The sequence below is a fragment of the Pyrgilauda ruficollis genome, unplaced genomic scaffold, assembly GCF_017590135.1.
Source record: "Pyrgilauda ruficollis isolate IOZ18807 unplaced genomic scaffold, ASM1759013v1 scaffold8, whole genome shotgun sequence".
Lineage (NCBI taxonomy): Eukaryota > Metazoa > Chordata > Aves > Passeriformes > Passeridae > Pyrgilauda > Pyrgilauda ruficollis.
The window spans coordinates 10,164,563-10,452,920 of NW_024529932.1; the positions used below are offsets into that span (position 1 = coordinate 10,164,563).

Below are 288,358 nucleotides of genomic sequence, written 5' to 3' on the forward strand. Positions count from 1 at the left end.
ACAATGAGTTCTGATAAATACCTTTATTGAAGAACCAGAAGAACAGCACCACTCACACATTTAAAGCAAGATGTCACCAGTGCTGGATTCACTTGTGCCTTCTCACTCAGTTGTGCTATGCTTCATGCCTGTAGGAGCCTTTGCAAAGCAAGTTTGCTCAGTCTCACATATAAAGTGCCACCTCCAACAACTCCTGGGGGTTATCACTTTAAAAAGACTCAAGTTGTTCAGCCTGACATCATTAGAGTTTAGAGTCTGTTTATGAAATTATTCTAACCCAGGAAACTTGAAATGGTGAACATGAATAGAAAAGGCCTTAAGAATTCCTGTTTAAGGAATCAAGCAGAGCAAGATGCTGTGTCCAGGTGCTGCAAAATGAATTGCCCTCAGAAAAACAAATAATCCACTGTTGCTTACATGGCTGATTTTCAGCAAGACTTCATTATTGTCTCTGCCTAGTGAGCCGTGTGACATCAGTGCGGTGAGTCAAATGTGAGGGACCCTGCAAAAATGTAACCCCTTCAATTGAATAAGCCATGAAACTTGCCATTTGTTCATCTTTATTTTTTGGCACATGCTGTAGCTCTACCTTAAAGACAATGATCTATTTGAAGTTTTAAATTGTACATCCAGGTGATTTGCCATAATCCCAACTGACTTAAGTGCAGTACATCTCACAAGGAAAATATGGAACACAGTGACCTGTAAAGCTTTGTGTTGGTAGCCAGTAGATCCTCATGTCAAAACATTAGACAGAGTGGGTGTTGTTTTTTACCTCTGTATTGACAGTATTTTATTACCTCTTGCAGTTCCTTTCCCAAGCAATAACAGAGAGACAAAAATGACAAGTCTCAGCAATTTTGAAGTGGCATCCAATTACTGTTTCTGTTACAACAGTTTTTATTAATCCTCTTTTTCATTTATTTTTCTTGTTAAAAGTTGTGTTCAAGTCACGTGCATGTCTTTGTTTTGGGGTTGGGGCAAGCACTGCACAACTGTCTGTGCATAACTGTGCAATCCTTCCAGGGCACTACCCTCCCTTGCCACCCTGTCCTCACCCCAAACCATGCCCTGGGGAGGAAAGCAGCAGTGTTGTTCAATTTACCCACTAGTTAAGCCCTGATACTTCAGGGACCAAATAGAAATCAGCTGCCATCCCCTTTCCCTTATGATCAAGTCCAGCAGGAAGAATATAATCACTAATCTGGATCTAGTTGCTAGTTTTTTGGTAGAGCATGTGGTGAGAATTTTCTCATCCTCTTGGCCTCTGGTACAGCTGGGTTGTGCACATCATGCTTTAACCCTGAAGAATTAATCTCCTGCTTTGCAGAGGATGTTCAGGAAGTAAAGTTGGCAAAGAGCAAATGTCAAATGAATTTATCTTACCTACTTACCAAAGCAAGGTCAGAGAAGGATGAGAAAGTGATTAATTTATATGGTCTCTGAAAACAGAGCTGCCGCTGTAATTCATTGGTTTAATGTGTTATTTTTAATTATACAGCTATAACCTCCTATACTATGAAAGTAGAAGTGGTTGTAAATGCAAAGTCAGGGCACCCAAAGAGTCAAGTACCTTGATGTACTACAAGCAGAGTGCAATGCCTGCATTTTGACAGAAGTCTGTCAGTTTGCACAGAGAGCTGAGACCCATTCCTGATCTACTTTCCTACTGCCTTTCCAACCACATGATCTATGAAAAGCACATCATTTTCAAAACTATCTTTTCATCTGAGTACTGATATAGTTTAAATGGATATTACTTACATGCTGCTATTATCGCTTTTTTTTTTTTTTTCCCCAGTAAAACCTTAATGTCAGCCTGGACTCATCAGCTCCTGAGCTATTGACACGTGCTTTTGTCTTCACTACCTTTCATGTGGCTGTCAGATTTGTTAGGCTAATGACCTTTAGGGGATCTAAATCTAATTTCTAAATGACTGCTCATTAGGTGCTACTGCATGGGTAGTTAACTGTATCAGCAACACAGAGTAATTCTCTTCTAGGAGGAATACCTAACCTCCATTTTTACATTAAGTTTTTAAAGCCTTTGAACATTTAAAAACTTTGTAAAACATGAAAAAAACCCCAAATTTATAAAGATTTGGAAGGGGAAAATTAGTTTTCTGATTATTTATATATTTTTTCTGTTTCTAGATTAGTTTCAGAACAGATAAACAACCCAATTTCATTTTTATTAAAAGTAAAGCAACCTCCAACAAAGGAAAAAATATTCATTCATCATTTACCTTTTTAATACTTTTCATTGCCTCTTGTAGATGCTTGAAAAATTCTTTGAGATCACCAACAGACTTTAAGCACAAACGTCCTGTTTGTGTTCACTCTACACAGTGAAGATCTCTGAAATCACTTTGTCCTTAGCTGCTGCTTGTATTTATTTTGATGTCTCAGCAATTGGAAAATCAGTGAGTCACTTCTCCACAAATAAAGCAACTTTGTATACAGCACCCTAATCTGAGACAATACACGTCTCTTATCTCTGGCTGGGGAAATTGTGAATTTAAGGAGGGATGTCACACTTAAGATGACAGTGTTTTAATGTAATTTAGATTGGTAGACTGTTGTACCTGAGAAGTGAATAAACTTTTTTCTTGACTTCCACTGCTCTTGACATCAGACTTTTGTATTTTGTAACCACTTGGGCTGTTCTCTTTCCCCATGGTCATTCCTCAGCACATGCTGGCTTCTGAACTCATCAGAATCCAGAACATTGGGCATGTCTCAACAGAGATCAGCTTTAGAGATTCTTGAAGGACTCCTTTATATGAAAAAGGATAAGATTTACCACCCCCAAAAATTCATTGTACATATGTACCAAGGCATACACAACAACAGCAACACATATTGATACATTCAATTGTTGAAAGGAGAAACTACACAGTAAATAGATAATCATACTATTGTGCTAGATATCTGCTCAGCAGCTGTCAGAATGGTTGATAGCCTGGGAATGACTGCACAAGAGAGCTGATAACACTATTATGTCACTCTCTACAGTTACAATGCAAAAAAAAAAAATGCATTTCAGTGTGAGAGGTCAGATAAAATGTCTGCAAAGAAACCACATCTATCTCCAAGCTTGAAAAGAATAGATTTTGGAAGGCAGAAATTTTGGGGGAAGCTGTATGTAGTGTTAGTGAAATCATCACTAGACCATGTTGCAGTCAGAGTAGAAGATCTCACAGCAGGGCTTCATGCTGAAGTCTGAATTCTCAAAACAGCTGATAGCTGCCAGGCATAATGTACGTATGTCTTGATAGACAAGGAAGGTTTCTAAAGTACACTTTTTCTTTTTTTAAACTTAGTGAATTAGCAAGAGAAATAAGATAAGCCACCTTGTACTATCTCCCCAACTGAAGCAATACACATTAAAAAAAAAAAAGAAAAAAAAAAGAGCTATTTACAGCTAATTGCTTAAGAAACTCAAAGAACAAACCAAATTTAAATTGTATTTTTCTAGTATTGCTTTATTGTGAATGCAAGAAACAAATAACACAAATGATAACAGGAGTATATTTCAAAATACCCCTTAAAATGTCAGACCAAAGGACCAAACTGAAGACTGAGGACTGGAGTTTCTACAAATCTAGAAACTTCATTCTCTAGTTGTACAGATAAGGTGTATAGATTGTCTGTAATCTATGATTTGTTTCCACTAAATTTGGTTTGAAAGTAAATTAAATTTTTTTTAACTTTTACCAGTAGGTGCAGGGAAGCTTTTCAAACAGAGGAAGGTTATATAAACAATGTCAACATGCTTTAGGGACTTCAGTGGAAGGCCATAAAACCAGGCTAGGAACTGAAAAATGTAATACTATTTGACTTCTTGAGAAGAAGTTCAAGAAATAGTTTGGATCCTACTCTATTAGTATTTTTCCACAGATTATGTAGGATTTTTAAACATAATTAATAGAGCATAATGAAAAACTGGTTTTAGGTGTCAAAGATAGAAATTTCAGTCTAGAAATACAGAATAAGTCCAGGCTGATGAATTAACCACCACTTAACCTTTAAAGTAAGATTAGATTTTCCTAGAAGACTCTTCTTCTGGAGGAAATTCTGTGTCTAATATGTATCCACACAAGTGTGTGCACAGGCTATCTGAGGTATCATGATGCCTATTAAACTCTAGTTTAGTAACATGTTAAAAACATGTTTTTAAGCTTTGGTCATCAATAGGACACTTAAATTACTTCTTAGGTTTGAGGGTTGGGAAAGTTCCTTCCTCTGGGAGATATTGAGGGACTTTTATTTTCCTCTGTTATTCATCTGTCACGAGCAAGGCAAAGATTATCTGGTGTCCCCAAATCACCCTATGCCAGTAGCACACAGTTCTTCATCCTAATGTATGCAATTTTACCCTGTGCAAGCCTTTGCAAAAGAATATTTGTACAAATCATAATGACTTACAATGGTACAGGTCAGAGTAGAAGAGACAGTACTCTCTCATGGATGTAAACTGCATGTAATGAAACATCTCTGTGTGTTGTACTGAACAAGTAGCTTGTAGATTTGAGTAAAAAGGTTAAGAAATGGCTTATGGCATTTTTTTAAGGGACAGCATGACACTTGTAGTTAATGAAAGCCAGAACAAATATTTTTTAATTTGATGTACATTGAAAGAAAATACAAAAATAGATGAGGGTGTGCTGATGCCACCAACATGTTGCTATTTTCTTTGAATGGGCTGCCTTGAAAAAGAAGGAGAAGATTTATGAAGCCAGCAATATCCATGCACAAGATATATCTTAAAATAAGTAAGTATAAATAATCAATGACCACTTCTTATCCTCAAAGTACAGTATTTCTCATTGTACCCTGGCTCTAGTAAAGCACATTTAGGCATCATCTACTCCTAGCACATTATTATTATTATTTCCACAAACTATGCTATCTTGTCTAATCATTAGTCAAGAGTCCTTGCTCTCAGTACAAAGGAATGAACTAGAAATAATAGGGCAGATGAGAAAGTTTTTAAATCTTTTATTATTCTAAAGGATGAGATTTGTTCAAAGCACTCTACTTTTAAAACAGGCAAAGATATATGTATAGCTGAAAAAAGCATTCAGGGTGATTACGTGTTTGACATAATCCCTGTTGAAAAAAAAAGACAGGAAAGTTTAAGACTCTGTCATGATCCTATTCAGACTCGACATTACCTAGGGATGACACCTAACTGATGAAACTAACTCATTTATTCTCCTGAGAGAACAGGAGTTACCTGCCCAGACATAATGTGTCTACTGTAGGAACACCCAATGGGCAAGTTTTTTTGGCAAACTGATTTTCGTCCATGTTACACTGACTGCTTGACTCTATCTCCACCTTTGGGGGAGCTTAGCCACCTAAATCATCTGTAGCCACCTGCCTCCACACACCCACGCCGTGGTATTTTGAGAGTGGAATGAACTCCAGCCAAGCAGTTCAGTTAAAGCAGAACCTGAGTCTTCCTATAACATGAAAAGGCACCAAAACAAGTTTGGATAGACAAGATAAGAGTTGTATAAAGCCACTAGGTTTCTGAAGGGTAAAAGAAGATGCACAGGGTGTGACTCAGGCAAGGACAGGGAAGAATTAATGAGCTGGTGAATGTATTAAACTGTCAGGCTCCAATAATTCAAAGGAAAAACAAGCAGTTACCACTATCCTGCAGCTGTTTGGAATTGACTGAATGGGAGTAGACTATTCATCTGGAGGAAGAGAAACAAAATTCTACCTTCAGCACCACCGGCAGTTTGACTTGGGCCCTGTGCAGAGCTGACAGTGTCAGGCTGGTTTGTGAGCTGCTCAGCTCCTCTGATAACAAGTCTGACAAATAAACCTCCTGCTGATTTTAATACCATGGTAAGAACAAGGTAATAACAATGCAGGGACATTTAATTAAGAAGCCTCTTAGCTTTCCACAGTCTCAGCCTGTCACAACTCCATAATTTCTGTTTTCTTTTGCCACCTTGACACCAGGGGGAGGATTACGCCACCATTTGGGTTATCCTCATCACAGTAATTTAGAAACCTCATTAGCACAGGCACAGCAACTGTTCCCTTTAGTTTTTCTCCCTCTGCTACATTAGCCCAGATTATTCAGTACAGTGTCCAGTACAGCTCACCTGGACAACATAGCTCTGTGTTTATAGGAATTTGTCTTTTGACCATTGGTTCCGCCCTGTGTTTGACTCTTGATACAGCATGATAAATTACCAGCTTTGCTCACATGTTCAGTCTCTTGCCAAGCTCCCCTTCTGCTGTTTAGCTCCCACACTGAGAAAAGCTGTTAGTGATAATTCACGATATGTTTTCCTGGTGATTGTTCAATGCTGACTACAAACACATAGCACTTTGCCCAGCATTTAAAATATTTTGCAGCTGAGCCACAGTCCACTGAGGGATCTTTGCCCTGTTCCTCAGACAAAGCAAATAGGAAGACACAGAATTAATGGCATGAACATGGGATCAGCAGGACAGCTTTGGCTTGTGAGTTGCAGAAAGGGTGTCCCTAAACTCCAGGCAGCATCCCTCCAGCTGATGTGGTGAACCTCACTGGGCAGGGGTTGCAGGCAATCCCAGCTGCTGCCTGGCTGCTTCTCCAGCAACACCAAATCCCCGCTGTGGGTGAGCTGAGCTGTCTGCATCACTTCTGTCTGTGCTGTAACTTTCAGTCCCTGAAGGTGGGCTGCTGTCCTGCCTGTCCTGCGTGAAAAACACAGCTTCTGCAACCTGCTGAGCACCTGAGTGCTCCTCACCTTTCCCTTTCTCCAGCTGCTGTCACAAGTGCAAGTGTTGTCACTAACATGAAGCAATGTGGTTTTTTATAAGGTGGTTCACCCACTTTGAGCTGAAGTATGACAAAAGGTTTTCCTGGTTTTCTTCTTCAATTTAATAAAGCATTTTTCAAGTTTTTGGAGGACTTCTGTTAAAAACACTTTACTGGATCCTTTTGTGCTGAAAATCCAACAAATAATGACTATATGTCAAGCTGAAACAATCAAATCCTCTGTTATGTAATGTTGGTTTCACATGGTTGCAATTAAACTGCAATCTTTGTTCACTTGTACTATTTAACATTGATCCTTATCTGCCTGCCTTGTCATTTTTATAACTATTGATTTTAGGAAGAATTGGAGAGAATAGCTTGTCCAACTGGTCTAATGAATTAATAATACTAATAAGACTGAATATAAATGATGCTGTCAACAATTTTAATTTTATCAAGGCTGTAATCAATTGGCCTTACAAACTTTCATTTTTCTCAGTCAGAAGAATGGGGCTTTGTGCAGAATTACAACAATGTGAGTGAACAGAGCGAGATGACTTTAATGTAGTTTTAATGAACTCTTATTTATAATTCCCTCATTTATTTCCTCCTGTTTGAAAACTTCTTAGATGCTATGCAGATTTTCTTATCTTTGTATCTAAAATAATGAGCAAGTTTTGAAGCCATGTACACATCTCATTCTGGGCATCTTTTACTATTTCCTGCCATTTATTATTATTACCATTGCTGTTTTGGTAATGGGTCTGTGTCCAGCCATCAGCATCAGACTTAGGAGTCTCAGTGGCTCAAGTGCTAATGCTCTTTTGGGTTACAATTTAGCAAGGCTGCAAATAATTGTTATCTAAAGAAAAATCTTAAAACTATATCAGGATAGTGTAACACTTTTGTGATTTGAAAGGAAAAAAAAGTGAATAAAAGCTGTTGAAAATTTTCCAGTACAATGATTGTAAAACAGGACCCTGTAGAGAGATACTGGGCATGGTGGAGATACACAAGTCACTTTGAAGAACACTAGATTATTCTACATTCTTTTCCAGAGTGGTGATCAAAACTATTCTGTGTAGGCTCAACTCATACTCTTATTCCCATTCAGGTCAATGGATGTCACCTCTGAAAAGTTTGAAATGGGAATATGACTTAATGATAACAAAATCTGTTGTTTAGCAACACTCTTAAACCCACATTTATTTCTCATGTAAGTCAACATAACTTAAAGGCTTAGCTAAACGGGAGCTTACACATCTGATTCTCCAATTCTCATTCTTTCAGAGTAATACTTATAGGGTCAGACCAACCAAAATTATGTCAGCTCACCCTTGGCTGAGTGCAATTCAGGAACAGATGTATGGGCTTGGTAAGGTCTGAATCCTTGCTTGTGAGCTTCACATCTCCCAGGAAGCTGGCTGGGGTGATAGCTAAGATGGATGGAATATTGGGCTTCTCAGAACACTTACAACATTTCCTGAGAACTAAACATCCACAGGTTTTTACCAAGTGGTGGCCCAGGGGTCACAGGTGGATTTAGCACAACTGTCTCCACTGCTGTAGAAGAACTGTTGTGTACAGACCAATTTTGCTTTCCACTGAAACCTTATATGCTTGTCCACACAAAACTGCTTTAATAATTGGATTAATGCAGATCGTAGAGTGAAATGACAGCAAATATTTAAAGAAAATTTCTGGACCAGGAAGAGCAAATTGCAAGGCTATTAAGTAAAGATTTTTCCCCTGGAACTGCTTTTTATACTTCTGAGATAGCATAGACCATTGTCATAGACAAGATACAGGGCTGGATGTATCTTTGACCCAGCACAATTGTTTTTGTGTCCTCATGACATCCTTTGACTGCAGACAGAACTGAGCAGGTACATACCAACAGTTCCCAAATAAATGAAGGCCCCTCAACCATCTGTTGCTGGAACAATTTCTGCTGTTTCCACAGGACTGAAGCCAACAATTGCAGCTGCTTTATAATTTTCAGTAAACTTTTTGTTGCAGTTTCATGACCCATGTCAGGTTCTCCTCAACTTCACATATTAAAAGCCAAATTTGGAAATGTCCAGAAACAATAACTCAAGCACTTATCCAAACCTGAAAGCACAGACCACAAGTTGAAATTCAAACTAATTAACTTCCTGACATTTGTTCTTTAACGTTCATTGGTACTTGTTAATAAATCATATACAGAAAACAGAAGAGATTATTTCAAACCTCCTCCCTGCTAGAGCTTTTCCCAGGCTTTCAATGCTCTCAGTGTCACATAATCAGGAAGTCACACATATTCCCTGTTTCCTTTTCTTTTCCTCTACCATGTGAAATCAGGAGAGTGCTAATCCTGCAGGTCACAGGGCAGAGCAGAGGTGTGTGAGGTAGCTCTGAACAAACCAGCTGATATACTGGAAGCATTCTTGCTGCAGCAGCACTGAACTGTGCACAGTTTGATTTAGCTTTCTAGTTCTCCGTGGAAAGCCTGATAGAATTTTTCTCGACAGTCAATAGAAAACACTTCACTGCTTCCTGAAAATGTCAAACCACGTACAAATATTTGAGACAAACATTACACAATTGAAGACTCTGGTTTGCAGAATTTGATGAGCAGAGCTAGAGTTGTGGGTACAGCTCACAGCAAAATTTCTACAATCACACAGGAACTTAAGATCTTTCATTGGACTTGAAATGTGTATTGGGTTTAGTTGCTTCTTGAGCTTGACTTGATAGAATGACATAAGAGAGAATATTGATCATCAAAACACAAAGTATTCTAACTACAGGAATCCAGTTTCATTAAAATAACAATTCTATAAAAGGAGGAATTCATAATTCAATCTGAAAACAATTTGGTTTGAGACATGATAAGTATTAATATGTGTCTGTTGTCTGTCCATAAAATACAGTGTACACATATGTGACAATTATTTTGTTATGCAGTAACCTCGATAAAACACAGCTCAGCGTACAAGCATTTGCTTCAGTTTAAATTAGTTTTACACAGAGAAGTGCCACAGCATTACACACAATATTATCATAAACAGAAAAGAACAAAATTAATATTTCTAAATTTACTGACTATGGTTAGCGGCTTCAATAAATGATGAGATTTTCAGAACTATTGGTGCCTTTTGTATTCCAGTGACTTAAATCTGCATATTCTGGGTACAGGTACTTAAAAATTACAGTCTTTGGTCTAAACAGGAACTACACTAAATTCTCAGGAAAGGCCTTTGAAATGGAAAGTGGTAATTTTTTTTTTTAATTTTACCTATAATTCTAAATGGAAGAGGAAGTCAATGGCTGAGAAGAATATCCTTGTTTCATTAATCACTTTCCAGGAATAAAATGTATATTCATTATGTAGTACCTGGTATATGCCAGTATTTAGTCCTGGGCACTAAAATTCTTTACATAAACAATAGACTGCTGTAAGCATTGATTCTTGAGAGTCCATCTATTTCTCTTATAACTTCACTACAAACATTAAAAAAAAATAAATCTAGCATAAGGACTTCCACATAAGAGCTGTGGTTTTCAGATGTGCATATAAGTTAAATTAAGACCAGTTCTTATGCAAATATATCCAAGATGATGATGCAAATGTCCAAGTCAAGGGACATTATGTTTGGTAGCATAATAACCAACCCATCTTCTCTCTCTGACCTCTTTTCCCAGTCAAATAATTTCTTCCTGGCAATGCCATCCCTATTCCTATCCCTGTCTCTTCTATTTCTTAATCATTACTTGGTCCTGTGCAGTTAGATTATTCTGTCACCTGCCTACTGCCTTTTCTACCCACTCCTTTACTACCTAGTCACTCTTCTTTGTATTCCACCTCTGACTTTTCACATTGTTCTTTCCCCATCTTCTCTTTTTTTTTCTTTTTCCAGAGAATGAACCCATGTCTTTTAATTAATTTACCGCTTTGCTTTTCTACCTCACTATTACTTTTTTTTTTTCTGCCTTGACTCATATACTTTTTAAACTGAGCAGACTTGTTTACACATTGAATATTCTTCTTCAAGATATTTCACTGGCACTTGCTCTGAACCACATGGCAGAAATAAGGCATTACCCCCAGAATTGTGAGCAGACGCACACTGCCCCATAAGTTATCATTTGTTTTCAAGGCAAAGCAAATGATTGAACCATGCAGATATACAGAAATATTTCACTGTTCACTTGAAGAAATCAGAAAGCAAACAAAAAAGAATGAAAATAGAAATTTAACTGAATTATTTAAAAAGTTATATAATAGTAAAGAAATACCTAATGTAACTGTTCAGAGTCCACGACACTCACTGATTCTCTCTCTCTCTCGTGCAAACTCCTTTCATTCAAGAATTCTTCTCCCTCCCCTTCCAACTGCTTCTCATCTTCCTAAGCTTGGTCCAGCTGATGCAACCACTGTGTACTCTGTCTGCTACCCCAGATTTATGAAGATCAAGTGGTCAGAGCAGCAGCAGCACCCTGAAGAGAGCACAGGCATACAAGAGGGATGGCTGAGTTATGCTCACATTCTTCAAAATAAGTGCACAGGTGGTGAAAGTGCTGGTAAGATGAAATATTTAAATATATCTCATTAAGGAAAATTAGCACAAGAGATATCAGTTGATTTACCTTTATGGGGCTCTGTGAAGCTGCCAACTGCCATGGAAAGGCTATGTATTTTATTACTGCATTGGACAAAAATTCACCAAAAATTACATCTTAACACCACTGGAATGCAGAGGTCACAGACATGTTCAGACACACTTCATTTGTGCTCACACCATGCTGAGACATACACCAGGAAAATACCATGAATACCCTGAATACAGTCTTCAGAAAATGGAAATACTGCTGGCGCAGCATTGCAGCACCCTCCAAAACTTTCTTAATCAGAGCTGTGGCTGGGCAGCTTTGGGCTAGGCTCAGCCAAGGATGAGTTAAAGTTACAGAGACAGAGCCTGAGGGTTTAATGGGGTTAAGGCTGCCCAAGACAGGGGAGGGGGCCCAAAAATAAATAATTTCTGGGAACTTTTTCAAGACCAGCTTAAGCTCAAGGTGCTCAAGAGTTGAACAAGAGGCCAGTGTTTAGCCCACCCTCTTTCTCTGGCAAGCCTGCTGCAGCCTTGCAGCAGCAAGTTATGGGTTCTGTCTCTGTACTAAACATAACCTTAACCTAAATCCTATGACTAACCTAAACCCTAAGTCCTAAATATTAACCTATGAAATGTCAGTGACTGACCCTCAGTCAAGTTTCAAGAGTGATTTATTTTTGAAGTCCAGCCCCTACTCTGGCAGCCTTTCATGGTCCTACTCCATTCATAGCACCCCCCACATCAGCCCGAGGCTCGGGTTTCTCCTAACTCCAACCCTAAATATAACCCTAAACCAAACTTGGGCTGGGCTGAGCTTTAGCACAAGACCCCTTGAATTTGTTGGTTTAACAAAGTTCTGAGGGGATTTTTTTTTCCTCTGCCCATCCCTTTTGCAGGCTAGCATCCCCTTTGCACTGACACTCCTGGAGCCTGACACATGTTCTCTCTCACAAACCTGACAATAAATATCACCCTAGGTCTTGAACATGGCTGATCCTCAGTCATAGCCCTCTTGAATGAGGTCTCAAGAGAGATTTTCTGAGATCTTGCTGTAGACCCCTCCTTCCTTTTCAGCCCGCTTGAATCTTCTGTTGCTGAATTTTGTTTGTAGACCTAACTTTTGACAATAGCAGAGCCTTAGCACTAATTCTCTTACCAGAGCCCTCATTAACTAGCTCTTATGGGAGAAGACTTTTCACAGTCCACCTTCTTCTTCTGCAGTTTGATTCTAACCCTACATTATTGTTAGAATCAGATTTGGATGAGTGTTACAGTCACAGTTTTCACTGACAAATCCTAGGGCTTCATTGAAGTGAGATTGCAAAAGGAATGACCAAGGGTTGAACTACAAGAAGAAATCTTCCCTGAGAACTTCTTGAAGATTCTCATGGCTGGGAACATGGAGAAGGCTCAGCCAAGGTCAAGGCAAAGGCTTAGGAAGAGGAGGGACACAGAGCCCTGCACTTGTAATGTGCAAAGGTGGAAAAATGCAGACAGGAGTGATGGTTCTGGTGTGGGTTGAGAAATCTTGGTCCACCAGGTTGCCAGTCAGGGGTTGCTTCATCCAGGTCTGCATCCCACAGAAACAAAATCCGTCAGATCCTAAACTTGAGTCAGTCAGGAATGTACACAATGCCCCAGCTCACACTGACTTTGAAAGAAGTGGTCAGCCACGAAGGGCTGCAGACTCAATTCTGGGGACAAAACAGGTGAAGGGGGCAGGGGGCTCTGGCTTGCTGACCCATGCTGGGTCTATGAGAGAGGCCACAGATATGGCCATGCCAGGCAAGGACATCTCTGAGGGACTGTGGCAGAGCACAAATACTCCTGAATCTGAATTTCTTAAAAAACTTACAACTTCTAACCAAGAAAAGCAGCCAGCTTGTTTGTCTTTAAAAAGCACAGTTCCTTGGTGACAGCAATAATATGACACATTTCTTGAGGGCAGCATTACCACAACTTTGTTTCTCAAGAGCAAATGGTTTCAGAGTCCTCATTAGGTGGCACTTTGTGTTGCAAGTGTCACCATGACAACCCGAGGAAGTCAGTGTGGCTGTCGCCAGGCAGCAGGACACCCGGCAGGGTCCCCTCCGATCTCAGGTGCCCTCCTGGACCAGCTGCCTGGGATGCTCAGGCAGCTGCAGTGATCGTGCCTGTATGGAGGTGTCAGAACACAAGAAGAAAATCTGGATGGTGCATTTTTAGGTAATTATTCAATAGCTCTGGCGGGTTTATGAGCTCTGAAGCTGACAGCAGTGTGAAATCGACCACTCGAGATGAATAATCTTATAAAGATGGGCTGTGAGGAAGAAATTGTTGCCCTTTCAAAATTGAATTTTTCCATTTGTATTTACAGACCATTAATATAGACAAGAGTAAAATGGATTATATTAATATCATTCAGCAAGTGGTGTGAGGGTTGGAAAATGAGTAATTATTTGCATGTAATTACAGCTCAGGCTGCCTATAATATAAGCAGCTGTAAAAGCAAGCAGCTGGCAAGCAGTGGAACTGGGCATTGCCAGCTGTTTCACCCCCATGTGAAATGCTCCACAACATCATTACATTTCCTCCCAGTCTCCTTGGAACTTTATATGTTACACCTGTGACAGTAAGCTAATGCAAGAATATTCTACCCAGAAGATTTTCTCCTTTCCCATGAGCTCCATCTCTAAAAGGCAATGCATGTCGTCACCCTGAGGAAGTCACATCTCTTTGGGTGAGTGGCACAGGACAAAATCCATCTCACCATGCAATCAGCTCCTGCCTGTAGAAGTAGGTGGAATATGGGGGAAACCTCTCATAAACCCACTCCTGACTCCCATGGGCTCAAGTGCCTGAGCAGTCCTCAGTGCTCCTCACACTGGGGCAAGCAGAGAAAGGACTGCAGAAAAAGAAAAGTATTTTCCATTGCCTGTTTGCAGTGGCTGATGCCTGGGCCATCTCACTTTGTCTCAGATGAGGAAAGTGCACTGGGACCAGTACCTTTGAGAGTGGCAAAACCAGGCAAGGACTGTTCTGCTTTAAAGGCTGCTCCCAAACAAAATTGCTCTATAATTCTGTAATATTATGATGTTATGATTCCTAACTTTCTTCCCTTACCTTTGTACTCTTCCTCCAAATCGTGCCACATGATCTCCCTCTTTCAAATAACTGAGTATGACTGTAAGTTTTAAGGGGTTATGTTACCTTTAGATAGTGACAAACCAATAGAAGAGGCAGAACAAAGATACTTTTAACAGTATCCGGTAAGGATGAAAAAGATAGTGACAAACCAATAGAAGAGGCAGAACAAAGATACTTTAACAGTATCCAGAAAGGATGAAAGTGAAAAATTAGTGTTAAGGTCATTGCTGAGTATTGCATGAGCGAAAAAAATGAAGCTGGTTTAGGGAAAGTGATTTAATGTCCTTACAGAGTGTTTTTCCAAAACAATTCCTTGCTTAAAACAACATAAATTGTAATAAAAACAATATGTCTGTAGATCTGTAGGTCAAAATCCTTACAATATGAACAATAAGAAATGAATCATGATCAGGATCTGTTTCAATGGTTTTATTCACTATCCATCACCAACTACATCTTAAAAAGCACTTGCAGGAAATGAGAAATAAATAGATTGGATGTTTACTAGAGGATTAAACAGAAGATCAGCAAAGCTTGGTTTTGCATCAGGCTTTGGCTCTGACCTCACTGTTCCTTGCCTTTGTGTGCCTCCCCACACTTTGTGAGAAAGGGTCAGCTTTTAGTTTGGGGTGGGATTCATCTCAGTTAACTACAAATGGCACCAGTGGAAAAGTTCACACCTGAGCAACATCACCCCCAGCCTCTCTCCATACTCAAAGGAGAGAAGCTGGCATCTTGGGGGGTGATTTGGTTATCCTGTTTCAGATTAGGACAAGTCCTCTCATCATTAGGAATATTAGGAGTGTGCCTTAAAAGTTACTCTCCGTATGTTTCAGCAGATCAGATAAAACTGCCTGCAGTTCAAATCTGAGCAGGTTAACTCTGTCTTTGCACATGCTTGCAGGGTAACTCCAGCCTCACTTCAGGTTTCTAAAGGCATTGTGGCTGGACAGTTAATATATAAAATAAAAATGAGGAGTTTTCCAGGCTTTTTTGAGATTTTTCCCTCTGACTTGTACACTTGAGCTCTTTTAAGCAGAATTTGTCTTTCCTCTCTGCCATGTAGAGTCTTTAGCACATGCTGATGAGGTCTATGAAATTACCTCCAAAAATTATTTTAAACTTCTGATGAATCATCCTAATCTTACATTTTCAGTACTTGAAAAATACCATCAAATAAAAGAGAGGTTATAGGTCTAAAGTTTCTAGAGACATCTGCCAGCAACAATTATACTGACTAAATCTTGGAGTCTTCTAATAGACAGGAAAAAAAATAAATGGTCTTCAGAATTGTTTGTCTCTTTGCACTCATCATCATTGTGAGGGAAAGTGAGCTCATCTCACAAACCTGCAGTACATGACAAAACAAAAGTAAAATTACTTTAAATCCCTTTTAAGGATGAAAATTTTGTTAAAAGACAATAATCTTGGTAATTCTGAGATATGAGTAAGGGCCCGAGATGGGAGGAAAAGGGAACCTGTGCTTGTGATCTAATCCCAGAATGCAATTAAATGCCTGAGAAATAGATAAAGAAATTGTAAGATTGGTGACCTGAACAACTTTTGGCCACTGAAGCTACAGTTCTATGCTGGAACAGACAGACAGACAGACGTATTTTCTTCCCTTTGGCCTGTGTCTGCCTCTGTAGAATAGATTCTTTACTTATAGTAGTTGTGTGAACAAAAAATGGACTGTCTGGTACTGCAGCTGAGCACTATAAGATTACTGGTGATAGCAGCCAGCTGGATTTGTAGTCAAAATACTCCTCTGGAAAGTGAATATTACTGACACATAGATTTAAATATCATCATTGAAGCATTGTTATTTTGTAATATTATTTTGGAATTCAGGATGTGTTTCATATAGGAAATATACATAATGTGTTAATATTTTCCTCTGAACTAATTAAAAGAGTAAAAAAAAGGCCTTAGTTTAAATTTCCAATCCTCACTCAAATTTGACTTAGGATCTCAGTAACTGGATTTTGAAGTGAAAATGCCTTTGAGGATAGATGTCAATCTTGTATAGATTGATAGAGAATAATCAAATTTCAAAATTATACAAGTAATCAGTTTTCCCTTTACCTCAACTGAGACCAGGAAAGATTGGAGCCATCAATTTTCTTTTCACTTTTAATTGCAGACTCCTCTATAAAATATTTTTGGTCAAACCCTCTCCAAAGTTGTAGGGTTGGTAGGAAACAGGCAGTACAGCGTGGAGATCAGTTTTGAACTGCAGCAAGGAAGGCATTTATGTTTCATGGCTTCAGAAGACCATGCCTTATTCCCATCTTTTCTACCAAGCATACAGTCTACCATTTTTGTCCACAGTTATCAAACATGTCCTGTAAAACTGAAAAAGAAGGTGTCTAAATTATTTAAATTTTCAGTGAAAAATGAAATATATTTTACTCAGAATTCAGATTTTTCATTGTATCTGATTTGCTCATTCTTTTTTAGCTAGAAGTAACATGAAGCAAAGAACCCAATCTCTGTGTTTGCATGTGCACCAAGAAATAAAAAACTATTCCATTTTCTGCACAAATGATCTGCAATGAAAAATCACAGGAAAAAAAAAGTGTTTGTGACTAGTCAAGAGCAACCATTTATTCATCTCATTGTTTTTGCTACAGGCTGCCATGCAGAACAAAAATAATCAGTAGTGTGTGTATGTGTTTCATATTGAGAAGATCAGCTGCATTATTGATATATGTTTTAGATAAATGTTTTGTTTTGGATTATGATTCCCAGTAGATGATGTAGCAAATACTGCCACTGCAGACTGCTGGAACATGTCTGTGATGTTTTGTTTTATTCAGTTGAATGTTTTGGAAGAGAATCAGATCTAGTTCATAGTTTTGTGTAGCAAAGAAAGAATGGCAAAACCCCAGATTTCTCACTAGGATAAGGGCAGCTGGGCAAAAAGTAATTTAATTTGGCTAAGACCTCAGCAGCCTACAGCACACACATAAAATGCTGGAAGTCATGCAACCAGCAATCAATACTCTGTATAGCTAGACTACCCAATTAAGGATTCCGTGAAGGATCACCATCATCCTGCTGCACAAAGCTGTAACCACACTGCAGTCCTGACAAACAGCCTAGGCTCTGGAACCAGCAGCTGAAAGCAAAACCTGTGTGTTTTTGAAATTTGCTGCATGTTATAGATGAACTGCTTGTGCACAGAAACACTGACAATCTCTACAGTGTGGGAAATTCCTCAGCCTCTAATCATAGAACAATTTTTGTTTTTACTTTTCTTATCACTGTACAGGTGATGGAGTGGTAAAAAGAACAAGCTGGTATACTGAATAAAATCTCCTGCATTCTCTTTTCAAATATAGGGTTATATTGCAGGGAAATCAAAACTGTGTTGTGTCCATTGGTTCTGACTGCTACCAAGGCAGGTGAGTACACATTTACACTGATGTATCATTCTCCAAGTATATAGTATCAGTGCCTACTACCTTTGTATTTTCTTACTCCCATGTAAACATGTTAAAATAATTTAACATTGAATGTATTTTATCATTTTATTACGGTAATGCCGGGATAGCTCAAATAAAATAAGGCTTTCCTTTTTGGTTACCATACAAACTCAGAATAGACAAGAGCCATTTAAAAAGCAAATTTGTTCTAAAAGGAAGGTGATGATTTAATGAACTCTAATTTAATGATGAATTTAGAAGGAAGCAGTCTGATTTTTTCTGTTCAATCATTATTAATTTGGACAAAGTGGTTCTTTCATTATCACCATGGTAAGAAGATCAGATTAACAGAGCACAACTGATTTGTGATAATTTTTTTTTTGTTTAGGACAAACATATATTTATGAAAAAGAAAAAAGAAATTGAAAACAGAAAAAAGAAAACTGTAATGTCACTCAACTTTTCTTGTTCTTCTGCCTATTTAGTTTTGTGTATTCTCTCCTGAGTGTGTCTTTGTCCCAGGTGAATTCAAATGCTTGGTTTGTTGGTCTGTTCTAATATGAAGCAGCAGCCAAAATTTTGTGTCAGGAGGAGTTACATCCAGCAAAGTCCACTGCAGTGGACACCTTGGGTAGCCTCCCCCAGGCACCTCTCTCTTCTTCTGACACTGAATACAGAGTTAGTTTTCTCCTGGACATGAAATTCTTCTTCAGCACCAGAAACTACACTGTTTGGTGTTCAGGCAATAGAACATCCCTCTGAGTTCAGGCATAAGTACCAATATCTCATATTTAGGCCTGCGTCATTTCATGGTTTCATAGGGTAAAATATGTATGTAATTGTTAGCAGTAATATTAGTATCACTGTTAATCACAATCTGTCAGCATCAACAATATTATGGGTCCATAACATTGTCATCACTGAAAAGTGCAGTGGCTCATCAGTGAAATATTCACTGCTTCCTTAAAGTCGTGGGAACAAGTTTTGTGTGACAGGGCTAGGGATATGTTTTGGAAGATGCAGGAATGAAAAGCAAAAATGCATAACTCTGTGATATTGGTTTTCTTTGCTACATCATTTCCATCACTTCCTTTCTGACTCAGATGTGCCCTCAGATGCTGTCAATGCCTTCCTTTTCCTGTAATACAGAGTTCACAGATGGGGTAGTTAAATTATCACACTAAATTCTGATTTCAAAGAAAAGGAAGGGAGGATAGAGATATTATCTAAAAAGACTGATCAAATGAGATTAAAAGGCACACTTCATTCTGCTGTAAACCCCAGAGGTTAAGGGCATTTTCAGTGTTACAGTGCTGTAAGAGCTCTGCTGCAGTAAAAATGTCTAAGGACAGCCCTGGGCCAGGATTTGACTTCTAGAACCACACATTAAACCCAGCTCCAGCCAGTGAATCTGAGGCATAAATGAGCCTGTGGAAATCGATGCTGAATCATCCAATGTTTTCCAAGTTCTTTATTTGGCATCTGCAGAGCAGGCTAGACCTCAGTCAATGCAAAGTTGTACATCAACACACAAATGGAATGTGGCTTCTGCAAACGTCACAGGAAATCATCCCCATTGAAATCCAGGCTCACCAGCTGTTAGCTATTCTTCTATTCAAGAAATATTAAAGGGCAAATAATAAATATGTATTTCCCTCTGATATATTCAAGGTTTAAGCAGTCCCTTATGATGACTCTTAATGCTGATTTCTAATTCACAAAAGGCAGAACCTGTTTACTGACAGTGAAATTACATTTCTCAATGTAAGGACAGGGTTTGGGTCAGAAAGCCTCTCAGAATGGATCCTCCTCTTTCTCATTACACTGATTTAGCTAAATGGCAGTTTTGGAAATAGTGTCATAGCAGTCATTATGAAGTTGATACTCTCTTGAGTTTGACAACTTCTGAACTTGTTGTTCTTAGTATCTATGGTGCCTTGTATCATCTGATGTCCATAGGAAAATTAGACAGGAATGAAGATTTTTGGAATGGAGATAGGCATATGAGAATTTTTAGATTCTGAGTTTTATTGTTTGTTTTTATTTTGATTCATTGTTTTTCCATGTCTAATTTATGATAAAACAATCAAAGCATATATAATGTTGACTGTTTGCTTTACTTTTATAAACAGAATACAACAGAATATATAAATGTAAATAGCAAAATTTTCAGGAGCTGGTAAGAAGCAAAAAGGAAACTGGAACACAGAAATTTAGCATTCAAAGTTTTTATCATTCTAACAAGTTAAAAAAATGCGCAGTATAGAAAATACAATATTAACCATTACCACAGCTGTTTTTGTGAAGGGATCCTACAGCTCCATTAATGGAATTACTAAAATTGGAGAAATCATATCCCAGGAACAGAGGTGTTTGATGGATGCCCATTAAAATATGAGTGTGATTGAAAGGGGAAGATATTCACTAGTTATTTTATTCTTTCAGTATAAGAATAAGGGGATGTGAAATGAATCCTGAAGGATTCCCATTCAAAATGCACAGTAGTAGTTTGCAACCTGTGCCAGTGTCTCACCACACTCACAGTGAAGAATTTCTTCTTAATATCTAATCTAAATCTGCTCTCTTTCAGTTTAAAGTCATTCCACCTTGTCCTACAACTACATGCCCTTGCAAAAACACCCTCTTCAGCTTTCTTGTAGGTCCCTTTTGTGTACTCAAGAATCCTATAATGTCTTCCTGGAGACTTCCCTACCATGAACAGCCCCAACTTTCTCAGTCTGTCTTTGTAGCAGAGCTGCTCCAGCCCTCTGATTGTTTTTGTCCTCCTCTGGACTCACTCCAACAAGTCCATGTCCTTCTCATGCTAGCAGATCCAGCCCTGCAGGTGAGGCCTGATCAGAGCAGAGCAGAGGGGCAGAATCCCCTCCCTGCTGCCCACGCTGCTTTGGAGGCAGCCCAGGACACCATTGGCTCTCTGGACTGCAAATGCACATTGACAGCTCATGTTGAGCTTCTCATCAACAAACATCCCTCAAATCCTCCTCCTCAAGGTGCTTGTGATCCATTCCCTGCCCAGCCTGTACTTGTGCTTGGGGTTGTCAAATGCATCAACATGGGAGAGTTGTAAGTAGCATGCTGGAAAAGTCTTTAACACAAGCATAAGTAAAGTAAAAAGGGAATTTGGTGTATCTAGCACTGAATTTTATGACCTGGTAGCTTGTGATCACTGCATGACCTGAAAAAGCCCCTCTGTTTCTGTGTTGTGCTATTAATGAAATATACACCAGCAATTGTAACCTACACAGTATTGCTCAATCCTGTTCAGTCCTGAAGCTTTAACTTTACACTTAGCACAGCACAGATGCATTTTCTGATTCTCTTAGATAAAGAGAGAAGCTGACAGTGAGAGAAAATGGCTTGGTCTATTTGAAAAAAATAATGCTAACATTCCAGACCATCTGTAAATCTTTAATGATGCTTTTAGTAATTTCTGAAATTTCATTTCTGAACCCACCTTGAAAAGAAATTGTTTCCAGTGACTTAAATATTCCATCTGCAGGGCACAACGGTCCAATTGCTAGGTACAGCTCAATTTAAAAATGCCATTATCAATCACTTCTGGTTTCATGATGCAATTAGTTACTGCTAAGAACAAGAATTTCACAGCAAGGTTACAGTAAAGACTGCCACACTTGCAGAATTTGAACTGAATGGCAGTAAACTTCTCAAAAATGATGTTTCAGCTGATAACAGTACAGCATGCTGCAGATTGGAGAGCTACTCTAGCAATACAAGTTTTGTGCACATGGTTTTATTTCTTGAGCACTAATGTCAGCCTGGTTTTAGATTAAAAAAATATAGTCCCCAGCAGAAAACAACATAATGAAAAAAAATTTGAGAAGTCTGAAGTAGCTCTCAGAAATGCCAGCATGACCTCTACAAGGCAGTAAAAATGTTCAAAATAGAACTCTTCTTCCTAAGTCCTGGAGAAAAATTCTACTCATTTCCACTCTTCTAAAGTGATAAGATGGAATAGAGATGGGCTGGGTGTATTAATAAAGAACCCTTTGTAACAGCTAATATTCTGAAATAATAAGAGGAAAGAAAACCTTTCTTGTTTCTTGCCTCTCAGGAATACATTTTCAGGTAGGTAAGTTTTAATTTGGTCAGACCTATGCAGTCTCTTGATGTGGCAGCACAAAAATGTTATTCTGGCTTATCACAGTGCCATCCAAGACTTGCAAGGGGAACATGACAAAAGAATATGGCATCTAACTCTGGCTAAAAATCCTGAGAAATAATCAGACATTTTACTACAGGTTTTAGTTCAAATATTTCATCACAACCACCTCAGCTGGTAAATCAGTAGGGTATAACATTACTAGAAACAGCCACATGATGAGGAAGCAAAGACCAGGAGAAGTCATTACAATTTGACTTGGGAGAATTGTGGAATATTTTGTTCACATCATAACATGCAGGAAGTCCATGGGATGACCAAAGCTGAGACTTTTGCTGTTTGGGATACCTGTGGAAGACCCTGCCTACAGACTGCTCTTGCAAGACAAAGGAGAGGTATTCTTTGAATTCCCCCAGTGACTGAAAGCCTCTAAATCTGGGCTTTAGGATAAGAATCAGAGAAGATCTCTGAAGTGCTCTGCTTGCTTGGGTATCCATTTGAGAGTCGCTTGACACCAACCTTGCCTTCCTGCAAAACGGAAATTCCAAAACCATACAGTTTCATGCTCTTTGTCCTGTCAAAGAAAATCATCCTCACTCACACTCAGGAGGAGAATTCATTTTGATCAACTGCATATTTGGTAGGAAATGGTGTGCTTAAACAATGTGTATTCCTACCAGCTGTGTCACTGTCACAATCAGCCTGAACGTCTTCACAGTTCCCAAACATACTATGGGTTATCCACAACTACAATAACACAAATAATCCCATAAATGTAAACAAATAACAGTTTTATAACTCTCAGCTCTGCATCTGACTCTGGTAAATGAAGTAACACATGCCACAGCTTGATGCAGGATGGCTATTAGGAGCAGGTAGGTACCAATAACATAACTCCCGTGTCTGAGGCTGGACCTCAGAAACAAAAATCATGTGTATGACCCAAGGGTATGTCACAGGACAGCCAGAGATGAAGGTCAAGTGGCATTCAATGTGTAAGGAATATATATTATACATTTAAGTATAATTTCATTTGTGAAGGGACAAGCTCAGCAACAGTAAAATTCCCCAATTGTCTCATTGTCAGCTGGTTGGATTTCATTGTCACATTATGTCTGTATAACCCCTTTCCAGCAAAACTACTGAACAGTCTAAAAAATGTAACTACAATTTCACATACGTTGCAAGGCCATTATCTTCTGATTTTAATACAGTTCCTATTATATGCAGTTTTGCAATCAAAACAATATTAGGTATTTTTATAAATCCTAGATTTTAATTAGTGAAATTGAATTTTTTCAGGGACTACTTGTTGGGTTAAAGGAAAGGAAGAGGTCAGGACCAAAGACATCACTTTCCTTTCTTAAAAATTATTTTTCAAAAATAAAAAATTAGTAATAATCTCAAAAAAATATATATAATGTAAAGGAATAAAATATGGTGCTCTTTTAAGGCTTTGTTATTAATGGCAAGGTCAAACATGGTACTTTTTGCTCCATTGATTCAGCAACTCACAGCCCAAGTGAGGTCACTGCTTATGCACAGAGCACAATCACATCAAGGTTAGGCAATCAGGATTCTGTAGTACAAGATAGCGTGCCAGCAGATTACACAGTACTAGGAAATTTACATTTGAAACATGCTTCAGGAAGATTATTTATTCATCTTCATGAGTGAAAATAACATGTAATTTTATCACTAATACTAGTTCTGTTTATAGAAAACAAGTTATTAACCAAAATGTCTGCCTGAAATCTAAGGATGGTTTTACAGGTACTCATATAAACATGAAAACAAACAGAAACTGCTTTGTGTGTTGTTTGCACACTCTCAAGATAGCTTTTATGCAACAAATGAGTTGGAGTAACTTCACAAGCTACGCAAATATTTTTTCTAATCAGAATTCAACCTAAAACTCAAAGGTTCCTTTGCACAGTAAGAATTTCCTATCATAATCCTTCCATACGCACACAGTGTGCAATCCTTTGCATATATGCTTCAATAAAGACAAGGCCCTACTTGAAGTATGACATTTGGAGAATGAAGTAAAATCATACCATCTGACATCAGAAAATTACTAATATGCGCCCTATTTTTTTCTAACCAAAACCGAATTGATTGCAATTCAAGGCTGATATTCCACTGAGTGCAATTGGAAGCTTTCCATCTGGATTATTTACTGAATGCTATCAATGAGTTAGGGTGTTTAAGCTCCCAGAGGACTACTCAGGCACAAGGTCCACAGATCAAAGGCATAGTATTCAAACAATTCATGTAGTTTCTTTCAAGTATATTTAAAGTTACTTGGTTTGGGAGAAGTCATCACGGAAAAAAAGGTAGTTTTGAGAAGTGACCTGGAAAAAAGGGAAAAGTATCCATAAAGTACACAAGTGGGAAGTGCATAGGGAGGATGTAAAGATGTTAAAAATATAGATGGATTTGGAAAGAGTTGACAAGACACAGGACAAGCATGTGGAAATCCAAAGCTATACCATGAATGCAAACTGGACTTACTTCAAGTCAGAAATTTACCTTTTTGAAAGATTTTTTAGAATTTTTATAGCTTTATTAGGTGAACAAACCAAACTGAGTGTACCAAATGATTTTACAGATTAATGTCTGCATTATTGCCTGGAGAAAAGGAGGCCTAAGGGTCACCTTATCATTCTCTACAACTACCTAAAAGGAGGGTGTGGCAAGCTGGGGGTCAGCCTCTTCTCCCAGGCAACCAGTGGCAGGATAAGAGGCCATAGCCTCAAGCTGTGCCAGTAGAGGTTCAGGTTGGACATCACTATCCCTGGATGTGGCCCATGTTGCTGTGGTCTAGTTGTCAAGGTGCTTATAGGACTTGACGACCTTGGAGGGTTGATTTAACCTAAGTAATTCTGTGATTGCCTTCCACTTGTACATCATATTTCTGCTTGTAAAAATACACATATGTGCTTACCTAAAATTTCCTGCAGACTCTGTCAGTCAAGTTCTACCTCAAAGTGTCCAGTTCAAGTAGCCTGGTTATCCAGTTCAAACAGCCTTGCTGAGCAACAAGCTACTTTAAAATGACTACGTGTTTATCCCCCAAAATTAAAGGAAAGTTCATTTCTCTTTTTTTTTTTTTTTTTTTTTTTCTCCCTACTTATAAATAATACCAAAATTCTAGGCTATGAATCAGAAAGAATAAGGAAAAGGAACAGGCAGCTTTTTGGACACCATTATAACTTGAATTTAATTGACATGCTTTAAGATCCACTTTGCTTTATACAAGTCTTTTGTCCTTTGGCTTAATTCATGCTGTTGATTCACAAAACTGATCAGGACAAATTATATATTTTGTGACATATATGTACAACTGCTTTATGGCAAAACACATAAAATGGCCATGTAGATGCAGAACACTCAAAACTTTAAAACAGCAACAACAAAATATCAGTGTATTTTGAACTCTTCCTAGGACCCTTTTAGTTTGATAAATGAAAAAGAAAAACTAAGATAATCTATTTCAGTGTTGCTTTCTCTGCTTAAATTTACAGAATATTTCCTGACCCTGCTGGCTGACAACTGTTATGCTACATTCTTATTATATGTACAATAAAAAGCCAAAGTCAAAGTAATGAACGTAAGTGTGTAGATGCTATTGTTCTATGAAAACATAAAGACTATCATTAGAGGCCTAAGTAGACTATATCTTGTCACTTTTCACAGATATTGAAATATTAACATTATCTTGCAGTTCAAGATATTTTTTACCACAAACCACATTTTTTTACCACAAGATATTTTTTACCACAATCACTTGCAATTGCAAAACATGTATTTCCCCTATGATCAGTCTTCTTTGGGCTGGAGTGAGCAAACAGAACTGATGTAACTATATCTGGGTCACAAAAATAACAATATATGAGCTAGTCATAGATTCAAAGATTCAAAGAGAATCTCAGCCCAGTTTTGACAATTAACCAAGTTTTCTTCAACACCTCTTTAGTTTAGTGAGGAGTGTCCCTGTTGTTGTTAAACTGTTAGCACTATATCCACTCTGTTGCTAAATGAGGAAATACAATCCTATGAAATTGCTACAGTATTTATAACCTCCTGTTACAGAGCCAGAACAAGTTAGCAAACACTGTTCTCAAAGCCCTGTTGACATTGTCAATGTTGTTAGCGCAGAAACAATCCCTCAAAAGAAACGAAGCCAGCTTGGCCAGTGCTTTACCTCACTCTTCTGCCAAGTGGAGCAGTACAGAAGCGACGGGAACCAAGGCTTGCATCCAGGCTTCTGAGCAGACAGCAGAAACTGGTCATGGGGACGGTGGGGGATTATATTTAATACATTGCGATCCTGTTACCACTGATCTGTGGACAAGGAAGATGTCAAAAAGCAGGAAAAGACTTCTTAGAGTAATATTTGTTTCTGCACAAACTTAACAGATTTGTTTTGGTGCTATGTGTGTGGTGACTGTTATCGGCTTTCCTCCATTCCTGGCAGGTGCCAGGAGCTAGGCCATGCTTGGATCACATGGCTTCTGTGTGTGTGTGTGTGTGTGTACAAGACAGTTCCACTCATCTCAGCAGCCAGCAGCAGAAGGGATGTCTTTTCTGTGGCACTTCTTTTAATATCAGTGATAAAATATTTCATGTGTTCATTCAGACTAGATTTTTTTTGTTTGGTTGGGTTTTTTTTTTTTTTTGGTTTGTTTTGTTTTGGTTTTTTGTGGGTTTTTTTGGTTTTTTTTTTTGTTTGTTTTGTTTTTGTTTCTTTTTTGTTGTTGCTGTTGTTATTTTTTGGGGGTTTTTTTTGTTTGTTTGGGTTTTTTTCTTTTTTGTTTTTTGTGCAATGAGTGTAGTAAAATACTGGAACAGGTTTCTCAGAGAAATGGTAGAAGCCTCCATCCCTGGAAATATTAGAGGCTGGATTTTATGAGATGCTGAGCAACCTGATCTAGTTGAAGATATCCCTGCTAAAGGCATGGGGGTTTAGGCTGGATGACCTTTAAGGTTCCTTCAACCCAAATTATTCCATGAGTCTATGTTTGCAAGTAACATCCATGCTATCACCGTCTGCTTATGTTACAAAACTAGTTAGAATAATATGTGGTCGCTGTTGTGAAATGGAGTGAACAGTGAAGTGTGAGCAGTGTGCAGAACTCTCATGTTTATGAGCAGACACAACCCCAAAAGGGTGCATGCCAAGGGCTGACCTGAAAAGAAAAAGATATACAGAAGGGGTAGAAAGCAACATACCTACCAACATTATGGAACATAAACCTTGCAATTTTTACCTTGTTGCCTAGTATTTCTCTTTCATCTCTCGGTTGCAAAAAGAAGGGAAAAAAATTCTGTCATCAAGAGAATCCGGAGCCCCGTGAGATTTATGATTGATTTTCTCAAACACTCTTCTCACATACTTTCATTATCATTTTCTGCTCAGAATACCTGAGGTTTTGCAAATCACTATTAGTGCCTGAAAAATTCCACTGAAGTTAAGACAGTCAGGGACAGTTGCTGAATGCTGATGTAAAGGGCTGCCTGTCTGGGTGGAAAGAAGCACCACCCAGAAGATCAGGTAAAAGACAAAGAAGAAAAGGAAAAAAAATTCAGCCACTCAGAACAAGGTAGAAAAAGGAAAGAATTACAGTAACCACAGCAAACCTGCTCATGGTAGGAGTTTTCTATCTTTGGTAAGCACTAGCATTAATGCCAAAAAACTCTCCAGTCCCTATTTTCCTTTCTACAAAATCCAGTCACATTTTCCAGTCATGACACTGATGTTTTGGCAGACTCAGAGAGATGAAGGCATGACCTGATTAACAGCAGCCAGAATGCTTTGTGTCATTCTGCATCTCAAAATGCAGTGAAAATATAAGTGACCTGGACTGATCGGTATAAAAATAGGAAAGTGGGGATGGTGATTTGATTTCTATCTGTGCAACGCTCCATTAAGAAAGCAGAATGTTTCATTGTATGCATGCTGCCTACCCCACTTCCAAAGCAGTCAGCATTGCTTTTACTTGCAAATATGTACCTTGCAAATATTTATAATTTTATTTCCTATCTACCTGTCTTATTCAATCTCTCGGTTAGTGTTATCAGATCCAAAGGCTTTGGAAGACAAAGTTGCCATCAAGAAGCTCTGAAAACAGCACCTCAAACACAGCAGCTGAACAAATACTCCATCTTTTGACCTAAGAAGTACCTCACACATTTCAGTTAATGAAGGTTCCCCAGAAAACTCCAGCCTCCAAAATTACAAAATATAGCCTACCAAGTGCTCTATATCATAAAAATAATGGTAATTGAACATTTATATGAATAAGACAAGAGCATATAATTTTTCTAGTTGGTAAAAATTAACAAGAGCACCATCCATACTTTGTGTGTGTGTCTATATTGTGTACAAGCATATGGAGGTATCATTCCAACTTGTGCAGGTGTAATAAATATATCACTACCTATCCAACTCATGTCAATAGTGCTGAAGAGAAGACAGTGATGGCTGCCAAGATGACCAAAGATAATTTTGTCTATGATTAGGTTCTGTTGAGTACATCAGGACTTTATTTCAATGTTTCTGTGTTGTTTACACTGAAGAACACTAGATGAAGCCTGTTCTTTTAGAGTGTGGTACTGATTTGTGGACTCACACATGGTCTGGCAGTGATCTGAAGAATTAAAACATAGAACCAGACAGCCCAAAAGCCCAGAAGCTTTTCCAATTAATGCTGCTGACACCCAGGAGAGACAGTTGTCTACGTGTCCTGAAACCTTAAGCCCTATTCCCCTGGCTCTGTTAGTCTCCCACCTTTTCTTCTCAATTGCCAAGACTATGTGTAATTCCTGTGTGGGACCAAACAAGTCTTGGGAGAGCTTATGACCTTGGGCTTTATAATGATGGAACTGGTGGCATTCCCGAAGAGCCAGGCTGCTCCCAGAGGCAGAGAATTGCATGTGCCTGGTGTTGCACTCCTGCCCATGTCCATAAGGAGCAAGTGAGCTGAGCATCCTGTCCTTAGATCTGATGGATGGCTGTATAGTATTCCAGCTGTTGCTCACAGCACACTGTACAATATGCAAAGACTAATGACATATTTCAAAATAAACTAAAAGTATAATATCAACCCTTAATAACTAATAGAAATGAATATAAAGAAAAATAAATTCCAAAGCAAAGCCATATCATAAAGACTGTGTCTTTTGCATACTTGAATCTTACATCTATAACAAATGAGAGAGATGAGGGTAAGAAAAGATATACTTGCTTTGCCACACAGCAGTTTCTTTAACATTTGAGCCTGTGCAATTACAGGTCATGACACTTATCAGATGAGAGGATATGAGTCATCTGAGACTTATGGAAAAGATGCTGAAAGCAGAAGATCCTTAATTTGGTCAGATAGGCAAATGGAAAAAAACAAATTGTAATGACTTCCAATCTACCTTTCTCAGATTTGAAACCAGAAAATGTGACAGGCTCATTTTATTTTATCAATCTGTAAAACACCTTCATACTTTCATAATTACACACACATGTACAGACTGCAAAACCAGCTATAGCAAACATTTGTTGAGCTGGTGACTCCCACTGTTTCTACTGTGAGCATAATTTAATTTGTTTGTTTTATGACTTTTGTCTACAGCTCTAACCAGGTTATTTTTCAAGGCTAAAAAGTAAGGGCAATAGTAGATTGCAGAAACATTTAATCTCTAGGCTTTGGAAGGTCTTACTGTGCACAAGGTATATATGTAAGTGAGGAATTTGGAAAGATGATGTGCATCAGCTGATACTACATATTTTGAAAAATTGAAGAATTTAGCACATTAGTTTAGGGTGTATTTTGACCAAATCTCTAGCAAGAAGATGTCTTCTTGGCTACATGGCAATGGAGGCCCAGACAGTAGTTCTCAGAACTAAGCTGCTTTATGGAAGTAAGTGAGGTGAAGCTGTTTGCATAAAACTTAATACTGCCCTTATTTTCTCTTCACGGTTAGGAATAAAGTCCTTACAGATAACCTGAGATTTTATACAGGAAAAAACACATCCAGTATGTAATATGTCTACTGACCTTCTATATGTGCTGTCTCAATCTATAAAAAAAAATAAAAATTTTCTCAGTGGCTTTAGTCATGTGCTGTTGAAAGCTAAAACAAGCTGAGCTCTCTAATGCAGAACTTGACTAAGCAAAGTGTGCAACAGCAAAACCAGATCATCTGTAGAAAGAAGCAGAAAAAGAGGAAAAAAATTCCAACTATTTCCTTTGGCAAGAGAAGAGAAAGGAGAACTAAACTGCCTGTTAAGCCACAAAAAGCTCTCTAATATTAGCATTAAAAAGGCAAAGATTCATATATTTCTTCACTTTGTGAGCAACTTATAAAGATCAAATTTAAAAGGCAGCAATCATTTAAAAAGCCTGAGAACCTATTTATGAAAAAGTCTCATTATTTAGCAATAATATTCAGTTAATTCCCCAAACATCAATTGATCAAATATTTCAATCTAATATTTAAGATGGCTTTTTAGTGTATCTCTCAGAATTGTTAGGGTAACTTTAAAAAGGAAAACAGTAATAGAACACTAGGGAGGAAAAACACCTTGGATAATTTTTGTAGTCATAAATAATTCTGTAAACTCCCAGATTCATCAATCACAATTTTATTAATTAATTTGGTGGCTCAATTCTTCCCTTAATTACAGAATTTTAATTTGTAACTTTACCAGCACTTTTCCATCCTGGAAAAGGAAAGAGGTGGGAACTTTCTTGCCAGTCAAAGTCTCATAATCTTTTTCTTATTCAGAAAGGCAGGGAAACCAGCTCCACTAATATTATCAGTAGGCCTCATTCTCCCAGAAAAAGGATCTTCAACATGTGGATGGCTCACAGATTCTGGGCAATAGAGAGTGCAGCCAGAGCTTTTGGGTTCTCCCAAATAGCCAGACACAGCCAGCAAAATTTAACTGAGCAACATCCACTCTGATGTCATAAAGAACAGGCTCTTTCTGGTTTGCTTTCATGGATGCGTTTCCCTTTGACATCTTGAGTTTTATCTTCCCTCCTCCATTAGATATTCCTCTACCCTTGTATAGTGTTTCTTGACAGAAAACAGAACGCTGCTTTGTTCTAGAAACCTAATATGTGACATGTACTGTTGAAAATTTACTTCTGACTTGTCTTTTAATACTTGAAGATAGTTTTGAATGAAAAGAAGCACTCACTATTTCTTGCTTTTTTGTGGATGACAGAATCAAAGGAGCAGTCAAAATCTATAGCCACTGACTGGATTCAAAGACACAAAAGCAAACAAAAAATTGACATATTTACAAATGTATAAATGTATATAAATGCTGCATGTTTGGAGACATGTCCAGGTGAGAATAATTGAGTATAGACTCAATGAAGGAGGCAATAGACTAACTGGGGACATACAGAATGACAAATAATGAGGCTGAGCCAGCAGATACTTATGTGAAAATATCAGGAACAGATTTCTACATCACAACACTGCCCCATTATTAAACTTAACATAATCACCCTGATAAAACTTTGAAGTGAAATAAAGTTTCTGTGGTTATTTTACAATTTTTCACAATGTTTTTAAATCCCAAATTCACCAGGAAGCCCAGGCATGACTTTAGTTTCTTGCACTGCATCAAAACCTGCCATGGAATGTTTACTAGTCCTGGTTTCTGAGCCCTGCTGTGGCTCCCTCTCTGTCCACCTTGCTGTTGCTGTTTCTTCCAGCAAGAAGGGTAGAGGTGAGGCATGGTACACAGACAGTTTCATCCTGACATGACCTCAGGGTGTATTTAGAGTGCACAAAATAACCTGGAAGATTATTCTGGGCCCCACAGGTTAAATGTATCTTGGCTGATCAGCTGATCAACTTTTCACAATAGCCTGATACATTTCCCTCTATCTGATAATTTGGATGCTGTGGTCTATGCTGTGGACTTGGCACAAAACATGTTAGCTGAAGTAAGAGAAGTGTGTTCGCATTGGACAAATCTTATATAGCAAAGAGTATCAAATTCTCCATCAGAGCGATACTGTGGCAATTGCATTTGTCTTGCTTTCTACTCATCCTAGATCCTATAGCTGTATATGTGGCAAAAATAATTGTATTAAATAAAATATATTCTATATACTCATACAATAAAATCCCTGTAAATAAAAGGATTGAAATAAAGAATTAACTTCCATTTATTTCCATTCAAGTGTATCCTGTAGCCAACCCCTTGTAGGTTCCCTGCTCAGGCAGTTATAGAACCACAGGATCACAGAATATTTAGGAGGCTGCCTAATCCAAGGTCCTCAAGTTGTTCAGTTGAATTTTCAACACCTCTAATGAAGAACACAGAGAAAACATTCTGGTATTTAAAAAATAAAAAGTCTAACTGGAATTGTTCAGGTTCCTCTCTTCCTATTGTTGTGTACCTACCTCTACGAGGAGTCTAAGTCCTTGATATCCTCTGATCAGGTAATTGTAGACAGCAATAAGATTTGCCCCTTGGATTCACTTTTTCAGGCTGAACAACCATGCCTTGCTCAGTCTCTTCTTGTAAGTTCAGTGCTCTGGCTCCCTGACCACTGGTGACCTCCATGAGTCTCATTCCAGCACACCCATGTCTTACTTGTACTGGGGAGGCCAGAATTGGGAACAGCATTCCAGATGTATCCCATGAGTGGAGATACCAGGAAGGGTGATTTCCTGTACCCACTGGCTGCACTCTCATACAGCCCAAGGTGATGTTGGCTTTCCTTGCTCTGAGGGCAGTATATTCCATGAGGACCATGGCAGTCACAGTGGCAGTCACAGTTTTATGGGTTTTTTTGTTTTGTGGTTTGTTTTTTTTTTTGTTTTTTTTTTTTTTTTAATTTTGTTTTGTATAGCGTTGGGTTTGGTTTTAGTTAATCAAAGCATCTTCTTGGCTTTTAATCAAATATTTATCCCTGCCCAGGTAAACTGGAACTGTACAGAGTTGTGATGGGTCTTTCATATGAAGAGATCAAAGACATTTAGAAAGCTTTCTAGTTTGTTCAGGACAGACAGAGAGAGTACATTTCTGCTTATTACTTCAACAAATGGATGTTGCTTATTGAATATTCCTGGTTCTGTGATTTGAGCAGGAGTTTCCTAGATCTCAGTCTACATCCTGAACACTCAATATGTTCCACTAAAAAATTTCAGACCTGCTACCAAGGGGTTTTTTTCTCTCTTTTTTTTTTTTTTCTTTTTCTTTCTGAGTAATAAAACATAGAGTAATTTTTTAGGATTAGAATAATCCACTTGTACAATAATTCAAAAAGAAAAAAAAAATTCCATTGCAGTATATCTACTTTTTCAACAAGTATTGTGACCCTTGCCACATCATCACTCTTCTATGAGTTATGTTTCCATAGCCAGCAGACAGCTTTCCCACCTCTCCTAATGGATGGGCTGTAAAAAAGGCTTTACAATATGAAACACTTCAAATCAAAAGGCATGTGCAGCCTCCAACCAAGGTTTGGCTGATTTTGTTCAGATTAACTTTGAGATTATTGTCTTTGATAAGAAAGTTCAGTTTCCAGTGAGATTAATTTCTTATCTTTCTAAAATGACATGGACAGTCTAAGAATGTCACTTTACAATTGCCACAGAATATTATAAGCTCAAAAGTCAGACCATGGTCTACACTGAATCATCACTGGACTGGAAAAATAAGAAGGAAAAACTTAGCCTGCTTCCTTTGTTGCATTTCCTTATTGGTATGACAAGATAAATTACATCTTGATTGCTTGCTCCTTGTCTTCATAATTCTTGCAGTCTTGATTGTACAAGGCCTCAGAGTGATAAATATATAAAAATCAACTGTCAGACTTAATTTTTTTATTTTTTTTCCAGAAAAACTACTTTTGATACTCCTGTTCAGGTCCCTCCTGCACAGTGTAGATATCTATTGAGTCACTATGTCACATCTTTAATATCAGTCATCATTTCAAAAAGGTAACAAATGCTGCTTTTGTATGGGTCAGGGCAGCAGTTCTAGTGCTGTGACCTGGTTCTTATTTGGGTAATCGCATTCTGTTCTGTTTGAAAGCTTTTTAATGTTCTGGTGAAATGGAACATTCTTCATATCCTTTCAGAACCACTGCTAATGCTTTGGAACATTTACTGTCTGAGGCTTATACCAGAGACAGCAACCTTTTCTGGGGAGAGAAGTCCCGCATTAGTAACAGACAGCATGATGGATATATCAGCCTACACTAGGCATCTAAATATGTCAGGATCATTTTCTGGTTTAAGATAGAATTTGCATTTATTATTTGCTTACTCAAAAAACTGCTTTTGCTTTGATTTCTTAATAATGCCTAAAACACAGAGCTGTGTCTCCAATTCAGATTTCCTTTACAACAGACATGGTGGTTTTGGTCATATTAATTTTCCCTCTTTCTTTGTAAAAGGACGAATATAACAAGACACATGAAGAAATAAAGTATTTTGTAAACATTATGTATTAACCTAGAAATCGCAACACTCATTTTCTGGAATACAGATAGTTTCTGATAACTTTCATATCAAATGCATCAGTCTCTCATCATGCTTTTTATTTTCCATCTCTTGTGATAGAGCACCTTCACCCAAATACACTGTTGATCATTTTTCATCACTTAAAAGTCAGGACTAAGCACTGTATTTTGAAAGACTGGGGAAAGAGAATTGAACTTAGAAAGCAAACACACTAAAGAGATTGAACAAATACAACTCACGGCGGAATGTTCATGCAATAAAACCCAGAGGCAAAAACCAAAGGAAAATATGCCATTTACTGATTTTAAAAATGTATCAATAAAATAATAGATACTAAGTCAAATAAGAAAAGCTTGAGTTATAGTTTTAACCTTAAATGGTCCCTGTTTTGCTAGTAGATTTTAAAAAATCTTTTTTGTTGATATCACTCATATTTTCTGTCTTTGGACCAAAGAGGAAAATTTTCTCTTTAGCACTCAGAGGAATGTTACAGTTTGGACATCATTGGGTAGGGTCAGGATATTAAGAATATTCCTTAAATCCATAGTAATAATTTGGGGGACTTTAATACATTCATGTCATTTACATTAAATTGTATATAAACATTTATAATAGACATGTTTGTATAATAAATAATTTATAAAACTATATAAAATGCAAGAACATTTTTATATTTAAATTATTTATTCTCCTCTACTTTTTTTGCTGGTGACTTCCAATAGCTCAAAACAAGTGTCCTATTCATTTATTGATTGTATTCTATGAAAAACTGAACTTACACACTGTTTCAGACCATATTTCAATCTAATCTCTCTGTTCAGATTTTTAGGCTAATGTTAGCAGATTTGTGGCACTCGTCAGAAGTATTGCAGAAGTCTTGAGGTTCTGGTTTAACATAAGTTTTGTTGGGAATAAGTGATGCAAAAGAACAGGATGAACAGAATTATGATAAAAAAAGAGCCAGCCAGGCTTCTGTCCCTGCAGCAGAAACTCCCATGAGTACCCAGAATGCAGCCATGGCATTGGTGTCACCACCAGGTCTTCTCCTTCCTATACATTGCCTCCTTCATCCCTCCTGCCACCAGCTGTCACCACTCTGATAACCATGCTTCTACCTCACTGATCTACTTTTCCATGAGCAGTGATAGTATTTTATTTTAATTTCATGGCAAGGAGAGCCCCACAGTTAGCAGCACAGTATGCAATTATTTTTTGTTTTAGATTTCCCAGTGTGTGCACTGGCCCTCCAAAGTGAAAATGTAGCTATCATTTTTTAGCCTAAGAATAGCAGAAGTCAAGAGAAACACACCATAAAATATCCCTGTAAGATGTGTTATGGCCAGAATTTCTAAGGCCATTTTCTAAGAATTCCTAATTTTTTTTTAAGATTAATTTTAGAGGAGACTGATTAACAGCTGTAGAAGACCTCTGTCTTCTTCTAGGGTTGTATTAAGTGAACATCTCCTTGACACGTATCTCTATTTCTAGAATAAACTGCACTATGATCTTAACATTTGTCTTTAGATGCCTTTAACTTAATATCATTTTCTGTGAGAGGTTTTAAAGACACCTTTTTTTTCTGGTAGATACTTAATGTAGAACTAGGACCTCTGATCAGTGACAGACTCCTCTAAGGATGAACACAGCACCAGGAATTAGCAGTAATAACAGAACTAACAAGACTATCTGACAAAGGAGTATTTTAGCCAAATTGTCAAAATCAGCATGAGAAAGTCTGTGCCCTCCACTGACATGAATAAATTTGCTTCTCTGGAGTTAGCATAAAGCATAGGGAACCATGTGTCCATGTCTTTCCATGTCTGGTTAAGGGACTCATCTGCAAATTGCCATTTTGCGTCAACATGAAAATAGCTTGTGTAACTTGAAGGTTTTACTCTCTGGCAAATCAGCACAGGATTTATTCCAGTTTAGTTTAGGCAGCCTTCACACTTTATAGAATTCAAATCATTCATTTATAAATTCAATCATTATTGATTGAATTTATAAATGGCATGTAGTAATGTTAAATTTCAGCAATGAAATTTAATTTTCTCTAATTCATTTAAAACATGGAGCAATCATGAACCTGTAGGGATATATCTTCCCTTCACTTCCTACTGTTTAACATTCCACCTCCAAATCAGTGTTTAGCAGGCTTGTGGCTTAAATCTAGATATTTTTTATTCATTAATGAGTAAGAAATTAAAATCTGATGAGGTTTAAGTACAATGTTTGTATGACAAATCTCCAGTTGTGGGTTTATTGACAACACTCTTCTACTCTCGATTCAGTCATGCTTCCTTTCCCAAGAATTGGGAACAAGTTATCCCTTTTCAGTCAGTCAAGATGTGAAGTACTGGTTTTGTCTGACACTGACAGCAGTTTACTCTTTAGACATGTATCCTGACACAAAGTCCTCTAGGCTTCCTAGGAAATAATGACCTTGCATTTATTACCCTCCAGTAACACACTTTAAGGGAACTTTTGAACTGGGAGAATTAAAGAATATTTGTCCCTTGACAGCTTTTAAGCTAGTTCCTCCTCTGGATCTCATTTAGCTGTGCTGATTGATAGCATTCAAGTACCTGAAGCAAAATTCAGTCTAATATTCCAGTTCTTTAATGCCTGGCTGAATCACAAACTGTTGACAATATTTTGAGTAGATTTTACTGTTTTACAGCTTCTAGGTAGAACTGAACATTTCAAAAGGTGAAGGACTTCTGCCTCAGTCTTTGCTTAATTTTGACATCACAGGACACTTTCCTTTGCATTTTAGCATTTCTACCCAGAATTGCCAAACACATGGACACCTTCACATGCAATCCTCACACATTGCATCCATTCTTTACCCCACAGTTACATTTTTCACAGAATAACAGAATGAGTCAAGTTGGAAAGGACCACAGTGGGTCATCTGGTACAACCTCCTTGCTCAAGCAGGGTCATCCTTAAGCACATGGCACAGGGTTGTGTCCAGATGATTATTGATTATCTCCAGTGAGGGAGACTTCACAACCTCTCTGGTCAAACTCTTCTAGGGCTCAGTCAGCTGTAGAGTACAGAAGTTCTTCCCCTTGTTCATGTGGAACTTCTGTGCATCAGTTTCTGCCTGTGGCATCTTGTCCTATTGCTCGGTACCACTGAAAAGAGCCTGATCCATCCTCTCGGCACCATCCTTCAGATACTTGTATACATTGGTGAGGTCGCTTCTCCAGTGTCTCTTGAGCTGGAACAGGCCCAGCTCCCTCAGCCTGTCCTTGTAAGGGAGATGCTCTGGACCTTCATCAATCTTTCACTGTCCACTAGAGCTGCTCCAGGAGCTCCATGTACTGAGGGGCCCAGCCCTGGACACAGCACTCCAGGTGTGCCTCACCATGGATGAGCAGAGGGACAGAATCACCTCCCCTGACCTGCTGGCACTGGTCTTCCTGATGCACCCCAGGATCCCACTGACCTTCTTGGCCACAGGGACGCTGCTGGCTCATGGACAGCTCATTGTCCTCCAGGACCCCCAGGTCCTTCTCTGCAGAGCTGCTCTCCAGCAGGTCAGCCCCAGTCTGTGCTTGTGCAGGGGGTTATTATTCTCCAGGTTCAGGACCCCACATTTTTTCTTTGTTCCCTGCAAATTATGGAAAAATACTATGTTACCACACCTTGCCTTTAACAAGTGGTTATGAAATACTGATAAATCAGAGCAGGTTGTGAATATTTCAAGGCTGAAGAGACAGCTTTGAAATTTCATGGCACAACCAAGTTCCTGGTGGACAATTAGACTGTAAATAGAAACAGGAAGAAAAGCTGGGGAATATAATAATTTCAGGGAAAATTAATCATTGCTAAGATACCTTGAATTTACATAGGAAGGATGTCTGTTATGAAATTAAAGTTGGCAGCAAAGGCTGGACCAAAGTAAAAGAAAATTATTCCTGCTTCCTCTTACAGTATGACTCAACTTCAAGATTGCTTCTATTTCAATCAGCCTTTGAACTCTTAAGAAAGTGCCATACTTATGTTAAACCCTCTTTTATCTCTGTATTAAAAAGCATTTTCACATAAATTTGGATCACCAAACTTATTTGTGTACTTCCTAAGATCCTATCCAGTTGTTACTTTCTTTTCTATGATTACTTAGGACTCACAATTCAATGAGGATATTGGTTTTAATACTTCTGAAGATCTACTAACTACTTCTTTCTGGATTTCAGAGATGCTAACAGCTGTTTAGTATCACTGGTTGCAACTTCCTACTCTCCAGCCAGCAAAAAAGACTTGCTGCAACATCACAAATATTACACTGCTGGGAGTAGTTCAATGTCATCTTGTTCCACCCAGCAGCACTGGGTTCAACCATCTTTATACAGCCACTTAACATATTTATATAAAATATATATTTCATCTATACAAATAATTGAATATCGCATTTTATATAAAGCAAAGTTTATTTCTTTTTCCTGAGGTTAGAGTGGAACAAAACCACTTTGAAGAAGATGGTGGGTTTGGGTAAAATGTTGGCCAGCTAGATGTTCAGGGAAGCATAGCATGTGCCCTTTGATACCCCAAGGTGATGTGTTCATTGACAAAATATTTGAGGAAGTTTTTGAGGATGTCATCCAGCAAGCAATGACATTCTCTGCGGGGCATAAAAGCAGAAAGCTTCTTTTTCTATCTTTTTTTGTTTTTCCTCACTCCTCAGGTTCCCGCTTATTTGCTCAGCTACAAGTTTTATTATATTCTGCATTCAGTGAGCGTTAGCCAAAACATAAACAAAGAACAATAAATAAAGTATATGACTCCTGTAGCAGAAAGAGCTACCACTTTCATGACCGTAACTCAATACCCATCTGTTTACTCCCTTTAGACCATTTATAAAGATAAAAGTGTCTCACAGGCCACTGCACCTCCCATATTACTATTATCCCTGTGGGAACTTTAGCACCTGAGAGAAAAAAATTATGTAACTGTGATTAGCTTCCTTTCCCTCACCTCCTTTTACAGCTCTATTGCTTACCTTCTTTGCCACCTACCTCACCGTTTGCCAATCCCTTTTGCACTTTCAATATGTTTTAGTGCACCCTTGCATTTAGTAAACCAATAGTTTTGATAGCTTTTAGCAAATCTAATGGTTTAGCTTAAGCTAACATAACACCTAATAACAGACCACAGAGATTAATTACATTGTGACATGCCCTTGCTTAGAGGAAATGAAAGTATGCTTACAGTGTAGTTCCTGAAACTATGATTTTAAACAATGCACATTGATAGTAGAGCACATTGATACTGCATTTTAAGGATTTAGGACTCTATTCATACCTCTTCATTTAGGCATCAACACTGCACTGCCAAAAAATCATGGCTCTTTGAGTGCTTCAGATCAAATAGGTCCTTTATGTCTTTAATAAGACACAAAGTGTCTGAAGAGCTCCAGAAAAATGGTACCTACAGACATCTGTGACTCTTACCTGACTATGGAAGCCTAATCACCAGGTTCAGATGTGAACAGTTATCATCAAATCATATTCCTGATGCTGAGTGCTTCCATGACTTAGCTACTACTCCAAAATCATGATCTCTGAGAAGAGCATATTTAATGTCTGCTGGCACCCTAATGCAAGTGAAATTCAGCCTGCTAACTGGGGGTGTAAATTTTTACAGAATAGGGATGAAACCATGGAAAGAAATGTCTCAAAAAATGTAACACAACAAGAATGTGCTGTTATTTGCATGACAGTATTATGCTTTTATTGTCTACACTACATGCTGAAATGCAGGGCTTTTCATACAGTTACAGAGGTCTATTTTTCTTTAAATAAAAATGTTACTTCTGTGAAAGAAGCAAAAGCCTGTATGTATCTCCTTATGCTGTTTGAAGCAGTTTCTCCTCCTCTCTGTTTATAAGAAGTGAATCACATTTTTGGTTGTACTATATCCTGAACAATGATAGTACAAAATTGCGAGCCACTGATTAACCGAAAACCAGGAAACCAGTATTTTTAACTTCTAAGTTCTTTTCTCCAACAGGTGTGCAGAACAATGTTCTAAGAAAGGTCTGTATGGTCTAAGACACTAATTCAGTGTAATTAATCTGTCATTTTCCAGGTTTAAACACTAGCTCACTCACTGTTTATATGGAGCAATCTTGACAAACAAATGGAACACTTTAGTGTGAGAAAAGGAACTTATATCTGTTTGACCTTCATCCCATACTTCAAGATACTTTAAAGATAAAAGTCATCATAGAAAAAGTATGTATTTTGATATTTGTACTGTTTGAGGAGGCTGTGTACTTGTCCTGTTTCTCACACAACATTGTCTTTTTATTTAAGCCAAAACCATTAGAAATATCTCAAAGGGTCTATCAGAAAATTTTACTGTTTAAAAGTGTACAGTTGAATGGCTGAAAGGTCAGCCTCAGGAACTACTTAAAATACTCAGGAACTACTTAAAAATTAAGTACAAATCTAGAGCATTACAGTGGGAGTATCAGTACAATTCTATTGCTGTTCTTGTTGACATTTTAGACAAAGAATCGTGCTGAAAAGCAAGACAGATAAGAAATTTTGTTCAGTGCAGCTTTTACTCATCCATGGTTCTTGAACAGAGCAAGAAAATAGACACAACTTATTCAAGCTCTCAGATATATTTTCACATTCTCACAGAATTTAAAAAAAATGCAAGAGTATCAATCAAACTCTCCAGCACCTTTACTTTTGGGTTCAAAATAGGTCTGTACATAAGTACTTTCATACAGTTTGCTCTTTGAAAATTTTATATTCAGTAAAATATTACTGAATAAAAAAAATGTCTGAATTGAAAATATCAGTTGCAATTTTAATGGCTTGCAAATGAAAACTAGCTATAGATACACCAGAACCTGTTTTTCTTTAATGCTCATTTACATACCAAGTGAATAAATGAAAATTAAGAAATGAAAACAGTAGAGTGCTAAAAAAATTGAGGACATATTTTGAAATGTTCTTATTGAAAAAACTGTGGTACCATGGCAGTATCATGGAAAGCTTCCAAATGATGTGAGAAAATCTAAGAGCAAAAGAAACGAATCACAGAACACCTTGGGTTGGAAGGGACCTTAAAGACCACCTAATTCCAAATCTCCTCTCAGGGGCAGGGACACCTTTCACTAGATCACATTGCTCAATGCCCGACTATTGACCTTGAACACTTCCAGATATGGGCATGAGGGTTATGGACAGAATAATGTAAAGAAAATAGCAAAAGCTTCCAGTGAAAGTTCACAGAAATCATGTGAAGCCAATATAAATTAAGGTCTACTCACTTAGGTCCAATGAATTTCTTATGGATAAAGAACCCCAAATATTTTCCTTAAGCAATGACAACTCAGCACAATTACTGTTACCATTAGAGTACATTTGTCAGGTCATAAAAATGAAATTAGGAAGCACAGCAGAAAACCTGGACAATATTTAACTGGAAACATCTAGAAAAATAATGCAAGTAGTAAATATTTGTATTTCTGGTAAATATGTAGGTGTTTACAGTCCCATGGCCTTATTAGTGTAGAACTTTAATGGACAAGTCATGAGCAGCAGTGAGTGGAAACTGCTCAGTGCTGCTTTCCTTTCAGGACCCTCTATTCTGGCCATCTGTGGCTCTTTACCTCTTCTAGTCCAGAAGCAGTAGGAAGGGGGGAAGTCACTGTAAGGGGCATGTCTTTGGAGCACACTTTTGTAAAGATGCAGGCCATGAATGCTGCGTGCATATGGGGAAGTGGAAATGAGAAAGCAAGGCAGTGGCAATAAAAAGGCATGACAACCAGCTGACTAAACATGCAACATCAGGGGAAAACCAAAACAAGCATGGAGATGAACAGTACTGGAGATTAACTTCTCTCTCCTCTGAGAAAAGGCAGGTTTGGGAGAAATTTTGTGGCATGTAAAACAGAAACTCATTAGTCACTGAAGCACTTCAAATTATTTTAACGTCACGTCCTTACAGAAGTGGATAGCGTGTCTTAAATAATTCTTTCAACATTGGTTCCACTGATAGGTTTTGTGAAAACATCTTCAGCTCCTGGTACCTGCTGGCCAAACAGTTCTTTCCCATGCAACATCAACAGAGTGAAGCACTGCTGTTCAAGAAATATTCCTATACTCAACAAGTGTACTTGAAAGTACATAATTCTGTTGAACCTCCTAAATGTGTATAGAGGCATCCACAATAACATCTGAGTTTTACAATACCACTTATTATCATATTGCCACAATTCTTTTGAATACCAAAAAAATATTTTCTTCTGTTTATTCTTAAAGGAATAAAAAAGCAGAGTCCCAAAGCAGTCTATAAGCCAGTTGAGTTTTGACAAGAATAACGTAGAAAGTACACACCACATTGAATAAGGTTTGAGTGAAGCTGCTGCTTCTATAACTTGCTTTATATGATTTAATAAAAACTAAAATAATTTCCAACAGTTATGTTTCTCTCCCCAAGAAGCTGTCCTTTTCAGTCTGAAGATGTTTGGAAAGTAAAACAACAAAAGCAACTATTTTGTGATGATTACTGTTGTTGTTGTTTTTTTTTTTTTTTTAAAGAAACCTGTTTCCTTTCAAAAAAAAAAAATCTACAGGACATAACCAAGGATTTAACAGCACACTTTTTTATCCAAAAATATACTGATTCTACTTAAAGTCAAGAGGACTATTGCTATACCAATTTATTCTCTGTATCTTTCAACTCAAGTTTCTTTCTTGTGATTTCTATATAATGAAAAGTATACTAAAGGTTGCATTGGTTTTTTGGCTTTTTTTTTTTCCCTCACATTAGTAGCTGTCTTATTGAGCTGAGTGGGTTCTGCCAAAAAGCCAGCATTTTACACAAAATGACAGCAATTAGCTGGTGACAGCTTCTTGGTCAGAACTCACCTGGGCTGAATTGCAATCTGCTAGCTATATTCAGGGTGGCCACCCAGTCTTTTTAAAATGTCCTGAGTGTCCCACTTTCCAAATCTTTTGCTGAAAAGATGTGCTTCTTGGTGTAAAGGATTCTTTGACGTCCTGTAATGTCACATGAAGAACTTTACAATGCTTTGGTTTTCTTGCTACTGGAAAACGGATCTTGCATCAGGAGGGTTTTGGAACAGAGCTTAATCATGAAAAACTACACTGAACGTCTGAAGGGGACAGTGAAAAACAGACAAAAGGGAGCCGTCACTGCAAACAAGTGAAGTTTGTCTTTCTCTCTCCTCTCAAAGCAGCGACCTAACCAGAATCTTGTGCCCTCTGCTCAGTGCAAAGCCGCGCTTCTTGTGATAGTGAAGCTAGTGAAGAGAGGACGGAGCAGCGGCACAAGAGGTGGGGGAAAGGAATGAGAAGACAGGGAGATGATCAGGACAAGCCAAAAAGCGCTGACCTAAGGCACAGGGCGCCGGATGCGATAGGAAAGGGATGCGGGCACGGCGGGCGATGGGAGGGGGACAGGCGGAGCGGAGGAGGAGCCGATGGAAGTGCCGCTGGAGGAGCAGCGGTTCCCAGAGGCGGCGCGGAGCGGTGGGACCGGGAGGCGGCAGCCCGTGCCCCGCAGCGAAGACCCTCGGTAAGGGACAGGGCTGGAGGCGAAGAGGGGCGGGGAGGGAGGGACGGGCGAGGGGGCGTGGAGCCCGCGGCCAGCCCGCCCGGGCGGTGGGAAACAGTCGGGGGACGAGCGGAGCGCGGAGTCAGCCTGTCCGCCGCCGCCGGAGCCTGGCAGGCACCCTCCTTTCCTGCACGCCTCCCGCACACGCTCCCATCGTTTCCCCTCTCCAGGCTGCACCGCCCCCGGCTCCGAGTCACCCCCGTGGCGGCGGCGGGGGCCGGGGCAGAGCCGTCCCTCCGAGAGCAGCAGCATGTGAGCAGGAGCCGCGCCACCGCCGCAGCGGGCACGTCCAGCATGTAAAGAGCCGTCCGGCTGCTCGCACCCCGTCGCTGCCCGGCTGCCCGCGCTCTGTCGCTGCCGGAGACTCGCCGGCGTCCATCGCTGCCCCGGGCCAGCATGACCGAGGTGAAAGCCAAGGAGCCCAGAGCGCCTCCGCCTGCCACAGACGGGGCGGTCCTGCTGCAGGGTCAGCCTGGCCGAGATCCCTTCCGCGAGGAAGCGGAGTCCGTCGAGATCTCCCTGGACGGGCTGCTTTACCCCAAGAGCAGCGACGAGGAGGAGGACGAAGAGGAGGAGGAGGAGGAAGGGGAGGAGGAGGAGGAAGAGGCGCAGCAGCAGCAGCATCTGGGGCGGGAGGACGGCCGGGACTCCCTCTGCTACCAGCCAGGGAGCGGCTCCCTCTCGGTCAAGGACTCCCTGGACACCGTCCTGGACACTTTCCTGGCGCCTGCGGCTCATGCCAACTCCACCGTGGCCGCGGCGCCCTGGTCCTTCTTCGAGGCGGAGGCGGCGCCCGACGGCCCGATGAGCAGCGGCCCCTCGCAGAAGGCGGCCGAAGCCGCCCCGGGGGCGCCGGGCCCCTCGCAGCCNTCCCCGCCGCTAAACCGCGGCCGGCGGGGCCGGGGGCCGGCGCGGAGTGTCCCGCCGCGGCGCCCAAGGGCGATGCCCCGGGTGTCGGGGCGCTGCCCGGCGGGTCCCGGCCGGGGGACCCGGGGCAGGAATACCTGCACGTGCCGCTGCTGCCGCTCAACTCGGCCTTCCTGGCCTCGCGCACGCGGCAGCTGCTGGACGGGGCGGAGTACGAGGGCGGCGCGGTGCCGCGCTGCTCGCCCCCCGCCCCGGACCTGCCGGCCTACGGCTTCCCGCCGCCCGACGCCAAGGACGGGCCCTTCGCCTACGGCGACATCCAGCCGGTAATGAAGATCAAGGAGGAAGGTCTCGGCCTCGCCGCCCGCTACCCGGGCAGCAGGGCCACCCCCGCGGCGGGCTGCCACGACTACCCGCAGGCTCCGCGGGCCGGGCAGGAGCCCTCGCTGGAGTGCGTCCTCTACAAAGCGGAGCCCACCCTGCTGGCCGGCGCCTACGGGCCGGCGGCGCCGCCCGACAGCCTGCCCTCCACCTCGGCCGCGCCGCCGGGGCTCTACCCGGCCCTGGGGCTGAACGGGCATCAGCCGCTGGGCTTCCCGGCCGCCGTGCTCAAGGAGGGCCTGCCCCAGCTCTGCCCGCCCTACCTCGGCTACGCGCGGTAAGGCGGGGGCGGCGGGGCGCTCGCTGAGGGACGGGACCGGGGGGTCGAGCTGCGCGGCGGGACAACTCCGGGCCTCCTCCTCCTCCTCCTCCGGAGGGGCGAGCGGGCGTGCCGCGTGGTGGGCACATTAAGGGAATATTAAGGGGGGATATTAAGGGAATGCTGAGGAAAGGACAAAGTTTCTGTCGGCGAGGGCCTTTTTGGGCTTTTCGGTAGCGCCCGCAGGCCCGTCCGCATTCCCTGCGCTGCCTGCGCACGCCGCGGTGTCCCGGCTCCGCAGCTGGCACCTCGCGGCTTTGGGCACGACGACGCCCCAGGGATGTGGCTTTGTTATCGCAGCGGGACTTCAGGGACCCGATGTCCGAGCCAGCGCCCGGCCCCGGGGACGGCGTGCTGGTTTTCTGGCTTGTCCTCACTTTCCGTGATACCGTATTCAATAGCTAAATCAATAGCTAAATATTTTCCAAAATAGTGTTCCCAGTTTGAAAACGAACATAAAACCCCCCAAAACAACAACAATAAAACCAACCCAAAAGCTCAGAAACCCAACACCACAAAAACCAGTTGTTTTTACACGAAAAAAAAAAACCCCAAAACTGAAACTGAAAAATGTATTGATTTGCTTGAATGAAATGGTGTACTGTCATGCTGAGATGTGCATTACCTAGAAATAGATGCAACAAAAGGTGCATGCAATGTTACAGTTTCAATGGACATCCTTTCTTTTAGTAAATGCAGTGGTTACCTAGATTAGTCTGCCTTTTCTTGGAGACAAATTGGAAATATCCTTGATGTCCCCATCAGACTTAGTTACTCCTGAGAATGCTGCAGCTGAATGGAGGGTGAAAAATTTACTATTAAAGATTTTGCTAGTTGAAATGAAATTTCATGTTTCCCGTGAGAGAGACCTTTGAAATTCAATTGACATCTGTGTGATTCTGTCTCTGTACAGGAAAAAAAAATCATCACTATGACTCCACTCACAAGAGTTGTTGATCTGAGGAAGATGAACATTTTAACAGTGTCCTAGATGGTACCTTTTTTGCTAAGTGGTTTAAAATATAACTTTCTGCTTTTTTTTTTGCAGTGCTTTCCTGTATTACCATAGTAGAGACAAGCCATTAAGCAGAAAGGCAATCATACTTTAGTTTTTTCATGTCCTTCTGTATCTTGACTATGAATTTTAAAATGAAGTTTTTGATATAAAACTCTTTAATACAGGTAAGTAGTTAAATGCACAAAGCTAGATCTTTCATTTCTTTTAATTCTTTTTCTTCTCAAGGCCAGATACGGAAACCAGCCAAAGTTCTCAGTTCAGTTTCGAATCACTGCCCCAGAAGATTTGTCTCATCTGCGGTGATGAGGCTTCAGGTTGCCACTATGGAGTGCTTACCTGTGGAAGTTGTAAAGTCTTCTTTAAAAGGGCAATGGAAGGTACTATAAGATGCCATTGTTCCTAATTATCTGAAATATAGCTTCTAGACACTAGGGCATACTGTTTATTTATTGCTCTTTTTTATAAATATTGTCACTGCAGTGAATTTTTTTGTTTGTTTTATCAACAGTGGATATTGACAAACTTCTTCCTTAATTGGTTTTTTTTTCTAGTATTATTTGTTTTACTTTACTTTTTTGCTATTTATTATTTACTGTTTATCAGTTAATCTTTCTAGGTAGGCAGAGTTAAATAAAATGTTTGTGCATTATACAACTTGTTTTAAAAAGTATAAATGGTGTTCAAAGGAAAATATTTTGGGCATGAACTCATGATAGGCAGATAAGAATTTATTTTGGCTTTGTTCTCTTTTTGAAATCATGACATTTTGCTTGCTTTCAAGTTGCAGAGTTTTGGCTTCCTGGAAGTTATGGAAGTATTTAAAATTTCAGTGAACCTTTACAAGTCATAATAACAATAAATGTGTTTGTTTTGTTCCAAATAGTCATTAAATTGCAAAGTCAAGCTGCAAGTTTAATGAAACAGTAGCAATACCTATGTTTATTTTTTGAGTTTGGGTTCTATTATATGCCTTGTCCACTGAGATTTTGAATATGAATACAAGAGCAGACTGTTTTATATGGTTCAACAGATAAATCAGTAAAACAAATCCTTCTGCTTTTTAGGCTTTGTCTCCTGTTTTGATTTTTATCTGATCCTGCCAGAACTAGGGTATTCAAATTTCTGTTCCATGTATTTAACAAAACCATTGTTCTAATGGATAGGATTCCTTAAAATAAAAAACATGCATCCTGTGTTTTCTTGTTGTGATACATAGTTTTTTCTGCTTTATAGAGTTTATCTCTCTCCAAATGAAAAGGGGAATTTTGGAAAAGTAAAAGCTTAGCACAATAATATAATTAGATATTTTGTTTCACTGTGCTATTACTTTCTCCTTTAAGCATAAGCTCATGTTCTTCCTTTAACATTAAATATTTGCAATGTGGTCTTGGAGGTCTAAGTGAACTTTTGAGCCAGTGCCACGTTTCTCCAATGCATTCAATGGGTTTAATGAGAAAATTACTAGAAATATTTTTGTTAGGCTGCAAAGCTCTTAAGTCACTTGCAGGAATACATTTAAGTTTCACTGAATCTGCTAGTTGGTCTCCTGGTTTGCCTTTGCGTTTTTTTGCTATATTTTTCTAAATCAGCCAAATATTTTTTTTAAAAGTCAGGGAGCTGAAGTTTTTATACTAAGTGTAGTGTAATTTATGAGTACTGCATTTTAAAATCAATTTTATTTTTGTTTTTTGTGTATATAATAATGCTGTAATATTTTCTTTGAATTTTATTTTGTCAATTTTAAATTTCTTCTCTTTTCTAATTTAGTACCCAGTTCTGTTTGCAGTAGATGGACCTGCTCAAAACAATATTATATTATTGTTCAGCAGAATTATTTTAACAAGAAAGGTTAAGAAGGAATAACTTGATACAAGGAACATCTTAAAGTTGTTTTCACAGATATTCAAAGTCTATATCAGCAGAGTCTTACCAGGTTAAGAATATAGAATTATTTAGAGACAATGAGAGGTCAATGCAGTTACATGAACAAAAGTCTTAGGTTTTACATATCAGCTTCATAATTTTAATTTTTAAAGGAATCCACAGACTGAGAGTCTGTTAGGGAGGTGTTTGGGTTTTCTAGTAAGGATTTTCAAAGAATGTTCAAGAATGTACATCAGAAACCTGACTGTAATCAGAAAAGATACAGGTTATTGAGTTTGGTGGGAAGCAATGTCAGGCAATGAGCAGTGCAGGCACTGGCAAAATGAACAGAGTTGTACCTGTTTTTGTGTAGAAAGAGCAAGACTACAGGGTGTTCCTCAGAGATGGACTGATGGACTTCTTAGTTTCATTGCAGTATACTATATAACTACCAGCACTAAAACAATACTATTTATTGAGAGATACTTGATTTTCTATGGACTTTAAATACTTTTAAAATATTTAATATCAGAAATAATGGTGTGAAATTGCTCCTCTGTAAGAAAATACAGAGTATTTGAATTTTAAATGCAATAGAAAATAGTGTTTAAATTCTCACTTGCAGTCATATGAATTTGAAACATATTTCTTCCATGAAATGTCCCCCTGCCCATAATTTCTCTGAGCATAAATGCATTATTTTTTTTTTCATTTTTAGTGCTACTACAGAGGTGGGATTTTTAATAATAATTCATGCAAATAAAATATTACATTTTGTGAGTAAAAATTCCTGGTCAAAACTCTAATTTTCTTGTAATTTCTGTACAGTACTGATCTTTATGAGAAATTGAAACATAATTGGAAATAGCTGGCTTTTGCTATTGCATAGATTTTCTCTGTCTTGTGAGGGTATTTTTGTATGTTTTGAGGTTTTGTGCATAGGTAAAAAAGTACTTAATATAGTAGCTTTATATTTGTTGGAAAAAGCTTATTTTCTATTTTAATTATTTGTGTAATCTGAGATGCATTTGCTGTTTCAAATCAAACTGCCTATATATTTTTTTGTAATTTTTTTTCACAGAAACTGTTCATTCATACACCATTTATTTTACCTTCCCTGGTGTGAGGAAGGTTACTTTATTTGTTAAATTCAATTGCTTTATTGGTTAAATACAACCATTTGTATAAAATGAACTGCTTTGTTATCCAGAAAACTATTTTTTTTCCATATCTAGTCTTTTTGAAATAAAACCAGATTATTTAAATTACTCAGACTGAACAACGATTTAAAACTGTATATACTAATTATGATTTAATAATACAGTTGAATGTAACTAATACATACACATACAACTTAAGGAGGGGATCAAAGTTGTGAGGATCACAAAAGTTACTTAAAATGTTTCTTGACACTGAATTCTAAAATATATATGCATTGTAGATACCTTTTGTCTTTGGGGTTCCTGATTCTCCATATGTGGCTATATATGTGAAAAAAAGGCTGGTGTTAATAAAATAAATTTATATATATATTTCTCAAGGCAAATAAATTTATATATATATATTTCTCAAGGCAAAATCTTGAAACAGGTTAAACAAAAATGCAAGTCCTTTCTTTGGGAACCCATAGCATAGCAGATACGTAAAAAAGTTAGTACTGCAAGTGAGGAGGAGAAAGGGGACAAAGATGCTGGGTTGGTTTTACTTAGGAAACTTTTATCTGCATGTAGAGGTTGTACATTTTCTGTTGGACTCCTGCAAATAACTATTAGTCTGTAGATTCGCTTAATGTACAAGGAAATGGCAAAGCTTTTTAAAAATACTTCAAAATCTCCTTTGAGTATAATGAAAACAATGAAAGTAACTGCTGTTCCTATTCAGTAAAGAAATTTGAAGAGACAAAATTGAATTCACTGTGCTGATGGGGTAGTGCTGTTCCTGTCAGTGAGATAAGAGTGATGAGCATTTTGGAGATAGAAATCAAAAAAATTCAGAAATAATATTCAAAATGCTTTCAAGTATGTAGAATTACTACATGTGTAATATAATTTGCTCTTGATGATCAGGTGTTATTTAACTGCTACCAATATATCTCATTCGTGGTAATAAAAAGTAGAGGAGAATATTTCTAACAGGGCATTAAGAGAGTGAAGATTAAGAGACAAACTTTTACTTTTCAATGACTAAATTGCCAAAAAGTCATTAGTGATGTCTTATAAAGATTCCACAATGTGAAATGATGCAGGGCAGCTATGATCAACATGCTTGTGGAATCCCACAATAAAATATTTTTCCCTTGAAAGAAGCCCAGTGTTCAAAGTCTTGGGTTTCTGGAACTGTTGCTAACACAGGGTTTCTTGGTAGCTTGCATTATTGCCTTCTTGTTGAAAGTGTCTCTTTTGCAGTAGTTTAACTAATGAAAATTTTGAATTACCTAAATCCTGCAAAAATATTCAAGTGCTGTTTTTCCTATAATAAAGCTTCATTTCTTATTTTTGTTCTCTATTTATATTTGCACTTTGCTTATGTTGTTGATCTTTAAGGAAAAGTAGTTGCTCAAACCCAGAGTCTGAGACCAACATGAATACGTAATATTACAGCAGATCAGTCAGAAACTGACTCTTGTTTTGTTTAAATACCTGGGAATGTGTTACAAACTTGATCAAGTGATTGTAGAACATTTGTCTAGTTTTACTATGTGCTTAAAGGTCAGGGTAGCTCTGACCTTAAACTCTGTTGCATCAATGGCATGAAGGAACAAGCTCAAGCACATGTAGCAGATAACATTTAACTGGCCACGTGTGAACTTTACTTCTTTCTGAGACCTGAATTTGGTAAACTGGCAGAAAGAATTCCATGAGAGTTTTCACTGTCTGTATATGGAGAGGTTCTGTGGAGTGTCTGATAGTGAGCTATACCTACACAGTAAGAAGGTTGATCATGACTTCAATCAAACTTTCTGATAAAGTTCATCTGACCTTATCAGTGTTATGGTAAACAGTTTTATGATGGCAGTGTGATTCACTATGTGCATAGTGCAATACTGTGTATAAGAAAAAGTGCTTTTCTAAATAGTTATGCTTTTCCATACCTAAAGAATCTAAAATGGTACAGCATGCCAAGTATTAAAAAAATGACAACCACTAGTAGAAAATCCTCTTTGAAAAGAGAGAAATAATAGTGTAGACACCATTTTAGCTGTAAACTTGATGAAGCAGGTGTTAAAAGTTCCTTTTTCTCCCAGCTGTGAAGGATTTTCTAATTCTTAATCTAACTTTCCAGTCTGGATCTTGGGATCAGAATTTGATACACCATATACCAGTATCACATGGTGGTGATAAAATGTTCATGAAGTAGAAAACATACAAACACACAAAGCATACACATGGCAAGTTGAGAGATAAAAATGCTTTTCACTCAATATAACAGATTTGATGTTATTGGAGTGTTCATGATGTACAAACTAGCAGTGTTTTCATAGGTATCTACATTTTAGAATATAATTAATGAAACTGAATCAAATTAATCTAAGGTGTTTCAATCAAGAGGCAGCAATATCTGGGTGTTCTGCATATTACTTTTTTCTTCCACCTTTATTGCTCATATAGTGGATGACCCTGTCCCACTGGTTCATTTGTAGGACAAGTCAAGGAATATAAGAAAATATACATGAAAAAAATTATCATGGCAATGTGCTATGCTAATTCCACGAAAATAAAAATGATAGGATAACTGAAATGTAAATACAGAGTCTTATCCTGATAGAAGAATATAACAGGGTTCAAAAGGAGAACAACTAACTGATACTTTAGTGCTGCATACCTCTGAAATAGTTGGTGTGTTTTTAAAGTAGGTTTTGTGTTCAAATCCCATGTTTTGTATTTGTAAGAAACAGCCCCTTATTGACAAATATGCTGACACTTTTGTCATTTTACATATTTATATCCCTGATGTAGTTAATTACTTAAAAATTATGACCAAGGAACAATTGTGACATGATTCCATAAAAGAATTGGAAATAGTGATTTGTAGATGCTGCCATATCCTCCTGAAAGGGTATTAGCTATAGGAAGTTTTTACTTGTTGTCAGTTGCCGTATTTAGACTCCAAGACTTTATAAGTTTCAAGGTGTTGCAGTGGTAAACAACTGAAAATGGATATGAAACAGCATCCTAATTTTGCAGTTCATTGTAGTTTCCATGAATTGTGAGTTAATCTTGTTTCATTTTGTTTTTCTATGGTTTTCATTTTGTTTTCTTTTTCTTGTTGGAAATGATGGGACAGACAGGGAAATGTAAAAAAGATTAAAAAACAGGATTGTAACTTTTGATTCTGTCTACAAGTGAGTGAAAACAAGATAGCTATATTTAATTATTCTGTTTTGTAGATATAATTTAAAAATTATACTCTCTTTGGAGGTTGCTCTTTGGAGAAGTGATTTTGGAAGAAAAAACCATAGTGTTGCAGGATTCATAGCGAAAGGCAGTAAGATTTTGAGATCAGTATACAAGAGGAGGAAAGAGTCAGTCAATGATGTTATAAATTATTTTTATTGCTTTCACTATGAAATATATTATTATGAAGAAATAAATTCTTCATTATTTCAGTTAGATTTCAGGATGGAACATATTCACAAGTTCTTCTCTTTCTACTCTTTGTCCCCTTTCGTCCACTGAATCCTTAATTTTTTGCTGAGGAGCAGACTTGCATCAATATCAAGTCTTTCTTTATACCAATATAGGCTACAGAGTGGAAGTTGCAACACCTACTTAAGAACTGGAAGTGAGAATTTTACTTCAATGGGCCCAGTGGGAAATCAAATCTTTATCAAAAGATTATGCATGGTGAAATCTGTGATGGATGTGAGTTTTGGTTAAGTAGTTGGAGTCAGAAGTTTCACTCCAGGGACTTTTTCTATTTTTGTAGAAAACACAGAGAAATAGAATCAGTTATAAATTAAAACCCCAACAGCATTATCTGAAGTCTGTGGAATCTTGGAGACTAATAGCATGGGATGGCATATAGGGACACAGAGACTGTGCAGTGTAGATTCCTGGTTCTTCATGGCTTAAAAAAAAGCACATGATGAGAGGTGAATTCAACCCACATTTGCTGTTTTACACTTTGAAACAGTGCAAATGGAAGAGTGCTATATTTAGATCTGGGCTAAATTCAATATAATTTTACTTCCCATTTTACCAAGGATGAACTAGGCCAGACTGCATAGCTGTAGAAAACCTGTCTTGTCAGAGCATGTTTAGGGTAAGAATTGCCCTGTATTTACTCTGACAAGTCAGGTTTTCCACAAGCTAGGGACTAGCCTGGTCTGTTGTCTTAGCTTCTAGAAGTCAGATTTTTTACTCAAAAGCTACATCTGCTTATCTTATCTTTTGTTTAGGTGCACAGGTGAACTTACTTTCCATTTTTTAAATTTTAAACCCATGTTTATTGTCAGCACAATTCCATTGTGGTTTTTGTTTTGCTTTGGTTTTTACTTATTGATTTAATTGGTACTTTTTCAAAAGTTTATACTTTTTCAAAAGTTTATAAGACGTAAAACATGCTTTTAGAAAATTATTGAGCAAAACCTTGAGGTGAGCCTTCAGGTAGCAAAGAGTCGATCTTGGGAGACATTTGGCAGTAAAATAATTTGCAAAGAGATGCAATAGATATCTGCAAGCTTTAGACAGAAATGTAAAACTAGGCTAAATAAAACACCATTACGTGTTCTGAAAAGGTTATGGTTTTATACAAAAGCACTGGCAGTTAATAGAGATACAGGGAGGCAAAATCACATTTGAAAGAGAGAAAAAAAAGGTGAGATAGTACGCTTCTTTGCAGCTAGGAGGAACTGAGAGTTTGCAAGCATTTTGCTTCTGTGCAGGGTGGCAGCAGTTGAGTACAGATGCACTTACCCAAATAACTGCTGTGTCTGATACCCCAGGTGCAGATAAAGCTTTATTTTTCCATATTTCATACATCTACAAAGTCTCTGCAACTCCTGAGTTTACTGGAGTGATTGTAAGTGACTTACAGCATGTCAGTGAGCTAAGTTAATAGTGCAGTTTGTAAATATACTGTATGTGCTAGTTTCACCACTGTTTGGGTTAAAAACCTCCCAGTATAGCAGTAGTCATTACAGGACTTAAAATTGTGTTTGCCTGCTTACATTAGAACTTGTAGCTTTGCTAACACGAACGGATGTTGATGGAAGTTTAAAAAAAATACTATCCTACAAGAATCAGGAACATTTAAGTGACAGATAAAATCATCTCTGTGTTTTCTCCATCAAGCTGGTCACAAGCCAATACATTGAGAGTGACACTCAGTGTAGAGTTTCAAAAATTCCCAGGTTCATGTTTTTGTAAGAAATGCTAATAGAAACCTTTTCCTTCAAACTTGTGCTCTAGTGACTGTAATACTATCTTGTGTTTTTCCTGAGTGTGTTGTGTTTTTTGTTTTCCTGGTTATAATGACAGTAGTCATAGACAAAATACTGAATATCAAGCTACCAATTGAATGGTGATTTTATCTTGATGAGGGTTTTGGGTACTTCAGTAGTACATGCATTTGGTATAACTGCAATGCTCAAGTATTGAAGACAATTAGTTCAAATCTAGATGATCCTGAAGATTGATCTCTTGCAAATACATTTTCAAATACATATTTTATCATCCCAGGAAGACCTTTCAAACATCTAACTAAATATTGTTCTGTAATTTTGAAATTAGGCAAATATCTGGCATGTATTCATTTCTTACACAATCTCTCCTTCAGATAGCTGCTGTCCTTAAAATATTAATGTCAAGCAAATAACAGTTTCTCAGAACCCAGCTTTGCACAATGGTAGAAGTGATTTCAAATGGGAACATTTACTTAGATTTATCTATTGAGATGAAATCCACACAGATCACTGCAATTAAAAACAAAATTCTTTACTGATGAAACTGAAAACTACCAAACAATTGAAACTTACATGTTTTCCAAATAAGTTGCAGCTGAATCAAAAAGAATGGAATACACTTTGAGACAGAAAGTGTCAGGGAGAGGTGGGGTAGAGATGAGTGGAATGGAAAACTCACACGAAGGTGTAAGTCAAGTACAGGATATGACTGTGGTTTCTTAAAAGTCTTGAAAACAAGGAAGATGTTCACAGTAAGCATCAAGAAGTGCCTGAGTTTTTGTCACCATAATCCCCTGAGAGAATTGGGTTGGCAGTGTTTTGGCTTTTAAGCAAATATTACTGTGCCTAAATTCTAGTAACAGATTTCATTTCTAGCCTGGAATACACTGGGCAGAGAGACTGTTTAATTCTGTTCTAATCTGAAACTTTAGAACATATAAACATGGAAGTGTAGTTTTCATAACTGTCATTCAATTATGATTTGTTCTGTAAATGTGAAAAATGCTGTTCAGTCTTAGATTTGTAATAAGAAGGACAAGGTTTATATGGAGTCAGACCATCTTGTGAAGAATTAACAAATTCCCTGGAAAAGAGGTCCAGAAGAAATCTCTTTTCAGGGGACCAAAGAAAACCCCCAAAAGAAAACAAGAAAACAAGAAAAGCACAAAGAAAACTTTAACTATACTTAAGCATTCCTTTGTAAATTAGCTGTGTATTAAAGCACTGGAATGCCATGGAGCTGAGATAATACTCATGGATTTTAATTAAACTAACGGAGTTTTGAAATGGTTGTTGCTTATCAAAAGACTGAATGCTTTTTGTAGCTTATAAAGGCAAAGAAATACAAGGAAAAACTGCAAGCAACCCCAAGGAAGAATTGTTCAAAGTTCATTGCTTACTGGTCTGCTGCCAATAGCAAGACAGATTTTTATTCATTCATCTGCTTTTGGTAATGTTTCCTGTAAGGAAGAGTCCAGGATTAGAATTAATGGGACAAACTAAATGAGAATTTCTTCTGATTAAAACATTACGAAGGTAATTTTTGTTGCCAGGCAATATGTGTGGCAACTGTTTACCTGTTTAAAAAAATTCTGAAAAGGTAAGTAAACTACTTAACTAAAGTTAAGTAAACTATTTATCTGTTACAATGGTAGCGCAGAAGCAAATGCAGAATTAAGCAATAAACTAAGCTAATCTAAACCACAGAGTTACAGCCTCCTTCTATTTGTCCTTTTTGGCTGTGTTGGCTGCACCTGTTAGCTGGTATTTCAGCAAGTTTAATACAGAACTGCTTCTCCATCAAAGGTCATTTACTTTGCTTAAAGGGCTTTCTTTTTTGCATTACCCCAACTTCTTCATTCTGTTTGTTGTCAGAAACTCCATGTCAATCCAAGCAAAATGTACTTAAGTTCTTTGAAAACAGGATCAATAACTTCACAGAAAATAAGTTTTAAAGAAACAATTGGTCTGTCTTCGTGCTTGATTTACTTAAGAAATATTGTTAGTACAATAATTTAAGCAGCTCATGCTGACTGCTAATTATTTTGGAATTTCATAGATGAGGAGTTTTGCCCTTAAACAGACCAAATAAAGCATTATATTCAAATAGTAACATGATTGGTCAAAGGTTAGCATAAAATGAAGGAGTTCTTTAATGGTTCCAGTAGACTTTTTTGAATCTTCAGTTATTTTTGCAACATTTATACACAGAAATAATTTTGTCTTGTTAAAAACATAGTGTTCACCCTGTTTTTCCTCTTTCCTGCAGGGCAGCACAACTATTTATGTGCTGGAAGAAATGACTGCATAGTCGATAAAATCCGTAGGAAGAACTGCCCAGCATGTCGCTTGAGGAAGTGCTGTCAAGCTGGTATGGTCCTGGGAGGTGAGCTGTTTTTCAAGTGGATTTATAAGAATAGGCAGTCAAGTACACTACCTTCAGTCAGTTAAGTTAAACAGCAGTACTTTGATACTGTAAAAGAAAAAAACACATTCAAATGTTATTTTTGCAAGAATTACCTAATGCTTTATAATTTAGTAGAATTTTTCATTAGTGAATCTGGAAACCATGACAATACACCTTTCTGTAAGAATCACTGTGTACCCTTACATTCATTTTCTTGAAGGGAAAGGAATTATGTCTTGGGTGTATATTTATTAATAATTTTGGGTCAGGTAATTTGGTATGGGGAAAAATAAATAGATTGAAATTGACACTAGAATCAGATACAGTCCTGTGCTCTTCTAATCTGTGTTATACCCTTCATCATTGCGTTGAGTATATGTCAACAAAATTGTGTCCTTCTGTTCCACCAGGAAGGGCAAGGCAGTGGTTGCACCAATACTGCAGGCTTTGCATATTAGTTGCTGGGAAATCCTATCATTGTATTAGTTTTTTCTGTAACAGATTTGGGGTTTTTTTATGTGTCATTAAATGAAAATGGCGTATCATTAAAAATTACATATCATTAAATTAAATTGAGCACTCTGCCTTTGAAAACCTACAGGGAGAAAATGGTGTATGATTAGGTAGTCACATGGTAAGTTTTGATATGCTTACAGGTAGGAATAATGCTTAATTTTGCTGTTTTGTTTTTTTTTCCTATTGTGGATCAGCACAAAGCTTGAAAATATGTGGCTAAGACTATAAGAAAATGGACATATTAAAGTGATAGAAAGAATATATTCCTAAAGGGAGTTAAAAAAAAAAAAAAAAGGCGGGGGGGAGAGAGGACAAAAACCTGCTTTATTTCCAGTTTAATCTATTTTAGCCCATCAAAGCCCTCTGTCTCACTCTCCTACTCAACCCTACATTCCCTCCCCCACATTATTTAAGTGTTGTTTTTTATCCCTGAAGGAAGAGCTGGCACTATATACTGTACATAATTTCATTATCTTGCTGATCAGCATTCATTGATAATGTAAAACATGCATATAGTTTTCAGACTGATAGTTTGGTTGCACAGCTCTGTTTTTTCCAGCTCCTGTAAGCTGAATGCAAGCTCCATGGAGCTGGAGTATTCTGCACACATGGCCATTGTGTCATTCTTACATGGTCAGTCAGTGCCACCTCTCAGTTAAAAAAAAATAAATGGAGCTGACAAGCACATTGGTGCCACTGGGCTGAGGGGAGAGGGACAAAAGGAGAACATGTCCTTTGGATCCTTCTCAGATTGAAGTGGTGTTTTAAAACTGGAGTAGCAGTGCAGTAGAGAAACAGTATTACTACAAAGGCAGAACCTAAAGCCTCATTTGCCCAACTTTGGAAGAGGAGAAAGCCAAGGAAGCAGAGGTCCTGAGTAAGCTGTGGAAAATAGAGAGTAAGAATGAAGACTCAGGAAGAGGAGTTGGCAGATGGAGTGCCTGCCTTTTAAAATTTGGGAGAACATACAGGTTTGATCAATTTGACCTCTGAAATATATACCTGCCTGAGGCAGGTGGGTTAGACTAGATGATCTTTAGATCCCTTCCAATCCAAACCATTTTATTATTCTAATGGGTGTTACTTAATACAGACAAAAATTCATTCCTGACTGTGAGTTTTGCACACTTGGGAGTTTGATGATGATCTAACCTAAATTTTCATTTATGACAGCCTGGATAACACCAATAACTAAACTCTGTGTGTTTCAACATCATAGGTAGCAGTTTCAACAAGCAGAAGAGTGTGAGATGACTCACTATCATTATCTAGTCCTTTTGCTTCAGCATTGTTCTGCATTGTAATGCTATATAGGAAAAGTTGCCAGCAGGCTTGACTTAATTTTACACTTTTTGTGCATTTATGGATGCTAGTTTTCCTAGTGTTTTTTAATATATAAATTTTGCTGTGGGTGTAGGTACTAGAAACAGAAAAAGTTGGACACTTTTGCCAGCAATATTGATTAGATGGTATGTCCTCATTACTATATCCTCATAGTAAGATGTTATGTCCTCCTACAAAACCTGAGGATAAAGATGCTGTGACTTACTTTATTACTAGCAGGTATGAAGAGGGTAAAATCTTCATCTTTCTCATCACCTTTTCAGGACACCTTTTTTCCTCAGCTATTACAAAGCAAGCGTAAATATTTTCTTTGTATTTAATGCTAGCCAGATTGTTGTGTTGCTTAGTCTTCTCCTAAGTATACCTAATCAAAGTTGTCTCCCATTTTTTTGAGAAGCCTGTGCAGTCTAGTTTCTCTGGTTCTCAGAGAGGCATTGCATTTCATCAGATCTCTGCCCTGATATCCCCACCTACACCATCTTCTGGAAAGGAGTAATCTGGCAGCAAATAGAAAGCAGAAGAGAATAGTTGGGCAGTGGAAAAAAGGAAGCTGAGTGGAGCTGTGACTATGGCACCTCTATTTTTTTTTTTTTTTTGTCAGCTGCCTCAGGTTAAGTGCCTCAGGTGCTCTTAGTGATGCCAACAGTTCTGGCGGGATTAGGAAGCTAATTGTTTTATGCAGGCTGAAATGGAGTGCTTAGTACTGAAAGAAGAAGAAAAGACAAATGTAGACCAAAAATGAGGAAATCTGGAGTGAAATTATACTATTTGTAAATGAGGATTTAAAATTCAAACTGCAAACAAAATCTCAAGGTAGACTGTTACCCATAATACTCTTTCTGTGATTATATTGTTGCCCTTCTTCCTTTTGCCATCTGCCATTTCTTATAATCCCTTTATTGTATCACAAGAGCAAAATTTCCTACTCATGACTTGATGTGCTGATCAGCACAGTACGATTCATATATGGAGTGTTACAGGGCTTAGATAATTTTCCCAAAGACATCAGTGGTCAAAGGGCTGGGAAGCCTGCCATACGAGGAAAGGGTAAACATGAGCCAGCAGTGTGCCCAGGTGGCCAAGAAGGCCAATGGCACCCTGGCCTGTATCACGAATAGTGTTACAACCAGGATTAGGGCAGTGACTGATTGTCCCTCTGTACTCAGCACTGCTGAGGCCACACCTTGAGTGCTGTGTCCAGCTCTGGACCCCTCACTACTAGAAAGACATTGAGGTGCCTGGAGCATGTCCAGAGAAGGGCAGTGGAGCTGTGGAAGGGTCTGGAGCATAAATCCTGTGATGAGCAGCTGAGGGAGCCAGGATTGTTTTGCTGGGAGAAAAGGAGGTTCAGGAGGGACTTTCTTACTCTTTACAACTCCCTGAAAGGAGGTTGTAGCAAGATGGGGTCAGCATCTTCTCCCAGGGATCATGTGACAGTATGAGAGGACATAGCCTCAGGCTGTGGCGAGAGGGATTCAGCTTGGAAATCAGGAACAAATTTTTCACAAAAGTTTAACAAAGTTTGTTAAACTTTGAAATGGGCTGCCCAGAGATGTGGTGGTGTCACCATCCCTGGAGATGTTTGAAGAAAGGCTGGATGTGGGACTTCGTGCTCTAGTTGACAAGGTGGTGATGCACTGAAGTTTGGACTTGATGGACTTGAAGGTCTTTTCCAAGCTAAAATATTCTGTGATTCTCTGATTCTGTGAACTGAATTTGTTCAGCCTTGGGAAAAGAAGGCCTAGGGGACACCTTATCACTGCTTTTTTTCCACTATTTAAGGGTGACTGCAAAGAAGATGGAAACTCCCTTTTTAGAAGCAGTCACATGGAAAAGGCAAGGGATAATGAGTATCAGTTACTCCTAGGGAGATTCTGGTTGGACACAAGGAAAATATTCCACAATGAGAAAAATCAGCCATTGGCATTATCGCCCAACATAACTGGTGGACTCATCACTGTTGAACACTTTTAAGATTCATCTGGACAAGGTGTGAGGTCATCTTGTCTAACTGTGCTTTTGCCAAGGGAGGTTGGACTGGATAGTCCTTGAGGTTCTTCTCACCCTGGAATTCTGTGATTCTGTGACAAAAGCCCATACGCAAATTTCCAATTTTTGTAATACAGTACATGCTTAGAGACATCCTGGAGTATTTTAAAATAATTGGAATTGGCAATACTTTAATCTGTTCTTTTGTTTACAACCTTTATAGGTCAAGATTTTTTGTGTTTTCTGCCATTTAGATCTTACATAGATATGTTTTTGTTCTTTTACCTCTGATACTTATTTTCTTAATACTGACCTTGAGTTAAATGCAGACCGGCTATATTGCTTAATTAACATGAGAAACACGAAGATATTACAGGATCTTAATGATAAGCTTCCAAAAACTACTATATTAATTAAATTAAACTTACTTCTTAGGGAAGTACACCTATCTTCCATTGTGAATGTCACTGAGTGGCAACCATATAGATAAAAGTGTAATATTTTTTTATATGGACAACAGTTCCATTTTTCAACCCTAAATTCAAAGACATTTCAAACTCCTGAAATATTTTAAAAGAAATATTAAGTCAGTTGTAAGTAAATTATAGAATAGCAACCAACAGATTCAGTAATTTATTTCCCTATATGGACTGTTTCTTAATCTATAGAAGGAAAGTATCAATAAAAACATGCATTTCATAGTACTATATTTGTCATTTTCTGTGAAAGTGTTAATTGTCTTTGCGTTCTGTAACCTCATAACTTGGGACATTAATCTATTCCCTTTCTAGTCTTAAACCTAATAGGATAGCAGGCAGCTGGATCAGGTCCTGGAATAAACAAATACACAACTCTTTTATTTATTATGAATGAATATGTAATTTTCCCAGGCTGATTATCACAGATTCGTTATTCAGCTGCATGGCTAAATTAGTGTGTTTTTCATTGTTTCAATTGGCTTTCAGTCCGCAGTGCAGTGATTACATGCAGAAAAAGGTGAATTAGTTTTCCAGGTAATATTTTCTGAGGAAGGATCAAAGGGTTTTTTAAAACCAAGATCTGTTCCTTCTGCTTTGCTGCTTTCTCTATGTTGTATACACCCCCCCGCCCCCAAGGTGTACATGGCTTCTTTTTCTACACAAGAAGCAAGAGCATAGTGACCTTAAAGTAAGGGCCATTGTGTTCTGTCAAGAATAATACATCATTGATGCTTTTCACTTCATTACAGGGTAAGAAGAAGGGTAGTGAGATGTTAAACATCTACTAGAAGCCCAACCCTTTTAATAAAAATTGTGTGCCATCAGTAATGTCTAATTGTCTGTATGATTCTGTATACCTAGTTAAAAAAATATTAAAATACAGAATTAGGTAGTAAGGAGAAAACCATAATCTATTTGATAGTGGGGTTAAACAGATTTTTTTTAATGTTTTCTAGGTACATGTCGAACACAAACACTATAAACATGCTATTCATAGTAATCAAGGCTAGGAGAACAGTGACTATGAAGAAAGTGCTTGAGTGGTCAGCTGTCTTAAAGTGAAGTAATGAAAATGTTACCAAAAAAGTGTGTGCTGTCTACATATGCACAGACATATAATATTAAGAAGTATATATTATAGTATTAAGAAAAGTAGTTGTCAGAGTGAATTGGTATTATTTACCCATTATGGGACTAATTGGAGACTTTCATTTATCTTACAGCGCAAACTTACCTGCTTTGTAAACAGCAAATGAAAAACTAAGCTATTGTCAAATCTCCATTGTTTTCCTTACGTCCTTAAGAGTTTTTATTAATTTGACGTGGTCTCCTTGTTGTAGATGGGAAAGTTTGCTGCGAGTCATTAACAGTCACCTCTCCTGTAGATAGGTAACAAGTGGAGTTGTTTTACTGATGGCTGTTAAGCAACATAATTAGCAATACACACGAGCAGTTCTGCAAACCAGTGTGACATTAATTCTGATACATTTAGTCACTTGGAAACATGGGTACTTATTAACTACTAACATTTCCATGTGATAAGCATTCTGTTTGGTTTCTTTCTTTACTTGTTCTCTGAACTGTAAAAGTATCTCAAGCCATTATTTCTGAAAATTCCTGAAATCATTATTTATGAACTATCAAATGCATTGTTGCTTCTGTTTTCCTTCATGCCTACACAATACTTAGTGGGAAATTCCCACCATGTCTATGACTATGTATATGTTTGTTATGATAAAAATTGGCTCTAGGTCATTCGGCATAATAAATTGTCTATTCTTTTGTAAGTTTTTGTTTTACTTTTTTTTCTTGGTTCAGCTGTAACTTAAGATGCAACTTTGTGTTTGGTTCTTTACTAAGAAATCTCTAATCAGAAATATTTTTATTCTTACCGCAGGTGATGAAATGAGCATATGATTGTTGGGGCATTTGATACTAAACTAATTAAACCTGCAATTAAGTTAGTGGGACTATGATCCCTGAATGTCATTGCATGATGAGTGTTACTGGTTTTGCCATCACCCTTACATTTGTTTCTGTCCCCCTGTCATGTAAATCAGACCGTCAGTGTCAGTATCTTTATTGCATTTTTTGATCCTTTTTCCCTAAGACAAACTTATTTGGCAGAACTAAAGATCTAGCAGGGTTTTCATCGTCTTTGAGGATCTATTTAAAGCAAATGTGTTCCATGTAGTCACCTCTGCAGGGATTTGCTTTTTTATTGAAACTGGTAATATGTCACTGAGGGTTATTGTCTTTGAGCCTCTGAAGGTTTGATTTTCTGTGTCTGTCGGATGCACTGCCAGACTGTTTTCATGAAAGAAATTTGAAGAATTGTACCTAAACCCGTGTATTTCCATAGCCATACCACATGTATCTGTGCATATTTTGGGAAGGCAGTTCAGCTATTTGTTTCAGTTAGTGTTGTTCATACCACTGCAGTATGGAAATAACAATAAAAAATTCTGAGAAAGGGAAATTATGCTTTAGGAAGTGAAATATCTTCTAAGTGTTTACAGTAGTTGTTGGTCTTTCGCTCATCCCCCTGGGCACTAAAATAGGATTCAGCCACGAGACTGAAATGCTCTTAGTGAACTGGAGGAAAGGAGTTTCTGTGTGTAGTAATTAATTGCTAACATTTTTGGGTTTGAATATTAGGGAGTAAAAGAATCAGTATCTTTAATTGACATTAAATAGAAACTGAATTTTAGAGCCAGCTGGCTCAGCTGTTGGCATATGACAGAACAGTGGGAATTGAACCAGAAAACACTTTATGAGGTTACTGTAACCTAGAATTCATGGCAATAATTTTAATGGGTGGGTGCTGTTCATCCCTTAGTGAAGGGAGCAGGATACAGAGGGAGAAGCTCTAAAGAATTTTCCATTATCATTTTTCAATTATATAAGTAGTAAAAAAATAGAAAACTGATTCTGAAGACAGTTCTGGTTTCCTTGTATAGATTAAAAGTGTAATCCAACACTAGTGGAAAATATTAATGTTCTTGGTTAACTCTTTCTAACAGATCAACAATTTTCTTTTTCAGGTCGGAAATTGAAAAAGTTTAACAAAATTAAAGTTGTGAGAACATTAGATGTTGCACTCCAGCAGCCAGCAGCCCTTCAAGATGAAAGCCAATCTCTAACCCAAAGGCTGTCCTTCTCTCCAAATCAAGAAATACAGTTTGTTCCCCCAATGATAAGTGTTTTACGAGGCATTGAGCCAGAAGTTGTCTATGCTGGTTATGACAATACAAAACCTGAAACACCAAGTTCCTTGCTGACCAGTCTGAATCATCTTTGTGAGAGGCAACTTCTTTGTGTAGTCAAGTGGTCTAAATTACTACCAGGTAATATAATTTCTTCTATGTAGTGAATTGTATTTAAGCAAATATTTCATGAGAGCAGCAGTCTAAAGACAATGCTATTGACTGCCTGTTAATTCTTTACAAATTCCAAAATGATTAAGCTTTCACTTATCAGATAATTTAACTAATCAAATATATTTTAGTAGGGAAGCACATTTGAAAGAATCCATCTAAATATTTAGATTCACTCCAAGAAAGCACAGGAGCTCAGACAGTTCCTGTATGTGATTGTTATTGCAGCCTTTCTACCCCAGCCCCTCTTACTCTATTATTTATTCATTTGATATAAAAAGGTTGTATATCTGCTTATTCTTTATTCTTCTTATTACTGAAATGAATTTTTGAAAGCAACAAAGTAAAATTTTTATAAATAATACCAATTGGAACTAAGCAGCTCACAAACAGACTGGTAATGAGAAGTAACTGAATTTATGAAGATCCACAACTGGATTAAAAAAAAAAAAAGATCCCTGTTATGTATGTATGTGTGCTGTATGGTGATAGGGATCATCATGGTCATCCTGGGATATGTAGAAATCAATATATTGAGCAGAAAGCCTGGAAAATAAAGTTTCATGTGAGCTCGGTTTGACACTTTGCTGCTGCAGGAAGCAGTAGTCTCAGTCACTGCTCTTCCCATTGCAGTTGGCACTTAACACACCTCTTGAGTGAATTGATTCATCTCACTCAATGAGAAGAAAATAAACCTTTTTTTTAGCCCTCTGTGTTTCCTGATGTCTTCATGAACTTGAACCAGTTCACTGAGGAGAAGCATGAGTGCCAAAGCTTGCTTGAAGGAGGTAACAGGATGACGCAGTGAGGAACAGGAACACTGCTTTCAGTGGCAGGGAGCTGTTAGTTTCACTCAGATAATTCGTGGCAATCTTTAAATTTTTCAAACAGCAAAAATGATCAAACATATCAAAAACAAGTGCACAATTGAGTATGGTTCTCTTAAGTTGAATGGAAGAAAGATACTCATATATGGATGTTTTTGTGTGACAGCTACATCTTATGGTAAGAACACTGATGTTCAAGCTATTGACATTCAGTGAGAGTTGGTTACAGTGATCATGTTACAAACTGTCATATTTTTTACCAAAAGAAAAAGAGATGCATTCCTATCCTCTGAAACAGTAATTTTTGCTAAAATAAATTTTGGTGTGAACATTTCAAAATACTGGATGAGAACAAAAAGACAAGAGGTTAACTATCAAACTAAGATAGGCAGTTATTACCCAAGCATTGGAGAGCTACATCCCCAGAACTGCTTGTCTTTCTAGGTGTCCTCAGTTTGATAGCTCAGATTTGTAATCTCAAACATCTACTTAGCTGCTGTCTAGATGAGAATTATGAAATATTTTATCTTTAATTTCATTTCCAGGTTTTCGGAATTTGCATATCGATGATCAGATAACCCTCATCCAGTATTCCTGGATGAGTCTAATGGTTTTTGCAATGGGATGGAGATCATACAAACACGTCAGTGGTCAGATGTTGTATTTTGCACCAGATCTGATTCTCAATGAGTAAGTAGAATGCTCCCATGAATAACATGTTGAACTTTTACGTGCCAATGGGAATGTGACTTCATTGAAGCCAAGATTTCATTCATTACTTGTTCTGTTTCAAAACGAATGGCCAAGTCCTCTGACCATCTCAAAGTTCAGTATCTTTGGGAGGGGGTTTTGTGGGAACTATTCTGTGTACGTGGTCAAGCAAAAGCAGTTCAAATAGAACTTCAAATATCTAAGAAAAAACCAGAAGATTTACTTCCATTCATCTGAATAAGTCATGAGTTAATGTTTACTAAATGGAAGTGAGTGTGGTTTTTTTTGGTTGTTTTTGTTTGGGTGCTTTTTGCAAATAGTTTGCCTAAAATCTGAATGCTCAGTAAAAAAAAACTACTTATCAAGTAGGAATTTTAATATCAAGGAAAAATTATATGAGACTGCTCTTTTCTGCAGGGGGATGGTAGGGGCTTTTTGGTTTGTATTTTCCTACACTATGCTGTTTAATTTAGATAATTGTCATTTCAGTCTCTGTCAGTTTTCCAGCTCTGCAAATTAATATTGTCAGACTTGTAATTTTATATTCTTTGGTTATAGTACATGGGAGGTTGCCAGGAACAGTAAAACATAATTTAATCTCTATATTTATAAAATTTTCTCAGTTTTTTTTTTTTCCCCTCTTTCTTAAAATACTAAAAGAACTGCTATGAAGCAAGCTGAAAGAAAAACAGGTGTTTTGTAAGACATATTGTTTAAGGATTAAGGGGTGGATTTGCAGAAGATCTAGACACCTGATTTTAAAATCTATAGATGTGCAAGATCCTCCCAGTGAAATTCTTTGTAGAAGATATTCAGTAGAGCTGACCCTATAGCTCCTGACCTTTTCTCTTCCAAATGACTGTAAATCACTGTGAGATTCTTGAGTAATGAATTCTTTCCTCTCTCATTTTTATTAATTGTGCTGTACAAATTGAAATACTTAGAAGTGATGAGATTGAACGTGTTTCTGGCTGTAATGTTGTCCCAGCATAGTCTGGTGCATCTTATGGTTACATTCAGAAGAAACACAGTGAGATGGCTTTAAGGAATAATGTCATGTCTTGGAGTATCATCCCAATGCTGAGCTTGTGAAGAAGACTTTAAGTACTTTGTTTGGGAATGGTGTTGAGATTTATGAACCCTGATTTTAATCCACCAGAGACAGCTTCTTATTATCAACTCAAGATCATCTACGCTGGGTGCTGACAATATATTCCTCTCTTGATTGTAGAACATCTCATCAGGGTCATAGTAGAGATGTTATAAACAAAGAGATATAAAAAGTAACTGATGCACTGAATCATAGCTGCAACTATTTATTAGAAATAAGTTAGCTTTTAGGTCAGTAAAATGTAAACAGCTTTGCTATCTACGATGACGTCTAAGCTTGTACTTTCATGTTCACCTTAAGCAAGGGTAACTGCTGAACACTGCCAAAAAAAAGTTAACTTGTAATGCAATGTAATAAAAGTTAACTGGTTATGCATCCCCATGACTTTAGCTGAGCTGGGCCAAACACTCTCTGGCTGCACTGTCAAACAGATAAGGAGTTTATATGCCTCAGAGGTGCCCCAGAAAGAACCATTCATAAGTGGGTAGAGGTGATCCCTGACATGACTCACCATGTAGGAGTGCAGGCACTAATGCCAGAATCACAGGAGTGTGTGCCTAGAGGTAGAAAGAGATAATGGAAAGTCCTTCTGAGGGGGCAGTGCACACCATAGTTGCTTCATATTGATAGTTGTTTCATGTTCATAGTTGTTAGCCATGAAACCACAATCCAAAGCTTGTGTTACAGCCAATCTATCATTTAGGTGAACTGAGTTGTTATGCTTCTGGGGAAGGACGTGTTTGGTAGCATCAATTTCAGACCAAGAAAGCCAGTAGAGCTAGTTTGACCAAGATTTCTTTGTATTAACACCCTACAAGGACTTACTTGTGTTTTGCAGTGTCTTAAAATTTGAGTAAGAGTAACGTTTAAGCTGCTAACCCCAAAAGCTGCTATTGCTCTTCATTAGAAAATAATTAGGAAGAGATGCTACCAAAAAGTAACAGAAAAGGAGATTTAAAGTAGATCTAGATACAAGACTATTCAGGTGTAAAAGATTAAATTTCTATGATTATGTCATTTAAGAGCTGGTACAAGATACCAGATGTTGACCAACATTGAAATAATTTTCATTCAAGCTGACAGTAACACTTTAAATAATAAGAAAAACAATGCATTGAAAAAGTCTTTTTTAAATGGAAAATACCTTCTGTTTTTATTGCTGAGGTCGCTACCTGCAATCAGGTTGGAATGCTGATCTGAACCCCCTAGCAGGCAGGTGCGCAAAATTTAATCTTGCTGGTTTTGTACCTAATTCAACTGGATTGGGATGCAACCTTTTAAAATCAGTCCAAGATACTGGATCATCAGGTTAATATGCAATGAATTCAGTCTAGATTAGAAACTTTCTAATGCTGCCATTGCAGTCATTACACTTGAAAATTATTCTCCTACTAAGTATATGCAATTAAATATACTCAATATACCAAAATCACAAAGAGAAAAGTGGTACCAAAGTGATGCAAAAATCCCACAGTTTTATCTATTTCCTGTGTGATTTGTTCAGGTTACTTCTGTGGGAGTTTAGGAAAGGTTGTATTTAATGTCACTGTTTACTTAGCACGTAACATTTTTAACTGTTTCTTTAATGGCATAACATGCTACAAAGCAATGCCATTGCTGCTAAAAGTACCAGGCTGGAGTTGCTACAAAGTATTTTGATACAGACATTTTGCAAAACCTAAGAACAAGTTTTCTATAGACTTTCAGATTAGTCTACAGTTCTGTGCTTTGAACTCTTTATGGATATACAAGAATCTATTGACTTCTAAAATAAGATAGTACTTCACATTATTCATTAGGGCATTTTTAATTAGTAAACTGCCCTTATTTTTGGTGGTTAGCATTCAGCTTTGATAGTTTTTTGGTTTCTTTTCTGGACAGCAGTAGCAGATTTAACATCCAAAATAATAACACATTCATTACAATAAAAAACAAGCATAGGAACAGAAATAATCAGAAAATTGTTTATGTGTATAACCTCATCTTTAATTTTTGTAATGTGATAAACTGCTAACAAGACCTTTCTTTCAAGCAGTTAGTACTGGAGCCATTCTTCATCTTTGTTTTAATGGTTTTTAATTTATTTTTTTAACTTTTCTGGGTGTAAGACAGAGGATGAAAGAATCATCGTTCTATTCCCTGTGTCTATCCATGTGGCAACTCCCACAGGAATTTGTCAGACTTCAAGTTAGCCAAGAAGAGTTCCTGTGTATGAAAGCACTGTTACTTCTCAACACAAGTAGGTTCTTTTATTTCTTTGTAACACATCACTACTAAAAGAGTTTTGAACCATGTTAACTTGACAATCACTAAGCTCTCTGGATTAACACATGGAAATGTCCTAGATGGCATGTTAGTATTCTAAGACTAAAATTTTTTTTTCTAGTGTTTATAACGAACAAAGAATTTGTGATTCATTGTTGGTTTTATTGTGTATAAAGATACTGGGGAAATGTTGGATCCCTTTTGACATATGACTATACTGTGTTAAACATTTTCAAAACAACTGTGTGGTATTTCTGCCTGAAAACATCAGTTCAAGTGACTCTACACAGATTTTAAAAACCCCAACCAAACCAAACTTAAAAGTTTTAGAATATATTTAAAAATATTTAATAAATTATCAGGACTGAGGGCTTTATCTTGACCAAGATCTTAAAGCACGTTTGCTCAAAAGAATTAGGGATGTGGCCATGACAAACAATACTTGCATTTATTCAACTTTTTATAGTTATAAATAGGTGAAGTTTAGCACAGATATAAACAAATGGAAATGTTTTTCTTTGGTTTGTTTCTCTGGAAACAAAATCCATGGTCACTTAATTGTATGCATCTTTTAAAGAATGCAGCATACAGCTGCATTCCCCTTTACATAGGAAATGTGGTTGCTGCCGAACTTTTCTTCCAAAATTTCATCTGAAATTCTAAAAGTTACATCTGCTGAGGCCATAATTGTTAGTTATGAATCCCCAAATAGAAAGTTTTAAAGTAGTACAAGTGCTGTTAGAAATGAGAATAAGCATTTTTGAAAAATATACAAGTATTTCTACCTGTTCTGATGAGTTTTGCTTTTTGTTCTCTCCTGCATTTATTGTCTTATAGGAAAAAGCAATTTATCAGATATTTGGGAAAAGGAACACACCTAACAGTTGTTGCTGAGACATTTAGTAACCATTTGGTACTGTAAAAATATAATTCCATAAAAGCATTTTCAAAAAGCCATATAACCTTTTTGTTGTTGTTCTAAAGTGTTTTAAGACTACTTTTATTTTAGTCATGATGTTCATCTTAATCCACTTCAGTAGTGGAAGTACAGCCATTTCAGTCTTTTGTGTACTAACAGTAAATCAGGTCTAATCCTTTAGTCTCTCATTGTGTCTTCTGTTCAATTTATTCTTTAGATGAACTGTTTTTGACATTTTTAGATAATTCCAAAGAAACAATAATTTGAAATAAACTGGGTGTCAGTCTCGATACATTTCTAATTTTGAATGAACTCCCAGCCCAAATTTTAATATTATATTTGATTTTACAGTTTTTTCTTTGAGTTGGCTGAGACTTAAATGTAATGCTTTTCAGACTTCTGATTTAAAGGAATTTCTAAATCTTGTTACATAAGATTTTGGCTCGGTTCGTGCCACTGAATAAAAGCATACTGATACTTGACATATGTTCAGGGGAAGGGAGCAGCTCAAATAGATAGCTACAAGAAACTTTTTGTTGTTAGGCAGGAATGTGACGATTTTTTTTCAGAATTCAGAGGAAAAAGGCTGTTCATTGATGGAAGATACCTTTAAAATTAATTTGCAGGGGAAATATAAATATTTAGTTGCTGGTTTAGAGATGTAAGCCAAGGATAGCTTCCATCTAACCCTGAACTCCATCACAGTCACCTTATATGAATGTATTCCTTAGTTGTCTATAGAACTGCTGTTAAGAAATGTCCAGAATCATCCAGGCTTTGAAAATTAAGGTATTCTTTTTCCATGACACTTATCACTAGCAGCCACTAACAGGTTCTTTTCTCAGTGTTCTCTCCATGTCCTCATTTTGATTCTCACACCTGACCTTTAAAAGAAGAGGGAGTTCAACCAATTTCTCCTCCTTGCTCATTTTTCTAAAAAGCTGTTCACCTTTAAGTCTCTGATTGGTTCTGTTAAGCGGAAGAGGTTCAAACAGGAGGTCTGAGCCCTGGCAGCTTTACTGTCTGTACTACTTTAGAGCTGTTAGCTCATTCCTTGACTCCATTTTGAAGCACTCCAGCTAGATCTCTCTACCACAAATTCGCTGTGAAGAGGGCAGACCCTCAGCAGTAAACATGGACCAGTCCATAACGTGTTTCCTCAAAGGCAGGAGTGGTTCTTTAAGCCATATTTTTTTTTCCCAGCAAACACATGTAACTGAAGCTTAGGGATATTTCTAGACATAAGGCAATTAGCAAAATGAACTTTGCTCAACGATTGCTCCTGGTATATCCTTTTAACTAATTGTATCACTGGTTTTGGAGTAACTCTTGAAAGGGAAGATGTACCTGGCACATAATAATGAATTGCACTGTACAGCATGAAATGCTGTACATTTTTCCTGGACTTGAAATTTCATTGCCTTCAGACTAAATTGTAGCCCATCTGGTTTGGTTTTTTTTTTTAGTTCCTTTGGAAGGTCTAAGAAGTCAAAGCCAATTTGATGAGATGAGAACAAGTTACATCAGAGAACTGGTGAAGGCAATTGGTTTGCGCCAGAAAGGCGTTGTGGCAAACTCACAGCGTTTCTATCAACTTACAAAACTGATGGATTCCATGCATGATGTAAGTTTATTTGTTAATGCTTTCTGCTCTTTATGTACGAAGGAATTTCTTAAAAGTAATTCTATGGAAGGGAGTTGTCACCATTGCTAAACAACAGAACACACAAAAAAATCCTTTATTGTGTATATTTGTGTGAATAGATAGCTATATACATCAGTACATGTATTGTGCACATATTTTATGGTATACAGCATTGAAGTATTTTTGAAACATGCACTATAGTGCTACAGTTTTGTTTCATTTTTAGGTAGCATAACCATACAATTGTGGGCTTTGGTAGGGGTGGTGTATATATGTGTGTGAGCACGTGTATACTTGTTCAGGAAAATAGTGCGAGGAAGAGGCAATTCAAGTTGCAAAGTCAGACTACTGAAAATTAGTGAAAGGCAACCAAGATTGGCTTTGCAACTTTAGTTCAGCTGGTTTTATGTAGGTATTCTATACCACTTTTTCAGTATCTGGCTGGGTTTGAAAATTGAGTAATCTTTGACAATTCTAGATACCATGCCCTGGACACTTTTGAACTCAGTGTTGGTTGTGAGGAACTCCTAAGGAGTTCAAGGTGGACAGGATCTTTGCATCTTTGTGTTCTTCAGAACTCAGCAAATCTGAATTTTATTTTAATTCAATCTCTTCCTTTTAAATGCATACAATGAAATAACCTGTGAGGAAGGGAAAGAGGGAGAGAGGCTTGTTGCAAAATAACAAAGTGATGTTTGATCCATGGAGTATCTTCATTCAAGACCTGTTTCAGCTCAGGCTGATAAAGTGATGGGAGATATAATGAAAAGAAAAATGATCACACTGGACAGATTGTGTGATGTTAAAGCTAAGGTAGCAGAAATAGTCTGATATTTAACAACATATTGGTCACTGGTCTGAAATAAAAATTGGAACCTCTCAGAGAGGCTAGAAGAGATGTAATAATCACGTGTTGAGCAGTTGCTTAAAAGGGATGAGAGTCTGTGAAGTTCAGTGTTTGCAGCATACACAGATATGATCATAGTGAAAACCATGACAAAGCTCACAGGTAAGTAGTAAGTGCCACCTCTCAGAGCAGTGTTTAAATAGCAGGTAGTGACCCAAGTACACACATGAGTGTGAGAATAAGATGGAAGGTTGAAAGCTTGTTAAATAGTTGCCATTGTTCATCACATATATCTTGAGTGAGGGTGATACTACTTTGTAATATTAGTGAAGCAGTGGTTTTATATGACTTGCCATAGATATATGTATGGTTTTTGCCATTAAGAGGGTCTGCCAAGAACCCTCATTACTGATTCAAGAAAGGACAGGGTAAGGTATAGAATGATGTGAGCTGATGAATGTATAAGTGATTGACAGCATGTTTATGTGGCTGCATTACTGCTAGCCTGATTGATCATGTTTGTATTTTATCAAATCCAGCTCGTGAAACAGCTCCATCTCTTCTGTTTGAACACATTTCTCCAGTCCCGTGCACTGAGCGTTGAATTCCCTGAGATGATGTCAGAGGTGATTGCTGCACAGCTACCCAAGATTCTAGCAGGGATGGTGAAACCTCTTCTCTTTCACAAGAAGTGAAATGTCTTTTCTCTTATCACAGAGATGATACCTGGGTCATTTTTTGTTTGTTTATTTTGGTCAAGATTTTTAAATGTCAGGACTTCAGCATATTTGACATACTTACCCTGCCGACTGCTTTATACCTGTAACATACACAAGCCATTCAAGCTTGATGTACATATTGTGAGTTCCTGATTCCTTAACTGCAAAAATCACAACAGTCATGAAAAATGTTTTGTAAACTTGTCTAAGCTGCTTTTTAGATATGCATATGAATGACAGTGAATAGACTTTCCAGATTTCTAACAACAGTTATACATTTTTCTTACACATTGCACACTCTTGAATTTCTGGTATGACACGGTGCAAAATTTTTACTTTAGCACATTGTGTGCATGGGTACATGTGGGCACATGAATAATGTAAGATTTTGGAGGAATTAAAATAAATATTGCCCACATTTTCTTACAGGTATTTTACTTTTTAATACTGCAATGCCATCAGAAATAATGTGCTAGGCTCACAGTATACGTTCATACTCTCATCTGTGGTCATGTTGCATTGAAACTCTTAATCCAGCATACTGTTTTCTGCATTATTCAGTGGAGCTCTTCTTCAAAAATCAGAAAGTTTAGGAAAATTCCAGTGTGTATTACACCAGAAGTAATGTGTTTGCAAGCCCACTAAGGTTTGGTTTGTGTTATTTTTCCTTAAAAGTTCAGCACTTACTAAAGCTAAATCACTTTGCTGTAATCCTAAATTCATCAACTCTTACATTCTGTATTTCAGAAGCTTTAAATAGAGATGTTTTCACTGACTACAACTCTTAATAGTCTTAGTGTTTTGAATTCCAATGCTGAACACTCAATCAGCCATTAGCATCAAATTATAGTGAGATCAGATGCAAAAAGAAATGGAAACTATGACTGCAAACATTTTGATACACATCAGACTCATTTCAGTATGATTTAGTGGAGCTACATATTTTCTGTTTTAAAAGCACACCATTATAAATGGGGTAACTGTAAAAAAGGAATTGGACTCAATTAGCTTTATACACTCAAGAAGAATGACATGTTTTAGCATAGAAATGAACATTCAACTGAAAAATTATAATGTGGTGGTGTTTGTGCCTTTGATATGGTTATGAAGTAACTCATGCATTTAAGGCAGTAAATTGTAGATATATTCAAACAATAGAGAAACAGATAAAACTTAAGAAGAACTTATGAGTCTATTAAAATACAGCAAATTTTGCCAGTCATTACAAATGATACATAAACATAGGAAATGGTGAGTCTGTTCTGGATACTTCTGGCCTTATGCTTTTGCTTTTATCCATGGCTTGTTAGCTGTCCCCATTGTGTGGCTGTGTCCTGCTGGTGACGTGTAGCTTGGTCTGTACAGACATATCCTTGTCACATGAACAAAGGCCCCTGGGATGTAAGTTCAGTATCCCCGGCTAAATCAGGGTGCCCCTCATTAAAAGTATCAGTGATGTTACTAGTTGGTAAAAATTACATCTTGGTTCTTGAAAAAACTGTGGACAAGTACAGGAATGTCTCAAGGTGTCCTTACTGGTCATAATTTCCTAAAGCAAATGAAGAAGAATCTACATTACAGCTGGGAATAAGAGTATTTTTGAGATCCCCACAAAGCAGTACAAAACCCACTAGAGCTGGTGCAAATGTGTGACCCTAGATAAAGTGGTATAGACAGACTTCTCTGTTAGTTGACTAGGTTTGTCATTTCTAACTGCCCAGGAAAGCAATGTCTTTGATATTCCATACAGTCTGACTTTTAACTGTGATCCTTAAAGCAATTATGTTTTAATAAATAGCACAAAATTCTTTATTTCTACATCCTGAAGTTTTTTTTTTTCTTTATTTTGTGTTTGCATTTAGTAAATGTGATTTTCAGTAAAAAAAATTCATTTCAATCATTCCACTTTCATGTAACAACAGTATTTCCTTGCATTCTCATGGAATTGAAGTACTGCCACAATTTACCACTGAGTAAGCAGACCATCGATGTTACTGTTTAGATTAAACTGATAACAGAAACTTCCCAAACTAAAAATTACTCCTCATCACCCTAATTTTGAATTTAGATCAGGCAGCATGTTTGCCTTAGGAATGCATGAATCTGGCTACATCTGCATTTTACTCAATCCCTAAGTGGCTGACATGTCACCGTGTCCCATAAACATGGCATATTAGTCTGAAATGCACTATATTTCTCTCAAAGGCATAATCAAAAAGGAAAAAAAGATACCTGTTGGGAATAGTTAACAAAGCTTAAAAACATTCCTAAATTCTATTTCTAAAAGACCTCTTAACTCACAGAAAAAAAATCCCAAAAGTTCGTGGCCATGATGAATTCACTACACAAGATAGAATGATTGGGTAATTGTGTCTGCTGTAAGTCTGGAAGTCCTGTGATCATTTTGTAATTGTCTGAAAAAGTTTGAAAAATATTCTAGCTATAAGCCCAGATTATAAAATGGCCTTTAGTGTCCATTTTGATATTGTAATTTGCTCTGGGTTACATAGAGACCATGACCAGTGGAAAAGGACCTCTGGGTGCAGATGGGGTCAGGGGTTGATCTCTTCTCCTGGATAACAACTGACAGCAGGAAAGGACATCACCTCAAGCTGTTCTAGAGGAAGTTCAGGTTGGATATCAGGAAGAACTTCTTCATTGAAAGGATGGTTAAGTGTTGGAAGGGGCTGCCCAGGGAAGTGATGAAGTCACCACCCCTGGAAGTGTTCAAGAAATGACTGGACTTCTGTGGTTTAGCTGACAAGGTGGAGATCAGTCAAAGCTTGGACTCAATGATCTTGGCAGGCCTTTTCCAAACTAAATTATTCTGATTCTGTGAACATCCATCAATACACCTGATTTCTTCTTTCCCTACAGAAGTCTTGTGTACTATGACTTTTCAACCCTGCAGCAATATTCAGAGAGCCATTACTTGATTTTTTTTACTGAGTACAAGTTTTTATAGTTGTATGTGCTCATGTCCTTTAATAGTTTTTTAAAGAGAAAAGCATTTTGGACCTGAGCTTTACAAATAGGTCTAAATAGACATCTTGTAATGCTTCTCAATATATTGAGTAAGGCAGAATGTTGGATCTTCTTATTGGTGTGTTTATACACTAGGAATAAGAGGTTTCAGCAGATGGAATTTTCTTCTTTTCTGACATTTAGGATGTGCCTGATTACATTTTAAAGGTATGAAAGCTGTTGTATTAATTATAAAGCTTGCCATCCATTTTCTGTAGGCTTTTGTTTCAAGCTAAGACTAAAAGTTCTTCATGCACTGAATAATGCAGGCTGTGTCTGAAGCGAAATCTCTCTTACTCTGTACAGTTGAGGTTTTTTTGACCAAAGCCCTTCAACATTATCTTCTATTGGTGCTTGAATGAAGCAAACAAACCAACCCATGAAGTCATCCTTTGAGATCTGCTGCTGTGATTCAGCTCTGTACAGGTATTACAGGTATTATTTACAGTTTTTAAATAATGTTTTGGAGGTCGAGGTGCCTGGCCATGGCAGCTCACCTGTGTTTGGAAAGCTGAGACCTCCAGTCCCTGCAAGCTGTTCTCCTTGTCTATGAGCTGCTCCACAGTTGTGCTTGCTGTGGTCCAAGAAGCATTAAAGATCAAACACTTGACTCATGTTTTGAAAGATCTCAGCTGTATCTACAGTTGGGACCAGCCTTTAGGGGTGGAGGGATGTGGATTCCTTAATACCTAGTCCATGACAGAGGTAAATGTGATCTGAGAAACTTTCAGTTGATTTCATGGCACTTTGAAATGGCCTGGTTATTTGTGTGCATAATAAACAAACATAATTTCTGATCTGCAGCTGTTTCTTCAGCTGCACTGCAGTTATGCTTTCTTGTGCTATATGTGCAACACTGAAAGTGAGACCTAAATTTGTATTTTCTGACAGTCAGTGCTTTGTTTGTACCTTAGCTGGGTTTTTTTCTTTCTTTTCAAGTAGGTCTCTATCCATTACCTTTGTTGGGAAGGTGAGCTGCTTTCCTGTGTTCTTGCCTACACCCAAATATTCATCTCAGTTACCAGTGATGTGTCAGTAGCAGGATCAGCAGGGATCCTACAGGAATCTTTCCTTCCCTTCCTCTCCTCCCTGCCCAAACTTAAGGCTGTTTTATCTGCAGAGAGAGCAGGAGAGGATGGGGCTGCACTCCACCCATGCAGTGCAATTCCAAGCACACATTTCTTGCCTTACATGCTGTTTGTGGCAGGCTGACCTTCCTTTCCTTCCGAGAAGTCAGCTTGCAGCCACAGAGCTAATATCCAAAGCCCTCCCAACTTTCCACAGCTCGGAAGCCTGTGAGCATACAGCCAGGCTGGACTGTCAGCATTGCTGGATTTATTGGTTTGTACTGCTTTGTGTCATGGTGACCTGACTCGAACAGAGATTTGCTTTCAGTTTAGCTCTCTTTTTCCCTTAGAAGATGAAAAGGAAAAAATAACTCTAATATTTTTGGTATTTTTTGGTTTAAAATTTGCTTTTTTTTTTTTTTTTTTTCAATGAATGCTATTAATTTATTAGATTGACATTATTTGCATGCAGGATGGTACTGTAGCTTCTCAGATTCTTGGACAGGAACATGCAGTAAAAGGTGACTGCACAGATATTAATAACTAAGTTAAAATTTATCTGTCTGTTTACCTTAAAGAGAATATAAATAACCCACAGAAAATAGTCTTTAAGTGCTGTTGGAACTATGCAGTAGTTGCATAACTTCAAATACGTGAGCAGTGCTGCTCCCTTGATGATTTTTCTTGCTCACATTTAGGAATTGTTTTCCCTGGGTTGAGCCCACAGTTGAGCTCTGTATGGGGCACTTAAGCATATATAGAGGACATCAGATAGTGGTGAGCTTTCATTTAATTCTAGTATATCCTTTAAACTGGCAACATTTCAATTTCTTGCTGGTGTGGGTGGGCTTATTATAAAAATATCATCACGAGCCTTTTAGTCATAGACCATGTTTTTCTGACCATGAAAACTATGTTACCTTTTCACCTCTATGGGTACAATAGTTCCACCAATTTAAGGTTCAGACATATCAGCGAGGAAGTTCTCACAGTGTCATTTAAATAGTCTCACTCTATTGCATTTTCCCACACTAAATTCAAATACCTACCCAGCCAGTTCATGACTAAAATCTCCTTTTCCTTTGTGGAGGAAAAAAATAAAATAAATCATTGTCAGGAAATCAGAACACTGCATCACTGAGCTTCAAACAAGGGGCTAGACTGAATGAAAAGCAGGTAGGGAGCATAATTATCACCTTTGACATCGCATCAGAAACAACTGGACAGAGAAGTACAGAGACCTTTGTGTTATACAGGTGAGATTTATATGAGCATCACCATAAATTGCTCATTCCAGGGATGTACAGTTCTCTCAGAGGCCTATTTTGCATATGGTGCATGGGAATATAGCAATGCTCTTACACTTCATACCCTGTATTGTTGGGTGATGTCCAGTGTGGACTCTAATCTGCGATATCTCCAGCTGAGAACAATGTTCTCATCACGGTGCTGCCCAAAGAAACTGATTTATTCTGGCAGGCCTGTCTTGGCTATATGGAGCACGAATAGGAGAAGCACCCAACCGTGTGCATGGCAGTATGAATCCACAAAGGCATGGATGTGATCTTACTGAGAGTATTTGAAAAAGAAACACCTGGCCACCTGCAATTAATATGTTCCCAACCATTTCCCCAGATTCCAGCAACATTCCTAAGAGTAAAACATGGATTTTGATGGCCCATGTAGGCATATTCTGTTGTAGACAAAGGACAACACACTTGACAAAAATTTACCACTGTTAAATAGAAAAAACTGTGACATGATGCTGTCAGGACAGGCTCTCAGCTCGCCTATGGGGCAGTGCACACAACGGATGGGAATATCATCTTGTGGGGCTGTCATCACCACACATCAGGCGCTGGTCAGCTGAGGATGTCAAGGCTTTTCATTTGAAAATTTAGGTGTTTTGTGTCCTAAAGCTCAGCTTACAGTGCAGTCACACTGCACTGGCCTGTTAATTTCTTACACATTCACGTAATTTTACACACTCACATCCCCAGTTGCTGTTACAAGCAGGTCCTCGTGATGGCTACAGACAGCTTAGGTTTTACTGGGAGACAGAAACTGCTTCCCTTTCTCAAGCTTCAAAATACAGGTCATGTGTCTATTTGGCTGCCCACAGCCAAAAGGCTGCACAAATCTGATATTAGGAAAAAAAAAAAAAAAGAAAAAGAACTCCAAATATCTGACATTTTGGAAATACTACTTAATGAAGTTTTCCACTTAAAGTACCCTTAAAGCATTCCCTGAAGACAGGCATTAATTTTAAGGAAAACTACATGACAGAGAAAAGCACAAACCAAAGCTGGGCACTCCTGGAATGCATGATCTGTTGAAATTTCTGAATTTCTTATGGTCTAAATCCCAGTTCCCATATTTGTGAAACATTTATTCTCCCCTCCTTCCTGTGCCTTCAACACACCTAATTTTCCCAATGGGTTTCTTGGATGTGTAATACATTAACACTTTGTAGAGTCTTTGTAATCCTTAATGGAAAAAATCTGTAGAAAGACAAATAATCCTTAACTTTGATACATCTTTGGACTGATGTTCATATTTCTCTGTATTTAACATTCAGGATCATGATAGATAAAATTTATGTTTTGCTGCTATTGTTTTTATTTCTGGAAAAATAGACTTGTATAAGATTTCTGTATTTTCCTCTTGAGGAGTTTCATCTCTATATTTGTACAACTGAAATAATAGCTTAGAATATTTTTGCAAAGGTGTTGTCTAGCTCCACTGTGTAATGTCCAATAAACTGGGGATGTGCTTGCTTTGTAGTGGCATGAGAAGTGTTTAACTCTTCAGTAGATGCACAAAAATCCACTAGACTGAGTGGAAGCTAAAGCTGCAGAATGACAGTGCTGTCACTGGACACGGGGCTGCAGCTGCTAGAACCAGGCTGGTGGAGCCACTCGTGCTGCAGTCCTACAGAGCAGCTGCTGGGAGGCAGATTTTGGGGAGAATACTTTGGCTGCTCCAGCTTGGAGACAATACACATTGATTAGTCACTGAGTTCAAACCTGTATGGCTGGGAAAGGGTAGGGTGGGGGGGGCAGAATTGTCTTCCATATTTTTTGCCATTCCAACCCTCTACAAGACAGAACACAATAAACCCTTATTTAATTACTTATTTATATCTTTATTTATTCTTACATGGAAGGTTGTGATTTTAATCAAGACTGAAGCAGTCAAACTGCCAGCCTATGGAAGCATCAAAATAAGTTACAAAGCATTCCTGATCTGCTGGCATAAACACATACAAAGGGAAAGTTTATTAAAAAGCCTGCCCTGCAGTGCAGAAGATCCAAGCACAGCAGCACTAGCAAGAGGTGCTGATGTGGAAGCAGAGGCCGTGGCACTGTGGAAGAGGTGCTGGCACGGTGCTGCTGGTCCAGATCAGCAAGAATACACCTGAGTAGAGGCACCATTAGCACAGCAATCTACACATTGGGCAATCATTAATTTGTAACTATTTAAAAGCCAGGGATTCAGAATAAATTGTCCCCAGACTTTACAGAGGCAGTTCACACCAAGAGCTGGAGCTTTCTGCTGCCAGAATGGTCAGTGCCAGATCTGCTCTCTGAGGTGCAAGATGCAGCACAGAGCAGGATGCATCCATCCACCATCCATCCATCCATCCATCCATCCATCCATCCATCCATCCATCCATCCACCCTGGGATCCTCATTCATGGGGAGAAGAGCCTTTCTTGTTGCTGGTCATTGACCTGGACTGGTGCAACACTTCCTTGGCTGCACCAACAGGGCACATCACCCCTGGCTTTTAAGGAACTGACTCCAGTGCTCAGGTGATCCTTCCCTCATCCTTAACGTGTTCCACATCCCACCCCACTGCCCTGTGACGTGGTGTGCAACAGGCAAGGAGTGGGACCTGCAGCCTGGTGAGGGGCACAGGCAGAACGGCTGGGAAATGCCGGGTGTCCTCCATCAGCAGGAGAGACCACCTCCCTCCTTTCCTGTTCCAAGGAAATACTGGAAAAAAACTGGAGTGCTGGTTTAGATGTCACCCCTTTCTAAGGATGCGCTGCAGTGTTATGTGCCTTCAGAGAAAGATTCGTCATGCCAACAACGCCAATACTCATGGACATCATTTCCACATAATACAGAACATCTTGAAAGTGATGTTGCAGTTTCATTTCTGAATGCCCTCATTCTTGTCAATTGATATCTTGGATGTTACCAGTGCTCCATGTACACATCACGAACAGTTTCACTGCACTGGGACTTACCACACAGATGATTCATTTTCCAAATTAATTTAGTTTTAAGCATTCTATGCTTAAAACATCTGGGGAAGGCATTTAGTCAGTACATAAATACATGAATTTCTTTTAGTCCTGTTAGCAGCTAGCACACAGAAGAACATAATCCTAAAGCCTTTGAGACACTTCAAGGTGTCAAAGTGAAACAATGTGGTCCTACTTAAATATGCATTAAGTGGAGAACATCTGCATTAGTACCTTTATGTAGGCCCCAATTATTTATATACACAATTGCTCAGGATTGAGTGGAATAGCTTTGTGTATACATATCTATAGCCTTGTGTATATCTATATGCATGTATGTATCTCTATATTAATCTCTATATCTATCGATCTATATATATCTGTTCTGTCCCAAATCAGCCTCAATGCATGCCTCTTTTGCTCAAGGATAGTTTGGGGTTTTATTCTTTTCAACAGACATGGTAATAGAAGGGTATAAAGAACAAAATAAGATTACTCATTATTTGACATAGGTAGAAGGTTTTGCTTTAACCTTTAGCAGATAACAGTCCCCCTAAATGAGATGGGATTTTTATTGTGACATCTCAGACTCCATAATGATGCAGATGCTCTCAAGCCTGACTCATTTCTGCCCAGCACAGTGAGCTTCCTCTTAAACATACTAATGAGTAAAGCAATAATCACTGCCTGCTCACAGGGAAGGCAGTGCTGGCATTTTGTGATTATCTAAATGAAAGAAATAAGTGGTGTCAGAGATGCTGTCGTGCGGGAATTCAGATGAAACCATCATTTGCTTTCCTGTGTGTCAGTAATGAAGGTGCTGCAGCACTGGAGAAGGCACCAAGCTGAGCCAAGGCTGAGGTGATGCTCTGAGGAGGTCCAGTGTCCTGGATCACCCCCTGTGAGCTGCACTGGGTTTGGTGTTACCACTGTTTCACAGATGTTCCTGCAGGGAAGGCTGACCTAAATGTGTGCCAGGGAAAGAGCCGTGCTTGTTTCTTCTGCCTTCAGGTGAGGAGCTATTTGTGAGAGATTCACACTAATAACACCATGATAAACACGCTGTCTTGATTTTCCCTCTAATATAAACTATCCAGTCAAGCTAATTAGCTAAAAAGCCACAATATTCACCTGAGTTTCTCATGCTGATGTGCTTACAGATATCATTATTGTGATCATGCTTACATTTGGTTTTCCAGTTCATTTAGGAAATATTTCAAGGCATCATTTGAAAAAAGATGAGGAAAAATATTAGAGCAAGGGTTTGGCAGAGGCAGACTTGGTTCTGTGTTGCTCTGAGGATAAAAATTGTGCTGGTTTGTTTTGTATTGCCTGAACTTCAGGGGGATGGGGAGGGCAGGGAGCAGGGCCCATCTGGAAATGTTACAAATCACAGCTGGAAGACAGTGACACACTCCTGTGGCATTCACTGAAGGTTTCTCAGGGAAGGTCTGGGGAGAAGGACATTGTGCAGAATGGCCATTTTTCCCATCAAAGGCAGGCAGTTTGTCCTAATTACAGAAAAGAAACAGCCCTTCACAGGACCAAACAAAAGCATCCCTCAGCAACAGCAACAGCAGGAAATAACAAACTTAAAACACAATTTAAGATGAGGATTTATGAATGAATATATTTGCATCACAGCTGTCCCACAAAATTTGTTTGCACCTAAATATCTCTGAGGTCTCCCAGGGACCCCCAGTGTGGTTTTTGTCTTTTCTTCTTGTGGATTTTCCCTGCTGAGAGGCATCCTTCTTGTTTTGTGGTAATTCAGGGCTCACAGTTGTCACTGCTTACACAGTCTCTGTTTCCAGCACTGTGTGCTCAGCCTCCCAGCTCAGGTGCACTGAAACCCTAACCCTTGTTACCTCCTTGTGAGGCTCCTGCAAACAGCACGTGCTCTACTCTAGGAACCAGTTGTATCCTGTATGCCAGGTAATTTATTTGGAGGAACACTCCACGGATCAAGCTCAGGTTTCTTATCCCCCTTCTGCCTGGGTTTGGGAATTGTCCTCTGAAAGGCTTCTCATGAGGCTTCCCAGTGTGCAGCTGTCTCAGCTGCTTGTGCACTGTGCCGATGTTTCCCCAGGGCTGCCCTGAGTGTACGGTCATCTCTGGAAAATAGAGACCCCAAATGAGCTTGGCTGGAGCCCATTGCTCCTGCCCCGAGCTCTGCTGTGCTGTGACAAGTTGGGCACCTTCCACACCCCACCCTGCCCCAAGCCCACCCAGGGCTGAGCCCCCACCCTCTCAGCCCTCCCACCTGCTGCCGTAGCCAAAGCACAGCACTGCAAACCTTGTTTTGAAAATACCCCAAATCCAGATGTGCTGCATGTTTCCCTTTGCATGTGTGGGGTTTTTCTTAGGAATACAAAAGCAATGACCACCAACAAAACTAAATCACTGATGTTTTTCATTCAGATGGGACTCTGATCCCTTCTAAGGGCACCCAAGAGCCATTAACAGTAATTTTAAATGAAATACACCCGTGCTGGGTCTAACTAACCAGTTCCTCAATTATACTGGCAGAAAGATGTATTCCAATTACCAAAGTACTTTCAAGTGAATTAAGACTCCTTTCTGTACTGGCTGTGGAGGTCACTCAATGTTCCCATGAATCCCTGCATGTTTACATTAAAAAAGCACACCATGATCTTTGGCAAAGGCACTTGCTCTAGGTTAGTTCAGCTTTTGAGCTTGTTGCCATAAATACAATAGAAAAGAAGCCAAGCATTGCAAAAGAAGCCAAGAATATCTTTCAATACTTTGTTTCTGTATCAGCGATTAATCCAAAGGACATGGGAAAAGTTTTACAAACATGAAATAAAATTTTAAAAGATGAAAGCGCAGATACCTTATTTGCCATGTTTAATAAGCAGTGTTTGTGTTAGAAAGGTTGGTTTTGAAGGAATGCATCATGCCAAACTAATTAGAAAATGTTCTGAACCAGGACCTGAACTGACTTTGCCACCTGCTCAGTTTACACCTGTGCTGTTTCCTTGGATCACTGAAGTTTCTCCTCTTTAGGCAGGAGGCTGTGGCCAGCCTCGCTCATCTCAGCACACATTCTATACCAAAGCAATTCCACACATCACTTTCTCCAGAGCTGACACTGAAGCCTTATCAGTAATAAAGCCAAAAATACTAATTTTTCCAAACACATGAGGATCATTCCCTGTAAGGTGCTTTAATGCAACCAAGTAATGAGATGTGTCTTCATCCTTTCTGGTAAGAAGCAGAGATGTCTCACCCCTTGAGTTTTAAATTAGGTGTTAATGTGGTAATTCAACACAGTTCCGTTGATTCAACAGCAATTAAATCTTTTTACATTTATATGTTCAATGAAATGTCAAAATATAGCATGTCAGACAGAACACAGGTTTCCCAGAAATAATTTAAAAAAAATTGTAGTTATTTCCTGATGTCAAGTAAAATGGGACACTGTGAAAATGAGTATGAGAACTATTTTAGAGCTTAGTCTATACTCCAAAGTAGTGTTCATTCACTCCTGCAGATCAGGGTCTTTAAATCTGAGAAGCCTTCATTCCCGTGGAAAAGACCAGAAAACTCTAACAGAAAACACAACCTTTTTTTTTTTTTTCCAGATTTTTAACATAAAATCAGTAATGAACTGTCATTTTTGATAAACTACCAAAATGCAGATACTCTCCATTTCCTCTTGTGCCCACACAGTGCAGAGCTGGGCACCTGTGGCACATCCAGCTCCTAACACTCCTGCTTTCATGGGCCCCAGCAGGAGTGGAGGGGAATCCAGTCCCAAGAGCTGGTCCCAGAGGAAGCTGTGGCAGTGCTGATACAGGCACAGGCACAGCCCAGCTCTCCAGGCACAAAGAGCAGCAGGGAAGGGCAGGTGCCTCAGGGCATCTGTCCTTGCTCTTCCCTTCTTCCCAAAAGCCCCCGTGGCACCCGGGAGTGTTGCAGGGAGCGATGTGTTGCAGTGCTGCAGGTGACAGCTTCCATTGCTATTGCTCCACACCACACCTCAGGGGCAGTTCTCTACACTTGAAGTCAGGGCACTAAGCTTCAGCTCAGCTCTAACCCCTTGCTGCAGCCCCTCTACTTCTCAGGCTTTTCCAGCTGAACTAATACAGCCAGAAGGGGCTTTGCCAGCTCAACTGCATCCCTTGGTCCCAAGGGGAGCCTTGCCTTCTCCCTGGCCCCACCGTGCCAGGGATACCAGGATCTCAGCAAGGTGCAAGTTTGGTGACTGCAGGCTGCAGGTGATGTTTTGATTCCTGAAAGCAGAGTCCACATCTCTCAAATCTTCAAGCAGAGAGAGGTATGAATTACAGGCTTCACCTCGGAGCAGTTGTTAGAAAGCATCGGAAGGGAAAGACTCTTTTTCCATCTGGTCCATCGTGCTTGGCTTCTCAACAGTCTCATTTTTACTTACAGCCACGGCACTGGTGTTTTGTTCCTGTCTGTCTCTGAAGTGCCCCTGGGCACAGCTGTGGGCACAGTGCCCACACAGAAGGAGGCTGCAGGCAGGAGGCACAGCAGCCTGAGCGTGCCGGGGCAGGAGCTGGCAGCGATGGATGCAGGAGCAGTATCCATCCTCCCTGGTCTCCTGCAGTTTTCTGCACTGACCAAGCCCAAGCACAGTGAACAGGGAAAGAGTTTATCAGCTGGCTGGTTTGATGGAGCCATGATGATGATTGAATGGAGCCACGGAAGGCCCTCCCTTGAGCCCATCCACCTGCTGAATTCCAGAGGCAAAGACCTGATCAGTGAGATTCTGCCAAGCCAGGGCTCTGCTTCTTGCTACCTAACACCCAAAGCTGTCATTTTCTTTTCCTCAAAAGCCACATCTTTGGAGACTTCCACATGATCAGGACAATGTATGACAGACTATTGTCTGGCATTCACATGCCCATCTACATAAAGCATCCTTGGGGCTGAAATGTTACCCTAAAATATGGGTATGGATAGAAGTAGAACCAAAGTGTCATTACTTGGAAAAAAGAAAAAGCTAAACCAGACCCCAAATTTAAAACAAATAAAAATCCAGTCTATGTATAAAGGATTTTTATTTTGAAAAACATTTTTTAAAATTTTTGAAATACAGTGTAAAGTACAACACAGAATTATGTCTGCAAAGTCAGCTTATGCATGTCATGCTAGTTATTTACATGTAGATATATACAGAGTGCAGATAGTTATTGAAACCACACTACAAAATAAACAGAGAGTTCAATAAGATAATTTAGTAGGACTTTATTAAATAGATATAGTTATTGATTGTATATATTTTCCTATTAAAATACCATATAGTATCTAAAGTAACCCTTATAAACTCTAATACCTCCAAAATTGCCATAAATATGATTGAAAATGGAAACTATCCATGTGTCCTGTTCAGCTGTTCTGCCCTTTGCTCCAATAGAAACTCTTGCTGAGACCATGGTGCTATCTTTAGTGCCAGAGCTTTGATGACAATTCCCAATAAAACACTTCCAGAAAGCTCAGAGGCCAAACAGCTTTCAGCTGAGGCGTTCAAGGGTTGGAGCACTGTGCTCTACACTTAAAACAACAAGAATAATCTGATGGCTTATTAAACACTGCCACACACAGGACAATTAAAGAACAGGTATGATCCTCAGCGACTGAATTAGGACACCAAGCACGTTACTAAAACAAAACAAAGCAAACTCACAAAGCCCATGCAAAATCTTAAACAAAAAAAGAAGAGAGCTCCCAATGGGCACAGACACAGCCTGACTGACACTGGACTTAATCAGGAGCAGGAGCTGCACGGGCTGCAGCAGCAGCACCATCTTCAGGGCTCTGTGACCAGCCAGAGAGAGACTAAGGTTGCCTAGGGCTTTGATCTCTGGCCACTGAACAATTCATCCAGGCCTCTCTGCTGATGGAAAGGACAACGCCAAGCTGGATCATAGATTATCACATTAGCAGAATATTCCACCTCCTTTCTAGGGGCTTCTGGCCAGCAAACCTTCAGTATAAATTGCCAAAGGTCTGTCTTTGACTTCACTAGAACTTTGAGAGTTTCCATCAGTGGAGAAGATCCATCCCAGTCTGGAGGATGTGCTCCCCAACTGGGATTTCTCTTCTTGCTGCTCAAGCCAAAATTGCACAACCTTCTGCCTTAGGAAAAGAAATAGCAAGAACAATGTGCTTTTTAGTTTCATTATTTATTCTGATGCAATCTTATTAAGTAGAAAATAGTCCAGGGGAGAAAAGTTACAAAAAAAAAAATCCAATTACAATGATACAGTGCTTTTTTTTGTTGTTGTAATTACTGTTCTGAACTGCAGAATTTTACAGCTTTTCCTCTCCTAACATGTCTTTCCTAAAGGCACATTACAATTCAATCCAATTACAGGCAAAGAATAGAGATTAGCACCAGAAAATATATAAAAGGAAAATAAGTTACTATTACTATCATAGAATAGTGCTGGTCAGCAAATCTGTGCATCTTTCTTTTCCAGAAATAATTGTACAATGAACATTATAGATTAGTTAGGGACATAAATGATAAAGATGGTTTAATTTAACAGTTTTGTTACATAAAACTCTAAATGCCAAAATATGGCAAGGATAGTTTAATACTGAACTCAAAGGAATTACACACAAAAAATGTAATCTTTATCATCATTAACAAAAAAGTGTGAATATATAGAATATTAATATACTTTACATATCTATCATACAATATATCCTTCACACTATTAATTTGATTCATGTTGTGCTGCAACATGTATCAAAAAGTTTAACAAAGAAAAAACATGGCTAATTATATGTTGTGGGTACAGACATTATTTCTACAAGACGAACAAAAACAACAACAATGTATCATCTACCTTTAGTTCTACAGTGATATTTGGAACAAACCTGCTGCATCCTTTTAGGAAGGATAGTAATAATAACAATAATAATAATAATAATAATAATTTTAAAAAGTGTTTAACCTTTGATTGTAGAGTGAGTCTGATTTCCATGAAGAATAGTAAATCACTACTATGAACTAATTTAATTCAGATTGCCTAATTTTCTGGTAAGGCATTGTCTAAATACTCTATCTCCATTTAAATGTTATATGGATTTCTGATTCTTTGCTATTGTCAGAAAAGATTTTTGGTCAGGCCTGAGAGTATCATCATTAGACAAGCTTTGGTGCTGCACCCTACCCCACTTCAGTCTTTGCATCCCTACTTCCTCAGCTTTCTGGTTCACTGCTCAGCTTCTTGTAGAGACAAACTCCCTCCTTAAAGGCAGGGAAGGGCTGGGGCACCCACAACCCAGCAGTGAGACCATACAGAAAGTGCTACTACCCGCTGCAGAGGAGAGTACAAGAAAAACCATACAGTTCCAAAAATGAAAACCCCTACCCCTGGACAGTGAGTGGCTAAGTGTAAGTAAGAATGGGCATAACCTTTTTCAGATTGAAATGCCATTTTGAAGCTAAATGACTTAAAAATTATTTATGGCTAGGTCAGGAAAAGGGCCTGACAAAGCTGCAGAGCATTACAGAGGAAAACACAGATTTGTTTTGGGAGCAGCATGAATGGAATCCAGTTTCTTATGAAGGTCTTCTCCAATCCTAAATTCGGTCTAATGTGAGATGAATGTGTGGGAACACATGAAACACCTCTCCTCCACAGGGATTCCTCCAAGTCTTACTCCAGCCTTCCCCTCAGCCCTCACACGCTCTACTTGCTTAATCTGTAACTGAACTTGGCAGTTTTACAAAATTTTTAATGAACTTGGCATCTTTGACTTCTCTAGCTTGCACTCAGATCAGCTGCTTTCAAAACACAGTACTGGAGAATTGTGAGACACATACAGGGGATGTGAAATTACCTAAGCTTCGGGGTTTTTTTCACACTTATTTTTAAATCAGGCTAGAACAAAGCAAGTAAGAGCAAACATTTTTTACATTTTCTATTTCACAATTCCTCAAGAATTTCACAACAATTAAATTGCCCTTAAGAAGTATGAGGAGTCATCAAAGGATGTTCAATACAGGTTTGCTACTGACCCCATGCAAGAGACAGAAGATGGGATTATTTTCCCCTGATCACTGCATTTTTCTGCCTGTGTGAGATGTGCTGGGCTCCCAGCCTCTGCTCAGAGTTGTCTTCCCTTTCTGCTCCTTTTGGCCTCCAGCAGCACTTTTCCTGGGAAGGTTACCAGAGGCAAACCTTTTGGCAGCCTACAGTTTTTTGATTGTGAAATACAGCAGAAACACAAGCAAAACCATGTTGGTGTTCTCAGAGCAACAGCAGTCTCAGGCATAGCTTAGACTAAGAAAACTTGGCTTGCCTTAAAATGAAGAAAGATTCAACTGGCTGAGGAAAGACACATCTTTCACATCTGCTCTGAGAAAATTAGATGAGCACACACATGTTTGTCTTCACTGCCAGTGCCATCTGGAACAACCCTTCATCACAATTTGGGATTAATAAAACTGTTTAGGGTGAAGAAAGAGTCACTAATGCACAGGATCTGTCCTCAACTGCCTGCAGCCAGTCTTGACTCCCCCTATGAAAAAAACAATTTTTGGAAGGATGTTCTTTGAGCCTCTCTCTTTCTCAGATTATCACTCAATAATTAGTGAGGAGAAAGATCCTGCAGGATTCTGCCACCAGCCTGAAATCCAGCAATTGCTCTGAAGAATTCATGCACTACATATAAGTAAAGAAAGTTCTGATATGCTACTTCGTCTTGGCAATGAATCTTACTTTTCAATTTAAATAAGAAAAAGGCTATGGAAAGAAAAACGCAGCAGGTAAAAAATTACTGATGTTTTTCGCCCCAACAGCAGTTCTTCCTTAAACTTTCTTCTAGCAGTGTACAACTTAGAAATCAACAGATGATTTATATGTTGATTTCTGCTACTGAAGAAAGAACTGAGCTTTGAGAGATCAATGAAACTAAGCCTAGATAGTTCTATGAGCTAGTGAATTCTTTTGGAAGCACTGGTGCAGAAGAAATACTAGGATGGAGGTTAAATGTCTTGGTTTTCAATCAGGAATGATAAGTAGCCAAGCAAGCAGTGAATGTTTTCCCTCAAGGTGTGTAAGAAAACTGCTCAGATTGAGAAAGCTACTTATGGTTTCTGGGGTTTTCTTTGACTTGGTTTATTTATTCATTTATTTTTCCTTTTCAGTCCTACCAGGAGCAATCAATAGGGCTTTTCAACACCTTTGAAAAGTAAGGATTTTTTATTCTGTGGAAGGAGAGAATCTTTGTCAAATATTTTAGCAAAAGTCAGAAGAAATAACACTAAGTAGTTTTATTGCTACATGGAGCTTTTAGCATTCATAGCTTATAAAGTTGGCTACTTCACAGGTCATTTGTCTTACTTGCAATGGGAAAAGAATGAGTTACATTTTATCTCAGGTTTCAAAACATACTGCTGTTTTTCACTGCCCACTTCACATGACTAGCAATCAGTCCAGATTCAGAATCTCCTTGTTTTCTACAGATGTTCTGGGACACAGAGAGAATACCTTCCAGATGATGGTTATCATAGAAATCAAAGTTGTTAATATTATCTGTGCTGATACAGAAAGCAGGAAAGAAATCGACTAAGTATTTGAATGAAATATTCATTAAACATGTCACATTTTGAATGAGCATTCACTGTGCAGGCAGTGTATAAACTGATATTATCAGCTGTATAAATTCTATACCATACTGTAACTCAATGACTAACAGAAGTCCCAACTTCTGACTTACAGTAATTTCTTATGTGAAATGATTAGGATCAATTTTAGAATCAAGTTTTCTAAGGGAGAATTTAGATCACAATAGAAGTAGTACTTACATTATGAAAAAGTCCATGATTTTCCATATTAAAAACCATAGATTACAAGAAATGTCATAGAGTGCACTGCCTCTAAATTTCACATTTCTGTGAACAACATCCTTGGACCTGAAAGTCTGCAGCTAAAAAGCAATTTTTAAAATTATTTTATTGCTCTAGTGTTCCTACCCATAAAAGAAGAACAGAACAACCTTTTGCAAACAATGGAAGTTATTTAAACAGAGTACCGTCCTCAGCACAGAAACTGTTAACTGTTTCATCACATTCTGTTCCGTTGGCAGGGAGCTCTGTAACCTGCAGCTGCAGCATCTGAAGGAAATCTACCACTCAGCTAAGGGGCTGATCCCATATCTGTGTCAGATAAAAATCATAGTGCTTATTATTTGTTACCATGGATACCATGAAGATATTGCTGTCCACTAAAGAGTACTAGAGGAAGACAACATAATTCTCAGGAACTAGTCCTGTTTTGCCTTCATAAGTTGCCTTTAACCAGCCTGGTTCCACTGATGGATACACTGCAAAAAAACATATACACAATTTTTAACACTGTTAAAAATCCCATACATGCTACATATATTTACTGACATGGTATTTATTCAAGAGCAATTGAAAAATCAGGGCAAAACTTGAGAGCTAAAAAGGGAATTATGCCCCCATTTTGTGATATGGTTCAGTTTTTTTATAGGTTCTTTTTTAATATATAAGGCAACGTAGAACAAATCTTACCATTGGAAAATATTGCCCCCTGTGGGAAAGACAGCTCATGACTATGCTCAGCCTTACAGGAATACATGGCTTTTGCTTGTCTGAAAGAAAAAAATACAGGTTTGCAATAAATGAGATAACAAGGAAAAATGTATAAAGGAAATTAAAACCTGTGAAGTGTAGAAATAAGCAGATGTACAAATGCTATATGATAATGACTGGTCACACAGCAGTTAAGAGGAGTAGAATTATAGTAGATAACTTCAAGCTTGCTGGAGTTAACAAGCATGTTCTTGCAGAAAAGAGCTATCTATCTCACTTAGATGTTTAAACAGGAATGTAACTTGGAACTTTTAGAACAAAATTGTCATTCAAATAAGTACTGAAATGAGCACACTTTTTTAAGCAAGCCATGGATTGCCTGGAGACAAATTCAAAAGTGATAATCAAGTCATTAAAGGTCTAAAAACTTGACCTGTGAGAAACTATTTTTAATAGGTCTACAGAGGAAAATAATACTTAGAAAGTAAACTTGGGACAAAAAGGAGTAATGATTCTGTCCCAGAAAAGGAGGACAGGAAAGTCACCTCTGGGGGTCTGGCACTATGATTCCGCAAAGTACAAAATGAGGGTTTGAACATGAAGATTGAAATTAGGAGTTCTCTTTAGATTCCTGTGCTTCACCTAATACCTTGACATTAACTTATACACTCAGAACAATTTTCCATGAGCCAACAATTTTTCTGAATTTCTTTAAACCCACACTACACTAAGTGAAGATGAACTTGTTGATTATTTCACCTTTGTGTGATATGATAGGGAATTGCCAACTGAGGTTTCCTTCTAGCCAGGATTTATCTCAGTGACCCAATATGTGACCTGTGGCAAAGTTTAAAATTTTCTGCATACTTTCTGCATACACATAGAGTGTGTTGATCCAAGTGGCATGTAATCTATCATGTCTTTCTCCCAAAATAGTGAGATAAAAGAGTTGCATGATAGATTAATTAACAGTGCCACATCATAAGCATTATCATTTGAACCTTTAAAAGGGTATGAGAGTGGATGGACATATTCTGAAGTTTTTATGTGAGAGCTTTCCAGAGATTATTTGTCCCTTTGAATAAAAAACTTTGCTGTTGATTCTCTGACTTATGACATGACTAAATGGCATATTTTGCCTTCATCTTAAGAGAACTAATAGCTCCTCAAGGGTTACATTCTCAGGATGACATTTTCATAGGAGATCAGGAATTTTGAATTGTACAATATCCAAGGGGCAGTTTATTTTCAGGGAAGCATTTCTGATTTTTAGTACTGTCATCCTGGTTACATCCCATCAGCTAAATAAAACAAGATGAGCACTGGATCCCTTTTGTTCATTTTGCTTAAATGTAAGCTTGCTCTCTGGCTGATGTAGAGTGCTCTGAGTAGAGTTTTCCCAACAGAAATCCTTGGTGCCCCCTGTTGTGAAGAATTTGCCATCCACACTTGACAAGACGTGTCTTGATTCATTACTCTATATAATCTGTAGAAGTTTATACATAATAATCTACATAATGTATCTACAGAGGGAGTTGAGATAACTTTACCAAAGGTTACACATAAACTAAAATTATTTAACCTTCTTTTTCTTCAAAGCCTGCAGAGAGCACTACAAATCTTCAAATTATCCTGACCCAAATCAGTAACACTATGACAAAATAGTCTGTTGGGATGGGCTGACCCTGGCATGACTCCTTGTTATGCAAACCCAATGCATCTGTGTGGCATAATCATGGATTTTACACATATAAAACAGCAGAGTAACTGTTAAAGATTGCTGTAGTTGTAATGAACACAAAGTAGTAGGTAATGAATTTACTAAATCACAGGGATTATTTCAAATCTGAATAATTTGACTGTCAAGCCAGGTGGCCATCTTAATAATGGGACACCTGAGTAATACTGTGACAAAAGACATTTAAGGCAATATTTAAATGTCAGGCAGAATTTCTTAAGTAATTCTTGAAATATGACATGTTGTTTTTATTGCCCTTAGAAAAAGTTAAGAAATTAATACAATTTTCTCCTCTATTCTCTAATGTCTAATAAGCTATTCTGTTTTCAACCTCCAATTTTATCTGATCCAAGGATGTTTACCTTAAAAATAAAAAAAAGACAAGAAAACATAGACTGTATATTAGAATTATACAATCACAGAATTTTTAAGGTTGGAAAACACCTCTAAAATCATCTCCTATGGCAAGAGAAAGGTTCTCAGCACTTGACATTTATACAGATAGAGAAACACATGAAGTCAGTTTCTCAAAAGCTAATGAATGATAGGATTCTTCACACTACCTTGCTCCTGAGGCAGTGCAATTACACCCTGAAGTTATCTACAAATCATCTGTGATGGAATAATGAGTGACAGATTTAAGAATATTTACTCATAATTCTGGAACAATGTTCAAGCACCTGGTTATTGCTTCCACACTTGATTTGATTATTTAGGTTTTCATATTTGTTATTACTCACTTCAACCCTATCTATCTGGAGGCACTGCTCATGAAATGAGCTTGCAGGTTCTTGAGCATTTTGTTTGTGATTACAAAAATGGACATTGTTACAATGCTGTTCTGCCTAGAAACAAGGCTGTTAAAAAGCACGTGACAACATCACCATCATCTATTACAGTTCTTGTAAGATGATGCTAATAACCTGAGAGGAGTGTGATTCATGTTGTTTAGGGCAGAGGAAAAAAAAAGCAAATTCAGAAAATGTTACCCACATTTCCTAGAAGTTCCTTCTTTCCATGACCTTATTGGGTAGATTCCAGATGAGAAAAATGCATTTTCCATTTCCTTACTTCCTATTACGGTTGTTTTGAGCCCAAAATGATAAATACACTAGCAGTGAAAGGATCAGTACTCATCAGATCATAAATTCTTTTGCTTGACTACGCACAGTCAACAATACCTGAGGCTCTAATAATAATAATAATAGTAATAATAACTGTGTGGAAAGATAAACAAGCTTTAAAATTATGCTCCTGTCCTAATGACTTTTCAGTATAGCGAGACAAAACCAGAACAGGAATGAATGAGGAAAAACTTATGAATCTCTCTCAGATGACTCACCGGTTAATATTATCTTACAGGAAGAAGAAAGGTTTATAGAGCCCTGGAGATGGAAGAATCAAAACCAAGCCTGAGTAAAACACACTGGTCTGGTCTGAGCAAAGCATTTCAGGTGGTTTAGGATGCAAAATATAGCATGAAAATAAAAACAGAAGAATGACTGGAAAAGAATATTTAATCCTATGTTTGGGAAGGGAGCATGGGTCTAGAGGGCTTCAAAACATCAGTCTGCTCCTACTGAAGTCCCAGACTGGCACATAGAGATCCTGCTGAAAGGTTGAGCCTTTTGCTGTCACCTACTCCTTCCCATTTTTCTAATGAAAATTCTTCTTCTAATGCAGTTTCTCACTTCAGGAGACTCGACTTTCTGTGTACCTCTAAATCAAACTCAAGAATATGTAGAGTCAGGGATTATGTGTTGGTGCATTTCTGTACAGAAGCTGAAATAAACAGACCTCAGGCCTGACTGACTTATCTAACTTCAGCATTTGTGAAAATAGGAAAAAAGCTCCTTCACCTCTTTCCAGTGCATACTAGACTAGTGACAGAGACCGGTTTCACTGTACACAGTAGTTTAATACCACAGTAAAGGAGACTGATGAATAATAAACTTCAAATCAGGAAATAGGAAGACAGAAGTCAAAGTAACTCTGGAACTGGAAAAAGAGAGCACAGGCTGGACAGGGCATCAGATTTTGGTCTTCCTTGTCCAATCGTAACACATGTACTGTGGTCTCATGTCTTTCTGACTAGAAAAACCTTTTAGTGTTACAGGAGCATATACTCATATATACAAGGAGAGGAAACAGGTCAAATAATGCATTAAAAAAGAGGACACACAACTCATTAGAGACCTGCTGCACCATACAAAGTCAGAAAGCAGGGTTGCAAACACTGCATATAAGAAGGAACTAAGTAGGAGCAGACCACTGTGGCAGTAAAATATCAAGTGCAGCAGTATCCGCTGTAATACAGAAAACAATGTGAGACTGCAAAACCATACAGGTATTTTTGATCACCATCTGTGCAAAAGACCACAGCAGGCAACAGGAGCTTCAAGCAGGGATGAAGTTACTTACATTCTATATTGCATAGGTAAGCAGTAGCTTAAAGTTTATCTTAGCAGGGTAAATTATCCATGCAGAGAGTCCAACACTCTCTTGACTTGAGTATTTCTGGTACCAAACCAGGCAGCTTAAAAATAGTTTCTCTGCCTTACACTTGGCCCTGCATATATTAACTGGTTAGGAGTTATGAACACGGGAGGCCTTTTTACTGCATGACCAAGTTGTAATTACCATGATTTCTACATACTTCAGAGCCAAAAAAACCCCCAAAACAACAAAGGCTATTCTACAGTTTTAAATCAGCCATCATGTTCATAAAATGCAGCTAAATAATGGCTGGTTCTGAATTGCAAAATCATACTCAGACTTAAGCAGCACTATAAGAACAGTTGAGCTACTTCTGATTTCTTCCTCATTCTGCCTCCTAACATCTCATTTTCCATTCTCCTTGCTCCTATTGCTCTTCTGCCTTCTTATGAAGCCTGAAGTAGAGGAGCTATTCAGCCTTTCAGTGCTTTCAGCTTTGTTATCCCCTCTCCACATCCATTACCAAACTGCTACTTTTTCCTTTGTCAGATTTTTGCTTCTTACATGCTTTTTATATACAGATACAGGTGGCACAGGCTCTGAAGGAACAACAGGGGAGAGTTTGAAAGAAGGAAGTAATACAGAATAAGAAAAGGAACAGTGTTGAAGATGAAATGATTCAGGACTGGTGAAGCAGTCATTGCTTTCAACTTAGGGCACTGCTTAAGAACATTCCAGACCCTTCATTTATACTTTTCTTCCTTAAATTATTGCCCTGATCTTCTCACACCCCTTTCCTCCCCTGCCACCATCCTTTTTGTTCATCTCACAGTTCACAGTACTACACAAAACAAGAGCCTTGATTCCTGAAAGCTGCTTCTCTCAAAAATCAGTAGGCCTTTGCAGAAGAGCTTTTTCTTTCCTCCCCTGCTAGATCTGCCAGAGAGGATGGACATTCCATGGCCACACATTTCAGCATGTTGGCATCTTCCTTTACATCCGTGCTGCTTTAGGCTACTACTTCTGGATTCATGGATTGACATCTTTTTTTCATTGCTCAACAGCTCTGGTAAGTTGTGGGTTTATCAGTGAGTAAAGCAGTGATCTGCTCTAAATCTCTGTTCTGTCTCAAAGAATTTTAAAGGTTCGGACAGTGAGAATAGAGACAGATGTTTTCATGCATTTATTTACTTATCTGCTTTGTCTATTAATTGTAAGGGAAGTAGTTATGTACAGAAGATATTGCTTCCTAGACAAACACTTACTGGAACATTCTAAATTCATTTAATATAAAAATGAATCAAATTAATGAAATAAATGCAAACAATTGTGAAAAAAAATGCCAATACTTTCTGCTGCACACTGTCAAGAAGAAAGGTCAACAGTTTCTCCAGACAGACACCAAGGCATGGAAGGTGTGATGGTAAAGACAGAAATCTTGATCAAGATAATCTTGAACTTTCTGAAGTAGATGTTAGTCCAGACCTGACTATATGAGCAATTTACTGTAAACCAGCAGGTTTGCTACTCTGCTGAAGCCATTCCATCCAAAAGCTGTATGGAGAAAATACAGCACCCTCATCATAATTTCAATACTGGTAATTTTCTCTTGTATCTGTGTCCTTAAGCAGACAGCTGACCTGAATCTCTCTCACTATTCCCCCAGATGAGAGACTAACCAGACTGGCTGCTATTCTCTGTGAAATTTACCTTTCTTTTGAAGAAAGGATGAGCTTAGTAATCAAAAAAATTCCACATGCCACATGATGCTGTCCAAAAGACACAGAACAAAGCTTCAACTCTTCTTTTCAGCCTCTGAAGCCAGCAAAACAGAAAGGATTTTACAGAATGTCAAACAGTTTGTAGCACTTACCGTCCTGAAGAAACTTGTTTAAGTGAACCAGCACTTTCGAACAACTGCGCTCTAGCAGCCACTCTGAAAATAAATGCAAAGCCTTGCTTTATACTACACACACTAGTTTCACTTCTAATCATCTAAACACATGGACAGCTTTGAATGTTTTTTTTTTTTTTAATTATTCACTTACATCCCTATTTACCAGACTTTTTAAGGATGTAATCTAACTGGGGCAACAGACTTCCACATGCTCCAGTGCCATGCTGAGTTACCAATGGAAACCTCAACATCTTGTGCTAAAACTGTATTCATGGATGGCCAATAGATATATTGGAAATGCTTTCACTGAAAATCTTTCACTATTATGCTGGAACTCTGAGCTGTGCAGAATTCTCTGTTTAAGTAAGACACGTGAATCTGTGAAATGACTACAGTGATCCCTTCCAGATACAAAGTGGAGAGATTGAATATCCTGCAGTATTTGAAAAACTTCTTGATGCTCTGCAGATCTGGAAATACTTGTTCATGGGGACACAGATATTCTGGGTCAAAGTCAAATCAGGAGAGATCTTCTGACTTTTCAGTCTTCTGAAAGCACTGAGAAACATTATTAACCCAAATCTCAATCACAAGGCTAAATCATAATCTCTATTGCTTAGAACTACCTTCCTTTCAGCATTAAAGAAATAAAACTAAACAAAAACCAAACCAAACCAAACCCCAGCTGTTAAAAATCAACTATTTATCATGCAGCAACTGAAGACACTTCAGAGCTGAAGGCTGGTTTTGTTTTCTTTTTCCTTTCTCCAATTTTTGACTTCACAAATAAAATCTGATTATTTTTCCGAGATAACAACATAGACATAGCTGTCTATGTCCGTGTAATCATAGTAAATAGCATTTCTCCTCCTTGAAATATTAAATTCCAGAAGAACCAGAGATAACAATACTATAATTTTCCTAGGAAATATTTCTACCTCGCCTCCAGTCTCATAAAGTCAATGGTAGTCTTTCAATTGACTTAAACAGACTTCGTGCCATCTCCTTTGTTTACATTTTTAACAAAACTAGATAAATAATTAATAAATACAGAAATATTAAAATCAAGTATTCATGCTTACTTTTTCAATTACTTATGAACGTTTCTGGAATCACTTTATAATAGGCAATACCGTAACAACACAAATCTCCAAAGGGCCTTAATGACTTACACAGATCCTGGTCTTTGATAGCCATTACTGGATGCCGTATCTAATCTTAATCTCCTGCACATTTTGGGAGGCAAATCAGGGTTTGGTGGAGCCTTTAGTGTATCTTTGGTATCTGTTGAAGATAAGCTCTGTACAGATCCACTGCAGCTTTTGTTACCTAAAGAAAACATCAAATTACAGGGAACATTAAAGCTGATTTGAAGTTGTTACAAAACATGTATAACTGCGCAAAGCAAAGGTTGTGCTGTTGTTGTTGAGGGATTTTTTTCTTTTTTTTAGGAGTCAAAATAGGTAGAGAAACTATCTACTAAGAGCAAGAAGAAACCATCTTTCAGACAAAAAGCCAGGAGGAAAGAATCAACAGAAAAATGAGAAAATGACACTAAAACTGAGAAGGCTAAAAAATTACGTTGCAATTACACGGCTAGATAGTACAATCATGAAAAAGTGACAACAAAAGCATTTATAAAGCAGCACTTTGCATAAAATTGAAAAAAAAAAATCATCGGGAAATGGTTCCCAGGAAGTCCACTGATCAAAATAGTGTGAAATCAGACCACAATAATTTGTTTGAATTAACATTTTGATATCCACAAAAGCTTCATGCAGTTTAAAAAATATACTGAGGAACAAATGACCATGATTTGCCTTAAACAATTGCCACTGTAAATTGATAAAACAAATCTATATGTGTACAGACTGTATAGCACACAAAAGAAGTCCTTTTAATGAATGCAAGCCATGTCCACATGTGTCTTTTCAGGTGAAATATCATTAGATTGCTGCCCTGTTTCCATGGATGTTCTGCAAGACGAAAACTGCATCTGCTTCTCTCCTTATGTCAAAAACCAACCAAAGCTTAATAATGCTTTAAAAGCTGTCATAATACAGAGGTCCCAAAATAGAAGCACAATAGCTCTATTACTAATATTTCTAATCTATAGTATTATTCTGTATCATAGATTATAGGTGAATCATAGGAGGATATTGAGTGATCTAAATTTGAGAAACTTTTTTTTAAGCTGTGTGAACTGTGCAGGTTATAAGCAATGGAAATATGTCAGAAGCAGTTTAAAAACTGAAACAACATAGCACAAAAATTATAAACAAGCAAACAAACGACTAATGAGTATCATTAGCTTTCAGACCCAGCTCTTGTTTTCTGATGCGTAAGTTAAAACTGATGTGATAAACGACTTTGGAAATTACCTTCAGCTGATGGAATTGATCTAAGGGAAGATGCAGAGGACCTTTTCAGCCCAGACAGACTGTAGGAACTCTTTTTGGTCAGGTCTGTCGGTGGAGAGGCATTTTCTGGTCCAGTGACAGAAGCTACACTTTGGCAATCTGATTCCACGTCTGTTTTGGTTGCATCCTCCTTTGATGAGGATTCTGGACTCGTAGTCCACAGGCCTGAACTTTTCTGGCCATTAGAAGAAGCAGGAGAAGCAATCCATGGAATCCCTCCTGATTTCTCCCTTGGCTGTGAGGGCGTGCACTTGGTGGTGCTGTTCTGCTCGGAGGAGTGAGAAGATAGAGATTCGATGCTGCCCATGGGAGTGCTGTCGGGGCTACTGCTGTACGAGTCACCTAGGGAGGAGGCAGGGGAAGGGAGAGAGAGTGAAAAACATAATCTGCATTTTCTAATCATGTACATTTCTTTCCCACCACTTTTAGCTCTTTGTACCTTACTTGTTATCAAATTCATTAATCTGTGGTTTCCTGCACGAAGAACACAACTCTTTTTTTTTATTTACAACTTGAAGATTCATGTTGCCTGTTTACAGAGTATCAGTCCCTTGAAAGTTGTAAGACTGGCTGATTCATTTTCTGTCAGATGCATTTTCTATCATTTTTTATCATTCCCTACCATATGAAACCTGTATCTCTTTTCTCACCCCATACAGATTTCCTTTATTTCCTGCAATATAATTGTGTCCATGCTTCATTTAAATGATGACTTAAAACCATCTTCTACTCTGAAAATGTTATTGCCAGAAGCCTTGGCTCCCTCTTACCTGCCACACCTAGAGATATTTGGAAAGAAGAGTACTTCTGCTTCTACCTCAGTGCTTCATGGCACAAGCGAGATACTAACTGGAACTTGTTTATACATGTGCTGAGTTTCAGCTAATAAGCAAAACACAGAAGGAGAGCTGTTGGATCAGACTGAGTGGCCATCAAACTGCCACCAAACGCAGCATCACAGAAGTCATACAATCATATGGATTGCAAAAGACCCCCAAGATCATCGAATCCAACCCTTCACTGAACACTGCCATGTCAAGTGAAGCATAGCACTAAATGTCACATCATTTATTGAATACTTTGAGGGGTGGAGACTCCACCACTTCCCTGGTAAGTCTGTTTCAATGTTTGACAAGCTTTTCAGCGAGGAAATTCTTCCTGATGTCCAACCTGAAGCTCTCCTGGCAAAGCCTGAAGAAGTTTGCATACACTCTGTGAAATACTTGCACAGAAATATCTCTTTTTTATACTGGTATTCATTCATTGCAGTTACACAGTGAAAAACACTTGAAACTTGCCCAGTTTCTCCTCTGGTGAGTGTAACTGACTGTTTCTTTGTAACTTCTTACTTGGGACCCCATGTCATTCACACTGGCAATCCACGTGCAGAGAGCTATTGTTACTTAGTATTTAAACTCTCCCTGGCAGGAAACAAGTAACACAGGCCTATGGAAAGTGCAGCAGCTGTGCAAGAATATACTGAGGATAGATTTCTTAACATTACAGACTTCAGAATTACTAAAGATCCTCAAGAACAGATGCACTTTAACTGTGGATTAACTTACTGATCCAGTCTCATATAAATCTTTCTGAGGAAGCAAAGGACACAGAAATTCTTTAGGAAGTCTGTTGCAGTAGTGGAATTGTTAGCGACATAAGCTTTTATAAAGTTTCAATACTCCTTACAGGTCCATCCAGTAAGTAAAAAAGTGGTGATCCAAATGGATGAGAATGAATGAAGTAAAACGTTTTGATTACATCTATATAAAATTAAGTAAGCATTCTAAACAAGCAGTTAATTATAGATAAAACTCCCTGCTGTTAAACAGCAAGCCATATGATGAGTGCACTGCTTCTCCCAGGAATAGTAGAGTTTGTTTCCATTCCAGAAAACCTAAGAAAGTTTCAGTGGTTTTGGCAGCTGAGGCAGTGGCTGACTTTGAAGCAATGACCACAGTTGCATGCATGTGAAAAAAGCCAAGTGATGGTTTTGATCTCCTATCCTTTACTGAATTACATTTGTAATAGGAGGATATAATGTTTAAATGATGTTGAACACTGTATGCAACACAAGACTTGCCTACCAACATCCAACCACCCAATATCCTAACCAAACATCCCTCCTCATCTGAGAAGTGAGGAATGCAGTCAGTCAGTGCTGCTGTGACTCACAGAGGTTAAAAAGCTGATGCTTATGATCACTGGAATATAGTATCTACAGAATATTATTCAAGCAAAATTAAAAGATGACATAAAAAGCAAGATAACCAGTATGCAATGACAAACTTACTGTCAGGATCTGCTAGACATGGTGTGTATCTTCCTTTGGGTTTACGTGAGCCTGTGGAAAGACAAATTGCTCTTGTTCTTCTTGAACTCGATCGGGACTGAGGCTGGGGAAGAGGAATATTGGGGTCTGGTGCAGTGTGAAATATCTGAATGATTAAAAAAAAGGAAAAAATGTCATTAAACAACAGGGGTACTCTTACAGTTTCATTATTAATCCATTTGTTTTCCTCCCCACTATGCTTGAAATTAACACTATCATAGTCTCATACATTACAAAAGAGTAAAGGCACAGAATATAAGCTTTGCTTTGATCTCATTTTACAACTCAAGAACCACAATACTGAGCTGTACTTAATATCTGTATTAATTTGTTGAAGTAGATTTATTTTCTAGCTCTTGTTAAGAAGTTATTTCAACTGTTAACAGTTGAAATTTTAAAACAAAATAGGTGCCTATTAATGATTCTTCTCCAAGAAGTAACATTATTTTTTAAAATATTATGACAAAGTTGATTTTTTTGGCTCTGTGATCCAAAGAAAGTTTTTATATATGACAGAAATATGTCACAGTCATAACTTATTACAATCAAATTTAGATTTCAGAAAGCTTTATTTGACCAAACAAGTCAAGTTTAATGAGGAACAACTTTATGTTTAGGGCATCTCCTGGTTCTTATCTTTTACATACCACTGCTACCACTGAATTTTGCACTTCATCGCTGGAAAAAAAAACAATCTAGTTTTTTACCATGCTATGCCAGAAGGCATCTGTCAAAGGATTTCTGGGCCTTCTAGCCATAGGGCATTCCCAAAAGAAGATGAAGTAAACCATGAAAAGACACCTGTGTGCCATCCATAGAAGTGGAAGAAAGCAAATGTCCTTCCACAGTAGGAAATACTTGGGTGAACATCTTGAGATGCTCTTGCAGTACATTAAAACTGTATTAAGCACTAGTGAGTAGCACATCAATATAAAAACGTATCTGTAGACAGAGAAATAGAGCAGGAGTGACTTTGGTTATGCAGTCATAGTCTTTGTGCAGAATGAGCTCTGATTTTCTGGAGAAGAAATTCAGTATTGGAAAAATGCAATATATACGTTTGCAATCAGAGCCAAGAAGTCTATCAGGCTCACAGCCATTTTGAGGAGTCCCTGTGATCATATCATAACTGATGATACCAAGCTGTACTGTCAGCACCTACTGATCAACCAGTGCAAGGGATTGTGCTGTTGACTGGGAACTGCCCCTTAGCTGAGTAGTATGTAGTGAAAGAAACTCCAACTTTTTTCACTTTGTTTTGTCAGTCATCAGAGGAGATGACATAGCTCAACTAAGATCCCTAGAATAAAACTGCTTTTGACTGCTAAGTAAAGGAGTTTTTGAATGTTTGGCTGAATTCTGAAAGCAAATAGTTTAAAATTAAAACAAAAAATCTGAGGAGGTCTTTCAGTGAAGCTGATATCAGCAATGGTAGCGATTGAAAGTAAGTGTGTAAGATTTCCTGCTCAAGTCCTTCTCAACTCTTTTAAGTGACTATCTCTACTACGCAGCTGACATGTCCTCTGAGGACAGCAATGGCCAGGAACATTCTGACCTGATGCACTCAGAGGAGAAACTGTGCATTCACCCAGGGTGAACTTTCATACAATGGTAGCAAGAAAGAGCTGGAGCAGCCAGGAGCAAAGTTATGACCTTCTCTTTCTGTTTCTAGATTCAGGAAGCAATATTCAGAAAGCAACTGAAGATTCAGAGCAATGCCTTCAAAGCATGGAAAATTAAGTCTTGGATCTGTACCTTGCACAGCCATGAAAAATTGCTAGGAATAGAGACCCATAGCAAGGAGCGGGAAGAAGCTATTATTTCTATTAATGACCTTCTACACATTTTGGACTCTTTATTCTTAAAGATTTAATGATGGTCATGAAAATGAGATCTTAGTTGCACTTCATAACAAAACATAATTTCTTTCTACCTTTTCATAATGCTCTATCAGAATTTCAACGACGATATTCTGAAACTTAATGTTCATCATAGCAGCCACGGTTTCTTCTTGTGCTCTCATCAGAGTTGGTCCAAAGATAACACCAAGGTTGGATACAGTCATTAGATTTTGTTGACTGTGCAATGATACCCTTTAAATGAACACAAACAATATGTGATTTAATTGCTGTGCTAAACTACAATTTTAACAGGCAAAAACTACTTTTACAAGATCTTAAGTTCATGCCTCTCTTTAAAATACATTTTTAAAACTTCCACTTACTCTAGAATCAAAATACAATGTAGTAGAACTGCTATGTTTCCATTAAGGCTCCAATCATGCAATAACTTAATGAATAGTCAGTATGTCTTCCTAGAGTAGTATTTCAGTTCCTGATATACCTGACAGGGAAAGGCTGTATTTGGAGGACTACACAGAGAGATTGAGAACACCTCAGTTTAGAAGTCGTAGGGCAAGCACTGTCTCTCTCTAATGATTATACAGGTCCTTACATACTTCTGACTGGTGCTGTGTGGTAACAGAGATCTACCATATACCTTAGTGTTCATGTAAAGGAATGAAGTTTAGTTACTGAAAACACTTAATTTGTAATAGGATCTCTTTATCAATTTGATGAAAACACAGGATCAATAGATTAAGTGCAATTATTGTTTCTGTGTGATAGATAACATTAGATGATCATAATGACATCTGGCTTTGTAATATATTAACCTTTTACTTCTGTGTATTCTGTTATCACATACTTTACCTTTTCTGCTTTTCTTTTAATGTAGAATTTAAAAGCTTGGTTTTCCCAATAACTTATCAGATAGTTAAATTTCAATCAGTAATACTCAATGACTTCTTACTACTAAGGTTTGCCAATTAAAAACTGTATCATCATAGATCCTTTGAAACATCTGCCAGTGATTCCCCAGTCATAGCTGTCCTATTTCCTCATGTCTGAGTAATATTATGCCAAGTCAGAATTTTAAAATCACCTTAATGCCTAATCTTATTGAAACTGTTACCAAATTGAACTTATTAATGAGGCACTGGTTCCCACTTTCCTCTTCCTTCTCACAGCCATCTGCTACTATGGTCAAGCTGAGCATTTTTAGCAATTTCCTACACAATTAACATAACTCTTGCAACTTTTAAAATTAAGAAATAGTAAAATCTATAAAACCTTCCCTTCATATTTGGGACAGGAAGATTTTAGCACCCCATTTACATCAAGCAGTAGGAGAAATATGGGAAAGGGTTTTGTATAGGAGGCAGCACATTTATAAACTGCAGGAAAAGAAATGCCTATCTTCTTACATATTTCTTATATTGCTTCAATAAGTTATCTCAAAACTTTCCAAAATGTTACCTCAGACAGACACACTGGCAGAGATTATTATTTGGAAGCCCTATCATGAAAATTACTCCACTGTTAAAGCACATTGTTAGCTTAATCTAACTTTCTCTGAAACAGATCTTATGTTTATCGTAGGTGACTAAGGGTCTTTTGGGAAGTCCACTAGTATTTTAATGAAACTGGAATGTTGAATAACTGCTCTAGATATGGTATTAAAAACTTAAAAAAACCCCTCCCTTTGCAATGTTACTATGCTGTGTGCTGCACAGTAACTGTAGAGGTCTGTTACACAAATACTACAGTCTTACAGCATAAGAGAGAAGGTAGTGTTTGTCTGGTGTTTGGGTTTCCTTGGTTACAAATTTGGGAGCTTGGTTAATAAAAGAAATGGTGAATTCAATAACATTGCAGTGGGAAAGGGCTTTCTACAACGCATTTCAAAGGCTCGATTTCTTGCAAAAGAGAAAGAACCTAGGGCTGTAAATGGATCATTTTGATAGCCACTTTCCCCTGACCTACTCCTACTGGTGCTGAGCTACAGCACAGACACAAGCTGAGGTAATCATGCATTTCAGGTAGCTGTAGGGCATTCATGGAAATGCCATTGCTTTCTCCTCAGAATCTCTTCATTTGATGTATCACCAGCAAATTCGTGATACTGGCAGACTGCAGACTCCCAACTGCCTACCACAGAAAAGCACTGTATTGTTAAATCATACAATGATTCATTTTTTAGAGTAGACATAATTTGACTAGATAGGTTTAAAAACCAAACAATGAGTTATCCATGTGGAAGTAACACCAGACTTGCCAAGCTTGCCTAGCTACTGACTATGTATCCATGCAGTATCACCTCTCTCCAGCGTGCTTTTTAGGATGCTTAGGTGCTTTTTTGCCAGTTTTGTTTGTTTGTTTCTAGTATGATCTACATCCCACATCTGATCCTATTTAAATTTGTATGGTAACACAAAAGTCAAGCTAGGCAAAGATGTAAAGACTTAAACCAAGAAAAAATAACATTATCCTTATTTTATAACCCAGAGCTACAGTATTTTCACTTTATTGCAGAAGCATTTATAAAGGAACTGAACAGTTAAAATAAATATAGGGAAGGAATTATGCACTTTGAAACTGGATCTTCAGCAAAAGAATGATGAAAAAAGGAGGTTGGATTTTTTTCCTCCAAGTTTTCCCATTTCCATAAAATTAGGCACTTTACCTGCCACTTATCTGTTCCTTGAAATATCTCCACACAATGGTAGGAAAAAGATGAGGGAGGAAGATGGCTAATACACTCAAGAGACTAATTTTAGATTCAGTCTTATTAGAATTGCTAGCATAAACAACAGCTGGCAAATTACATGGAAATTAGAAGGGGTGAATTTTATGTTGGAAAGAAAAGTACTGAAGGCATTCAGTGTAAAATTAAGATTACATCTATATGAAATTAATAACAAAGATGAGAAAAGCGAAAGTTAAAGAGAACAGTTAAATAAGGGAATACTACAGGTATGCTTTTCTTTGGAATTGCATCTGAGATCACACTGAGAATAAAGAGAAAAGAAATGAAAAGAAAGGAATCCTTGCCTAACTGTAACTGCATTGACAAATAAGTCAGTTCCTATGGTGTTATATTCCTCTAATTTTGAAGCTTCCAGACCAGCAGCTTTTACAAAATTGTTAATCCTTCATTAAATACTTGCCCATTTTTGAGGGTTCTGAGGGAGTCGGTATTGTATTTTTTAGTTAATTAAACAATTCTGTGAGTAAAGAAACTTACGAAACTTTTTTTGCATCTGGCTCTCTGTGTCAGCCCAAGTATAATGAGAGGCAAGGTCTGCCTAATCAGGTTTTGCAATGAATGCATTTACAGCAGCTTGCTATAATGCTTGTTCTCCAGGGGCTAATGACATAATGGGATAAAACCAATTTTTTAGGGCTAAATGATTTCCTGTCAAAGAAATGTTCAAAGTTCTCCTTTCTATAGCAGGAAGTAGAACTGCATTAGGTTCCACTGTAGACAGCTTACTGCAGCTTGTAGCTCAAGGAGTGATCAAAAACGCAAAACATCTGGGATGTAGTGAATTGAATGCACAAAACACGGACTCTTCTAAATATCTTCTAAAACATGTCTTCTAAATGCCTGAGTTGTGTGAGCCTTATCTGAAAAACTACTGTTTCACTATTCACATTCCCAGTTGACTGATAAATGTACTATACAGCATCCTAAATAAGAAAGAATAATACATATTCAAAAGTACTGAGCAAATACCAGCAAAAACTAACCAAAGATGTACAGAAACTTAAGAGAATAAATACTCGTCTTATTTTTTATTTCACAGCACATGCCAAGTGTAATTCTGTGAAGACAAAAGGTCACAAATTTAAAGAAATGCAAAGTGTTTTCCATCTGACAATTAAAAATCAAGGGAATATTAATGGAGATTCAAAAGTTGGACAGTTATGTAGATATCAAAAATATAAATAAAAGTACTTCAAATTAGTGCTTTCAAGTGATACTACACTTCAGACTTGCTAAAGAGAAAAATAAGATCAAACATGAAGAACAGGAATTATCATATAATCTATCTCATTCTATCTCCTTTCTGATCTATCTCATTCCTGAAACACTCTGAGACTTAGAGACAGATTCAAACCAGTTTTCCATCAACCTTGGCATAGTGTTAGATGTTTCTTCTATTTAATTGGTTACAAGTCCTGTAGTAAAAGCATGAATGAAAACATTGACTAGGTTTATTTTATAAACATAGTTTGCCATCTTGGTAACACATTAAGTTTTTATTCTGTTTCTATAGAGAGTATTATTCCAGTTAAGTTGAGAACAGTATTTTAGAAATCAAATGTAATTTCAAGTGTCATTGTTTCAGCACAGAGAACAGATTAAGCAACATTGACAAATTTAAAGCAGAAATTATAACATCTTACAATAATACCAAAGAGAAAAATAAAAAATAATTACTTGACCAAGTGCTTAATAAGGATGTCCAGCATCTCTCTGTTCTTCTCTGGTAATTTATGTACAAGTGCATGCACTGCTTCAACTCTGTAGTTCTGATCATCTGACTCTATTAAACAGAAAACAAATTGTTGATAAATCAGAACATGTGCTAAGAAGTGACTACAAATGGCATCAATGCCTGTATGCTAACACAAACATGCATTAAGAGGAGCCAAACAAAATTAGCTTTCAAGTGCTGAGGAAAATTTGATTATACTTATTACACTGTGAAATCTGTATTTCAAGGAACTCGCCTAAAGCAATTACTATCAATACTGGAACCAACAAATTAATGGCAGTATTGACCTGATGTGCCATTTCAGTGAGGCCTAAGATTTAATCTAAGAAATACAGATTAAAATAAAAAAAAATTATTTTGTATCTTTTATTCTTATAAAGGACAAGAGAAAATGGAGAAATATCTTCAAATTCTAAACTGAAGTCATTAGAAAAATGATCTCTATTATCTCTGGATCCATTTACTCCATTTGTGAAAAGGAGTTCACTTTTGCCCTTTTTGATTTCTCAAGGCAAGCCAGGAAATAAAGTTCCCTAGATGAGAGGGATGAATGTTACAAAAGAATTATCAGCCTATATAAAACAAACAAACAAACATCTAAATGAGGGTTCAAACTTCATGCAGAAGGCAGTCACGCAGAACCACTAAAAAGATCAGAACAAACCACTGAACAGCTTCATCTAGTGTGACTTCTCTGTTTTGAGGGCTGGATCGCTGCATATTAGAGCAAGAAGAAAAGTAAAGATAGTGACTGAGGAGATTAGGGGTTAGAAAAAATACTACTTTCATGAAAGTGTATTTATCATTTTACTTTTTACTTACTAACAGCAACAATGAAATCTTTGTGCAGCTTGAAAGTCATCAGTGGTTCTGAAAGACACCTGGTTATGAAAAAAACAAATTTTTAATTTAAAACAGACTCAAAATCTAAGTTTTATGAGTGTGATTATGATAGCCCTCAACATCTGCACAAAGCTCTATTAGTCCTAGGAAATCCAATTCAGTGATGACTGATTACAAGTAGTATAAAACTTAGTCATGTACACTGAAAATAATTTTGAATTGAATCTGGTGTCACCATGTAAGTTAATAAGGAAAATGTCACTTCATCACAAAGCCTCAATGTTTCCTGTCTTCCATATTGTAGGAGAGGAATAAATACAGTTGCAGACATGGTATAACAGGCTGCAGAAGCAACCTTTTGCCAAAGAAAAGGCAAAAATATGATGAAATTTGGGACTGAAATTCTGATCTGAGAGATCTCAAAAGAGTCATCCTTTGAAAGGCAGACTGTGAGTTGCCTTACAGACACAAACACACAGCTACTGCTTGCTCATTCATGTCCATATTTCACAAACACAGTAGCAACAATGACTTGGGCTTCTGAAGATGTATTATAAATTTCTTCAACCAAAGCCAGTGTTTTCAATGAAATGTACAAGAGCATCCTGCTACAAATCCTAGGCATGTTTTCCAGGTTAATAGGGATTTCTGATTCTGCTCTTTGTTAGGTGACTTGTATAGGAAATCTAGATTTGTACAAGGCATAGTACACCCACCATCTGGTTGCATACTTTTTATTATGTCTCTTTTTGGACATCATATATTGACATCCAAAAGGGTTATCTCAGAAGTACCATAATTTTTGAATATTCTGTCTCTTATCGGCAGAAATGACAGGAGAGGTATTTTATTTGTGAAGATATTAAGAACATTACATAAAAAAAACTATGCTTTTGCTGGGATTTTCATTCAACCATAATGTAATGAAATTTTATGGTACACAACTTAAGGGATTCACAAAGAAAAGACTGAGCACAACATGATTTGTGGTTAACATAAAAAATTTAAATAAAAATATGCAATTGATTGAATTTAGGGCTATATAAGGCAGGATTATCTTTAAAAGGCTGAAGGTGTGTTGTATTATACATAATCTCAGGAATATTAAGCAGGATAATAAAATACTCACTTATGACCATGGCAATGGATACAAGAAATGTATCCAAGAAATATTAACAAGCCAAAGATTGATGTACCAGAAAAGGAATACCAAAACTGTGTGGCATCATACTTACCTGAGGTAGTTTTTTAGTCCACTTGTTATTGTCTTATTGTCCCAAATTTCCATATCAATATCCATATCAGGAGGTGATTTAGGGGCTGTTAGAAATTTGAATTAGGATTTTGTTACAGTTTGACTTACACATTAACTAGAAAGGTAGCAAACAGAAACTACTAGATCAGTCATTTAGCTCAATTAATTATTTATTAGCGAGACTAACCACCAATCTGATCAATTTAAATTGTTTCATCTCTGCCAAATTATAAATAAAAATAAATTTAGTGCTCACAGTTAGTAACCATAAACATTAACTATGCACTGTATCGAAGTGTTAAGTAAACCAAAGTCCACAGAGTTGGGTTCTTCAATTGTCTTAAACATACAAACACAAGCATCAGAGAGATCAATTAGCAAGAAAAGTGAAAGACTGGAATAAGTGTCTATTAAGGTGAGCCATGATGTGTTATGGAACTAAACTTTGGAGAACTTGTGGAACAAGACAAATATATATCAATAAATAGAACTTTAAAGCCAGAAGAAGAAAAGCATTTTTATTAGTAATTTGCTCATGTGTAACATGCAGAAGTGAATACTAATGTACACAAGAAACTGCAGATGAATCACTCATTCTAAGAGTGCAAACTCACTTCAGTGGCAGCCAGTGCACGTACAAAATTGTGAATATTGTGACACACTCTTTTGAGCACAGCAGTTGAGGCAAAAGAGATCACAGCACACACGCTGCACAATGACACAAATTCACTTCAGATACTTACAAAATATGGTATTCATCAGCTTTTGCACCTTGGAATTTACGCCACCTATTCTGTATAGCCCAAGGATTGTAATCCCTACAATGGGGAAACAAGCAGATGAAAAAAATTAAAATAATGAAAATATGGTGATTTCAATATATGCTGGTGCATTCTTGGTGTATGTTTTCAAAACACCTAAAGGTATTTATGGAAAACTGTACATTAAATTCTTTGTACTGCTTTACCCTACTGCAACCTCTAGTGGGATAGTAACAAATTCATTCCACTGAGTCCACACCATAGTATACACTAAGCATAATTTTACATTAACAGAACCCTTCTGCATAGAAATGACACATATTAGCAAACAACAAGGTGATGGCTAGAAAAAGTGAAAAATGAGACCCAAAAGCAGTCCTAAAACACATTACACATGAACAAGTTTATATTGCCTAGATGTCAGTGGAATTACTATGCAACTGTGTTTGCTTAGACCATCATCCCTTTCAAATAAGATGTGACTGACATTTATATGAAAACAAAAATATATACTGTATACTGTTCTAACACATCAATTGAGAGTTTGTCAGTTAAAATTGCCAGGCCTTTTTTAATAGCACAGATAATAATAACAAATAAAGTTAAAGAGTGACATTCAGAATACAGTATTTAGAACATAGAATCACTAGGCTGGAAGACACCTTAAAGATCATTGAGTCCAACCCATGGCCTAGCCCCTCAACTAAACCATGGCACTGAGTGCCACATCCAGTCTTCTTTTAAACACATCCAGGGATGGTGCCTCCACCATCTCCCCAGGCAGACCATTCCAACACTTTATCAATCTTTCTGTAAAAATCTTTTTCCTTATATGTAACCTATATTACCCTTGGCACAGCTTAAGACTTATTTGATTATCTCAGTCATGATTATTTTATTTTTTTAACTGCCTTTTAAAATCAGCAGGATTTAAATGTCTTCCATTCTCCCTACTTCAAGCCTTAACATTTAAAAATTGTCTACTTTTCCTTTGAAAACAACATTCCTAAATCTGATCTTAGATAACCTAGGTGTTTTGTTTTGAAACACTCTTTCACCCTCGCTGCCCCAGAAAATAATACAAGCTCTGAGTCAGCAGTGACTCAACAATGATAACATTGCTGGCTGAATTCTGAATTCAATGGCTGAAACTGAATTCAAGTTGAGCTTAAAGTTGCACAGAGAGACCACACTTGGGTTAGAAGAGCTATGTACACTGACAACTCAAGAAAAGGCTATCTCATTTTATAGGTGATAATACAGTCTCCATTTAAAACTTACTGTGAGTTGTTAGATACCACCTCATCGGTAAAGTGATTATTACTTCCATTTTTTACATTCTCACTAACAAAAAAGTGTTGCTAAACATTAAATGCTGCTAAACATAAAAAAACCCCAAAACAACAAAACAGAACAATGTACAACATTACCGAATAAAATTATAGGGGTTATGCTCTATAAAAAACCAGATGTACCAGCAGAGAATGTTAACATCACCTTTAGGTCTTCTGATTTCACACCTGAAACCAAAGCTGGGAGCTGAGACTCCCTACAGTTGTATCAAAACAAAAGTAAAGTCAGAGCACATAAAAGAAAGACTAAAGATGTGTGCAATTGTGTATTAAGCTGTCTAATCAACAAGAAATTACAGAAAAAGTTTAAAAATCTTAAATATGTTAAGAATTGTTGTTGGAACTGAAGACAACAATTTGGAGTGCAAAGCACCCAGATAAAATATGAAAAGTCCAAACCAAATAACAGATACACTTCAAAGCACAGATGTAAAACATGTAGGATTAAAAAAAGGCCAGATTTTAGAAAAAGTCACAACAATCTAAGACCTTATTTGTGGTTTAATACGCACCTCTTGTTTCTACAGCATGAATACATTTCCTCACGAAGTTGAAACCCGCTTCATTTAAGTACACTATAAAAAAAAAGGGTAATTACTCTTCTACATCAGTATACAAAATATTCTGTTTAGAATATACTCATGCACTAGTCAAGGAGGGCTAATACACAGTTATCCATAACATTTTAAGACTTGTTCTGTAACAGGGTCTTTGTAGATACATCCATAGCACTCACAACCCAACTTTGTAGTCATTCTGTACTATTAGAAGCTCAATATTCTACTGCCTTTCTCAGCAATCAGTAGCCTCTCTAAACATACAGTTGAAAGCTGCTGAGCAAAATGCTTTTAAGAGTCCAGGACCTACATTATGAACAGAATATATTCATTGTTTTTAATACAACAATATTCTTTGTTCCCTGCATAAGCACATAATCACTCATAAAAATGGTAATTTTATAGGAGAACAGGTAATTTTGTAGGAGAACAATCCTTGTTACTGAGTTTAATTAATCACCTTATTTCAAGTGATTGTACTTCTCATTAATGTTGCACGTTCAATACCCACTACTCTAACTAAGTAAAGATCTTAAAACAGCGTATTTGTCACCATTAAAATAAACACCATCATATAAAAAAACAGATAATGGCTTAAATTTCAGATTTTCAGAGTATCAAATATACCTCCAATGAAGATGTTATGTCCAAATTTTACAAATCTCTTTCTCGGAGATATATTATTTAAATTATTTTTACATATTTGTTTTAATATAATATGATAATAACCAATCAGTTAATACAGTGTTAATACAATTATGCACATAAAACTCATAGTACCTTTAAATACAGTAATTTTGTTACTCATTGTATGTCTAACAGGTGCATATACACCTTAATCCAAAACGTTGAAATGGACAAAGTGAGTTGTATGAGGTCCAACAAGGCCAAGTGCCGAGTCCTGCACTTGGGTCACAACAACCCCAGGCAGTTGTGGCTGGAAAGATGTCTAAAAGATAAGGACTTGGGAAAGTAACAAGCAATAGGATAAGAGGAAATGGCCTCCAGTTGTGCCAGGGGAAGTTTAGATAACCAACAAAGTTATTCCACAGCAACAGAACTAAAATATAAAATAATCTCTTTCTCCCACACATATACCAATAAACTGTAACATTACAGGAATCTAGAAAGAGATATGGCAACTCAACATAAAGAGCTTACTTTCTTCCTTCTTGCTAATAATGGCTGGCAGTGTGTAGATCTGTAAAAAAAAAAACAGAACAAAAACCAGTCAAACAACAACAACGCAATAGAACAATGTTTGTGCTTTAAGTCCTTTATTGCCAGGTTTGTGAAGAGTTGAAACATGCTATGTACTAGATTGCTGCTAGGGAAATCCCAACCTTGCCTTTCATGATCTCTTGACATTTACTGCTCCAACACACAGCTGGGTTAACAGCTCTGTGCTACCATAATGTAACTAATGCATCAGAAATCATATTTACTGAGTCCAGATGAGTTAAATTTCAAACCAGCTTGTGATTATAATTCCTGTACTAGTTCAGGCAAAGAAGAAGCATGTAAAAACACTCATCGAGTTCACAAAACGGATCAGCCATTCTTTTCCTATCAGATACAGGTCTGACATCAGCCTCATTCAGTCACTGTTTTAAGAGCATACAAATAGTGGGAAGAAAGCTCAGACAAGCCTGTCTCTCAGTAGCTTTCAACATGTGTTTCTGCTCTCTGCAATGCCTTCTGAGATGGTACTAATTGTTTATTCCATGAAAGTGCCCAAAAGATGGCTGTTCTTTACCACTGTAATAACAACCACTTCACATATGTTACCTGAACCATGAATTAGACAATGTGCTATTGTGTTACTTAAAATAGTATTGCTTTCAATATCCTAACATAGGATAATTATATATATAAATGTAGGCTTAAACTAATAGATCTACTTTTCTACTTTGTAGTTATCCTCATCATATACTTGCATTAGTGGCTCACAAAGAAAATAACTCTATTTGTTGGTATTGTGACAGAGTATCTGAAATGTATATTAGCTTCTTTCTGAAATATGTGATACAGAAAACTGTAAAATGAAAATTAAAAAATATCCTTACTGGTTCCTTTCCATCCATAGCTTCTAGCCAAAGTTTTCGGTTGGATTCTGAAAAAGCTTGTAGTGTGATGATTCCAGGTCTGTCAAAAACACACACATTCACTGAAGTTACTGTTTTTCTCAAACAGTATCCAAAATCAGAATCCACATGCATAGTGACATGAATACAAAAGAGACAGACATAAGTTAGAGAAAGTTATATCAGAGCTTCTGATATAACAGAATAATTTTGAGCTAGGTATAAAACACATCTGTTTTTTTTTAAAGTTTGTTAACAGTCATAAAACAATTTTTAGGGGAATAACTCAAAAAGTCAGTTTATTGATCATATTTTAACACAAAAATTAATTCAATATTTCTCTTTATTCCCGAGATTGGAAAAAATACTTCTACAAATACTGCATACCTGTATCTTAAATACAGGAAATCTATTCTCATGTATCTGATATAATTATACTATCCAGGAGTAAGTGGAAAAAAAATTGTGGACGTAACTTTCAAGAAAAAAAAAGTACTACCACACATTTCTGAAAGTAATAGAGATTTGTACAGTGTATGCTTATTAACAAGTATTTATAAAATATTTATAAGAATATTTATGAGCTGTTTCTAAAAGAGGACAGTCAGTTTTGCTACAAGTTCCATAAGAATCCATGTTGTATCTGCATGCAAACATCATGTAGTAAAGACAACACATATTCTGTGTAGTGAATTTAATCAGAAAACCAGGTTTGAAAAAAGAAGTACTAAGTCTTGAAAGCCTAGTTTGTCTGTATACAAATATATTGGCAAACATGCTCCTATTACGGGAGTACTTATTACCTATCAGTTGCAATTATTTTCAGATTGTTAACCCAACGGAAACAAACCTTTCAAATACTTCAATATCAAAACAGAAACGTTTGTCAATTGAATCTGTCTTTCTCCTGATGCAAGATTTTAGCTTGAACATTTCTGGTGAGCTTGTGACAAGGCCATTCTACAAAACAACACAATGGAATTAGCACAGGCAGTATGCTTATACACCTTGGCTTCATCTTATATTTAACTGCATGATCAGTCCAAAGAACATGCCTTAATATAGGGATTAAAATTATTTAGGAATATTTACAATATTTTTTTCTGTATATTAAGACTACATTTAATAGCTTTCTGTCTTATATTTGTTACTTAATCATTATTTTTCAGAAAATTCCCTAAATTGAAATCTTACGAACACCTGCACATACAACTTGATTGTATGCATGTCAGGGTGAAAGGCATGTAATTCTGCCAACTCCTACATGCAGATAAAAAGATTTCTGAAGAATAAAGCTAACTAACTCCCAGTTCTGGCCACAATGATTGTGAGACCTCACTATAATTTTGGCAAGGCTGACACAGCTGGGGATTCTGAGGAATGGCAGGAAGCAAATGTCACTCCTGTCTTCAAAATGATCAAGCAGAAAGATATAGAATCATAGAACCATTCAGGTTGGAAAAGGTCACAACTAAACCATCTACACATCTTTTAAATACTTCCAGGGTTGGTGACTCAACTACTTCCCTGGCAGACTGTTTCAATGCTTGATGACCCTTTTGGTGAAGAAATTTTCTGTAATGCCTACCTCCCCTGATGCAACCTGAGGCCTCACATTTTATGTGAACCATAGGGCAGTCTGCATCACCTTTATCCCTGGGAAGGTGATGAAGTGAATAATCATGGAAAGCACTTCCAAACATATTAAGGACAGAAAGGTGACTGGAAGCAGTCAGCATGAATTTAATAAAGGAAAAATCACACAGGATCAACCTGATAGCCCTCTACAATGTGTTGGATGGCTCAGTGTATGATGGAAGAACAATTAATATTGTTTATCTCAACTTTAGCCATGCTTTTGACTACATCCTACTACATTCTCATGGACAAGTGCAGGTGAAATATGGGTGAGATAATGAGGTGGACTGAACACTGCCTGAACTGCTGAGCTCACGACAGAAGTCCACCTGCAGCCAGGCACTAGTGGTATGCCCATGGGGTCAATTCTGTTCACCATGAATAGCAGGCACCAGGACAGGATGAAGCTGACAGGATAGAGAACAACTTGGCAGAAAAGGAATTTCAGGTTCTGGTGGGCAACAAGGTGACCATGAGCCAGCAATGTGATGTTGCCGCAAAGAAGGCCACTGGCCTCCTGGGATGCATCAGGCAAGTGGAGGAAAGGGATCCTCACCCTCCATCCAGCACTAGTGAGGGACACCTGGAATGCTATGCCCAGTGCTGGCTCCCTCATACAAAAGAGGCAATGATGTGCTAGAACAAGTCCAGCTAATGGTTACCAAGGTATTAAGGACTTGGAGCAAAACAATGTGAAAGGAGGCTTTGTGAGTTGGGGGTCAGTCTCTTCTGCCATGTCTTCAGTGAAAGAACATGAGGGAGAAGCCTTAAGTTGTGCCAGGGGAGGTTCAGATTAGATATGAAAAATAACATTTTCACAGGAAGAGTCGTTAGGCATTGAATTAAGTTAACCAAGTAGAGTCACCATCTCTGAAAGTGTACAAGAAGAACATGGATGTGGCACATGGGGATATGGTTTAGGGGGGATTGTGGTGGTGCTACACTGACGGTTGGACTAGATGACCTTGAAGGTCTCCTCCAACCTTGAAAATCCTGTGATTTGTCATATGAGAAAGCTGGGACTGTTTGGTCTGGGAAAGAGGGATCACATCAGTGACTAATCTACAAATACCACATGGGAAGGAAAGCAGACTGAGTCAGATTCTTCTCAGTGGTGCCCAGTGGAAGGGTGAGAGGTGATGGGCACAAACACAAGTAATTTGTATTTGAACTTAGAAAAAGTATTTGAACTTTAGAAAAAGGTTTTCATGGTGGTTGAACATTGGAACAGGTTGCTCATAGACGCTCCAGCCTTGGAGATATCTAAAACCTGACTGGACACAGACCTCACCAACCTGTTCTGGTTGAGCCTATAATTATAATTGAGTTTATACTAGAGATCTCCAGAGCCCCCTTCCAAACCTCATCCATTCTATGATTCTGTGCAAATGTGATAAATTTCATATGCCTTTATAACAACCACATTAGTTATTTACTGCGTGATTTAAATATGTTTTAAAAGAAATATTGCTTAAATATTTATTCATGCTATATGATACATGCACTGCTTCATCTGTGAGATCAGCCTTATCTGCCTGCATTTTTTTCTTTTAGCAGTTCTTAAATGCTTAATAAAAAAGAAGGAATATACAGCTCATATATGCATTCATGTATCAGTAACTCACCACTTTTCCACCAGATTTTGTTTCAGCTATACTCATTGTAAAAGTTTTTGTTCCTTTGTCGTAAGTGCAGTAATGTTTTACCCATGTAAATCCAAGAGGTCCTAGAGCAAAGAGAGATAGTATCAAAAATAATTGTAATTTTACCAGTATTATAGTTGGAATTAGTGTAGTAAAATGATATATAGTAGCATCCACATGCAGCCTAGTCCTTATTTCTTAATCTGAACATGTTGTTCCGGTATAAATTTCAAATATTGCAGCTTGATAATGTTGCCTAATAAAGTTCCAGCAGACTGAACTCTGAATTCTTTGGCAACTGGATGGATAGCAGCATTCTATTATGGTAACAAGGCAGGAAAAAGGCAAGAACAGACCTGAGGAGTTTTCAACAATATTAATACCAGAGTGTACAAGAGACAAATGATTCACATGTGAGTGCTCACCACATAGAGACACCTGACAATACCTGAGCGCTCTCTCTGCCACCTTCAGGATCCAGAAAGGATCCCTTCCCCTATGTGCAGAAAATGATGAGGTGGTATTGAGTAAGGACCTAGTCATGCCCAACTCCTGGCTACTGCAAAAATTAACCCAGTCCTGTCTAGAACCAAGAAAAAAGAAAAGAACTCTGACTTTAAAAAATGGTATTTTAATTTTTTCAGAAAAAAATTAGTTGTGTTTGGTTGTTTTTTTTAAATTTTTAATTTTTTTTTAATGTGAAGAATTAAATAAAAATGTTGGGAAAAAACCCTAGTGGTTTTGCTACAGATACACAGGTTTTGCCTTCTCACAAAGGTGGTGGTTATATGAGAGACTGAATCAGTTATGTAAGTCAGACGTCTGTCAATCCAGAAACCTAGCTGTGGAAATCTATATGGTCTGTTACAGTGACTTTGAGAAAGCTCTCCAATTGCCTGTGTTCTGGAAGAAAGTAAAGTCATGAATCGAAAATCCAAGTGATTATGTACCCTCAAAAGTTAGCTGTTCTGCTCCTATATTTTAAGTTATTTTCACTTAGCAGAACAAAATCTGTAATTATTTGGAATCAATTTTTCCTCTGATGGCAATTCATTATCTCTTTTAGCACATTATAAGATGGATGAGCACTCTCAAAGCAGTTTTAGATGAGTTAAGAAGTCATCTTTTTTCATTAGAAAATTGTAGCCAGACACCTGTGTTACAACTTTAAACTTGTTACTCTTGGCCATCCACCTGAAAGAAAACAATTTATGGCCTAGTGCCATTTTTTAAAAAAACCTATATTTATCACCATGCAATAAATCAGCAATATCAGCAATATATATACATAAAATTTACTCTCAAGAAGAGCAAACATTTAACCCAGTTGCTCACAATTAGACAAGAACCTATATGATAAGGATTGTAGGCAAGTAAACTTGCATGACAAGGAATTATGCAACTAGTATGTTTCCCACTACACAGTGAGTACAGACCCTGTTACTTCAGAATAAAAATTTCTTTTCAGTAAGATGTCAAGCTGGCCTCTCACTATTTAATGAAGCACAGCATGTGCCTGGTGCTTCACTCCTTTTCTCTCTTCCCCATTAGCACGGCTCAGTGTAATTTCCACTTAACACAGATTTCTTTTATGATTATTAATCAATTAAAATATAGACCGTGTTCTTACAACTTGCAGCGCTACTGAGGATAAAACTGGCTGTGGTTAACTATGGTAAGATGGTACTTAGATGACCTTTTCTTACATCTTTGATTTCCATTAAGCACATGTTCATTTAAGATGGCTGGGTCAGTGGAGGTCTCTGGTACAAGGTGCTCCTGATGGCTGAACTAAAGGCCCTGCTCAGGCAGGGAAAGTACAGGAAACAGAGGGAGCCAAAGCAGGATGCTGGGAGCTTGCAGCAAGGTGCAGGACAGCCAGCCAGAGCAGAGCTTGCTACCACTCAACCACTGGGGCAAACAACAGCACGACCTTCCTTGTTTTACTTACGTTTCTCCTGCACATAGAGATAGCCTTCCATTGTCCATTGGCTTGGTGGTCTGTAATCTTGGTTGGCTGATTTCATTCTCTGCATGAGTCTCTCCACTTCCTGCCTAGTGCTTTCAAAGTTATTCCGAGTCTAATACCCAGAAAAGAAACAAAACGCCACATTATCTCATGCAAGTACTAAAATAACAACAAACAACTAATTAGAAATAATGCCAAGGAGACTGTATTGGAGACCAACCAAAGTATTTGCCAGAGACATAAAAGGGGGCAAAAGGAAAAAAAAAACTGCAATAAAGACTAATACTCTTCACTGCTAGAAGCCTGGGAATAACATAGTAATGAAGAATTCAACTTAGGCACACTAATGTAAAGAAAACATAGCTGAGAATCGCACCATTCCTCTTTCTGCAGGTCACTAACCTCAGACAGGAGGTAATTTCATATCTTTAAGTATGCTTACACAGTATTTTGCAGACAGATACAGGCTTTCTCTCTGTACACTCTGGGATTCTCAGACAGATATTTGGGTAAACTGCTAACAGCTTAGCCCTAAACCTGAAGTAGTAAGACACACTGACTCACTTTAAGTTCAGTGAAGAAAACACTACTTTGGGTTAAAGCCAGGTTAATGAGTCCAGACAGCTGCAGTTTCTACACACATGGAAGAGACAAATTGTCTGTGTATCTACAGCTGCAGTGATACTACAGGTGCTGCTGCTTAGAACAGTCAACAAGAACATGAACAAGTTTTGACTTGGCAAACACCACAGTTCAATACAAAAAAAAACAAAACGGGAGGTAAGAAACATTCACAAGTGGCAGAACTATGCCAAAAGCATGGAAGAAGTGTGTCTGTCCTAAATATCGTGTGTGTAACCAGGCATGTAACAAAGCAAATAATTACGATATTAAGGTGAGTTGTTTCCATATTTTCTTATATCTATATGCATATAAATGGCTACTTGTTCCTAGTGAACTCAGTGAGGCTAGGGTTTCCCTCCATGCACCTACTATGGGATAACAGAAGAGAATTATTGAGAGATGCCAGAGTCTTGATTGATTAAATATCAGATACTGAACACTCTGCTCCTATAGGTCAAAGAAAAGAATAAAGATTTTTGTAATGTTTCTACAGAGTCATCTATAGACTCAAATTCTCAGTAGTCAGAAACATACTCTCAGGACTTTATACACCAGTGAATACTTCCCCTTTTCATGGGCCATTTGTGTAGTTAGTTGCACAATAGTATAAGAGTATACAAGCTCAATCTTGGTTTTGAAGACAAACATTATTATTAGAGAGGGAGGTAAAATTCTAATCTGAACGTTTCAGATTATGTCCTACAGAAGTATCAGTTCAGACCAAATTTAAGAGAGGTCATTTTGAGACCTTCAAGAAGCACACGCCATTGAAAGAATGTCCCCATTTTGAGAGCTTGTCTCCATCTATTAAAGTGTTTAATTGCTACTTTTAAGCAGCCAGGTCTTTGAATCAAATCACAGAAACCAAAACCAAATAGACACACCAAGTACACCACCAGCCAGCTGAGACAGCTAAAGTGACAACAGGTCATGTTAGAACAAGGTAACTTGTTAAGAGCTGCTGGTCTGCTACTACACTTCTACAGCTGTTACTGCTCCTGTTCTAACCTGTAGAATATTTTTAAGAACAGAAACAGCAGCTCAGGTAAACTATTCTTCAAGACCTGAACATAGAATGCAATGGAGAGGAGTACTTTTGACAGCTACAGACAGGCTGAATGCACTTCTTCCTGTTCTCAGTTTGCCTTTACCTGTATAAATTATTTCACTTCAATCTGATTTTGGGTGATACTCTCAATGACAAGTACATAGAGAACCCAGCTGGCTGTGTGAAGCTGTGGATCTAGATTTGGAGCCAGAAACTATACTGCTGTGTAACAGGAGTGAGTGATGTTCTGATCCCGACTCTATCTTCATGTATATGTTTTCTGATATATAATTAAAAAATGTTTATAATACATTGATCCTTCTGCCTAACTTCGTATCTCTCTTTACCTCTGTAATCTATTTACATCTTCAAGTTGTGCTGATATAATAGTTAGAAAACATTAAATCTAACTATCTCTTAATTAACACTGAAATTGGAAAAAGTCCTTTAATAATTTTGCTTCTGTAGAGATATGTGTAGAGGAAACGTATGATTACTTACAGTGTCAGTTTTGGTCTGTGCTGTGAGCTCATGTTCCTCTCAGAACTTGCCATATTAAAGTAAGTAAATCTCTGGACTGAAACACACTTTTCACTCTTTTAGTGAAACTGCTGTGCAACAACACTGACCCCTTGTGTCTTTATCTGAAAGCGTCTTAGTAGCAAACAATGTGGAAAACACAAAATTGGAAAGGACAAGCGGCTGGGATGCTCTGCAGAGACCACTGGCATTTTCACCCAAAATGAAAAGGTTAATAATCTAGGAAGTTCAGCCTTATTTCCTCAAGCAGTATTTAAATATATTTATTTAATATATTTATAGTATATATAGTATATATATAGTATTTATATATATGAACAAGAGATACAAAAGGGAAGATGGAGCTACAAAAATTTGTGGTATGTGTCTTTTTTTGAAAGAATGAAGTGGACTTAACTTTAAAAAAAAAAATGTTCTGGACTTTGATGCTACTTGTCAGGAAATATGTGGGGCTTGTCCAGTACTGACATGTTGAAGTACACTTTTTGCCTTAAAAGCAGAGCATTTAAGCTTTGCTTAAAAGCAAAGAGTGTACTTACTTATTTGTAAGTATATTTTGTACCTACTTATTTGTATATCCTTGGAAGTGTAATATCTGAATTACACAGTGAAACAAGTATACACTTGTATAAAGCAGTTATGATGAGTGGAAAAGTATGTTGATTAAATACATTTTAGTTATCTCTGATAGCTATGAATTTTTTTGGGCAGTTTGTGCCCAAAATGGGATCTTGTATGGCTCTGACTACCAAATCCAGACCAGTTTACAGGAAAAGATTAATCTGCTCAGTTGAGTGTAACTCTCTACACAAAAAAGAGATTTTCTCTTCTGGTGAAAACTAATGCTCATGAGGGCTGCTCACCATGGAGGAGGATCCCACCTATTCTCCAATGGTATAGAGAACAGCCAGAGAATGGTTTCCCAAGATTGCTTTATATACAGTGGAAAGTTAGCAGACAGCAGGACAAACTGTATCATTCTATACAAGCTGGAGCATTTTTGGCACTTCCACTTAGTTCAGAAGACAGGCCTCATTCTCAAGAAAGCTTTATACAAGTTTAAATCTATCTGGACCACTGTGTTTCCTAATAGAAACTTGGCTGCTGTCCTGTTTTTATTGTTCTTGCTCTCAAAGTTTTGGTCTGGAAATCACAAATTTACTATCCAAAGTCATTTGTTGTCAGGAATCTTAATTACATTAACCTTATAGAAATAATTTTAGCTATCTGTATATGAATTTGATTTCAGCTTACTAAAACATTGCAAGATTAAGAATTTCAATAAAGTGCTATAAGTCTACTTTAATATCCTAAACTGCAATTAGCAAATTAAAAAGTTAAATTATGTAAATACAAATCATCCTTACATTTTGCAAATTGAACTGCAGTTGCTGCTTGTATGGTGCAAACTCCTGAGCCAGTTCATATCCTTCATGGTAAAATGTAAATAATCCTTGAAGAAAGGCCAAGAGCTGAAAAGGTAAAATTGAGAAGCATTATACATTTTTTACTCCTGGAACACTCTATGCTTTTACATGCAAAAGCAAAGTTTTGCTGAGAAGGAATCCATGATGAGACCTTAAGAAAGAGAAATGCTACACATGCTTTTGTGTCATGAAGTTGCAATTTCCATAATAATTTAATTCACTATCTTAGCAATTTTATCCAGTATTTCAGCTGGAGTCTTTGCTGGTGTGCATTTTCCAAGTTTAAAATTTCAGAGTTCAAGTGTTTTTTCTTTAAAATATTCTCTCACTTTCTTCACAGTAATTGCTTGGTCTCCAGCCTATTTTCCACAAATGAGACTCTAGAAAATATGTTTTGGATAGGTTAGTACAACACAAGAAACCCAGACTATTTCTTCCTCCTCTGAGCAAAATGCAAACTCTATCTGGTATGTCTGTGATTAACTCCAACAGAACCACCATACTCTGCATATATCCAGCTGAAAAATTCTTCTAAAGTTTGCTTTAAAAAAAAGTTCAAGTAGTAGAAGGTGCCACTAGATTTTAGCTCTTGAATTAATGCATTCCTGCCATCTCTTAGTTTTAAAAGCCTTCTAACTTATTCTGCTTTAAATTTTAAAAGCATTTTGACATTGCTATAAGTCACCCTACCTGCTGATAGATAACAAGCATTTAATTTCTTAACATGGACTGCTTTCTTGGTCTATATAATTTAGCTTATGAAAAAAACCTAAAGAAAACAGCAAAAAAAAATTAATTTGGATTTACAATAACAAAAGTTTTAACAATAAAAAAGATTTGCATTAGTATATTACACAATTATTATCTGGGCTAACTAACTGTCTTCTGACTCAGTAAAGAACCACAGGTATTCCAGAGCATAATTCTTTTCCCTTTTTCAGAATTCTCTCTCAGGATGGAATGAATGATCCAATGGAAACATTTATCTCTCTTTATTGACTACTGAAGTAGTCTAGACTCAGGCAACAAAAATGCCATCGTTCATATTTAAAGCGCTTGCTTTGTGTTATCAGTACCATAGATTACTGTAAGTGGAATAGCATAAAGATGTACTTTTTACTGTGCTTATATTTTCTTTAAATTTACTCTCAGCCCTACTTGAAGAATTGTAGCAAAATTGTTCTGCCTCCTCTCTGCCATTACTCTCTATGAGACTACTGAGAGCCCGTTGACCTGCCTGCTCTTTTCCTGCATTAGTAGGTTAAAGCAGTTGGAGGTGAACAGACCATCCGTGCAGGCACAAATACAAGGTATGGCTGGGAGAAGGACTCTGCCTTTGGTTTCTGCTGGTATTGCAGGAGCAGATGAAAGCCTGACCTCAGGCAGAGATGGTGCAAGGACATGGCTGCCCAGTAAGCCAGCCATGGAGCCTGAAGAACTGAGAAGACCTTTGGACACAAAAAGCAAGTTTTTGTGGGGGCCTCTACAGTGGATGTGAATTCCTGAACCATATTCCACCATCAAACAATGAAGGCAATGCAATCTCAAGTAAAGGGCTCCACATCTTGTGTAAATCAATCTCACCTTAACATGATTCATCTGTCCAGCCGAAATTATTACCTCAGCTAAGGACTGGACCCTGAAATTATTATTATTAAACTGATTATTCAAGTGTTTCTGAGGAAGGTCCAAGGACAATAGTTTATATTAAAAACCTCCAATTGTGCAAGCAGATAGAAAGAGCTCTGTAATTTTCTGTAATTCTAGATTTAAATTCTAATTGTGTCATTCTGGAAATAACTACTTAAAGAAAAAGAAAGAAAATTAACCTTCTTTTTTATGAATAAAATACAAAATACGCAAATTATAACTAAAGCTCTGCTTTGGCTCCTGTTATGTGAAGCTTGTTCTCACACTCTATATTCAGCTACTCATCAGTGTCCCCAATTACAACTCCTTCAGATGTCACAGCACAACTACTCCTGTGCTTACTTTGACTTAGTCCTGTCAAAAGAATGGACTAAGAATGGACTAATGGATTAACACAGCCTGCAAGCAGGAGCCTGCTGCTAAACAAACGCCTAGTGAAGGAGTAACCTTTGCAAAACTGCAGCCAAATCACTACACTGACGCACACCAAAATTACAATAAAGAAACTTTGTGGAACAAAGTTTCAGTATGTCAGCTTATGCCTGACTTTTAGAGATCAGTTTAAAGCACATTTCAGGAGAATAAACTGTACAAATTTCAGCTTCAATACTTGAAGGAAAACATTTTATATCATTTTGCAGAGTACACTGAGAAATACCAAGGAAAATATTTAACACAAGATGGCAGCAAAACTGAATTTATCTGAAAGCAAAATTACAACAGCATCAGAAAAAAAAAAAAAAAAAATCCTACCCAAAAAAACCAACCCAAAACCCTGACAAAAATCTGAATTAATTTTAGTTAAAGTACTTCTCAGGTATTCTGGCAGTTGTGCATTGCAGAGGATCTGGCCTTGAGGCTTTCCTGGTTAAACACTCTCTGAGCACTCAGAAAAATAAGAAAAAAAGACAAGTATTATGCAAGTCCTAGATCAGCGTTTTTAAGCTCTGTGCTGATATGTGACACTGAGGATGATATTCACTTCAATGTACATGTCACTAGCAGGGAAAAGCAGGAGCGCAGAATATGCCCTGTGCCCAATGGGCGTGTGCTGCTTCGGCATCTTCAGAATCACCTCCATTAGAACAAGTACAGACATAGCATTGTATGGAAGAGATTTAAAAGCCAAGGTCTTTTGCCATAGGCTTATACTTACAGTGGGGTTTTCTTTTTCCTGGCATTAGAATTAGCACTGCTAAAGGTACGCTCGTATCTTTAAAGAAATTAATATTAAATAGAACAAAAACTATTAAAAACAAGAATAGAAAATCAGTCCCTTTTCCTTTGAAAGAAAATTTTCAGAATGTATTTTGAGGTGGTATTCACACATAAAGAGGTAGTTTATTTCATCAAACATCACAAACAATGTCTGATGTTTTCATATCAATAATTTTTCATTTTACTAAATGTCTTATTGTTATCTCATTCTGAGTACCTGATCATTCACATCAGTAAAGACTGATGTCTGAACTCCACAATACAAAGCTACACATCACACCAGAGCCATGAGGATTTCAACACAGAACCCGAAACAAAATCCCACTACTTCTTGAGACTCTATTTATTTTTATGTAGAGCTGTTGACCTCAAGACTGCCTGGTCGTTTCATTCTCACAGGAAGAAGATTGTACTTAGGTTTTGGATAGGGGAGGAATTTAACCTTTGGCCCGCAGCACATCAGCCAGAAGTCCCTGTCTCCCTGTTTTCATTTTATTTATAAGATAGCATTTATCCTTCAGATTAAAGTGAACATAGTTAATAATGCAGAAAATGCAAGAAAGGGAAATTCAAATTTAACGCCCACTGTGAAGTCTCATGGAAATGCATGCAATTTCAGGCAGTGTTTTTCACTTGGCTGTTCTTTTTTCCTTCTCTTTAAATAAACATTTAACTGACCACCCCTCACATTTCAAATAGTTTACTGCTTATGAACTTTGTGCCCTGATTTCCACAGGACAAGGAAGTCCTGGCATCAGCAAAGGATAAAGGAGAACTTTAGGAAGGTGTCTGCATTGTTTTACAAGCACAACATCCTCAGAAAGCACTGTTGGCTTGGACTAGCTTCTTCGGGATCACAAGAGAAAAGCTAGCAAGACAGATGATTGTCACTTAATTTGCTTTATTGTTTATCCAGATGTAAATTTGAACACTAATTAGTCCTTCAGAAAAAGTTTAAATTCATTATCTATATGAAAACCTAAGGTTTTTTTTTTCTTGGAAAAAATCAAGATCTAGGAGGAATATGCCAGTTACTCACACTAGTACATATTAGCAACCACTTTGATCAAGATGCAGAGAACCAAGAGAAACCCAGGGGCTGAGAAGGAGCTGCAAAACTCTACTCTAAATATTATAATCTTCTATTCACTGTATGAGTCATTAGCATCTGTACCTTAAAATCTTTCCCAAGTCTCCTCCAGGAGAGAACACACTACACTTTTACACTCCCACTGTCCCAGCTGTAACCCACCTGGCAATTTTTGCTAGGTCACTTCTCCCACTCTGGTTCTCAGACTGTCTTTATCCTTTGGCATATAAAAATTAAAGGTCTTGAAAGGATGTTCAACAGATCATTTGCTTTTCATGTTCTATTCTGACATCACAAACTTATCCTTCTTTTGCATGGGCACCACAGTTTCCTCCTTCATTGTACTAACAGATTTATTTTGTTAAACTTTCCTTCAGCGAGTCCATTAGCAAGACGTCAGAACTGAGAATTATTCAAAGATGTGACACTGTGCTGATAAATCAGAGGCACAGGCAGCACATACACTAGAATGTCCCACCACCATCAGAGTTCCTGAGGAGGAATGTCCATATGGACACACCACCAGGCATCTTCTGCCATACGCACATTCATAGAGCACACAGAGGAAAATTAATAATATGACAATTCTTTTGATACCTGATTTTAAAGTGTTAGGCTTTGTCCTTATCTAGACCTTACATCTAGGAACACATGTTCGTACTTCCAACATCACATACATAAACATGAATTTTAGAAAGCCTATTTTGAAGTCTTCGGGTTTTTTTGGTTTGTTTAGCTTGGTTTTGTTTTTAATCTCATGGTATTGCTGATTTGTATTTTAATTTACTTTTTCACATAAGGCATATTTTGCCTTATGGGTTTTAGCAAATGCTCTTATTTCACCATGTTGTATGTAACAGACTACAAACAAAAATTAAGAGCTTTGAAGATGCAAAATTTTATAACTGATGTTATAATTGAATCTCCATCTATAGCCAGATTGATTATAAATAAATTCACACCCAAAGTCAGAAGACATTACCTGCAAGGCCTATCATTACCCAGTCACCAGAGTATATCCTGTACCTTTGCCTGCACAATCAAGTATGCCATACTGGGCTGGAATGCCTACTGATCTGAGACAGTATGGAAACAGATACACTTAAAAGTAAAGGTTACCTATTTTAACTATTGTGCAGTTGCACAATATTTTCCAATCTACAAGGTCTTTTCAATACAGAAAGTTTCTATTACATTAAAGGAGCATAAAGTCTTCTACACTAGGGTCAGAGCTAGGTCAAAATTGCTAGATTTTTCCAGGATGTGAGAGTTTTGCAGAAGGAGACAGAGACACACACTCTGGATTAATCTGTGACAGGTAGAAAAATGTTCTTATTTAGGAATCCAAGCAAAGTTTTAGTCTCTAAGATTTGGCAGCTGTATGCCATAAAGATAGGATTTCTGAAAGTACTCCTTGCTGAATCCAGGTTCATTAGCTTGCATCAATGTCAAACATTCAGTATACAACACACTCTCATCTCATGGAAAGAAGGCATCTGAGAAGGTCTCCTTGGTGACACAGGGTGTTAGAGATGTAATTCAACCTATTTCACAGTCAAGAGTGCTGCTTCAGTAGTTACAAGGAAGGTGGGAGATGGTGTGGAGGGAAAGTTACACTTGTCGTGTTCCTCTCTGACAAGCAGCGCTCTGCTGTGCTCAGTGTGCTTAATGGGAAGGGACACAGGGCACTGAAGTTCTCTGTCAGGGGCTAGAGGTACTGACTGCATCAGGGAACTGGCAAGCCAGGCCTGTCTGTATGACATGAACGGTAGCAACACTGCTACCAGGCCTCAGAAATATGCCAGCATGTCATGAAACTGCTTTTGGAACTGACCAACACAGTAGAGAGTTAGGAGTGGGGGATGGAAACACAGTCCAGAAGGAAATCCCAGACTTAAATATGAACACTGGAACACAATTTTATCTTACTCTTTAATGGCATGTCAACATATGCATTCCTTTATGTGCAAAGTAAACTAAAGGCAAATTACTCCAGCAACAAAAAGATAAACTTACCTATCCTACAGAAAAATTGATTTTTCACTTTACTTCATGTGTAACTCAGAACAATGCCTGTGTATACTGCCTACCCAGAATATTTAAATTAAAAAACTGGCTCAAAATTTAAGCCATTAAATCATGGTATTAGGAAACATCGATTATGTGCTGCACAGACACAACATTACATGATGTCCCATTAAAATGTTACACACACTTCAAGTCATCAGACATTTCACTTCACAGTAGATACTAAACTCTTACATAATCCTTCAATAAACATGGAAAGTGCCCAAGCCAAGATCTTAATGTCTGTCTATATACAAAGAACCTGCATTCAAAACTGAAAAAGGGAGCAAAAAAACTGGTATTTTAAATTCAATTTTCAGCTTTAAATGCACGCATTCTAAAAAAAATAAATCATAAAACTTACAGGTTCTACAAATTCAAATTTCTTTTTCTCTTGTACTTCTTGGATTTTAAAAACATATTCTAATGATGCTTCATAGAAGTTCTGATGTTCTCTGTCAATCTGTGTATCTGCCTAAAAGACAAAATTAAATATGGATAACATTAGTTTAGTCTTGTTACTGCTTTAAAAACAGGTTATGTCATTAACAAACAGATCTTCCATAAAATTATTTTGTAAGTTTCATGAAGTTCAGTTTTCTGTCTGAAAATTAGAATACCTACTTAAAAAAGCTAAATGCACATTTAAGAAGCTAACATTACACATTTCAGCCTATGCCTTTTACTTGCTCTTTTTTGGTTTCTTTCTTTTTGCTCTTTAATATTCCAGTTTTTAGGAGAGCCTGGAGGGAAAGAAAGGTGGCAGCAGGTACTTGCTATATGTAAGTTTAGAAAAGGAAATAGAAATGAGCACTGTAGGAATCAAGGACAGACAAAAAGACAATTATTTCTATTGAAATATTTATGTATCATATGAACTGAAATTGTATCTATTTCTCAGATTCAAATACCTTCACAAAAACACAATTTCTTTCTTAAATAGGCTGTCTTTAACAATGACATCTTGCAACTTATTATTTTATAGTATGAGTCATACTTTCTTGGAATGTAAACATATTTAAATCCCTAACCTCATAAATCAAATATATTTCAAGTTTTCATTTCCAAGTGACAGAACTACAAGGCTATACTTGTCAGAAATGCCTGACTAATACCACCCAACATGGAGAACCAGTATCAGAACAGTGTCTTCTGCCTAAACAGCTAAAGAATTAACTCTTATCAGCTGATAAAGAGTAATAGGCTTTTATCCTCAATTTAAACAAGCCACAGGAGAGGGAACTAACAGACAAGTAGTGTAGCACGTAGATAATGTTTAAAGAAGACATGCAAATTCCATTTTAATTCATTCTTCCTCACAACAAATCATTTTCTAATGCAAATCCCTTTTGGGCTGTATCAGTTAGACTTTGCTCTTTGGTCAAAATACTACAGCAGATTAACAACATGAATAAGATCATCTCTTTTTGATATTTGTTAGTTAAAATACAAAAGGATACTTGTGCATGTTCTCTAGTTTAATTTGGGAATTAAAATTAACAAATGCAGGGAAATTGGGAAAGCTTGATGTTGTCTTCCCGTGACAACAAACTATAAACCAGCAAACACATCATAAAAGAGATTTAGTACTTTTAACAGTAAAAAAGCAAAAAGTCAGTGTTTTCCTTCAGGCAGGATTTGGCCATCAATAGTACCATATATAATTAAGATTGCTTCTCTACTCAAGGACAAGCTACTATTGTGATTTGGCGGTACAGGCTTTTAACAGTATTGATCCACCTCCCTAGCCCAGTGTTCTAACGCTGCTTCAACACATCGGCCTCAAGGATGTGTTTCAAATCATTCAGTACCAGCATTTCCTTCCTATGTCTATTAAAAAAAAAATCAGTAAACTAATAATATGAAGCTGAGAACAAGCTCTCAAAATTCCAATAATGAATCACTCTATCTCAAAATAACTCTGACATTTGCCATTCATATAGTGTGTTTTCATATAGTCTGTTAATAGCTTTATTTCACAATAATAATCTATCACAAAGACAGTGCTACATAACTGAACAGAAGCAGTTGCCACCACTTTGGGATGTGACTCAGCAACGCCTTGCTCACACAAATGCCATCAATAAGCACTTGAAACAGATCTCAGCTCTCTCATTTAATTGTACGTAAATAATGAAACATAGTTTTAGAAATTGTCTCTTTTCGTCTTTACCTCAGAAAAAGTATTTAAACACTTAACTAAATCCATCCCTACTCTGAACAGCATTTAAGCAGGTTGCAGTTCTAATGATACAACAACCAAGTGCCATCTCAAATATGGTTTAGGGCCATAATCACCACCAGTGAAAAGGACTAAATCAGAATTCCCCAAACATATATTCTGTAGAAGCTTATGAATTTGTGTTAAAATCAAAGGATTCAGATTTGTAAGAATTGCATCAAAAGTGATCTTAAAGTTTCAAAAGCTAAAAGTATTTTCATGTTTTTCTGTGACTTCAAAGTGCATGTAAAAAATAAAGAGATCTGATGGATATGACTTTGAGTCTCTACCTGTGTGACATATAGTTATAGTGAGTAATATTTTCATTGATGTAAGCTGTCATCTCAATATATATACCAGAACTTCACATAAGCTTGGAGTCTGATTCTGGAACAGAATTCAGAGAAATAAAATCAGAAGTTCATTAGATTTCTCACATCACTCAATTCTGCCCATTTTCTTCTCTGTTGTAGGCTTCCATAGGCAGTGAAAAGATGCTACTATGAAGTTGCTTTTTGACGCTAAAGGAAAAAAGCCAGTCACCAGAGTAAACAGCATCAGCAGTCTTGAAGGCTCTTAAAATATCCAACATATTTCAGTTAGGTGAATATATGCAAACTACTCTCTACAGAATATGTTTCAACCATCAGACTTCAGATACCTAATTAAGATGGTCTCAATTGCATTCAAGTGAGATATGCAGAAGAACCCAACAGAGTACAAGATCTTTGCCCACTGCAGTACTCTTTAACCCACATAATGTGATGACGTATCAAGAAACCTCCTCAATTCAAGAAAACAGTATTTTTCCTATGTAGCAGTCAAAAAAGTGTATTTCCACCTCCCTGAATACATGACGTTGGCTTGAGGCATGGACTTCCCATCTCCTGCCCTGGGCACCAAAGCCCCAGCTGAGCTGCCAGCACTGCTTGGTTCTTTGCTTGTGCCCTGCTCTGCTGTGGGCTTCTCCAACAAACTCCATGCCGGACATATGGGCTATAAATGGGGCTCACCCAAACCACTGGGATGCAAATAAACAGTTGTCTTGGATTTCAGGTCAGGAATGGACCTTGGCCTCATTTACTTCCAATATAGACACTAGCCAAAAGCCTCCCAGGTTAACAATTTTGGTACTGATCTGTTATTGTACCTTCTCTTACAGTGGGTCTATGTTGCTCACTCAGCACACCTACAGTGGTACAAAACTGGGGAAGACAGAAATGCCAAGCTGTGCCCTTTATCCTTTACAAGGGAGGCATCTAGAAATCAGAAAACCTCAGCCTCAGTAACAAGATTTTTAAATCCAGATATGTCACTTAAGGACACACTGGAAAAAATTATTCTGGTTTTCCATTAGTTTATAGATGTGAGCCAAATCCACTGTTATTCTACCATAGTTTACTAGATTCACAGTTGTTGCTTTGCACTTCAGCTGCTGCTTTTAGACTGTAATTATTCTCATGTCTCAAGAGTAAAATATTTTATTTATTTTATTTAGCTTCTATTCTAGAACAAATTAGTGTTTAAGTTCACTTTTCCCCAATTTGGTAAGAATTTCTTTTTTTTTTAAGCTGGGGCTTAGCCTCTAACAGAACTGCTTCTTCATCAATACATAAGATATTTGGGAAAAGTGAAAGCCACAACATACAAGTGGAACAATAAACCAATCCTACATAACTAAATTCTTATCTAGACTGATTATTATATAGACAGCAACAGCAATTCAGCCATACAGACATTATTAGAAATTTTTAATTTCTAAACCTTATTTTATTTGAATTACAATATTATTGGTAAACTTGAAAAAATAAATCCAACGACATATGATTGAGTGATGGCCACACCTTTGGTGAAAATTCCATCTGCAAACTAATTCCCATGATTTAAGATTCACCATGACAACAGCAGTCCCATCAAAATGATTTTTAACCACTTTTGGCACAATTCCCAAAGTGTCATTGATATCATATTGCTGGGTTTATTGTAATTTGCTTCAAAGACAAGTTATATTAATTTCTATCAGCATACTAAAAAGCCCTGGAATCCTCCTGTTAAACCAGAAGTCTTCATGTTTTGATTTTTTTTTTTTTTTTAACAGAAAACAATTAGCCATACAGACGCTTCAAAGCTGAAGTTACAGATACAATTTCAGGGAAATTTCAGGAGCCACAATCTCAGAATAAGATGAAAAAGAGGAAAAAAAAAGCAGAATAGAGCATCTTTAAAGTGATCCCAGTCCAGTCTTCTGGTTTAGAATTTATGTGAAATAGAAGTGCAATTTCATCAGTTAATAGATTAACTAGCAAAGCCAAAAGCAATTAATTAATTGGCTTTCCAGTATTCCACATACAGCTTATAAAATGCACACTTTTATTATACTAATACAATTCCATTGTTGCTAGAAATAAACATTAGCTGTACTTGAAATACATAAAGTTGCAAACATAGAATATTGCTTTGTTCAAATATTTAACTCCTATTTGGCTCGTATTCATCCCAGTCAAGAGTTTATAGCCACAACAAGCATGACCAGAAACCATCACAATTTCATATTAAATAAAATGCAGCATGTCTGTATTTTAAGAGAACCAGTTTGTTATCAAGATTTCTATGCAAATGTGAAATTAGGTAAGAGTGTATTCAGTTCTTACATCTTGCAAATGAGATTCTTTCTTCTTGGCTGACAAATTTAAGTGCTTCTCTAAGATGGAGTAGTATTTCTCACTTTCCTTGTCAAACTTCTTCTTCCCATCCTGAAAAACAAAGCATTCCCAAGTGAAATATTTGACTAAATATCACAGCTAACTTAAATTCAAAGAAATAACAGGTGCCAAGATATGCTTCACTATTAAACCACTTTTGTTGGTTCCAGTATTTTTAGGGTTGAATTCTTAAGTGGAACTAAAGATAGTAGGAGAACCGCTTCAATTATTAAAAGCAATAGTAAGCAGGATTTTTTCCATAAACTACAAACCCATACAACAGACTCGCATAGTTTTCCATAGTAAATATACATGAAATTTTATGTAAGTGATATCTTTTTAAGCAGACACTTAATACAAAATAATCTTCCCCAAGTATTTTAAGTCCACTTTTTTTAAGTCTACCTAACTGCCACACTGTTTTTACAAAAAAAAAAAAAAAACCAAAAAAAAAAAACAAACCCAACAAACAAGCAAAAAAACCAACCAAAATCACAAAAAACCCCAAACAAACAAACAACAAAAAACTCCAAACACCTCACCCCCACACAACAAGCAAAAAACCCCAAAAAAACCCCTCACTGTGGAGGACATAGATGAGTACAGAATATGTGATAAAGACATAGTTCTATTCTGTGCATTTAAGACTAATACACTTATTTTCCACCCACTCTCCTAAAATACGAGGATGATGGAAAAGCATATGTGTGGTTGCAAAATGAAATTGGTCCAAAAGTCTGTTTCCAATAATATTTCTATGTGTCTGAATATTTAAGCTTGTCTCATTTAAAAGTTATCCTGCCTTTTTCCTTTCCCACTCCTCTTTGTTTTTCCCATCATGTGCAGCCAATCCTCACATTTCTACCGTAAAATTATTTTGATACATAATACAAAAGAAAGCTACTACTTTGAGTAAATTAAGAAACATCTTACTTTCTGCAAACAAATTCAGAATTCATACTTCAAATCTTTTAAAACCTGCTGTTCTGAAATTTAAATCTGAAATTTAAGAAAAAGATAGGTTTCTCAAAAGCTTTTCCGTCCTTCAAGGAGTGTCAAATTTCAAGAAATAGGAGAACTGATTGAAGTTGATATCCCATCAGAGTATTATTAATGATAAATCTATAACTTTTAATTAAAATTATTTATTCCCTAAATAAAGACAACTTTCTGCCAGTGATTTTTATAATCTTAGTTAAGTCCTAATGATTAATAATTTGAATATTTTGAGAAAACAAAAAAAAAAAAAGCTTCAAGACAAACAGTCCTACTTACACATGTGCAAAAGCTATTAATGATAGAAAAACTAATTACTGGACATCATGCAGTAACATCAGGTCATTTTAAGAACTGTAGTGATTCTCTCCCTGACCTCTTTCTCTCTAGAAATTTTTTTATACAAAAACAAATAACTGGCTTGCACTGTAGCACCACCCTGTTTTCCTTAGTCATATCATGGGAAAATCAGGTCAGTCAGAGAAATAAGAAATAGGAGGAAGATTTTAATGACAAGAATTAAAACTTATCAACCAGCTGCAACAACAAACCACTTAATGATTAGTTCCAGTGACTAAAGCTTACAACAGTAATTATACTGGATTGTAAAACACATCATATACTTTCTATCCTGCAAAAAGTTCAAATATATTTAGTATGAAAAATATGCACAATTTAATATTCTCACTACTTCACAACAAAGATATCTTCAAAAGACACCAGAAGGAAAAAAAGGCACTTGACCCAACAAAAGATTAAATAACACTACGAGTAACTACTAATGCCTTCTATATTTAATTACAGATAGGTGGATACCAGGACAAAAAGGCAAAAAAGGACAAATAAAAGTTTGTATTTTGTTTAGCAAGTGAAAAGAAGCTATAAGAATTATCTTCCAGAATCTTTCCCAAACACATTCTTAAAAGAGAGAAGGCAGAAGACCAGAGTTGTGGCAAATAAGTCAAGAAATCAACTTCTATGGGACTGAAATCATAGGTCAGTTCCACAGCCACAGTTTTATTGGAGAATACTCAAGTGCCAGGTCTTCATGATGAAGCAAGAGCAACCTGTATATCAACAGCATGATCAAAGGTGCTGTGTATCTCAACAGCACCTTTGGTCACAAACAGAAATTCAGTTCAGTTGATCACTGACTGAAAGGTGCAGTTAGTTACATACTGTCTTTTCTTCTGAGATAATGATGCTACGTGCTGGACTAGAAATATGAATCAGATCATTTTAAAATCCAAGTGACAAAGGTGTCAAAGTCATCAGCTTCAGGAAATACTCAAGTTAAGGGCAAACTTGATGCAATGAAAAATGTGAAGGAAATTACTTTTTAGGTGGTTTTTTTCCCCATGTAATTGTAAAGTGGGAAAGGAGTCTGCCTGATTGCAGTATTTAAGCCTTTGGTCACAAGCTACCGGACCACCTACCTCAGAAGGTAACATGACACAGCCTTTGACAATGAGGCCTGGGTGCTGATGCTGCACATTTGGACTTGATATTGTCTTTTCCTCTGCTGTCTCAGATGTCAGATCAAAGGAAGGAGCCAAGGAGCCATGGGAAAAGCTCCTACAGGATTACCGATTTCAGACTGGGAACACCCAGCCCAGCCAGCTCTTCCATCTTTTCTTCCTTCCCAAACTGATCTATGGTATGAACCGTAGGTATTCGTTTTGACTTGTGAACTATTTGTCTCAGAACCAAGGTGATCGATAGCCAAAGTCTGGCTAGCCACTTGAGCTCATGTTGACACTAACATAACATTTACTAACAAGAGCTGGAAAAAAGTCTGAAGTCTCAGCTGCCCGGTAAGAATCAAAGGAAAAGGTGTGACAACAGGAATTCACCATCTGAAATACCTGCATACAGTGCATCAAATACATGTCAATGCCAAGAAGAGGACTATTGATACACCAAATGTGGGTCCCATTGCTTTTATTTTCTGCTATGATCTATACCAAAACCTGTGAATTACATATCACATCCTCTCTTTATACGTATAAAAGGAAAACAAAAAAATTAAATGATCACATGTAAACAGATTAGCCCCTCCAAGCCTGCCAAGAACAAGAAAAAAACAAGTTCAAATAAACTAATTTTGCTTTTAAGACATATTGTATCTCATGAGAAGCTTCATAAAGATATCCATGGCACCATCCATAAGGAAACAAGGAATTTGAAGGCTCTCATGGTCTTCTACCAGCTCTCATCCAGACTGCACCTCTACACTGCCACAGATCTGCTCAGCCTCCACAGTTTTTATACCAGTTATGTTCAAGAGAAAACTACAAATTGGAGCTTGTCTGTCACCAGGACAACTTCTGGCCCAAGTGCAGTGTTTCCAGAGACAGCACATCTAATCAACTTCTTCCTCCTTTTCCATATTTTAACTTAACAAGACCTTCTTCCTTCAAAGGTAGAAGCTGACAAAGTAAAAAGACTAAGAGAAGTAAAACGCAAATAAAGATCTCTTGGCAATTTGGACTGCATTAGTGCCTTTACCTGGCGATACTCCTGAGAATAAGTTTGCAGCAGGACAGTGTTTCTGGCATTGCTCTGATTACTCAGACATGTTTCTGGGAAAAGTATAAAAAATACTGGCCCCAACAGGTGAGTGAGTTTCCTTTGCTTGGAAGGTCCTCCACAGTGCCAGTAAAACCCACATATCTGGATGTATTGAAGCCTCTGAAATCTGTTTACTTAATACAAATTAATAAAAAAGAAGATACACTCAGAAGCAGGTGATTCATGCTCTGGATGAGAATAAACAGTTTATGCCAAAATAGCTCTAGTCTCACACACTCAGTCGGTGACTCACAGCACACAGGCGCATCCTAAGTGGAGTCACAGACTCAGCTTATTCCTGCTTTAGCCTGCTCTTCTGCAGCCCTCAAAACACTTGACACACAGCCACTGCCCAAATGAATTATCTGAATCTTGGTCCCAGCAATCTGCACCCATAAGACCAAGAAATCTACTTTGCCACATACTAGGAGATTTTCAAAGAAAGTTTCCATGCAAAAACATCTCCTCAAAGTTTAGGAGACAGATGATTGCTTTTGCCTAGATTCCACATTGGATCAAACCCCAAGGAGAAGAGATGGTTGGATAAGAAAGCTTGTGCTGTACTGTTACCAGAACAGACTGCACCAGCCATTACACAAAGCTTAAGGCATGTGGCCATAAGGAAGATGCTAATTCCTGACCTCTGTACTGTCTCTTACTCCCTTCAGACTCCAGCTTGCTTTCATCCTTGCACATCTTTCCTGCAGTAAACTTCATCCTTTCTTTTGCCCTGGAAAAGTATTAACCATTTGTTTCAAAATATCAGCTAGAACATATGATAAAAACTCCCACCCAAAATCCATGTGAGATAACTGGGAGGGTGCAAAAAAAAAAAAAATCTAAGCACAGAAAAAGAGAAATTACATAATATTAATATTTGGCATGTTTTACACTGATATAAGTCAGTCCTATAAGTCATACACTGATATAAGTCATCAACACCTTTTGTCTAGACTAAGTCCTGTGGATTCTAAACACTGTAAATGTCTCTGTATAGTTGTTTAACCATTCTCAGGTGTGTCAAGCCTTATATCAGTGCAAAAATATTTACAGTTTGAAATGCTTCAAATTTCTAGGAAACCCATTAGGAAAGCCCTTAACCACACACTCGCCTCACAGCATTTAATGGAGCCTTACTAACTGCCAGTACCCTTTTGAGAGACTTAAGTCATGTAATACTGGATCCAGGTTTAATTCCTGGTTTTAGTCTCTCTGCTCAGATTTCCTACATATTTTTTTTCAAAACTGATTAGAAAACCTCAAAAAAATTTTTCAGAAATAAATTTTGCTTGAGATACTTCTAATTATAGGCATGCCAGTTAGAAGTTTAACTCAAAAGATGTTCTCATACTCCTCTTGTTTTACAAATATTTATGGCTGTGAGAATTCCAGAAATCAATTGCTGAGAAGTTTATTAAAAAGTTGACTCAACTGAGTCAGATACTTTTTCTCCTGTTCAGAAAGATTTTGATTTAATGCTGTAACTAATCATATACATGCTATAAATCATTGGCCTGATTCTTACAGATTTTACCCGCTAGCTGTATTTTTAGATATAAAGCATAAATTGTTGTTATATTTTAAAGTTGAATTTATTTTTCCAGAGGAAATATCAGGAAATCTGGTGTTTTTATAATGGTCTACCACTACTTTGTGCTCAGTATTTAATGTCAAAACTGTTACATGTATCTTCAGAATAATTACATGAATGATTCATCTTTATTTTTCCAAAAAGAGCCTCTGCTGTCCTTCTCATTCACTTTCCTTTTTTTAGTTGCAGCAATTTTAGTGTTATATTTATCTATTACCTACATCTTGTATCTGTCCATAAAGAATTTTTTAAACTCTTTTTTTGGTCCAAAATTAATAGTTAACAGTTTAAGAAGCTAATCCTTAAAAAATCCCACCAAAACATTATCCTTGTTGAAACCATAAAATAAACTTGTTTTGCAAGAAATTATTTTAAAAGTATCAATACAGGAAATTAAACCAGAAATCGTTGCAAAGAAACTATTTGGAAGAAAGAAGTCAGTACCTTGAAAAGAGGAGAATACTTTAATTAGAGAGCAAGTGAACATTGTGAAACATGGCCATGATGATTTCTTTCTTCCCCTCACCCAGATTTAGTTTTTTCACCAACTCAAATTGAGGTTCAGAAACTGTAGAAATGGGCACATAAATACAACAGTAAGACTTGAATACAGATCAAGTCAGACACATTTGTCAGTTGAAGAACCTGAAGGCAACAGTGAACTCTGTGGAGATCAATAAAGCCACATCCCTTTTCTTTCTCTTTGACAACAACTGAAAAAATGTTGATTTTTGCAACAACAGACTGGAGATGGTTCATTGGTAGAATGTTAGACTTCAAATATATTTCCTCAAAGCCATCTTTTCCATTACCTCCCAGACAAAAATCCAAATTGTATTTCAACAAAGTTAGTGGGATTTTGTTTGGAGATGTAAGTTTGGGGACCATGTCTTACTAAGTAGCAGGACAAACAAAAGTAGAACTGTAGTCTAGAAAATAAACGAAACTTAGTTTTGGAAAGATTGATTTGAGCTAACATCCTCTGGACTTCTTGGAAAATGTATAATCTCAGAGTCTCACAACTCCTCCTTTGAGGAGAAAAAAGTAAATTCACCTTCCATTTTATGTTGCCGGCGGTTTTGTTGAGCATTCTTATGGAAGTAGTTGGTGAATTGATGGTTTTTGGTTGGTTTTAACAATATTAAAATTATCACTGGCATCTGAGACCACAGGGTGCATTTTGATAGATGCCTGGATGGAAAAAAATTTCTTTTTGGTAGAAATTTTGATTTGTTACGTGAATGCTAAGGGTTCGAGATAAGGTTGAAAGATATCACAAGATTTTTTTTTTTTTTTCCAGAAGAAAAAGTGAAAAGGTAATATAAAAGTCCTTCCCTCCTCTTATTCTGCAAAACAGAATTTCATGTATTGTCAGGCTATAGGGTTTCCCTAAATCCATAACTAAGTCAGAAAAGCTAAAGGACACAGTTTATATATTGTTAGCATATAATATGAAGTGAAGCAAGTTTGTACCATAGCTCATAAAGAAATCCTTGTTGATCGACATAAAACAGGGTTAATATAGTAATAAATTATGTCTTATGTTCCTCATAACTGCTAGTGAAAACAATTCCAAATTGAAGCAGAATGCATCATGTAGAAAATTCAATGTCCAAATGACTATAAATCTTAAAACCAATTCTTTACTAAAAAAGAACAACCATATGCAAACCATGATGATCCAGAAAACAATATCGTGTATAACAGAAATAATTATAATAAAAAGAATATATTGCAACTATGAAGTATAACAAGGCAATAAACTGTGAATACAAGACTGTTTAGCAGCATTAAAGCTATGAAGACAGGTATTAGAAACTGGCAGTTAAAAAATAACCTCAATTAAAATCAGGTAAGGAATACATAAAACTGAAATATACTTGAAACAACCCAAAACTAATTTAAATTTAACTGGAGTTCACATCTGTGTAAAATACAGAATAACCTTGCAAGAGATAATTTACTTTCAGGTTCATAAACTTCTGATGAAAATTTTCTTTTCCCTCTGTAATGCCTTTAGAGATCCAAGTATCAGGTATTTTCAAAAGTGTGTCCTGGAAGAGGAGAATCCATTTCCTAATAATTCCCTATGTAATCCACCAGATATTTTCAAATTAAAAAGCAGATGCTATTAGATGAGAAAATGTGTTTGTAGGATGTCACTTGTTTTTCTCCAAAAAATTCCCTTTTGAAATGGAAACAAAAATATTAGAAGTTCCCAGCATTGCTGTGAAAAGACAAGCAAACCTGCCAGTACTGTCAAGTCACAAAGCAGGACATATTAGACTCCCTGTTATTCAACTGCAGAGCTGTCTTGAGTTTATTTGGCATTTGCTGATTCCAGGAGTAGCTGCTCTGTGTCTGGGAATCTGCTAAATCCCTGCCCAAACAGCAGGACTGGTAAGTCTACACACGTAACCTAGTTTTATTGCTTTACTGTCTACTAAATATGAAGTATTTTTGCTGGAATAGCTTACTTAGGATATTATCAAGTTACTGCTTAAATAATATGGAGAAGCCTCCTAGAACATCAGAAACTGACTGACTTTTCTCTGCATCAGGTTTAGGATAGCTTTCTGAAGTTTAAAATATTTTATCATAACAGGAAGAGTTTTGTTCCTGTACAAAAGCTTGTGACTTTAAATGATATCAAAAACAAAGTTAGCTACACTCTTAGGAGCTCATGAAAAGGCCACTTCATCTGCACAGTTAGCAACATCTTTTCTTTGTGCACTGAGAGCAAAGATAAAGAAAAAAGCTGCAAAGAACATAATGTCATTCAAATAAAGCAATTCCAACAGACCAGCTTAAAACTTCACATACTCACTGCTTTATTTTAAAATATCTCAGATAAAAATATCTCTTTTTTAACTAGCAATTTCTTTTTTTAAACACTCTTTGGGAATCTCCCATCTATGCCAACCAATCAGCCAACATCACTGATCCCAGCGTGCCAGCAGCACATTCAGCAGCACTCATGGTCCCAGGGCACCTCTGACGTCATTTCAACAGGACTGCAGTGCTGACCTGAGGAAGAACTTGAGGCGTGCTATGAGAAATTTTTTAGATTAATACACACAACTGGAAACTGTGCTGTTTACAGATATTTTGGAAGAAAAAAAAAAAAGGAAACAGTCTGAGGTCAATGTCAGAAGTGATTTTGTTTTGTTTTGTTTTGAAAGCATCTATTTTCAGAGTCCCTTTTACAACACTGATAAAAGAACACAAACTATCACTTTGGGGTGAAAAGTTAAGCCTCCCCAGTGGCGTTGTTAAGCTCACCGAGTGCTCTCAGATTACTTCTTGGGGGTGGGTGTTTAATCTTCTCATCAAGACAAGAATCTGAGACCACCCCTTCTTGGCAAACTCCACAGGAACAAACGGTTCTGTGGTAGCTACTATAACCTGACAGGTCCTGAAATAACAAAACTGCTTTATTTGGTGGAAAGATGAATCTTTTGATGCTCCCATATCTACCAAGACATAATAAAGTTTCAAGCAATGATGTCCATTTTTGTTACAGTACAGAAAGGATATTTTCCAGATACAATCATCCAGTTCACTTTGGAGTAGAGCTATTTCAGAGTTTGCTTTACCAAAAGTTGCTGTATTAGTAGGAGATTCAAATTTGTATACTCCCAAGGCCCTGCAGAATCTGCTGCGTCGAGAGAACAATATACTGGATGAAGAGAAACCTATGGCGATACAGCTGATCAAATTATTTTCTATTTAGAATGGAAAGACAACTCCACCATACATATGGAATAAAGACCCATAGACCCCACATCATCTGAGAAATGTCCAAACAATGCCCAAATTGTAACTACAACTATGATTATTTTTATGCTGTTAACTTAACTACACCACGAAACAAAAGGAAGCAATGCAGAAAGGGACCTTAATTTTCCCCCAAACTGCTAAAGAAAACCCCAACATGTAACAGAGTAAGATTAACACATGAATTCATACCCATGTATAAGACCTCATGACTTAAGCATTTCAGTACAGTACCTCATTACTTAAGCATGTTCAGTACAGCTGTGGCACTATACAACACCCACAAGCACAATTCTGAAGTAATCCCTGCAGTGAAAGAGAACACAACTGCCTTTGTCGAAAAATAATGAATTTGGTTTGATAAAGGATGCTAAAACTCAGGACAGAGTCTAATTTTGAACAAGGGTAGGAAGAGCAGGGGACTAGGTGCCTTTGAGCTGGTGAATGAAGACTGACACCTTGTGCAGGGAGCAGAATACCAAACTCTGCTTCTTTAAGTCCTGTCCTGCTCTGTGCCTGGGCAATTGGCCACTTCCTCTATTCTTCTTAAATCCTTCTTGAGACTTTTAAAATCTCATCAACAACCTTGAGAACTGCTTTTCAGGTGTGGGAACATGATCCTGTCCACGCTGTGGCCAAGAGCAAGGTTAGAAAGAAATTAACAGGTGAGTAGAGCTACCAGAACTTAACAGGGCAGTAGAGCTCTGTTTGCCAAATCTTCCATGCCCTCAAACACTCACTAAGAAGTTTAGTTCCCCTGTGAGCTGGCAATTAATTCTGAAGGTCAATGTCTTTGCCCATACTTTTGATCACAGCTCAGGAGGCCAGTAGGATTGTACTGCAGGGTCAGGATGCAATCTTCCTGAGTCCTTCCTGTGACACACACTACAATAAACTGCAGCAGATTAGCACGGAAAAAAAAGCCTTTATTTAATTAGAAGGTGTCCAAGTTTTCTTGCATTTTTACATTCTTTTGTCCTTTTTCAGTAAAAAGGCTGATAATACCTAAGTTTTTAATTTTTTTTGTTTGACTAGCTGTAGATTTAAAAAAAAAATGGTTCTTTTTGCTAAGAAAGGTACACTGCATGCTCACTTAAACAATTCCACCAATTTACACTTTACACAATTTATTCTAAGCCTTAATTCTTAAATGTTATGGTAGCATAGTAAATTATTTTCCAATTTACTACAGGGGACTAATTTATTTATCCTTAATTTATATCTGTTTTCTTTATGATGCAAATTAGAATCTTATTAAACTGCAGAAAAAAAGAAGCTTCAGAAACCAGTTTTTAGTCAGTGAGCCAGTTAATCACACTCACTTATAACAGAGAGGCTGCATTTAACAGAATTTATTAAAACTGATTATGCACATAACATTAACTGTTTTCCTCCCAAACACCTTCAGTTAACACACTGAACCAACAGTTTTTAATCACCATGTCCACAATCTTATAGTTATGAGACTTGAGTTTTCACTCTTATCTTTTAAAAGAATACACTAAAAGTGAAACAAGCTTTTAGTATTGTTGTCTCTCTTTTGTTTATATTTCTGTTAACTTCCTGAAAGTTTATCAACTTTGAATGAAACAGTAATTGAATTGAAGCAAACTGCAATGAGAAAATAATTTTGTTTCATTTGCATGAGCTGTCCCAAGAAGACCGGTCACTTCAAAAGACTCTGTGTTCAGAAGCACAGCCAGTGTTGTCTTCCAGTTTAGTAGTTTGGCTCTGTACAGGAGAAAGTAAGACTTTCTTAGATGAAATGTATGCATACAGTGCTCTTCATCACTGTTTCTGAAACTTCCCAAATATTTCACACACACAAGTGTAGATGAAGCAATGGCTAATCATACTGGCACTACAATTATTTTGTTTGTGGCAAAAATAGGTCTTTCACTATTTGACATTTCCCTACATTTATTTGAATAAATCAGGGAAAATACATTTGATCCGTTTTAAAAATAATTCAATATTATACATTTTCATTAAATGCAAGTTCTGATTTCTCATTTCTGGCATTTGATAATGCTAGTTTAAATAAAAGATCAGATTAGACCACATATATGGGATTACTTCTCAAGTGAAAGTGTTCTAGGACCAAAACCTTGGAATGAAATGCATTTACTAGTGCAATTCACAGCTTTCACACTTCAGAAACTTTAACCAAAACTTGAGGATTTATGTAAGTAAATGAAAAGTTAGAGAGAATTTATACTTCTCTGTCTACCAGAGATAGATGCCTATTAGCCTATAATACCTAAAAAGATTGCCATGAGTTATTTATCAGTACAGCAGAATTTTTGGTATGCAGCTGTCTCATGACCTCAGTCATGAGTAGCCTCAGTTCCTCATGCTCAGTTATTTCATCTTACACTTTATTCCCAATCCTCCAGTCCTCCTCCCCTATCTCAGCAACCTATGGGAATAACACCAGATTTTTTTTTTTACCTGGTCATTACCAAAAATAAAACAACAGACTGATCTCAAATTGCCCCACAGAATCTTCTTACTGGTGACTTCTCTACCAGACAGTCTCTCCCATAAACAAAACTCATTGCCCTTTTCCCATGAACTAGTTCCTCTGACAGACTGGGTTTCTCATACTAAGCCCCATCTAAACTATATTACAATGACTCATCTAGAGTGTTATAAAAGCCTGGCTGAATCAGAAATAGGTTTGATCCCCTGCATTTCCTTGCCTACAGAATAAGTTACCAAAAAAGATATCAGGTAACTGGTACTAACCGCTTTTGAGAAACTTGCATTTTAACTCACATTAAAATATTTGGTCATCAATAATTCTCCTTGCCTGTCCTCTCTTTGCGCTTCCTTCTCCTGGCCCCCTCCCTCCATGATTCAGACTGACATTAAAACACACCAAATCTAGTGGATGCAGATACCAAACCTTGAGTGACAGACACCACCTGTAATGAAACACCTCCTGCTGTACCTACTACAGCAAGGTCAACAATTTTTCTCAGTTGAAGGACAACAAGTGCTATGATTTGATCAGATACCGAGGAAACTGGTTCACCAAATGGGCATTCTGGTATTTCTAACCATCTTACATACTTATCTAAAACTCTGCCTTGACAGTTTTCTGACAGACCTTAAAAAATGGGGGGTTTTGTTTGTTTCATGCTCCCCAATTTCCAGACAATCCAAATTAAACACAGAGAGAACGTGCTACCTCCTGCATGCCTACATGTGAAGATAGATTTGAGCAAAGATGTGGGAAAATTAATCCCAGCAATGAATATGGATTTGTTTCCCAAGTAGAAAGGAATTCACTGGTTTGAATAAATGAATGAAATTAAATAATGATAAAAACTTATCCTCGTGGCCAAAACAAATTATTTTATGAAACAAACAGATGGAATTGTAAGGAGGAAATAAAGCTCTCCTTTTAAGTCTTAAAACCAAAATTGCTTCTGTTGTCTTTGATCTGATTTAAGTTGTATTAGAGGTCAATGAACATTGGAACAAATATTGCTAAATACTGTACTCAATGGATAAAAAGAAAGAGGAAGGTTTGGCTTTGTTGTCCATAACACATCACACAATGAGCTCACCAGAGTTACCAGCTGGGGCCTCGCAAACCACATTGACCAAATAAGGCAAAAGGCTTCGTGCCTGGAATCCTTTCCCAGTTACCTCACCCGGCTTCTGCTCGATTTGCTACAATAATTGGAGAGGTCATTTTTTTAAACTCAGATGGAGTAAATCAACAGGCTGTTCAATGCAAAGCTGGGTTTGTGTAGTCTCTGGAGAGAACTCAGCTTTATTTAAGCTGAGTGTGTACAGAAAAGGAATAACTGAAATATGTGCAATAAAAACAGAAGAGCAAGTAGTATAAATCAAGAAGAGCAAGTGATGTAGATTTGTATATTGCTGGTTAGATTACAAACACTAATGTTTTATGGGTAATGTTTCTCAAATTTGTTGGGTACCTTCAGGTTTTTGAAGTGCATGTGAAGAATTGGTCTTTAATGTTATTCTTGTGATGTTCCAAAAACACTTGAACTTTGCACTCTGGGTTTATACGGTCCTTGTATTTAAAATATAGCTTTGTAACATCAACAGGATGTATTTTATCCTCCATATTCTTTTTTATTTTTGTGACCATATTTTTGCCTAAACTCATGTTAGTTTTGAAGAAAAAATTAAATAATTATCATTCTCTATATTAAAAAACATCTATAGGATATTCATCATGGTAGCAAAAAATCTTGTGAACTTATTTATTACTAAAATAAAATGGTGATTCTCATAATTTATCACATTTTCCCCTTTTTTCCCTTGGGAGGGTGGGGTCTGCTTGTATTTATCTGCAACTGAATTTTAACTGGTGTTTTATAAAAAAAAGAAAGAAAGCCCAGAAATCACTTTTAAGTGTTCTCTCACATAATCTTCGCTCCCAGCAAAATCTGACAGTAGCACCTAATACAATTTCCTGGTTTGTATATTGGTAACACAACTGTCTAATATTATTTTCCTTCCACAAAATTTGGAAACACAGCTTAACAATGTGACATTACTATCAGCTATCCTGTGGAGTTTGCACCACCCACAGAATCACAAAATCACAAAATATGCTAAGTTGGAAGGGACCCAAAAGGATCATCAAGTCCAACTCCTGGCCCTGCGCAATACCATCCCCAGGAGTCACACCATGTGCCCAAGGGCATTGTCCAAACGCTTGTTGATCTCAGACAGGCTGATGCTGTGACCACTTCCCTGGGGAGCCTGTTCCAGTGCCCAAACACCCTCTAGTGAAACCTTTTTTAAAAAGCCACTCACCTGATTCAGCTTCCGACCATTCCCTCAGGTCCTGTCACTGGTCACAACAGAGACGAGATCAGTGCCTGCCCCTCTGCTTGCCCTAATGAGGAAGCTGCAGACTCTGATGAAGTTTCCCATTTCCTCTTCTCCAGGCTGAACAGAGCAAGCAATCTCAGCGTCTCTTTGTATGGCTTCCTTTCTGGGCCCTTCACCACATTCATAGCCCCTCTTTGGATGCTCGCTAATAGCTTCCTGTCCTATATGGTGGCACCCAGAACTGCCCCAGCACTGGAGGTGAGGCTGCCCCAGAGCAGAGCAGAGCAGGTCAATCCCCTCCCTTGCCCGGCTGGCCATGCTGTCCCTGATGTCCCCCAGAACAGGGTTGGCTCTCCTGGCTGCCAGGGCACTGCTGGCTCATGTTCAACTTGTCATCAACGAGGACCCCCAGGTCCCTCTCTGCAGCACTGCTCTGCAGCATCTCATTCCCCAGTCTGTCTGTACATCCAGGGTTGAACCATCCCAGGTGCATAATCCAGCACTTTTCCCTGTTGAATTTCATCTGGTTGGTGAGGACTGCACAGTCCTCTAATACGTCAAGGTCTCCTGCAGGGCCTCCCTGTCTTTGAGGGAGTCAACAGCTGCTCCCAGTTTTGCATCATCTGCAAACTTGCCTAGTATCCCTTCCAGCCCTGTGTCCAAGTCATTTATGAAGATTTTGAAGAGAGCAGGGCAGAGGATGCAACCCTGTGGAACCCCACTAGTGACAGGTCACCAGCCTGATGCCACCCCACTCATTAAAACCTTTTGTGCCTGACCCAATTCTCACCCCAAAGCATGATGTGTTTATTCAGCCGAATGCTGGACATTTTGTCCAGAAGGATCCTGTGACAGCATGGAAAGATTACATCAGCTGGCTTCCCTTGATCAGCTAGGTAGGTTAGCTTGTCATTAAAGGAAATCAGGTTTGACAAGCAGGACTTTCCCCTCATGAAGCCATGCTGGCTGTCACCAATGACTGCATTGTCTTTCAGGTGTTTTTCAATACCTCCCAGAATAATCTTCTCCATAACTGTACTAGGCACTGAAGTCAGACTAACAGACCTGTGTTTTTTAGGGTCCTCCTTCTTGCACTTCTTGAAAACTGGGACAAGTTTCACCAGCTTCCAGTCAGCTTGGATATCTCCTGTTTCTCTTCAGAGAGCAACACGTATACAGAAATGTTTTGGGGTTTTGGGCAGGAGAGGGATGACGGAGAAACAGAAGCAAGTTTGGATTTGATACGAATACCGTTCTACACACTGTTTTAGACTAATGCTACAGGGAAAAAAACAGCTCACACCTGCTGTGGACCTAGTAGGTCCACTCAACTGATGTGTCTAAAAAACACCACAAATAAAAAGTGACATTCTCAGTGTTTTGTGAAACTTGCTGCTAAAATCCAAACAAGAAAATACCTATATCTTCTGTTTGACTATCAGTACAGATCGTCCCAGAGGAGTTCAAAGAGCCAAATCTCTGTGCAAACCTTCCTTAACTGCAGATAAACAACCAGCAAGCTCAACTCATTCAATATTTATAAGAGCTCATAAATGCTTAAGGGCTGATCCCAGTGAACAGAAGTAGGGGTAAGCAATCTGACCATGTTTTCCACTTTACCAATAATGGGTTTCACAAAGCCCACATTTCTACTCTACTTCATATGGGTCTCATTATTCCTAGATCATACGTTGCTATTTTGTAATTACTAGAAAAACAATACTGAATGTAATTAAGCTCTGACTTGTTTGTGTTGATACCATTTAGTTAAAGGCCAACTGTAATTGCTTCCACTGATAAAAATCAATTCAAAGGCAAATGTATCACACTTGGTTATGACGGCTTTCTGAATCTCTCATTTATGAGTTTGGCAGTTGAATCCATGTGCAGTGCTAGAAAATATGTTTGTTTGACATTTTATAAAACAATGACCTGGGAGAGCTCTCTTTAGGGTATCCATGTGTCAAGCCAAGTATTCAGGACTCTCCAAAACACACAGCACTGCATAATAAAGTGCATTAGACACTGGAATAAGAGTTAGCTGAGCCATGCTCCCTCCTGAACTCATTCTGTACAGTGCAGTATGACCACAGACAAGTCAAAACAACTCTAAGAGGAGCAGATGCCCATATTTTACATGGAAGAGATATGGAAAAGAAACCACCCATTGTGATACACCAAACAGAGAGGACTCAACCTGTCCTGTAGTGCCCTGCCTTTAATATTCTTGATGATACAAAAAACAAAGGAGTCATCTTCAATTAGATCATTATGCATGTGTTGACATCTACTGAGTGATATATTTATTCAAAGGAAACCTGAGCCTCGTAGAGAGTTCTGCGGAGAGCCCTGTGAGCCACCTATGGATCCACCTATGGATTTTCTCTGTCATGCAGCAAGACAGTCAGTAGTATGGTGGGTTGAGCTTTCAAATAGGGTGCTCTGAAGAATTATATCCCTTAAACTATGAGAATAGGAAATGAAACAGTACACAAAGAACTAGATGACACTACTAAAACTTACTGAAAAGTAAAAATAATTTTGTGCTGGGATTAAATTCTGATTCAAGCAGCATGGTAAATAAACTCCCAGTCCTGCATCTCACAGCAGCATAGGGGTGGGACAAGAGAAGAATGTAGCTGTACACAAAAACATATCAAGTGAAAGGGTAAAGAACACCCACTTCAGAGAAATCTGACCTCAAGTTCGCAGTACACATTCTTCACAAACATCTACTTAGTTCCTGTGCGGAAGCAGTCCCATGTGTTTGCTACACATTCACAACAGCAGTACAAGAAGTATAAACCTTTGGTGTCTCTTTCCAATAGCTCTGTTCTTCTTCTGTGTTTCTCTGAGTACAGCACAAGCACAACCTCACCTGCAACAGCTTTTTTTTGTACTCATTTAACCTTACAAATGGAACGTTTCCCAGACATTTTTATGAGCACTAATATAAGACGCAAAATGCTTCAGAACTAGAGTCTTTATAGAGATAGAAGAACCATATCCTTTAATTGACTACCACAGCCTCTATGTATAGCCCAGAGACTGTAATGAAAGCAGACACTGACAGCCACTCAAAAATTCAGGATCAGACTGAAAACAGCTCTTCTAGACCAACAGTTAATTCTGACATACTTTTCCCCAGTATAGCTGATTTCCTGAGCTGACTAGGGAACACTGGTATAGACAACCTGCATTGTCTCTCTCACACAGATATAACACAACACCAAAGAACCAGATAAAATTACCAACTGGAGCACTTCCACCATGGGAAAATCCCTGAAGAATATTAAGATGAATACTCTGGCAAAATGAACATGAACCATTGCACTGCATGAGCCATGTAAAGAGGAGAGGGACAGCAGAGGCAGAGATCGTGCTGAAACTGTCTTCTGTCTTTATACAATGTCTGCTTGAGGGACTCATAGCAGCTGTTTGAATCCTCCCTGTGGTTCTGGGTTAACCCAAGACGCAGCACAATGTAAATGCAGACATCAGAAGATGAACACAATGCCAGATGGTAGAAATGTGCAACAGTAGCAAGAGCTGTCTTCTATGCATATTATCAGTCTTTAAGCTCCATTTCTAAATCATCTTCTCCTCTGAAGCAAAGAATTTAGTATAATTTACTAACATATTAATCAGGATGGTATCAAGTCTGTTTGAATACAAAATGCTTGTTTTCAGTCTAGCCTTCAAAACACACTGATAAACTCAAATAAACACAAAATGAAAAACAACTCCAGCCACTTACTTTTGCTGCTCCTATTTGCTCTTTTCGAAACTTCTCCAGCGGTGCTATTAGCACATCATTAGCATTCTGGATCTGCAATGTTAAACATAAAGGATATCTTCTTAATACAGAGTATTTGCAGAAAGTGCAGTCACTGTAACTCTGCCAATGTGCAACACTGAAAAATGCATTTCTGAAACACTCTGGTAAGAGCAGAAGGCAAGTAATTATGTTTTCCTTAGACAAAGCATACAACACACATGTACACTAGTCTACTACAGAACATTTTTAGGAATAACTAAGGGAATTTTAATGGAAGATGCAGTAATTTTCTCTCCAATATGCAAAAGGTTTTCTGGTACTTTACTTCCATTTCTTGCATCTTGCCTAAAACCAGAATAGAAAATGAAAACTTTCAGGAATATATTTTGGCAGAACAAAGAAGACAAACACGTGAATACTGACAGCACTGACTAAAAAAGTCTGTGTTTACGGAATCTGAAACTTTGACAGCTGAATCTTTTCAGCTGTCCCTTTGGATTATAAACCTAGATACACTGAGAAGAAGACAGTGAGGCAGAGAACTCTAAAAAGATATGTGGGTACTTAAAAGAAATACTCTAGATTGGGTTCCTTCACTATTCTAATTTTTAAGCTAATTTGAAATGTCCTGCAGCTATTTTTATCCCTTTAACCTAAACCAGAGTTCTTAATGAAACACAGTTTTCCCCTCTGGCCTCTGTTTATTTAGTGTAAATCCAGTCCTGGGAACTCCTCCCTGAAACCCATTCCCAGCAGCAATCGCCCAAAGCAGTCTGTAGTCATTTGGGACTGGAAACACACAAGCAGGAGAATACAAATGGCAGCCAAGCCATCATGCCACTCTCCAAGGAAAGGAAGCATAATTTCCCCATGTGCCTTTTAGGGACAGGAAGACTAACCAATTAAATTGACTTTGCTGATGAAAATCAGAGAAAGTAAAACCTGTCAACATATCAGAAATAAAGTAGAATAAAACACATTACAATGTTCTATTATACTGACTACAGGCAAAACTCTGGGTTTTCTGCACAAATAGCTTTTTTTCTCCTCACGGTACAGTCTTTACCAAGACTTATAATTTGGGCTTTGGCAGGTTTAGTGGTCTGGGCAAGCTAACATGTACTTAAGCCAAATGTGAATGAATACAGTTCTTGTGGTTCTTCCATAACAGTAATTGATAAGTTACATTGTCAGTTGAGCACAAAATCTTCCCAAAAGGCTGTAATAAAAACCATATAGAATAAACCCATTGAAATACAAACACACTTTTTTACCCCCCAAACCTAACATTACAATTCAAAAGACCACAGAATCACCACATCTCTTAGCAGGACAAAGTTTTAGGAGAAGATGAGACTCTCTTTGACACCCTTATGAAGTGAAGTCCAAGACAGCAATGGCAACACTGGAATGCTCAGTGATGCCATGATCAAAATGTGCTACATTTAAAAACAAAAATAAGGCATAGAGGATGAGGAGGAATATTTTCATTGCATTCAACATCCTCCATCAGTTCCACTGGACCAGTATACAACACTACCTTACTCTTCAAGTGGATGCTTCCCAACAATATATAGATTTTTAGTTGTCATCCAGCAATCTAACTGGGACTCAACACCTTTTACAAGGCAAAGTGCATGCACTTAGCAAAAGATCATTTCAATCCCAAGGATCACTAAAGCAGATTAACAGCAGTGCAAAACTTAAATAACTTGCCTACTACCAAGCACAATTTCAGTGCATAAGCCTGGAAGCAGCAGCTGGAAGTTTTGATAGCTTACAGAGCATGTACATGGCTTTTAGCACCACATACAGAAACCACAAATGATTGCTGGAGTCACTGGTATTGAAATGTGCATGCAATTATTTATTTATTTTTTTTTTTTTATATCCCAAACTAAGTTTTTCTCTGCCCTTTAGATTCACTACTAGTATTGTTGCTAGCCATTGCCAGTCAAACTAACCCCATGTGGAGCTGAATGGCCCCTCCCTTGACTCAAGGCTACCATGGTCATGCAGCCTCCATGCCACACCAGGAGACCTCACTGCATACATTGTCCTCTTGGCAATGTGAAAGTGACTGAAACACACCTCCTACCCATCTCATTCAGAGACGCTGCAAAGCAAATGATAAGATACTTGGAGAAAGAGACTCCTGCTTCAAACACCATGGAAGAACATACATACAGGAAGCATATGGAACTGAGAGGATTTGTCTGAAAAGGAAGTGGCTTTGCTGGGCTGAACCACAATGCTATACTCTCACAGTTATACATGAAGTGGGAATGGACAGCAGGCATTGCCAGGCTTTCAACTAGACGGGGTCTGGCCTCTGAATAGACCTGCTAAGCCACATCAACAGAACACACTACAAGCTCATCCCTGGGCTGAAAGGTTCTAGTGGCAAGAGCCCTGTTGTGACAATTCATCTCCCAGCAAAATTAGGAGCTAAGAAAGAAATAGGTTTTAGTTTTTAGGGAGAGAGAATTTGGCAGCAAAGGACCTAAGAAAATCCCAGCAGATGCATTTCAACAGCCACTATTACAGGATATAGAATGCTCCACTGTGTAAAGATTTCCATCAATTTCCACCAAGTTGGGCCTAGCTTTTGGAAACTGAAAATTATAGAGAAAGAACAACTTTTGCCTTACATATCCGCTCATTAATTTCCTTTCTTTGTCTATTACTATCCCTGCAATTACCTCACAGTTTCTTTCTTAATGGCTATAAATCTGCATACAGCCCTCCCCCCCACCACACCCCCCAACTCTTCTGCGTCCCCTTTAAAGTAGCAATCCAATACTCCCATAACAATTTCTATGGAAATCTGATTGCTTTAGATAATCTGAAATTTTCACTGTGTGGTCCTAATCTTTTTAAAAAAGTATCTTTTTTCCTGCCAAGATGATAATCCCTCTCCTACTCAGTTATTGTGTTAGGTTGAAATCAGGGACACTGGGAACAGGCAAACAATGCCAAAAAGACTGCAACAGTTTTTGTAAACAGCAACTTCAGAAATCCATGTTGTGTCTAAAATACGGATCTTACCCTTCCATGCTTATTCAGACTAGTCACACCTTTAGAGAAGTTACATTTTTTTGATTTAATAGTTATTGAACATTACACAGTTCCAGTGCTCAGCATGGTTAACATGTGGCAGTCAATCAAATTACGTGATTGTTTCTCTTGTTTGGCAAAAGCAGTGGTCCTTCTCCAGAAAAAGAAAAGAAAAAGAATACCACAATTTAATTTAATGACAGTTCATCAGTCTTTTTAAAATTAAGATGCCAGACAATTATTAGCAGACATAATACAAGAATATTACTTTGACATTTAAAAGAGCTATACTAGATACAGTAATAAAGAAACAGATTTTTCTAAAACAAAAAGCTTGTTCAGATTTTTATCTTTGGTATATATAATTCCACTTAGTTCTAGCTGATTCTACTTGTTGATAACAGCACCATTGAAAAAAGTACCACTAAAACCACACAGAAGCTGTAAAATATATTTGAAATAGAAACATTTAAAAATTCAAAACACTTTTTCTAAGGCAGTTTGACAACTTATGAGGTTGGTCATTTTTTGCATAACTGCAACTTTTCAATATACCCTGGCAGCCTTTGAGACAACATGGTGAAGCCATTTAAGTTGTCTTTTCTGATTCATGATCATCCACTTTTCCAACCTACCCTTTTTTCCGCCAGGAGTCAGCTGTGAAATTGAATTCATGCACCAATACTGAGATTAAACTGTGGATTTCCCAGAGTGCAAATGTGGAGAGAAACTCCACATCTATACATTGAAGACAGACTGGGCTAGCAACTTTTTAAACTTTTCTTTTTTTAATAAAACTTCCAATCATTAGAATGAAGACCATTAAGAGGATCATAATTATTATATAGTGTTAGGGAAGAATACATTTCTTGCAAATATATCTGAACATTTCCATTTCTAGATTTTCTTAAATTGAAGTCAACATTAATGTTTTTAATGAGTTTTCTAATTAGTTTTCTGATTTTTCTGAATTTAGGAGAGTGAATGATATACAGCATGCACATGCAATATTCTTCTTCTTTTACTTAAAGAAGGTAGATAAAGAATTACCTGGAAAGAGGGCAGGATTAGATTAGATATTGGAAGGAAATCCTTTATTGGGAGGGTGTTGAGACACTGGCACAGGCTGCCCAGAGAAGCTGTGGATGTCCCATCCCTGGAAGTGTTCAAGGCCAGGTTGGATGGGGCTTTGAGCAGCTTGGTCTAGTGGAAGGTGTCCCTGCCCATGGTAGAGAGTTGGAGTTGGATGACTTTTAAGGCCCCTTCCAACCCAAGGCAATCTGTAATTCTACTTTGGTAGAATCAGTGGATATAAACAGAAATTAACCTAAAAAATATAGATGCAGCTGCTAATTATTTTTTAAATACTAACAGCACAGACACAGACATTTTAAGCCCTAATTGTTTTATAGGTTTTTATCTTCACCTTAGTGTCTACAGGCTGAACTGCAGTAACAAGGACAGTTAATACATTTTGAGCTTTGTATTTTCATTTGTAGGGATAAGGACTATGTAAATCACAGAAAGAACTGAGTTAACAGATTTACCAATTGCCAGAAGAAGACAGCAACAATTTAAGTGAGGAACATTTGCAGTAAAGAATTATATTAAACTTACCTGAATGATAGTTAAACAATTTAACTACAAAAAATTTTTGTGTTTATATAGTGTATCTTGGAAAAACACTTTTTGTTCCAAAATCTGCTATGACTGCTTTTCATGGCAATACAGAAAGACCACACCAGTACATGGTAAATAGAATTAATTTCCCTGAACTACTTAATGGCTCGCAAATTCTGAATTCTGACAAATACTAACTTTTTTCATGTCAGTATAAGACTTTTAGAAAACACAAATTAAATTCATTCAAAGGGCACAACAAATCTCATAGGTAATATACGCATAGTAACGTATTTCTAATTTAGAAAAGTATTTCCCTACTAGACAAAAAGACGTAATTTAATTTTAAATCTTTCCCCCAATTCCTAACAATTACTAACATCTGATCAAAATACCTCTTCTTTCAGTCTGAGGCCTGTATCAGCAACTCCCAATGAATACAACTTCAAATACAACAGTTGAGATCAAACACAGACAACCAGGCTTTTGTATAACTTAAGTATCAAATTGAATACTACAAAGAATATAAACATACCATGATAAAACACTGGTCATGTATTTAAGTGCACAGTTTCTGTTTTAGAAGTTAAAAAATGTAAATATTACATGAAGTTAATATTGTGAATTTCAATGCCTGTAACTACTTGACCTTAGCAAGACAAATATTTTTACAGCTTTGTACAGAAAACTCTACACAGACAAATCACATACTTAACAACAAACAATATACTCGAAGTTCATCTTAATACCTCTCACCTTTACAAAAAAAAAAAAAAAAGACATCAAACAATATCTAAGCTTATGTTAATTTCCTAAAAATATCACTACCACTGCCACTTATTTAAAGTAAAGTTGATGTTAAAGGAGATTGAGAAGACTACGAAGTTTCAACTACAGATAATTAATAACATAGGCTGGACACTTCCATGTACAATGTGTAATGCAACAACCAAAACCTAAAGCTGTATTTAGTGGTATTAATACACTGCCACAAGGGGAGGTTTATAAAACACATACTAGTCAAGCCTGGGATAGTCATACACATGAATCAAAGAATAGTTTGCGTTGGAAGGGACCTTAAAGATCATCAGGTTCCACCCCGTCATGGGCAGCAATGCATTCCACTAGATCAGGTTTTTTCTCAATGTTTTCAAGTGAACTTTGATTTTCTACATTGCATAGTTTATGTTTAAAAATACATCACAGTAGTGTCAAACCTGAAGTGATTGTTTGTTAATATAATAAAAAAATACACAAGAGAATATGCACAAAGGCTGCCTTTAGGATAGAAAAGCCAGTCTCCTTATGGAGTCCTCACAAAACATTAGAGGAAGAACACAACTCATCTGAAGAACAACTGAAAAATTTCAGTTGTTTGGTGTCCTCAGGAGCTTTTTCCTTTTGACTAATTACAGACCAAACAGATAAAAAAACAGCCAACCTTCAAAAAAGTCAGCCTTCATGAAGAATCTGACTCAGATCTACCATCTGCTTTTTAAACATAACACTGGTATTCTAAAAAGTACACACTGATATGTGGTGTAAATATACATAGAAAAAATACGTAGATATAATATTTTAAAATCAACATTGCAAAGATAATTTCAGATCGCTGATATTCTAAGTTGGAAAGGAGCCAAAAGGATCATCGAGTCCAAATCTTAGGAGAATGGTCCATCCAGGGACTGAACCCACAACCTTGGTGGTATCAGCACCAAGCTCTGACCAACTGAGCCAATCTTCAGGGTCCTGTGTATCTTGACTTTGCAATTACTCAGTAGAGGTCTTGGTAAATGAATGTCTAATTATGGGTGAGTGGACAAACTAGATTTGAAAGTACTAGTGAGTACTGTGACTATCTTTGTGATCATTAACCAGGTGCAACTTTGTCTTGTAATTTGGGGAGAATATCAAATACCAGGTGTTGAGAGCACCCCAAGTGTGGAGACATGAGGCCTGACTCCATTTTTAGAAGGCTGGTTTATTATATTATGATATATATTATATTAAGATACTACATTAAAACTATACTAAAAGAACAGAGATAAAAGATTGATCAGAAGGCTTGAAAGAACAGGAATAGAATGCATAACAAAATCTTGTGACTGCTCACAGCCTCGACACAGGTGGCTGTGACTGGTCACCAATGGAAAACAATCCACATGGACCAATGGAAGATGCACCTGTTGCATTCCACAGCAGCAGATAGTTATTGTTTACATTTCTCTCCTGAGGCTCTTCAGCTCCTCAGGAGGGAAAAATCCTAGCAAAGGATTTTTCATAAAATATCATAGCTACAACCAGGAGGTCCTCTCTCTGTCCCATTTGGTAGTTTCCTCTTTTCCTTCCAAGTATCAGCCAAGGAAGAAAATAGCTATAGTTTATAAGCAATACATTTTGGGAGCTTAATGGCAGGAATGAGTGAGTCGACATTATTTTAGAAATATTCCCTTGTACTATCTTCTTTTTTCTTTGCTATTTTTCAACTACCCACTATCCTACTAAGTACAGTATGTAATTAAAAAGAATTAAGTTTGAAATGCTTTCATTGCATCAGCACATGAATGAAATGTTTATATTAGCCACATTTCATTAACTTCATACCCCAGCAGTCTCAAAGTTGAGGTATATGCCTTCTGCGCTGTTTCCATATGTTCCTGAACAGGGTTATGATGACCTCTGCAATCTTAGCTGAGGATACAACATAGCAAGTACCTATCAAATACAACCCAATCAACCTCTGCCTTTTTGCAGTAGCTCAATCTATGGTACTTTAGCACTCAGAGATCCCAAGGTCCAGTACAACCATTCATTAAAAACAATAACTTGATTCTCTTGGAAGGAGGCATCGATATTGTTCCTGTTTGCAATGGCTGTGGAGCAGAAATTTTCTTCTTCCTCCCAGGAAGCCAAGCCTTATGAATGACCCTGAAAGCTTGGGTCTTCAAAACCATGCTATACTAACACTGGTTGATTTGCTTTAGGGCTAAGGAACAACAGAGAAGTATTAACTCTAAGGCTTGGCATTAAGAAAATAGAGAAAGAGAAAATGTATTTTTGAGTTTAAGTAACAGATCCCCTTCCCAAACTATGGGGAGAATAAGCCCATGGTCCATTCCGACAAGATATATCACATCATGAAATTGTGAGGCTGTTTGCAATCAAGCTCAAGTTTGCTAATCTGCTTACATAAATGTAATTCCGTGTAGATGTATAAATGCTTAATACAACAGTATTTAGAAATTTCCAAAAAAAAAAGCAAATTAATGTCTGGGCCACTGGGCTTGAAGTCTGCTTTCCCTCAGAGATATTGCAAACCCATTTAAAGTTTTCTGTGATAAGCCAAAGAAATCTGGGACTGGGCAAGATTTGCTTTTCATTCAGCAGAAAGCAGCTGGATTCAACAGAGACAACAAAAACATTATAGACATTACAGGATTCAATAAAAGTTACTGTCACAGTCTAAAGTTACACTTACAAAGTTATATGGCGCTTCTAATGTAACCAAATAGATGAACTACAAGTGTAGCCATACTCTCAAATAAATGAGGAAAAAATTAACAAAGCACTGCAACCAATGAAATAATGTAACAAATTACTTGCTTCAGAGTTAAAAGAAAAAAACAGTCATCATGCTAACTAGGGATCACATGAGTTAGATTTTATTACATTCGGTCATACAAAATATGGCTTAGTCTAATCCCAACATGAAGTAATATTTTTATGCTTCCTGATTTCCTTTCATTGAATTAATTTTTTGCATAGTCATTACATTTATTACCAACCGATTACATGTGCAGTGCTGGAACAGGTACGTAATCAAAACTTCACACCTCATCTAGGTTATTTTTTTTTCTGTCAAAATCCAAATTGGTAGTTGCCTATCACTTCTCTTTGAGAGGGGACATCATTCAGCCTCAGAAATAATCATTCTGCCCTCCATCCCCTGGCAGCATGCTGCCTCCACTACTCACACATTCTGTCATTCATGAGTATTAAGATGCCAGATTCACCAGTTGACTCTGGAATGTGGCAGGTAATTGGTGTCTGACCAAGACAGGGTTCACATAGGGAGCTCACTGAAGCTGAGCATGGAAACCAACAGAAAAAACTGGATCATCAGAAACCAAAAGTTCCTACTATCTGACTCCATTTAGTGATGCTCCAGAACCATCTCATACTACTCACTGGCAATATCTTATAGAAGCACACCAGAAATTCCCAAGGGAACAAATATTCGACAGAATTATACAAGATGCAGCATATCTTACTTCAAGCTTGACTTCAAGCATCTTACAATTATTTTTCTTAGTGGTTTCTTCACCTCTTCATGAACAGCAACCATAAGAAACAATTCTCAATGACTGCAAGACTAGACTGTAGATATTGCTCAGTGAGTAATAAGATATGTAAGGAAGGGTAAAAATGAACTTAGATGAGAATACATGCACCATGAATTTACAGCAGCAAGTTTCAAATGCATCTCATCAGTTCTTGTTTTGCATAATAAGGTAGGTTATCTGTGACTGAACTTATTGCAGGCAAAAGAAAGTAAAGGTTGCAACAAGATTTCCATACATTATGAGTTTTTAAAGATGCAAAAATGGTGTTTGGCATGTTTAGATAAAGTACATTGCCAACACATTCATTTAATACTTCTTTTTAATGCTACTTCATTTTAATTATCTTGTTCACCTAATTTATTCATTGTCTGTGATTTCTCTGGAGGGAAAAGCTAAATATTCATTCCACCTGTTTTAAATTCCCCATTTGAGAATTTGCAGTAAGTTTAATACATCTTTCTTGCCTTATGAAGAGAAAATATCATTATATTTAAACTCCCAGAACTGTTGTTATTTTACAGCAGTTAAGTTTTAATGCTTGTATGCTAATTCATTTTGGTCATAAACACAAGATTCTTGGGCATTGTTGGACCACAAATACTTCAAGCATGACTTTAAAGAGCACCAAAAAGAAGCTACTCAATTCTTACCATTTGTATGTGGACAGATATTGCATTTATGATAATCCTCCACTAAATGGCTTGGTTTGGCAAACCAAATTAACTTTACATTTCAAAAGCTGATGCTCAAATTTTCCTGCTGAGTTAAGAAAGTGCAGTAGACCTATATTATAAATCACTCCAAGTAGGAGTAAAGTCAGAGGCTACAAACCTGTCACATGCCCAGTGAAAAAACTGCCTCTGATAACACGCAGAGGCAATGAGACATCTAATACATTTTATGGACAGCCTTAAAAATTATTTACAGCATATAGTACAATGTCATCTGCCTACAGAACGCAGATTTGTTTGAGGAGGAATATTAGATGCCTTTCAAGCATTAGGAACTGAAGTGAAATTGCTACAAATACTTTTATGTTAATTCTGGTTTACATCTTCAATGCACAAAACAAAGTCTTAAGTAAACATGGAAAACTGAAAACAGTCACGTTCCTCATATATGTTCCATGTAAAAAGTCAGATATTCTCTTTTCTCATAATTCTTTGTTTTACTTCAAATCTCAAAAGACGGCTAGATTTAATTTTCTTTATGAAGGTGAATGAAGAAACAAGTTAAAAACCTAAATTATTTGACCCAAATAAGACCAGACTGGATCTTTTCTTGCTATCATCATATTTAACAGACTTTTATAATCTTAGATTACAATAGGAAAACCATGTGATGGTAACCTTCAAGAATATCTTTAAATTTTTACCAGACACTTAAAATTTATTCCTTTTTAAAATAAAATAATCATACCAAAAATTTACATTTATGGCATCTTCTAAAATAAAAGACTACATAAAAAATGTCATAAATACTTTTAGATGCCATGATCCATAAATAACACCAATGTAAATGCAAACAGCCTTCTGGAAAAGCAGTATTCAGAACACAAAAATGGAAATGGACAAATGAATAACAGCAGTTGATAAGAGAAATAAAAAGGAGAGTGTGCTAGTATTTCAAAATAATCTCAAGAACATTGAATGCCAGAGGTCAGTATCAAGACGAAAAAATCCAGCTGAAATATTAAAGGGCTTGGCTAGCTTTATGACCAATAGTAAACACACACTAGTTGCATGTGTTAAATTGAAGGAAATCAGATCTTAGATTTTAAAGCATTCAGAGTAAACACGTAACTTATCTGTCATCTCCCACTCACAGCTTACAAAATGGCAAAGAAGACCTGTCTTTGTTGGAACATTGGATAGTCCCCAGAAGAAACATCTGTGTACAAAAGGGGTCCAGACAAACTCAGAAAAGTTATTCTTTATAATACAGTTGAAGTGGCAAGGGTAGAAATTCAAACATTAATATCATACAAAATTTATTGATTTTATATTTTAATTTCTGCCCTTCCCTTAGCTAGCCTGTATAAAATAACAAAAGTAATTCCACAGCTCTTCTCATGTGTCAAGACTCTATTCCAAATGTCCAACTCTGTATCAAGCATTACAAGTACTGAATAAAGATGTAAATACTGGCATGTTGTAAATTAGGCTTCATGGGGAAATTAAGATGCAAACAAATAATACCAAGGGAATTGTCCAGACATGGGTTTAACAATACTGCTCCTGCCCTCCCACAGTACCTTTTAACAAAATTGACTTAATTCCTCTCACAATGCACCTTGCCAAGAAATGGATTTGAATAAAGGGCCCTCATCAGCAATAAAAGTTTGGAGGCAAGTGCTGCTTGAAATTTGCTTTGCTGAAGTGCTTGCAAGGGAAAGTACTTTGTTAGCAGAGTCCTCACAAGCCAGTCCCAGCCTGTTGGTCCTACTGTGTCAGCTGTTGCTCCCGGGTAATTCAACAGCAACAGAGGAATAACAGTGTAACATCCATGCATGTATCATCCTGATAGCGAAGCTTAGGATGTCATTCTCTGCCAACGGTGGAGCTCACAGTGACTGTTCAGACCTTCTCAACTCCCAGCAAGGCTCTGCAATGTGCTCTGGGAGATAGAATGTGAAAGCTGACAGAATTATGCAAGGAGTATTAATGCTCAAATCCTTTTTACACTGTTAGCTTCTGAGCAAAATTTAAGGTGCTGGTGATTCTTAAATGTAGTGGTTATGTGCAGGAAAGTATCAGAATTATTCAGGGTTGCTCAGAAAACTATGCAGGTATTGAGAGGATTACTACCTTAGTGACAGCGTAAAATATTTAGGTTTTACTACTGATAGCACCACTGAACCAATCTGAAAACCAAGAATGTCATATCTCAAGTAATTTATAGATCAACAGAGTTGTAAACTAATTCTTGTAACATTACCTTTATTAAGCAATCTTTAATTCATGTTTTCAGGCCACAGCTGTACATCTAAAATACGGTACCTAGATCAATTTTAAGAAATTTTCATTGTAGCACAGTTCTAAACACGGAGTTTTGAACAAACACGACAAGCTATGGTCCTAGCTCCGTGATTTAGTAATCTTATACAGCTGGAGGGTTCATACAGCATGGGTTACCCTTCTTGTAAATAACATATCTCCCACTGTATGCTAAAGCCAAAAAGCAGAACTCAAGATTCCTAGCATTCAAAATTATTATCAAAACTGGGACACCTGAATTCATTATGAAAACACCAAATTTGCGAGAGCAGTGCCTACTGAAGGACTTGCCATCACTCCTTCAGCTCAGTTACAAAGAGTCAGTGTCAAAAACTTGAAGGGCAAGACGTTTAAATTTGATCAGTAGGGAGGAGGGACCCCAATACTGTTGCATTTAATACACAGAAGAAAGAGATCACTTGAAAAGAGAAAAAACTTGGCCAACCTGAAGGTAAAATACATTTACAATCAGACTCTAAGATGTTTTGATCCACCAGAAAACTCTCACATGAATATATTTTGAGAAATTCCTGTTCTAGGTATTGACAATAAAAGTCCTAAGACAATGTCTTAAGGATTTTTCTCATCTTCAGTGTGTTCAGAAATTAGAAGCCCAAAAGGCATCAACTGGTTCTTCTTCACTCACTTCCTTGATGTGCGGATTTAAGCAGACTGACTTACTCTACTGCAATGTTAGCCATTACCAAACACATTTTCCTGAGCAGGCACCAAGCACAATAACACCCACCAACTTCCCAAAAGAGCAGAAGCAGTGGTAGATGCTACAGAGAGCCTGGTTATCTGTGAGTACCCACACACTACATGCATTGACCACTGTAAGGTAAAGTTCAAATGCAGAAGCATTGTACATCAAGGAATGTGCTTCAGTATTTTTCATTTATGTGAAAAAATACTCACATCTTGCCCCTACAGGAGTTTTTAATGTGTTAAGAGAAAACAGTGGCCAGTAAGTTAAAAAGCAAAGGAGAAAGACCCAACTGACTTTTATACCTTGTAATTTATTGTAAAAGCCCACTAGAAGACAATATATTGGGATAATTTTGCTATACCTTGGGTCTATTTTTGTATCTCCTCCTGTGCTTTTATTTCTTTTCAAGATATGCCAGCGTTTTCTTTTCCCTCAACATCCTTTCACATAACAAAGACCATGCATGTCACCTACTCTTTCATTGTATAAGGACACACTTCAAAAACTCGATTTCTCTGCATCCCATATTCCTGTTTTTCCTTCAGCAAGCAAGAGCTCAGTGGGGTTTCTGTCACTACTGGCAATAACAACTTGAGCTGGAAACTGTTGTGTGCCCCTTCTGCCTCCTCTCACTCACAGCCTCTCATGTCTCTTAGACTTACTGCTTAGTTGCAATGGCAAAATTATTTTCTACATAGGAACATTTTATAAAGTATTAAAGAAAGCATTTAACATTTAACATTTAATTTTTTCTGATATATGCGCAATTACAAAGATGATTGAAGCTAGAGGTTTCCTCCTTTTGGAGGAAAAAACCTACCTGGTGATAAATGAAAGGGAAAAAAACCCCAAAATAGCCAACCAACCAACCAAGAACAAACAAACAAAAATCCACAAAAACAAACCAAAACAACAGTTGGGGTTTTTTGTCCCTTTTTTCTTTAGCAACACTCTGAAAATACTTAGAAGACATAAATCAGCTGAGGATATGGTCATGGTAGGTAGCTAATCATCCAGTAAGAGATACCTTTCCTTTTTACAGCTTACTCCATGGACTGTAACTCAGCAAAAACTGAGTAAAAGATAAAGCAGCCACAAACACCACTACACTGAAGGAAAAACAGTTTGGCAGTGTACTTGCAAGTCTAGGCATTTATCTCTTTATCACCACCATTAATACAAACAGTGCATGTCTCTTGACTAGGCTGAGAGTTCAAATCATACTGAAAGGAAAAGAGCTTGAGAATGTAGCTTCAGATAGGCAGCAGAAGAAAATTTTTCTGGTTTTACCCCCCTTTATGGCTATCCAAACAAAACAAAAAATTTCTCAGCTTGAATGTTTATATTACATATTATCAAGTGGGAAATGGCTACATAAACACAGGAAACAGCATAATTGGAGCACAGAACTAATTAAGAAAAAAACTAATCCAGAATTTAAGTATACCACACTTCACAACATTTTTAACAGCACTTTATTCTATTGAGTACTCTGCTAAATATAGATATTTTATGATAAGTATTCTTACCTACTTAAACATTTATCCCATGGAACATTTTTTCCCATGAACAATGAGTAAACAAAACAAAACCAAATCTTGTTCTATAGGGGGAAATCTTCAATTTAAGAAGTGCAGAAGTGAAGGTCTGTGCTTTTGTGGAGAATTGTGTGGCTTTTTTTACATTGTGTTCAATACATTAACATTTACAGAAATTATCTGATTAAGATAAATCCTAGCAAATAAGCAAAAAGCTTTACTCTACAAAAAGTTCATTTTAAACTTTCCAAGACATTTTTAATCTGGCAGTAGATCTACTTAACAGTTACCCCAAATCAGCTCTGTATGTTTATTATTTTGTCTCTTTGCTTTTCCAAATCCTGATCTGTAAATTTTGCAGCCAGGCCTGTTTCCCTCACTGTGTAGATGTCAACAAAACCTCTCCAGAGCGGAGTGAATGTACCCTGAACAGGCCTCCTTGTGAGGTCCATTAGGATGTAAAGGGAAAGTTGGAAATCAATAAGAGAATAAATAAACATTTAACTAATCAAAGTAAGAACTTTCTAACTTGCCATGAAAAGTAAAAGCAATGTTATTTAATTAGTGCAGATTATTCCTTAAGGGATGTTGAGCTGCCAGACTCATCATAACATTTATTTTGACAAGCTTTATTTGTCAGAATTCCTGAAACTACCTTTAAATATTCTTTCCTTAAAAAAACAGAGTCAGAGTGCAGGCTCCTTCTTCCTAGATTGAAACTGGACACATTAAAGGAGATAGACAAGCTGTTCTTTAGTAACAGACTTCTTAAGAGATCAAGAGTTTGATTGCCTGGATGCCATAAGCAACAACTTCTGAGTCCAAAGTAAGAACAAACACCTCAAAATTTAAAGTTTGAAACAAATAAATAAATACAATGTAAGTTTAGCAGTGAGACATAAAAATAACCAAATGGCTAACCCAACATGGAAGCCAAGATGTTGGCAGGATTGTTTACTGCAGCTACAATTTTTTTTAAATTTTTCATACTGCAGAATCTGTCAGAGAATATCAATAATTTTTTTTTAATTGCCAGAAATAGTTATTTTTGACACAGTGGCTCTGATTTTCTTCAAACAAACAAGCAATAAAAATGGCCAGCAACAGAACTCTCCATAGAAATTTAGGCTCCAAAATACTGAAATCAACCTATTTAGAGCCTCGCACAAAATGCTCTCGAGACAAATATTATAGGTGAGGATGTTACTCTTAAATTCAACTGGAAAAGTAGATTTCTTAGATGTTGGCCAATGTTTCCCATTTTCCCCATAATCCCTAATCAAAAAAGAGTGTGGAAGTCTTTTTGAGAAATACAGCATTACTCTTAGCCATTACCATGACAGGCACCCTTGAAATAACTTACTGAAAGATACTTAATGACAATCTGATTAACCATGCTCCCGGCTAAGAGGGATGCATGGTCACTGAGCAGTATAAAATACTTTGTTTCTACATTACATTTTCCAACTTGGCCTAATCTCAGTTTGTGCCTTAGACATTTTCCTCAGCAAAGTCTATTTTCTTTGGCAAAGTATTTCACAATGCAGCTCATTGTGAGGAAGTTTTCCTGACATGCAGCCTAAATTCTCTCCCAAATTCTTCCTGTCAGATGATTGTCTCTTCTTAGCTAGATGATGTAAGCAGCATTTACACTTCCCAGACAAAGAAATAAAAGTTTCAAGTCCGAGTGAGAGCTTGAGAAGGTAAACAGTTCAAACTGAAAGGGATCTTAAGTATTGGTCTACCTACTTACTCTTTTAGCAATCGATGCAATCACTTCTACGTGAAGAAGAAATGCCTTATCTGAGACTAAGTGATGGCTATGGGGACTAAGCAACTGTATAAGCAGTTACATAGTACCTGTCTGCTGCTCTTAGTGAAGGTGAGAATTCAAACAGCCAGGCCAAGTTGTGCTGTTTTACAGCTGGCCCTGCACTACTTGTGATCATCAGGGGCTGCCTTCCAGTATGAAAATTAATTTGCACCTTCACAGACACTGCAGGTCTTCACGGGCCAATGCCACTAACTGCACAAGTGGGGTTAATAGGTCTACTATCTGTTACTGTTAGGAATCACTTTGCATTATATTACACAGCTGCTGAGAAATAAAACACTGAAAAAGGTGGTTTGACAGTGCAATGCTTTGCTTCAGTGACACATTCTTGATAGTTTGGAGACTGCCATGGTTCTTCTATCTACTATTTGTTATTTCTTCAGCACCAACAAAACCAAATCCCAAAAAGCAATGTTAAAAAAACCAAACCAAACCAAACCAAAACAACAAGAAGAAGCTTGTGCTGAGGAAATTAGGTACTCAAAGAGATTAATGTAATTAGAAGTTGTATTTTGCTTTAACAACTACTTTGTGAATGGACACAGCCAGGCATAAAGCCAAAATCAGCTTAGCTGTTTGTAATGGTACTATGCCCAGGAACTGTTAATGTTGAAACTGGAAGTATGCATCCTTTCAGGAAACAAAAGCACGTGTATGAACATTTAAGATATATTCTGAAAAAATGTAGGTCAGCCACAGCTGCAAACTACTCAGAGGTAAGGGAGCTTTTATAGATATAGGATCCATAGAAAACCTTTCCATTTCTCCTTGCTATTGGCATACTAAGTTTTACTGGTAGCTGACAAGATGCTATTTAAGGCTCAAATGCTGAGTTATAATAAATTAGAAGGTTCTGACAGTTGTCAGAGGTGAAAATTCAAAATGAGTATGTTGGGAACAGCACACAGAATTAAGAAAGGAGCGCAGGACATGTAATGACACATGCCATGACAGGACATTTAGAGCAAAAGGTCTAAAAACAGTATCAGATTCAGATGTTTTAGCCTTTTTTTCTGCTCTCATGCAAATACAACTAACAAAACAAGTCAACTTAGAAAGCTCTCATCTAGCTTGTAAAAAGGTCTCAATATAGTGTAAAAGGCAGCTTAGGGGAGACAAAGGGCTGGTCTGGTTTCTTTAAACTGTGACTCTACTAACATGGGATTGTGTGTTGCTAAGTGGGCTCAGCTGCAGAGGTTGTGCCTCCATGTGGTCCTGCTGGAAGCCCATCAGGGAAACCGAGTCACCCTTTGCCTCAGTGTGGGAATTATGGATGGTGTCACCCTATGAAGCAGTTCCCCCACCACCTCAATAGTATCCCTGGTGAAAAGCTGGCCTTTAGCCACAGGGTGGGAATGCTGGGTGCAGTCTGACAGCAGCTGGGGGCAGTGCTGTCAGGACTGACGGGACGCGCAGAGGAGCGGCGCCGCACGGGCAGGCCTGGGCTGAGCCTGCGTGCGGCCATGACGGCTCCGCGCTGGCCCCAGCCCAGGGCCCTGGGACACGTGGAGACTCAGGTCAGTGCCAGACCCGCTGCAGGCTTTGGCTTGCCATGGCCCACTCCGTACTCACTGCGACACTTGGACTCCAGAGGGAATTTCACATCAACTCCATGAGATCACGTCATGACATATCACATGACAACAAACTGGGCCAAAATGTTAACGATTTTGGCCAAGGTGGACGGGCCACCTCCACTTAACCCAGAAAGGAAACATAACAACATTGTTTGAAAAGCAGCTTTTACTAAAGAACAGCTATCCAAAGAAGTAGCTCTCACAATATTTTAATCCTTAAGGCTACCAGACTCCTTGGCCCCATACTTCAAGACTTTCCTCAGGACCATGTGACCATGGCTTCCAGATTTCTACTCTAATTTCCTTTTAACACTAGAAAAATAATCTCCTTCCCTGACCGCAACTACTTGTAATAGCAGGGCTGCAACAAATATTGCACCAAGAAGTAGATGTGTAGTCATTCATTTTGGTGATCATGCTAGCTTTACCAGTTTGCTGATCTTGAATTGCCCCTTCATCCCGTTTTTGACTTCTTCTTCTGTTCTCTGTTGCTGTGACACTGAAACAGTCTGTTGCAACACAGTTGAAAAATAACCAGTAAATATCTTGTTTGTTTTGCTTTTAGCCAGGTCAGTTTTGCGAAGTAGGTACATAATAAATTGGCATGGCTGACAAAAAACAGACAAAACAGTTAAACTGTTTCAGCCTTAGCTCAAAGCAAAAGCACTTGCACTGGGAGATACATTGAGAGAGCTTCTCAAAATAACACTAACTGAAGCCTCAGCAGACAGTTGAAAAGTATAATAAAGGCAACCTAAGTGTTCTGCAAACATTAACACAACATCCTAACAGAGAATACTTATAGTAAAACACCTTTGTATGTAACACAGCTATGAGCCCATGCAGATTACACAGATTGCTCAAGGGAGAATATTTTGCTTCCTTGTAAAAAGGTGGGGGCTTTGTTTGGCTGGTGTTTGTTTGGTTTAAATAAAGGCATATTTGTTTCTGCACACCCTTTGGTACATAAAGTGCTTGTGTTGTTTTCTGTTTTTAATCACACTTCCCAGGACATTACATAAGAACAACAAATACAGTGGTTTCATTCCGGAGGTCAGACTAAATGAAGAAAAATTAAAAATTAAATTTGTAAGAATAAAGCACCTTTTTTCACACTTCCAGGAGAATTGCAGATAAATTCGGAATCCATTAAAAAGTTTAGAAAGTGGTAGCATGTCAGGTAGCAGCATGTTCTGACATGATTATAACCTAGTAATGGGTACAGCACATATCCTCTTCTATGACCAGGTCCATTCCCTCCCTCTGTAGCCAGAAAATAAATGCATAAAACTCAAAGGCTATAAGGTTGGCTGATCCAGAACTCACATTCCCTTAAAATACTCTTTTGAAAGTGCAAATATCTTTCTTTCTTTTTCTCTGTCAACAGTCATCTGCAAAGACACTTAGTGATTGTGGTGGAAGCAAAAGAATCTACAAACTAAAATTGCAACTACCACATTTCTGTGAAGACTAAAACAAACTCCTTCCAGCCATGCTACTCACAGAATGCCTCTCAAAACTTTGGGAAGGGCTATTATGCAATTCAATACTACATGCAGTTAATGCCTGCATGGAGTGAACATATGAACTGAGAACAAATTAGATTTATAAAATGACAAGTAGCAAGACGCTTTCCAAATAACCTTTCATTTTGTATTTTAATGAAGACAGCATTTCGTATCTCTCTCCATGATACTCTTCAAAACTGGAAATAGCAAGCAATCTCATTTTGTGAATGTTCTCACTGAAAAATGCTGCAAGGTAACGACTGCATAAGGGGGAATGTCTTTAAACTGAAAAAGGGTAGGTTTAGATTAAATATAGGGAAGAAATTCTTTAATTTGAGAGTGGTGAGACATTGGCACAGGTTGCCCAGAGAAATTGCAGATGTCCCACCCCTAGAAGTATTGAAAGGTGGATGGGGCTTTGAGCAACCTGGTCTAGTGGGTGGCCTCCTCCCTGCCACAGCAGGATGAGTTGGAGTATGGTCTTTAAGATCCCTTCCAACGCAAACCATTCTCTAACTGTATATCCATATGGAGGCAAATAGACACAACTTGAATATAGAAAGCAGGAGAAACTAATTGCTATCAACCAATTACACTAATCTCCTGCAACACACTTTGTTTCTTAAAAATATTTTCTAAAAAAGATTTTCTTAATTTGTATTCTCTGCAGAAGACTAAAAAGCAAATAGTACATGGACACTGAATTACCAAAGCCTTCTTGGTAAGGCTTGGATCACTGTTTATGTAAGATGGCAAAGGAATGTACATGAATCTTATAAATCCTTTTATCTCTGTTCCTCTTTCCTCTTGAACAATTATCCCATTCCCACTCTCCTGTCTTACTCACAGCCTCTTAGCCGCGTGAAGACAAGTGATCCCTCTTTGATGTCAACTATCCAGTCAAAACAACAGCATAGATCAACATGGGAGATCTACATTTTCACACCTCTTACAAAGTTGCTGACTACAAGAAAAATAACTTTGTCACAAATCAACTCTATGACAACTACTTTAGGAAAACAGCAAAGACAGTCTCTAAAACCACTCAAATTGCTTTCCTCCTCAACAAGTAGGTTTTAAGGCAATGAAATTATCTAGGCCCAAGATGAGGAGCACAGGGTACAAAAGGCTCTGCAAATGATATGGTTCTGCACTCTGGACATTTATATCAACAGGAAATAACTCACATTTTCAAAAGAAAAAAAAAACATAGAGAGAAAGCTGCTAAGAAATACAGAGCAAAACACAAACAGTAGGTTCTCTGTTGACTTCATGATCATAAAACTCCGAACATATTCTGAATTTATAGTACTGTTCTGTCACAACACAGTGATTCTGGAAGTACCTTCTGCAAAGTTAAAGAAAATGTGGACCTGCATTTTCAGTTCCAGAGGAAGGCAGTTACAGGGATGTGAGAGGGACAAGTTGCAACTTACTTCTATTGAGACCAGTTTGATCTTTTAAAAATTATCATACTCAAATGTCCCAGGATGACTATTTTTTCTTCATTTCCACAAAAAAAAAAAAAATAAAAGGAAAATATTATTTTTAATCACAAATATTATTGGTGAAATTAGAACTTGAATTTAACAAATCAGGAACATAGCAAGTGTACAAATACGGAAGCTGATGCAGTGTTATCTGGAAAAGCCAGCTAATGCTCTGTACTAACAGCACTCAGAATTTTATCTCCAAATTGTCTGGCCTAGTATGTGTTCTTTATCTGAGAAAAGTTCCGAAATACATACAGTGTTATATGTTAAACTACCTTAATGATAACAGAACATGAACTGTTTACTTTTATTACTCTGTTTTTTGTGGTTTTATTAACTGAGCACAAATGCTAAGAAACATCCACTGAACATGTGTATTTTCATACTTAAGTGGTGCAGAGAAAGACAACAAACAGGATTCCTTCTAGCCCAAGACAGGGCAAGGGGGAAAGATGAATTGAGAGTTCGCTCTTGACAAGAACCCACGAAACAATCATGTTGCAGATTTGCTCTCTAGGAAGTCTGCATGACAGAAATATACCTATCACTTCCTGATTTCATATACGAGTTACAATGGTCAGAGATAACATCTGCAGGGAAATGAAGGTACAGTTCTAGTATATTTTTGATAGCAATTATATCAAAGTAATTACTATCTTCTGGATAGTAATTCTGGCCCTGAAGGTCTTAATTTTCCTTGTGTGCACTGCAGTGATGGGAAGGAAGTAATAGAAAGTTAGTGCAAGAGGAATTATTTTTCCAGCTGGATCACTTCTCCAATTATGTTCACAACACAGTCACATAAACATTTGTACCAGCACAACAGGGAAGACCTTTTCTCAAAAGGTCTACACTCTACAGATATGCAATTAATATGAAGAGGTAACAGAAGGCTGACTGAGATTTAAGGCAAAGCTGGTTCTGCAAACTGCTAATTAGATAAAATTCTGCGTAGCACATTTCCTCCAGTCATTCTGGAGTTAAAACACACTAAAAAACCCATGCAATGCTACAGAGCACACTCTTGCTTCTGCAATAGTCTCCAAGTAATTTTGCAACGTTTTTTCTTGTTTATCCTTACAAAGTAAGACTGACAATTGTATCAGCAAGGAAGAAAAAAAAGGAAGAAAAATCTGATGTCAAGGGCTGAAGTCTTAACGCTGCTGAGGACTAGTTCAAGCGTGCTTAAAGATGTCATTTCAATTAATGAATCACAGGCCTCCAAATAACACTGATCTAATTTGTTTGAATTAAAGCTAATCAAAGAGGCCTCCATGCAGTCTCTTCTCATTCTCAGCTTCTGGGTGTTAAGCCTTCCTTGTTGCCTTCCTCTGTATCTTTTCTGGTCTACATAATATTTTCTGGCCAGAAATGCATATAGCAAGTATTCAAAATGGGGGCTTCCCAAAAAGGTTTGTGAAAGCATCCTGTTTGTTTCCAGTAATTTTCCCAATGATTTCTAAAACTTAGCCTGTTAGAGGACAGTAAGCTGATAGTTAAAAAAAACCAAAACAAAACAAGAAGCCCAAAACTGTTGAAACCAATATTTTCCTATCTCGCAGAACTTCGCTTACCAAAGGCATGGATTTTTCTGTAATTAATATCAAATATGCTCTCTGCTATATCTGGGATGAAATAGGAGGAAGAAAAGGTGAAAAAATAAATAGATAAATATAGGTAAAAATTATTTTTAGAAGAAAATTAAAAAATTCAGTACTCATTTACTGATCCTTCTTCAATAGAAACCTCAAAGAGGTATTTCCAAATTAGTAATCTGATGCAGAAATTCAGAAAGTCTTTCTAAAGAGGTTACCTAAGAAAACAGTCCATGCTATCTTAATGACTCAATAGGATGTACAGCCATCTTAAGTATAAGAAAAAAACCTAAACTCGCTAAACCCAGGTGCTTTTAATTAATTTTAAACAGCAAACATGGTGGAGGGAGAGGGAGTAGAGGAAAAACAAAAATAAAGAAACAAAAAAAGAGATGTAACTTCAAAGAAGTCCTTTTATTTGTGGCATCTTCTTTCACTTACAGTAATACGCTCTCAGTGTTCTTCCCAGCAGACTCCTACCAAGGAGATTAATTTAAATGCCAAATCTTGCATGAGAAGTGAAAAACACTAAAATCAGTTACCAGGTATATCAAAACACCATTAAACACTATTTTTTTGCAATTTGAGAGACACCATGCAAAACAAAATGCCAGGTGTTTGTTCTGCCGTCTCAGGGTGCTAGTACATGTAATGTTATTTTTCCCCTGTATAAACTGGGAAATAAGCTGCCCCTGTGGATAGAAGGCTGCTTACTCTTCTGATGGAATCTGTAATGCACTTTGCATTATAGGGAAAAGGTTACTTCTGCTCAACAACATGCTGTTCCCTTCAATAACTGATTTTATGTACCATTCCATGGATAGCTGGTTTTAACAGCTCATTTATTTTTCTTCAAGTACAGCTTTTGAAACTGAATATTTTGATGCTTTCCCTGGAAGCAGATAGCATCAGACCCCTTGTGTGAGGGCAAATACAGAACCACAATGAGAACATCCAGTTAATACAAAAAAAGTCCACAAAAATGAGATACTGTCTGAAGCATGAAGATTATTAGATACAAAGAAGTGGACTTTATAAAGAAAAATATTCATTGAGCACAGTACAAAACTATCCAGTTCAGAATTTTTGTATTATCCCCTGGAGTATTTAATATTGGTCGGGAATCTCACTGATTCATGACACCAGAGAGAAAAAGCTCTGGGGCCATTCATCACCTGCCAACAAGCAAAAAACAAACAAACAAACAAACAAACAAACAAAAACAAACAAACAAACTTGGATAAATAGCAAGGAATTTAAGAATTAAGAGCCTATTTCAGTCTTGGATTTAGTAAACTCTCAGAAATAATCAGGGATTTCCAGCAAGATAACACTGACACTCAAGAGAACTCATTCAGTGCTTCAAACTCATAGACGATCTCTAGGACCAGTAGCATGAACCAGTTCATTTATACTGATGCCAACACAGAATAATCCTACAAGAGGAAAAGGAAGAAGCATTTTATTTTACTCCCAAATAATTTCTGTTTGTTATTAATTTTAATAACAATATATAATTAATAGGAAGCATAAATAAAATATGAATCTGTAAAATAGAACATATCACTTATTTAGCAGAAAGAATGTAAATCCAGTGAAAGAGGAAGGAAATTATTTTAAGTAAGTTCCCTTGATAAAGATTCAAACATTCACATGGGATTAAATTATAGCATCTCTATTGTTCCCTAATAAACAGCAGGAAATAGAGGTCATTATTCTACATCCCTGATGGCTTGCTGCTGAAGTCATTGGAAATGCAGTGGGGATGAATCTGACTTTTTATCCTATTTTACTGTATATGTGAAGCCCAAGAGTAGTGCTGTTTGGTTGGAGTTTTTTTAATGCACCATTTACCAACAGCATCACTAAATTGACACCACCACAAAATGACAGACCTCGTCAAAACCCAAGGGTGTACATCACAAAAGAAGGCATCTTATGAGTTACTTTTCCCTTTATTTCCTTTTTAAGGGGAAATTTGTGGTGCATGGCCTCTGTTTTTTCTGACTACTCATCAATTTTCTAGCATCAGGAAATAAAAGACAAGGATAAAAGAAACTGACTTGCAAAAATCACCATATTATTACTGCTTCCAGTAATAATGGCCACAAAGCCTTACCAAACAAAATATTTATGTGACACACAGTTTCATTTGACTTTATACTTCAGTGTTTTTCCCAGTAATACTGTTCATTATGTCTTGTTTCATTAGCTTCTTCTGAATAGAAAAAAAAAATAGTTCCTTCTGGTTCTTTATGCAGGAAGGAGAGAAGACTTGCTGAACACCTCAAACTATTTCCTTGACCACTGGAAACACTTCATTTATACACTCAGTGGACAAGCACTCCAACATTGTGTTCACCAAGACAAAAATATAATTTGACTTATGTAGAATTTAATAGGCATCAGATTAGAAATAAATTGGTCACACGAATATATACTTTTTAATACTTTTCATATTCAAATCTGATTAATACACTTAGATGTATGATCATAATTCAATAAAATAAAGTTCAAGGGAGGGAAACAAGGCCATTAGCTGGTATGCAAAATTAATATCTGTCATTCCATATTCTCATACACCCTGCATTCACTGATTCAATAGTGTATTTTACTATCACATGCTACAAGAATTAAAGAAGTTGAAAGTAGGATGATGAAGTGTATCCAAAAAGAGCCAAAACATTGCATAGGTATTTTTCTCCAAGACTTTTACAAAATGTCAAAAAGAACAAGCTTTTCAAAAATAACTTCTGCATATTTTCTGCTTTATGCAGAAGGAAATTAAATTCTTAAAGACCTGCATGCCATGTCTCAAGCTTTCCCATCAGCTGAGAACTTTATTTAATATCATCACTACGCTGCAAATTGGCTGACTTTAAGTGCTTCCAGCAGAGAAATCTTAATGTATGCATAATGCTCCAAACTTCCTCAGAAGCAAGCAAAAGTGTTCTGAAGATTCCACAGTTAAATTACAAGTTTGTGAAGCAAAAACCTTATACTAGGAATCTATTTGGCACACTGATCCTCACAGGGACCTCTGGATTCTATGACGACATGTAGAAAATGGCAGCAAAATAATGGCAGGGAATAAAAAACCCACATCTTTGACAAAGGTGATACTTTTACTCCAGTAATAATTAAACAAAGTCCACCAACAGGCAGCTCAAGCATTTTAAACCTAGAGAAATCCTAAATTTGATAAATTTTCTTATGCAAATATAACTACCATGAAAACTGTGTGTCCTCAATGTTCTCATTCTGGACAGAGAATGGGAACTGAATGAGGTTATTCCAAACTGAGCGAAAAGCTGGTTACAAAAATTTCCTGTCAAGAGCAGCTTCTCCATACATGAAGACCCCACGGGAAGCCACACTGGAGCAGCCTGTTCCTGGAGGACTCAATGCTGTGGAAAGGACCCATGCTGGAGCAGGTCATGAAGAACTGCAGCCCATGGGAAAGACTCATGTTGGAGAAGTTTGTGGAGACTGTCCCCCAAGGGAAGGACCAACACTAGCACAAAAGAAGAGTGTGAGGAGTCCTCCCCATGGGGAGGAAGGAGGTGCAGCCCTCATCCCCTGCCCTTCTCTGCCACTGGCAGGGAGGAGGTAGAGAATGGGGATTAAAGTAAAGCCTCAAAAGAAGGGAGGGGCAGAAGAAGTTTCTTTAAAATTTGGGTTTTGCTTCTTACTACCCTACTCAGATTTGTCATTAAATTAAACAGATTTCCCCAAGTCAAGTCTGTTTTGCTCATGACAGCGATTGCCAAGTGATCTCCCCCTGCCCTTATCTCAGCCCATGAGCCTTCCCTTGTATTTTCTCTCCTTGCCCACATGAGGAGGGCAGTGACACAGCAGCTTTGGTGGGCACTGCTAATCAAACCAGGTTCAACCTACCACACTCAGCTATACAATCCATGCATTCCCACGGAAATCATATTGCACATAGAACAAAACGTATTATTCCATCTGACTGGTCTTTTTTCACTTAATAATATTATTTTTTCCCCTTCTTTTATGCTAAAGGTCTTCCTACATCTTTTACAAAAACACTATATGTGTGTTGTCAAAATTATAGATCAAATTATAAACCAGAGAGGCCATAAACTTCTAAAACTGAAAATGGTAGTGACTCCTCTGAGAGGAAAAAAAAAAAGAGGGGAAAGAGGGAAAATTATAGGAAATTTTTTTCATATTATGAAAGACTAACGAGTTTGAAAAATAAAACCCTCATCTATTCATGGATTTGTTGGTTTTTTTTTTTTTTTTCCTAATAGTTAGCTCATATCAATCTTTAACTTAAACTGGACAACTATTAATTTTGAAACATTGTTTAACTAAGGAACTAGTAAGTGTTCTACTAACCAACTTTTAAGGTGGTAAGTATAGAACAGTCACCTCACTCTTCCAGCTACCCAGGAAAATATGTTTTGCATAAAGTAAAAAATAATTATGATTTTATACATTTAAGTGATATTAGCTATGCAACTGTACTAAATAAATGTTATGACTATGCCATTTTAAAGTATTTATAAAAACAGAAATAGTAGGAGAGCAACTCTATGGCTATTTGCTTCTAGGTTAAGACAAATTTATATAAACTTTTTTCTGAATTAGTAAATTTGTTCCAAACTGAGTCATAAAAGCCCTACCTCAATGTTCTAAGTACCCATAAGAGAAAGGAAAATCAGCAGAGACATAATCTTTGGATGGATTAGAGCAAGTTAAACTTTCACAATATTTAAAAATCCCCCTACTGATGTTAATTCTTAGCTCACCCCTTTATTCATGACTGACTTCCAAGGAAGGATAAAAATAGCTTCACTGCTCACCTGGATTTTTTTTTAATAGTTCCATAAAAATAGACTTAAATTTCTTTAGCAAACCTACATTTGAATAGAAATATAAAAATCAAAGCAAACAGCAGATTCAAATGGCATAAGGACACCAATGGATGACTCTAGCCAGACTGATCCATAATGTATTCTACAGGAGTTTCTCTCAGGTGATGACTTTGCTTTCTTTTCTTATCACTTACTTCTCAAATTCTTGGATTACTAGCATACTTTCACTGGACAACTCGCAAGAGTATTTCATTAAATACAAATACAGATCTACATCTCCAATATATAAGCTTCTTGCAGGAAGGGAAAGGTACACCACGATTCAAAGCTTATTTTGGGTCAGGGAGCAGGAAAGTAGAAAACAGAGAGAAAAAAAATTTTAAATCGATACAAACATCTTTGGTTGAACAGTTTAATACAAATTGCTGTAGTTTGTGTAGTTTGTACAAAAATATGTACATTTTTGCCTTTGTGTAAGAATTCCAAATAATTCTTATGATGTACTTAACCTCTACTACAGAAATAAAATTTTTAAATAATCACTTCAGGGGGAATAGAAAAAAGTGTACTATTTTACTCAAGGAGAGGTTCAGTGCAAGATTACTGCCATTAAACTTACCAGACGTCTTCTCTCCTCTTCAACAGCAATCAGGAGCCGAGCAAACTCCTTCAATGACTGGGCTGAAAGGAAAACAAAGAAAAAGAACGTTCTGCTTAAAATGACCAGATGAGTCCATTATCTGGATTGAAGCTACAATGATAAAGTATTTCTCTTATACTGCAATGTAATCAGTAGCCTTAAACAAGATAGAATGAAGCAGGCAGCAGGTCAAGAGCAAAGAAAAAGAACTTGAGTCTTAAGAGTCATATGTATTTTAAAAATAATTTTTTAAATGGAATATGGCAAACTGAATTTCCTGAAACATGGAAAGGTCAGTCTCAAAACAGAAGAATTCTGCTTTCAGCCACAAAATTCACTTTAGCACACCAGGAGCAGAAAGAAAATAAATTAATTTCTCCCACTAAGGTGGGAGAACAAGTATTTCAAAGAACTATGAAAAATATTTGGGTAAATATTTGAAACTCAACATTTTGGAAGAAATGCCAAGCGTTTAGATTTAACTGCTCTTTGGCTCTATGTTTTACAAGGACAAGGTCTCAGGTGACCCAAACAGATGATTGATTTATAAGCTTTGAATTCTGTTACAACTGTGACAGAGCCTTTGCTCAAAATTGTTTTCAAATAGAAGTCAAAGGGCTGAAGCAGAGTCAATGGAAACATAATACAAGAATTAACCCCTAAAAGAGGGCAAGAAAGAGGAAAACATTCTGAAAACTCTTAAGACTTCATTCTCATGTAAGCAAGTGGTACAAATCTGTCTTGAAAAATATTTCCTTCCATTTGTATTACTTTCTCAAGGGCATAGGGGTTACTCAGATTCAGCATCACAGTCTCATAAGTGACAATCCCAGAAAACAATGTGAAGACAGCTAAGTATCTGTTTTTACTTTCTCCTGATGCAACTTGTAGTAATTGCTACCAATGACAGGATACTACATTTTGTGGTTTAAATCTCTGAACTCAGAATAGAGATTGCTAAATAATACAGTTTCTCACAATAAACTTGAGGAAATCTCAATCATTTTGAAAGAGGTAAAAAACAAACATGGAAACAAAGCTCAGATTTTCTCAAAAGAACAGGACTGAAAAATCTTCACAGTTAACCAACATACTGTGCTGAATGTAGGCTAATGAAACTCCACCTCTTAGTTATTTTTTTATAATCTTAAATGTTTATTTATGTTAGTCTCCAATAATATAGCTTTATCCCTTCTCACCATCTCTAAAAGATTTAAGGAAATAAGCACATTTCCTAGAAAGTACTGGAACAGATCCTTTAAGAGAGAACTAGTATCTGGCTTGCCTTAACTGCCTTGTCTGCATTCATGAACTGCTACTTAGTTTTTGGACCATTCCCAAGTAATTTCTATCCTTTATACCATCTGGACCTTGCAGAGGATCTCCTTCCTCTCTGTTGACTTTTACAGTTGAAGAACACTTTGCTGTTTGTTCCAATTTCTTCTGCAAGAAATTACACAGCTACGTTCTTTGCAACTATGATGCTATACTTGCATATCTTGACCTCTAAGCTGTTGTTTGCTGACAATTTTTTTTTTTCCCATTATGAGTTCTTGGTTTAGTCAAAATACACCTGGGAAGTTAAACGTCCATCTACTTGGGGCTTGAATCTTTTCCTTTAATATTTTTCCCTGAGAAAACAACTGTCAGAAGATTTTGCCAGTTATGTCAAAATCAAGATTTTCAGTTTGATATCAACTGAATTAACACAATCTCTTAGTCAGCTCATAATATCCCATGAAAAAAAAACTTAAACCAAAAAACAACAGGTAAAGAAATAGGATGATAAACTGGTTGGTTATACCTGACTAGGAATCTGTAGAGTGTGACACTCAAGAATATCTAAGTACCCAATATGATATGCTAAAATCTAAATAAACAATTAGCCGGACAGACATGGCTAAACTATGAGGATGTGGAGGGGTGGGGGGGGAGGAAGAAGAGGAGTGTAAAAGAAACATGAAACAAAAACTAGTACGGGAAGCTTTTGATTCATCTTTCAAATTTCAAGGCAAAACCAGAGAGTTTTTTAGTTTCAAAGTTGAAACATTTGCTTAGGATTTAAATAAATTCAGGTCAGCCACAGGAAAAAAAGCATATAAAATATGTTCTCTAAGTGTGCAAATCAATATTTTCCTCAATATTTAGTACTAATACAAAGATACTAGTCTGTCATCTGTACAGTGCCTCAGCCAAAGTCTGAGAAACTCTCTCCATCTTTTCCTCCTCACTGGCTCACCTTTGGGGGAATTACAAAGGTCAGTTTGTAATTCCCCCAAAGTTTCACTAAGAACACAGAACCTACACTCTTCAGCAGCTCAAAGACAAACCATCCCCCTGATCTTATGAGACTTCGATTGCAGAGACACCTTTGCATCAAAACTGACTACACCTTTGATGCTTGCTGCCCACCATCCACATGCATCCCTGCATCCATGGGATGTCCTTCCTCAGCTCAGGAGGTGCACAGGGAGAACTTGTGCATTGTGTTATTCAGAGCATAGTGAAGGATGCACACCCATGTCTGCAACATGGACATCTCTGGTGACCCCAGTGGTTCCTCTGTCCTGTAATGCCACCACATACATCAAGAAAGGCTTTACCCATGCCAGCTCTCCTACAATGGCCCTGAATACTGCAGTACTGATCTTTCACGTTACTACACCCTTCTGTCCATACAACCCCCACTCAGTGTGGTCTCATTAAAAGCCAGGGTCTGTCCCTAGAGAACTCTGGCTGTGCTGGAAGCTGCAGTGGGAAGGGGAAGGGGAAGGGGAAGGGAAGGGAAGGGAGTCCTTGCTCCTCTTTTCCCAGTGTATCTATCCTTTTCCCTCTTTCTTCCCCCCTTCTCTACAGAGCCCTCTGGTTGCAGAGAGGCAGCAGCTGTGCCTCACCTCACTTTAGGGCTGGGCAGACAGAGGGATGCTGAGGGCAGAGGTCACCGAGGGAGCTGAGGCCTCCCAGGCAATTCACCCACAGGGCACTGGGCACCTTGGAGATCTGGGCAGGGGCAGCCTTCCCTTCCACAACTACTATCCTCATCAGGACCTCAGCACAAAGCCTGGGCACAGGTACACACATCTAACTCTGGATTCACAGCTCTCAACAGAAAACAAAGAAATATTTCAACAATAATAATTTGAGGTGCTTTTGTGCAGTTGAAAACCAGAAGATATAGAAATCAGATATGTCTATGTCAGATGCAGCCCATTGTCTGTCAGGACATCCAGGACACATCAGCCTCACAATCATTTCTTAGTAATGCTACAACATTTTTTAAAATCTACTTTTTAAAAATCATAATAGACAGAGAAGAATTAAAGTGGACTTTGTAAATACACAAGGGGGTGGGAGAAAGAAGAGTCAAGTATTTTGCAAGAGGAAATGTCATGGGAATGTGGTGATAAGAAATAAATTCTGAAAACACACCAATAATACGAAGTACAACATGTAGCCTAACATATTAAATATAAAGACATTTTTAGCTACTTTCATAAAGAATTATTGTTATTGGTGGGGACCATTTAAAGGAAAATGAAGTGCTGACTCAATATTTTATTCTAAGTTATTAGGCGGTATTAACTTGAAAACCCCAACAGTTTTACGGTCTGCTTTATATTTAAGGGCTACTCAAAAGGACTTGTAAGATACATTTGGCATCATGATGGAAATGACGCCTGTGAAAAGCAATGCCCAATAAGCAAAAACAATTGAATGTGTACCCAGATATACACTTGTGGTCTCATTCATCACAATCACAACAGGTCGCCAGCTGCTCTCTCTGTAGTGTTCCGAACTCAACAATGAGCTGCAAAATTTCTCTTCTACAGCAGAAAGGGCTCCATTATTTTATTTACCAAAAAAAAAAAAAAAAAAAGCTACTCTCTTTAGTTTTAATTGAAAAGTCTTTTAATTGATTTGCTTCATAAAGAAACAAACTACCAACAGCTGAAACATTAATGGTGTAGATCAACAACGGTTTTTTTTCCAATATCCCTATCATTTCAAACACATGGTACAGCTCCACAAAGAACTACATTCACATAATTAAAAAGTAACTGAAGTTTGATGTAGAATCTGGTTTACAGCATTGAAATCAACCCAGCTGTTCATAGGAAAAGAAATAGTGCACATAATAAATCTTATTAGGTTTTTGCTATAAACTTGTGTAGAGAATGTATTACTTTAAAATAGCATGTCTGTGGGAATTACTGAAGCTACTCTATCAACCTTAGCTTAATAATTAAGAGTACAGTGTTATACTGTACCACTAAATGTCACACGCAATAGATATGACATCATCTACATTTAATGACAAAAGGCTGACAAAGTGTGTGACACATATAATAGCTTTGCATGACCAATACTGAACTGAAAAAGATAAAACCAAGTTTGGAAGGTAATGTTCAACCCAAGACAGAAACTAAAAGCTACTGTGGAAGACAATATAACTGAATGTTCATTTTTGTGGACTGTTGCTTTAATTTCCATTTATACATTCAGTCTTAAATGATGCACAGACAATTTTTCATTACTCTGAAGTACACAAAATAGGAATGTTTTTGCATTATGAGCAGATACCACCAGCATCTTCAGACAGGTGAATGCCAGCATGGAAAAAATAATATGTACAGATGTATGTCACATGTTCTTATGACACCTTGCTGTATGAAAGGCAAAAATGAGCAAGACTGTCAGAGATTTCCTTATGTTTTCCTGATCTGACTGAGGAACCGCCAGGACTGTGCTGTACATTGCCCCCAGTACTCTTGGCAGGAAGGTCAGTCAAGTACATCGTCCAGAACTGGTCATACCTTGCACAGACTTGCTGTAGCTGGCCAGTTGAGCACGAACTACAGCTAAAGTCTAGAGGGAAGTTTTTCCTGTAAATAATACATCACTGAAACAGAATTCAAGATAGACCAATGGCCCATAAGGAAATTTTCTAAGGATTAATACTTGTTTACTAGACTTCCATGAGAAAGCAGAGTAAATATAAGATCCATGAAGGCTGGGAGAAGAGGTTTTCTTTTCCAGATCTAAAATTACAGTAAATATATTACTAAACAGTTGTTAATTAACATTTGTATTTCCAGAGATTTTATTTATTAGTATTAATTGCAGCCATGACAAGCAGTTTTTTAACAAATCACAACAGCAAAGAAAATTTCTATCCTTCTTTCTATGGCTTTAAGGCACATTGAATAAGTATGTGATGTGGTGGTGATGAGGAGGTACAGCAGGTAGGACAAGAGTAGCCACAGAAGGCTTCCTTTTAGACACAAAAATTTCAGAATAACACTGATAGGCCACAACAGGTATGAAGAGACAATCATCTGCTTTGTCAGTAATTTCTACTTAACAAGAGTTGTGGATGTCGTTAAAGCCACAGAGGATCTGTAATGTCTATCAGTAGGTAACTAAACTGGATGTCTCAAAATATTACCACTATGGCAAGTTTTCACATTACAAAATAGAATGCAGAGGAGGACTGTCTCAAAAAAGACTCCCAAAGCCTGTCATTATCTTGGTCTTTCAATATGTTGGCTATGAACTTAAATGGAGCCTTATTTTATACAACAGAGGTTTCCTTTACCACTGTCATGACCTGGATTGATTCGTTAATGATCCTTTCCCCTCCTGTTTTTCCTACTGAATTAAACCTATAAAACATAAAAAGTGTACAATTACCTAGAGCTTTAAAGGGAATTACAGTTGAGCCCAATGGGAACAAACTGAAGGATCAACACCGTAGTCTACAAACAGAAATAATGAATAATTTACACAAAATGTGAAAAATGTGAAATGTCCTTGCACTTTAAGCAGACTATTGGTGTCAAAGCATTTTATAACTAATGTTGACTGGGCTGGAGCACCTTTGTAACATAATTTAAAAAACAGTAGTGCAGGATGACTGCAACATTTTCCTACAGAAAACAGCTGTTGGTTTTAGTTTTAAAACACATTTTCAGAAAAGCTATATTTGGACAAGAAGACATATGTCTGATATGTCTGATTCCCAATTATTGCTCAGGTTTTCTATTTTCTTTACCTATTGTTATTTCTTCCACTATTTCTACCCTAGGTTATCTTCTCTCACTTTCCAAATGGCAACATTTTTGGAGAACCTTGAGCATGGAAGACTGAGCTCTGTACCTTAAATAATATTTACTATGAAAGCAGAAAAGACCACAAAATAGGAGAGGAGTACGGGATTTGGAATAAATGTTTATCTTAGTTATTTTGTCCCCTTCTGAGTAACATTCCCAAGGCAACAGAGGAGATGCAGCAACTGCTTTCTTTTGCTAAGGTTTAAGAAAAATCATTAAAGTATTTATGTAAATTCCAGTTTGCAAGCTTGCAGCATGTCAGATACTCTTTAAGCTGAGTATTGGTGTCAGGAGATGAATTATGTTTAAAGATTCCACTGTAGGTAAGGGAAGTTAGAATGTCAAGATAATGATTTATTTCTTCATGGGGTTTCAATATCATTTTAAATTTGGGAAATTATTATTGTATGTGCTGCCTTATCCTCTCCGTTTGGTTCCTCTTACCTTCCTAATCTAGGTATCAGGTTTTATGGATCTGTAATAAGGACCTTATGCATTCCTGTTGTCTGTGTTTATATTTACCACAGTCTCCACAGTAAAAGAACAGTAAAAAAAGTTATTTGAACCTTCCTATAATACAATGACATGCACTTCTAGTAGTAAAAGACATAGGATGAAACAAAAATTCAAGTGCAGAGGTTTAAAGATTACATCAACATACCGCAGTATGGAAATACACTCTCAAAGTGGCAATGATTTCTGCCAGAAGACAGTGGTTTAAACTTACAAACCAAATAACTACAAATTTCCTTGAAGACTTCCATCATGGCAAGGCACACTAAGGTACAGACAACCCTGTCTGGTCTGTACTGTTCTTGTGATAGAATCAAGACATTCTTAAAGCAGGCAATGTGAAGCTATTTCAGACTCAATAAGTGAACAGTCTTACTTTTTTCTCCATAATTAGACTGCAAGGACTTAATGCAATGCTTTTTTTATCAAATATTACCATGATCTTTCAGATTTTGAAGCATCTCCCAGGGAGCACAAGTTTCAGTGGCAACTTTATTTCCTGTGGAAATTCCATCCTTGAACTGTGAGGAAAGGTATTTTGCCAAATTTTTTTAATTATTGAAAAGAAGTGTGCTACCTCACATGAGGAAATCCAAAATTTGCCAAAAAATTAACTATAGCTCAGGAACAAAAAGTATGATAACAGCAGAGACAGAAATGAAAAATGCTTGTTTTAAAGCTTCTGCAAAGAAATGACATAAAGGAATAAGCAAGAAAAATTACAAAATTAAGACTTTTATGACCAAATTTATGCTTCAAGGTCTATGTATTGCTCTCCAAATATTACCACATGTTCCACGACATGCTGGCAAGCAGGGAATTTCACCAGGGCACAGCTACTCAAATACATGTAACTAAAAGTAAAGAAACCCCAAGGGTTCTCTTTATTTCATTTGACTTAAGGCATTGCAAACTCAAGAGTAAATTCAGTGGTAATTTTTTCTCCATCAAATTTTGGCTCTTCACAGTATTAGAACAGAGAGATGGTAGTAAGTGCTGCAAATTCCCCATGAAAACAAAACTAACAATGAAACTATCAGATATTCAGCAACAGCCTCCCCTTTGACCTCCCTGGTTTATAGCATTTGATCCCTGTATGTTTCTAGGCAGTGCTCCCCACAAAGTTTCAAAGCTCTCAATTGCAGGCCATATACCAGGCACAAGCATTTGGGTTTTGTCACACTGTAAAGGTGACACAAACCAGCAGAAGAGGCCAGTGATTCCACAGCAAGAATGGAACCTCCTGCCTGAGCATCACACACGTGTGATGCCTCACACTGCAGGCCACTATGAGAACCATAAAAGGCACCAAATCAAGATCTGAGCTTAAATGAAGCCCAAAGCTCTGCAAGATGTGTTTGGCAGGACAGTATAACACATACATACCATATGAAGCAATTTTAACTCAAGAGTATTTTCACTTTGCAAAACTTAATGAGCAAATATAGCAAGGTATTTTGTGAAGTTTTTTTCTAAACATATGTAAAGCATGAAGTGGACGGCTGCTATTAGAAGTAAAAATCCCTTCCCCTTTCCAGAAATAAAATCTCTGTCAGGGTCACCATCTAAATCCAATTACAAACAGTGTCATATCTGAGAATTCTTTGCTATAAAAAGTAGCTATCATGTCACAAATATTTAAACATACAAATACAAGCCTTGTACAAAAGTTAAAACAATTCTTTGAGCCAATACATTTTCACTTTCCACTCCACTACTTTTCAACAGAGGCCTACGCAGAAAGCTACATGCTCATATACAAACTAAGATGATTTGCAAGGAAGCCAGGTTATCTAGAATTCCCAGATTTACTGTCAGCACTCGTCAAACACAATACTTGGAGAGATAACCTGAAGACATGCAATGTTACGCATTTTGAATAAATCCCATGACTTGACTTAATATCAGTAAATTGCCATGCCCTACTCATGCAGAAGCTCACAAAGCAAATACAAGTAGAAAATTCTAAACAGATCAAGCAAGGGCAAAACACTTCAGAGTCCTGAAAATTTTTTGAAGTTCATAATGGCTGTCTATCCCTCAGCATGTTTGTAAAAACAAAACAAAAACAAACTCACACCAAAGAATAATTCCACTACTACCATTGCACTGTTAACACTTCATTAAAAATGTAGCTGCATATCTACCCTGTGTTAGTGTTCTACTCTATTTATAAAAGCAGTACAGGTATTGAAAATACAACATTCAGTTTGGAAAATTGACCTATCTTGTGTAGCATGAATTCTTCAACATGGCAGAGATGTGGTAGAAAAAGTTCATTCTAGACTCTACTAGTCTACAGCACCTCTTCTGAAACATGGCATATTGGAGTGCCAGCAAAAACATTTTAAATCATCTAAATAATTTCTTCCACTTTCTTAGCAACATGAGAAGGATCTCTCAAGCAGTCATGTGCTCACACAGAGCACTATATCAAAACCTGTCTACAAATGACTAACTTTTCACGTCTCTCCCCTTCTACAGTTCTGTGAGGGACGAGTCACAACAAATACAACATTTCTGCCATGTTCTCATAGAATAAAGAGATAAGGGTTTAGATAAGTGATCATTAAGAAATACTGTATCTCTATGCCACGCTACAAAATGGGGTTTTACATTTTTGTACCTGTCAAAGAGAAATCAGCCTCTCTTTTCACCTGATGGAGCCACAGGCACAGCAGTGGGGCTGAGCTTCACAGCTGCCAAACTCAGCAGGATGTGGGGAACAATATTCAATACATCAAATTCTGTCTAACAGGTACAAAGTGATCTTAAAGTGCTGCTGGAGACCTACATTGAAAAAATAGCAGCTTGAATTGCCCCTTATTGAAAACTAACAGCATTCCAGAGAAGTTAATTTCATTCAATTAATCTTTACCTCAACTAAATTGACCATTAACCTTTGACTTCAACAGATCTGGCTTCGCCAGAGTTGACTGATATCCTATCACACGTCAGGGGAAGAACAGCTTTAAAAAACATGGAATATTCAGAAATAGTTAAGTTCAAAGATGGATTCTGAAGCAATCAGACTGCAGTCCTCTCTTGCTCTCCCTCCCCGATCCCAGCAGAAAGAGTTGCGATATAAATGTATTGAGTACAAATTTTTCATTTTAAGATAAGAATTGCTGCTTCAACCTCAAGTTTTTTTTTTTAACAGCTGAATAACAAAACAACATAGGAAACAACCACTGTGCAATGTACAACATTGTTTGCAGCAATGTTAAGCTGCAAAAGTAATATTAAATTGTAGCATTCCATAAACAAAGGAATTAGATATAATTATGACTACATTTCAGGCTTGCCAATCCCCAATTCTTCAGAGGCCCATCCATACTATAAGTGAAGGAAAAAATCCTGATATTTTAGCCTTCCCAGCTGCACAAATCTTATTTGTGTGTGGCTCTTTATGACTGCTGAAACAGGGGAAGTAAAACCAAAAGCAATATATTCAGAATGCAACTGAGAATCATTAATACTGTTTTTCTGATCTTTAAAGTTTTTGCATTTATTGCTTGAATAGTGGAAGAGTTTAGAAAAAATATCACTAAATACTTCAACAGATGTTAGGTTTGCTATAATTGCTTAATTGAATTTAGGCCTACAAAGGACCAAAAAGTTCCTGTGCTTGAAACTCTAAACTCTACTAAGCATTTTGATTTCAGAAAGCACAAATCGTTTATCTTACTTGCTCAAACCTGAAGATGAATATTGGATCAGCTGAGCTGATCAAACTATCTGTTTTGAAAATGAGGTTCCTCTAGAGGTATGCTAGCCTGACAACTCTAAAATGTTATGCCATTTTATTAGAAGTGCATTATGTGCATCAAGAGTCAATATCTTCAAAACAACTCTATAAAACAACAGTCTAGTCCTCAGATTGTCTCCCTATGGGCATTCATGCTTCCACTAGGATGTCCAAATCTAGAAAAAATGAAGTTAAGTGACAAAGGAGAGGAAAAGAGGCATATTGAAGGCATGAAATAAGGACAATAAAGTAGAATACACCTTCAGGAATCCAGGAAATTGAAATGTCAGAGACACAAAAGCTACTTCATATTGTACTCTGTGGCATGGACTTGGCCATTCATCTACTCAGCTGTTCAGATCAAATTTTGACTCCTCTTAACCCTTTAGCAGAATGCACCAGGACAACAAAGCTCTTGTTGTCCATTGTCTGCCTCAACCTCTTTCTGTGCACAGTAGGAGCTGTATCTGAGACACTACAGTCTGCAGTCCAATACAGTAAAATGAACTAACATGAATTTTAGCTTCTGTTAGTACAGATGCAAACTGCAGGGACTCAGGAGAGCTCCTACTGTCAGCTACTCCTGACACAGAAGGTAGGACAAACAGAAATGGCAGTAACTGCATCAGCCACCCCAATTCAGTGTTTTCATTTGAACACTCATCTTAAGGTCAACAGAGAATGAAGCACGCAAATTCCAATAACCTTCTGATAGGTATCCAAGGGAAAAAGAAACAACAAGGACTCTGTTGTTGATCTTATGTTACCTTTTCCTCCTGAGCAGATAAAAATGTACTGCACCATTATTTTGTTTCCTGATTTGTCAGCCCCATTTGCCCTTCCAAAGCAAGGACAAGAGCTCTGGGCTCGACCAACAGAATGCAACCTTCACTTTCTGGGGCAGATGTTGTTTTGAAGCCTTGATAGGATCTCAGCACTAGCATAAAATCATTCTTTTCTTGAAGTCAAGAAACAATAGAGTTCTGAAACAGGTGGCATTTGTTCAAATTGTCAAATATGCAACAGGGATTGAAAAAATAATGGTAGGAACAGAATCAACAGATTTGAAACAAACACTTTAGGCATTTCACACCCTAATTGTGCTGAGTTCCTCCCATAAATTGTTACCATTGAACATCTCTAGATAAAAATAATCCAATACAAGTACAAAAGAATCCTGTCCTGTGATCTTACAAGTACCTTAAGCGAAGTTGCTTTGAAAGTAATGTAAAAAGTTAAATCTTAAAATTCATTCCTTCAGCTGGAGGAAAAAGAGCTGGCAAATCTAAGCAGGTAATTACTGTGGAAAAGCAGCATACAATCTTTCTATGCAAATTCACTCTCCGTTGTAAATAGCTTTCTAGTCTAATTCAGGACTCAACCCTTCCCCACCCATCTAAAATAAAAACACCTTTTGTAAATACACTTGTCCCTAATGTGTTCCACAGGGTCAACAAACTCAAGCACTGGAAAAGTTGTTGGGATGATGCCTACACTAAAAAAATCCACCCCCAGAACTCTGACCTCAAGGTGGTGACGAGATCCTGATTTTTCTTTGCTTTGGATAAGGCAGTAGTAGACCTGAGATGCTGGAAGTAATTTTAGACTTCTTTGGAATTTGGTAATTCCATTCAGAAGCCTGGTTGCAAATGGGAATTCAGTGCAAAGTAGGTTGAATATTAACCCCAAAAAGAACTTTCTTGAACATGAAAGCTTAACCTCAAGTAATTAAGGAGATGACCTGTAAGATATCCAAATGATTCAGACTGTAGGTGGCTCAACTGAATTTAATAAGTAATTCAGGAAGAGCCAAGCAAATTCAAGAAGCCATTACACACCACAAGCAACACTGGCTTAAAATCATGAGTAACCTGAAATCTACCTTCTCAGATTCCTGATGAACCTCCAAAAGGCAGTGTCCTAACCTGGAGACTGCCAAGTTCATAGACTGATTATCAAGATTTGTCTCTACACACTGTAGGCATGTATAAAGCTCCTATGCAATTTTTTGTTGTTTTAAATTTATTTCTTTGAACAGAGCATTGTATCCACAGCATGAACTATTAAAAATAGAATTTGGTATCTCTTAAAGTCAATGAAACTTTTATACTGTTACAAAAGATGGGGGGAAAATGAAACATCATTATTTTTTCCTTTTTTTCTGGAGTATTATATACAAATTTCCCAGTACAGATTTATTTGCTGCTCTGAATTACAGGATGCTTGTCCTCTGACAAGCTCTCCAAGAGGGTAGAGCAAATGCTATCTGAAAAGCATTGTACACATGGATGTCCAGTATGAGAAAAAAAGAAGACTGAGCTTCTGGCATCACTGCTCAACTAAAACAAGAAAGGGAAACACAGCAGTGGACTCTAACAAACAACTACTATTAGCATTCTACATTTGTTTGTTTGGTTTTGAGTTCTTTCTCTCCAGTACATTTGAGTCGATTTTTCAAAGTTCAACTTGAAACTAACTGCTGTAAACAACATAACTGCCAGGTATGAGCTAACAGTTCTGCAGACAGTTAGTTGCAAGCAATTTAATAATCCCATTAACAACTTGAGGTGTGAGTCAGCAAAGATCACAAGCCCCAGCTGCTAGAGGCAAGAGAAGAATTTAATGCCCACAAGAAAAGATACCACATTTTAGAACTTTTGACCTATTCTTTGTGGCTCAATTAATAATGATTTCATAAATCATCATAATCCTATTACATTCTTAAATCAAACATCTGATGCTACCTGAAACATCTGTCATAATATAATTCTCTGAAGGGAAGAAAACCCCAAACTTCAAAATCAGCAGTCACAGAGTGAAAGACACATGCTTTTCAGCACACTTTCCTATGCAGTCCTTGGCAATAAAACACAGATACTAAAAATTCTGAAGAGCATGCTCTTCTACTGCAGATATTAGATCTCACAGATATACAATTGGCCATAATACAAAATAGACACAAACTTGTTAAAGGCACAAGACAGAATTCCATTGAGTTAATAATGTTTATTATTTTCATCTCTAGCAGCCATAAAACAGATAACACAAACAGAATAAAACAGGATCAAAACAGGGAAATTCCTAGGGAGAGATCCAGGTGACACAAGTTGGATAAAACTAGGATGAGCTCAGCAAACCTTCTCATTTCAAAAATTATGCCTGCAGTGTATACTGAGGAAAGAGATACATGATCATTTTTTCAGCTGTCCCATGCATGTAAAGTTCTACGCTACCTATAAGGTTTGAAACATGCAAAAATCATGCATCCATTTTACACAAAACTCCCACTGGGCAAGACAAATGACTGACCTCCTTCACTGTCAATCTTAAGTATTTAATTTTTGTGCAAAATATTTACAAAGAGGGCTGAGAACAGGGTGATATTCTAAAGAGCAAATGGCAAAGTGTTATCAAGTGTTGTTATTTCTGAGGAAAACACGGCTGTTAGATTAGGAAAGCAACACCCTCTTCTCAGAGTAAGGGCAAGTTACATAAAACTTTCATTACTATGGCTTTTTAGTGTTATTAATTAGCTGTCACTCATCTTGTTATTTTTGCATTGAAAATGCCATCTTCTGCAAAACTTTTCAGTTGCACAAAGCACAGTTACAGCTTCACTGAATCACATGCAACTGGAGCTAATAACCATCTTCTGCCATTAAATAGTCATGCAGTGCTGCAGATCACATGCTTCCACAAGCATTCCAAACCAGAGGAAGAGACAAAACCAGCAATTGTTGCTAGCTTGTTTTATTTTTTAATGAGAAAAACTAGTAAAGATGGGGACCACTGTTTCCCAAACCAAATTTTCTGGGAAAAAGATTGAAAACTGAAAAAGGTTTTATAGCTTGAGTCCTTTGATGTTCACAGTTAAAAAACCAACCAAAAACATAAGAGCTGGAGATGATTTGAGGAACAAGGCAGCCTGCTTATCCAAGAAAGGCACAGAAATTCCTCACAACTCATGCATAAAATGACTCTTAACTAGGTATGGTATATCTGAAAGTGACTATGAAGATAAATCTGCCTAACTTGCAGCAACATGAAAAAACTACCTAAAATGCATTACATAGCCACAGACACAGATAAGATTTTTTTCTGTCAAAGAAGAACACCTCTGCAACGCAAAAATTAAATCCTTGTAAATAAAAGATAATAAATCATCAAAACTAGAAATCAAACACAGGAACTAAAAAACCCAAACCAACCCACACAAATAAATCACTGGATTAAATAGGAGATGGATTAAAATAAGTATGAAGAACACCACCATAATTCTGCTTATGTGGAGTGTGTCATGAAGCTTAACTAAAATTACTTCTCACGTATTTTATGTAATGGGGCTTACTGGAATAAATAAGTTATATTAAAAGAGCAACTAAAAATGCACAGTTTATAGGAAATGCAAATAAAACTGCTCTTATTAGATCTCAGACTGGAAAGCAAAAAGAAATAAAAAAAAAAAAAGTTGTGTTTAGTTACTAAAGAGAGACCCTCAGCTCCAGTATTGCCTCAAAATGTTAATGGAGCTATCAATTAAATTCTAAATACTTTTTATTGGTAAGGAAAAAAAAGGGAAAAAAGTCACCTCAAATCACTTATATTTAATGCTGAAAGAATCTGAACCTTAAAAAAAAATACTCAAATACATGCTGACATAACAAGTCTTGTTCAGAGGTGAATTTCCAGTGCTAAGGGGTATTAGGGTAGATTTCCAATGCTAAGCTTGAAATAGAAATGTAGTCCTTACAATACGCATATATCCATAGCTCCATAGGGTTTTACAAATGTTATCAAGTCAGAATATCACTGCAGACTGAAGTAGAACTCACTGGCCTGCACAGCTGTAGACATTTTTAGAAAAAGAGGGTGAAGGCAGGAGGAGGTACAGAGCAAGATTCATCCACACAAAGCTGTCTTTGATGATAAGCAAACATCTATCTCGTTGGGCCATGTTAAAGATATGGATAAATTCTAGGTCACTGCTCTAGGGAGATCAAAAATTGAGCCCTACCCTATAAAAGCACACAGTATCATTCAAGCTCTGTTAGACTTGAATTTGATTCCTGTCAGTTTACCTTTTACTCTTATAAGCTTCTTTGATGTACATGACAATCCATCAGGCAATTGGTCCTTTGGAAGCTAGAAATCCCTTCTTTGAAGCTTCAAGTGAAATAAATCAGCTGTCAAGCTTCATGAACTGTGTTTTTTTCCTGAACAGTTTTAAATGCCTGTTTAATGTCCAAACAATAAAATGTCTTTTCTTTGCTACGTTTAGGTTATAAGTAAAATGAATGTTGTCTTTGTTCTCAGTCACGTGATTTTAAATGCAAAACTGTATGTCTTTAAAAAAGTTATTGACCAAATCTAAGACATATAACTAACATACTGCAGATTTAGTTTAAAAATATACATATACAATATAATTTTAACAGCCAAGAAATAATATGTAGCATGACAAAAAGTACATGTACACCATTTCTCTTTGCAAGGTGGACACACCTGAAGAATGCATGCGGTTTTACATCTGAGAAGCAGCAGCTCAGTGATTTCACTCCCCTATTTTAATTGCCAGTAAAATTAAACCTCCCCTCCCACTCCCTGCCAGGAGTTAGTGGAGGACCGTGACCAAATACGTCATCTCTGATGACAGTTTTCTGACTACCACAATGTTGTAGGGTGAAGATGAGGCAAACCTTGCAAGTGAAAACAAGCAGTTCAGACCTTTTGTCCAATGATTCAGTCAGGAAAAGGAAAAAATTGAAGGGAGAGGAGACTTGAAAATAGACCATAATACTAGATATACTTGGAAAAGACTAAACCCGAGTTGCCCCTCTGTGTTACATAGAACTTCTTCAAAAAATACCAACAAGTCCTATGTTCCCCTCTTGTACTGCCGAATTATTTATTTTTAGAAGCCAGTACTCTCTAAGAACCATCTTACTTCCTCTCAGATGTTTTAGGAGACGTATGGGGGCCATGTGGTATGTAAGACTCATGATACTGAATTTAGCCTTTCTGAAGATGGATTGTAATCCAAATTTCTTACCAGTGGGGGTTAGCACTCCAGCTGGTGTGCTACTGTGTAAAAGCATCACTACAACTGCAGCAATGTCTTGCAGTAAAGAGCAGCTGAATTTCTGAACCCTCAAAACATTTCCAGGATTAGTCAGTCTGCTGAGGGAGGAGTACTTTGATGACATTAAAGAGGATTACATTCAAGACAAGTTGAGCTGTTCAGTTCTGTAAATGCAGAATTTCTGGTGTGTACAGAGACAGAACAATAAGCAACTAGTAAATTACCCTGGCAAAAGTTCAGACAACCATACACTTAGGAATGCACAAGTTGTAATGAACATATTCCTCTTTTTAGACCTTTAAATACTTCTTGTGTACTAATAGGCACTTAGGTGGTTTTTTGCAGACTTATGTTACATCACAGAAAGCTTGTGTACCTTTTAGTTACCCACTGAAAACTGACTGAAACATAAAAGTAGCAGCAGAATTTAGAGGATTCACAGTTGACTCAGTTGACAAAAGGACTGTTGAATACTTTCCACTGCAATAAATCAAGTTATGCCATGAAAACATAGTTTTTTAACATGTATTTTTAAAGTCTTGCACAGTTTCTACTTATTGAATTTTTTTCTATTTTTGTGACATGAGCCATTTAAAAACAACTGTGAACTGCCCCACTGTATTTCTGATAAAATGCTATAAGAAATTATAAAAATGTTACTGCCAGCAAAACAAAGAGAATACTTACCAATATTAATTTCATCATCAGTTTCAGCATCTCCAATACACTCAAACTGAAAATCTTGTAAAGATTGTGAAAATTTTTGTACTGCCATGGATAAATCTAAAATTCAAGAAAAAAAAAAATCAGAATTACTCCACTAGAACTTCATTGGAGCAAGGCATCATGCATTTCTGCACTAAGTATTTTTTCTGCTTACAAAATTTTCTTTCTAGTACCTTTTTTGGACATTAGCCTCATTTTAAAATCACCATCACCTTTTCAAAATGAAATACCTGAGATATCCTAGACACCTATGAAACAGGCTGATGCAAGATTTTAAACATTAATACGTGTATCACATTGACAACTAAAGAACTTTTATACATCTTTTTAAAAACAATAAATTAGTATAAGAAATTGATGTCTAGTGATAAATTGCATATGTAAGTATAACACTCTTTGAAATACTGCAATATTGGTTCACAGATTAAAATAAATCTCATGATAGTTTTTTTTCATTATCATTATCAAAATAATTACATCCTAATTATTCTGATACACCACACTGTAAAGTGCTTTAGTGAAAAACCTCTGTAAAAAGAAATTGAAGAGAAAAAAACCCAAACAACACAAGTGCTTGCCAAACAACATGGATTATGAGCTCTATTTTCAGTGAATTCCACAAAGCAATCCAAACTTTATAGCGCAGAATTTCATAATAATTGTGCACAAAAAAACCCAACAACCAGAATATCAATGACGTAAATTTGTTATCTTTTCTTTTTTTAGAAATACTAATGGCAAATGGAGAGATGAATGTGATAATGAATACATTTGGTAAAGACTTAAAAACACCAGCAGTCCAGATGAGCCCAGAAAACCAAAAACAATTTTCTTCATCCTAGAGCCTGTATCTATGGCATTTATTTTGATGCTAGGAAAATTGACAATTAAGAATCTGACATCTAAGGGAAATTCATGGTAAGGATAAGCTATTAATGAAAGCCAAATGATAAATTCTGTATCAAAAGCATCACATATCTGCCTCTACCCTTGGGAATGATGAAAAGCTGTATGGACATGGTCCTGGGCAACTGGCCCTGCTTGAGCAAGGCAGCGGGACCTGATGACTGCCATGGGTCCCTTCCAGCCTCAGTCATTTTGTGATTCTGTGATTTCTTTACCCTCTGTTGTTGTAAAGCCATAAATACTCAGTGGTGAACACAAAATTAAGAGGGCTAACCTTCTTCCAGGCAGGAATAAAACCTAACATATAAATATACAAATTGGCCTAATATCCTAAATCAACACACAAACAACTCCCATACATGTAAAGCATGATTAAAATTGAATGATCAACAGTAAGAACCATTCCACTATCCTAAATGAAATAAGAATTAAAAAATTATTGAAATGAAGATTTTAAACACCTCCAAACAGAAATCCACAAAACAAGATGACTGGGTTTGTTTAATTTTAATTAAAGCTAATCACTATCAAGCAAGAGAATCCCTTTCTGGATTTTGTACTGCCCAGAACTTGCTCAATGCCTGTTCCTCTTGTATTTTTATACGTAGCTATAGAGTACATCAGTCCAAAAAGAGATCCATCATCTTTAGACAATACAGACATGAACAGATTTTTTTTCTTCTACTAGTAGGGAATTCTGTATGCAAATCTGATAAATAACTAAGATGTAAAGAGCTGGATAAACAAAGTCTGTATCTTTCTGGTAAAGCACATAGAAAACAGTAAAGAATGCTACCCAGATTTTTTGCATCCTTACTGTATATTTCTTACTGTGCTGTACATGAAGATTATATTATTAAGTGGATTAACAAATTGAATGCTAAACAAAAATTGCTTCCTACTGTTTGTATAGATGAAAACAAAATAATCTTTATAAGATAAAGGACTGTGTTTTATGCAAATACAACCTCTTTCATAGCTAAGTAAATTATTGTTTTACATTGGTTAGAAAGATCTAAACTTGAATTTGTCAAGTAGTATATTTTAGGTTTTAAGGGAAGAAATACAGTTTGATTATTCTCTCTTTCACCAGGTTACTACACTGAGTCCCAAGCCCTTCTAAAAAACTGCAGTATGGCAAGCGATGCCAAAACAAATTACATGGCCTTAATGTAATTGAATGAAAAAGTTTCTATATTTCAAGTACACTGGAATGTAAAAATTAACTCTTGCTAACAGGAATGGAGATTTATTTCCTTTGGACAAGCTAATAACTGCCCATGATGAACAGCATCTCTGTGAATGTGAAAGGAAATGAGGGAGCATGGGCTCTCCCCTATCATTCTTCCACATATGCAGGATTTGGTGGAACAAATACCAAAGTTAAGGAAAATAAATGTTAAAAATACCAAAGATGAAGTCTCCATTTCACATCCAGGATTATTGATATATGATGCCAATCTTTCTTTCACTGTGTCAGCAAAGCACACACAGCTTATATATTTTGAACCTGAAGGAGGTATGTTTAACCTACTTCAGAAATAGTGGCTATGAAGAATTAAGGAGTTTATGAGATAACTTGATAAAGTCATGCAGCAAGATACCATTTGGAGATATCTGCCTCTATATGAGGCCTTTCCTCATACCTTGAGAGTATTAGACAATACCATAATGAGATTGAAGCTGTTCAATGTAGCAAAGAATAAAATGAAGTTCCAAGGTCAGATGTTTCCTGTAATACTCATTTACAAGTTCTGTACAAAGTTAATCTAACCTGAAAAGATAAAAAAAAAAATATTATTCTATAGAAAATTCCAGCTGACTTGGCCAGCTTCCTAAAGGCTGAAATAGGAGTTACTCTCCAAGACTCTGACCTTGCAGTTGAATCACCAACATTGGACCAAGTGGTGCTACTTGGTTGTATTTATCACTTTCTTAGGAGCATCATCACTTTAAATGATTATAATATTAATCCCAGTAATTATAAAATTAAACCCAGTCACAGAAAGGAGCAGCTGTGCAGTAAACATATCTTTTCTAAAAGATACCAAGATTCAAAACTGAATTAAAATGGATTTAAGAGCAACTGTCTCCAATCAAGAAGAGGCAAATTATGGACAAAAAAAATGAAAAGAGCAGACAGAGCGGAGACCTTGCCCAGTTTTACAAGATATCATTTATCCCTGTACATTCCAAAGTCTTAATGTCACTGAGAGTCCTCAATGAATGCTGCTGCTTCCAGAAGGAAGGTAATCTCCACACAAATCACCTTTTTAGAATCTGTGGCATTATTCAGCGTTGCTCTTACTCAGCAAGTACATTGTAAAGTCATGTCCCTCTTTTCATTGAATCCACATGAACTAGGACATTCACTTAGCACAGGGCAGAAATTTTCCTTCAGGCAGAGACAACTGATCTTCTAAAATTACTATAAAAAGCTCACCAGCTTTACTAATTGGCAGTACAAGTCTATCATCCAGGGAAGGATGGCTGCTCGAAAGTCTCAATGACCTCATAAATGTTGTTGCCCCTGCTCTTCTGCAGGCACTCAAATGAAGTAATCTCTCTGGGTGCCAGCAAAAAAAGGAAAATGCAACCGGATAATCCTCATTTGCCAGAGGAGCAGTTCTGTTAATATGCATCTTCTGAGAGTACTCACCTCTACCATTTGTTCCCTGCTTTCTCAGATTCCAAAGAAGGATTCAGTTCTATTTTGCAGTGAGGCACATAGTCAAGAGTAGCCATCTACACACTACATACTGTCAGTGCAAGGAGATAACTGTGACAGAGTCGCCTGTTTCAATCAGGGCTGCAAGAAGTCAAGGGGCCAACAAGAATTTTTCTTTTTTTTTTGCGGAGCTGACAAAGGAAGTACTAAAGAAGCAACCACACTGTGACCGGAAATAATAAAACCATAACTACAGCAAAGCTTAACCACAACGAAATAATATAACACCAGTATTGCATATGGATACATACAATATCAACCATCAGTACCATAATGCTAATGAAAGAATAATTAAAGTCACCATCCATTCAGGAGAGTCACTGAGGAATTATGAAATGCACTAACTCTATTGTACTTCTCCCTGAAGTTTTATATATCTGATTAATCTACTTAATACATATTATTCAATTTAAAAAAGCAAAAAAATTCCTCTGGATTATTCTAGAGGCAGGTTTATTTAAGACTCACTTTCTTTGAAATTGCCAAAGAGAAGTAGGTAATATGAACTCTAATATATTAACTTATTTTAGGTATCAGGGCCTTACAGCTGAATATAGGACGATAAAACTATGATTCTGACCCTTGTATCACCAGAATTGTTCTTCCACTTTCTCGTCCTGTATTTGTTAAACAGATTATAAAATAATTTCTTATTTAGAGTCTTGAGGAGGAGGAGAGAACAATACATTGCAACAATGTGATGAAGTGAAGGATGCTATTTCCCAAAGGATGAAAAAACAAGTGTATGTTTTGGCATGGCACAGCCTGTCAAAACAAGGACAAAGTCCTACAAATAAGGACACCTTAAAAGATTTCCACAAGTTGGTAAGCACAATGAATTTTTTTATTGGGCTATGATGGTTGCCATTTGTTTGGTTTTGCCAGTCTAGTGTCTGGAAGAACAGCAGAAAGTCCAAACTTTTGACAAGGATCAATCAATCTCCAAAAACAGAAACTTTGGAGCACTTGCAGAGGACTCATATCCCTACCCTAGCAGCAGCCTGCAAGAAAGTGTTCCCAGCAAACACATCAAAGCCAAAGTCTTTCCACTTGTTTGCTTACAAAGATGACTTCATTAGCAAATGGAGTTCCAATAACCAATGTTCTTCCTGACTGATGTCAATCATCTGGGAAAGCTTGGTATCATTCACTGGGTTAATAAAGAAAAACAGCAGTTGAAACCTAGTGAGAAGATTAAACATGCCTAAATGAACTCCTGAGCACCAGCTGGAATGCAGTAAGTGGGACTTCAAACAACAGACACCCTGGCTAATACAGTAACAGCAACATATCTGGCTATCTGACACAAAGCTAGTTATTATTCCATGGCTTCAAAGACAGCAGAAGCAAAGGGGTGATGATTAACCTAGCAGGATATTAGAGGCAATCCTTCAGTCAGCTGAATTTCAGGACGGCTGAAGACTGGAAAGGAGACCACGTACGGTCACCTTTGGTGTTTCAAACCTTTGGGGCAGTATAAGCCCACCACCAGATGTGATTAGATGCATTGTTGTGCTCTGCTTGATGAGATACTTCATTTGATCATGCACTGACATACAAGTTTAATAAAAATCCAAGCTAGTCAGCAAAACTCAGCATTAACACATTGTAATATATGAATAAAACACAGTAGAAATTGAACAGTATTGCCAAAGTACTTGATAAAACAGCATGCTAAAATGTAGAGAAACATTTATCTGGTTTGTTGACTACTACTCCTCAATACCTGAAAATGAATCATTATTATGGTTATTTTTTAATTGCTTTACAAATAGATTTATTTTCTTGATTTATTTCTTAAGCAACTCTCATTGTATAAACAACTGCTCAGGCTAAGTTATCTAAACACTTAAAGTAGTTTTTATATGAGAGACATGATTATTATTATGAAATAGCAGCTATGAGCATGATTTTGCAGTATTCTTACCACACTAAATAACAGAAGCAAGGAAGCACTTAAAAATTCATGAAAGTGAAAAAAGGGCTTTCAGTATTACAAATAGAAATCTGTAAAACACTATTTATTCAGGAAAATGCTTGTGAGATACATGTCTCCCTAAATAGCTCATGACATGCTCTTCTACACTGAAGATGAACAGAGAACTTCCTTGGCTTTGTTATTTTATGAGGGAATGAGCTTCAAGGATTTGAGCTATATCAACAGCCAGAAATAAGCCGGAGGAACAAGAACACCCTACTGAGAAGCACTGAACTTCAACTACTTCTGTGTTTGCTACAGTCAATTTGATTGTAAGTAGAACATGTCACAGTGGGATATCTTTTTCCACACCATAGACTGTAAACACAAAAGCTGGCAGTACAATTATGTTTAGGCAATATGAATGATTAAGCAGTTAAAAGCAGTGATCAAACAAGACTGTGTATATATCACTACTATATTTCAAATTTCTTCCTGGCTTAAAGGCTTTCTCATTAAAACTCCCAGTTTCACAGTAGTAGGTCCTAATTCAGAGAAAGGCACCAAAATGCATTTTCTTCGCAATTTCTGCCTTTCCACTCTTCATTGCTCACTAATAATTTAAAATTAAAAATAAATTATTATCAATGGTTTTAGGTGATTATCACATTTAGAAAAATCTTCTTGCTCATAACATACATAGTAGCAGGTTGCCACAAAAAAGGGGCCTGAAAATGTCTTACTAATCAGTCCAAAGCAGCAATCCTGAGCCTGGGAATGTTGGCACATATACCAGTAATGCAATTAATTCCTTCAACTGCATATGAAAAGAATTCTGGGGTTTGCTGCCAGAACAGGTAATCCAAATTTAATAAAACATCACCGCCATAACATGTCCAGATCACCTATAGTTAGAGAGCAATTCACAGTGCACATTAACATGCCTTCTAAACACTGACAAAAAGATCTGTATAGTCAGCTGATGCAGCTTCTGATGTCTTTAGTTTCATGGCTTTCAACCCTGGAGTCCTTCCTTTGAATGGAATATTTTCCATGGTATTTCTATTTTTAGAAGTCTATTTGATGAAATTATTTACACACACTCATTATTCTTTACTTCTGAGCTGAGTTAATTTCTGGATCATATAAACTTTTCTGATTGTCATAAGGAAAAAAAAAAGACAAAAGGAAGGAAAAAATCCTCTCCTCTTATCAGTGACCACATTTTATCCAAATTCAGCAGAAAAATTAAATTTGGCAAAACACAGGGCAGGCTGGCACAGAGTAAAGACTATCTGCAAGGGCTGATGGAGCTAATGCTGGCCACATGCCACAATGCTTTTTTAAAGAATCCACAAGAAAACACCACAAGAGAATAGAGAATCCAGTGCCCAGCGCCAGAGATTTTGCAGCTCTAGGGCCACTGCTCTGTATTGACACAGTCTTTCATTGTTGCTCTCAATAAACTCTTTATCCCCTTTATTTGCCAGTTTCATCAGTGCATATTCTTTGCCAACTTGCTATTCATGGAACAATAATAAGCAACTAAAACAAACAACTCTCTACCAACTCCCTACCCCTACAATCCCACATTACTTTTTTACCTTAGGCTTTATGCTTTGCTCTTAATTCCAGGGAAGCTAACTTCTTCCCACAATCTCCAGGGAAAGGACATCAGGAGAATATGTCAACATGTAGCCCATGCATTGCCGCATTCCTCTGTGGTTACATAAGGCACTGAAATTTTTCAGTGTCGTTCTCTTACTCATGAATATTTCCATGAGAAAAATGTACAATTTACTTTCCCATTCTAGAAAGCACTGAGAAATCCCCTTGATCAAATGCAACAAAATCCCCACTTTCTTAACTGTGAGGCAAGAGCTAGTGAAAAGTCTGTACGTTCTATAAACTTCATAGCTACTCATACCAACACTCTTCAGTCACAACTTCCTTATGTTAGACACTTGTGCAATACTTTAGATATTAGAACTTCTCTACACTTAAGAACTAAGTCGCATACAGTCTTGAGGACACTCCAAGAACACAACACTGATGTTTAATGAGAGGGGGGTTTTTACACCACATTTGCATGCTTACTTGATAAAAAACATACTAAAACTTCCTTGAAAAATAGCTATTGAACCAAATAATATTATACAGACACAAGACAATATTGATCATATTCCATCCCTCTTTTCACTATTCCTCTCCTTACCCCACTCACTTTGTGTGTAGATGTGGAAATCTAACCTTATTCACATAATCAAAACAGAAAGAAATGAACCCTAGTTTAGTATGCAAAAGCAGTAAAGTCTATAAAATTACTAACTTGTTTTGACTTTGCCTAATTATAAATACAGGAAATAATACAAATGCACCTAAAAATGTATGTCCTGTAGCCTTTAATGTGGAGGACACAAAACAGTACGTACTGCTCATCTGTTTCTCTGAAGTTAAAGCATGTATGTAACTTCCTAGCTCTTTCTCATATTAAATGATGTAATTTTGTTTCAATACTCCCACATTCTTGTATTTTATTTCTCATTACCTCATTCTTACAAAATCTTTTCTCAATATTTTAGTTTATAAGACTGTTTAACAATACTGCTGCATTTGATTAGAAAACAAACTGACTTTGCAGGGAATAACCATGGTTTAAACCTTTCAATCATCAAACCATATTCACAGAATTACACTTAACAAGTGACTAATCACATGGTGACTAATCACATGGTACCAGGCAGAACAGAAATTTTCCTTTGCCACCACTGCAATTTTTTACAGTCTTTTTCCACAAACATGGCTACAATTTTCAGAAAGCATTTGGTTTCTTTTTACTTCTGAAATTGTAAAGATTGGCTGTAGGGTATAACCTAGTACTATTTCTAGCATATTATTCTATTTTTCTAAATTACATTCAACCAAAACATTTCTATACAATGACAGTTTTGCAGATATGCTTGTTGTCATCCTGTATACTTTTGACCAAGATCCTCTGTAAAGGCCTGAAATATTCCAATATATCTTCTGTCTTGGAGAAAAATAAATCTTAGAAAACAAGCATATTTCCCTGCTTTTTTTCCATTCTCAAATAATTAAATATTATTACTAACTCATCTGCGCTCTCAGTATTTTCCCTGTTTGCTGATAAAACTACTCTATAGTTCTCTATCAGGAAGGTCTCAAAGATTCCTAAACTTTTATCCCTGCAAACTTGCGTTGACTCTCAACATACTTTCTCTTGTTCCATCTGGGGATTTAAAATGCTCTTTCACGATCTTCCACATTCTTCCCCCACCCCATGGATGTTTATTTCCCAGAACAATGTCAGACTTTTCCAGGGAATTGGGTCCACATTCCAATATTCTCCCCCCAGACTCTTCCAATGAAACACCGTTTATCAGGCATGCTACGTCATCTCTCACTCCTCCTGGCACATCCCAGCAACACTGAGCAGGCAGAGAAGCACCACAAAAAAGAGGACAAAGAAACAAAGAGCAGATGCTGCCCGAGGTTGAAAAAGCAGAGAGTGATTTCCTGTGTGGCAGCTAGGGAGTTGCCAGAAAAAACATGGGAATTCCCAGATTTTTAGTGAAATGTAAGGTACTGGTGCATCAGATGATCTTACAGTAGTACTTGAAAAGACATTTTTCTGTGTTTGCTCTTAATCTTACCATGCACCCAAGGAAATTTTAAAAATACTTGTGCCTATTTGCAGACAAAGAAATATAAAATATAATATCAGAATATAATTAAAGCCTATGCTGCAACACATTCTCAAGGAGCCAGAGCTCTGACTACCTGACGAAGATCACTTCTGCCAGTTCAGTGCTATGCACACATAGGATGAGATGCAATGTCCCCAACTAGTACCCCATCCCAAATATCTTTCCAGAGGAAAAAATAAAATATAGGATTATTTCTGGTATGAACAGGGAGCTCTAAGAAGCTGCTTCTATGAAACCAAGAATAAATCACTGCAGCAATTATCATGCAGATCCTCAGATCCTGTAAAAACTTCTGCAATATATCTTTCAATGCTTTTATGTTCCATGATTTTTACATTAAGTAGATTTCCCTGTTCTGTGAAGCGAGCTGCTCAAAGAAGGATCGGTCCCGCTGGCCTGTGCTGGATTGAGGGGGAGGGATGAAAGGAATGAAAGCAGTTATCAAGGCATTTGTAAGTAGTGAGCTCTTGGAACAACATTAGAGTTGAGGGTCATGGGAAACAGAAGCATTGCTCACCCTTCTTCCTGGCAAAGTCTTCTGTGCTTGGGCAACAAAGTAAAATGTGTTGTAAGACCAGAAGGAGGAGGAGAGGGGAAAAAAATTAAAATCTGTATATTTAGCTTATTTAAAAAAGAAGAAAATATTACCACTTGGCTTTAAAGGAAATGAAACACTTTCCATATGAAATTCTTTCAGGCTCTGAAAGCTCAGGAATACAATGCTTGATTAGATTCTTTTGATCAGACAAGTAATATCACAGTCACATGTACTTCAGTACTGCACTTAACAGGGGTGGGAGTGTGAGAGTTCTAACACATACACAAACAGATGTAACATTTGTTTAGAGAGTCAGATATGCACTTCCACATATGGAGGGCAGAGCTGAGATTCCTGATCAAGCAGGATTTTGTTCAGTGACTTTAAATGTCACTAAATGTCTCGACCAAACTTGGCCTAAAGTAAGTTTTTTTCCACTCAGCGTACCATACAGCCAGTGCACTATTACACACTGCTTAGCTACTTCTCACAACTTAGAGAGAATGAATACTAAACACATCAGTTTCATACAGCAAACAAGCTTAACATGCTAGTTTAAACTGTCTTCTTCCTTTAAAATATGAAAGCAATTCACAAACTCCAGATATGAGAGCACTTAGAAGTCTTTTAAAGATACATTTTTGAGGGCTTAAATTAAATCACTTGCAGTATCATAAATTAAAAAAAACCGTTACCAAAATACCTATATTCTAAAAATGGGTGGAAAAAAATAACAGCCAAATGAAATATGCTTCATTAACTAATGAAATGCACAACCACAAATCAGCTTCACCAGGTGAGCTCCTGCTTAAACAAGTTAAAATTAAGCGTTCCCAAGGAGTTTGGCGTTAACTCAAATTTACATGAGACTATTTCCTTAACACTTACTTTTTTTTGCATTTTACTTTCCAGATTTATTGCATTTAGATGGAGAGAATTATAAATAGCCCCTGTAAAAACCAGTATTCATATGATGTTTCTTTCTCTGTATAAAGCCACTTCAAAGAGCAGTATCTTTGTACTAAAAAAAAAAGAGAGAGAGAGAGAGAAATATCGCTCATATTCATTTAACTGGATTTTTTACTTAACTTCTCAGACAAAAATAAGGAATTTGAGTGACTTTCAGCAGAAGTCTGTCTCGTTTCTCTTAAGTCAACAAACATGTAAGAAGGACCAACTAGCTTTCTACATGGTTCATGTACCATTTTTTTTCAAATTTTAATTCTCTGGAATTTTGTTCTACTTTCCTGTCACAAAAAGATTTAGGAACATATGAAAACATCCTCTTGTTATCTTCCTGGCAGAGTGATATCCTTTAATTAATAATCTTATTATGCATTAGTACTAGTAGTGTTTATATTATGGCATGTGTAATGAGTTCTGAACTAACTACTATCATGAACAAATGAGACCTTGTCATTAAAACAGATATATAATAACTGGGTTGTTTTATTACTCTACACTCCGGCATGGTCAAGAAACATATTAAATTCTAGTAATTATTTGAAACTGGGGAAAAAGAGACACATCATTAATGCCAATCCATCAAGCCACAGGAGACCTGCACTTAAAAACTGTACATAGATTTTGTCTCACTCCTTGACACTGTCTCTTGATATCAAAGGTACAGGGAATTGAGGCAAAGGTACATGGTAAGAAAATGGCAAGAACACCTTGTTTAAAGAAGTGCACACACAGCAATCTGCCTGAAAGGGGTAACTGGGGAACCACAAGTCTTCCACAAAATGACAAGCAGTACAGAAATGCTGGTTGTTTCCCAAGTGGAAACAAAAGGCTGTCTAACAGAGCAAGAAGCAAGCTCAAAACAAAGCAAGAAGATGCTTTTTCTTAACATTTGTAGTTAAATAACGCATCTCACTATAACCGGATACTTTGGATGTTAACAATTTATGTGGGCTCAAAAGAGGACTAGACAAATTCACAGAAGAAAAATCCATTGAGAGCTATTGAAGACATAACTAACCCCTTGCTTAGGAAATCTTCAAGCTCCAAACCACTGGAGGCAGTGGAAGCCTCACTACACTCTGCCTGCTGTTTTTCTCTGCCTTAGACAGTCAGTGCCACGCGTGAGAGAAAAACAGAACCCACAGCACAGCACTCACCCGCATCTAGAGACAGGATGTAACACCAGATAAACTTCATGTCCAGCCCTGCACAGTTGTGCTTATGCTCTTTGTAGGAAGATTTGGACACATATTTTGTAATTGCTTCAATGCCTCAAGACACCATTAGCTGATAACCACCACCTGCTAGTAGGAGGTCATCATTGTCATGGATGAGCCGATCCATGGCATAAGCCCTCTCCAGCCACCTATCCAGGGACATCTGTTTGAGCAACAGGCAACAACAGGAGAAGGAGCTGAGCTCACACTGAAAAAGTAAGGAGCATGAAAATGTTCTGCCCTCCTGGCTGAACCACAAAGAGATATTCTCCAGTGTACAGGCAATGGCAGGTAGATGAAAGCTGTATTATCTCCAACAGCTCCACAGCCAGAGGATGTGGGCCATTACACCTTTAGTTATATCACAAGGCTGTAATTCTTCCAGAAAGGACTTTTTTATTTATTTGTACTATGAGGTAAACTAAGTATAACTTTTTACAGTAAAAATAACTGCATTAATAAATAAATAGCTGACAAAAAGTTGATTTGGACTACCAAGCCCAAATGGCTTCAGTGAAGACTGATTATAAAGCTGAATTCCTTGCACATGTATATTATCTTCATCCTTCTCCTTCAAAAATGTTCCTAACTTATTCTTAGCATGAGGGAAGTCACTGTGTGGACAACTGTTACATGACTCTTCTTTTCTTCCTCAGTATTTCCTCAGCAACCAAAATAATAGAAGCAACAAAAATAAAAGAAGTACATTTTTGTATCATATCCAGCTCCACTACCCTATTTACAGATGGAAATGCTGAAAGCAATACTGCCTAAGGACACACACCCAGAACTGATTAGGCAGGCCCTTACAGTTCTCAAGTCCTTGCCCATTATTCCAGATGCCATTCTGTCACACCAGGAGATGTTAACCAGAGCTGCAAACAACACAACTTCTCACACTTCCCTGTCACCACAAAATCTGCAACTTCCTTCTTCCAAAGTGGCACAATTTTGAAAAATAGTTTTATATTAAAAGGAGTGAAGAAGACCCTAATTTAATTGAAATAAATAATAGAAAAAAATAAGCAGCACAACATTATATTGATCCATTTAATGCAGCACCTACAGAAGGCCTGGCTACTCCAAAGTTACAGCAGTTAGTGCTCTCTGTTTCAACTCAGTCTCCGTGAAGATGAAGAACACCAGACACACAAATATGCCTACTTGCCTAACAGTCATTTGCTAAACTTTCGTTCAAGCATCTTTAAAAAAAAATTTAAAAAGAAAAAACAAAATTGTGACAGACGATTAAGGCCTGCACAACTGAACTCCGACGTTTCTAAATCAGAAGATTTTACATTTAATATAGGATTTTTGCACATATAATGTTTCTATCAATTTTCAGGTGCTGCAGGATATTATTTATCTTTCTCAAAAAACATATAAATTTCCACCAACTAAGATTAATTCCAACTAAGATTTCAATCCAACTTCATCACAGCTCCATCTCAAGAATCAGTATCTGAAAGAATACTGAAGAAAGTGTTTCTTTGCATAGAAGTTCTAGACGAAGCCTACAGAAGTTTTCACTACGAGAAATGGGGAAAAAAATTCCTTCTTTAAAGACACAAAACAACACTGAAATAGCTGATAACAAAGCTTTTGGAAAACACCCACCCATCTTGTTTCCACACACAATGGAAAAGTCAATAACAAGTCAATGAATTGATAATTCACTGAGAGAAGGAAGAAAAAAAAAGAAAATAAACACTTTGAGCCTGAACTAGTTATTTTATGTTATTCATGAAGGAAAATTTGGTGTTTAAACCTAGAACTGTATTTTTATCCAAAGACTGAATGCAGAATGTCCCCGACCTCACCATAACATCATTTTCCCTCAAGTTTGCTGCAAGAAATTGCACTTGAGACCTTGAATGTCTCACAGTTTGTTGGCTAGCTGGATTTCCATTCCATCACAGCCTCCTCCTCTCCCTTTTCTCAATGAAAAATGGCTTAAAGACTTATTTCAAATACCCAGCAGTACTATGACTTCCTTAGACTCAATTTAATGCAAGTGGGAACTTTTCCATGAAAGTATACTTTTCAAAAACCATGAGAATTCTTAGCAAGCTTAAAACCAAACAAGTTCTGTAACTGGACACAATTCTGAAATCACTGATTCCTTTTAAAATGGAACTGGAATTTTCTGTAAAGTGAAAAGTTTCAGTCTAGAAAACGTCTGCTATCTACAATGAGCAATATGAACCAAACAAACAGAGTACAAACATGGTAGTCTGGATTTTGGACACTGCCTTCCAAGTGCAGAACTTTTTTTTCTTTCTGTGAGCATGTAAAATGCTTAACTGCAATGGATACTCCTTTCAGAGCTCCATGTCTGTTGATTGTAATCCTTGTTCATCTGCAGTTGAACACATACATAAACATGAATCAATGAAGAGTCTCTGAATTACTTGGGGGAATTAATTTAACAGCCAAGCAAAACAGCTTCTTCCCAAAACATTCATGTTAGCTTCCTTGACATAAGCAAACAGAGCAATTAAAATATTGGCTGCAAGAGGAGGAAAACATGGCACTAACTAGCCAGGGGAGGGGGTAGGGATGGTGTTTACTTTTTAGTTTTTTTTATTTAAAACTACAGCCACCAGTAAGCAGATGGTTTTGCACATATCTTTGGGTCTAACATGCAGGGCAAGACATAGTTTCTCCAAAGTCAATTCTATTTTGTGAATTGTATCTGAACTTAGGATGCCCAATCTATACATTCTTAAGAGAGACCATAATGACTCATGCTGACTGCTGCAATAGCTCAGCTATTAAGGATTCTGATCCTCTGGCTCCCTAAACATACAATAGCATCTCTTGTCAAGCCAATTATTCTCAAAGACAGCCTTGCTAAATCCTTTTACAAGCACCTTGCAACACAGAACAATACTCCTGGGATCCACTCTTCACAGACAAAAGCACAGAACACTGAAATAATCGGAGCTACCTCTATGCTAGCTGGTCACACTCATTACTTAGCAGCCAAAGAGCTAGCAAATTTAACTTTGATACCCTACCCTCAAGCTAAACATATAAATGAATCCTGTGTATTCTGCTGTTAATTCCCATAATGTCTGAAAATAAAATTTAAAAAAATCACTGTGGAATAATAATTATAAACTGGGTAAAGACAAGCAAAGACTGCTCTCAAAATTATTGTGGGAAACAGTAACTATAAATATGGATGAGAGAATCAACATTAAGTTTGACATAAATAGCCTCATTGAGAATTATTTTCCTATTGGATTTGGAGGTCACCAAAATATGCACACAGTTACTTAGAAATAGAACACCCACTAAGTCAAACAAAAACAAGGACTTAGAGTGCCAGTTTTTCAGTAATGACACTCAAGGTGCTGTTTTTTTTTGTTTTTTTTTTTTGTGCTAATCCTTCCTCCTCCTGTTTTTAACATGAAAAATGAAACTTCTCTTCCCTCAAAGAAAAACAAAATCCAATAATAACCCTCAAAAGTTCAGTCTCGGCAAGAAAATTTAGTAAAGGTTTCAACTTAAGAAGTCTCCTTGAACCAAATTACCCAAGTGGCTAAAAGATTATGCAGCTGCTAACTTCACTAGTTGGTATACAGTTTCCCAATAAATACACCTAAAAATCATTTCATAATTTGTGGGTTTGTCCTACTTCATGAAAAAACAGGACATGTTTCTGGATGTGCATAATAGTCAGATTCTGTTTTTTATCATCTCTGCACAGATAAGCAATACCTCGAGGTGCTTGCACAACAGCTTTTTGAGCAAAGAGAGATGTATTGACGAAAAAATCATATTCAATTGAGAATTCAAGAGCATTTAGCTCTTGCTCTTTTATACTTCTGAAAATATCATTAGCAATTTACATAATCCTTATAATATTTTACAGTCCAAACAAATATTTTCATTTAAAGATCAAGGCAGGGCAGTAGTAGAGCTGTAAGGAAGTTAGCAGAAGGCTCTTCTTTTAGCTTCAGTTTTGCTAAGTACTGAACTCAGCAAAGTGCATATTCCAGCTGTGTAAAGTATTTATCTTGAAAGAAACACAAGAGGATGTGGGCTTTAAGCCAGTAAAATACTCAATCATCTGGAATATTACAGGACAGACCAACCAAACTGGTTTCACAACTGCCAGGGCACGAAGGCAGTACTTAACTCAGTTGCCACAGCTTCTTATAACGGAATCAAACTTTAGTAGATTTTCTGTACTAACACTTCTTTTTCCTGCCAAGTAATTCCCTTCTGAATCTCCAAGGAGTCTTACTATTCATCAGATACATCATAGAACAAAAACTGCCATTGTCAGATAAAAAAATAAGTAGAAGGCATACAACAAAGGAAACATTTTTGCTCCTGCAGTGCACACTTAAATCATGGATCTGCTTGCCTGCTGTCACAGACTGGTGTGGAGCCTTACAGGACACCTGGATTTCAACCCAGGATGATATAAATCCCTTTCTGAAAAGGGGTTATTTGATGACACTTGGGGACATTTTAAGCAGAAGGCTACGCAATTTAGAGGTTCTCCTTGTCTGACTTACAGAAGCTCAGCACTTCTGTGAGGGTCACCCACTGGCCCTCACAGAAGTGAGTCTGAAGGCATAGTGCCTGGCTCTGTGAGACTGCACAGATGCTGACACAACTCTGAATCTAAATATCCTCACAAAATCTGAAACTTGCATCTCTGTAATAACAGGACCTAACTACTGACTACATTAATTTGTTTCATGGGGAAATAATCAGATTTTGCAGAAGTGCTTATTAATTTATGGGGTTTTGTTTGTTTAAAAATCCCCAAACATTCCATACACTTGACATCCTTTTAGAAGCAGAAGCAAACTTTGGAGAGACCAAATTCCATGTTGCAGATCTGGATCTCACCATAAATCCTCCCTCCTAAATTTCTCTGAGAAGCACAAATACAGTCCTCACTGGAATGAATGAGGAGTTACAGAAGTATGACTTCATATTTAAAGAGCCAACATATTTTTAATGAAGTTTAACAAAACAGTATGACAAAATGTCTGCTGGCAGTATGACGTACAGCAGCATAAAAAATTCTACTGCACTGACAGTAGGGATTACCTGAACAATCTGTTTAGCTTCAGGAAAAAATGAACGCCTATTTCAATAAAATATACTAATGAACTGTTTTAACATCTCACTCCTATGATAAAAAGTGCTTATTTTATAAGTACCCAAATCAAACCAACTCAAATAGTAATTCAAATGTTTAAAATGGTATTTAATGCTTTTATAGAGAATAACTTTTTTTTTATTTCAACCTGAAGTCATATGTAAAAACTGAGATGAAGTGCAATGCCCCCATAACACTTAACAGACATTTAAATTACTCAACATCTGGTTATATACAGAAAAAAACCCAAAGTACTATTTACAGAAAAATGTTCAAGTTAAAGATTAATCTCCCCAAATCACAGATTTTATTTTACTGTGGGACAACTGTGACAAGAAGAAAAGCAAGAACTTGGCATACAATTGGTTTATCTTTGATATGTGCCCAGAATCCAGACAAGGGATTGATACACAGAAACTCCAACTCCCACTGGTGCAGAACCTCATAGTCTCTGCCCATCTTCACTGTACTCTGCCCTTCTTGCATATCCCACAAAGGGGAAGGGGGATCAAGATTCATATCACTTAATATGCTTTAAAAACATAACCAGACTAACGAACCAACCAACCAAGAAAATATCAAGCCACTAAAACATCATCCCCCCAACCCATTCACTACTAAGAGTAACACTGCTGTCTTGTGTTTTATTCCATCTGTACAAATGCATTGTTGTTCAATGCCATTTTGATTTACAAAGGAGCAAGAGAAGCGTTTGTCAAAATATCATGGACTCCTTTGGGAACATTAAACATTCAAGAAAACATTGCAAAACTGATGTTCAACCCAGCAACACAGTACTCAGAGCTTCATAATGACTCGTCAAGAGAAGTGACAAAAGTAGGCATGCAAGGGAGTTTTTATTGTAAAACAGTCTTGAAGTCTCAAGGTACATTGACAACTCTGGCTTCCCATAGAGAGCATCAGAGAGGCTCTGGAGTGTCAGTGAGGAGGAGTTGTGACAGCATAATGCGTATTTCACTGACAAATGATTTGGAAGCTGTCAGAAAGCTGGTGGAGAAAAAAAATCCACATGATCTGCAATGCCATTTTAGTAAATTCAGGATGATTACCATTCCCAGGGAGATTTGGGATATGATGCATTAAGAGACAAGAGTAAAACTAAATGAACCAACAAAATAAAGAATTACATTGTTGCTGTGCTGTAGCAATGCAAACAGAATAAGAATAAACACATTTTATCCTGCTGTATTTCAACTACACAGAGAAGGCATGAAACAGAAAAAGTAGCACTACATACAGTTATCAATATTGTACGAGAATATAAAATACAGAAGTTCCTAGGTTATATGGAACTAAAGGAAATCAGTAGGTCTTGTGAATTTGTGAGTTTAGTTTGCTTAGACCAGAGACCAATGTGTCTCTTGGATTACAGAGGAAAAAGAATGGCAAAAAAAAAAAATTACAAGTTTTACAAAACTTGTAATTTTTCACTTCTCAATTAGACATGAAAAAATAAATGCTGAACAAATTTCTTGAACATGGCCTTAACATTTTTATCTTTCATCCTGCAATCTGGGGATAAACAAGATGGTAAGACTTAGATGAACATGCCATCAGTTCATGGGAAAACGAGTTGTGTCATGCTGGCTAGGGTGCAGAAGATGGTATCTTCAACCAGCTAACAGAAGCTATAGCTTAAAGGGCAAACTCCAAAATTCTGTGTGAGTGAATCAGGAAATCTCTCAGCATGCAAAAAAGATTTGGCTATGTAAACAGGAAATATCCTGCTGTGTCTAAACGCCTCTTCATAAAATGAAATATTTTGGATTTCTCATTTGACCTTAGGCTCCCAAACAGCACAAAGATGCAGCAGCTCTAAGCTCACGTTGCAAAAAGCCAACCATACTGACTGTATTTGTGAGAAAACTTTGTTAAGTCTATTGCCAAGCTTACAATTATGCCTACAAGAATCAGCTTAGACACACCTCTGCGTTCTTATGTCAGTTTCCAATTAAACCAGTCATAGTAGTAGACAAAAAAACACTGTATACACAAGAACTGTGAGAATTTTGAGGTTTCTTAAGTAGTTCAGACTATCCCTATCTCAACAGGATAACAAAGCTAAGCTATTAAACCCACTTTCCTGACATTAAGGATCTTTGAAAAATGTTAACTTTGCTACCTTTACACACCTGTAAGACAGAACTTGCACTGAACATGTTTAGTGTATGTATATATGAAAAGAAACATAGTATTACCATCTTCAACTATTTGGTTTTGTTTCAATGTATATTTCCACAGGCATGTACATACCCTAAAATAATACAGTCTGGTGTTCAAAACTAAGAAAGAGAAAAGAAAAAAAACCACAAAACAACAAAACCAGACACCAAAAACATCCCCCCAAGACAGTTACTACAGCACAGCGTGTCCATTTTGAATCACAATGCTGATACCAAAGTAAAGAGCACCAGAGGAAAACATCTGAGGCCTTACTTGCAACTATTTTAAACATGAAAAACATTAAACTAAAGTAAAATGTCTTAAGGATGTATTCTTCACAGATTTCAAAGTTTCACTCACAATGTACATTCAAGGAATGTAACTTCATGACTTGCAAGTAGACTGAAAACATTTCTTCTTAAGGCAAAAAAACCCCAGTGTGATCAACAAGCCCTGCTACACTGAACAGAAATTTCAGGATTTAATACTTCAAGTCCAACAGGCCTAAGTGAATAAGACTACAACTTAGGGGAAAAAAAATCCAAACAATTTAAGGTTTTCCAGCAATGAAAAGTCCATTACAGTCCTAAGGAAGAACCTTACTACTCTGCAGTTGCAGGTTTATAATCTTAATTTGTATAGCTTCTGCCAACACTTGGATCTTCATAAACCTTGGTCTCTTAGCAAAACCTCCCATCAATAATTTTTCCTTTAATATAAATAAAAATATAAATATAAACACAAAATACATAAATATCAATAAATCTTTAACTTTCAGATTAAGTAACGGTGAAAAACATGTGCCACATGGTGTTTGTGGTCTTCAAGAAGCTGAGGCATGTTTATATGCCCTTCAAATGTTCAAAAGGGTCTTCTTTGTGCCTTCACAATTTTTCAGCATTATCCAGAAAACGAGCAGCAGGACCAGACTCAACATCCATAAATGCAAAAACTATCCATAAAAATCCTTCAACTGATATTTGCAGACATACTTCTGGCATCTGTCAGGCTGCAAGCCCATGTTCACCTTATTAAATGTACTCATCTTCCCCTCCACCAGCCAGTTACTTTCCACAGTCAGTGTAGCTGCCCTGTAGGCATGCCACATTTGCTGTTTCTTGACTTGCTGAAAATGTTCCCAAAAAAATTACACAAGGACAACAAAGAGTGATTTGCTGTGATTCTAACAACTTTCAACTCTCAAAAAAGAAAAGCATGTTTTCCAACACAGAAGTCTTACCACACTTCTTAAAAACAAGAAGCAAGGGAATTCCCACTAAAAACCAGAGTGAAACACTGGCCACTGTCAAGAAGAAAGTATGTTGAGAACCTGCAGTGCTTTAATTTCCTAGCTACTTCACATAAACTGACTTACACTAATAAATTTATCAAATTAAGGTAACAAGTCTCATATCCAATCTGTACAAAAATAACCAGTCTGTAATTCCTAGACAAAGACCTATGAGTCAAAAAACATCTCATCAGGCATTCATGATGCTTACCAAATTGCACTGTCTTTCCTTAGTTTTAACCACCAGTCTTGGTCAATAATATGCTGAAACTGGGAGAGGAAACAAAAAAACAGGAGAGGGGAAGAAGTAGTACTAGCCATATTTCATTTCAGTATCTGCAAATGGTTAATCAAAAATTAATGCTCCCAAAGATTATTTTAACCCCACCTACTTGCAGCTTAAACCAGCTCTTGTTTAACCAAATCAGATACCAACTGAAAGCAGCAATTCTTTTCCTCAGGTCTGTTTTGTACTATTGGACCTCCACCTGGTCCCTACTCTCTGGCTCTTCAAAGCACAACACAGATGGAGAAACCAACTCATTAAATGCTGAGAATGCCAAAGCCCAACTCTTGATGGCACCGACTTTTATGCAAATAACACATACCGTGAGATGAGATTCACAAAAGCATCTCTGAGTACACAGAGCAAACTAAAATTTTCATTATAAGCCAACTATTACTTTCCATTAAGAAGCCATTAGTTAATTTTTCTTTTTCTATACTAGAACAGATTCTTCACAGAAGTTATGGAGAAGTAACTTCATGGAAGAAGTAACTTCATGGAAGTTAGTACAGCTTCATAGACTATCCTGAGCTGGAATAGACCCACAAGGGTCATCAAGTCCAACTCCTGGCCCTACACAGGACAAGCCCAAAAATCCCAACATGTGCCTGAAAACTTTGCCCAAGCATTTCTTGAACTCTTGGAGGCTTGCTACCATAATCGCTTCACTGGGGAGTCTGTTCCAGTGCACAACCACCCTCTGGCTGGAAAAACTTTTCCTAATATCCAACCTAGTGGTAAAATATTTTATAAATACTTTTTATTTGCCCTAGAAGGTAAAATATTTGATAACACTTTATAAATTAACAGATGCATTTTTAAACATATATGTTTTAGCAGTATCAGTCTCTCAAATGTTCTCATAACTTCTTTTTTTCCCCAGAATAAGGTGATTTTATCGCTCCTAGGGTAAAGCTCAAGTCTTACTTATTTCTAGGTTTCCTGGAAGGCAAGCAACACGGATCTACGGCTTCCCTGTGTATGTAGGCTAAACGGTAACTCACAAGAGGAGCATGGAAAGGTATTCAGTTTCTTTCTTGAAGTATCATTATACAGCTTGTTTTAATGACAGCGGTAGTTCTAGACATGAAAAGGTTCAAAAAGGGAACAATTTTTTTTAATTGATAACCTCAGGCTCAGAGCAATCTTTTTCAAAGCAGCAAGTTTGTTCTGCATGTTCCCTGCAAGTTATAAGTAATTTTAGGGTTAGAGGAAAATCACCCCCCTATAATATTCATGGATTTAAAGTAACAGTTTATACAAATAGTAAATTCCACAGAAGATGAGTTCTTGTGTTCTCTCTACTTCTACCTCTCTCAACTCCTCCTCATTCTTTGTAAACAAAGGTTAAAGGTAAATAAGACAGAAAAGGGTGAGAACATGGAAGAAACAGAGTTACAAAGGAATGTAAACTTTCTGAATAGCATGGTCCCAGAGCTCCAAAGGCTTTGACAACACTGATAATCTAGGCAGGCTTTTGAACATCAACATGTACTACCACAACACTGCAAATCTCTCTGCTCTTCCATTTAAATCTGACCTGAACTTTTAAGAACTGTGGCTTCTAAGAACTGATCTGCACATATTTACACTGACATTTGGCCACATCTTGAAATTAATTATTACAGCAGAAAAAAAAAAATTCTCTTCTTGTGCATTTTCAATTAGCAAACAAAGAACTTAACTCAAAAAAAAAAAATGTCTTTACTAGGAAACCTTATCTCCTGTATTGGTTGTTTTACCAAGGATTTGTGGGTTTTTTCTGTGCATGGTGGTGAGACAGTGGCAAAGGTGAGGACTTGGGGAAGAAGAACAAAGATGATTTTTATATCTGATAATTTTCTAGAAGCAACCAGGTTCTTGCCCAGGTATTTTTGTGCAGAAAGCAGCAAGATGGGGTCATCATAAAAAAAATTATATCCTTAACAGAAGTCTAAACAGGGCAGCTGAATGACCACCTCATCTAACATATACTGTAAAAGAATTAAAAGCCATTGCAGCTTTTTAATGATTCCTTCCCCTGTTCTTTTCCTAAGTTCACCTGTCCCCATGAACAACAAAACAATTCTCAGTCATCAAATGCCTAGACAGCAGCTGCTCCTTAGAAGAGGAACCAAAACATTCCTCTTCCCAAGACAAAAGCACGGAAAATACTTGAAGAAAGGCTTTACTGGGTTTACACAGCAAGGTAGAGGCAGAGGGGGGCAGCAGAGGTGGCTTCTGCAAGAAAACATCAAAAGCTCATCTCATATCAGACAGATGGTTCTACAGAATCAAATCTATAGATACCAGGCTGGAAGGGACCTCAAGAGTCATCTGATCCAACCTCTTGGCAAAATCACAAAGATTCTTCTTATTGCTACCTATTTTATTTTTCATTATTTTTATTTTACTTACAGGCTTTTACAGTAGAAAATTAATCCTAATGGTGATACCTACTTTGATTGACATAATATCTTTCTGAGACCAAGAGTATCTCTGTAAACAGACACTATAACCCACATCTGGCATGCAAACCTCTCTTTAATCAACTTGCAAATCAACTAACATGAGCAGTAGGACAAACTGTGTGACCGAGGCATTTCAGCACCTTGTATCCTGCTTTAAATATTGAGCTAAAAGAAGACAAGACTTCTTAAGACATACAGCATTTCCATACTGTTTTGCCATGTCTGAACGATATTAATCAAAACACCAGAGTGCAGTAACATGTTTAAGCTTTTGTGTCCTGTGAAATACTAGTCTGCATAATTCAGAAGAGGGAAGTGATTTAAATTGATAACTTCTAACTAATCTGAAAAACTACACTGTAACATAGCCTGGAGTTTATAACCTGCTGTGAAATATATCTTTCTAATGAAAGCTATTTGCACATCACAGGGTGCCAATGGGAGGTTACATTACTGCCCAACAGTACTTCAATTCCATATTAATATGGAAGAAGGTCAAGTTATTTTTCTTCAGTTTAAATATATACTTCATTGCTACTGCCTACAAGATCCTGAGACTTTTTCACCTTTAATCATACACTTGAGGAACCCATAGCACCACACAGTCAAAAGACCATAAGCATTGATTTGATTCAATTATTAATGTTCTCACAGAATATGGAAAGATAAAACTTGTGAAGACTGTTATACTAGTTTTGTTTTCCCTACTTTTTGAGCTCTTGGAAACTTAAAACCCAATTTAAAAAGGCATAGAAAAGAGCTACTAAAATGATCAAGAAACCAGAGAACCTCTTAGAAGAGAGGATGTGAACAGCCTGTTCAGTCCAGCAAAAGGATGTGATTATTCACCAAGCAAATCCAAGTAAACAACAATGTTGAGTGAAAAGAAAATTAGCATAAACAAGTTTGAATTTCCAGATTAAATTTATTTTTAATGAGTTATCCAATTCTCAGAGTAACAAGGTTCTAGAACAGCCTTCTAACAGAAATAGAAAGGATAAAAATTGTTTTTAAAATGGAGCTTGACAGCAGGGATTACATTATGTAATACTAGCAGGAGACTGGATTTAATAAAGTAAATCCTTGGTACCAAATTTCTCTATATTCCAGATTTATTTACAATTACAGTTTTGAGAATATAGGAAAAATAGAATAGCAAAGATATAGCACTGGCTTACTTATTCAGTAGGAAGGACTGTATTGTCCTGTGGTTTTTTTGGTTTTTTTTTCAGAGGATGAATACGAAGTTATTTACTATTACAGGAAACTGCAAATTGCTGTAGCACTTCTGCCCACAAAAACCCAAGAGATCTGGACAAGTTCAGTGACCACAGCATCATATTTTCCATTGTAGTAAAGACAATATTCCTGAAGCAGCTGGTCTCTTATTAATAGAATTCATTTATCTTATTCATACCAAATGAAGCACACAGTAGACAACGAGCCAACTGGCCTATTAAGAAACAGATTAAATTTGACCTTTTAAAGAAATCAGTTTAAAAATCCTAATTAAAAAAAAAATCCACAATATTTTTTTCAAGCAGAGATATCATTTCATATGGCATTTGAAACTCAAAACTGCTCCTTTGGTAGCCCGACATAATCCAATTACCAAGTTTCTCTAAAGAATACCAATTTCAATACAATATTAAGGCTTAAGAACACCCATGTTGAGTCATTCAAGGTCTTTGTTAATACAGTAATCATTACTGACAGTTTGGAAATTCACTTGCAGGTACTACTGGTTCCAAATTAAACATCATGTGATGGCCAGAAAATAATGCACTCTGTAACAGTCCACTACATCCTGATATTTGTTTTCTTCACATATATTTGGCTAAAGATAATATGATACAGACTGCAGCTGCTTCAAGCACTAGAGGAAGCAATTAAATCCTTTTCTGGCCACCCATCAGCTTACTGTTGGTATCTCTGCATAAAAGACAGAACAATGTTAGAAAAGGTTTTGACAGTTACATCCATAATCCACAGATATTGCAGACACCATCTGAAGTTGCACAGGACCCTACAAATGCCTGTCAGAAGTAAAAGGACAGCAATGGAACCTATAACTTCAAAAACAAAACCGAATGGCAATGAATAGGTTTCAATTTCCTTTAAGTGGAAAAAAAGAAAATGTAGTTTCTCCCTGTAAATACTAGTTGTAGGACAGGGCTGGAGTAGGCATGATGACCACACGTGTGCTCCATGAAGCTGCTGCTGACTGTCATGAATGCTTACTTACAAAGTAAGTGTGACTCTGGGAATGTCCCAGAACAACACAGAACATATGGTCTAGTTTAGTTAGCATGACATCTTTATGTATGGCCATACTAAGAGGGAATTTTTTTTTTTTAAAATTGGGAATAATATACTTAGAGACTAAGAAATGTAAGCTACAGCTACATAAATAAAGGAGAATGACTGCTATCAAACTTCAGCAGTCAGTATTCAATGAACTCAGTCTTGCTTCACTTAGAATCTGGAAAAGACATAATCTTATGAAAATATGTGAGGCAAAGGTATCTGGGAAAATGCATCTCTCTGGAAAGATACAAAGGTTTTGTTTTTTTCATAAAAAAACGAATCCCCAAAGAGATAAAAAGATCGTAAATTCTTATGCTGTAATTTTGTCCTTTTTTTTTCCCAGGGAGCTAATCCCCAAAATTTCCCTATGTATAAACAGGTTCATCACTGTATTTTTATTGTTAGGTTTAGTAGAGAAGTGAATCATCCCTGAAAACCCTGAAATATGCCAAACAACTTGAGTCTTTTTATGTGTGAAATTTCAATAAAACCCTGGTAAATAACATGTCCTTGCACCCCTTGCAAAAAAACAGTATTTCCATCTTGTGTCTGTTTCTCCTTGTGTCAAGTAATAAAATAAAACTAATGACTGCTACTAAATTACAAAATTCTAAAGATATCTCCTAAATCTTATTTATATTACATGTACATATAACACCACATCTCTACATTGCTATTACTATTTGCATCACTCTAAGACACTTGAAAAAGTATAGTATTACTTAAAACAGCTGTAAACATATTAAACTTTCAACTACTTAACCCAAAACTTAGGCAGCTCTCATCTTTGAATATGTGAATTTGACAGGACTTAAGATGGAGAGGGCCTCAAAAATCAGAGGGAGAAACAGAAGGCTTCTGCACACCCTGAACCATAAGATCACCTGTACAAGATGAATGTCACTCTTCTGGATTGTTAAATACAATATTAATTAACTTTGGCAAGTCAGTAGGCTATTATGGAAATTAAAAGCACACAAGTAATTCTAGAAGGGAAGTTGTCTATATAATCTATAGGACAACACCCTAGACTAGGTTGCTTTTTCAGACAATAGCTACAAAGAAATTACAAAGCACATGACTGGAAAAAAGTACAGGGAAAAACAGACATGATGTTTTAACTGAAAACAACCTAGAATGAACAGAAAGGAGAAATATCAATTCTGCCTTAGGAGTCATTCTACAGCTGGAGCTCACAATGTGAAGCATTTAGGCATATGCACTTTCAACATGCACCTGAAAGAGCTATTAAATTAGGCGGCTGAAGAAATTATGAACACAACAGTTACCTAACAATCAAGACCAGTTGTAACAGGAAACCATTCTTTCTATAAATTTTTTTACCCTCTTAATTCCTAAGTTAACAAGAAAAACCCTCTTCTGAGTGCACTAAAAAACTATATGCTTCTACATAATGCGCCTATACCCAGGGCTAAAGTTCTGTCAAAAGATACATTTTTAATATAATAGGCAAGTCTCTTACATGCATAATCTAAATCTTTCAAGAGATAGTAATGCGTTTAGTACCTCAGCTGATTTGAAAAAGGAAGTGTAGTCCCAATACTAATACTAAATACTAATTGTAGGACAAGTCTGAAGTAGGCACAATGGCCATGCAGATAGGATGCCAACACCTGAACTAAAACTAAACTGAAACATATAATCTATGCTGTTCTGGGCTACTCACAGAATCCTGCTTATTTGGAAAGACAATGAAACAGTGCAAAAAAATGCTAAGAAAAAGCTGCTGTGCATTTTCTATCAATTCTAGCTTTATAAGTTCCCACTGTATTCACAATAGTCAACTGCTGCTTCATGGAACACAGCACTACAGCTCTGCATGCCACCTTGGAAAGCAGCACTCCAGAATTAACGTAGCAAAACCACATTAATGAAGTCTGACTCATTTTGGGACCACTCCAAATAAAATGCAAAATATTTTCATGCTACATTGAGTGTGTTTGTTCTACCTTCAATTTACCTTCAAGTGGAATCTGCCAGGTATTTATAAACATTGCATTGTTACAGTAACTTGAATACTTGATTGTGAAAATATTAAAATTTTGTAACATTTGTAATACAGAAGTTTAATTTTACCTGAAAAACCATGGACATGCTGTCATTTCATATAATAAACTTACATTTTGCAATCTTTAGAATAATGTGTTTTCTAACTGTGTTAAATCAGTTTCACTGTCTCTTTAAGCATGGTCAGGGTGACACGTTCCAAAACTCATTTCCATTGAAGCTCTACAGCACAGTCCAGTTATTTTACCCCATCAGAACTGATCATAGAAAATGATGTGTAAATAAAAATCCTAGATCTCCTAGAGATAAAATTTGGTAAATAATGCCTGTTTTGTTTCTGGGTTTTAAGGTTATTAAATATTCAAAAATCAAATAATAAAGTTATCACTGAACTCAACTACTTCACAGTTCGATTTTCAAACACATTTTAAGAAATTTGAAAAAATAAAAGGCTTGTATAAGTATTTTACACTTCACTGGTTTTAAAGGTGAGTAAGAGCCACTAATTTGCTTAAACAAGTCAAATTTCAGTGCTCTAGAAATATACAATAGTGCTACTTGCTGTAACAGGTACACTGTCCTTGCAGCATCTACAACAGTCTTTACAGTGTAAGTCCAGGATTTCTAAATTGTTCAGAAAAAAATCCAGGTATTTTCTCAGCAGTCCTAACACAGGAATTAAGGCAATATTCTATAAAAAAAATGACAGTCATGAAATCAAGGGATTTGAAATGAACAAGAGGACAAAGATTTTTTACTATACCAAAACAAACTACTTTTCTGAGGCTAAAAGACACAACATTGTAGATCTGTATATAGGATACAATAAGCATTGTGTCAAATAGAATAACATTTGAACTAAAAGGTTTGAAAAATCATGAGAACTTACAAATTAAGTAGTCATCACTTGAGATAGAAATATTGCTCTAAACCCTGCAAGGACTCCTAAGCGTTCTCCCCAAAACTAATGGGATTACTCACTTCAGAACCAGGGTTCAAATTACTTCTCAAATACAATATTTGTTCTATTGCAATCTGTCTTTGACAGCCATAAAATGGCTTGTGGTGGGTGGGACCTTATATCATCACGTTCCAAACCTCCTCCCATGGGCAGGGACACCTCCCACTACACCAGGCTGCTCAAGGCCCACCCAGCCTGGCCTTGAACTTTTCCACAAAGAGTGCATCCACAGTTTCTCTGGCCAACCTGTTACAGAGTCTCACTAGCCTCACAGTGAAGAATTTCTCCCTAATATCCTATCTAGACCTACCCCTTGGACTATTCACTGCACATCCTTGTAAAAAGTCCCTATCCACCTCTTGTATACCTCTCCTTAATTACTGGAGAGCTGAAGGAAGTTTTTGTCAGAGCCTTCTCTTCTCCAGGCTTAACAGCCTCAACCTCTCAGCCTGTCTTCAGACAGCCTAAGAAGAAAGTTGTGTTTGTTCGTATTTGATCTGGACCCAAAAGCAGTCAGCTCTCAGTGCTAGTCCAGGTCAAAAAAGTACTCATGTGGTATCCTAATCTGTCATTACTATTTTTTGGACCAGGTTTGTAATAGCAAGCTTTTACTACTTAAAACAAGCTTAGAGTTCTGTTACACAGAGAAAGCTTTTTAGCAACAAGAAAGGCTTAAAGTACAAATAAACTTTTTTGCCTGTAAAGAAAACTGTACCGATGAGTTTTCAGAGATACACATAGACTGATACTCACACACACACACACATATATATATAGATACACATAGATTGATACACACACACACATACATACATATATATATATATATATATATACACACACACACAAGCACTAGTTCTGTGTAATTGGTCATCTCACATCCTGTGGGCATGGGTTCAGGAATTTATTAAATTTAATATAAATTCACATAAGATGTTAAACTTGTACCCAGCTACTCACTAAAATTTAGATGTGTCCAGAAATACATGCATTTATATGAGAAAAAAACTCTCAAACAGGCAATAGCTGCTTTATGTAAATGCAATGCTGTAAATATACAGTTGATGCATGAACAAGTACAATTCAACCCTACTGTTGGGCAAATAAAATCCTCACAATTTTTACCTCCTAGGTAAGGACACAAAGTTTGGCTTTAGACTGCGGGTCAGAAACAGTTCTTAAGAACTACAGAGCTCAGAGCAACACCTGTTCCCTGGGCACATAACAAGCAGTACTGCTACCTCTAACTCGACACAAACCGGCATACCATGACAATGTGGCAGATATTTTTAAGGATTAATTCTTTATTTTGACTATCTCATATTGCAAAAAGAGATGCTGTAAGTTACTTCTCTGCTCTCCGTGAAGGAAAACTTTGGGCAACAGGTGAGAGATCCAAAGTGACTTAGTGACTTAAAGACAAGAAGTAGGTGGCAAGGTTTACAGGACGGGAGGACAAACCGAGTCTAGTGACACTCCTGGGCAATTTCCAGCTTTCACTTTATAATCTTCAGAGCATGACTGCTGTTTTCATGCCCCAGAAATCTGTCACTGCTTAACTCACAGACCTTTAAAAGCGCTACACTGCTCGTGTTTATCTCTGCTCTCAGAACTTCCAAAATACATAAAAGTTAATCTACCACATGAAAACACTATGAGGGGGGGAAGACATAAACTCTCCCTATAAATCCGCTTCATTATGTCGCTTTGCCCACTTATTACGAACATCTTCGTTATCAGAAGACACGCAACTAGCAGCCAGCGTGCCGCCGCAATACTCCAAGCCTACAGCGCACAGCGATCTACACGGCGACTTTCCTTCCCATCCCCGACCCCGGGCTCTGCCCGCATCCCCAGGCGGGACCACCTGGCCGGTCCGCGCCCCGGCGGCGGCGGCGCCCACGCGCTGCCCGCGGCCCACGCGGCCGGGCTCCCGGGCCGGGGCAGGGCCCGCGCCGCCCCCGCTCCCCCGGGACACCCACCCGGCCCCGCCGCGGGCGAGGCGAGGCACGGCGGCGGGGAGCGAGAAAGGGAGAGAGCGGGGCAGAGAAAGTTGAGGAGGCGCCTTTCGGCGGCTGCCGGCAGGGGAGCCCGCGCCCCGCGCCCATTCAAACAAAAGAAGCCCCTTCTCCTGCCAGCCACCGCCGGTCCCACCGCCCCACTCACTTCGCAGGGCCCCGATGAGGAGGCTTCCGTCCTTAATCAGCTCCTTGATGAACTTGTTCGTCCTCTCCAGCTCGATCTCGTGACACTTGAGGCGCTCCCTGAAATCCGGGCTGTCCAAGTAGGAGTCACTGAACTCCAGCGTGGGCAGCCCCATGGCAGCAGTGGCGGCCGCAGCCCCCCGGCCGGCGGCGGAGAAAGGCAGGAACGGAGGGAGGGCCGCGCCGAGAGACGGCGCCGAGGGCAGAGGGGAAAGCGGGGAAGCGGCGAGACGAGGCGCGGCTGCCGCCTCCCCGGAGAAGCTGCCGACCCGCCGCACCGGCCCGCTGGCAGCGGAGGCGGCGCGCTCCGGCCGCTGTCACCCAGCTACATTGCTGCCCGCGGGACACCGCGGGCTCCCAGCGCCGCCGCCGCTCCGCCGCTTCCGGCAGCGCTCGCTCTTCCTCCCTGCCCGGCGCTAACTCCAGTGCGAACCTCCCCCGGCCCGGCCGAGGAATTCCTCCTCCTCCCGGCGCGGCATGCTCACACGCCGGGGACGCGGCCCGGCAGTGCCCGCCCCTCTCTCGCCGCCCCTCCGCGCTCTGCCCTCCAGCGGCGGCGCGGCCTCGGGCCGCTGCGGCCCGGGGCGACGCGGAGGGTCCAGGCGGCTCGGCGAGGTCCGACGCTCGCCGCCTCCTTTACCAGGGGCTTTGGGACGGCCAGAGCAAAGTCGGGAGGGAGGATCCACCACGGGGCAGGGAGGCGCAGGGGCATTGCAAAGGGTGCGCTGGAGGAGGCTGGTTTGTGGCGGGGTGAAGCGGGGCAGCAGCCGCGCTGCTGGGGCAGGAGCAATGCCAGCCCGGGGGCTCCTGCCCCTCTGGAGGAGCCGCGGGAGCCGGGGCCGGAGGCAGGCAGCCCGAGCGGGCCTGCTCTGGCCGGGGATCCCGCTGGCACCCTGGCCAGCCTGCCCCGGGTGCGCGTCCGGCCTGCGGCGGGGCAGCGCCCCAGGGACGGGCAGACACAGAGGTGGGAACATCCGTGTTCTGCCGTAGCGCTTGGTTGCCATGAAGGGGATACAGCTGAGCAAAAATCCATCCTAAAGATGAGCATCAAGCCTGGTTTCTGCAGCAAAGTTGGTTTTTACAAGTATGTGAGTGGGCTTTTCACAGTAAACAGAAACACTTTGATTGATTCTTGTATGTTTGTTTATCTGGAGTGGTTTATCCAGACATATCATGTCGGTATGTATGTACACAAATATACATACTGGATTTGAGGAGATCTCTCCATAAACACACCTTCAAGTCGGCAACAACTCAATTGGAAACAATCATCAAGGCATGGCCGTGAAAGTAATTGTACTTCAAGAAGGCTGCCACTTGCAAAAATGGCCTTTTTTTCAGCCATGCACACACTCCTATCAAATAATAGACACACCATGTCTATACCGTTGAATATGAAATTGCGGGAAGGTTCAGTGCTCCTACATGCTGTAATTCCTTGTTATAATTTGTGTTTTTCACTCTTCTTAACTGTTCATCAAAATTTACCTCTTTGTATTCACAGTAGATTTTTGTGAGTGTCAAAAATGCAGAGGGGATGCTGTCATTTCAGCTAATACAGCCTGCAGAATTTCTTCAAGTGAAAAAATAATAATTCTCAATTTTCACAAGACTGAGACTTCCTCGGGACAGTATCAGAGTTAGCTGTCAGTGTTGATACTAATAGACCCATTGAAGTCTCTTAATTCATAGTGATTGCAAAACTCTGCTCATTAACATGTTCCCTATTTTTCTAATAATAGGAGGAATTAGACTGAAAAGGGCTGCTTATTTCCATGTTTTTGTAGGCAGTAGCATGTAATTTTACTTGTAAACTAATAAACTTTATTTAGAATCCAGTTGAACTACTGGAAGGATATTCCAAGTGAATCTTTTTTCTGACTATTAAAAACCAAATTTTCAGTCTACATATATTCACAGGGTCATTTTAGCTACAGTTGGTCTGGAATCTGTAATGTAATCTGGAACTGAAAACATTATTTGTCTTCTACCATGTTTATTCTTTGATGTAGTTTTAGAATACCATAATGTTATCTCTTAACTCTTCCGTACAATACCTGAAATAAAGCTTTCTGTCATATAATAAAATATTAATTTCCTTCTTTATTCTTGCTGTTCTTGTCTGGATCTCTAAGTTTGATTTGATCTTACTTCATCATAGTTTACTGAAATTATATGCAAGACCTTTTTCTGTCACATTAATGACTATGTTACTGAACTAAACACCTTTGATGAAGGTTGCATTTGTCTATTTCACAGCAAAATTACTACTGTGCTTCACTAAGGCTCTTAGATCTTTCTTTTCCCGTCTTCAACTAGCAGATTCCAAAGTGAAAACAGAGACATTTGCTAGTCCCAAAACCATGTACTAAGCATTTTAGTTCAAAGAAGTTATACTGGTAATCAAGGTGACTGATTTTTACTATATAATGTTCTCATCATAAGCATAAGCACATTGCTGCTTTTGATATCAAGATCACAAGTGGAAGTACTAATGAAAGCAATATTAATAGCATATTCCCTCCAAGTAACTTAACATTATCCATTTAACTGGTTCCATGTTTCTCAGAATAATCCATATCTTTCTCACCTGAACTGAGAATTTCTCAGCATATAGTGTATCGAAGTTCATGTAAAAATTCTACTAATTCACATGTACTACTGTTACCTTTTCTCAGAAAAAAAACCCATTCTTTTTAAGAAAATAGATTTGTTAAGAATTGTCTTTGCTTCATAAGGCAATATGTGGCCAAATGAACACCCAATCCTGCATTATTTTCCACTGGCAGAGAAAAGTTTTATAGTTAACCTGTGAGCTTAATGAGCATTTATGGCTGCATCTGGTAAATGAGGGATCTGGCACACTTTCAGAGTTCAGCTATCAAAAAAAGTCTTGATGGAAAGATAAGTCCTAGGGTGTGTTTTGTGTTGGAGTTAGGTGGGACCTTGGAGTTTGCTGCTTTCTAAAGAAAACAAGGTATTTGAAGATGTACTTGGGATATGTGGAGGCCCAAACTTTATAGTGAGCAGGATGGAACTGTATTTGATTTGGTTTCTTTTTTCTTTTCTTTCCCTTAGAAAATTCTTTCACAGTGCCCTGGTAGAAACAGTAGATTTCATAACTTGAAAAGATGGGAGAAACTGGGGAGAAGCCTAAACTTTCCAAAGTGGCAACTTTCTTGTAAACTAATAGTGTGCTAGAAGGGAGTGAACCATATTGAAATACAGTTTAGACACCTAAGTAGGTACAAGCACCAGTCCTTCAAATAAAAGGCTCTAGTCAATGAGTTAGCCTGGTGTTATTACTAGCTATGAAGAGACTAATTAAAAATGGGACGCCTTTTTTTTTCTGAGCCCCAGAGAGCTTTGTCCTTTTTTACCAACTTCTATGCTTGTTATTCTAAGCTTATTCTGATATCTTACATGTTAATGAGTTCAGATCAATTACTGTGGATTTCTCCTTCATCTTAAATGTAAACACTGAACTGTAATTTCTAGACACTGGCCCTAGTCTGACTCCAGAGGATACCTCAGGCCAATTTGTAGACAGCCTGGGAAAAGGAAAGGAGGTGCTGCCTACTTGTAGTGTGAGGATAGGTCTGCACATGCAGTCCCCAACATTTATGGCTCTATCCTCCTCTGTTAGATGTTATTAATCTAGGCAGTTAATGCAGAGAAGGACTGTGAGTGTCTCTTATCTACTGGGGAATATTTTAGGATAGAGACTCTGCCAACTTCATGGTTATTTCTTCTGCCTCAATGTACACAATTATGGGAAAATTACTTATAGAGCTGCGTGGCATTTCTCTGTCTTCTGAAAATTGCTGTTTTCCCTTGAGAGACTGTGAGATTATAGGCAGAAAAATACAAGGACACTGATGCTTGTAAGTCCTCTTGAACCACTCAAATGTACAATATTAACTCTGTACATATCTTGCATAGAAAATATTAATAGAATAGAAAACCCCATCAAGCAGTTTTTTACAGAGTATTTGAATTTGTTTTAGCTCTCTAAAGAGCTTGTTTTACTTAAGTTTCCCATAGGTTTCTTCTTGGGAATTGTCAAGGTTCCCAGGAACTTGCTAGGATAAATTCTGTTAAAAGTTTTCATATTCTCCTTATTAATTTAAGATACTACATGCTAAGCTTATATTGGTGAACAGTGTTTAAAAAAATCATGAGGAAAGTAGGTCTAAGTTTTTTATTTCCTTGCATATGTAAACTGAAAGTAATACTGCTCTGGAATACAGCCTCATATTGTTAACGGACTGCTAAATGACATAGCTGCCAATGTGTTCTGTTTGTTTTGTTGGTTTGGGTATTTTCACTGCAAGTTGACATTGTCAGAGGAGGAGAGTAGCTGGACAAAATCATAGTTTGGAAACCACGCCTTGTAATTTAGTATGTACAGACCATATTATCCTGAAATATTGGTTTCTGTGCACAAAGGTCAACTCACATGTGCATTCCTATCAGTGTTTCAGATTGTCATCAATAATTACAGATTGGTAAACTTTCTCGAGAAAAATGTAGTGTTTTTAATACATGAGCTAGCTCAAAGTGGTTTGGAGAAGCTTCAAACAGGGAAGTTCAAAGCTGGAATTAAAAATCATGTTTAGTAACTTTTATGCTGTGTTTGCTTAAGCCTCCTGGGTACTTCTGGGTTGAATCTGAATATTCTCTAACTGGCTGTGGTTCTGCCTTCTGGTATGCTCAAAATAGCATTTACTTCAAGAAGTAGGTGCCTGACACCACGTGAGTTACAGACACTTGAAACAAGCAGCTCCCAGCTCCCAGATGGGAGCAGATGAAGGCTAGTCAACATTCTATGGGAAGTAGTAGGTGTGGCAGCTTAAAAATCACAGCAAGGTGATGAGGACTGCTTTATACCTCAGTACCTAAAGTTTTAGCCTATAGAGTAGGAAAGCTGAATGTCAGGTACCTGCAGTCTTGGTTCGCAGCACTATCTCTAGAAGGGGGAAACTTCAGATAACACTTTGCCTTGCATTTCTTCTTGGAGCTTTTGGGAGTTCCACTCAGCATGAAAAATCTTTGGATTATGCTCCCTGTCTATATACAGTAGAGAAGTACCTCCATTCTTTAGTTTTAACTTTGGAAGATAAGCATCTGAGAGGTCGTAGATGTATCATCTTAACTGAAATTGATTCATTTACTCTTTGGTGAGATTCTGTACTTGCCTCTATTTTTCTGAAAGTAACATTTTACATTATTTATTATAGTTTCTTTAAGTAAGTAAACAATGGGACTGTGAAAATCATCATCAAGGTGAACACCAAGAAATTAAATTTTCACATAATTATCCACAATTATTCTTTCATATCCAGGATCCAGTTCCCTAAGTGGATGCCTTCCTTACTAGCCTTGTCACTTGTATCACTTTGATCATGAAAGAAGAAACAGGCTATAGCAGATGTAAACAAATTCTTGTTCTGCCCTTAGTCGGCAGACAGCAAGTTAGTGCCAGATAAGAACTGTGTGATTACATGATCCTGATGAGCAGCTAAAAGTAAACTAAAGTAAGCTAAAATATTCAGCTCAGCCCTGTGCTACACCTTTGCACAGTGTTTGGGTCAAAGTGGATGTCTGTGGTGGCTGTAGACTATATAGATATCAAGAAACAGGAACTACAGAAGGTGCCTGAAGGAATCTGAGTCACTTAGGAAGATTGTGGTAGAAAGGATGCCACAGAAAGCTTAGCAACAGAAGGAAAGTGGACAGACAGCTCTGCTGTCTGCTTTTTCATGTGTACCTCTCTTGCATGGAACCTAGATGGATGCCAATTGCAGCCATGCTGTGTAGGGGAAACAGACCTCAGGAGACAGCAATTGGTGCACACATGAAATCTTTGCTATGCTTCTTGGGTTTTCAGGAGCCAGATCAGATCTATGAATACAGGGCAGTGAGACGGCATCATTTTCACCAGCTAGTAGTTTAAGAGTTTGATTTGAAAGTATGTAATGTCTTTAAAGGAGAGGTCATTATTAATTTATGACTTATCTTAGTACATTGCTCTGTAAATTTGAAGTGGTAATTGTAACCTGCATCCTCTGCACTTGGTGGAAGAAGATACCCGTTTATCTCTGCTGTCGGTCTGTAAGTTATGACACAAATGTCAGTAGGGCCAAGAGCTCTTGCATGCTCACATTAGTTATCGGTCACCAGAAGACTGAAGTCCTTAGCTGTCAGTACTCTTTAGCACATAATTTTCATTTAGGTTGACTCAGCAGATAACTGGGAAGGCTTTTTATGATACAATGTCATCTTTTTTTGGTTGTGTTGATATCTGCTAGGTCTGTCCTAGCAGAGCACCTGTGGGAATTGAAGGGACTTCATTAGCAGCTCTGGACAGTGGGCACTGGAAATGAGCAGTGTCAACCTATTGCTAATACTTCCCTGTGCAGGAAGAGCACAGCTGAAATGCCCATCCAAAGGGCAAATCTTGCAAGCCTCTTGGCAGCCATAAAGCAGCGAAAGCATTTTGCCAAATAAAAGGCTGGATTCAGTTTGGAAAGATAAATCTGGACTAGGCCAAGCTAAACACAGCGATAGAAATGTTGGATGACATGTGAATTACTGGTTTCTCAAAAGCAAGCCCTACCCTGAAAACTAAATTTAATTGCAGAAAATCTTACTCAGAAAGTTATGCAATTCCAGAGAAAATACTGAACAAATGCCATTTTGAAGTTAATCTTGAAGTATTTTTTTCACTAATTGAATTATATGTTTATATAAGCCAGAAGCTAATCAATAATTTGTTTACCTGAACATTTCTCTAATTCTCTGTGTAACCCAAAGCTCTGCTTTTGTGCATGGTCAGAAGTACCTAGGTCTTGACAGGAATAAGCAGTTCTGAGCTTATGAGTTCTGCCTGAATCCAGGAAAAAAGGTATTCTTTATTCTTTTTTATAGCATATAAGGAAAGAATAATTTATGTGCCTACTCATTAAAGCCTACAAGGATGTTTTCTAATCCTGTCCTTCTCTGAAAACTAGTCAAGTAATTTATGTGAGAGTCACTGAGTAGCAGTCTTAGAGTGGAAGACACAGGCTATGATTCTGTGTGTTTGGATCAGATTTAGAACAGAATACATGCAGTGAAATATATTTTTCTTTTTACAGGTAGGGAAATGGAGACATTAATAATGCAGGAGCAAGTTACTTCCATAAACTTGTCCGCACTTGGAAGTTTGCTAAAATACCTATTGTTGAAAAGCAGTGTCCCCTTGAGGATTTACAGCAAAATGATCATCCTAGAATAAATTAGGGATAACTATCTCAAAATGCATAAAAGAAATATAGTGAAAACTTAAACTTCTCAAGAATATTTTAGCTTTAAGATGTTCTTATTCTTTCTTTATATGGGAACTCTGTGGAAGTTTTTTCCCATTTACTCTGTTGTTGATAACTGCTATGATGTAGATTTTTCTCTTCATCCTCTAAAACATGTGACTTACATTGTAATTTCAAAGACATTGAAGTGTTTAGTGCCAAAAGTAAAAAAGTGCTTCTTGTTTTAGTAATAAACCAAATCAAATAGAAGGTGAAGTCTGTTTTTCATGGCTTCATCTGTGAATGCTCAATAGATCTTCATGTGAAAAAGGGAAATATGCTCTTTCTTTGAACTCTGTCCTCTTCTCATCAGTGTTTCATTTTTTGTTTAACTCATAATGTTTTCATTACATTAAGGGAACAACAGGGAATCTCTCCTGTAGATAGTGGAATAGCTATCTGTCCTTATACTTTAGTCCTCAGGGTAATTTCTTTTGTTTGAGTTAAAGCCCTCTTGGTTTTGAGTTTCATAGAGTGTATAACCAGAAACGTATTGATAGTCATGTCAGATATATTACAAATGTATTTAAAAATAAACAAATCACATATCTAAAAAGCTATTAAATTAGGCTATTATAGCCAACCTGGGTAATTTTTCATGTAATTGCAAAGACTCAAATAGAAGATGGTCTACAAGTGTTGAAATTATGTTTTCTATTATGTAAACCGATTCAAATTTCATTTTTCGTGTCAGTAACTTGAAAAATTGAATATTGCCTAATGATGAGCCCATATTTGGGAGAAGAGGAGATTGTCCTCAGTCTATTTTACACGTGGCCAACAAAACTATCTGATGTTTCTCAGAGCCATGGGAAATCAAGCTGTGATTCAAATTGCTGTTAGTCTGCTTTGCTATTCAATATAGAGTTGTTTCTGTGTGGTCCTTGTCTAGCACTATAATTATGCAAATGATGCTGGCTGAAGACAGATACCTTAGAAAGCAGATGCTCCTAATATGGAATTCAAAAAATACACATTTTTTAGCTCTCTCCTCCTTGCGTTGGAAAAAGAATATTGTGTAATGTGTTTATTGTAATGACTCTCCCCCTCTTCCCTCTGTATCTGAAAATATAGAAATTTAAGAGAGGATCAAAGGAGACATATAGTATGAATTTCCTCTCCTAAATCATCCCTGAGAAAGAACTTGATTGCCTCTTGTTCTCAATATGAAATTGTCTTTGTTCGTGCAAATAGTATCCTCTGTTGTTTCACCACCCTGCTGAAAAGTTTCTCCAGCTCTAACCTTTGCTGTCAATAGTATTTTTTGTTTTTCTCCCTTGTACACAGAAGAACAATGATTGTCTTCTTCTGACAATCCTTCTGACATCCTTCTGATGTTTCCTTCATCTTGCTTTCTAGACCAAACAAACTCACTGCATTATGTTATTTTTTTCCTGAAAAAACTCATGTTCTTCTTAAAAACTCTTGCTCTTAAAAAAAAAAAAAAAGAAAAAAAAGAAAAAAAAAATCAGAATTCTGTTCAGTTTCTGGCTAGACATAAAGCTCCTAAACCAGACACAGAATTACCTGTGAGGACTCACAAAAGCTGAATTTCTAGGATTGGTTATCATTCTCATTATTGCATTCTTTAAGGACATGGCTCTTTGGAAAGACATCACTCTATAAATCACTGTAACCATAGGTCAACTCTGTCCCCACTATCTAGCTAAACATTTCTCATTCTGTATTTTGTGTTCTGAATTTTATTTTCTCTTTTCACCATTGCGCCACCTTTTATTTTTGTTATTTGTTCCAAACCCAGTAAGATAAAGCCAGTTGTCTTACTGATTTGACAAAATTATTTTTAATTCTGATCCTTTTACCAACAGTATTTTCTATTTTATCATGACTACTTTTGATAAAAGAAAATTTGAACTTAGATCTCTTTGGGATCTCTCAGCAGGACAGGACACTCAGCAGGCCAGGGCACTACTAGGTATTTTCACTTCCTCAGCATCTTTTGTTTCTCAAAAATATGCTCACTATTCCCTTTTTCTTCCAGTTACTTCTTACTGCCAGAACTTTTTTACTTTTTGCCTAACTCTTTCTGTCACATTACATCCACTCACATCTTTGCTTTCATTGATGTGTTCTTGGTTTATGTTCATCCTTGCTTTTGTTTTTTGTATGATTCATTCTTCACTGGTCCAAGTTACTGAAGAGCTCTCAGTACAGACATAATTGTCTCTGCTACTCCTACTGTTTGGCCTTTCGTGTTTAATAGTTTGGCTTACAAAATAACCTTTCTGTAGTCCTACCTGTACTTCAAATTCTTTCAGAAAATGTCTCTGTCTATTTACCATCTCCCTGTTTTCTGAAATCTTCTTTTCTGAAAACTCTTGCCCTGTTCAACTACTTTTGCAATCTTTGTTTCAGTAGAGCAATACATTTTTCCTTTAATATAATCCCCTAGAGATAATTCTTTATGCTTTCCCAGGAGTTAGAACCATGTCTAAAAGAAATACTGCTATGAAAGAAGAGAATGCTCTCTAAATAAACAGTTTAAATATCAGTTGCTGCTTATGATGCCTTGAGCAACTGTTTCAATAGAAGTTTTATATGTTTTATATATGTTGAGGTTATACCAGATGAACAAGCTGAAATTGAATTAACAGTGTTATATTATTGCAAGAAGGAATATTTTCTATCAACTTCATTAGGAAATAAGCTCTGGGCTGGACAACTTCGTCCTCTTCTTGGACATGGTAATTCAAGGATGTGGACTAGGTGCAGAGGGATAAGCAGGGAGCAGTGATAGTGATCAGAGGTCCAGGAAACAAGAGGAAATGCTGAAAGAATGTAATGTGTGTTTTATGCAGAGAGAATACTCAGAGCATACTAAGTGATACAAGACTGCTTCAGAGAGAAGGGGGTATTTGGTTTACATGCTCAAACAAAAGGTATTTGGTTCAAATTGCAGCATGAGAGATTTGGGTTATACTAGGGAAAATGGCTGGTGATAAGGACACTTAACTTTTGGAATAGTCCCGTTTATTCATAAAAGCTATAAATCATAACGGAAATGCATTTTTTCATTGAAAATTTTCTAGTTCATCCTTGTCCCTAGGTAATACTAGTTTCCTGTAAAATAGAAAATCTCTCAAAGTTCTGCTTATCTCCTGATTTTCAGGTTATGACATCTCTAGATTGTATCATCTCTCTGAATTGCCCTATTTTGTCTACTACGCAGAGCTCCCACACATGGGGAATTAATCAGATTCACTGAAAACATTACTGAAATCCCAACATTTGTGTTGGCCAATCACATTTTAATCTATCTTTTCAAAGACTAAGCTTAATTAGGCCTTATTGAAAGCTTATTGAAATCAAGAGAAGTTCTGACTGTTTTCAGAGAGCTTTTAGTCTAAAAACATTTAGCTTTATTAAACATGTCTTACTTTGGTTTTTTGTCATTCTAACCCCAAATCCTCATTGAGTAACCTGTCCTTGTCCAAAGATTTAGTTTGCTTTAGTTTGTCATTTTTTTCCAAAGTCACTGGTTTACTGGAATAAAAAGTGGGTTTTTTTCTCCCCCCACATATTAAGATTGTTCCAACATTTCCTTCAAGCATTTCAGTTTCTTTTGAGCCAATACCTCAAACGCTTTCATCCCAGTATTTAAGCTGCTGTAGATAAAGAATATTCTTGCAACTATGTACCATTCCTTGCTGTGGCAGAAGGGAGCTTTTCACTGATTTCTCAAAATGAGCATTTACCCATCTGTCTTTAGAACAAACAAGTATGTTTCCACTTCCTACACCCTTGCCACTTCAAAGTGAGGTCTCACTTTGTGCTTGGAAAAAAATGCTGTTGAGTTTTTCTCGATTTCTACATCTCAATCTGATGCAAAGGAGAGGGATCGCAGATTTAGAAGCAATCCTGCTGAGTTTAGAGTTGTGTTCACAGTTCATGAGAAGAGTGGTAGGATTTCATGCAGCCAGGGAATTTCACAATGGAGAATTAGTCTGTCTTTTCAAAAAAACATTTTGAAGTAATAACAATATCTACATATTTGAAAGCTTGGGAAATTTTAAAGCTACAATCACTTATGGAAGTAGACTCTTCTTTGCATGTATGTAGCAGTAGAGTTTTAAAATAATTTTAATAATTTAATTTTTTACCCTGAGCACTCACAAACTTGTAGTGTAATTAGCAGTGTGTCTTTAACTTTCGTAGCACAAATATTTTTAATGGTTCTTTTATCCTAGACGTATGTCTGGAAATTTAATGGCAGCTACTGTGTAATAAGTTCTGATGTCTTTTCTGAAGATTGAATAATTTTAGAGATTCTATTTTGAAAGACTATTTTGGATGGCTGTGCCTTTATAACATCTATCATGCAGGATATTAGAAAAAAAGCAGAATTACTGCCGTAGATGGTCAGGCTACACAGACACCACTTTGCCTTATCAGTGCTATGAGGAAGTAGGGTACCATTCTGGGAGAAACCTGAGGCAGGTGACTTAAATTACTTGTTCATGGTCTCTCAGGAAGCCTGTGACAGAGGATGAAACTAATTCATGTCTTTTGAGCTCAGAATTGGAGTCACAGCTTTACAATCATGATTTTCTCCTGCTCTGATGGGCATTTCAGTAAAGACAGTGATAGTGTGAACATGATTCTGTGTCAAGAGATTAGTATTAGGGTTAAATTGTACAATTCTCACTCTTCTGCTTAAATAAACTGATGTAATCCCCTTTTAATGGAGAAGATGTTCTATTTTATAAAAAAATGTGGTTGCTTGAAGCCAATTAAAAGAACCATAATAATGCAGTATTGTGGTAACAGAAACATGGAAAACCAGTTTGTGGACTAAGTGAAACAGTAGTGCCCATAATGAAACAACATCCTCCAGGCAATAGCAGAACCTTCCAACCATATAATTTAGGTCTTTTTAAAGGCAAGGCTAGCCTTATGGCTTGAGATGGCTGAGGCAGAGAGACAAAACAGAGTCTAAACAGAACCAGAGATGGACATATGCCAAAGGAACAGTATTTCTCATCCAAAGATCAAGAGGAAACGTGCCAATCTGCAGTGCTTTTGGCAACAGGCTGTCTTCCTCACTTAATCTAATGAGAAGGCCTGTCTGGGGGTTCTTACAGTGTTGAGGTGCACTGAATTTGGTCTCTGGTGCTATTTGATGTGGAACAGAAAATGTTGATTGAAGACTTTGTAAGCAGGCGTAGGTCACATTGCCTACTTATTATAAAAGAAAGTCACTAGAAAAAAAAGATAAGTTACTTCCTGATGGAAATTTTTCCTCTCCTCCCAAAAACAGTAAAAATACATTTTATTATATGTATACATCCTTGCCTGAGATGATCTCTATCATGTCATAGATTTTGTTAGGATTCACTGTGGATAGGAGGTCTTAAGTGTGACAGGAGCAGGATGCTGGGTCAGAAGTATCTTTTTACACCTGCAGATCTCTTGCTTTCAAGCTATTACCTTTCTCATCTTATCCCACTTCTCTACTATTAACTTAATTTCACAACTGGGTCTTTAACTTTGGTGGATGTTCTTATTCCAGGTGGATTTGTGCTATAAGAGATTTACATCTACATTTACATCTAGAACATTTGGAATAATGGTGTCTGCTTTTACTTTGGAGTAAACAACATAGACTTCTGTTTCCGAAGTCTTTATATCATTTGCCTGTAATCTTTTTATTCTCATTCCTCCAATTTAACAATTACTGTAAACTGTTTCAGTCAAGGGTTGTCTCCTTGTTGCAAAATATGTGTGGGATGTCTGTTACAAAAGACTGGTTGTAAAAACTACAACAATACAAGCAACAATCCTGGATCTAACTCATCTCCTTTATCATATATTTACAAAACAACTCCTGGAGCTGCTTTGATCATGCTAGTGTTCATCCCATGAAGGATACATTTAATTCAGATTTAAACTGCAATTAGCATTTAAAATTTAAAAATGCCTACTTGTGTAGCATTTTATATAAAAATTTGGAAGAGTAAATGGACACAAATGTCCCTAAATAATTTTTCTAAAGTCTTCACACTGAAAAAAACCCCCTCCGACATCCCTGGGTTAAAGTGAACAACTGAGCAGTTTAAGTATTTTTCCTATATGAAGTTTATAGGCTGTTCTTCAGACTGGTTCGTGCATCACATATTAAAAGCAAACAGAAAAAAAAAAAAAAAAGAAAAGCTGCAGTGGCCCTGAAGGCAACATACAGAACACAATGGAGTGTAAGTCAAACTCAAATCTCCTTGTGCGGGATGTCTGAAGCTGCCCGTGTGTGCTGTGGGGTCGTAATACAGATTCAGGACGGTGAGAGAATTGCATTAGGAAGAGAGGAGGGAGGTTAAAAGTTTAAAGCTCTTTTAAGCTGAGAAGGACTTAAAAGTCTGGATACCTTTATTTCGCAGAAAATACTCTGTCAGTCTGGATTGACATTGCCTTGGAAATGAAAAAAAACCAAACCCAAACTATAGTTTATTTTCATTAATGAAAGTATTTGCTTCGTGTGTTGGTACAGCACTTGTTTTGGTCTGTAACTGTTATACAACTCCAGAGTGCAATACACAAGTATATAGTTTCTATTTTGAAATGCAGTTCAGTGAGTAGTTCAGTGCTCTTCCCTGCCCACAGCTGCATGGTTCTGCCCTTTCCTTTGCCCTTACCTTTGTCTGACCCCAGGGCATCAGACATACCAGTGCAGAAGTAACCCTGCTACGCTATTGCACTGGCTTAGTGGAACCATGGACCTGTGTTGTTGAAAAGCAGGTGACTGGTTATTTCCACAGGGTTAGCACAGGAGCAGCTACAGGCCTGCACTGCCATGTGTGCTTGTTTCGGGTGGGGTAGAATTATTTTTCTTCACAGTGGCAAGTGAAGAACCAAGTTAACCAGGGTTAAACCACGACACCATGTTGATCAATAGTCTGGATCTGTGCAGAAACCAATCCAGAGAGATGTGGGAAATTTTATTGAAAGATACTTTATTGGCTATTTAGGCAAAATACTTGAGGACTCTGTTACTGGATTTGTACGTCAGAATACTGGGTTTGGTGTCTTTTAGTTTAGGACCATAGGGAACTTCACGGGTAAAATGTGTGTGCTTCTCTACATTAGGAATAATTAAAGCTTTTGGTTCAGGTTTCCTAAACTGTATTGAGGTACTATATGTATCTCAATTTTTATCCTTTTAATTGCAACTTCTGGAAACTAGGGTATAGTAGCGAGCTCTCCTTTCATGGTCAAATGAGGTACTTATTTAGTACTTATATGAGGTACTTTGTAACCTGTAAGATCAGTAACCTGATCTTACAGGTTACTAAGGTAACCTGTAAGATCATCAAGTTCAATCATTTACCTGGCACCACACTGTTCACCACTGGACCATATCCCCAAATGCCAAATCCATGTGCCTTGTGAACACTTGTAGGATAGGGATTCCACCACTTTCCTGAGGAATTGTTGCCTTTGCAGTGACTGCAGTCATTTGCTCTCATTTTTAGGCAGTTTTAAGAAAGCTTACTTAAAATATCTTTATGGTTTTACTGTTTGTAATTCATATAATGTATCCTAAACCCATGTGATTTATGCCAGATTCTATATTGCTTTTTGCTATAGAAAAAAGCCCAGCAAAATCATGAACAAAACCACAAACAAAAAACCAAAATGGAAAATATTATTAATAACTCAATCTTTTCCTTCCAGATGTAGGTAAAGAAAGTGGTATCACTTAGAAGCTGTGCTGGGTATCTCACAGGAAGTGATGGTCTGATTTCCCTGAGGACATGCACTGTGGGTAGATACCTGTCCTGTCCCTGTACTTTGGTACACGCAGGTTTTGATAAAATCTCTATCCAGAACTAGAGCCTTGTGAGGATCCAAATTTCCAAGGAAGGCAGATGCTTGCTGGCAGAACTGGTACCCCCTGATGATAAACCAAGGATAGATTACATGGAAAAATAAAGTTGGTTTGGCCTTATATTAAGTGAAAAATATTACTTAAGTAAAAACTGGAGGCTGCTTTTGAAGAATCACATGCTTTAAAAACTCTGGGAAGTTTGCTTCTTCTTTTGCCATAAAAATCAGGCATAATTATAAAGAACTTTCATGTCTGAAACTAGTTTCAGTGCCACTGCTATTTTGACAGTTATCTGTGAAATTCAAGGGGCAAACAATTCTGTTAAATTAGATTCAGTGTTTCATGTAATCCCTTTCTTACAGCAGTTGTCATTTTCTCAATTTCCTTAAATCAAATGAGATAGTCCTAAAAGTAAGCCAGCAGGTATCAAACCAGTGATCACCAGCAGAAGAATGTAGCAGGTGAATACAGACAACAGTTCATACCATGTGGAAGGAAATTTTTTGACACAGGGAAATATAAAAGATGACCCTTGGCCAAGATAAATGAGGAACATAACTGCTTCTCTGCTGTCTTAAGGAACCTTGTTCATTTTAGCCTTACATGTAACAGCTGCAATGATATGTTATTTCTATTGGAATGAACACAAAACCATAACATCTGAAGCTGCTTAGCTAAAGTTAAATTAATGTTTGTTTTTTATATTTCTGGTGTTCTGTTGTAGAGGTTTTTGTTTGCTTTGTATAATTTATTTCAGTAATAAATCTTCAGATTCCATTTCTGATAGATACCGATTGATTTCTTTTTATATTACAGCCCATGTGACTTCATATTAATTAGTTTGAACAAGTATTCTTTGGCTTATTCAAAGAAAGTCTATGAACAAATAATAGTTTTATTGAGGAGAAAATTCTGTGTGTGCTGGTAAGCATTCTCTGGTCTTTTAGAAATTAAACTATTTGTTAGATTTTTTTAATGGACATTTGTAAATGGTTTTGGACTATTACAAAAGCTACATTAGTATAGTGAATTTCATACCTTCCTGGGATGTGAACAACATGATTTTTCTATTGAAGTTGATACCACCTGTCAGAAAAATACATTTTTCTCATTTTTCTTAAAAATATCAGATGATTCAGGGAAAATAGGCTATGACAACAAAGAAAGTTTTCTTAGTGTACAGCTCTTGTGATATTTACCATGGAAAACCAAAAACTTAGAACCATAAAATTGAAGTACGTGATGAATCAAAATCCTGTGTCTAACAACATCCCTTTCAGATGTCTTCATTAACAGATTTTTGTAGTTCTAGAAAATAAGGGATGTGGGATAGCAAGTAAGTCTTACACAGATTTACATTTCATGGGTTTCCATTCTGAAGGCTCTGCTGATTCAGCTACCAAACTGTAATATGCTACAGTAATTGTATATGAAATTGCTGCTGTGCTGGCATGATTTTGCTGCTCTTGGTTTATAGGCTTAACATTTTCTGTTTTCTTTGGTATCTCAATGCTATGTTTAATATAAAGTATTCCTACACATGGAGAAACAGATTCCAGCAAGACTTCTCTGCATTAGTGCAGACCTGAAGTATCACTGCCAGTTTGGTGATGTTCTCAGTCCTTGAACCTCTGTGTATTCAGTGTCTGCATAGGCTATTTGCTTTACATTTTCTTTAAAACTGACACAGGCTGCTTTTGACTCTCCCTTGTTCCTACCTCATGTTGGACATTTTATATCTTTAATCATCACTTACACAGTCTTATCTGCTTGCTGTCTTATGAGGTAAACAGTCTTGGGCCTCACCACCTACATGGGAGGCTGCCAAGAAGTCTGACTCATTTAAGAAATGCAATACTTTTTTTTAAGATTGTTTACTTATGACCTCTATTACTGTAATATCTTCAGACTTACTAGTTTTAATTTTTCAATTTATGTATTTCCCCACAACAAACAAGGAGTGGATGTTCCTCTTTTGCTTTTCTTATTTGTCTCTGTGGTCTGGTAGGCAAAATGTTGGTAGATCAAAATAAGATGGTTTGAATTTCCTCGTGAAATAGATGGTGAATTTGTTCTCTGCTGAAAGTGTTAGAATTTAGAACCTTGTGGCAAGAAACCTTTGTCATTTATTCCTCAGAAAAAAGATCTCATTGATTTATCTGAATGAACCATCTTAGGGTACAAAAACTTTACACCTTATTATTGGCATCCTAGATGATTTTAAATTTTCCCCTTGTACTGTGTTTTGTTTTATTAGATACATTTTACATAACAATTAAGTATCTTCTGCAGTTCAGTTCCCAAAGGATTTCAATGCACAACTGTACTGAAGTGTCCTGACAGGCCTCCAAAGTCCAGAGTTCATCTCACATCTCCCAACACTCCCTGCAGGGTCAGGCAGCCACATTCCTTGCTGAATCTTATACCTCCAGCTCCAATTATTTTTGTCACATGTCTCTAATGGCTTCTTTCCCTTTTTCTTATGTACAGTCAAAGCAAGAGCTTGGTGTACAACTTCCTCACATCCCCTGACCTTTGAGCTGACGGGAAGACATACCTCTCCTCTCACACCAAAGCACTCTGAAGGCTGCTGTGAAGTCCAAGTCCTCCCACAGTCTGTAATTACAAAGCCAGGAAGGATGACTCTGACTAACAGTAGGTAGTCTGTGGAGAGACCTGATATGTTATTAGAGCTGTGAGCTATGAGACTTTTGGAACAAAATGCAGATGTGATCTAAAGGGCAGCAGCTCAATCTTTTCCATCCAGTTGTAGGTAAAGAAAGTGGTATCACTTGGAAGCTGTGCTGGGTATCTCATAGGAAATGATGGTCTGATTTCCCTGAGGACATGCACTGTGGGTAGATACCTGTACTGTCCCTGTACTTTGGTACATGCAGGTTTTGATAAAATCTCTATCCAGAACTAGAGCCTTGTGAGGAAGGCAGATGCTTGCTGGCAGAACTGGTACCTCTTGATGATAAAACATTTACACTAGCAATAGTAACAAATCTATCTTGAAATGCATCACGTGGGTTTGGTAGGACTTGGTGACCTCAGCATCCTTCTGGCCCCACAGCTTGAAAAAAGAATTGCAAGCCTTTGCATGCCTGTGTGGTAGTTAAAGACTCAGCAGCTGGGTAGGTGCCAGTGTCCAGCAGGGACAGAAAGCAAACCTGCTTGCTTTATTCTCAAATTTCAGTCCTTCTCCCTTTCTATGGTAAAATGCTGGAGGAAAAGAAGTAAGAAAACAGATCTTTGATTAAATTCTTGTATCCATTCCTGGCTTGGCCTGCTATAGCCAGGATACAGACAGACATCCAGTTAGACCACTTGGAATACTTGCTGCTATTTCAAGAAGTCACTTTAAGTTGTGCCCATGACAGACTTTGAACTCTTTATACCTCCTTTTTCATCCCTGTGGAAATTGTTTTGACTAATTTTTTTCTTGGTGATTCATGTATCCCAGTCTCCTTCCTGAAGCTGTTTGGCTGAAAATTAGGAAGAAGTGAAATTCCAGATCATTTTCCTGGATATGATTTTGCAAACCCCTCTATTCTTCTACCTTTACCGTCTTCTGCAAAAACGTTACTGTCCCCTTATCAGTGTAGAAAAACTTCTCTTCCCCTCAACACATGGGCAGGCACTCACATTCCCTCTCCCAGAAAAGCTTTATGTCATGAAGCCCTCTTGCCTTCATTGTTTTGAACTTCTGACTTTATGGCAGTTACTCAGATCCTCTCAAGCAGTCTCATATTCTTCAGGTTTACCAAAGCAGGCATCTGTTATTCTTTTACTAACCATGGGATAAAGGTCAGCTCTAAATGCCTCATCATGTTTTCTAACTACTGACGTGAGACTCTAGTGCACAATTCCAGTTGGCAAGATCTGTCAGCAGATAAGATGATATAAATCAGTGCATATTGCCATTATTCCTGTAACATATCATTGCCTAAAGCCTGAGCGGGAGGAAGTCAAGGTACCAGTACTAGCTACTGTTTTCCACTATTGAAGACTTGGATAAGCTCATCAATTTAGTTATTTTAATGATATTGTAGTTTGTAAATCAGAAGTGTATTTGGTACTTACACTGAAGAGACTAGACTCAAGTAACCTGTCATTGTACCTTCAAATGTTCCTGGTGGTAGTGTAGTCTTCCTTAGCACTTTATTTTTCCATGATACAAATGGCAGTGCCTTGAGAGAAGTAATGTTCTTTAACTGCTCTGCCCAGCCCCACCTGGGACCTCCACCCATAGCTGCAGCCCATAGGTCAGAGCTCATCTTAAGCTCATGCATGTGAAACCTGTTCTCCTGTGAGATGTGTTGTAGGTTGTGGTCTTGTCTCCTGGCTAGATTCAAACCTATGTTTAATGTCAATTTTCTTCAGTGCTGCTTTCTGGATAGACTTCAGTCCTACCTTTTAGGTTTGTCTCCACCCTGCTGCTCCCTGGGTGGGTCATGCTGATGTGGGGCTGCCATGCAGGCACAGCAGGACTCTGCCCTGTTTGATGAGCACACTACTACTACTACGGTCATATTTGGCTCTTGCTTACCCTCCTTCATGGGACAGTATCTTCCTGCTGCTCCATGCAAGGGAGGGGTGGCCACAGTGCTGATCACCCCCTGGCTTCATCACCAGGCAGATGTAAAGGAAGAATGGCCAAGTGTGGGCAGAAGAGTGAGACAGTCCTTCTCACTGGCAACCAGGAATTGAGCTGCATTGGATGTGAGGTGCATTTACACCTGAGAGAACTTTCACCATTCATTACCACTTTTCTAGGGTTTAACTTCAGAAAACTGGTATTCCATCCAGAGCTTTGTCACCTGAAGTGACTAAGAGCTCCTGTGATAGTGATTTAAGGGTATGGTGTAAGCATAGCTTTGAAAATGTTAGCAAATATTTAGGTGGAGTTTGGAGATAACCCTAAGCAGGTTCTTAATTTAATCAGATCACAGTGTAAGAAAAGCCTGATGGATTTTTAGTGTATTTTTGAGGGTTCCCCCCCTTTTTTCACCTCTCCCCCAAAGTTAGGCATGTATGCCTTTGAGTAGCCATCCTTTCTTTTTTTCCTCTCTGTCATTATTGTAATTTTCTTTTCATTAGATCGTTATCACTCTGCTCATTTGACTGGGAATTTCCCCCAGGAGTGTGCCTTGCCAAAAGTGGTATTATTTTATGACAGATTTACATGAGAGCAGGTTTTTCAGGTTCCTGGTGGTAAACCATTTGGAAATATGTAGACTGGAAAACTGTACTTTTCTGTAAAAAGCCTCATCAAGGTCACAAACTTTTCTTGTTTTGTATAGCTTCTTTCAGCTCCCCAAATAATCACCAGTCAGCAGTGCAACCAAGGATTGTAGCCAGCACATAGTCCTTATGGTTCCAGAGCCTTTTACTCTTTTAATATCAGCACTGCACATCTGATATTAAATAATTGTTTCAATTACTGCTATGATTGAAACTTGAGACACTTTGTCATTTTCAAAAAATAGATGGGGAGTAGGGGGAAAACCCAGCAGTTTTATTGTAACTACAAAGGTTTGCAATCTGAATTCTCTTCTTCCCCAAAGTAATACTTTGTGTGTGGGAATTTGTGTTCAGTACCAGTGCTTAGACTGTGAATGATCCTGAATATGTACTTCTGACAGGGAGGCTTGTCATGCAGGAGAAAGTGACAGTTTCAGAGATGTGGGTCACAATATAATTTCCACATCTTAAGAAGGCTGAAGAAGAGATGCAATCGATCCCTTCTTCCATGCTCAAACTTTGTCCAATGGCCAGTAGACAACATTTTTGGACACTGAGAGCACGTGTGTCACATTAGTGCTATGTCCCTCCTTTGTCATCAGTCTGAGCTCATTTAAGCTGCAGTGGAAGCTCTGTCATTCAGCCTTGCAAACTGAAACTCTGTAACCTTAGGAAAATGTTAATTAGGGCATGGTTGTGGCTGACTCTGCTGATGCTGTAGCCTGAGACTCCAGCCAGGCTCTATGAAGTAGCACAAGCACCGTAAGTGGAACTATCCCCTGAAATCAAGGCACGCAACTGGATATCCATGTCTGGAATCCCAGCTGATGTAATTGAGCATGTACTTAGGCAAGCAGATTTCTGTGTGCATCTTTTGAAACCATCCAGTCAGGCTGCACTTTTAGCACTAGTTCCATTTTGTGCTAACTTGTAGGAACTTGGCTATAATATTCAATTCAGATTTTCAGGTGATTTTGAAGAACCACATCTGAAAGTGAAAGTTTTATTGAAGAACTGTGTTCTAAACTTATGATGTGGTTTTAATCAGCCAATACATAAAGCTAGTTTTAAACTGATACTTAGATTGTGAGTTTATTTATATAATGTAATTAAACGTGTAGTTAAATAGTAGTATTTATTGCAAGAAGAATTTTGCTCTCTAAAATGAAAATTTTCAGCCATTGACTTCTGTGCAGGTTGCTCCCCCTGCTTTTTAAGTGTATTATTCCTCAAGTTTTGATATGCCCATACAGTTAACTGTCTAAATGTCAGTTTTACAGTACTTCAGTGTATGCAGTATGAACAAGTGCAAGTTTGAAAACATAGCTCTTAATAAAATAAATGTCACATGTGGAAGTTTATGTAAATATTAGGGATCTGATATTTGTGTGGAAAACACTGCAGTTTATACGCAAATATTTATTAGTCTTCTCAAACCCGTACTTCTGCAAGGTGAGCAAACTGGTGGGATAGAAATTTCGGTCTCTTCATTTTGTATTCACATAGCTCAGTCCTAAAATGCCCTCTGCTGGGCACTGGCAGCAGCCAGGGAAGCAAGAGTTTGAGGTTGGCAAAACTGATATCATATGACTTACATCATCCAGCAGAGCATCTAAATTTTGAAGGAATGTCTTATTAAAGTTATTTAAAGCTTAAAAGTGTGTAACATGGAACAATTTAAGGGAAAAAATTAACTACTTCTAGTTGGATATGTTTCTAAAGAAAAACTAGTCTTGTACTGGGATTAAACCGCTTTTCATTGACATAATCTCTTTTTTTCTCCACTTCTGGATACAAACAGCATTATGTTACAGAAACTAATAGGTATTTGGAGGAAAAAGAAATAAAATCTAACATATTGATATTCTAAAATTGTGGGGCCAGGAGAAGCCACATTTGTTACACAAAATTGGAGCTAAGGGAGAGTATAACGTTTCATCACTGGTTTTCACTGCTCTGTCAGAGCTTCTTTTCCCTACCCAATGTGATGATAATGTATAAATAGGAGGGGGAGATCTCAACTGCTTTCTGTTGTTAAACATAATCTGAAGGATAAATGGCCCCAGAGATTAGAGGACAGTAATGTGATCAGGTCAGTTAATTGTGGCTCTGGAATATACCTATAAGGATTGTATTCTGCTTGGTAAGAGGTAAACTAGAAGTTATCCTACTTGGGCTTTAACTTTGCATTGACAGCTGTAAAATATTTTGTTTGAATGTAAATCCTTATGATATTGAAATTGTCACTAGTATGTTTTGTAGCAACCTTGTCCAGTGCTGTCAGTGTAGGACACAAGCCTCCACACATTACTGCTTTATATTGCCTCAATGCACTAATCAAAATTTGAACTCTTAGTGTTTTGTGTAAGTTGGTGTGTGAAATCTGATTGAACAGCTTAATAAGATTCTGCAAGAAATATTGTTACTATTTGCCTTGTCTTTCTTTAAGATCAAGTAACTTGTCCCAAATCTCTTCAGATACAAGTTCTGGACTACTGTGTGCTTGCTTGGAACCTGGGATTTTTCCTTTTTCTGGAGCCTAAATATATATTTTGTAATGGGGGAAAAAAGCAACAAAGACTTTGGCATGTGGGTACATGAAAATAGGTTTGTAATTTAGAACTATGAATTCTTTATTATTAACATGAAATATATTAGAAATTATGTTGGTATTACATGTGTGTTTTCTCTGCGCAGCACATTAACTGACTCACAGAGTTTTACATCTTGCCTTCTGACTTTTATCTCTCATAGGGTCAGAAACAATTTTTTTTGTCCAGATGGACATGGATTAGTTAAAAAGGCATTTTAATTAAATGGAGTTAAAAGTGTAGTGTACTGCACTTTTTTAGGTTAACTGCAATTGTGCAACATATGTTGATAATCCATCTGAAAATTTCAATCTATTTTATGTAAAAGTAGTCACAATAAAGTGTCAGAGTTTAATTGAAAAATAACAGCACAACTGAACAAAGAGTGCTGTCCAAGTTATACTCATTAAACAAGCCAGACCTGCTGATGTACTAGGGCTTTTGTGAAGCTAGCAGGACTTTCCTGTCCAAAGTACTTCCCTTGCCTTTTCCTAAATTTTGAAATCTGTGTTAAAAAATGCAGTTATCTTGTCACCATGTTACACCATACCATTTGTTATCTTGTTTGCTGCAGTGTGCTAATTCATGTTAGAAAAATAAAAGAAAAAGAATCATTTTTATAAAATAAACAAGAAGGAAAATTGAATCTCTCTCCACAACTGTAACAGAACAACCTGCAGGGAAGAAAGATGCAAAGGCACATGTCAGATTTATTGGACAGGAACAGTTTTTAAATGCCTTAAGGTTATTTTTTGTATTTTTTTTCTCCTTTTATTATTTTTATACCAGCCCTCAGTCTACCCTATACCTCATAATGACTGTTTTTCTTCTGATAAGAAAGTAAGAAATGGTGAACTTCTGTTAAGAACTGGCCAACTTATGATAGGCAATATCTGGCATTTTGACAGGATCATAGTGAATTCAGTTGTCTTGTAAGCAATAATATTAAAAAAAAAAATCCCCAAACCCCATAGCCATTCTGAATAAGGAATATACTTCAAGAACTGTTCTGCCATGGGTCATGTCTCTGGGGTGCAGTGCTTCACAAGTGGACTGCTTCAGTGAGGGTTCCCCACGAGCCACAGCTCCTGCCAGAGAAACTGCTCCTGTGTGGGCTTCTCTCCACAGTCTGCAGCTTTCTTCAGGTACATCAGTGCTCTCTGGCATGGTATTTTCCTGGGGCTGCAGGTGGATCTCTGCTCCATGGTGTAGCTTCCTGGGCTGCAGGGCCGCAGCTGCCTCACCATGGTCAGCACTATGGGCTGCAGGGGAATCTCAGCTCCTGCATCTCCTGCCTCTCCTCCTCCACTGACCTTGGTGTCTGCAGGGTGTTCCTCTCACAGTTTCTCACTCCTGTTATCCCAGCTCTTGCACTGCAGTTTTTACCCTTTCTTTCAGTTTTTACCCTCTTAAACCCATTGCCACAGAGGTGACAACGCCACTGGAAGGATGTTGGAATGGGCTCTTTCAGACATTTGGGCATCTCCTGCTGTCTCTTCACAGACACCACCCCTGCAGTTCCCCCACTACCAAAACCTTGCTGTAAACCCAGTGCATCTTGCACCTTCTCTAATGGAAGGGGTATATACTGAATTTCCTTCTAAATGTTTTTACAGAGCCATGTCATACTTCTTCTTCAATGTGTATTGTTTTAAGAAGGTGCTAATATTTAATCCTCAGAAATACTCTTTCTAATGAAGATAATATTTTCACCGAAGGAAGCATATGCATCCCATAAATAATAAAACTAAGAACATTTTTTTGTGTAGCATAAAATAATTTATTTTACCACTTTATCTCCCACATTAAAATTAATTTTTTCATATATATATATATATATGGGTTTTCTTTTTTCAAAGTTGACGTAAAGTTCTGTTTTCACTTGAAATGGGGAATGTTTTTGGAACCTTGCTTAACTAGGACTCCAATTTGGACAAAGAGAGGAAGTACTCTGTGCTTGCAGACCCAATTCCTCCTGTTCAAATAACTTTAGAACCTTTTCTGTATTTCAACAACAGATTTTGCTAAAATACTTCTTAGTCAATATGTCATCAGGAGATATTACATAGAGGAGACATGCCTTACTGTGATGCATAAAATCCCTGTGATAGCCACAGCCTCTTGTGCCACACAGGAAAAGCCCCAACCCATAGCTGTCGTGATCTTTTGCTTTCTTTATTTTTTACTGAAAGCTCTCATATTAATGTCTGCCACATGAACTTGTTTAGCAAGTCCCTGTCCTTTTTTAAAAAAGATCTAGTAATATTTTTTACAACTTTGCATGTTTGAACTTTAAAAAACAAGTACTGTAAACGTAGGAAATCCTCCTTATTATTTCAGTAGTGTTTGCCTGTGGAAAGGGAAACCCACTTTTTTTTTCCTTTAATGGATTTAATCTATTACTGGAAGCTGTAACATTTTCTAAATGTTCTTTATTTTTTCAATGGAGCTTATATATTTTTGCTTTATACATTGAAATCCTGCCTCATCCTTATGTGACACATCTAATAAAATGGTTTTGTCACTGCTTTTTTTTTTTTTTTTTTCTTTCAGAATTGGTTCTCTTCCCTTCGATATGCATTCTCCAGTGGAAGCCTAAAAGCAATACATAGTTCTTCCATTGCATCTGTCTTTTGCCAGTTTGGAGACCTAGACATCTAATTTTCAACTTGATTTATAAGCTGTGCAGCTGGTAGTGAATTTATGGTCATTACTCCTTTTAGGCAATGTATTCTTGGATTCATCTTGCAAAGTTCACATTTTCAGAAATAGTGCCCTTTTTTCCCAAATCCTTCATATTGCAAAAAAAAAAAAAAAGTTAATGCTTCCTTCCCAAAGCTAGATCTTTAGGGAGAAATTCATCTTGTGGTCTCAGTGAAAGTGCAAGAGATCAATAGTTTGATATGTTGTTTTACTTTTTTATGTTTCTGCACTTTTCCTCTCATTTCTTATGCCTGAGGAAAGACCTTAAAGACCTTACATATGAAAGATCTCTGACTTATTTCTTCCACAGGTCTATTATTAGTACTGAGATTTTCTTTCCCTTAAAATCAGGTGGTTTTTCCCCTTAAAATCAGGTTTTTTTTGTTTTTTTTTGTGATGAAGCCAAGATTTGTTTGCTTTCCTGACTTATGACCGCATTTTTTCTATACCAATTTGCTAATAAAATGCTGGGCTTAATGCTGTCTGTTTGTAATCTTTTCTTTGGGGTATGGGGAGACTAAAGTTGATGTTTTCCCTGTCAGTTGAAGAAGAGTGTCTGTCCTTTTTCTTTTGTTTTCCTTTTTCCCCCCAGAAACAGCAAGTCATTGCTTCCAAAACTTCAGAATACAAATCAGCCAAACAAGATTTTCTTTCAATATAAATTCTCTAGATAAGTCTCAGTAGAACTGGAGCAAATTAAGGAATTTTCTAATTATCTGTTAATGAGTGATAAAAGTTCTCTGCCAGCATATATATCCTCTGTTTTGATAGTTTAGGGAGCTCACTGGAACAAGTTGTTCAAATTAAACTATGTCACTGCTAAATAGTACTTCTAATGCAGCTAAGCTTGTTGAATATTTCCAGGTAATTATTTTCCTGTAACAATGTACCTGGGTGTTATGAAGATTAGAATTTTTTGTTAGAAGTGAAAATTTTGAAATATTAAGTAAAAAGAAGAAGTGGAGGTGTCCATTAAGAACATTATGGCACAATAATATTTTGGTTTTTAATTTGAAATTATTTTATTTCTTGAATTATATGTACAAGGTATCAGTAATAAAATATTTTCATTTTCCTGCTAGAAAATTATTTTACCAAATTAAAGTCAGGAAATTCTATGGAGAATTATAATTGCAATTATTTTCTTTCTTTCTTTTTTTCTCTCTTTTTCTCTTTGAAATATACTTATTGCATGGCATGATCTCTTCATCCCAGTCTGGAATAATTAATAATTTATCAAGTCTCTCTCCTATATAATCAAAATAATTGGTAGGAAAATTGCTATTGTAATGATCAAGAATTCTGGAAATACAGACCAAGAACAAGCTTGCTTCTCAATTTAAAATAAAATTTGTGCATCTCAGATATATTTGGGAACACTTTCAATACACTGAAATAAAACAGTTTACAAAAAAAAAATGATTTCTCTCTGGAGCTTCTTGCAGTGTTCTCATCAGTATTCAGTATATTGGGCAAAACTGGATAGATGTAGAAGTGGAAAGTTCCTCTGATGCTAATGTCCTCCTAGGCACAGGGCAAATTGTCTTTTGAAAGATGTAAATTAAAATGTATAGCATGCTTTTATCTGCCTCCTCTTTGTGTGCAGAATTAATAATTTCAAACAATTTTGCCTTCTTTCAAATGGTAATTATTGTAGGGACTGTCAGTGCTGTGCACTACACCACTTACAGAACAGTCTGAATTAAGTTAAGTACTACAGTCTGGTTTTTTTAGAAGCATGGATCAATTCACACTGAAACAAAAGCACATGCACTGACTTAATTCCTGGTTGACCCACTTTTCCACAGCTTCCAGTTCTTCCTGTACATGAGGAAAGCAGGGAAGGAAGTTTTCCTCACAGACTCTGTGTACACCAGGAACATGTTGATCAACATAGCTAATAATCAGACACCAAATAAAACCTATTTTATCACTACTGACACTAATTTCACAGTCCAAGGTTCATATTTTCCCTTTATCTATGAGTTTTTGCAGATTTTTTTCCATCTAACAGCATATAAGCTAATAAAGTGAAAATTCCTCTGTCTTAGCCTGATGGTTTGCTCAGAGCAACAGGGCAGTCAAATAAACAGGCCAAGCACTGGAAAACTGACACACTTGAAATTCATAAGAGCAAGTTTAAGTGGTTCTTTAAAACCATTTTGAAAGCGTCATTAATCATGCTGGGCACTGAGCCAGTATAAGCAGCTAGTTACAATTGTATTACTCCTTTTAACAGAAAAGATGAACTTTCCTCCTCTTTCCTCTGCATGGTTCTCTGCACTTAAAGTACATCCAGCCTCAGCTAGAAATATCCCTTAGCAGGTTAGAAAAGGGAGACAGCAGGAGCCTTACTGCAGTTGGTCCACCCTCCCCTTCTGTATCTTTGCTTTGTAATGGTTTTCTTTCATCAGGAATATATCCCTTGCTTCAGTTGTAAAACTAATGGCAAGTCTTTCTTCTGCTAAGGGATACTCTACACACTATGCAAATAGGCAAAAGAAAAAACAAAGCAGATCTCGAGATTGTACATTTCTCTACCACAGGTTACCAAAAGGACACACTGCTTCTACCAAAAATAAATTTAGAAATATGTCTGTGGACCTCTTCCACCATGTTCTATTTTTCTTTAAAGTTCTCAACTAGCAAAATTGCACTGAACACTTACATAAAACTGCCAATAGAAACTTTTTGTGGCATCTTATTGTTCCTCCCTTGCTCCCTGTCAAACTGGAGGAGTTTTTCCCACCTATAAATTATTGCATTCACTAATTATGGTAATTAGAACTAATTATGCTAATTAGGTCCTTTGAAGATGAAAAATGTAATTCTTTGATTTTATGGATGCAGCTTTCAAATTTATGGATGTGGGCTTAGAGGCTGTCCCTTCTCAAGGATTTGCACAAGATAATAATCAGGAAGGTTATATGTTGTCCTGTAATGGAATGCTTTTTTTGTGCTATTTTCATTCAAAGTAAAGATAAGCTTTGAAGACTTGTACTAAAGTCCACTGATTTAAATAAACTTGGGTTTAAATTTGGAGTTCTAGCAGGGCTTGGTATGCCATCTTTATTTTCCTTGGTTCTGGGTCTTACTCTTACACATTTCTTTATTTAATTCTTAAAATACAGACAAGAGAAAATTGTGTCCAATTATGACCTTGATTCCCTCAATTTAATATAATTTTCAATTATTTCGAGGTGAAATTTTACAATGGAGGCATCTGTTTTAATATTAACCTTTGCATTAGCAAAGTAAGTTTCTCATACGTAATGAAGAAGTATATACTCAAGTCAAGATAAATGGTTTGTACCTGGAGGTGCTTTCCAGCCCATCATAACCGAAATAAGAAAGCCACTGCTGCTCTGTAAGGTATCAATAAAAATGTATTTATCCGAGTCAGCACTACAAGAAGAGCAGAGTGCAGGTAATCTTTATGTCCCTTTAGGTGCTGTAGCACTGAATGTCTCTTCAGCCCCTGTGCAGCACACTGAGCAGACCCCATCCACAGAACACATCCTGCCCTCTGGATCCTTGGAGCTACTAGTTTTCTTACCTGGAAGGAGCTCTATTCATAATTTCTGCTCTGAGACAGGAGAGATGTTTGTGTGGGGCTTGGAGCTGCACAGTTGGATGAAAGCAAGGCCAGGCAGGGAGTGGAGCTGCCAGTATGAAGTAGGAGCTGCCACAGGCCCCTCTGTTAAAATCAGCCGGTTCTGTTTGTCCTGCAGTCAAATTCTGTGCTGCACTGGCCCGAGGGCTGTGCTGGTCCCGCATGTACTTGATCATTCCTTCCGTGTGCTGTAGCAAAACAGTCAGGGCCACTGCACCACTCCCTAACGATATTTTATTAGGTAAGTTACATGGTGGAATTGAGTATGTATGCATTGATACCTCTGAACTTCAAGAGAGTTTTCTTTTCCTCTGTTTCAGAGACAACAGGAGAAAACAAGTTCTCAACATGAAACCCCAGGGAAACTGCTTGAATTCCTTATTAAGTCCACAAGCAATTTGTTGGGTAAATAAACCTAAGTAAGTGTTCTTAAATCATCTATTCAAATACAGGATGATTTGTAAAGTTAAAGACTGCTAATAAATTGGTATTGCTGAGCTGGTAAAACACATCATATATCACCAATTCTGCTATAGCTCCTGTGACGTGAATGCAATTACATTATTTTACATTTCAAAAGCAAGAGAGAAGGAGCAAGTCAGAGGGAACAGCTAAAATGCAGAGGGGAAAATGTACTAAGAGCTGCTTATTGCATCATTTTTTCTGGCTTTTAACACTGCAGCAATGGGGATTCCTTCTTTGCCCTCCAATAGCAAAGCATCAGAAATAAAATTGTGATAATTCATGAAAAACAGTGTGTACGAACATATAATGGAGTTAATGGGATATTTATTAAATAAGCAGTTTAACACAAAAGTGGCAGTTCTGTGAACATTTCCTATTTCAGAAAGAGCGTGGCTGAACACTGTGAAGATGCACTTAAATTTGTGGAGTAAATTCCATTAGCTGTTTCTTCTTAAATAAAAACATAGTCTTTCTTTCTTTCTTTCTTTCTCATCACAATTTGTACTATGATGAGAACTTCTTACCAGGCCTTCTAACACTGTGAGGCTCCTTCAAAATGGTATTGTCTGAATTCTCATCAACATTTGAATGGGCACAAGATGTTGTTCTTTATTGTATGGAAATAACTCATATCATGTTCTCTCACTCCATTGTTTCACTCAAGCAGAAGCAAGAGGTCAGTGCAGGGCATTAATGCTTTGCTATTTTCCATATTACTCACTGCAAGTAAATTTCATCAACTTGTGATATATTCTGCACAGAGTTCTGTGTTGTACTGCATAAATCCAAAGATGAAAACAAGGCCACTGGTAAGTAGTCCAAATATTTCTTTGCATTTGATGTGGAAAGAATGAATGTTTTCTTTTTTCTCCCCTTTATGCTCTATATAGTGCATAAACAAATAATTATTTTTCTTTTTCATTTCTGAAGAGTCCTGATCAATAAAAAAGAATCTTTCTAAGAACTCTATATACTGAAAATAGGACTGGATGGTTTTTTTTCTCCCATAGGAAATTGCTGTATTGTAGTGATGCTACATTACAGCATGAGAAAACATACCCAAATGAAATAATTGTGCATGCCTTATAGAGATTTTTCTGGGTAGAGGGTAGGAGAAATAAATATTTCATAACTAATACTAATTATTTTGCATTAATACTTTCTAGGAGGCATGAGTGCTACTAAAATGTAGTTGAAAATAGAGTGCCACTACAAAGAGCAGAAGGTGTTAAAAAGTGGTAGTCTTCTATGCTCATACTTGGCTTCATGGGAAAATAGATATGATAAGGTTCAAGATCAAATAAAAAATAAAGGAATGAAAAAAGCATAAGTTGAAAATATATTTAGACTTTAAATCCATACAGTCTGAGGGTTTTGTTCAATTAGACTTGATCTGAATTTCTATATTGTGTTGAGCCAGCTTCAAATATCCATTAATCCATCCAATTCCAATCATAATATTTAGAGGCCTTCAGTGCTAGCAGTGCAGAGATCTACCTCAGCCAGCCTTAAATATGTGAAAGATTATGTTTAAGTCTGTACTTGTCACCCCAGTAGCTTTTGAAGTCAGTGAAAACTAATAGATGCTTTCAGAGAACGTCTCATGTGGGCTGTGGAGACTGGAGAGAAGTGACTTACACTCTGGTGTCAATCACCCTCTGGAAGTGCCTGTTTCTTTCAGTGGCCTGCAGAAGGAGCCTGCCAAAACTAGTTGAGATTTAAACCTTGATGTCAAAATGAATGGATCTCTTTCTACATTACCTGTCACTGCTTGAGCATGATATTGATGCTTTCTGTGTAGTTCACACTCTATTTAGGAACAGAACTCGACTTTTTAATAGATACAGAAGGGGAAGGAGATAATGGCTCCCCTTAGTTTAACAAACTCCTGCTAACTAAAAAATCAATTTATTCATATTAAATTCTGGATTAGCAATGCTGGAAAAGTTAAAGTCATGGTGAACTTAATGAGCTGCAAGGAGAAAAATCTGTGTATCTTATTAACTAATTGCAGAACAACATACAAATGTGGTTTTTTCCCCCCAGAACACCAGAAGTAACATGGGCAGAAGGAAAACTATAATGTCCTTGAATGACCTTTGTGGTTATTAATGCTGTTCACTGTGCCTGAAATTTCCATCAGTTCAGTATTATCCAACACCTGTCACAGAAGATGATTTTGTTTTAGCTGTTTTCAACCTTCTCGTGGTTTTGTTTTCTTTGAATTTTAGAATGAGGTGAAGTTGTCTGGGAAAGTTCTTAATTTTTTAGATTTATATGCATAAATTTCCTCAAGTATTTTGTCTAAGAGGCTTTTAAGTAATTGTTTATACTTCTGGAAGATTTTCAGCTTTCAAATCTACATTCCAGTAGCAAAACCAGAATTTGAAGATGCAGAGTCTGGTCTTTGAGATTTTTTAAGCAAAACTGATATTAATATTAATGCCAATATTTGACTTTATAGATTTAATATTATTTCCTTCCTGATGTCCCTACATGATTGCATGTTACAGCCAAAATAGGTACATTAACTAATTTTTCACATTCCCTGTCTTCTAAGGATATGTCATGACTTGATTTGAAGAAATTCTCATTTAATTTTGTTTTGGGATGGTCTACTAATTTTTGTTCCTTGCTTGCAAGTTAGTTGAGCTTTTACTTCCAAGATCTGTTTTATTACCTACAATTACATCTTCTGCACACTTCCTGTGTAGCAACCAATGCTGCTGTGGTTGTGTCTAAGTAGTTTTTTTCTTAAAATGAAATGAGTAGTAATATCAGTCAGGAAAGATATATTCTTGATGCCACTTGGCGTTGTGTTGAAACATTAAGTTAAAAAGAAAAAAAGTAAAAGATGCTTGGTAGTCTTCTCTAATGTGAGTTTTAGATCTTCTTGTCCAGAACACCATTTACAACTGTTGTGATATGTAATAAAAATATCAGATTACATTATTGGTGAGCCCTTTGAATCCATATGCTAGAGCTCTCTAAATGATGCTTTAGCTTCCTTGCAAACTGCTCTTGCTTTCTATACGTTTTCATTGCAGTAAAAAATGTATTTTTCTTGAAATAGATATTTGATCGTATTGCAAATAAATTAACATCTTCAGATATTCTGGGTGAGGGACAGATTTAATTTTCTTTCAAGTATCTAGAAAAATACTGCTTTTTTGAGATGTCTGAATATTTTGGCGTGACTGTGTTAGAAGAATGCTGTTCTGTGAGCTTGATGGTAGCCAAGTATACAATTTCATGAATAATCTACTATTTTTATTTCTGAAAATGTTTGTCTCTTTGTCTTTATCTATCTTGACAAAAGTAACCCATTTCTGACCTTAATATTCTTGGATTTTTTTTCAGTGTAAGTTTGTAGGCAGTAGTTAAATTAACCTTTGATCTCAACTTTGTGTCATCTCTTATTGCATAGCCTTATACAACTACCATTTTCATGTAATGTGTTTGAAGTCTGGCTCAGAGCAATTACTATTAATTGACGTTTGGTTTATCAGCAATTTTTTCTGCTTTAGAAGTCATAATTAATGCAACTTGCTTTCAGTGCTAATCCTCTGGCTTCCTTGAATATTTTATGACTGTTTTTATTCTTAAATTGTTTTCCGTCTGCTCCTGGCCACTGACATGTGCTTATTACAGCATTCACATTCATCCAATTCTTTTAGCAGCAACTTTCTGTTGTTGCAGTTACAGTTGCTGTTCCAAAAATTGACTTTCACAGTTTGTTACACCTTAATAAAGGGCTTTTTAGAGCCCTGGCATTCCAATCAGCAACGCTTGCCAAGAAGAGTACATTGCTTGCTATGAATCATTTGTAAGGAGTACTTTGTTACATTTCTAACTCTTCCTTTTATATATATGTATTTTTTTCTTCACATGGGCTGTAGTGCAACTCTGCTTCAGATGATCCCCACACTTGACCTGCTGGCCATGTTGCTTTTGCTGCTCAGGATATGGTTGGCTCTGTGGGCTCTTGGCTTGAGTCCATCTGGAGGATGTCACTTGTTCTTTCCTCTCCACAAATGCTGTCATCCCATTGTAAAAGGACAACAGATTTGTCAGACACAATATACCCATAGAGAAGTGGTGTTGGTTGTCACCAATCCATTTTATTTTCCATGTGCCTTTGAATTGTTTCCAGGAAGATCTGCTCCATGACCTTGCTGGGAACCATGGTGAGACTGACTGGCCTGTAATTCTCTGGGTCTTTTGCTTTTTTGCCTTCTTTGAAAATGGGGGTTACATTTTCCCTTTACCAGTCAGTGGGAACTTCACTAAACTGCCCTGACTTCTCAAATGTGATTGAAAAGTGGCTTGGCCGCATCCTCTGCCAGTTCCCTCAAGACCTGCAGACGAAGCATTTCATTATGTGCCATGAACTTGTGCACCTTCGGGTTCTTTAGATGTTCTTAGACCTGATCTCCTCCTACAGCAGGTGATTCTTGACTCTCCGGGTGCCTGCCTTTGCCTTCTGCAACCTGGGCAGTGTGCCTGGAACACTTGCTGGTGGAGACTAGGGCAAAAAAGTAATTGCTCAGCCTTCTCCATGTCCTTGATAACCAGGGCTCACGTTTTCCCTTTGATTTAATGTATCACCAATGTGTATAATATATAACAATTTGTTATGTATGCTGAATATAAAAGATCACATTTTGTGCATCATTAATATCCCACTTTGCATGCTGTATCTGTATGCTAAGCACAGTAACCTGAAACAGGCCTCTCTTTAACATATGAGCTATTTGGATTTATAGAATGAGATGCATGTACCTACAAGCTCATGTATCTGTTACCTGATCCAACACAAAACTCACAATCCTTGCAATAAAAATCCTGCTTCTTTAATTCCTCACATCGCATTGGGAACCTCACGTAATCAGGTCCTGATTTGAGCAGCAGGAAAAAGGGGCATAGAATGCTTGAATACATTAATTTTATTTGATTTACCAGTTTTTTATAATAACTGAATGGGAGCAAAATCATATTCTGACAGTTTGAGAATAATGTAAAAAGTGAGTCCAATAAAGGCTTTTTCCTGTTGACCACCAGTATTTTATAAACCCCATTTCACAAATATTTTCCATTTTACTTGTTCCTGTTTCAGATTAGACAACCCCAAAGGTGAAAAAAAAATGAAAATGTCAACATTTTACAAGACTGAGTCCTTATGAAATACATATATTTATATTTTTTGGTGCAAAAAGGTTCATACTAGCTAGGTAGCTTTATTACTCTCTTCTTGCAGACAAATGAATCAATAAGGAGAGCACTTATAAAAGCCCTTCAAAGTAAGATCATAAAATGGTGAATAGCTAGTTTTAACATTTTATTTATTTCATTATAAACTTTTAATGGTTTCTGTTAGTTTAAATTATTTTGAAAAATACCCATTGCACTCATATTCCTGTTTGTTATTTTAGGTTAATGATCTGATTGTGTGAAGAATGGAAATAAGCATTACCTATTTAACAATTTTTAAGAAGAAATATGACTCAGAAAGACTAAGCATGTAGCATTTGCATTTGAACACAAACAAAAAGAGATAAAAGTAGAGAAACTTGTGGGGAAGAGAGTGGTCCATCTATATTATAAAAAATTATATCCTTCCTGAAAAACTTTCCTATCTGTAGCAATTAGATGGGCTAATCACTTATCTAGGGGCATCTACTGACATGATTAATTTAACTGTGTTCTAGCAGCACTAGAAAAGATACCATGAATAAGTGTATACATTCTGACTGGTGTTAGGATGTTTACCATTTTTAATCCATTTGTGGTTTGTTTTCCTGATTCTGTTTTGCATAATATTAAGTACTCTAATTACTTGCTGAAGTGGCTAGCTGAACTTTAAGGAATCTAACGTATACAGTGTCTAATGTGTGTAACTGTCTTGAAGGCTTAATTGCCTTGAGAATTATCTAGGGATGTAAAAGTGGATTGTATTTAAATTTGGAAAAAATAGCAATGTGTACATTCCAAAGAAATGTTCTTGCTTATGAAAAGGCAGAAGGTTGTGGAGTGAGGAGCCAGAACTAGATGTGTTGCAAATATGCTGCTTCTAGGTAGGTTTTTCAAATCTACCCATGATGGAAGTGTTGAAAAGATTCTCTGTACTGAGTCTTGTGTTTCTAATTGATTCATACTGGATGTCAAGAAGACAAGTCTGAGGTCACAGTACCAGTCTTCATGAAACGACAAATTAGAAAGACAGCTCTCATCAGAGATCCTTGAAGAGATACAAGGTCCTCATCAGGGCCATGGTTTGAAAGCTTTGTTTACAGGATTTGAAATCTTTGCTAAATTACTGACTGAATCCTTTTTTTTTTTTCTGTTTAGCAGACTCTGACACCCTTGACTTGCTAAATTACTGACTGACCTGAATCCTTTTTTTTTTCTGTTTAGCAGACTCTGACACCCTTGAAGAAACAAATTTTAAAGACTAAATTGCCAAGACATAGGACAGCAGTCTCCAATAGTCAGGTTTCTTGGATGGAATTCTAATTACAACTAAGAAAAATATAGATTTAGTTTACATAATTGGTTTTTATGAGAAAAATACTAATTGTAGATGAAATGGGAATAATTCATGCAAAATCCCTAACTAACTAGTACTCTTAATTAAAAAGCTCTACTAATTACTGCCAACAACAGAACAAGAAGCCTATTTGATCTGCAGAAAATTTTTTCCTTTCAAAAATGTCTTCCTCAAAGGCAGATAAGCCTTAGATATGTCTGAGCATAGCTTACAGACAGAATGGCTTCCTAAAACTTGTCTTGCTATGCATATACTGCCTGCTGTATGGTTGAAGAAACAGTTCTATCACATTTAACATTATAATATTCAGAGACAAGACTGAGGATTGTCAATATTACTAAGGTCTAATTTGGCCCTGATTAATGTAAATATCATGAGATGGAATAAATCAGCAAATTCATTGAAATCATTGTTCAGCATCTGATCTTCCTCTAATTTTGCCATTATGCTACGACCTAATTATTTTGTGGTTTGTGTCCTAGTGGATGGAATGATTTCTTGGTGCCTTGGCTGGACCTAAAGTTATTCATTCAGTAGTCGAGATTCAGTCTGTTATTTTGATTAAGTTAGCAAAATCTGTAGAGCGCAAATCATTGTTCTCAATCTGCAGGCATGTTATATTGAAGGTTAAGGGATTCAGAACCCATGCAAAGATTACTACCAAGATATTTACTTTCACAATGAAAATACCTGCAGTGCACAGAGGCACAACAAAGCAGAAATAGAAATGACCTTTTTATTAACATTGTCAAGGGTAATGTTTCAAAACATTCACAGCAGGAACCTAAATGATCATGATTGCGTTATGGGGGAATTCAAATATTATGGTCTAATTCCCTACAACATGAAGATATTACAGAATTAATCACTTGCCTTTTCCCCTTTATAAATTCTCTTTGTCCTTTTTCCTAGCAGCCTACCAGCTTCTGAAAGCCAAAAATTATTATATCTTTTGCAGGAAATATTTATCTCCTGCCTTTCCAATACTAATCAGAATGAGTGGTTTACCCTGAGTCAGGCTTGGTTAGCATTATTTTCCTATGTTCAATTAGATAACAATCACTTTTTCTTCCAAATATTACAGCCTTCAAACATCCTTTAAACTGTGGTTTAGATATTCCTTCAGGCTGAGTTCTAATGGCATAAACATCAGATTAGCCAAATATCTTCGCCACGTACTTTAGATTTGCATGTTCCAGGAAGAATGCCAGTGTGTGCCAGACCTGTTTGTAAGCATGTGTTTCCTTGTATTTGAAGTAAATGTGCTTTTTGACTAGCTTATAAACAATTGTTTTCAAAAATCTGAATATATTTGCTGTTCTAAGATTATATAGATTTGTAAGTATAGTTCTACTTCTTGCTTCTTCCATGTATGGAATGATGATTAAAATCCATGAAGAAACTGTGAAAGTTAAAGTGACTGCCTTCTAGATAGGACTGATCTTTTGAACCTCTTTTTCCTGTATTAGAAAATGAGAGTAGTAACATAGTCAATATTCCCAGAAATGTTGCAAACTGTTTCCACCTGCTTTCCATCCCTCCCCTATTTTACACTTAAATTGGATCAAAATTGGTAGTCTTTAAAAAAGTAAAAAAGATCAGGAATTCAGTTAGCAAATGGATTGCTTGTAAGTGGTTGGGTTTTTGTATTTTTTTTATCCCAGGAAAAGAAAGACTTTACATGATGCAGAGAAATTTCTGGAAAAGAGATGTGGGGTCTAGAGAGGTAATCCAGGGAAATAAAGGATAAAGAGCTGCTTCAAGATCATGCCTGTGTTACCTGTTGAGGTGTAACCCAGCACTTCTGCCCCTAAATCTGGTCTCCACTGTTTTTGAAGTCTGTTTCCACATGCTGAGATGGAATTGAATTTATACTATGGATAAATGGCTCTCATGATTTTGTTTGGGCTTGAGAACTGACATCTCTTGTGAGTAATTAGTTGCACATAAATGTGTGAGTACATGGCCTTGTCATTATGATTTCAATGAACTGTGTTCTACCTAGTTATGTAGGCAAGAGTGATTTATTTCAAAATGATTGCTGAAAATATTTTATAGTATTTGGATAAACACAATCCATCTTTTGCTCTACCAAAAAATTCTCCATCCCCTTTCAATTAGCATTTCAAATAGTTTTTGAAGCATAGCACTTCTTAATATGCATATATATATATATATGTATATATATAATTCGTGTTTTAATAACATTGTGTTTATCAATGCTGTAAATATTCTGAATTTTTTGTTTTTTAATCAGGATATCGTATACTAAGTCAAATACTTTCTAAAAGTCTGTTATGTTCTATAAAACCACATTTATAAATCACCCTTTTAATCACACCTATAAATTAAATCAGTTTTGCTTTTTTCTTCCAGGAAATCTTGTTGATTGGCATTAGAGATATCTTTGATTTTCAGTGACTTCTAAATCTGACTTCCAAGTTGCTAGGCTTGGAAGAAGACTTGTCTTTTGATATTTAAGTAATCCTGTTCACTTTCTTCAATTAGCAGTTTCTTTATTAACATCAGAGATTTTTATTTTTAAACATGCCAAGAATTCATTGGTTTAATAAAAACCACTGTGCTTTCCGGACATCTACTTGAACAACTGTGATAGATATTAAGACAAATAACAGAAAACAGCTAATTCAAAAGTGATTATTCCTAATGTATGCATTTAACAATAGATATTCTTCGGTTGAATCTGAATGTTCTTTTTGTGCTATTATTTACTATTTAATTATCTTCATGAAGATTCAGACAGTGGTTTGAGTTGAAACAGACATTTAAAGATCATCTAGCTCCAACCCCCTCCCACCTTCGAAAGGGACATTTTTTGCTAAATGGGAATGTTCAGAACCCTATTCAACCTGGGTTTGAACACTTCCAGGGATGGGGCAGCCGCAAATTCTCTGGGCAACCTCTGTGTGCCTCTCAGCACATGGACCTAACGAATATTTAGGTCCAGTTTAAATTATCCTCTTTCAGTTAAAACCATTGCCTTCAGTGACATTATCTTGTTGCTTCTGGCCTTGGTAAAAAATCTCCTTCCAGCTCTCTTGTAGTCCCTTTAGGTACTGGAAGGCCACACTCATGTCTCCCTGGAGCCTTCTCCTCTCCAGGCTGACAAAAACAACTCTGAGCCTGTCTTGACAGGAGAGGTGCTCCAGCTCTCTGTTTATCTTTGTGTCCCTTGTCTGTACACTCTCCAGTAGATCCATGCCCTTCTTATATTGTGGGGCCAAGAGCAGCGTTCAGATGGGGTTTTATGAGGGCAGACCAGCAGAGCGGAATCACCTCCATTGACCTCCTGGTCACATTATTTTGATGCAGACCAGGATGTGGTTTGTTTAATTTCTGTACTGCAGGAGCAGATTGCTGGTGAATGTGCAATTTTTCATCCACCAAAAGCCTCCAGTCTTTCTCTGCAGGGCTGCTGTCAATCCATTCATTCTCCAGACTGTTTTGATATTGGGGATTTCCCCCACCCATGGACAGGACCTTGCAGCCTTGCTGCACTTCATGAGTTTCACACAAGCCTGCACCTAAAGACTGTCAAAGTCCCTCTGGATGGCATCTCTTCCCTCCAAAGTGTTGACCACATCACACAAACTTGTTGAGAGTGCAGTCAAATGTAATAGTGGCTATATTCTATAATTAGAATTTCACATTTAAAAACTACTTACAAATTTTTCTCTTCCCACAAACCATACCTTTATTTTTTTTCCTTAATTTGTTTTGATTTGCTGCAATTCAAGTTTTCATACATTGTGAATACAATGTCAGACATTGTGAAGCATCTTCAGAAAAACAATAATTATCTAAATATTTTTCTCAAGGCATTATGGACTGTTATTTTAAACCTGTTCAGTAAAGATTTTAACTTCTTGAGTTTAATCCATTTATCAGGGATATTACAATGGCCAACATTTTTTCCTTGTCAGACTTTATGCAAATTAAGTCCAAAGTATAAAATTAAAGTTACATGAAACTTTGGTCTTATTTCTGATCAATCACTTAAGCTGGTTATAGTTCTGTTGTTATATAAGGCCTGCTGTTTTCTAGGCTAAAGAAAAACTGTGATTTTTGAATCTATACATTCAAGTCTGAATGAATGGTACTCTTCATCAGGAAGTAAACACTGGTGAAGTATAAATGTTCATTACCTGATTTGATTTTAAGTAGATTGAAAAACATGCCATGTCCTCCTCTTCTTCCCTTACGCTGAAGGATTTGCACCAGCATTATATGATGGCATTATTCAGCAGACTAAAGGTAACATCAAATTGTTAGAGAAATACGAGCCACTCCTAAAATACTAGAATAAAAAACTAATTTTTATCTTTGATTTACTTTTACCTCATCTGAATGATTTTATTTTACTTTATAATGAGCTTTACTCTGCTCTTATTTTTCAAAAAAATAGTAGAATAGCATAAAGTGGTTGTTATTACAATAAAAATGCAAACTTGAGAGCATAAGAAATGTATGGTAATTATTTTGGTACAGTAAAAGAGGCTTGAATTTTAAGATTCATTACTTTTTAAAATTTTAAATGATAGCATGATTTAGCAGCAAGTTTTGGTTAAATAGCTTCCTTGATTTAATAAATATGAAGTAAGATCTGTACCAAGTTGGCATCTTTTATACTTAGCTGACATTTTGTGTTTGGGGATGAAAGATGGAACTTTTAAAGTCTCCACAGGTAAGGGGCAGAGAAAGAGAATAAGAAAACAATAATTTCTTTTCCTTTGCTCTTAATCCTACAAGTAGCACCTCCTGACAGCTTCCTCAAGGATGTACTTGAAGCAAGGAAACTTTACGTTATATCAGTTTATATTACATCATTATATCAGCTGCACATAAAAAAAAAAAAAAATTGACCAAATCCCTTTTAGCTCTATAGGTACACTTTGTTGGATGTAAGGGAAACAAACCAATTTTAATTGCATTAATTATCATGTCTCTATTCCTACTGTATTTTATGTATCTAATGGACTGTCATATTTAAAGGATGAGATTCATTAAAAAGATGAGATTATTGCATAAAATAGAAAGGGAACCTCAAGGATTGATTCAGACATTCATTGCTGAACATGCTTCTGCTAGATACAGGATTTTATAGTGTTGGCTTGAATCTATCTCTTGTAGCTGAGGAGTATGCCCAGCCTTTACTGAATTAAAAGAGAATTTAGATACATTCCTTAGTTTTCCTGATGTTCTGCTTTTCCTTGGGCGTCACTGCAGAAGATATTTATGATGGAGGACTTTTGGAAAGAATGGGATTGTTTTTTTGCAAGCCACAAAGTGTCCTCAGAGTGTGTGGCTGCTCTTTGGAAGGGGCTGTAGCCTGGTGCTGGGAGCAGCCCAGTGCCCTACACAGACCTCAGTCCTGTGGCACAGGCAGTCTGTCTGCAGCCCTATTTGCTCTTGGGAGCTTGGTCCAATGTCACAGCCTTGTCTTTCTGCCCAGCTGTTAACATTGATATTTTCTGAAATATCTCTTTGCTCAGGATTTTTCTCCTGAGAAGCTGAGAAGCCTCAGAGAAAAAGGAAAACAATCATTATTTCATTTGCTTCTCTTGTGTTTTGCTCCTTTGGGATATGTTTGGAGATTGTTTACTAACAGGTGATTGTTTCATTGGTTTTGGAATGAATGTTTTGACTTAATAGCCAATCAGTGCTAAGCTGTGTCAGGACTCTGGAGAGAGTTACGAGTTTTCATTATCGTCTTTTTTAGCATTCTGTATGTATCCTTTCTGTATTCTTTGGTATAGTTTAGTATAGTATCCTTTAATATAATATAGTATCATAAAATAATAAATTAGCCTTCTTAGAACTTGGAGTCAGATTAATCATTTCTTCCTTCCTTCCTTCCTCTGGGGGCCCTGCAAATACAATACCCAGCAGCCCAGTCAGCTGCTTTGCATGACTGGACTTTTTGGATGAACCCCAGCCCACATTTACTGTTGATTGTGTCTGAAGCTCACTGCATTGGTGAAGAAACCTCTTATTATCACTGCATGGCCCTGCTCAGGTCCTGTGGGGCTGTGTGGTGGTCACTGAGAGCACAGCTCTGACCCTTGGCTCTCCTTCAGGGAGCAACCCTGCTGCTGCTTACCCTTGCCACCACCATCGCCCCAATCCCTCTCTGGGGGACTGACACCTGACACCAGGGCATAGTGCTTATGCCAATCAACACTTTTTTAACAGAGATCTGCTAGTCTACACTGCTGTACAGTGTACAGCAACACCATAAGGAAGAAAAAAATGATTTATATTCCATGAAAAGATAGTGTCCTTCATAGCTGAGATTCAAAACAGCAGAAATTGGGTGGTTATCTTTGATATTTGGTTATTGATAATTTGATTTCTACAGGATTGATTTCTTCTATCCTTATATAGCAGATACAGAAGTGTCCAAAATATGAAGACTGAAAGCTCCTTACTTGATGTCACCTCAAATTGAAGTCAGATGGAAGGACTACAAAACCTGTAAAAGCTGTGCTTTATCTATTGGGTTACAACTTTTCCTTCGAAATGCATTGGAAAAATAGTACAACAATAGTATGAAAAACAAGAAAATAAAGTTATTCTGCTAAAATGCTACTTTAAAAGCATTTAAAATTCATTAGTGACAGAATTTGGTTTAAAAGCATCAATTTCTGTTTTACCTGAAGCATTTTTACAATCACTGCTTGTCTGCCTGGATAATAAAAGTAGTGTTAATTGTACCAATTAACAAGTGAGAATGTGAGTGATTGCTCTTTGTTACTTTCCAGGTCAGAGCAGATGCAATAGGAAGATACATAACCAACAATCTACAGACAGTTTACTCTGAAATAGTTCTTTGCAATTTAGGCATTTAATTAAAAGCTTTAAAGTTTAATTAAAAAGTTAAATCATTTGTCTATTTCTGTGGGAAAACAAAACCAACAAAAAACATAGTGCTTTTGTGTTTGGATCAATTATATAACATAAACCACAGTGAGATAAGCACTATTTTCTGGTCTGAAGTTATAGAATTTTTCATGCATAACAGCATAGCACATAAAAATGTATTCATGGTACTAGAAACAAATAGATATATTGTTCTATTAAGCACAGTGTGAGAGTAAGTTTTAATCTAAAAAGATACTTTTTCTTTTTTATATGATAGTACAAAGGCAAAAAGCCTTTTTTAGCATAGTGAAAATAATGAAGAGTAAAAGCTAAGTCTTTTCCACTATACTTTAAACTTTCAGAACAACAACCTGTTGTATTTATATACTGGTAATAAACACTCAGACAAACACCAGAGAAGAATACTGAAAAATGAATTATCAGTGGGATATTTTTAATCAGCATCTGATGTCATATTCTAAAAAAATATTGAGTAGTAGAATTTAAAACTCAGAAATATGCAATTTAATCTCATAATTTAAGCCTACAGTTTCCACAGGACTGGCAAATGGAATAGCAGATTTGTGAATAACTGAGAAATTCAGAAATAGAACAAATACAGTTGGGAGTTGGAGTAAATTAACTATGGCTAGAAGTCTACATGTCTACTCAACATTCCCCTTTGAAAATAAGAAAGCTGCTAGATATTATTAAAAAAAAATCTGTTCTTAAGTCATATTAATAAGAACAAAGGTCTTAGAAACTATCTTTTGTCTTGTCAGTAGGGAAAAATTCAGTTTTATAAGCATATTTTCTTTGGAGTTATCTCCCAAGTGACATCAAATTGTAAGTTAACTATGTTAATCTGCTCAGACTAGCACTCTCTGAGGTGATTCTTCTCAATATGGGGCCAGTCCAAAATGTAGACACACACTGCAACAGATCCACACACAATGACATGGTGCACTCCTGGCAAGTAACACAAATTCACTGGGCTGCCTTAGAAAAAGACAAGTTCAGCCAACTGAAAAATGTTATCCCACATACAGTTATCCCAATTCCAAGTCCACTTCTTGTCTCATATTCCAAAAGGGACGTGGAGAAGCTGGAGAGGTTCAGCTGACAGCTATCAAGATGACATGGGCCTAGGGCATCACTTGTGAAAAGAGGTCTCAGGATCTGTGCCTCTTTACAGTGGTGAAAAAGAGGCTCAAAAGTGATCTAATAGCTGCCTACAACTATTTGAAGTATAGCTACAATGCTGACAAACTTCACTTGGTAATGCCAGATGATACAAACTAAACCAGATATGAATTCTGGTTTATGAAGTTCATAATAGCTTTAGGGGAAAAAAAAATCTCAAGGAGATTAATGGAACAGTGGAACAGGTCGCCCATCAGGAACCTGAGCTCAGTGTTGCCACCTGGTCATGGAGATTGGACTCTTAACCTGAGCAATAAAAACCTGAGCAGATAAAACAACTGCTAGAATGCTCAGTCACTGGAACTGTGTGTGTGCTAGGGACCATTCCTGGGAGGCATTACGGGCATGTCTGAGCCAGGGGTAGCCCCTTCTACTCTGTGTAATCCTCAATGCCATCAGGCTCTATGCTCCTAGACTTGGCTGCCCTCATGCCATACTCCATTTTAATCAGTGCATAGCCTCTCTTGCACCTTACACAAACAAGAATTTGGTCTCTTGGCACACAACCTTCACGTCATTTGAGACACTTTGAATTGACACGTCAAATTGACACGACAAAAATGTCATCTGGTTGCAGGAACTCCACAAAGGGTTCAGAGAGGACCTGGAGGCAAATGTGACATAGCTGGATAGTGCCACTGGCAGGTGAGAGATCGGTGCCTGACAGTCTTTTACATCTGATTTTGGCTTTTTCCCCAGACTTTTCTGCATGATATTAGAAGGTACTTCATCCACTCCTTGTGCTACTTTATTTTCTGGCTGCCCAGCTGTTGTACTTGAGGACTATTTGATCAAAAACTCATAGGTACAAATAGACAGCTGTTCCTTGAGCATCTTATACTCAGTCTAATGTATTATTTAATGTATTTAATAGATAAGTAATGCGATAACTTTGTGAAAGCAAGGGCCTTCTCCATTGCCTGTGCCCAATATCTCTACCTATAAAACAGAGTAATACCTTTTATCAAGGTCAAATGACATGATGAAAATGTATATTTATTAATAAAAAACTCTGTTATTAATAACTGTAGAAGCATTTGAAAACAATTTTTCCCACAAGGCTTTAGTTATCTATAGCAATATGTCAAGGCAGCATAAATACACAAATTATTCAAGAATAATTCATTAAATAATCATAAGGTTGGGAGGAAAAAAGATTTATATGGAAGTCCAAGACAAAATAATGCATGTACATAAGTGACCTGAATTAGAACTGCTGAAACAATGGTAATGATGTAATATCCAAATTTTAAAACATGAATTGCTAACCAATGTAGCATTCAGAAATGTAGTTTTGAGACCATAAAAAAATAGGTGCCTTCTACTTTTGTTGGAGAGCAGCACAGGTGGTTTTCCATAGTATTTTTATTTTTTTGCATTGCTCAGGCTCAGTGTAGAGGAAACATCATATAAATTGCATTGAGTGTGCATACCTCAACTCATGAAACTTATTAGACTGTACTTCAAAAGAGTGATAGTCCTATACTAGTGGAAATAAAGGCTGGAGTAATCAGTACTGATGATTACTTTTATATGCAAAAGAATAGAATCTACTCAGATATTGTTGACTATGAAATGCCATGAATAGACTAAAATGTAGGTGCTGTGACATTAGTTCTCTTATCTGAAGGTAGTTGTAAAAATCTGAAACAAGTATTACTACGTGTGAGCTATAAGAATGGGATTGGATTTATAGAGCAGTTCAAGAGTGCATACATTTTATAGGTGTTAGAAACATGTATGAGGTAAAAATGAATCGCCTGTTTAATTTTATCTACTGTCAACATTAAGATTAAAGTTTTATTTTAAAATATTCATCTTTCCTGTAAATCTGTAGCTAAATGACTGAAGTTATTATTTTATATATATCTAATCCTAATTTCTCTGCCTTTTTAAAGCAGGATAATTATATTCATGAATATTTGTTGCATTATTCACTTGATTATGCATTTTACACATCAGAGTTTCATAATTACACATCCAGGGTATGCACTGTACTCAAATATGAGATAACATCCTTAAGTCTTAAATCTCTAAAAATATACGTAAATCATAATAAAAGAGTTTTCTTAGAAATGATTTAGCATTGAGGCAGACTTTGATTCTTTTCTATTACATAGTTCAAAAATTATTTTGCATAGAGTGCTCAAGGAAGAGCTGAAAATGAAAACAATCAGTATACAGATTATCTTTCTAGGAGTAAAATTTAAGAATATTTCCCATTCTGTCACCTAAAAAATAGCCCAAGCTAAAAATGTTTGGACACAATCATGTGGTATCTTGTATGGGATTAACCCTTCCTTTGAATGCACAGCAGTTCACAGACTCTGGTATAGACAAATTTAGTCTAGGGAAGTTTCTGTTAGATAACAGCTAGATAAAAAATGACCACACCTGGATCCCTTTGTAGGAAAGATGTTGCCAGTTTTCCTATTCCATATGACATTTTATTGACTGGTCTGGCTAAATGCTGAATGCTGAGGGAGTGGGTGGAAAAGCTTGGTGTCTGATAAGCACCTCACTGAACTTCTGGCTAATTCATCAGACATAATTTCTTTACAATTTCGCCATTTCTGTGAAATTTCTGGCGTTTCATCACCTCTTGTGATGTGAAGTCCTTGTGTTTGGATAATAGAATGAATATTTCTCCTACTTTTCCTCCAAACACAGACACCTTGAACTGGTGCACTGAAAGAAGTCAGAAATATTTAGATATTGGCACTTTATTTTTTCCAGGGCTGGTCCTAGAATAGTTTACCTACTATACAATAATGTGTTGATTGCTCCAAAGTTAGAAATGTGCCCACTGATCTTTAACCATGGAATTCAAGATCAGCTTCATAATGGATGTTCCTTTATTTGATGTAAATGACAGGCAGTTAATGTAAAACTGCTGTACTAGTGCTGTCATACTGGGGGGTTATGTGCTTAATAGCCCAGATTAAAACACTTCAAATCCAAGACATATATAGTCTGTTACAATTTTTCTCTTTGTTATTATCTTCTGTCACATCTTTACCTCTTGCCTTTGGGAAATGCTTACTTTACCTGCATGCTAACTACCTTCAAATTCCAAAATTACCTTAAATTTTAATTGCCACAAATTCTGATGAACTCACAACTGGATATTTCCATGTCTGTAATGCTACAAGTGTCCTGTGTGGACCTCCATTAGTCCTTTGATGGTAAAGGAAGTACTGCTTGGTGGCCTGTTGTTTGTCTGCTGGTGAAATTGCTCAGGTATATCATTGTTTCCATGGCACAATTGCTGCAGTTGGGCTGCTTTCCTAGCATTTCCTAGGAACGCTGCTGTCATTGCCTGCACCTGGGCCTTAGGCTTTTCAGAGGTGAAAGCAGATGTTGAACTTGGTCTAGAAGTAGATGGGAAATAGAGAGAAACACTGAAGGTAGACTGGGTTACCTTCTACTGGTTTTCAGAAAAAGCCTTCAAAATTCTGCATAGTATTAGTGAAGTTGTTCTCAATAGACTGAATTGTCCCACTGGGGAAAAGCTTTTAAAATTTTAATTTGGAAGAGTACTTAAGTTAGAATGAAAGCCATACAAATTATCTTTTTCTAACCAAATCCAATATTTTAAGTAGCTATTGGCATATAGTAGAGTAACATATCTGCCTATTAAAGCAGAAATAAGAAATAACTTCCTTTTGGAAAGACAAGCTCCTGAGTTTACAGGCTTCTTGTGAATTGCTTTTTGTTGTTGCTGGTATTTGCTTTTTATCTGCATTGTGACTCACAGTTAGAATAAATATATGTTTTGCATGCTGGGTCCTTAATTGCACACTCGGTTTTCTGATAATAGGTGGTATAATAGGATAATAATTGTAATGTACCTACACTCTCACATATTCTGTATAGGGGCAATTAACTATCTACACAGATGGGCTGTTGAATTGCTGTTCTACATGACTGCTGTATAATCTTGCAAGCTAACATAGCCACGGCTCAGGTTAACAGACACAAAGCAATCTTCTCAGCCGCTGGGTCTTAACAGCGTTTGGGCATGTGGCACAAACAGTAAAATGGGTTGTGTTAAGGGCTGGGACGGCATGAAAGAAAAAATACAGTGGGTTTCTGACAATTATAGGACAGACTGTGTGAAGTTCTTTTGTGCATCCAACACTTAGGATGTCTTCAAGAGGTCACAAAGGTAGACAAAGGACAGCAGCGTGGGTAATAGCAGAGGAGAGAAACATGCCTTGCTCCTTCCTTATATCAGTGTTGCCAGTAACTGGCTGTGCCTTTGTCCTTGCTTATTTTAGTGTTCCCAGTAACTGGCATATCTCTAATATTTCATAGGATGAAATAGATTATTGAATTACATGAATTGAAGAGAGATTATCTCAATGGGGTAGAGAACAGTGCTAATAACACCAAGGTCATAGGTTTGATTCCCATATGGATTGTTCACTGAAGAGTTGGACTCAATGATCCCTGTGGGTCCCTTCCAGCTCAGAATATTCTGTGATCTTGGGTTTAAACAGACATTCAAATAAATAAATGTTGCCATTTGTATGAGGTTCTTGCCTTTGTCATAGAATCATAGAATTGTTTGGGTTGAAAGGGACCTTCAAATTCCTACCCTTCTGCCATAGGCGGGGATGCCACTGACTAGATTAGTTTGCTCAGGACCCCATACAACCTGGCCTTGAACACTTGCAAGATAACAGAATCTGCAATGTTTGTGTGTTCTTACCTATTATGATAATTACACTGTTTTCAAAGTCAGCAATACTTGCTTTTCATTTATTACAAGCACAGAAATTTCCCTTATAATCCAGATTTTTAGGAGAGAAACACGGTTACAATGGTTTTATGATCAAATTGAATGATGGGTGAGGAAAGACATAACTGAAGTTACAAAGAAATAGTAATATGAAAAAGAGAGGAATCTAGGAAAAGAAAAAAGAAAAGAAATGAGACACTGACAGCAAAATTGGATAGTAAATGAGCCACCTGGAAATGGGAAATACCTATCAATATGATATCACTTTATTCCCTATATATTATCCTGAACACCTAATATCATATCTCCTTCAATACAATTTTAAAAATAGAATTATGCTTCCATCTTTCATTGAAAATGTATATAGTACTGCCTAAATATAGGAGGAATTTTTTTCTATTTAATAACCTGCATGATGTTTACAAAAAAAATTTTGTAATGGCATTCATCACAGGAGGATTTCTTGCTTTCAGTCTTCTCAGAGCATCTCCATCTTTATGTCAATGTGAAGACAAAGGCAAAAGAAAAAGCTCTCTCTGAAAGCTGCTCTGGAATCAGAGTGCTATATTGTTGACCAAGTTAGATACTTTGAATTGAGCTCTACTTTGTATACGTCAGTCTGTTCCTCATCTGTAAAATAAAGTAACGGTATTGTCCAAGCTTATAAATTGAACATTGATACATGAAAGTCAGGTACATGCTCAGATGTAGCAATAATGTGTGTCAGATAAATGGGTAGGCTCTGATTGTATGGGCACGTGCACTCATAGAGTCAGAGGATGCACAGCATGTTAGCGACTTTAATGGGATGTGCCTGGGTGCACAGCTGCCTTTGGACTTCAGCTCTGAACCATCATAGTGGCAGTTAGATGACAGAATTCAGGCACTGAAATACTCCAAGGAAGAAACAATCTGCTTTGGATGATCTCTGTAGGTCGTCAGCTGTTGCAGGGCTTTTTCCTCTTTTACAATGAAAGTTACTAAACATATATAAAATATTAATTTGGGCATTTTAAAACACTGTAACTTTTCTATTTTAATTTCAATTCATTGGAAAATTTAGCTAGTAATTAATTAACAATTTAATTTTATATAAGCTTCTAAACAACTGAATGGGGATGCTTGAAGTATGGCCTTTCGTTTGTCATATTCATAAAATTACACTTCTAGCAAGTCATACTATTATTGCTGAACAGTGTGAAATTATAATTGTAAAGGATATTTTAGAAATGCAAAGGACAAATTTACACAAAATAATGTTACTTATAATGTGAATTGTAGCTGCACTTGAAAGGAAGTTCTTTGGGTAGAAAAAATAAAAGGCAATACTTTGATCATACCAATGATTTAATGTTTACTTTCACCTATGCTACTTTTCCAGTGCTAAGACTGATCAGAAAATAATTGTACCTTAACTTATACAAACAAGTTCCATTCTAAAGGTATATGCATGTTGCTAGCCTGAGCTTCACAATACAAGAGACACAACAGAAAGACCTTCCCTTGATGTAAAAAGTGAATTCCCTTTGATGAAAGGCATGTTTAGATAGCCCTAGGTCACATTCAGAGACTTTTTGTAACATTATATATTTTCTACAATAAATACAGTGGAAGATGCATCATAAATATTCCCAAGTTACTTAAAATTATCTGGGAATCTGAAAGTGTGTTATTCTTTGTTAGCCTATGAACAGTGAAAATCTTTTCTTGAAACTGGGAACATTCAGGTTCAGTGTTAGAAATTTATCACTCATACCTGACCCAAGGAACCAGCCTAATTTTAAGGGAGTGAGAACAAGCATGGCCCATTTATTTCAGCTGCAGTAACTCTCAAACTAAGGGCAAAGATCTACTAACATGAATTAGCTTCCTTTAGGAAGCTGCACTGTACATTACTGGTGCTCTAATTTTATCTGAATGTCAAACATCAGATCTTCACCTTCATTTCACCTTTAACTTATTCTTTTGTAATTTAATCACAAATGGTTAGGTTCCTTGCAGAGCAAAATGTATTGGCTTTCCCTTGAATTGTAATTTCAACAAATGGTTAGTGAAGTCTGAAACTAAGGTATCACTTTGTGGAGGAAGAATCAGTGAAGTTCATGCCAGTAAGCTCAGCACAAACATTTAGTCATCTAAAATCTAAACATCTGCATCTGAATCAGTTGTCAATATACTACATTAGAAAGAAAGTTATAAACATCTCTAAAGAGATAAAGCAGCTGAATAATTTCACTTGTCTACTGCAGCAGGAGACAGCAGCCTTCCAGTACTTGAAAGGAACCTACAAGAAAGCTGGAGAGGGACCTTTTGCAAGAGGATGTAGTGACAGGACAAGGGGGAGGGAGCACTTTAAATTGAAAGATAGTGAGTTGATGTTAGTTATTTAGAAGAAATTCTTTACTGTAAGAGTGGTGGGCACTGGAACAGATTACCCAGAGAAGATGTGGATGTCCCACCCAAAAAGTGTTCATGACCAGTATGCAGCAGCCTGTTGTAGTTAAAGGTGTACCCGCCCATGGCACACGGATTAGAACTAGATGATCAGTAACATCCCTTTCAACACAAAAAATTTTATTATTGTATTGTCCATTTTTTCTCCATTGGCACAAAGTGAGATCTAGAAAATTCTCAGAGCTTTAATGTAAACAATTTAGAAGTGCAGAGTTTGGTGGCAGGAATTTTGATCACTGCATCTGAGCAATGCTACTTTCACATGCATATATTTTCTTACAGAAAGTGGCTTAAAACCAGATCTTTATAGAAATAATATTGTTTGATAGTGTCCTGTATAAAAGAAAATTATGAATGTTCTTCAGTTGCTTTCTGTGTTATTAAATATTACAGAGTAAACACAGAATATTCTGCGTTAGAAGGGATCCACAGGGACCATTGTGTCCAATTCTTAAATGAATGGCCTGTATAGGGATTGAACCTATGGCCTTGGTGTTGTTGGCATCATGGTCTAACATCTGAGCTAATCCTCACCCAATTTTGTGTTCTTTTGGTTTAAATAGCATCTTTTACTGTTCTAGCTCTTAGATATGCTCTTGCTAATTTTTCTGAGTAATTAGAATTGAGCACTTAGGAAGGTGCGTAACATTACTTTTAAGAATACAGAAAGAAGAGGGCACAGTGTCTCAGTGGGGAGGTTAAGAAGCCAGTGACAGTGAGTTAACTAATTGCCAAACACCTCTATATCGATTAAGGATTTTAACCAGAAGCATAGGAAATATCTCTCCACAGAAAAAATATTATTATATCTTTGAAAGTGATATAACAAATAACAAGTGGGATTTTGTGAATAAGCCAAAGGGAACAGCTCATTTGGTGCAAGGTTCATGTTGCATTCTGGGTATAGAAGACATAGAACTTGTGTTAGACTTTGAATGTGTTAGAAATTCTGTGAGAGTAAAGAAAAATATTGATTGTGACAGAACAGAAGATTACTCTTATTGTTATGTCAAAGATGAGACACTGGATAGGAAGATGTTGCTAGCAAAAAAAAGGAAGAAAAGATATAGCCAGGAAAAAATCCCCAAGTGTAAACCTGCACTGAATTGAACAGCAAAGAACAGTCTCTGATGAAAACAATAACATGCTGTAAATGTGATTGTTTGCTTAAACCAGCTGAAACAACTTTTTGTATCACAGAATTTGTTGAATATGAGCAGCAATTCTGACCAGTTCTGTCTGTCCTCTAAACTATAGATACTACCTAATTTCTGTCAGTGTATCACAGGATTAATTTCAGGTTGTTTCCTCATCCTTCACAATGTAGTTTTCCTTCATTGATTCAAGATCAATTTGGCATTTGGTCTGCTCATTCCTACAAGGCCAAATCCATGGAAAAAGCATTTTAATTATCTCTTTCTAATCAGTGAACTGGCAGGAGGTTGTTCAACTTGTCTTCTCATTCCTATTATTCTTCCATCTTTAGTTTCTAAAAGACTGGTATAAGTCTCTTGAGACACACAATCTCAAATTAGTCAATACACTGCAACATTGCTTTCTTATATCTTGCATACACTCTGTACCTTTCAACAAGATTGATAGGGCATGAGCATGAGAGTTTTGGCCTTTGGCTGTTCTTGAGGGTTATAAATAAAGGAAACAATCTATTGTGTCCAATGCTTCTGTGTTAAATACAAAGAAGCAGAAAAAGTCAAGTGTCTACACTGCCAATGCATCTGCATATATTTCTCTGTGTGGATGGAAAGCTGGCTATGCAGTGACTTCATTTGTTGGACCTAGATATTTACCTTGTGGGCTGTAGCAGACTAGATCTTCTATCTAGAGAGCAGCACTTGAAAACATGGGTTTACGTTTTGCCCCACTGTGAATTTTCATGGTGATCTTAGTTTTTAACTAGCTTTTGGTCCAAATCCTTAGGTGTAGGTAGCTAAATAAAAGGCTGACCTTGAGATGTGTTTGCTGCTTCCAGCCTCAGTGGCAGATTTAATAATATAAACGAAAAGACTAAAATGTTTCCCGAATATTATATGTTTGTCACTTTCAAATTATTAGCTTTACGTCTTTGTGCTTCACTTTGATTAGCTGAAAAATGGCATAGTAATGATAGTGATAACAGCAGTAATAGTAATGCTTGTAGCACAATATAAACATGAAGACTATTTTCAGTAATATTTCTAAACTGTTTTGAATCATATGGAACAGATGTATAAAAACAGGGAAACAGAGCTGTATCCTACAATCATACCTATCCCATCGCCCCAGGGCTGGTTACTGGCCTGTCCCACTGGCCTGGTCATGGTTATCTCACCTACTTGGTCATGGTTGCTTTTTCTAGAACCTCTTGAGAAAAATAATGGAGTGACACTAGAATAGGCCTGATCAACTTTACTGTTCTGAAGAAGAGCTGTCCATCATTCTAAAAGCAATTTTGGATTTCGTAGTTTTAAGTTATCTACCAGTTTACGTCCATTAAAACTCATCACTGTGCATAATGGAGTGACCCAAAGTATGCAATAGATCCAAAAGATACTTCTGATCATGCATAGAATTATTCCAATCATTTAAGTGGGACCATAATATGCATCTACATGACTTTCTGATGTAAAGTATATTTCAGTATTTTTATTAAAGAAAATATTTGCTGCAGTTCTCCAAGACAAATGACTATGTTATTTTATTAAACTACTCTCTGGTAACTGCTTTGGTTGATGTGAAAACCAGTTCACAGCCTCATCACCACTTGGTTCTTAGTAAAATTCTTATTCTTTGTTCTTACATATAGATGATTTTCCAGGAATGGTCAAGTAATTATTTCATTTTGCAGTATGATCCCTTTTGTGCTGTGGCGACCAACATGGCTTCCTCTTTTTCCTTGGTGTTTGGGTTTGTGTCTTGAATATTATGCAGTCCAGCAGATAAGAAAGCATGGATTTGACCTTGAATACAACATGAAAGATCTGTTCCTGAGATCATCAAGATTTCACACTTTCACATTTACTATTTTGCGGTATGATCCCTTTTGTGCTGTAGCGACCAACAACAGGCTTCCTCTTTTTCCTTGGTGTTTGGGTTTGTGTCTTGAATATTATGCAGTCCAGCAGATAAGAAAGCATGGATTTGACCTTGAATACAACATGAAAGATCTGTTCCTGAGATCATCAAGATTTCACACTTTCACATTTACAGCTCTGTATGTTCCCATACGTTCCCACACTGTTGCCATTGAGCCATGACAATTAAGGTGTTCCTATCACAGTTTTAAAAAGAGCCTCTTGTCTCTACCTCTATGGTCAACAATATCTCCTCTCTGCTTTGCAGCCTATTTTGTAGCTAGGAATTGTCCATCATAATTTCCTTTGGATCTCCTTTTTTGCTGCAAGAGATTTTTTAGCACTCTGCAACAGGCAAGGAAGTTGGCCAGACCTCTTCAGAGGTCCAAAGGGTGTGTTGGATCTAATCCTTTCACCCCAATCCATTACATTCTCTGCTCTCCAGAGGAAAGGAGGTCTGCCAAGAAGTCTACAGATCCCAAATTAGACTGTTACTTTTGGATACTGTGATATACCTGTATAAAAGAGAAAACAATATTTTCTTGAACATCTAGTGGATAGAAAAACAGAGCTATGAAAGAAAGAGTGACTGCCTTCATATAAAAATTGAATTATAATATTTTTAAGACACAACCTTAATTTTCTATAAAATCACAGATCTTGCTTGCATGAACAATTTTTTCAAGGCAGTAATGGCAATCTCTGATAACTGATTTTGAACATGTGGTGATTTAAGATGTTGTCACTGCAGTAGTCCACCTAGCTTTTCTGCCAGAGGAGACTATCTACAGAGCAGGGCATAAAACTGAATTTATTCAGGTTTTCCAATCCATGTTCTTAGTAGTTGAACACTAACTAGCTTCACCTGCTGAAGTCTGCTAGATTTTATGAGTCAAAGCATGAGAATTTTGCCCAGGAGAAAAATCAACATCAGCTTGGCTTTGTGAAAGAGTGAAAGTCACATGATCAGTGATCACAAAAACGAAAGGACCATTATCTTAAGGAGTACCTAAGATGAATTAAGCACTAAAGTTGAACCACCCTAATCTGACAATTAGTCATTCATTGTAAAACAATTACTTACAGTAAAAAAAAAATAAAAAAATCTTTGATTTCATGCAGTAATATGACTGTGCTTACAATGAACTTTACAAACACTGCAAACAATGTGGTACTAAATCCTTTTATTACTGGGCAATGAAATTAAGAAAAATGATTTAATTTTCTCTGGCCAGTGTCTCCAAAGTCAAGCACAGACAAATTATCTTTCAATATCTCTCAGAGTATGCTCTGGGTACTCTAACTTTTCTTACAGTATGATTGATCCATAATTTTCAAGTAATAAAATCTAAAATGAATGGGCTGGCAGACGTAGGCTCATAGGCAGGTCCATACCAAGCAGTTATATTGCACTTGCTTTGTTGTCCTTTCTTGAAGCTACAGTCACAGGCATGTTTAATTAATCAGGTTGATTTACTTAATACAAGGAGATTATTCAGAAAGATGATCAACTATGTGGACAAGATTGGTTACCAAAAGCCCTCTTGCTATACAGAGAAGTATCTCTAAGCTATCAAATGTGGCCAAATTATGAAATTTTTCTGGCTTTGGTGGCACAGCAGCTGTTAACATGACCTGCTGATTGACATGTTTTACTAATTTTCTCTTCTATGTTGCAAAAAACTGTGAAAATTGATGTATTTGCTATCTCATAGCATCAGACCTGTTGGGTGGTCCTCAGTTTCTTTGACAAGGCTCTGGATTAAAAAAATGAACTTCTGTTTGAAATGCAACGCTAGCTTTGGGAACAGCTTTGAGGAGTCACTGATCCACTTAAGTATGACATCTGCAGTAGTGCACTGTGGCACACATGATGTCATCCTGCTGCCTGAAAGCTATCTACTTTTCATTTCTTTTTCACAACATCATTTCTCACACCATGCCATCATTTTTTCATGTAAAGGAAGTGTTATCTTATATTTCACATGTATGGCTTGCAAGTTAATAATAAAAAGACTTGTCATTCAGCAGCAATGTGAGTCTTTGTATGCCAAGACATTATAAGACAAAGTTAATTCTGGAGCATCCTTGTTCATTATCTCCATGCCTGTGATTTTCCAGGTCCTAATTCTCATTTGTTGTGGTTAACTTTCAATTAAGAATTAAGTGAGGAAGCCTAGTACAATGTGTACATTTAATAAGTCTCTGTTTAACTAAGTATTTATAACTTGAACCTCTCTGTGTTGCTTAATTATTGGTGCTTTGGAGACATTTATATTTAAAGATTCAAGAATAGTAACTTTTATGTCAGATTCTTGCATTAATGTGACCTAAACTTTAAAAAAAAATTCTAATAGGCAAAGAGAAAGTTAAAAAATAATATTTTGCAATTCATTCTTTATAGGGCATCTCTGAAAACCATCACATTTCTTACAGTGGAAAAATGTTTGTTGCTGTTGTTGGATTGTTGAAGTTTGAGGTCTATGTTTATTTTTCTCATGGAAATATATATTTTATTTCAGGGCATGCATAGTATAATTTTTCTTAACGGTGCATTCAATATGTATTAAGGCCTTGATTCAATATGCACTGTTGAAAGTCACAAGTTAAACTTAAAATATAATTATTGCTAAGGAATTTGTTCCTTAAATAACAAGTTTTCAATTTTAATTGTAAACCTCAAGCCATGGAACTTCTATTTGAATATAATTTTTTTTTTTTTAAATTAAACACTAATATGGGAGGGTGTTTTGGAATACTTTCTATCATGTGGCAGATGACTCAGCGCTGTTTATAGCCAAATTCTTAGACTTCTCAGGAATGTTTTGAACTGACCTAGTAACCAGAATCCTAATAAACCCAACTTGTGTGCAGGTGTTAAACCTTATGTGAATCCTGACCACATTTTTTATCATGTACTTTCTTTTCATCTGAAAAAGCCTGTGAGTGATGTGTTCCGGCTAAAGGTTGTTCTCCGGAATACAAAGATTTTGTCAGGGTCAGAAAGAGAAAATATTAATTTCTCACTTTTAATTTCAACAGCAGAAGAATTTTGTACAAGAGAGACAGTGTGAATAGCCCTAAGGCATGCTTCATTATTCCTTCTATACTTACATTTCTCCGCCTACCAGAATAAAAAATGCAGGACCTGCCAGTGTGCACACTCCTTTGTGAGCATCTGTGCCTTTCACAGCACCACAGAAAAATGTCACATTCCCTAGACCTTAACAAAAAACAACTATCTCTCTGCAGGAAACAACAATCTTGCCTCATCATTTCATTATATACTAACACAACAGGAACATAAGCAAAATTTTCCTGTTGATTTTTGACTTTTGCAAAATGAGGCAGTTTGGTTATGCCCAAAAGGTCATGTTGTTTCTTTGAGATAGCAGTCTGTGTATCTGGGAGGATGTCAGAGC

At 37.3% G+C, this 288,358-nt stretch overlaps 2 protein-coding genes across 2 annotated transcripts; one reads left to right on the forward strand and one right to left on the reverse strand.

Annotated features, from left to right (window-relative positions):
- The first annotated feature begins 44,556 nt into the window (after positions 1-44,556).
- On the forward strand, positions 44,557-75,937 carry PGR (progesterone receptor). The gene is given in 9 exon segments (XM_041487435.1): positions 44,557-45,034; positions 45,037-45,685; positions 46,971-47,122; positions 57,281-57,397; positions 64,791-65,093; positions 66,496-66,640; positions 69,881-70,011; positions 72,423-72,580; positions 73,988-75,937. Coding segments are annotated over 9 exon segments (2,289 nt in total). The 3' UTR covers positions 74,144-75,937.
- An 11,679-nt stretch (positions 75,938-87,616) lies between these two features.
- Positions 87,617-230,690, reverse strand: ARHGAP42 (Rho GTPase activating protein 42). Its single transcript, XM_041487372.1, has 24 exons — positions 230,190-230,690; positions 199,349-199,444; positions 182,191-182,252; positions 154,437-154,508; positions 136,873-136,974; positions 132,365-132,475; positions 125,916-126,020; positions 122,319-122,448; positions 120,350-120,450; positions 117,937-118,046; positions 117,069-117,147; positions 116,164-116,203; positions 114,958-115,020; positions 113,076-113,150; positions 112,313-112,397; positions 111,057-111,115; positions 110,177-110,282; positions 105,825-105,984; positions 103,853-103,997; positions 101,524-101,904; positions 100,315-100,471; positions 99,119-99,181; positions 93,051-93,130; positions 87,617-92,839 (listed from the first exon to the last, which is right to left on the reverse strand). The coding sequence occupies exons 1-24, from the start codon at positions 230,341-230,343 to the stop codon at positions 92,751-92,753; spliced, it is 2,625 nt and encodes an 874-aa protein (XP_041343306.1). The 5' UTR covers positions 230,344-230,690; the 3' UTR covers positions 87,617-92,750.
- Positions 230,691-288,358: the final 57,668 nt, after the last annotated feature.

Coding starts and splice junctions, on each gene's coding strand:
- ARHGAP42 (XM_041487372.1), bottom strand. CDS start 230,343: ATGGGGCTGCCCACGCTGGAGTTCAGTGACTCCTACTTGGACAGCCCG. Junction 122,449..125,915: donor TGCAGTTCAATTTGCAAAAT/GTAAGGATGATT, acceptor TCTGGGTATTAG/ACTCGGAATAACTTTGAAAG. Junction 105,985..110,176: donor CTTATTAAGCACTTGGTCAA/GTAATTATTTTT, acceptor GTTCATTTAAAG/GGTATCATTGCACAGTCAAC.